Source organism: Heterodontus francisci, chromosome 33, assembly GCF_036365525.1.
Source record: "Heterodontus francisci isolate sHetFra1 chromosome 33, sHetFra1.hap1, whole genome shotgun sequence".
NCBI lineage: Eukaryota > Metazoa > Chordata > Chondrichthyes > Heterodontiformes > Heterodontidae > Heterodontus > Heterodontus francisci.
This window is the reverse complement of record NC_090403.1, coordinates 44,209,236-44,453,437: the sequence shown is the minus strand read 5'-3', so window position 1 is coordinate 44,453,437 and position 244,202 is coordinate 44,209,236. Positions and strand designations below refer to the sequence as shown.

General features: G+C 42.8%; 1 protein-coding gene across 5 annotated transcripts; it reads right to left on the bottom strand.

The window, feature by feature from the left end:
• Positions 1–39,881: 39,881 nt before the first annotated feature.
• plcl5 (phospholipase C like 5) lies at positions 39,882–234,789 on the bottom strand. Of its 5 annotated transcripts, XM_068013430.1 has the most exons (8): positions 234,300–234,386; positions 164,971–165,116; positions 163,375–163,453; positions 96,032–98,518; positions 95,133–95,336; positions 84,771–84,846; positions 63,979–64,088; positions 39,882–47,510 (listed from the first exon to the last, which is right to left on the bottom strand). In XM_068013430.1, the coding sequence occupies exons 4-8, from the start codon at positions 98,465–98,467 to the stop codon at positions 47,325–47,327; spliced, it is 3,012 nt and encodes a 1,003-aa protein (XP_067869531.1). In that variant the 5' UTR covers positions 98,468–98,518; positions 163,375–163,453; positions 164,971–165,116; positions 234,300–234,386; the 3' UTR covers positions 39,882–47,324. The 5 variants fall into 5 exon arrangements, with proteins under 5 accessions (XP_067869531.1, XP_067869532.1, XP_067869533.1 ...); XM_068013431.1 differs by lacking the exon at positions 163,375–163,453; XM_068013432.1 differs by lacking the exon at positions 164,971–165,116 and having other exon boundaries at positions 234,300–234,351.
• Between the last annotated feature and the right edge of the window lie 9,413 nt (positions 234,790–244,202).

Here is a 244,202-nt window from a genome sequence, read left to right as displayed (position 1 = left end):
ATATGCAAATTATGCCCCCAAAGCTTTCTAAGCAATTAGAGGAATGCTGATAATATCCTATTAAAGTGCCCACATGAAGGAGTAAGTGACAATATCCTGGGGGTACATTCTTATGGTCTTTATCCACTGTTGTTGAGTAACTGGTGTGGGGGTGGGGGAGATAAACAGAAAATGGGAATTATACAAACGGGGGCCAAGCATCTTTTATGGAGATTAGAGTTCAGATTCAGAAATACTGACGTTTTACCAGATTAGATGCTAAAGGTAAAACAGAGATGGACACCTGTAGAGAGTTTCTCTTAGAGATTTGATGTAGCAAAACTGTTTGGCAATGTGAACATTAAATGAGCTGACATACATTACAATTATTATTTGAATTATTACTACACATGGTTTCCCTATGTGTGTTAGTTCAAGAACTTGCCAGCTAATGTCATCAAGAAGTTGACCAAACACCCAAAAGTGCCCTACCGATCTGAAAAGGATCAAACATGCCAACCAAACGTCCCTTTCAAGGGAAATGAGGGAAGGACATCTATTTAAGAATGAGTCATCACTAGGATATTTTTGGGCACTCGCTACAATTAAAGTTCAAAGCAACATGACAGTGCCCTTAGATTGGACAATCCACCTTTTATCTCAGCCGTGATAGTACTTACAAGGAAATCCATTTGGCAGGAAAAATCAAGCAAGTAACTAAATAGATGGTGTGTTACCAAAAATGCTCATTGAACAAGTAATCAATCCGACATATTCTACCATAATTTGAAAATACTCAGAAATCACAAGATCATTGTTATAATAAAAGCCACTGGGCCAATTTTAGTTTATCCAATCAGAAACATCCCCTGGTCCCTGTTTTGTGGCATCCAGTTGTTGCTTAAATAATTCCAGGGGGTTCACTCTACCTGGAAGTTCATTCTATACATTGATCAGTCTTTATATAAAGAATTTCCTAACATTAGCCCTTTACTACTTTGGACCTGTGTTCCTCGTCATCCTCTCAATTTATTTTGAAGTAATTTTTTGGATGATCTTTTTTCACACTGTTTATTATATATTTCGATAAGCTTATCTCTCATGGCCTCTTTTTAAGGCTGAGAAACCCAAATTTCTCCAATGTTTCCTTACACCTCAGGTCTCTGGTGTCTCTGGCATAAGGGATCGACCTCCTTTTGCTTCTCTGGGAATCATGCCCAGTTACTGGAGAAAGTTAGCTCATTCAAAACCCACCCACTTGCAAAGAGTTAAAATCGGGCTCAATGTCTGCTTAGCACCTTAATCAAAATTGGACACAATACTTCAGGTGATACTTAATATTGTGCAGGCATGACTTTGTCTGACCTATTTTATACTGCTTTGGTAGTTGCTCCATCATTCCATATGCTTTGTTGATTGCTGTTCTGCAATCATTGCACGTTAGGCAATTTATTAAGACCCCTAGACCTCTTTCAATATCAACAATAACTATTTCATTGAATATGAATACATTCATATTCTTCCAATATGTAGTACCCTATGCTTTTGCCCATACTAAGTTCCATTTGCCATTGTTCCACCCACTTCCATATTTTATTCAACTCATTTTGTATTTTCTGAACTTCCTAAGATTCAATTGATTAACTACTCGATCAATTTTAGAAAAAGACAAACATCAGTCTGATCATTGTGTTCTTATCAAACATAGCAAAAAGATTTCTTTGACACTCTTTCTAGTGAAATCCAACAGGTTTATGATTTTGCAACAAATAATCAGCGTAAATTTTTCGCTTTGTGTTTATACAGGAGAGGAGACGATATGTACTTAAGAGGTATGTGATGCAAAACACAAGAGAACACAGGGTCTGAAATAAAAATGCGAAAGATGAGATAGCTGCGGCCAATGTAGAGGTTAAAGCAAGCAAGTCCAATAGGCAGGCCGGGCAGGGGCAGGACAGGGAGCGTGGAAGATCTGGTAGGCTAAACTGCATTTACTTTAATGCAAGAAGCCTTACAGGTAAGGCAGATGAACTCAGAACATGGATTGGTACATGGGATTGTGATAGTATAGCTATTACGGAAATGTGGTTGAGGGATGGGCAGGACTGGCAGCTCAATGTTCTGGGGTACCGATGCTTCCGGCATGACAGAGGTGGAGGTAAGAGAGGAGGGGGAGTTGCACTATTGATTAGGGAGGACATCCCAGGGGGAATGTCCAGCGAGGCCATATGGGTAGAACTTAGAAATAAGAAAGGGGTGGTCACTTTGATGAGATTATACTGTAGGCCCCCCAATAGTCAGAGGGAATTGGAGGAGCATATATGTAGGGAAATCACAGATAGGTGTAGGAATTATAGGGTTGTAATAGTAGGTGATTTTAACTTCCCTCATATTGACTGGGACTGCGTTAGTGCTAAGGGATCAGATGGGGAAGAATTTGTTAAGTGTGTCCAGGATAGTTTTCTGAAGCAGTATGTGGATGGCCCTATTAGAGAAGGGGCTACACTCGACCTTCTCTTAGGAAATGAGGCTGGGCAGGTGGTTGATGTGTCAGTGGGGGAGCACTTTGGGACCAGTGACCATAACTCTATTAGCTTCAAGATAGTTATGGAAAAGGATAGGACTGGTCCTCAGATTGAAGTCCTAAATTGGGGGAAGGCTAATTTCGATGGCATCAGACAGGAACTCTCAAAAGTTGAATGGGAGAGGCTGTTTACAGGTAAAGGGTCATCTGGCAAGTGGGAGGCTTTTAAAAGTGAGATAGGAAGAGTTCAGGGCTGGCATGTTCCTGTTAAATGGAAGGGCAAGGCTGGCAAGTTTAGGGAACCTTGGTTGATGAGGGATATTAAGGGTTTGGTCAGGATAAAGAAGGAGGCATATGTCGGGTATAGGCAGCTGGGATCAAGTGAGTCCCTCGAGGAGTATAGGGGATGTAGGAGTACACTTAACAAGGAAATTAGGAGGGCGAAAAGGCCATGAGATTTCCCTGGCAGATAAGATAAAGGAGAATCCTAAAAGATTCTATAAGTATATTAAGAGTAAAAGGGTAGCTAGGGAGAGAGTAGGTCCCCTTCAGGATCAGTGTGGCAATCTAAGTGTGGAGCCACGGGACATGGTCGAGGTCATGGAAGCGAGTTCAAGGGAGCAAACAGTGATATCCTGGAGCATATCAACATTACAAAGGAGGAGGTGTTGGAGGTTTTGAAGCGCATTAAGGTGGATAAATCCCCAGGGCCTGACCAGGTGTATCCTAGGATGCTTTGGGAAGCAAGGGAGGAGATTGCTGGGGCCCTGGCAGAGATTTTTGTATCATCGTTAGCCATGGGTGAGGTACCGGAAGACTGGAGGATAGCTAATGTTGTGCCTTTATTTAAGAAGGGCAGCAGGGATAAGCCAGGGAACTACAGGCCAGTGAGCCTTACATCAATGGTGGGAAAGTTATTGGATGGGATTCTGAGAGACAGTATTTATATGCATTTGGAAAGGCATGGTCTGATTAGGGATAGTCAGCATGGCTTTGTGCGTGGGAAATCATGTCTCATGAATTTGATTGAGTTTTTTGAGGAGGTGACCAGGAGGATTGACGAGGGCAGGGTGGTGGACGTTGTCTATATAGACTTTAGCAAGGCCTTTGATAAGGTCCCACATGGTAGGCTGGTCCAGAAGGTTCAAATACGTGATCCAGGGTGAGCTAGCAAATTGGATACAAAATTGGCTTGGTGATAGGAGGCAGAGGGTGGTAGTGGAGGGATGTTTTTCAGATTGGAGGCCGGTGACCAATGGTGTGCAGCAGGGATTGGTGCTGGGCCCTCTGTTTGTGATATATATTAATGACTTGGATGTGAATGTAGGGGGCATGATTAGTAAATTTGCAGATGACACCAAAATTGGTGGTATAGTGGACAGTGAAGGTGGTTGTCTAAGGTTCAACAGGATATAGATAAACTGGGAAAGTGGGCAAGGAATTAGCAAATGGAATTAAATGCAGACAAGTGCGAAGTGATGCATTTTGGGAAGTTAAACCAGGGCAGGACATATACAGTGAATGGCAGGGCCCTGGGGAGTGTTGTTGAGCAGAGACACCTTGGGTTGTAAGTACAACGTTCCCTGAAAGTGGCAACACAGGCAGACAGGGTGGTGAAGAAGGCGTATGGCACGTTTGCCTTCATCGGTTGAGGCATTGAGTACCAGAGTTGAGACGTCATGTTACAGTTGTACATAACGTTGGTTAGGCCGCATTTGGAGTACTGCGTGCAGTTCTGGTCGCCGCACTACAGGAAAGATGTGATTAAGCTCGAGAGGGTGCAGAAAAGATTCACAAGGATGTTGCCTGGTTTGGAGGGCTTGAGTTATAAATAGAGATTGGATAGGCTGGGTCTGTTTTCCCTGGAGTGAAGGAGGCTAAGAGGGGACATGATAGAGGTATATAAAATTATGAGAGGCATAGATAGGATAGATAGCCGAAGTCTGTTTCCCATGGTAGGGGTGACTAAAACTAGAGGGCATAGATTTAAGGTGAGAGGGAGGAGGTTTAAAGGAGATCAAAGGGGTAGATTTTTCACAGAAAGAATAGTGGGTATCTGGAATGAGCTGCCTGAGGAGGTGGTGGAGGCAGGAACAGTAGCAACATTTAAGAGGCATCTGGACAGGTACTTGAATGAGCAAGGCATAGAGGGATAGGGAATTAATGCAGGCAGGTGGGATTAGTATAGATAGGCATTATGGTTGGCTTAAGCGGTGGGCCGAAGGGCCTGTTTCTATGCTGTACGACTCTATGACTAAAACTATATGGCTGTTAGCGAAAGGTGATGCTCATGGAATTGAAGGCAAATTATTGACCTGGTTAAGAAGTTGGCTGAGCAGAAGGAGACAGAAAGTAGGAATAATGGGCAAGTACTCGAATTAGGCAGGATTTGACTCCTGGTGTCCCGCAAGGATCCGTTTTGGGGATCAACTATTCAGTGTATTCATTAACAACTTAGATGACGGGATAGAAGGCCACATATCCAAATTTGCCAATGACACAAATATAGGCGGTATTGTTAGCAATGTAGATAGAAGTGTAAAATTGCAAAGAGATGTCGATAGATTAAGTGAACGAGCAAAACTAAAACAAATGGATCTCACTGTCGGCAAATGTGAGATCATCCACCTTGGACCTAAGAATGGATAGATGAGGGTACTTTCTAAATAAGGAAAAGCTAAAAACGGTGAAGGTCCAAAGAGACTTGGGGTTCCAGGTACACAGGTCATTAAAATATCATGAACAGGTACAGAAAATAATCAAAACGACTAATGGAATGCTGGCCTTAATATAGGAGGAATGGAATGGAAGGTAGAAATCAGGTTTCAGCTATACAAAGCCATGGTTAGACTACACCGTGAGCTGCATGTTATGTGCCCCGTGCCAATTTTGGCGGCGGGTGAAAAAACGGCAGCCTGCCCGATCATGTGGAGGGGACGGGCTGTCCGTCCCCAGCAATGGCAGCAGCTGCCTGTACACAGGCACTGACGCCATTTTTAAAAGGCTGTCAGTCCTACCGGGATATTTAAATATTTAAAAGATGAAGTGAATAAAAATAAATAAATACATTTCTTTTACCCTCTCCCACCCCCACCATAACAATTAATTATTTGTCCCTTTTCCCCCCCCAAAACACTTACCTTTACAATCCTGTCCCCAGACAGGAATCCGCAGGTGCGGGAGTGCTGGCCACTAGGCCGAAGATCGCAGCGGGACATCAGTCGGTGACATGAGTTTATTTAATTCATTCATTTTAATTTATTTAAATATTCAAATTGGGGTCCTGTCACTGAGCGTTGGGAGGGGGGTGGGGGCGGGTGCTGCCACAAGTCCTTACTACTGCCTGTAATATCGGGCTGGGCCCTCCCAGCATCGGGGTGCATGGCAGCCCTCTCCTGGAGGCATCTTCAGGCACCCCCGCCACGGAACCTAACCCCTGGGGGAGAACAAAATTACCAACAATTGCTGTCAAAAAAATGGGGGCAGTGGTTATGATTTGAAAGTGTTTAATTTGAATGTTGTGTCCAGAAGGCTGCAAAGTACCTAACTGAAAAAGGAGGTGTTATTCCTCAAGCTTCCATTGAGCTTCATTGGAACAGTGTGGGAGCAGGGTGGAGAATTAAAATGACAGGCAACCGGAAGCTCGGGGTTATGCTTGCATACTGAATGGAGGTGCCCCACAAAGCAATCACCAATCTGCATTTGGTCTCCCCATTGTACAGGAGACAACATTGCGAGCAGTGAATACAGTACATTCAATTGTGAGAATACAAGTAAATTACTGTTTCACCTGGAAGGAGTGTTTGGGACCCCAGACGGTGGGAAGGGGAGAGATAAAAGGGAAGGTGTTGCATCTTCTGCATTTGCGTGGGAAGGTGCCATGAGCAGGGGAAGGGGTGTTGGAGGTGATTGAAGAGTGGACCAGGTTGTCATAGAGGCAATGATCTCTCCAGAATGCTGAAAGATGGAAGGGGAAGATATGTTTGGTGGCGGCATCATGCTGGAGGTGACGGAAGTGGTGGAGACAATCCATTGAATGTTGAAAACACCCATCATCGCAGTTAACTAAGCTGAAGCTGTACTTAACTTTCTTGCCTTTTAAGACCATTACTTAGATACTCCCTGTGGCTAAGTGACCTAAATTAATAAGTCCTGAAGTCAATTAAAGGCTAATTGTTGAGCAAAGTGTCTGTAAATTCCAGCTGTTTGTAAATTCCCATTTCTTGCCCTAGCAGAGCAGCCAGGTTATCAAAGTCAGAGAAACCAGCAGCAAATGACTGGCCTTTTTCTCTTTTATATATAATATTGAAGTATGGTACACATGTAGAAACAAGAGGTGCATTTGGATATAAATATATAGACAGTAGGAAAAGTCAGACTCCATATAACTGGAGCTTTAATTATTACATTCTATTGCACTTTCAAATACCGGTACAAAAAGCAGCTTAATTATCTACAGATCCTTCAACAAGAGTTCATCAAAAGAATACTGTTTGGTCTCCAGGGCACAACTGGAACATTGTAATGGTCCAGAGCACAATGTTTTCAGCTGTTTGGAACTTGGTTCTATTAATTGTCATTTGATTTTTAGATTTAGTATGTGGGGCAACATTGCAGAAAATTTCAATTGTAAATAATTTATGCTTAATAAGTTGAATGATTAACAACAAAAATCTTTGCTTGGAACATTTAATTCAAGCAAACCTAAAGAACAGAGATTATTCTAAGTCAACTTCAGTTTAAGAAAGTTTATTCCAATCTTTTGAAAGTACATCATAATTTGTGATGATAATGCAGCTAATGTACATTTTGACAGGCAGAAAATCACGTATTGTGGCTGAAGTGGGACAAAGAAGGATGTTATAAATTCAATATTGTATTTGCTAGTTGACATGAAACAGTGATCAACAGTAGTGTCTCTAATTAGAGAAACACAGCAAAGAGAATATCCCAAGGTTGAGCCCTTAAATGCATACTTTTCATAATCTTTATTTGAATTTGATGTAGATATGGCAATCAGATCAGAGTCTGAAAATTATAAAATTTGTACAGTAAAAGTATTTGGATAAAAGGGGAAAAATGCAATACAGAGACTTTGGAACTTGCAATTGTTTATTGTATCGGCCCTTTCATTCGTCAAAGTATTAAGCAGGAGCTTTCTGATCAGTTCTGACTTGTGTTTAATTTTTGAATGGTCCAGTATCTGTGTTGTTTATGATACCACTGTTGATGATTAGAAATAACTAATTACATGCCACCAAAAAGATTGTGTTCTGTCTTTGCCTTGCATGTCATTAAATGGGTAGATAATTTAAGTTTTTACAGTCACTATTCATAAAATTAATACATTTCTTGAAGTGACTAAATATGTTTTAATTGGTATTTTCATCTGACTGACATCCCCACAGCATCAGACAAAACTGTTCTCTTCCCCTGTTAATTCCTGCTCTTTCCACTCAGTGACAAGTCTGCATGGCATTTACTATCTGCCTGCTACTCTCTTCCCATTCCTCAGCTAAACGCAACTTCCCCAATGGCCACTTGCTTTCTGACCACTGCTTTCATAACCCCATGCATTGCAAGCAATTTGACAATAGACCTAGCAGTATTTAATAGATATGTCCATTAATGTACATTGGTTATAAAAGCTGCCAAATGTACTATGCAGTAAAAGAATTTCATTAAGTAAGAGAGAATAGGAAACAATCTGGGTATGATTATTGGCAATATTTAAAGTATCAACACGCTGTGCAATAAAAGTTCTAAAGTCAAACCACTGAATTGTTTAAGGAAGTGGTACATGCTCACTATAAAGCAGATATGCCAAAAGTAGGTGACTGAATCCACAGCAGTTTCATTGGGTGAATGAACTCCATGGTAGTGAATGAAGCCGCCCCTTAAGGTCTGATTTATGACAACCAACACCCAACTACGACTGAAATGAGTTCTCAACACACAGAAGGTGGATTGCAGCCATTTTCAAAACCAAGTCTACTTTCAACATGCAGGATAAGGAGAAGTTGGATTCGTCAGCTAAGATGTGCTTCAGTAACTCCTTCAGAAAGTGGATCATTCATGGAATAGACTGCCACCTAGTGTAGAAAATGACCCAACTGAAACGTTCAGGTGGGCTTTAATCAAACTTTTGATTCGGAACAGAAAAATACAAGTATGGAAAATAGATAAAAAGAATGCTCACCTCAGAACCTGTACAACAGACTAATTAATATGGCAGTTCCAATCGTCCATACACTGCATTTTTGGCGAGTGTACACTGATTCATACTGTCCTTATCTCTTTCTTTGGGTTTCAAATTTCTATCTCATGGGTAGTTTGATTGCCACCTTTATGTTTGAGAGTTTAGCACTGCAATATTTGTTAGAAGGAATGCTACTATATTGCATGTGCATTCTATACGGAGTTACTGTTTGTTTATCTTCCAATGTTCTCCAATTCACCCCTAGAAACTCAGCGATAAATCATTAGTACAGTTCTATAGGTGCCAGCAGTCATTTGGTCCTAACGCAAGTGTCCATTTTTTGTGCATGAACTTAGGCAGTGACCAACAGCAGTTTATTCAACTATCAGAAGCATCACAGCTGAAATTCTGTCCTCACATTATCCACATATTCCAACAGGAGTCACTGGATAGCAGTCAGAAGTAAGGATATAATCTATTGCAACTGCCCCGCCCCTGGAGAAGTAGTGAGGGAGTAAGTCTAGGGAGGGAGTTCCAGAGATAGGGCCAAGATGGCTGAAAACCTTGCCATTAACAAAGCAGCAGAGGGAATGCACAAGAGGAATGAGTGTTTAACTACTTTAATGTAAACAATTAGATTTCAACATTTACAACACAGAGGTTCTTTATTATTTGGGGGTGGATTTCCATCCTTTTTCAGATTATGATGCCTGAGCAGTTTATTGGTGTAACATATAAAATGCTCACTTCATGCTTCTGTAAAAGTAAATTGCTTTTGCAGGGATGCTTAATCACCTAACAGATCAGTACAGTTTCATCTATACCAATAGATGCATAAATGGAAGCCCTATGAGCATCAATTCTTCACTGTTTTTCAGTGTGTCATGATATTGATAATGATATATATGAAATGCCAATGCTAATTGTGCTCCAAAAAAAGAAAATGTTTCTTTTCAGACCAGCTTGTTCAGTCAAGAATGAAATTCAAATAGGAATGAATAGATCCAGTGGCACATGCTCTGGTGTATAAACGTGCCACAGAATTGTGGAAGGGGAGTTCAGAACTGTGATTCTTCTCTGAATTTCTTTACTCAGCTAGGCCATTGGAGGGAGCATTATCTCCACTAGGACAGGGCAAGGGGTGTGAACGTGTGCTACTCATGGACTTTCTGTTGGACCTAAAGAGGATAGCAAAATTTGTGATATACTCTCACCCAGAAGGTCTCAATTTAATCTGTGTGAACTTGCACTCGATAGTTGAATGTAGCTGGACCTTGTTAGACTGTGGTGCAATAAGTCAGGTTTTTTTTCTGTGCACACCTAGTTATGAGATAATACAGACACAGATTGTCCAGAGTCTGGACCTCCACATTCCCAGTTGAAGGAAAGCAGTGTGGAGCTGGCTGATGGAGGAAGTGGATTCAGCCATTCTCTAAGGGAAAAAAAAAACTTGCATTTATATTGCACTTTTCACCGCGTCTCACAGCGCCTCACAGCTACTGAAACGTAGCCACTGTTGTAACATAGGAAACACAGCAGCTAATTTGCACACAGAAAACAGCCACAAACAGCAATGTGATAATGACCCGATAATCTGTTTTGTGTGATGTTGATTGAGGGATAAATATTGACCAGGACACTGAGGATAATTCCCCTGCTCTTCTTCAAAATAGTGCTATGGGATCTTTTATATGCACCCAAGCAGGCAGATGGGGCCTCAGTTTAACATCTCAGCCCAAAAATTGGCACCTTTCTACAGTGTAGTACTCCCTCAGTACTGCACTGGAGCGTCAGCCTGGACTTTTATGCTCAAGCCCTGGAGTGGGACCTAAACCCGGAACCTTGAGACTCAGAGGAGAGAGCACTACCTACTAAGTCATGGCTGACACACAAATTAGAAAGACTGCATTATATTATAAACAGAAAACTAGGACAAAAGATGTTACACAGAGAACATTTCTTTAGCTGCTGGTAAACTTAAAAATTTGACTTTATTTTTGGACACGATAATTGTAGATTAACCTTAATTTTTTCAACTAGGAACATTCAGCTACAAGGAAGATTTCAGACTGTTTCACACTACAACAATCTTTGAAACGGACACTGTTAAAAATCAATATCCATCAAAAGCTAATAACTAGCTACAGGATAACTGACAAAAACAATCTGGCACACAGGATGTACATGGAAGATTTAAGTCACTGAAGCATTATTGCTGTTAAAACAGAGTTTCAAAAGTTGTGCTAAACATTCACTTGGGTCTAAATTTTTATTGCCCGGTTGTGTTTCTGTAAAGGTTTGCAAGTCTATCTTTAGATCCCAACTGAAATTCTTTTCCAGGAGGGAAGTAACATTCTGACATATCCTGGCTGCTTCTGTTGAAAGGATCGTCTGAGTTTCTTCTCGCTTGCCCATAGTAAGAATGCCAGTAGCCTGGTTCTCTAAGCCATGAAGAAGGTGATACAGGCGGCTCTGGAAGGGCTGAGCATTTGTTTTCCTCTTGCCCAGAGTGAGAATGCCAGCTGCGTGATTTCCAGTTCCCTGCAGGAGATTGATAAGCCGGCAGGAGCAGGTCTGCTGGTGGCAACACTTGGGGACAGTGGGAGAGGCAAAGACTAAGGAGCAGAGCAGGACCAGAGAAAGAAAAGCACACAGCTTCTGCAAGAAAGAGAGAAAGTAAGACATCTAGCTGGAAAAAGCCATTTTAAGAGAGCTCTAAACCAGTGTTGTCCAGTACGTTAGCTGCCCATCACAAGTGGCTAATTAGGAGTCAGATGAATTGCATTTGTTACACAGTTTCTCTCACCACAGTTGTTACCTGACATGGTGCCTCCAAGATTTTTGTTTTTATTTCAGCATCTGCAGCATTTTGCTTTTGTTGTTTGACTAATTGCACGTCTGATTAGTTAAAAGAATCATTTGAAAAATAAAGACACTCATTGGCATGTGATCTCAATACGTGTGTGTGTGTGTGTGTGTGTGTGTGTGTGTGTGTGTGTGTGTGTGTGTGTGTGTGTGTGTGTACTTTAAGCTTTTTGTGCCTTTGTTGGTAAAATGACAGCAAAATGTAGGGTATCCAAGTGTTTTTTGATTGTTGGGAGTGCTTTACTTCCTCTATTATCGAATAGCGTTCGATATTTGTTTAGTAAATAAAATACACGTGAAATATTTTACCTGCATTGTGTGGAATGCAGTTTCTACCAAAGATTTGTGCATCTGGCTAAAACAGTGTCGCCAGCACTAGACAGCAGTTTCTATTGGACAACACTGCTTTAAACCAATTTCTTGTCTTTTGTGTCCTTATATTTATGACTGCAGATGTATTGCGAATTTTTTGTTCAAGATTTAAATTGCTCTTTTCAGAAGGGTTAAGTTCAAGGGTTCATCTTAGACCCTAAACCTATCATAATGTTCACAGTTATAGCTCTACCCATATTATAAAGAAAGCATTTTTGGTTGTCATTTGACATTTTCCATGTGATAAGCACATTCAAGTTGAGCGTACCTAATAATAATGTGAAAATCCTTGACTCACTACAACTACGTTATTAATAACAGTGGAGATGAAACTAAACCAATGGATCTCAACAGGAACGTGACATCAACATACGTCTCCTGGGGAAAAGGATGAACAAAAATAAGCAAACTGGAATGCAGCCAGGACTGGGAGGATAAAGAATAACTGCATTAAGGTGTAATAATATTTAAACAAGAAAACCAAATAAAATTCATTCGTGCAGACACAGGAAAATGAGAATTGGACAAATAGTCTCAAAACTGCTTTTACACAGTGGGTGAAGCATAGAAAGTGAATGATGACAGCACATTACAAAGAGAGGTGGAACATTGCCGCAAAGAAACATGCAAGCCAAAAGGAAAAGGCAGAATGGTAGGCTGTCTGAATAACTTATGCACAGGACAAATGATTCATTATCACACAGATGTGATCAGAAACTAACATTTTCAGTACCTCCAGATCTTTATATAGAAAACTGCAATACTTGGGCAAGCAACCATGCTATACACATCCAGAATAGCAATTCATGGGATGCTGTGTTACACCAAATCATTTGCTCTACACAGAACTAATAAGATCATAAACAAATTATACTCAGCCGCATATCTCATAACTGGTTAGAAGACATTCTGGGCACATGCATAATCTCATGAGAAGAATGTAAAGTGCAATTGCTATTGAAAGCAAATGAACAGAATCAGTCGAAGCTACTTTATGATGGTTCACCCTGTGGAAATATCATAGAATCTTACACGGGAAGGAGGCCATTCAGCCCATCTTTGAACGAGCAATCCAATTTGTCTCACTTCCCTGTTCTTTTCCCCTAGCTCGACAAACAGTTTCTTTTCAAAAAACATATCACCAATTCCTTTTTGAAAGTTACTACTGGATCTGCTTCCACCGCCTTCCAGATAGTACATCACATTCATGCAGAATTTATTTATTTAGAGATACAGCACTGAAACAGGCCCTTCGGCCCACCGAGTCTGTGCCGACCATCAACCACCCATTTATACTAATCCTACATTAATCCCATATTCCTAACGCATCCCCACCTTCCCTCAATTCCCCTACCACCTACCTATACTAGGGGCAATTTATAATGGCCAATTTACCTATCAACCTGCAAGTCTTTGGCTGTGGGAGGAAACCGGAGCACCCGGCGAAAACCCACGCCGTCACAGGGAGAACTTGCAAACTCCACACAGGCAGTACCCGGAATTGAACCCGGGTCACTGCAGCTGTGAGGCTGCGGTGCTAACCACTGCCCCGCTATGTAAATGTAGAGCAACAATTAAAACACTAAGATTTTGCTTGAGCTACCCTGAACATCCACAGAGATTCTTGCTGACATCTAGACTCAGCTGGGCTAACTGCACTAAGTGCTGAGTGGGAACCAGGTGACTTCAACAAAGAGAGAGCGAGCGAGAGAGAGAGAATGAAAAAATTGGAGGAAGATTCATGCAACAGCGATCTCCTAGCAAGTACTTCAGAGTGGCCACATAAGAGGCCTGATGACAGCTCATCTGCCTGTCTCATCCTCCTCAGGATGATAATTTAGGACATGGAGAGCTTAAGAAAAAAGATGGGGGGTAAAATACAATTTAAACACCTGCAAGGAAAAAAAGTTAAATTCCTGACAAATAAGCTGAATATAGAGGCGATTCTGACAGAAAAACAAACCAAAGGAGATTCCATTAAAAAACCTAAAGGAATCAATTGTCTGAAAACCTAATAAGGAAGGAAACAAATGACACTGGCTCTGGGCCTAAGCTTTCAACTAACCACAGGAAAGACAGATGTATTTTGGCGAACAAAGGCAAATGCATTTAAATGAAAGATGAGTATTGCTGAAAACAGACATTTTGTCGAAGCTTTTCATCAGGACAATTCACAAGAATACCAATGTAAGGGAAAGCTTTGTTGCATTCCCTTTCATTGGTATTCTTGTGAATTGTCCTGATGAGTGCAAGATGAAAAGCTTCGACAAAATGTCTGTTTTCAGCAATACTCAAGTTCTGTACGACCAAACAACTAAATGAAAGATAGTTTCAACTCAGAAAATGGATAGGAAAAGTCAAAAATCAAAAAAGGAGTTGCTTTCAATGTTTCCTTGGACTCCCTCATTACACTTGGCCCCTCTCCTTTTTACAATAAAAACAGAAAATGCTGGAAATATTTAGCAGGCCTGGCAGCATCTGGAGAGAGAAACAGAGTTAACATTTCAGGTCAATTACCTTTTTTTAAAAAAAACCTTCTGCTCATATTTTACATTTGCCCCTTTCCCGCTTTCTGACACCTACATCCGCTCCTCCCTCCACAAAAATATTAGCCCCTTTCATTCTATTTTTATTTTACTTTCTACTTTATATCCCAACTCCCCATCCTTCTCATGCGCACACACGCACACACAAATATTACTTTCATTGCAACGGTTTCCATTTCCACGAATTCTTTACAGCACTGGGCAAACATACAGCATATTCTTGGCACAGGTGTTTCAGTCTTTCCTATAAACTGAAGAGGAGCAGGTTTCTAATCCCTTATTTATATTATCTTCGATTCTTAATATACATCAGCATCTTTAGTCCATGGACAATGGCACTATTGAAGCATGCAACACTGCATCAGTGATTCACACCATTTTTCTATAAGACTCTCATTAGCTGTTAAGCCATTCATTTTTTTTAAAAAAGGAAAATGATAAGAAAACCAGTAAACTTTGGTATTATCTGGAACAACAATGTGACTCGAGGATTTGGGCTGTTAACAAGATGCCAAGCTTCGAGAATGGACCCAGTTTGTTTCCGCTTTTATTCATCAAATTAGTCTTATTTGACTTTACCTGAATAGACTGTATCTGTAACCTGGCACTAATTAGCTTCTGATCACCAAAGGAATGTGCTCGCCTTCCTGAAGACAAGGCTCATACAGCTTATTGCATTTTTTGTTAGAAACACTATTTATCCAGCAGTCCTACAATGGCTTTTAATGTCATCTCATTATCTCATATTTTAGTTAAGGTCTACATAAAAAATTAGTGCTAATTTAGGTCGAGTCACTTGTTCCCAAATTTCAGTTATATTTGCTTCATCTTAGAAATAGTGTCTGTAAATTTTTTGTGTTTCCATATTCAGGCTTAATCTTCAAGGATTTTTTCCCAAAATATTAACTTTTCAAAAAAAAAAAATCTCGGTAGTTAGGCAGGAGTGCAGGGTGGAGGAAGGGAGTGAAAAATCAAACTGTGCTGCCCATAATGTTCAGACATGTTCAAGCATCTTTCCCCATACACTACATTAGTCCTTTTCAGTTTCCAGCATTTGTTTTAAAGATTGTACTTTTGACCAGCGTTGTTTTAGTGTTATAGGTAATTGTACTTCTGTCCCTTTATTGCTGCCATTGAAGTTGAAAGTTTTCCCCTTTATGAACGTAAACAGAGCCTTTTTTAATGTTTTGTCTGAATAACTGTGGAACAGAATGGATCATGTCTGGAAGCACAAATACAGAGTTCTCGCCTGGCATCAGGTCTGTGATTCACGGCCAAGTAGTTTGACAGGGGCCTTGTTGATTGTGAACCAAACTCTGTACCCACCTGTCTCAGGCTGATAGCACAGTATAACAGCAGCACATTGTTTATGCGGAGACAGCAAGGAAGAGACTGAGAGGTATAAATTTTCAGATTAGTAAAGGAAATATGCCTTGGCACACTTATTATCACCAGTCAGGAGAAATCAGAATTAAAAAGCATATAATCTTACAACACAGAAAGAGACCATCAATCCCATCCCACAATGCCTGTGCTGGTTCTTTGCAAAAGCTAGTGAATTCGTCCTGCTCCGACACTCTTTCCCCAGAGCCCTACAAATTTTTCCTTTTCAAGTACCTATACAATTCCTTTTGGAAAGTTACTATTGAATCAGCTTCCACCACTCTTTCAAGCAATGCATTCCAGGTCATAATTATTCAATCCATAAGTAAAAAAAAAAAATCTCACCTACCCTTCGGTCCTTTTGCCAATTGCCTTAAATATGTGTCCCCCGGTTACCGGCACTTCTGCCACTGGAAACAGTTTCTTCTTATTTAATTAATACCCTTCACAATTTTGACCACCTACATTAAATCCCCCCTTAACCTCCTCTGCTCCAAGCAGAACCCAGCTTTTCTCTTGTCTCTCCACATAACTGAAGTCTCTCATCCTTGATACCAAAGATTGAGATATATAAATAAAGAGATGCAACTCTGGTTTTACAGGGTTCTTGCAAGAAGGAAATTTGTTTGGATTAATTTGCAAGGATTTTAAAAATTAACTTAACATTTACTCATCACAACATGTTCTGTGAGGAGCAGTAATTTTTATTTTGTTATTCATTCATGGGATGTGGGCATCGCTGGCTAGGCCAGCAGTTATTGCCCACCTCTAATTGCCTTTGAGAAGGTGGTGGTGAGCTGCCTTCTTGAACCACTGCAGTCCATGTGGGGTAGGTACACCCACAGTGCTGTTAGGAAGGGAGTTCCAGGATTTTGACCCAGCAACAGTGAAGGAAAGGCGATATAGTTCCAAGTCAGGATGGTGTGTGACTTGCAGGGGAACTTGCAGGTGGTGGTGTTCCCATGCATTTGCTGCCCTTGTCCTTCTAGTTGGTAGAGGTCACGGGTTTGGAAGGTGCTGTCTAAGGAGCCTTGGTGCGTTGCTGCAGTGCATCTTGTAGATGGTACACACTGCTGCCAATGTGCATCGGTGGTGGAGGGAGTGAATGTTTGTAGATGGGGTGCCAATCAAGTGGGCTGCTTTGTCCTGGATGGCGTCGAGCTTCTTAAGTGTTGTTGGTGCTGCACCCATCCAGGCAAGTGGAGAGTATTCCATCACACTCCTGACTTGTGCCTTGTAGATAGTGGACAGGTTTTAGGGAGTCCGGAAGTGAGTTACTTGCCGCAGGCTTCCTAACCTCTGAGCTGCTGTTGTAGCCATGGTATTTATATGGCTACTCCAGTACAGTTTTTGGTCAATGGTAGCCCCTAGGATGTTGATAGTGGGGGATTCAGTGATAGTAATGCCATTGAATGTGAAGGGGAGATGGATAGATTCTCTCTTGTTGGAGATGATCATTGCCTGGCACTTGTGTGGCACGAACGTTACTTGCCACTTATCAGCCCAAGCCTGGATATTATCCGGGTCTTGCTGCATTTCTGCATGGACTGCTTCAGTATCTGAGGAGTTGCAAATGGTGCTAAACATTATGCAATCATCAGTGAACATCCCCACTTCTGACCTTATGATTGAAGGAAGGTCATTGATGAAGCAGCTGAAGATGGTTGGGCCTAGGACACTACCCTGAAGAACTCCTGCAGTGATGTCCTGGAGCTCAGATGATTGACCTCCAACAACCACAACCATCTTCCTTTGCACTTGGTATGACTCAAACCAGTGCAGAGTTTTCTCTGATTCCCACTGACCTCAGTTTTGCTAGGGCTGCTTGATGCCGTACTCGGTCAAATGCTGCCTTGATGTCAAGGGCAGTCACTCTCACCTCACCTAATCTGCAAATACCAACAGCTGCTTCACGTTCAAATTTGCAATTGTTCCATTATCTCCCTCACCCTGGCACCTGAGAGGCAACAAACCATTTACAACTTCTGGTTATGGCTGCAGAAAACATCAATCATTCTAAAGGTGTCCCTTATAACTATCACTTGCCTTTTCTCAGTGCTTTCGCTTCTCTCACTCAGGTAGCCAAATGCTCCATAGTGTGGCTTGGGATTTCCCTCTGTTACTATCTTCCTCTGCATCCCAGCTATGCAGCACAATGTACTCATCAGCCAATTTCAAATCCCCAAGAGTTTCCTGTCCTACCTCTTTCAGTGTTCTCCTTTTCCCAGTGGGTGATCACCCACTTCCCTTTCTCTGCTTCTCCTGCTGTGAGATGACCACCTCCTGCAACGGTCACTCGAAATCCTTCCTCCTCCCATATAATTGCAGAATGTCTCCAACTGTTGCCAAACTTGATGAGTTTCAGCTTGAGCATGTGACCCTGACATTGCTCCTTATGCTTACTCTAGAGACTCTCCGTTTTCAAAAATTCCCACATCATGCAAGCTCTAGTTTGCACTTTATTGCCATAATAAAAAGGAATTGAAAACTCAAATAACTAAAGATAGTTTCAGGCCAGCTCCACTTTAAGAACAAAGAACAAAGAACAGTACAGCATAGGAACAGGCCATTCGGCCCTCCAAGCCTGCACCGATCTTGATGCCTGCCTAAACTAACACCTTCTGCACTTCCGGGGCCCATATCCCTCTATTCCCTTCCTATTCATGTATTTGTCAAGATGTCTCTTAAACGTAGCTATCGTATCTGCTTCCACCCCCTCCCCCGGCAACAAGCTCCAGACACTCACCACCCTCTGTGTAAAACACTTGCCTCGCACATCCCCTCTAAACTTTGCCCCTCGCACCCTAAACCTATGTCCCCTAGTAACTGATTCTTCCACCCTGGGAAAAAGCTTCTGACTATCCACTCTGTCCATGCCGCTCATAACTTTGTAAACCTCTATCATGTCGCCCCTCCACCTCCGTCGTTCCAGTGAAAACAATCCGAGTTTTTCCAACCTCTCCTCATAGCTAATGCCCTCCAGACCAGGCAACATCCTGGTAAACCTCCTCTGTACCCTCTCCAAAGAATTTAGCATGGGAACAAAGAAATATTATCAAACAGTTAAAAACAAAAGTGAAACTTTAAATACAGACCTAATCCAAACAGGCAATCTGGCAAATAAAATCAAGTTAATTTCACCAGTTGAGCATGCAGGTAATAATGGCCAGTGTAAGCTATTTACTGTACCTCATACACTATCCTTAGATTGTTATGTGGCACCCTCTGCTGGAAATGAGCATATACATACACACACACCCTGACTGTCGGCAGCGAGAAGGATTTCTCAAAAATCAGATGTTTCCAGATTACAATTTCCATTAGTTTAAAAAAGATGTCATCACTACAGCTGAATCTACCAATACAGCTCCAACTGGGAGGATTGAGCATTTTTACATTTAGCATTTCCTGAAAATAAATTCTGCTAGAGCTTTGTTTAAAAAAGTAATTACTGATCCATAGACAAAGCAACGCTTTCAAACATTACAATGATGCTAATAGTACACAATGATCCAAGGACCTGAAGTGCCAACATACATGGTATGGCATGACATAGCTTCCAGTAACAATTATTGTAAGGGGAATGCAGCATTGGTGCTGTCCTTTTCCCTAGCCTGTGGTGTGTTGTAGTACAGAGCTGTGAAACATAAAAAAGCAAACCTTTCACTTGTGATAGTGAAGACGCATCACTGTTCCTCTGTTCCCAGCATCTCCTTTAGCTACACCCTTAGCTTCCTGCCCTGTAGAACAAACTTAGCTTTGGTGTACCAGCTAGTGCAAAACTATAATAATGTACTTGTATGATTCTTGCTAAGTCTACAGTCTTACAAAAAAATGGAGAGTAAACTAGCTACAAACTAAAATATGCATAATAAAAATTTACAAGTGACATTTGACAGCAAGGTCATTGGACAAATATACAGCACAAGTATATTAGTAGCAAAAGGTTTATCTATTTTCAAAAAGAACTCAATCTAGGAAATACTTCCTCTGGTAAACATTTTAAGGCCTTACTCTGTGATACAAGTAATAGGTGCAGTCTCTCAATGTGAGGCAAAATGCTTATGAAGTTCTAAAGCCTGGACAAACATCATAAATTCAAGTAAATCCAAAAGATTTTGTTTTATAAATTTAACTCCTTTTGAGGGCAAAGCTATCAATTCTGATCATAACAGTACGGTTTTGATACTTAATAATAGAACAGATAACATTTCTACAAAATTTAAATATCATGAAGGCTCCATGGAATGCAAATAAGGTGGTAAACACAGATAGTCTGGAACATTAACTAGTTTAAGACCTCAGCATTTGGATCACTGTTTTTGGGAGTTGGTTATCAGAAGGTTTGGCAATCAAAGATTATGGGCTGAATTTTGTGCTGGAGGCAGGGCTCCCGGCGTCAGGCTGAAAGGGTGGGGGGAAACCCGCCTGTGTCTTTTCATGTCCCCCGGAGCGATCTTCCGGTCTTTTTAAGTCAAAGTTTAAGGATGAAGAATTCCCATCCCTTCTCCGCAGTGAGGAACTTCAACCTGAGAAGGAAGGGGAGGCGGCTGAAACCAACGACCCAGCACCTACCCAGCGCCCGGAAACCCCTCCTCCACAGACAGAATCAATGGAGGAGGAGGCAGCAGATGGACAAACAGGTCAGTGGCAAGTGGTCCAGAGGAAAACCACAAAGAAAAAACATCCCAAAGCCACCACCCAAACCAGTGGCAAGAGGAGGCTCTCTTCTGAATCAGACTGCAACAACTCCTCTTCACTGGACGGGGAAATGCTGGAACGACAGCCCCTTCAAAAGAGGCGGCAGAACTCCGAGATGGATGATAAAGCATCCCAGCCCCCGGGCACTGGAAGCTGTGATGGGCCCGGCGTGCCCCAACCCCAATTCCCCACACGTAACGACGTGGCCAACGCATCTCAGCTCCGGGACACCGGGAGCAAAGACACGTCTGGCGCACCTGAGCTCCGGGAGACCGGGAGCTGTGATGTTTTCGAGGAGGAACAGATGGAAGCAGCTGAGGACAACCCAATCCTCTCTGCCTACAAGACCCCCCCGATGTCACCCGAGCGGCACAAACCCTGCATGAAAAATCAGGAGGGGTTTCTGAGCCCAACCAACGTGAAACTGCTTGCGCATACGATGGGTATGCAGGAACATCCCGAAGGGGAAGGACTGGGACTAGCGAGGACAAATGGTATGGGAAGCAACAACTAATTTTTAGTAAAAAATGGGTGTAAGAATTGCTTCCATTAATGTGCGTAGCATTAAATCTACTACGCGATGTGTTTCAACCTTGGATTACCTTGCCAAGGTCAAAGCTGACCTACTGTTTCTGCAGGAGTGTGGAATACCACACCTCAGCACCTACAGGCAGTGGTCGCGATGGTGGTCCCACGGGCCATCGATCTGGTCGGGGGGTAATGACTGCCGTTCCTCCGGCCTGGGTATTCTGCTGCGGGGAGGTAACTTCACCATCTCCGAAGTTAAGGAGGTGGTGGGCGGCCGCCTCCTCGTAGCAGACGTGATGTACAACAACGCTCCGCTCCGGTTGATCAACGTGTACGCCCCGGTACAACGCAGCGAGCGGCTGACCGTCTTCCAGCAGCTCCCACTGCTGCTGGCGACGTCCAGGCCGGTCATCCTAGGTGGTGACTTCAACTGCATCATCGATGCGGCTGGACGATCCGGCAGTGACGACAGCAAACTGTACGCTACGTCCAGATTCCTAGTAGAAACAGTTAAGGATGCCAAACTGCACGACATCTTCAGCAAACCTGCAGACGGAGCGCAGCGCAGATACACATGGTCAAGATCGGACGGGTCTGCCCGTTCCAGGATTGACTTCCTGTTTGTGTCCCGTGCTGTCACGGTCGGATCCACCGACGTCAAGCCGGTGTTCTTCTCCGACCACTGCCTCTTACTGGCCGACTGTAACTTACAGGACGACCAGCGGGTTGGCAGAGGGACGTGGAAGCTCAATGCGACACTGCTGACCCCAGAGAACGTTGAGGAACTCAAAAGGGATTACAAAGGTTGGAGGACCGTGAAACCCCTCTTTGAGTCTCCAGTTCACTGGTGGGAAGCGATAAAGGAGAACATCAAGAGGTTCTTCATCCACAAAGGTGTTCAGAAGGCAAGAGAGAGACAGAGGGAACTGTCCCGACTCCAGAAAATTATGCAAAATCTACTCCGGTTGCAGTCAATGGGGGTCGAGGTCAAGGAGGACCTCCAAGAGGTGAAGAGCCAGCAGGCCTCGCTCTTTGCCAAGGAGGCCTCCAAGATCATCTTCCGGTCCAGAGTCCGCTCCATCGAGCAGGATGAGACGTGCTCGCGTTACTTCTTCCAAAAGGTACACAGAGAGAGCTCTGTTATCAGCAGCCTGAAGGAAGAAGATGGCTCGGTAACGTCTTCGCAGTCCGACATACTAAGGGTCAGCAAATCCTTTTATGCTGGGCTGTATGACGCGAAGCCCACAGACAGCAGAGCCTCCCAGTCCTTCCTGTCATCTATCACAGAGGTCCTAGATGACAGCAGGAGGGAGAGACTGGACAAGCCGCTAATTCTGGACGAGCTGACAAAGGCCGTCGAGTCTTTCGAGACGAGTAAAACCCCCGGTAGCGACGGCTTACCGGTCGAGTTGTACTCGGCCCTGTGGGACTGGGTCGGCCCGGACCTGCTGGAAGTATACAAGAGTATGCTCCTGGCCGGCAGCATGTCAGAGACCATGAGAAAAGGCATCATCACCCTCATTTACAAGCAGAAGGGGGAGAGGGCAGAAATCAGAAATTGGCGGCCCATCTCACTGCTTAATGTTGATTACAAGATTCTGTCCAAAGTCATAGCCAGTCGAGTCAAGTCTGCTCTGGAGTTGGTGATTCACCCCGATCAGACCTGTACTGTACCCGGCAGGAAGATCTCTGATAGTCTCGCGCTACTCAGGGATACGATCGCCTACGTACGGGACAGGAGGGTGGACACCTGCCTCATCAGCCTGGACCAGGAGAAGGCTTTTGACAGGATATCGCACATCTACATGATGGACGTGCTTTCCAAAATGGGGTTTGGGGAGGGAATCTGCAATTGGATCCAACTGCTCTACACAAACATCAGTAGCGCAGTCTCAATCAACGGGTGGGAATCTGAAAGTTTCCCGCTCAAATCTGGAGTCAGACAGGGCTGTCCTCTGTCCCCGGTCTTGTTTGTTTGCTGTATTGAACCCTTTGCTGAGTCTATTAGGAACGATGCGAGCATAAGAGGGGTGACAATCCCAGGCAGCGGAGGCACTCAGGTCAAAACCTCCCTGTACATGGATGACGTCGTCGTCTTCTGCTCGGATCCGCTGTCCGTGCGCAGACTGATGAGCATCTGCGACCAGTTCGAACTGGCCTCGGGAGCCAAAGTTAACCACGGCAAGAGCGAGGCCATGTTCTTTGGGAACTGGGCTGACCGATCCTTTGTCCCCTTCACCGTCAGGTCACATACCTGAAGGTGCTGGGGATATGGTTCGGAAGTGCCGGGGCGTGCACCAAAACATGGGAGGAGCGAGTAGCCAAGGTACGACAAAAGTTGGGCATGTGGGGGCAGCGATCTCTCTCCATTGTGGGTAAGAACCTGGTCATCAGGTGCGAGGCGCTCACGTTGTTGCTCTACGTGGCGCAGGTCTGGCCCATACCCCACTCCTGCGCCGTGGCAGTCACCCGAGCCATTTTCCGCTTCGTCTGGGGATCTAAAATGGACCGGGTCCGGAGGGACACGATGTTCAAATCTCTGGACATGGGCAGGAAAAATGTACCCAACGTGGCCCTCATCCTGATGACCACCTTCGTGTGCGGCTGCATCAAGCTATGTGTAGATTCCCAGTACGCAAACTCCAAGTGTCACTACGTGCTGAGGTTCTATCTGTCCCCGGTGTTGCGAAGGATGGGCCTGGTCACATTGCCGCGGAACGCACCGTGCAGTTGGGCGGCGCCGTACCACCTATCCTTCGTGGAGCAGTTTCTGCGGAAAAACACCTTTGACCACCGGTCCATCAGGCAGTGGTCTGCACGGAATGTCCTCAAGGCCCTACGGGAAAAGGAAACGGTGGATCCTGTCGGATGGTTCCCCGAGCAGACCGTCAAAGTCATTTGGCGGAATGCCTCATCACCAGAACTTTCAAACAAGCACCAAGACGTAGCTTGGCTGGTGGTGAGAAGGGCCCTCCCCGTCAGATCCTTCATGCACACCTGAAGTCTCGCCCCCTCCGCACAGTGCCCCCGCGTTGGCTGTGGTGGGGAAGAGACGGTCGCCCACCTCCTCCTGGAATGTGCCTTTGCAAAGCAGGTGTGGAAAGAGATGCAGTGGTTTTTGTCAAGGTTCATCCCAAGCAGCTCTGTAACACAGGAGTCTGTGCTCTACGGGCTGTTCCCAGGGACGCACACCGAGACAAACATCAACTGCTGCTGGAGGACTATCAATTCGGTGAAAGTCGCCCTTTGGTCTGCCCGAAACTTGCTGGTCTTCCAGCGCAAAGAGTTGTCCACCACCGAATGTTGCAGACTGGCACATTCCAAGGTCCAGGACTACGTGCTGAGGGACGCACTAAAGCTTGGGGCAGCCGCAGCAAAGGCTCAATGGGGAAAGACCACAGTGTAAGGTTCCCCCACCAAGCTGGACTGAGGGGCTGGATCCATGGGAAACCCCTCGAACTGTATCGTTAATATTCTCAATTGCTGTAAATGTAAAACTGTAATTGACATGACAATTGTGAAACGGAAGGGTTGGGAAGAAACTCATGACAGTATTGAAGGAAACTGATCTCCCTTGCAATGTTTGTATTTTTTGGTGCTGTTTGGAAACTGTTTGGCAATGTAATTTTTACAGATTTTTATGAATAAAGTATATTTTGGAAATAAAAAAAAAGAATTCCCATCCCTTTAAAAGGACTTTAAAAGGGACGGAGATCCCGCCTCCAAGAGCTGCAGCCAGCTCAGCAGTATCGGCAGTGCCACTGGGAGCGGTGGCCACTGCTGGTACTGCAGAGGCCTCAAACCCAGGCCCAACAGCGGAACCCCGGACGACAGGTGGGTGAGGTGGGGTTTCCGGGGCCAGTCCAGAAGGCCCCGGCGAGGGATGGAGGGGGGGTGGTCATGCACTCCGGGGGAGAGTGTGGAGGGGGTTGGGTCTTGGGGGTAAAAGTTGTTCTCGGTGGGGGTCCTCCATGGACCACAGATTGCCCATGAAGGAGGGACCCGCCCCCAAGGAGGGTCCCTCATTTTACAAGGTGTCTTCCCCATGCAACAGAGGCACCCCTCCCCTCCGCTCCGCTGCTGGTAAGATCCCAGCAGTGTTGGGAAGAGGCCCTTAATAAGCCACTTAAGGGCTTCACGACCTCTGGGCGGGAAAGCCGTTGTTGGTCTAATGCACCCCCGTGAAGATCATTGGGCAATGGGGAGGTGAGGGGCCCTCCGGCCTGCCATGCTCCCACCACCCGTCTTAATACTCTGTGCTCCTCCACACCCCCCGCCTCAGGGGGCCTCACAAAATCCCGGCCTAGACATAGATCATAGGGTTATGTGACGTAGGTTGGTCATTTTAACAAAAGCCATCCAAGATGTAAGTTAACCCTAACAAATACATAACAAATCTCTTATAAACAAAATTCCAGCCATACACATTTCTTAACTGCTCTAGGGTAAAAATTTTACACAGTTGAGAATGATATGTTCCCATCAAAGAGAAGTAATTAGAGAATAGCAGTTCATCCCTTTGCAGTGCAGACCATAGAGCGAAAAACCCAGAACAAAATACATAACCTAATTAACCCTTCACTGACTCTAGCTGCATTTTTATTACATTTTGAAAATTAACCATGTAAATTTTATTTCATCCTTTTTTTTGTCATTTTCTATGTTCTCCATAAATAAACATTTTGTTCATTGGGGAACTGCACTGTTCAGAATATTCACAATCTTGAATGTCATAAAGGGAGCTATGAATTCATTTGACATCTCCCCAACGACCCTTCTTGTTCTATTTTATGCTTTAAAACTGTTGAGAGGCAGCCTGATAAAAAATGTTTTGTATTGAAATGACCTGATAAAATTGTATTCTTTTACATAGTAAAAGATAGCGTGCAGGCCACTAGTCTGTATTTTAAAAGTAGTCATTATTTAAATTGCATGAGGGTTTACAACAAGTGCTATACTAAAATAATTTGTTTATTTATAAAAACTAACAAACCTCTGAAGAAATGGCTCACAGCAAGTCAAAGTGATCTATTGTTACTGGAGGATACAGACATTATACCATCTAACTACACCGTATTATTCTGCTGCTAAAGGGTACTTAGTGTAACTAAAGTGAACCTTCAAGAGTATAAAAGGTGAAATTGTGCATTAATCAAATTGGGAAAAGCATATTTCAGAAAAGACAAATCAATTAGAGATCTGGCATCTCCGAGTTACGTAGAAGGCGTTTTCTCTGCTCCAGTCTGTTAGCAGCCACTTCAGTCAGTCAATCAACCTCTGAGACCATATAGAAGTCAGACTGGCTTTTCTTATACTTTCAAGGATGACAGAAATCTGTACTTATGTTAAACACAGCTGTTTATTAGATACAGGATTTGTCTAAGATCAATCCGCAGTACATTCAATTTGCATCTACACACACTTCCTATCTCCAAAACCTTACTTCCTCTTCCCCTCTATTATAAATGTGGATGCAGGAATTTAAAGCAGCAATTTCCTATTTAAACTAGTCACATTGTAATTACATCCTGCCACTACCACTGACACTCTAACACCTCAATCCTCCATCTACCAGCCTCTACTGCAGAATATACTCCAACAAACTCTACTTTTGTTTCCCAAACTGCAGTAAACCTCACCGCATAATTACAAATATAAAAATCAAAATAGACGACTTTCAAATGAGAAATCGAGCAATTGCATGCTATCCCTTAGCTCAATCATCTCCCACCTATCAGCCTACTTCATCTTAATTTCCCATCTGCAACACCATGGGAGACCAATACATCTATTGTGAGAAAGATAATCAATAAATATTTACAGTAAGTCTCCATAAAGATCAAAGAGTCCATCTCCTGCCTCTGCATGAGTATGGATCAGACTTATTTATGTCTCAATGCTTAGCATTACTTCAGAAGACCTCATGGAAAAATAGAGTTAGAAGGGGGCTCTCAGCCTTGAAGACTTATTGAATAGAGAAATATTCAAACTTTTGTTATGCTTAACTGAATAAAATAATAGGGGTACTACTGCTGAGTTTATACATCAATTCCAGAGATGGGCAATCAAAACCAGCTACACACATCCAACAGTACAATTGCTGAGCAGCACTGCACACACACCTGGACTCATTTTGCACACTGGTGTACTCTGAAATACAAGTGCATTTTGTATTTGCACACACCAGGCATGATTGTCTATTTCCTATTATGAGAGCTAATGAGATCATTACCCATGTGAACAGCCTTTCTAAGAAGTTCTGTATATTTTATACAATCCAGCCTCACCAAGTTGATTTATTTTCATCTGACTCTGGATTTTCTCTCCTTTCCCATCCTTCCAGAGTCTAACGACTCTCCTTTTGACCTGCATTCAATGAAGATTATTCAAAGAAGTAGGTGCAACAGGTGACCCTTAGTGGAGTAACAACTAATTGGTCCCTCAAAAGGCAAGAAAATAGCATTGCCATTTAGTTCCCATACAGGCCTGGTGGACCAAATACTAATTAAGATTCAAGTCTTCATTTGCTGATACGAACCTGTGGGATCACTTTCCTGAACTCAGACCCAAAGATAAATAATGCCCTATGCTTTTCCCAGCTGTATTTTTTCTTATTTCAGGACCACAAGGAAATAAATGTAATAATAGAATATGGACATGCACAGTGAGTGTTGGAACATGTAAGGTGAATAAACCAAGCTACTTTATATTAGGTCTTTAGGCTAGGGAAGAGTTAATAGAGCCCAGGCAACAAACTAAATACCAACACTAGACACATGCAGCCAAACAAAACTGACTGTGCAAGGTACAAGATTGTGGCCCCTCCTAGGAATGCTAAAAACACGCATAAGGAGGAGTCTTGTCTCTTGAGAAGCAAAACAAGTGGGTGACTCCCTCTTTATGTTATCTTGGTTCAGAGACATGGTTTAGTACCTAGGTGCAGCTTCCTGGATAAGGGGGCCAGAGAGCAGAGAAAAACAAATATCGTAAGAGGTCATAAGATTGATGCCTAAGCAATGTTGTGCCTGTGTATGTTTTACATGCATGATTGACTTATAGCCAAAATCCCATCATCCAATGATCGGTTACAGGGTTTAGAGGTCTTCTCCCCACAGAAGAGGTGTAAAAATAGGTAATTGTTTTTGTGTGTGCATGAGTGAGTGTGATTGCGTAGTCATCTGGCTACAATGAATATCTATGCATACTGTGTTGATTCTGCACTCTGAAAAAATAAAGACCTTTGTTGGAAAAGAACAGTATTGCATGTGTGACTATTTCAACATGCTTGCCCAGGTATCTGGAAGGGGTAATAGAGACAACAGTGGGAAGATGCAGAGTCAGTGCCCTGTTCCACTCACTTGCCTCTATGAGCCACACTGTGCAGAGATATATCTCCCTGAAAATAAAAGTGAAATGTATCAGGTGTCCTGCTCCAGCTGTCGAGCAGAATTGGGCAATGGTCTTGGAATTGACCATCTACCCGCCATCTTAGTGGCGGAAGGTGTGTCTCAGCATGGGACCAATCATCGATGAGCTAACAGTAGCTGAAACAGCTTTGTCACAATAAACAGGTTTGTCACAATAAACAGGTTTTGCTGAGCTGATCCAGAAAAGATAATGGCCTGGATTGTGTAATCAGCAGTGCAGGAAAGGCACTCTCCGCAGACCACAAAAAGAGCTGTCCACAATGATTTAGCAGTCTCTGGTGCAACGACTTCCTCTATTCTGATATGACTTTGAATTTGGTGCCATCTGTGGTGTCTAGCAACAGTGGAGGCAGCAGGGAAGTCGATCAGCCAATCAGATTACAGAAATCTCACAGACAGCAAAGCAAGAAGAGGTTTTTCCAATTCACAGTTTAATCATTTTACAGAATGCAAAATAAAGATTGAGATTAAGGTGGAAGCTAAAATACCATAAATAAACTTCAAAGAAAAATAACTTTTCTTATGTTTAAAATTATGGAATTGTCACATGTTGTTCTGAGGGAATGAGTCTACAAACTTGCAAAAATTAGTTTTCAGGGCCAGAGATGTTGTTCAACAGTAATCATGACATAGTTTGCCACGAAGGAGTCAGCTATACCTCATTTAACAAGGCTTAACTTTTTCACTGGCTTTTTCAGCGAGAATAGTGCATAAAACACTGAAGTTCACATTCATTTGCTGATTCCATGTTGATTGCATCTACAAAGAAGCAACAGTGTACCCTGTGAGGAGTGCAGTATCACTGACAACTTCCGGATTTCTGTATTTAACCTAGTGTCTGCAGCTATCAGAAGTTGCTGTCAGTTTTCTGTTGTAAAGACATTGAGTGCTGACTGTTTAATTGATATTACAAGGGAAAATTCCAGGCCATTGAAGTTGTCTGCTAATAATTATCTAAAAAAATGCAAATAAGTAGAAAGGTTTACTCCCTCCCCAGTCTTGAAAAGTGACTTGCAAGACAACAGCCCATAGTAACTAAATCCAGCATGGAGTACATTTTGATTTATTTTGCAATTGTGTTCAAAGACTTAATATTCTAATTCCTTAATTCTAAGCAACACCCACATCCCATGAATGGCTCAGGGAATTGAAATATGATCAGTGTTGCATCATTGAGCACAGTATATGTTTGTGCAATCATGATTTACTGATTCCTTTTCTGGTAGAGTCTCATGATTTCTTTCCCTATTCATCATCGGAATATAAATAGTGCAGCTTGAAATTCTACACACAAACATTAGCAGTAGGATAGCAGAGGTGGGGCAAATTAGCAGCTGAATCCCAGTGGATCTGAGCTTTCTACACTTCCAAAACAATATTTTTCTAAGAAGTGAAATCTACCTCACTTGGCTTGGCAGATGTTGTTTTTGGATTGCAGAAGCAGTTTAATTCATTTTCTAAATCAAATTATCATGCAGCTATTCACATTCCATGGTAATGTTTGTAATTTTTCAGATATCCTAATATGGAGAATCCATCCAATTTTCATAATGCTCAAGTTAGGGAGGTTGCTTTCTCTGCTGTTCCAATAAGATCCTTAATTGCCCTTGCAGACTGAGTGCAAATTAGTATTTTTCTTTTGTTAGTCGAATGAGTCTATGTCTGGGATCTCTGGAATAGCTGGTTGTATATGTAATAGTCTGCAGGATGAGTCGCAATATCTCAACAGTTTATGAAGCCTCACATCACTTTGACACTTGGCTGAATTATCCAAATTGCAAGGTTGCTGAAACAAAATCTTCTTTCCTAATGAGCAAACTTTTCAACTACTTCTCTGTTTTCTAGCTCTTTGCGACTGCTGATCGACTGTCTAATGCTTAGACTAAAGGAAGAGTTCAGTTATTTCCAAATGACTGTTTCCATGACTATTTGATAGTATGGGAACTTAAGCAAACATGGTACAGCTTCATCAACTTGCATGTCAGCAGCAATCTTTTGTTTACAGGCAAAATAATTTCAATGCAACATGTTTCATGATGTAAGGCGTTTGATGTTTTTTTTTTATAAACAGTAAAGATGTTGGCTAGGATTTGACAACGAACAACAATTTCAACTTCCTCAACAACATTGACATAAACATTTATTTTATTATTGATGATCCTACTTGTCATATTGATACCTGGGTAACTGTCCCTCAGAAAATTGCAGATGTCAGTAGTTGTCATCTCACTCCCTCTCCGAAATCACTTAGTTGCTTCAGCTACCTGGACTAGATCTAGATGATCATCTTGGTCTGCCTTTCAGATTTCGATCACAATGTAAACATTCAAGTTATTTGTGCCATCTACCACTCCGTCCATGTATTGTTTATATCTCTTTGGCCTCCTTATCTCAAGAGACAATGGGTAAGCGCCTGGAGGTGGTCAGGGGTGTGTGGAGCAGCACCTGGAGTGGCTATAAAGGCCAATTCTAGAGTGACAGACTCTTCCACAGGTGCTGCAGAGAAATTTGTTTGTCGAGGCTGTTACACAGTTGGCTCTCCCCTTGCGCTTTTGTCATTTTTCCTGCCAACTGCTAAGTCTCTTCGACTCGCCACACTTTAACCCCGCCTTTATGACTGCCCGCCAGCTCTGGCGAACGCTGGCAACTGACTCCCACGACTTGTGATCAATGTCACAGGACTTCATGTCGCGTTTGCAGACGTCTTTGAAGCGGAGACATGGACGGCCGGTGGGTCTGATACCAGTGGCGAGCTTGCTGTACAATGTGTCTTTTGGGGATCCTGCCATCTTCCATGCGGCTCACATGGCCAAGCCATCTCAAGCGCCGCTGACTCAGTAGTGTGTACAAGCTGGGAATGTTGGCCGCCTCGAGGACATCTGTGTTGGAGATACGGTCCTGCCACCTGATAGCCATTGCTGTAAAAGGGCTATTATCTCTGTAATCTCCTCCGGCCACACAATCCCCAAGATCTCTGAGCTTCTCTAATTCTGACCTCTTGAGCATCCCTGATTTTAATTGCTCCACCATTAGTGACTGTGCCTTTAGCTCTGTAACTCCTTCCCTAAACCTCTACCTCTCTTTCCTCCTTTAAGAGACTCCTTAAAACCTATTTCTTTGACCAAGCTTTTGGTCACCTGCCCTAATATCTCCTTATGTGGCTCAGTGTCAAATTTTGCTTTATAACGGGCCGATGAAGCACCATGGTGCATTTTATGATGTTAAATGTGCTATATAAATACAAGTTGTTGTTATTTGCTGTAACACTATCCTGAGTCAAACAACACTTGGCTTGTGTTCCTTGAATAAAATGTCCACAAAATACTTTTACAGTTGCTCCAGTGGGTTGGTAGCTAATATTGAAGTATTGGAAGTTTATGGAGAATTCAAAATCACTATAGAGAAGTACACAGCCCACTCAGACCATCTCATTTTCCAAGCTCGGACAGAGACGTAGCTTGAAGAAGTCACAAAGTAGGGAATTAAAAAAGAAACTTTAGTCTTTCCCAGTCCTCAGATTATCCATAGGGCAGTAATGAAGTGATTTCATCTATTACTATTTGGGATTTTTCTTAGTATTTCATCTGCTTTGGAACTCTGACTGTTTATAGAATCTCAAGTTTGAATAGATGTCTACGTAAACTAATCTTGTTTCTGCAACCTCAGACTGAGAGAGATGACATACAGAACAAGAACAGAACATGCGAGAGAATAATGGCAAAAAATAATCTTCCCTTGACGTATGATTCTGTTCTACTAATATTTTGGATTCATCAGGGTAGATGAGTAAGAGAGTTAGCTTTTTGAGTCACATATTGATCATGTCAAATAAGAGCTTTTATTTCAGAATCTAGTCAATTGTTAGCTTGAAGCTAGTAGAAGCTACTGGGTAGCTGCAGCAAGTCTTAACATTGACATTTCATTCACTGACATTGTGTGCATCACATATCCCTCATTAAAACTGAACTATTCCTTGTTCTGGTCAGCCCAAGGAAGTCCAATGTATAGGAAAAAAATGGAATATCTACCAAATGGAAATGGCAAACAAAGTTATGTTAAGAATGGCACAGTAGCGCAGTGGTTAGCACCGCAGCCTCACAGTTCCAGTGACCCGGGTTCAGTTCTGGGTACTGCCTGTGTGGAGTTTGCAAGTTCGCCCTGTGACTGTGTGGGTTTCTGCCGGGTGCTCCGGTTTCCTCCCACAGCCAAAGACTTGCAGGTTGATAAGTAAATTGGCCATTGTAAATTGCCCCTAGTGTAGGTAAGAGAATGGTGGGGATGTGGTAGGGAATATGAGATTAATGTAGGATTAGTGTAAATGGGTGGTTGTTGGTTGGCACAGACTCGGTGGGCCGAAGTGCCCGTTTCAGTGCTTGCATCTCTCTCTCTCCCTAAAAAAAAAGAACAGGGTGGGGAGACGGCCCTTTATACTGTAGCACTGTTAAATGGTTCAAGAGCAATAGAATAAGGCTGCGTTTGCTGACAAACCAACCACTAGGTGGCGCAGTAAATGCAGCCTCATGCACTGAAACTACTGAAAGTAGTTGGCAGGAAAAAAGACAGAGGCGCAAGGGGAGGGCCAACTGTGCAACAGCCCCGACAAACAAATTTCTCTGCAGCACCTGTGGAAGAGCCTGTCACTCCAGAATTGGCCTTTATAGCCACTCCAGGCGCTGCTTCACAAACCACTGACCACCTCCAGGCGCGTATCCATTGTCTCTCGAGATAAGGAGGCCCAAAAGAAGAAAGAAATGCACTGAAACGTCAATGTCAGTGATGTTTTTGGCAGCTGTCAGTAGTAAAGGTGGCGCTGCCCAATTTATCACAAAAACAAATGAAACCTGAATGCCCACAGTGGCTGCAATCGCCACCTCCATCCCACCCCCAACAGTACCCTGCACCCTCCTGCCATCGCGCTTCTCTTCGCCGCTGCCTCTTGCGCCCGTCTGCTTGCCACTTCTCCCCTCTCCCAACCCCCCACCTGTGGGCCACTCACTCCCGGCCTCGCTGCTTCCTCCCCTCTGCTCTGCCTCTGCTCCCCACTCCGTTCCACTTGCAGTCTCTCTTCCCTCCCCTGCTTATCTTGTCACTCTCTGTCTTTCTCTTTCCCCCACTTCCTCTGTGCGGGGAGGAATGGCAGTGATTGCATGAGGGAGCAGGAAGCAGAAGTGAGAGGTAGTAGGGAAGCAGAGGCAGAGCAGAGGGGAGGGGAGGAAGTGATGAGGCCAGGAGCAAGTGACCCACAGGCAGGTGGGGGGTGGGGGGGGGGCGCAGTGTGGTGAAGCATGGAGCAAGCAACCTTTTGATAGAATAAAGGTTTGATCATCAGTCATTTTGCTGAAAGGGGAGATGCTCAGGAGAGGATTAAGGTGTCCTTGCATGTGGAGGAAAAATAACTAAGTAGCTTGATCATATGTTCTGATGAAAGGTCACAGACCTGAAATATTAACTCTGTTTCTCTCTCCACAGATGCTGCCAGAGCTGCTGAGTATTTCCAGCACTTTCTGATTTTATTAGAAAAGAGCACAGCTTAAATATAGTAGTCAATGCTCTTGTAAATTAGAAGCATGGCAGTTATAGCTACAACAGTTTGTGGGGCACTTCCAGTCCTGATCCTATAGATTCTGATTTAAATTGGCATAAACAATTACTTTTTACAATTTAGATCCATCGAGTTAACCTTCAGCACCGACAAACCCCTGGCACATTGAGAAGGCCAGATAATGCAAACTGTGGTGGTGAAATTATTCTTCGGTGAAAGCAGCATTAGCAAACCGGCAGCGTGTTTTACACTATGCCCAATTCTCTTTCCATTCACTTCAATTTCACAGCTCCAGGTTCAAATTCCAGCCAGTTCAGGGAGAAAGATTAATAGTCAGAAAGCTCAAGTGATGTATAAACATTATAATGGCCCAAGCTTGTGGAAGACCCTCAAAAGCATTTGCAACCATTTAAAAAGGGCTTTTAAGAATGACTAATTTTTGTGCTTAAAATTTCCGATTGGAGTTTTCTGCAGGAACTCATATCTTCCATTACTGGTGACTTTCTTCACATGTACTGATTAGAAAGTGACAATATAACCATTAGAGAGCAGGGCCATGACAGTATCAGCTCCCTGCAAGAGCTTTAGAATGTTATCCTAAGAAATAACACACAATTTATGGTACTCCAGCACATTTTAAACATGACATGAAATAATCCACAATTGATGATATAGAAGCTTCTAAGAACTGTGGAAATTATTATATTCAGTTCAAATAGAACTGGAACTTAATTAAACACTGGAACGGCTTAAACCTAACAAGATTTAGATAAGTAATGAACATTGTGCAGAGTTTATTTCTGAAGTACACTGCTTTCACAGAAAAACAAAAGTGATACAATCCATTCAAAATATACACTGCGAAATAAAGAAATCGTTCATCAGAGAGGGTGTTTCACCATAGCTTCAGAATGCATTTCTGTACACTAATTATTCTTTAGTCTACGTTTGCCGACTTTACAGTCATAACACTTTAAAGAAATCCATTGTGTGTCAAGCACTTGGGAGATATTTCTAAGCATTATAAGGCACTATGTAGATACAAGGGCCGGAATTTTACATCAGGCGACCGGCCAAAAAGTAGGTTGTGAGCCTGCCTCCGCCGGGCCTGGAAGCTATGCTGTGATTTTATGTGGCCCAGCCCCTTAATTGGCTTTGGGCTGGACTTCCACCCTTCTGAGGCAGGAAGTCTCATCTATAAGAGCTGCCGGACAATCAGCGGGCCAGCAGCTCTTCAGTCCCAGCAGCTCCACCGGTGGGAGTGCACCCAGCAAGAGAAGCAGTAATGAAGGAGGACCCAGAATTGAGGTAAGTGTTGGGGTCTTGCCAGGGGCAATCAGCTGGGCCCCGGCGAGGCAGGGGGGGTTTGAGGAGCTCCAACGGGGGTGGCTTGTGCCATGAGGGAGGTCCTCCATGGGCACAGGGTGCCCGAGCATGAGAGCCCCCACCCCCGGAACAGCCTGCAAAGAGGCCACCATGTTTTAATGGGTGGCCCCCCGAGGTGCTAAGCTGCCCACCCGCCATTGGTAATATACCAGCGGCGGCAGGAGGAGGTCCTTATTTGGCAAGTAATTGGCCTGGGGAGGACAGGCCATTTGTCACCTACCCTGCGGCTCCTAAAATTGCAGCAGGGGCAGGAAGGTGACGGGAAAGGCACCCCCACACGATTTTACACCCCCGCAGCCTGTTCTTGTGGAGGGCGTAAAATTCCAGCCAAGGGTCTCCTTTGGGCTGGAGTTTAAGAGCCCGCCGCCCAAATGGTGGCCCGCGCATGCCAGAAGCCACTGCGATCTCAAGCACAACAGCTCATTTAAATAGCTGGGGCAGCCCGCAACCCACCCCCCCCACCCCCCACAATCTCATGGAGGGGGCGGGCTGTCCGTCCCTGGCAATGGCGTCATCAGCTGCCTGTGCGCAGGCGCCAGTGCTATTTTTAAAGAATGGCCAGGCCTGCCGGCATATTTAAATTTTTAAAGAGATATCCCCCCACAATTAAATGAATAAATTTCTTATGCCCCTTTCCCACCCCCCAATAACAATTGCATTAACTAATTTCCCTTTCCCCCCACAAAAACACTTACCTTTTAAATATGACCTTCCCCCCACCCCCAACAAGACTGCACAAAGTTTGAACTTCAGCCCTTCCCACCATCCCCTAAACTATAACGTCTAATGGCCCCCATTTGCCCCCCACCCCCGCACTGAAAATCTTACCTCCTCCCCCCTCCCCACCAGTGTTACGCTGCCTTTCCCCAGACGGGGAATAGAAGGCATGGGAGTGCCGGCCACTGCACTGAAGATCGCGGCAGGCCCTCAAGATCGCAGGTGAGTATGTTGTAATTATTCATTCACTTGATTAACAGAGGAGGGGCCGCCAGAGAGCCTCACCGCCACCAGGAGGATCAGGCTGGGCCCTACCGGCGTCGAGGTCTGTGGCGGGCCTCTTCCAGAGCCATCTTCAGGCACCCCCACACCACGGATCACGACATCAAGGGCTTGTTAAAATCCAGCCCTTTACATTTCTTATTACACCATTGTGCAATAGTTCCAAGCTTACAGTAAAATACAGGTTTTGTGGAAAAATCTAACCACTCTCGAGTCCACAGGATTAAAGCAAATAAAGACTTTATTTCAAGCATATGCAAAGGAGAAGCTTGTGGTAACCCAAAGAGCTTCTCAGTGATACAGACTTTACAGCACACATTTATAGGATACAATAGTCATTACTTATTGATCACACTACCCCCGACACATACAAGGTTTACAGCCCCCAACCTTGACGCTGCCAGCTCCCATGGTTTATTGTTGCTTGTCTAGTCTCTAATTTCCTCATCTCTTTTAGCGAAGCAAGGACAGCATGTTTACACAGGCTGTTTGAGGCAATTAAGTACCGAGTTGTACAATCCCTGAATAATGGTCAAGTATCCCATCTGGCCAAAAGTCCCTCACAACTACAGTGTTTCTTCTCAGATTATTAATGCATTCTAATGCTAGATCTACTAATGTTGACCCTTTGTCCCCACTTCAGTCCCTCCTTTTGGACCCCTGGTCAGGTACACCACCTGACCCAGGCGGGACATTCCCGAGATCCTCTACCCACCAATTGCTCCAGGGATCGTACTGGAGTTCAGTGGGCTTCTGATCTCCTAGTCTACAGTTCTCTTACGGCTTCACAAAAGTCTTATTGACCTCGGCTGGGTCCGCAGCAATCATCCCATTAGATAGCAAAATCCTCAAATGTTCCCGAGTTTTATATTCCCTGGGAGAGGGGCTTCAACTGCGGTGGATACTGGGGTGTCCCCTTTACGGACCAACATCACCATCTGCACTGCTTGGGATACCACCAGCCTCTGGTAGCAACAAATACAGAGACTGCCTAATAGAACCGCAACAGACACAATGGCTGCAGTAACTCTTCCCACCAGTTACACTGCATTCTTGCCACCTTGGCTCTATTGTGACAGAGTCCTCCAATACCCTAGCCACTCCTTTAGCTAGATTCACCTGCATTGTACCCCTCGTGATTGCTTGATGGCTTTGCTCCATCAACCTCCTTGTGGCGGCTCAGGCCTTTTGCAACGCTTCCCAGGCTATTCTTCAAGACCTCGTCCATGTTCAACGAACCACCCCACCAGGCGCTGAATACATACCCCGCAAGGGCCCTGCGCTAGGTGGAAATCTCCCACCGTAAAGGAATCAGTGATCTGTAGGCAGACGGTGTGGTTATTATCACACTCCAATCCTCTGTATAAGAACCTTGTCCTGTCCATCAAAAAGCACCACGGCGTAGGTTTGGACTGCTTTAATGGCTTTTTCAAGAGGGCTGACTGATACCACTATGGCAGAGTCATTACTGATGGTTCTCAGAATATTACAAGAGAAGATGATGTAATGCTGCAACTCAGTACAACATTCTCATGTTGTCATCAAAATGGTAGCATTTAAACCTGAAGCTATATACCCCCGGGATCCCACCTGATACACCAACTCTTCCCTCACCACCCTCAGGGATATGAAATTATATCCCCCTGAATAAGCTCCATTGGCATGTTCTTGAGGCACAACCATCAGGAACTTGATTGTGTTCTCCACTCCCCCGCTATAGATCATGTACCAATTTCTGTCTTTCCTCATGCAAATTAATAAGATCTAATCTTTTCACAGCCTGATGTATGTGTTGGGGGCCATACGGAATCTTATGTCTTCAATATCTGAAGCAATGTTATCTACCAAGTTGAGCCAACATGTCACAGGCACTTCCCTTTGAGTTCTCAAACAAACGGAGGCCGATTAGTTCATCCCGCCGAGATATTCACAATGCCCTCAAGGCGCTCCCTCCTTTAGGGAGTTGCATGTACTGTCCTGGATGCAGGCAAGCTGTTAGAATCATCGAAAGTTTAAGGCACAGAAAGAGGCCACTTGGCCCATCATGTCTGTGCATCATGTTGATATTTATGGTGGGTGCCTCCCATGCTACCACAGTTACCAGGAGGGTGATCAGCATTACTGCTACTCACCAGCTGCCATTGCTCAAGTGGTTTACCTGAAACAAAATAATTAAGAGATCTGTTGCTGACCCTCCTGTTGGCAGAAACAGAATGTGAGTCATGCAATTTGACCCGAGACCACTGGGAGTGGTGTCACCCCGTGTGGCATTCCTGGACAGTAAAGTATCAATCCCATCACTTTAAGATTTTTCCTTTTACAATCTATCTGGATATACCTGTACCAAACCTCTGAGCTGACACACAGTGATGTTGTTTTCGTATTTAGTCCAATATTTACTGTTGTCCAAACAGAAACCAGCGAGACTGTGTGTGTGGTTTTATTGTTTTCCTACGATCTCCTCAAATTTCAGGTTAGAATACTATTAATTTAATTTAATCCATCATCTTCAATTAATTGTAGATGTCTGATAAATTCCTGAAGCTGTCAGCAATCTTGTTGCAATAAATTTAGAAAGTTGTATGGTCAGCCTTTACTGCTGGCGGAAAGGGTTAACTTTCTGCTAGTCTGAAAGAAAGTGGGGCGAACGTTCTTAGATGGGCTAGTGATGATGTAACCATCCCTTTTCCTATGAAGACAGAACAAACCACGAGCTATGGAATAGTCTAATCACGTACTTTTAAAAACAAAACGAGAAATTTGTATTTCAGAAGGTCTTCCTCCGGTAATCTTTCAAAATTCCAAACTTTTTAAGATCCCTTTGTCAAATTCTCTTCCTTTTAACAATTTGAACTGAAAACACGGACTGTTTCAGACCCAGACTATTTTCCAATTAGCAGTATTCAACATTAAAAATTACCCTGTTTTCACGTGTGAATTCATATCCGGATTTAAATTCCCACATGTTTATCAAAATACAGTCGGGTTGTGATTGTTGACCAGAAATATCAACTCAAATCTTATAACTTAAACATTTAGTTTGTTTAATTACACCTTCCTTTTGATCCAATTCATATTCCTCATTGTGAAATTCCTTTTTTAAAAAATGTGTGCTGACACCCCTATTGCGCAATCGCCCTTTAAGGAAGAAAACACAATAAAACTTACACACATACATTATCCACACAATTTCTGCAACAGTCATTCAACTTTGCAACTTCAGATGAAAGAAAGAAAAGGAAATAAAGTGTGTCAATGGTCTTGGTTCTTTATTTAAATCTGGCAAACTTCAAACAGCAGCCTCTCACAAGCATTGGGGGTTGTGGGGGTGGGCGCACGCTGGTGGTGGAGGAAAGGGCAGTCTTTTGAGTTTTTCACCCACAGGAACAATTGAATTGACAGTGCTGAGTATCATTACCCCCCCCCCCCCCCCCCTTTAAAGGAACCCTTCTCTGGTTTCCTTTGCCAAAACAAAGCATGTGCTTTAACAGTTTCTCATCTACTTTATACAGCTATCAAAACTTTAGATTATCATGCTGGACCAGGCAACTGAGGGTTCATAAACCTTTAGTTCAGTGACACAGACAGAGTGAACATAGACTCTCAAGGAAATCACAGGACACTAATATAATACAAAACAGAGATTTGTGCACACAAGTTTTCTTCCTGACTGCTGTTCAGGACAGTTCCCCAAAATGGTAAAACAGACCCAAATTATTTACTGCAAACCTTCGAAGATCCTTTATCTTTCCTCATGACTGCTGCGCACCACATACATGCTCTCATGGCCTTATGTGCCCATGACAAAGAGCTACAATTCCCTTTTCTGTTTTATCCTTCATTTGTTTGTTCTTTATCTTAGATGTATTTTAGTTTCTTGAAAGTAACTTGCTAAATTACAGTGGACCTTTTGCATCTCAAAATTATCCCAGATTCAAATAAGAGTGTTGCTGGAGTGATAGGTTTTTGTTAATGTTCTATTGATTTCTTCCCAAAAGAAACCTATTTCTCTATATTCATTAGAAACCTACTTTCTTTTCTTCAGCTCTTCTAAATTTCATTTTCCCCTTAAACTTCAAAACATCTCCATCAGGGAGGACAGCATTTTAGATTAAACTCCAATTGTTTCCAAACTTTTAACATTTTTGTAAGAGGTTCCTAACACAAGGATTTTTTTCATACAACAAAGATGACTCCAAATTCCAATTCACAACCATAAACATTTAAAATTCAAAACTGGCAATGTTATATATGAGCGAGCCTTATATCCATAATTAAATACTCCCTCATACCATGAGCATTGTGGTCACTAATGAAATTTCAATTTTTCCAACTTAACAGATCAGTTAACCTTAATAATTTAAACTTAATTCAGACTTATTAACTTATAATACTACACAGAACAGAATAGCACATGCTTTTTTTTAAAAAAAAGAAAAGATAAATTACATAATTTTTCTTGTTCTTTCTTCAGGCGCTATTTCAAATGATTGTAATAAAACCAAAAGCTAAAGAAAAAGTTAGTTAACATTCTTACAACAAAAGACTTAACACCAGCCTCTTAAACAAACTTTAAACCAACAGAATTGTTCCCATATTTCCTTTATTTATCCTTTCCCTCCCTTAAACCATTCTCCAATTTCTGATGTTTGCAACTTAAATACAGTCAATAAGACATGTCTTTAATTTAAACTGCAAAAAAGCAATAACAGATTTTAAACTTTGGTCCAATTAAAGCAAAGTGTTTCAAAACTTCAAATTGGATTTCTGCCTGGTGTCTTCAAGCCTTCAATGCTGAAGCTTATTTCTTACAAAATTGTGCACTGCCTTTTCACAGTTTCAAAACCAACTTTTAAAATAAAAATAAAACAGCAGCATTTTTAATTTAAAATGTAATTCAGTTTTTATATCCCATTTCTGGGTGCACAATCTTAAATTGAAACTATCACATTCACACTTTCTTAATTCCAAGCAACTTAAAAATATTGATTGCTGTAATGGGTTATGAATTCAAAGTACCAAAAATCTGCATTAAATTCCCCGTCCCAAGCCCAAGCCCAAGGAACACACATAGGTTCAACTAGTTCACACCCAAAACATGACTCAAGGTTCCTACCGAAATATACATGTGCAAGAATAGAACAAGTAACACAGACTCATAGGGCTGGATTTTACCAGCCCCTCAGAATCATGGATTGTGGCGGGGCGGCCCGTAAAATACTTCCAGGAGCAACCTGCCATGACCCACGATGCCGAGAAGGCCCCAATATTAGTGGTGACGGCGGGGCCTTCATTAAAATATGGAAATGAGATTACTTAAAATATAACTTCACTTACATACTGCCAGCGGCTGTAAAATCAGCGTTGGATGGCGGAGTTCTAATGGCGAGAAACTGGTGGGGAGGGGGGAAGGACTAAAATTATCAGGGCGGGAGGGGAGAAGTAGGGAAAACGTTTTTTTAATGGCTGTGTGGGATGGTGGAAAGGGATTGAAGAGCAAAAGTGAAGATTGAAGGAAAAAAGTGACTAGGTTGTGGGTGGGTGGGGGGAAAGTTGAGTGTGGGAATAAAATTAATGTCTGTCAGATCGGCATATAAAACAATCATGGGTTGAGGGGGGGGGGTGTGGGGGGTGCTGGGAAAGGGTCTCCTGCTTTTGATTTTTATTTAAAAAATTTAAAAAGGTAATTTCCCTTTAACGATTCAAATCTCTCACGAAGGGCTTGAAGCCTTTAAAAAATGGCGTCGGCGCCTGCGCAGTGGCGGACACCGTTTCCAGGGACGCAGCGGCTACCCCGTCTACATCATCTGGGGCGGCCACTCCACCCCCTCCATTTAAATGAGCCCCCACATGTAATATCGCAGGGGCTCTGTGGCGGTACTTCCATGTTGGAAGGCCGCCAACTTGACAGCCCATACTTTCAACATTAAAGCCAGACCACAAAGGGTTAATGACTGTTCAGCTCTACAGAACACAAGGTACACAGACAAGGACATAAAGTCATGGAAGCTCCGACATTCATACAGACTTGAACAAAGACACAGTAACTTTGCTTTTACTCACTTTAAACTTCACTAAAGCATCTTGTTTAAGTTGTCCCTCTTATCTCAACCGCTCACTTTCCCACTCCATCTCTTGCCCTTCTAACACTTGTAACCTGTCTCTTTTCCGGAGTTAGCCCAGCTAATTCAGACTTTCGGACCGATACGTGGTAAGATAACACTTGAATATAATTATTCCCTTTTGTCCGTTTTCCTTCTCCTTTGGGCCCCACAAGAGCACCAAAAAAAAAAAAAAGTTGCTTACATTTTTGGCCCTGCTGCACCTTTACAACTGGTGTTCCTGGTCAGAATGGCACCAAGCATTGAACACAACTATCCAGAGTTAAAATATACGTCATTGGATGCCGATCGTTGAATTTCAATGAAGCTCTTGCTGGCAGGCCAGAATATGTCTGTTAAAATGGCATAAGTCACATGGCCTGTGAAGAAATGGTGAGTAGGTCACTGCAAGGAATTTATGCTCCTTGCACACCCCGTTCTTGTCGGGCATGGGGGAGGGGTTTAAAATCGGCCCTGGAATCATTATTGCACATTAGTCAGCAAAATAAATCCCGTTAATTGATGCCTTTAAATTAACTGTCTGAAGGCCCCAAATTCATCTTAGATGTTCGTTTGCACGTGAACCTGCATGAATGCTAATCCCAATTATTAACAACAAAATGTGATCTACAGGATGAAGTTCCTGTGACTAGTTTTTAGTCCTGATTCCTATTTGAAGAAGCCAGGTTCTTGAGACACTTCAAACTATCCACTGTGTGTAGATCTCTGACCAGCAGAGATCTGTCGATGCAGCGTGCCCCTTGTCGACGCATTCCCCGTCATGAAATTCTGCAGCAGTTCCATCGATCTTCCATTGTAACTCTGGCCATTCCTCCCATGGAAGCACAAGACCACTGTCTTTGTCTAATCTCGGTTTTACTGTCAGGACATGATCCAAGCTACATGTGATATATGTACAGCTTAACCTTAACAGCACGTTACAGATCTAAGTTTTTAAAAAAGATATATTTGTACATATATAATTATATACAGGAAGCAAAACAGTCTATGATGCATATTCATATTAGAAAACTAATTCCAGTTTGAAATAATAGGCTTCCCTAATAGCATAAGAGTTTGTTCAGCAAGGGAATTGGATAGATAGTTCAAAAGCAACAGCTTGCAGAGCTATGGGGAAAGAGTGGGACTAATTGGTTAGAACTTTCAAAGACCCAGCACAGGCATATTGGGCCAAGTGGCCTCCTTCGGTGCTGTAAGATTTGATGATGGTAAGTAGATGAGCCATAGGAACTGGAATGCTCAGCTTCAACCCTTATCTGAGGTCATCTCAGCTGGGGATGGTAGGGATGCTACAGTTAGTCTCAAGAAGGATTGGGGGTGGGGGGGAGGGGGGGAGAAAGGAAAGAAAATTAGTCAGGCTTCCTGCTCCTGATGATAATCGAGAAACCCCTAATGAAAATGTGCATGCGGACATTGGATAGACAGGATCAGGCTTGCTGGTTATGTTCTGACATAGGAATAACCTGCCCATATTCATTGTCAAGGCTCATATTTGAAGAATGGCCACTTGGGTAAGGTGCCAAAGGATTTGGCCATCCCATAATACTGAATACCAGCAAGAAACCAACATCTTGATGAGAGCAGGAAAGATGGATGCCAGAGGGACACAACTAAGGATATTTCCCAACCATTTAGCATTCCATTCATTGCAGTCAAGGACACACTCTTTATCTGGCTCTTTTGTCAATCCAATACACAATTGCTAGTTTTCCACTCCTGCTAAAGACCAATTTCATCCTCAATAACCCGACAAAAATGTCCTAAACAAAGCAAGAAGTGACTAAAAAAAAAAGCTACAGGAGGTCTATGATATAGGGATGACCTCTAAATTGAATTCAGAACCAAACCATTGTCAGGTGACTCAGACACATTCAGGTAAATCTTAATTTCTCAGATTTTGTTTCAGACGCCTTCAAGCTCAGGTTTTGTGCAAATTAAGGAAACAATCCCATAATTACTGGTTCCCTTCAGAGTTTCAACTTCTGGTCAACCAAAATGGAATCATTAAAACTCTGCTCCTCAGGGCCAAAGACTAAATTTATTAGTATGTATTGTAGAGCTCAAGAGTAGCCTGTACTAACCTTCTTTGGGAGTGATGTTCTGTTTTAGTCATATTTATCCAACCAGCTATTGGGTGGCACATATTCTAATTAGCCTCTATAGGAAGGATCAAAAAAGTGTCCATTGGACTAACTGCTGATATGATACAAAAAAAAACTTAGTAAGACTCCCCCACCATGTTACAAACACACGAGCGTTTCCTTCTATCTCCCACTGAAGTTATTGCTGATCAGGAAACTTCCGAGGAAAGTCTCACCGCATATTTTTAACAAAACATATTCTAGGTACATAGGGAAAGACAGACAACTGTGTCAATTTTTTATAGACTTCAAATCTAATACTGAACTCTTGAAGGTGGAAGCTGAAATTTGAAATGGAAACTTAGTTTGACATTTCTAGATCATTGATGTTTGCGAGCATCAATACAGAGAAGTGGTGGGGTGTGGGGGGGGGGGGGGGGTTCCACCATAAAACTTCAAACAGGATTCACGAATGACAGGACCCTTCTTAAAGAATCACTAGATGGTGAACTTTATACAGGCTGTGGTTTAACACAAGATTCACTGTTCAGAAGCATCCATTATTCAGAGTTCAATCTAAAACCTTCTTCAGATTGAATAACCAATAAGTACAAATGAAAAGCAGAATCCAAGACTATGGGGTTGGTAGTAGAACATTGCTATGTAGAAATTTAAAGTAAGTTATAATGTAGCATCCAGAAGATATACACACAAATGAAAGCAGCAGCATTCAAAATTCAAAGTATTCCAGTATACCAAAATGTATAAATAGGTGCAGTTAATCTGATTGCTTTTCTTGGATTAGAATCATAAAAATTTACAGCACAAAAGGAGGCCATTGGACCTGTTGTGTCTGTGTTGGCTCTTTAAAAGAGCAGTCTTGTTTTGTCCCACACATCCACTTTTTGTCCACCTTGTAATTTCCTCATCCTCAAGTACTGTCCAGCTCCCTTTCAAAATTATTTATGGAATCAGCTTCCAGCACCTTTAGATGTAAAGCGTTCCAGATCCTGGCAACTATCGGAGTGAAAAAAAAATTCTCATCTCCCCTCTAGATTGTTTGCCAATGATTTTAAATCCATGACCTCCGGATTGATTTATTGGTCAATAAAATCTCTTCAATCCTTTCCTAGACAAAAGACAGCTCACAGATTGGAATAACAAATTTATTCACTCAAAATTGGTCAAGTTGCCTCTCATAGCCTGCAGCCTCCACTTTGCAACCTATGATTTCCATTTCATCAAAAGAAAAACATTTTTTTTCCAACGAACCACAGCTCAGTTGGCTGCAGCAGTGATTGCATGGCAATCAGTCATTTTCAACCGATTCCTCTCTGTTAACATTGAATTGTGCCAAATATCACACCTCATATAGCTGGAAGAACAGTTAGTTTATTTATAATGCTTTATCTTTAACAGCAGCATAATGACATCACTGAGAAACTAAACAAAAAAAAACTAAAGTAAAATTCTTTGCCTGTCCTTTTATACATGGGGAGGGTGGGGAAATACTACGGCTGTATCAAGTCCAGAGACATGTACCAGTATTGTAGTTCATTAGTTTTAAAGGTCATGACTATTAATGCGACTAAAGAGGTTCCTGCTTTAGGTGGTAAATGACCTTCATTCATCCCTGATCAGCAGCTGAAGATAAAGAAGCAAATGAGTTCTCTGAAAACATTTATGTAGAAATTCAGAATGAGAAACATAAATATTATTTCGCATGGCTTTATTACACAGACACATCATCAGGTGGGTGGTAATGAGATTCTGTTGCAACTGTCAAGTCACAATAACTGGAATTGAGACAGTGATTTGGATCTGACAAGTCCCTTTGAAGTGAAGCTGAAATGGGTGTACAGTGACTGTTTTACAGTGAAGACACGCATTGTTCCACTTCACTGAAATAATGATTATTTTGCATTCTTGTGAATGAAAAAGTAGCTTGAATTCCAATCTCAGGTTGAAGGTGACATAAATATTGGAGGAGTTTGGTGGAAATATTTGACCTACAATAAAGCTTTCAGACACATTCCGTCATCACCATTTGGGCTAGATTTCCACCCTTTCATAGTCAATAGGCAGAAAACGGAGCACCCCTTTTGTGATTTCGAAATCATAGCTGCTCCCCTGCTTAATGAAATATGCCTGAAAATATCCAGAACATTACAGGGCCCTTGACCTCCAGCAGACTTGCTGCTCCATCTGTCTCTGGGCCTCCACTCAATGACTGTATTCCAGCTTCCATACAGTAAACAAAAGGATTTTGCTAAAATACAACTATTTAACAACTATTGATTCTATAGGTTTTTTCCTCTCCCTCTGTTCCGACAGAGAAATAGTTAGCTTCCACAGTGGCATAATTAAGATTAGGAGCTTACTGTATAGGGAACTCCAGGATGAGATCCACATCCCGTCACAGCAATCCTGAGAACAACTCTCGAGCATGACATTGACTTGGATTGAAGTTCCGAGAAGTAGTGACTCAGTAAAAGCAGTACCATTGCAAAGTTTATGACCTTGCTTCTAAAATGAAATGCTATTAGCCGTCTGTCAAATCCAATTCATGTCCAACAAAATCACCTGTCAGTGACTGAGGAAGCTGAAGCGAGAATGTGAATGAGTGTGTGTATTATTTACAACTTCTTGTCATTTCAGTGTCTGCTGGGGTCAGCAAGACCCATTGTCACTTGTGTTTTCACTTTCGGGAATGCTCTCCAGAGTCCCCCGTGTTCTGAATAGGTCTGGAGATGTTGAGCCGTTCTTATTGATGCCACAAGACTGTGCCGCGTAGTGGATCTGTCTCAGGTTATCCAATGCCTCGTTCTTTGCGTGCTTCAGGAGATCTGCTTGACCCTGAAAAAGACAAACACACAGAGGTTACAGGTTGATAGGTTAAATTGGCCATTGTAAATTGCCCCTAGTGGTGGTAGAAGAATGGTGGGGATGTGGTAGGGAATATGGGATTAATGCAGGATTAGTATAAATGGGTGGTTGTTGGTCGGCACAGACTCGGTGGGCCGAAGGGCTTGTTTCATCGCTGCATCTCTCTAGGTTACTCACACAGGAGTACCTATTCTGTTAATATCACTCCTATTTGCCTCGGCAGAGTCAATGCACCAGGCAGAATTATACTGATCAGTGGAGTTCGATAAGGAAAGTCCTGGCTGTAAGTTCAACAGGCTCGCTGCTGCGTTCAATAAAGGTGGTGGACTAGGAGTCACATGATAAGATCCATCAAAGATGAGGAAAGGCCAATTACCCAAATCAAACCTCCTTTTGCTAGTACCCTAACTCTCCCAGTCTAGAGCCCAGCTTACCCCACAGGTAAATATTTATCACCCTTTTGAGTTCAGTAATGCAAGTCCACTATAATCTTTTCTATAGCTGGCAATTTGAAGGAATTCTGGAATATGGCCTTTAAGGAGACCATTTAATCAGAACTTGTGATTTATCTTGTTTCTTCAACTCCTTTTCCACGTTGTCTCAGGCTCGGGACCTTTGTCTCTTCATTTGCATTTCTCAACGAAAACAAAAAGTAGATGAATACAAATTTTTGCAAAGCTGCACAAGCAATTCTCGTGCAGCATGTAAAGTGACTGCAGCTTGCCAGCTCACTGACACAATATACCGTAATAAAAATATGGTATAACTGCACTGACCTGCAAACCATGAATATGTCACAACAATCAGGCAGTCCCAATCCACAATGCATTGCCCTAATGTATTTTCAGAGTTTTAATAAAAAACCTTTACCTCTACAAAATTTCTGAATGTTACAGAATTCACAGCACAGAAACAGAACAGGTCAATGTCTATGTTTGTGCTCCACGTGAGCCTCCCTTCACCCTTCATTCATCCAACTCTATCAGTATATCTTACGATTCCTTTCTTCCTCATGTACTTATCTAGGTTTCCCTCAAGGGTTTCTATGCTACTGGCCTCAACCAGTCCATGTGGTTAAAAAGTTCCATATTTTAACCAATTTCTAGGTAAACAGGTTTCTTGTTAATTTTTTAATGGATTTGTTAGTGACCATCTCGTATGTGCTGCCCCTAGTTTTGGCCTCCCCCACAAGTGGAAGCACTATCTCTATGTGCACCTTATCAAACTCCCTCATAATTTTAGAAGACCTCTATCAGGTCATGCCTCAGTCTTTTCTATTGTTGGATGAGTTGCGAGTTGTATGCAGAGTAAATGAAATGCTCCCAAAACATCAGAGAAAACAACTGCTTCAGTTGCATTATTGATATTTCCAAGTTTTGTTAAGATTCACCCGAATTCTGGAATCGCCCTTTGGGAGGTAATTATTGGATTTATACCACAGTAGGCTCTCTCACTGTCAAGGCTTACACACAAACTATAGCAAGGTAGCTCCATAATGAGTTAATATCTCAGTAGAGGAAGAGACAAATTTGGAGAGGAAGAAATACACCGTCAGCAAGTGAAGTACTACAGTAACTGTCTGGGCATTACATTGAAGATAGCAGTAAGAGAATCAGATAAGAAGTACATCTTGTTAAAACTGACTGAAGGGCAGTAGGACAGAAGCAAGAGGCAGGCAAAGCTAGTGACCACTACATTACTTCATTGGCAGATTGAACTGTGCTGCATTTATTGCAGCAGTAACTCTACATTTAATAACTCGGGACTATTATTTTTATTCCAATCAGTCTATGTTTGCAATGTTTTGGAAACCAGTATCACCGGTTTTATTTTAAGCATTGTGGCTTCCTCATTTTACTGTAAACAGGGAGTTATAACACAGGAAACAGGCAAGTAACCCTGCATCTCCTATCCTTGCTAATTCTGGTGTGCAGGATGTCGGAATCAGAAATGTGTGTGTCAGCCATCCTGGCTACAAGCCTCCTCTTCTCCAACTGTGTTCTTCAGTTCTCAAGAGGGTTGGTTACACGGATTTTGAATTTTACCTTGTCCAATACGAAGGCAGTGTTTATTTTGTAACTATTCTTTTATAAGGCACCCCCATCTTCATTTCAAAGTTACAAACTCTGGAATGTTTAGAGATACAGCACTGAAACAGGCCCTTCGGCCCACCGAGTCTGTGCCGACCATCAACCACCCATTTATACTAATCCTACACTAATCCCATATTCCTACCACATCCCCACCGGTCCCTATATTTCCCTACCTATACTAGGGGTAATTTATAATGGTCAATTTACCTACCAACCTGCAAGTCTTTTGGAATGCTAATGTATTTTTCAGTGACCTTTTTTCGGTTGGATTAAGACATTTACAACATGCAGGAAATCTCAAACTTGAAAGGACACTGGTCTTATGCCTGGTGTGTACAGTGAGAGCAGGGTATTAATGTCACACCCGCCCTAGGCATGAACTCACACTTCATCAGTTCCTGAACGTATGAAAGAGAAAAAACAAGTGTGTATGATACTGAACGATGCAGACCAGGGAAGCTCCTGGAATTGATAAGCAGCAGCAGTAGATCTCGGCAGGACAGCAGTAAGAAGCATTACCACTGGTTTCAATTGTAATTCGCAACCCCTCAGATACTGAAGCAGTCCATGTTCATAGGTAGCAAGATCTGGACAACATTCAGGCTTGGGCTGATAAGTGGCAAGTAACAATCACGCCATACAAGTGCCAGGCAATGACCATCTCCATCAAGAGAGAATCTAACCATCTCCCCTTGATATTCAACGACATTACCATGGCTGAATCCACAACTATTAAAGGCCTGCTCAGGTCACAAGCAAAAAACCCAACCCAAACCTGACAGAACCACATTGGACCCGGACCCGAGCCCAACCTGGCCAGAATCCCTCCATTGTTTTCCCGCGCCCTACCCGACCCGAGCCTGACCCGACAACCGGAATGTTCCCTTTACCTACCTTGTGACTCCGAATCTGCAGGAAGCTGCAGCGTGAGCATGATGACATCATAGAGACGCAGACTCAGAGTTTCCCTCTGACGTCCCGGACTCCCAACTCGGGTAGGTTTTTTTTACTTTTAACACTTCTTGCTGTGTGTCTCCAACCCGGACCTGGCCCGAGCCCGAAAGCTGGACCCGGAAGAACGACCTGACCCCAATCAGACACATGTCGTCAGGTCCCATCGGGTTCGGGTCAGGTAGCAGGCCTTTACCTACTATCAACATCCTGGGGGTTACTATTGACCAGAAACTGAACTGCAGCAGCCATCTAAATACTGTGGCTACAACAGCAGGTCAGAGACTGAGAATCCTGCAGCAAGTAACTCACCTCCCGACTCCCCAAAGCCTGTCCACCATCTAGAAGGCACAAGTCAGGAGTGTGATGGAATACTCTCCACTTGCCTGGATGAGTGCAGCTCCAACACTCAGGAAGCTCGACACCATCTGGGACAAAGCAGCCCACTTGATCAGCACCCCATCCACCATCTTCAACATTCACTCCCTCCACCACTGGTGCACAGTGACAGCAGTGTGTACCATCTACAAGATGCACTGCAGCAACTCACCACACCTCCTTCGACAGCAGCTTCCAAACCCACGACTTCTACCACCTAGAAGAACAATGGCAGCAAATGCATGGGGACACCACCATCTGCAGTTTCCCCTCCAAGCCACATACTATCCTGAATTTGAAATATATCGCCGTTCCTTCATTGTTGCTGGATCTTCCTCCCTAACAGCACTGTGGATGTACCTGCACCAGATGGATTGCAGCAATTCAAGAAGGCAGCTCACCAACACCTTCTCAACAGCAATTACAGATGGGCAACAAATGCTGGCCTTGCCAGCAACGCCCACATCCCATGAAACAAATTTTTAAAAATCACCTCTGGGCAACGAGGCAAAAGGATTTCATCCAAGGTTCCCATTTGTCATTACTATCCAATGACTCATAATGGCACCTGTTGTTGGATGATCATCAGGTGAGGGCAAGATCAGGCATGGTTGTGATGGCTCTGTGGTAAAACAGCCTGCCAACTCTCACCACTAAGGCTGTCAAGTGAAGAATGGGTATAGGAAAGCTGGCAGTACCTGTGAATCAGTATTGACACTGCCCCTGCCATCCTCCAATGCTCAGTGAGAGCCTTCACCTTGATGTCAGCCCATATGGAACCACCTCATTATCACAGCCTTCACTAAGTTTAGTTCTGCAATTGCACATATGCAAATGAAAGTGTCCCCAGCAGGTCACAGCTGCACATCCAGCACTCCCTGTAAAGGATCTAACATTGTGATTTGACTTCCGCTCGCTAATATCCACCTGTCTGTCTACAAAGATCCAATTTCCATTTGCACTTACTTATCAAGGTGACATGCAACAGCTGGAGTTCTGTCGTAATTTTGTAACTTTATCTATTTGATATCTTTTCCACAGCTTTATACAGGCAGGAACTGTAGCATCCACTCCCCATCAGGAAACCTCCATCTACATCAAGATGATATATCGAATTATATCTGATTTTCTTGTTCTACCCTCTATAGTCTCCCTCTGTTCCCAGTTAACCCAGGTCACATCCCCCCACACCCAATAACCTGCCCAAGTTCAGCAACTCCTCATGACAGGAGGCGACAGAGGGAAATTTGGAGGCGGGGGATATGTTGGGTAGAGAACAGTAAATACACACTCACAACCTACAGCACTGTTATACAGTGCATTTGTGTGCACCTATTTGCAATTTGAACCATATGAGCTAACCAGACTGAATTGAATCCACTCCATTGCACCTGGGCAGTTGTGGAGGAAACAATTCCAGCATAAAATAATTCTACCATTCTATTAAAATAAATGGGGGTCAGCATTTATCTTATCTTCATCCTAGGGTGTTAAAAGAAGTGGCTAGTGAGATAGTTGATGCATTAGTTTTAATTTTCCAAAATTCCCTAGATTCGGGGAAGGCTACTTTAGATTGGAAAATAGTGAATGTAATTCCTTTATTCAAAAAGGGAGGGAGTCAGAAAGCAGGAAACTACAGACCAGTTAGCTTAGCAAGAAAAATTCAAGGTTATCAGGCAGAGTCAATAGGGTTTTGCGAAAAGGAAATCACATTTTACCAATTTATTGGAGTTCTTTGAGAGAGTTGCATGTGCTGTGGATAAAGGGGAACCGGTAGATGTATTGTACTTAGATTTTCAGAAATAATTTGATAAGGTGCCACATCAAAGGTTATTGCAGAAAATAAAAGCTCATGCTGTAGGGGGTAACATATTGGCATGGATAGAAAATTGGCTACCTAACAGGAAACAAAGAGTAGGCATAAATGGGTTATTTTCTGGCTGGCAAGATGTAAAAGGTGGTGTGCTACAGGAATCAGTGCTGGGGCTTCAACTTTTTACAATTTATATAAATGACTTAGATGAAGGGACTGAAGGTAGGGTTGCTAAATTTGCTGATGACACAAAGATAGGGAGGAAAGTAACTTGTGAAGAGGACATAAGGGGGCTACAAAAGGATATAGATAGGTTAAGGGAGTGGGAAAAGACCTGGCAAATGGAGTATAATGTGGGAAAGTGGGAAATTGTCCCTTTGGCATGAATAAAAGAACTATATTATCTAAATGGTGAGAGATTGCAGAGCTCTGAGATGCAGAGGAATCTGGGTGTCCTAGGGCATGAACCGCAAAAGGTTAGTTTGCAGGTAGAGCGCATAATTAGGAAAGCTAATAGAATGTTATCGTTTATCATGAGGGGAATTGAATACAAAAGTAGGGAGGTTATGCTTCAGCTATACAGGGCATTGGTGAGACCACATCTGGAGTAATGGTCTCCTTATTTAAGGAAGGATATAAATGCGTTGGAGGCAGTACAGAGAAGGTTTACTAGACTGATACCTGGAATGAGCGGGCTGTCTTACAAGGAAAGATTGGACAGGCTTGTATCAGCTGGAATTTAGAAGAGTAAGAGGCGACTTGATTGAAACATACAAGATCCTGAGGGGTCTTGACAGGGTGGCTGTGGAAAGGATGTTTCCCCATGTGGGAGAATCTAGAACTGAGGGTCACTGTTTAAAAATAAGAGTTCACCCATTTAAGACAGAGATCAGGAGAAATTTTTTCTCTGAGGGTCGTGAGTCTTTGGCATTCTCTTCCTCAAAAGGCAGTGGAAACAGAGTCTTTGAATATGGGAATACCTATAAAATTCTAACAGGACTTGACAGGGTAGATGCAGGAAGGATGGTGGAAGAGTCCAGAACCAGGGGTCATAGTCTAAGGATACGGGGTAAACCTTTCAGGACTGAGATGAGGAGAAATTTCTTCACCCAGAAAGTGGTGAGCCTGTGGAATTCGTTACCACAGAAAGCAGTTGAGGCCAAAACGTCGTAAGTTTTCAAGAAGGAGTTAGATATAGCTCGAGGTGAAAGGGATCAAAGGATATGGGGGGAAAGCGGGAACAGGTTACGGAGTTGGATTATGAGCCATGATCATAATGAATGATGGAGCAGGCCGAAGGGCTGAATGGCCTATTCATGCTCCTATTTTATATGTTTCTATTTTTAAGGCAGAGGTAGATAGATTCTTGATAAGCAAGGGGGTGGAAGGTTATCAGGGGTAGGTGAAAATGTGGAATGATCGGTGCAGCCATGAACTTATTGAAAGATGGAGCAGGGTCAAAGGGCATTGTGGCCTACTCCTGCTCCTAATTCACATGTTCGTACATATCTGCCAGTATAAAAGCTTTGACAGAAAGAACTCCCCACAAAACAAATACATATGAAGCAGCCCCTTGCCCTGCAGCCTAGTTGTCCAGGCATTTTGCTCTGATCCCTATATCTTCATTGAACAGTTGACAATGACCATCTGTATTAGTGATAGTTCAGGGACTATCAAACTATATTACAGACTGGAAGCAGGGTGCAGAAGAGAAATGGTCTGTAATACTTGAAATTCACCACAGAGGGGCCCCACACACATGATAAACAACCAGACCTGTGTATCCATCTTCAATTTGAAAATAGTGTGCATTTCAAAGTTTTAGATTTTTATTTTTTTGCAGCATTCCATGTTCCATCTGGGTATTGGGCTGAGGGGAAGCAATAATAAGAGTACACAGTACCCCTGTTGTACACACCATAGCTAGAATGAGTTTTTTTCTTTTTTTTTTAAAAAAGAAGTTCCTCACACTCATATTTCTTACTCAACAGGAAAGGCTGCTGCAGTGCAGAGTACAGCCCACCATTCACACGGGTCTGTGCAAGGAATTCATTCCATGATGTTCCTCAGTGCACTCCAGAATTATAGAAAAATAGTGGGGAGAAAAAACCCTTCTAGTTCCTGGTGATGCACCTTGGGGACATTTTACAATGTGAGTGGTACGATATGAAAGTTATTGTTTTGAATAAATTCCTAAATTAACAGTAGACAGGGCCTGCAGGAACTTGACTGATATTGGATTCATGCTATCCCCAGGTGTAAAATATTGTTGGTTCGGCTAAATATTTATTCGTCAATACTGCTGCCTGTTATTTATCATTTTTTCTTAGTTGAAATGCCATGAATGACTCGAAGAAGAATCAACTCTCATCCCTCAGGCACCGAGCTCTGTGTTGACTCCACTCTCTTCTGTTGTGAAGGAATTGCTGCTCTGCAGTGAATCATAACATTATTCTTAGTTGTTCCTCCAAATTCATGGGGAGCTTTTTTTTTAAAAGCAGACAGTTCTCCCATGATTGTGTTTAAGCATTGCCATCCCCTTCCCCATGATCAGAAGCTGTACTAATTTAGGCATGGATCGAGAGACAACTTTGAGAGATCCATCCAAAAAACAAAATATGTATAAGTTCGCCAATTTCATGATCCCGACAGGGAGGGGATCGCAGATTTGAATTTGGGCTAGCATACCACAGTCCAGAGCCAAAAAGGCTATTTGGTCCAAGTTAGCTCCATCCAATGCATGTATAATTACTCCATCACAGATGTCACTCTCCCCTGTGCTGCCACACTGCATATCCCCACCACTAAGTAATGATCCACTACTTTAAGTAACACTAGAAATTAGTCTGTGCCTGTTTTTGGCCCAGACTTGGGGCTGCATGACCTTGAATGCTGCCCAGGAAATTACAGGCTCTCTCTGCCAGATTATCCTTCCATCAATGAATAGAAACTCAGACACTGGAAGTTGGTGATTTCTCAGATACATAGGAATTGGAGTAGGCCATTCAGTCCCTCAAGCCTGTTCCACCTTTCAATTAGATCATGGCTGACTCTGTATCTCAACGCCATTTCCTGAACAGCACTCTCTTGAGCATAATTCCTCACCATCAACATCTGATCGGACAATCAGCTCCTGTACATTCTCATCTCTGGCTCCAGTTCTTTCCCTTAATCTTTGTGGAAGCAGAGATTTGCACCCAACAAAAGCAGATCAGCAGCATGAGCTACAGCTTATCAAACATGATTCTAAATGAGGAAAATACTGGGGGCGGGGATTACATTTACTTTACTGTGCGGCAGCACAGCTTTTCTGCTGAATGCAGTGGGTTTAAGTGAAGTTGTGAGCGCTTCTCTCCCGCAGGTTGGATAGTTTCCCATTTGTGTGTTTATTTTTTCTCTGGCCTCTTGGAAATAAGCTAAGTAAACTGGAAACCCCTGCCCAGAAACATTCTCTCACGCAATTCTCCCATACTGCAACCCCTCGCCCTGCCCAAAACTCTCACCCACTCCATTATACATCCTCTGAGAGAATTACATAAAGAATGATAAACAGGCGCTGTCAGTTACATAAATGAACAGATAGTTCGGGGTGCAAATACAACGATAAAGCAAGATACACGCATAGATATACAGACATTCATCGGTTAGATAGAGATATATAGATAATACAGTACAGATAAACAGAGACCACTAACACTGCAGTTAGAGGAAATCATAAGCATATTTTCCCCAAATACAAACAGAATAATCTATGAAGAGAAAAAGTATCAATACTCTTCCTCGAACGATCAATGCTGAGGTAGCTTTTTCCCATCTGAATTATACTTGCAATGTGGGGTTGGCGGAGGTGGGGGAAAAGCATTTGCACTTTCAGTACCTGGTTTAAATAGGATGCACATTAGGTGGTTTCTATAACGGGTGTCAATCTGCTCTGCCATCACGACCCAGATGGTGAAAACGAAACTTTATCCTATGGTTTCAAAACTAAATGCTGACAACAACTTGTTCTTTGTTATTAGTTGTAAATGACACTGGCAAGGCTACATTCATTGCCCAACCTGAGTTGCCCTATGAAGGTGATGGTGGACCAGTTCCCAAATGGATGGTGTTCCCATGAATGACATCGGGTAGGAAATTTATGAGGACCATCACAATCACTGAAGCACCTGCTTGACGACCTGATTTGGACACAGCAACATCTCCAACACGAGTAAAAATCACAACACTGCAGAAATTGGAGACAGGAACAGAATCTATTGAAAACACTCAGCAGGTCAATCAGCATGCCTGGAGAGAATGGGACCAGTTTAACATACATAAGTGTCCGCACCCGAAGCGTAAACTTAGATCAGTTCTCTCCACAGATTCTGATTAACCTGCTGAGAGTTTCCAGCATTTGCTTTTTCCATTCAAGACAGTTCACCAACTGAAGGTTATGAACAGAAGGACTCCTTCCGTCTGAGTGAGTTCAGGGATGAGAAGAGGCCTGTGGGCAGTTACCTATGCCCTACTACCCCATGACATTGCACATTGAGCCTCCAAAAGTCCTTGCCACCAAGCAGCTCTGTTTTCTTTTTAAATACCCTTCAAAGCCGTTTTAAATAAAAGCATCAAGAAAAGTTGATTCAAATGTGTGCAAGGTGGAGTCTTGCAGAGCAGACCCACAACACTACAAACTGGGTTGTGATTGGGTAAATAAGTTCCTCGGTGCTCACTATTTAAGTAATAAATTGCAATTTCAAAAATCAATAATGCAGCTGAAAGGATGTTAATCATAATTCTTTGCAACAATTGATTTTAAACTTAGGCCCTTTGACATTGAAACTCTTTCTTTAATTGTCCAGGTCGCCACAGTTTAGTCCCATTGCACTCCATTAGATCAACTAATGGAGGGCGGCACAGTGGCGCAGTGGTTAGCACCGCAGCCTCACAGCTCCAGGGACCCGGGTTCGATTCTGGGTACTGCCTGTGTGGAGTTTGCAAGTTCTCCCTGTGTCTGCGTGGGTTTTCTCCGGGTGCTCCGGTTTCCTCCCACAAGCCAAAAGACTTGCAGGTTGGTAGGTAAATTGGCCATTATAAATTGTCACTAGTATAGGTAGGTGGTAGGGAAATACAGGGACAGGTGGGGATGTTTGATAGGAATATGGGATTAGTGTAGGATTAGTATAAATGGGTGGTTGATGGTCGGCACAGACTCGGTGGGCCGAAGGGCCTGTTTCAGTGCTGTATCTCTAATCTAATCTAAATCTAATCTAACTTGTTCACTCTGTAAACCACTGAAGAGAACCAATGGGCTGGATTTTACGTTGGGTGGACGGGAGCTGGCGGCGAACCCACTTCTGCCTGGCCTGGGGATCCATCCCACATTTTACCGGTCCCCAAGCTTTAACTGTTCCGAGGTGGGACTTCCACCTGCTTGAGGGAGGAAGTCCCGCGTCATTAAGCTGCCAGCCAATCAGTGGGCTGGCAGCTCTTAGTCCCCGCAGCGCCACTGGGAGCAGTGGCCACCGCTGGGTCTGCAGCCCAGCCGACAGTAGATTAAGACATGGAGCAGGGATTTCAGGTGTTTTGGTTACCTCGCTGGGAGTAATCGGTCGGGCCCCGACGAGGCAAGGGTGGTCGTTTGTAGGGGGGAGAAGCGGGGAGTGTTGTGTCCTGGTGCGGTTGGGGAAAACGGGGTTGGGCCTCAATTTTCAGGGCCCACCCTCGGGGTGCTGAGAGGCTGCCAGCTTTTACCTGGCGGCCTTTCCCGGCTCCAGGACTCCCGCTTGCCACATGTAAAATCTGCGTGGAGGCGGGCAAAGGCCCTGAAGTGGCCGTTAATTGGCAACTTCAGGGCCTTGATTGGCCTGGGGCGGGAGGCCTGTTTTTCACACCCACCACCACCCCCCCCCCCCCCCTCCACCCACCCCAGCCATATGTAAAGTGGGGGGCAGGCGGGAGCAGGTCAGCAATGCCTCCAGAGTCTCCCACTCTATTTTATGCCACCCCCCACCCCCACCACCCCGCCACCAATCGGCTCGTTGGGGTGGCGTAAAATTCCGGCCATTGTTTCAATGGCAAATAAACTTCTTGTAGCAAATCTATGGTATTGGCACATTTTCCAATTTGACCACATTCCAACATCCTATCAGCAGATTTTTATTCCCGAACAGTAACACGTACTGCATGCAGCACTTTTATTAGACAAAAAGCTTCATTCTGTAACAAATGATCCATCCAGGTATACTTTCAACAGAGGCTGATATTGTCACAGAGACAAAGAAGACACCTCAAAGTTGTCATATTGTCCTTTGTAGAGAAACCAGGTAATCTGCAGCTGATTGCTAGCTCAGTTATAACTGGGGTTGTTCAATTGCATTGTAAATTTGAGTTTACAGCAGGCAACTGGATGTGAAATAACACAGGGATGAGATACACAGTGGGTTAGCTACAGGCCTTTCAGATCTGGGGTCTAGTTCTAATGCAGTCCAGACCTCTACGATAAAGTCTTCTCTCTGTCAAATGTAATGGTCCTATGTGAAATTAATTTGATCATTCACAAGCCAGCTGGAAGTAATGCAAGGCTGCTCAGCAAAACCTACTCAGACACCTGTGAAGAAACTGATAAAATGTGACCAAGGTTTAATAGGAGTTCTTCAAAGGTTAGGACGAGTGACAAGAACTTTATGCTGCATGCCTGACCCAGGATTGACTGATGCTACATCTAAACTACGTCTGAAGTATTCTGCACTGACATTCCTCATCCCCACAAGTAAAAAAGCACTTTCCAAAATTACAAGTTTTAAAAGTTCTGCTCTGCACAATGGCTCTTATTTTTTAAAAATCTACATCAATTTGTGAAGTGTGTGAATGGGTTAGTTAGTCATGAACTTGTCCTCAGGGATTCCATGCTGGCAGGGCCCTAATCACAGCTGTGCTTTTGTTGCGAGGAGCCCCCTCAAATGGAGAACAAAAATCGATATAACAGCAACTCTGAACTCTTCTCACACAGCCTTCAACAATTGCTTCAAAAACACCACTAGAGGCCTCAATGATAGCCCCATGTTCAGAACATTAAAAAACACAAACATTTACTGTATTAAAACAATGTGAGTTGAGAAGTTCAAGTATTTAACTGATGTTAACTTAGTCCACCATCTGAAACTCTTTATGCAAGAAATCACAAGAAAAAGTAAATGCTTGCAGAGGGAGTCCATTCTGTCCATCATATCTATGCCACCTCTGTGAAGATAATCATGTAACTTCTTCTACTTCAAATATCTATCCAATTTTCACTGAAGAGATACTATGGTCTCCACCTCATCCATTGCCTGTGGCAAAGCAATTCATACTCCGCCAATTTTCTATGACATCAGGAAATAATTTGGGAATGTTCCTCCTACTCAAGAGTTTGAGCCATTATTGACTGCATGGAAAAACAGGACTAAAGTGACAAAGAAAGGGAAATGGCCTTTATATCGAGAGGAATAGAATACAAGATGGCAGAAGTCATGCTTTAGCTATACAAAGCCCTGGTCAGACCACACTTGGAGTACTGAGAGCAGCCCTGGGTTTGACACCTTAGGAAGGATATATTGGCCTTGGAGCGAGTACAGCATAGATTTACCAGAATGATACCGGGACTCCAAACGTTAAAATTACAAGGCAAGATTAGACAAGCTAGCATTATATTCCCTGGAATGTAGAAGGTTAATGGGTGATTTGATCGAACTTTTCAAGATATTTAGGAGAACAAATAAGGTAGATGGAGAGAAACTATTTTTGCTGGTTGGGGAGTCTATGTCTGGGGACATAGCCAAAAAATTCGAGCCAGACCTTTGAGTGAAAGTAGGAAACAATTTTTTCACGCAAAGTGTGGTAGAAGTTAGGAACTTCTTTTCCGCAAATAGAATTGATGCGAGATTAATTGTAAATTTTAAATCTGGGATTGATAGGTGTTTGTTATCCAAAAGTAGGACGGGATCGGAGGCAAAAGCAGGTATACGGAGTTTGGTCTAATGATTCATCAGATCAGCCATGATCTCATGGATGCCGGAACAGGCACTGGGGAAATTCATTAATTGATTTTTTTTTTTAAATATCAAAATTTTTTATATATATTTGCTGTACCTTTTTGGTAAGGTATTTCAACAGCATGCCAGCTTTTATTTTCTTTGCTTAATGGCTCCATTAACAATTAAAGTTAAAAATAAACTGGTGCTTGACTCCCACTTAGATGTAAAATAGAAGCGACAAGATTGGGACTGAAGTTATAACAAGTCAGACTAAAATAACTGGCAGTTAATACAAACTGTGCAATAAAGCATCAATCTCTGAGGAATTAGATCACTTCGGTACTGTTGAAACACAAAGAAAATATAAGCTGGCATACTGTTGAAATATCTGAACAAAAAGATTCAATACAGTAAATATGTATAAAAATTTTCATCTCGTTGAAAAAAAAGATCAATTGAAGAGCTTCTGAAAGAGTACAAATAGACCTGGATCATTGTTCACTGTAAGCGGAACACAGATCAGAGGTGTAATTAATGGACAATTAAACAACTAACCGGAGAAGGAGGCTCCACAAACATCCCCAATGATGGCAGAGCTCAGCTCAATGCAAAGGACAAGGCTGAAGCATTTGCAACCGTCCTCAGCCAGAAGTGCCGAGTGGATGATTCATCTCGGCCTCCTCCTGAGGTGCCCAGCATCATGGATGCCAGTCTTCAGCCAATCCGATTCACTCTGCGTGATATCAAGAAACGATGAAGGCGCTGAATACAAAAAAGGCCATGGGCCCCGACTGAGGTATTGTGCTCCAGAATTAGCCACGCCCCCTGGCCAAGCTGTTCCAGTACAGCTACAACTCTGGCACATGCCTGACAATGTGGAAAATTGCCCAGGTATGTCCTGTCCACAAAAAGCAGTAAATCAAATATTTGGCCAATTACCGCCCCATCAGTCTACTCTCAATCATTAGCAAAGTGATGGAAGGTGTCATTGCCAATGCTATCAAGCAGCATTTATACAGCCCTAATCTGCTCACAGTTGCTCAGTTTGGGTTCCGTCAGGGGAATTTGATCCAGATCTCATTACGGCCTTCGTCCAAAAATGGGCAAAAGAGCAGCATTCCTGAGGTGAGGAGAGAGAGAGACTGCCTTTGGCATCAAGGCAGCATTTGACCAAGTGTGCCATCAAGGAGCCCTAGCAAAATTGAAATCAATGGGAATCAGGGGAAAAGCTCTCCATTGGTTGGAGTTTCTCTGCAGCACCTGTGGAAGAGCCTGTCACTCCAGAATTGGCCTTTATAGCCACTCCAGGCGCTGCTTCACAAACCACTGACCACCTCCAGGCGCGTATCCATTGTCTCTCGAGATAAGGAGGCCCAAAAGAAAGAAAGAAAGGTTGGAGTCATGCCTAGCACAAAGAAAGATAGTTGCGGTTGTTGGAGGCCAATCAACTCAGCCTGAGGTCATCGCTGCAGGAGTTCCTCAGGTTAGTGTCCTAGGCCCAACCATCTTCTGCTGCTTCATCAATGAACTTCCCTCTTTCATAAGGTCAGATGTGGGAGTGTTCGCTGATGATTGCACAATGTTCAGCATCATTTGAGACTCCCAAGTTGCTGAAGCATTTTGTGTCTACATGCAGCAAGACCTGGACAATGTTCAGGTTTGGGCTGATAAGTGGCATGGAACATTCACAATACACAAGTGGCAGGCAATGACCATCTCCATCAAGAGAGAAACTAACCATCTCCCCTTGATGTTCAAATGCTGAATCTTTCACGAACAGCATCTTGGGAGTTACCATTGACGAGAAACTTAACTGGAACAGCCATATCAATACTGTGGCTACAAGAGCAGGTCAGAGGCTGGGAATTCTGCAGCAAGTAACTCACCTCCTGACTCCCTAAAGCCTGTCCACCACCTACAAAACACAAGTCAGGAGTGTGATGGAATTCTCTCCACTTGCCTGGATGAGTGCAGCTGCTAAAACACTCAAGAAGCTCGATGCCATCCAGGCCAAAGCAGCCCCCCGATCGACACCCCATCCAACAATGGCACACAGTGGCAGCAACTCGCCAATCCTCCTTCGATGGAGCCTTCCGAACCCACAACCTCTACCACCTAGAAAGAGGAGGGCAGCAGAGGCATGGGAACACCACTGCCTGCAAGTACCCCTCCAAGTCACACACCATCCTGACTTGGAACTAGATCACATTTCCTTCACTATGACTTGCTCAAAATCCTGGAATTCCCTTCCGAACACTGTTGGTGTACCTACACATGGTCGGCAGTAGTTCAAGGCGGCGGCTCACCACCACCTTCTTAAAGGCAGTTAGGGATGAGCAACAAATGCTGGCCTTGCCAACAATATCCACATCCCATGAAAGAAAGCACAGAGCTTCAGTTATTGCCACGCAAGACTTCCCATGCATATAGGCTTAAGCAGTGCCGCAAAGAAATCTGCCCTCCTTACCTGGTCTGACCTATACGCAATTCCAGACCCACAGCTAGTCTTAACTACTCTCTGAAATGGCCTAACAAGCCACTCTGTTGTATTCAAGAAGGCAACTCATCACAACCTTCAAGGGCAATTAGGGATGGCCAATAAATGCTGGCCTTACCAGTGACGCCCACGCTCCAGGACTGAATAAAAAAAAATGTAAGGTGGTGTTTAGGGTGACGCATAGATATTTTTCAGAAGTCGCTCTGTTCTACGGTGGTACCCAAAGATTGCATAGAATCTTCTGAAACAATCATGGAGGTCAAACATTATTATTTAAGAAAATAAAGCTGCATCCTTCAGAAAAGGGTGAGCTATACTGGGTATAAATGATTGATTTTTAATTGGTTGGAGCATAAATTGCTAGTACAATGTATACTATGCTAATTGTATATTAATTGGGCTTAATTATATGCAGGTGGTGTGCATTAACTGGGAATTCACTTGAGCCCCTGTAAATAGACGCAGTCTAAAACTGTGATGGTTGGCTTCAGGAGGTGCATGCTTGTAATGTGCAATTCTGTAAAAAAAAAATATATAAAAGTGTGTAAAGATAGACTCCAGTTCCATCCTTCAACAACTGGCTCTCTGGACTAGAACAAAATATACCTCTATTGGAAGTAAAGCAAATCAGATACAATGGCTGTTGGTTTCCATACCATTGAAAGATTATGGGAGCTCCATGGCGTCCCAGACAATGGAAGTTACTTACTTTTAATACAGTAATATTCCATGCAAAGCTTTCAAATGCTTTTTGGAGTTTCCGTCCTTTCAGGCCTTCTTTTGAACCGATTCCATGCAAGTCTTCATGGAAATCCAGCCCTGTGCATTTGGATGAATAAAACACATCAGTCATAAAATGTGAGCTTCAATTTAGATTAAGACATTAAACTAAGAAAGCAACATTACTTTTCTGATACCATAATGCGAATGCCACTTAAAATATTTCCCTATCACTTTTCTCGCCTCCTCTTAAACCGCTGAGTCATGTTGGAGTAGAAGAACCAATGGGTAATGGAAGCCCTATGGTACTTCAACCAAACATCCCTTCTTCACATGTGACCTAAAACAATGAGTGTTGACAGGATTTTCAATAGCAGGAATCATCATTGCCAGGTCAAATGCAAACCACATTTAACATCTACACACAAGTCAACAAGCCATTCAATAGGGATCAGAAGGAAGATTTCTTATCAACTTTCCCACTCCTTAGTTGAGGAGCACAGTGCTGCACTAGCTGAATTGGAGACTCTCCTGGCTCCAATGCCACACTGCACTGTGCCTTTGCCCACCCATTTTGGGTGCCTGTTTGGTTTCTTCTTACATGACAATGTTGTGCAGATCTGGAGCCTAAATGACATGGGAAAAAAGGACAGAGTAGACATTTAATGGAAAGGAAATTGCATTCACAACATGGAAGTGCATTCCATTCCAATGACAGAACAGATTTTAAGGAGACACAGGATTCAATGTGCTATAATTTGCTCTCAAAGTAACTGAGGCTATTATTGTTTGTGGGAGCTTGCTGCGTGCAAATTGGCTGCCCTCTTTTCTACAGTACAACAATGACTACACTTCAAAAGTACTTCATTGACTGCAAAGTGCTTTGGGACATCCTGAGGTCATTAAAGATGCTGTATCTTTTTTAAATTTATGCTCAAATGGTACAGCAACTTCAGGCGAGGGGCTGGTGCGTCATTAAACTCAAATTCCAAAAGCTGCTGTTGGAGTTGGACTGCTCCACTGTAAGCTTTGTATATATGGCATCTCGATGCTTTCCTCACCACTGAAATGCATTGAATGGGGGGATGTTGCCATATTTGCACAATAGGTACAAACTAAACTCACCCCAGAAAGTTAAGTCTCGCCCAGTTCTGTCCTAGCACTTTTTTTAAAAAAACATTATAAATGTTAATTAATGTAAATCTCACTGGCAGTGAAAACTGTCTATTGCAACTGTGGAATCTCATTCCTTCAGGTTTCAATTGTTGTTGGAGATTGTAAAAATGTCAAGATTAATGCTTTTTAACTTTTTCTCTCTCCCTGCATCCAATCTTTCTTTCCCTCCCTATTTCTCTTTGTCTACCTGATCTGACATTGAATTCACACAATCTATTTTGCACATCTCACTCACTCCTCACATTGTTAAATGTAAAATCCTTCAATCTGATTGTTAAGAAGGTGCTTAGCTGTTTGCCCTGTTCACTCAGGCCTGGTTTCCCTCACCATAAATTTATCAGCTCGCACTTTCAGCAACTTGCCACACAAAAATTGAAAAACCTAAACATGCAATGTAAACTCTAATTAATGGCAGACATCATTAGATGTCCTGCTACAGCGAATTACTTCCACTAGTGAAAAAATATCTTGCGCAACATTATCTTTAAAGCATATGTCTTAAAGAAAGTCATCTCAAGCAGAGAGCAATGAATTGGTAACGAGCCACAATCTATTGTGGGTATACTACAAACTTAGTTCCTTTGCTGGGGAAATTCTAGTTTCATCCGCCTTGCTTTCGAAATAGAACAGATGCTTCTCACTTTTTAAAAAAAAAAGGCTATTCAGAGGCTATTGTGCAACAACAGTTTATTTAGGGCCTTTGACTGAAACATAAAGCTGTGTAGATTAAGAAGGAAAAAACATTACCGAAAAGGCAGAAAACTTCACCTAAATCCCATGAAAAAACAATTGTGTAAGAAGCAGTCTCTGCGTTCCCCACTATCACCTTCCCCCATGGCACCCACCTCCTCATCCCATCCCACCTCACCCCAATCAAGGTGTGGATTCAAGCTCTGGGGCTGCCTATTGCTCCAAAGCACTTCACACAGAATAGTTTGGTCAGTCAACAAAGTGGGGGGACCTACAGAAGGAAGGAATTGAACAGACCCAGATCTCCCATCAACTGAGCGTGCAGCAGCTCTGACACCAGCTATGGGTGAATCAAACAATCTTGTATTCTCCCTGATGGAAGAGGGCTTGCGATGGGAAGCAGGAACACCATAATGAAAAATACAGGATACATTGGAGGAAAGCATATTAGCCCCTATTTTGCTGTGAGCCATGAAGAGACGGCTCTTTCTGTTCACCTCACGTACGGTTACCTAAAGACTTTTAGTGGGCTTGTTAATGCAGACGTCCTCTTCTCCAGCATCAGTTTGAATTCAGAGCCCTCCAAAGGGCATCTGTGGTACGTGCGAGCAGGGAAACTGTTCAACCAATGAGATTGAAGAATCCTCACTGACACACACACACACACAGCAAAGGAGGAAGTTAAAAAAGGAAATATAAATTACACTTAAATCACTGTACAGGATGTGAAATAAAGATTGGGACATACACATAGGATTAAGGGAAATACATAAAAAAGCAAAACAGGAAAACTATTTAAAAAAAAACTCAAATATGCAACATTCATTTTCTTCTGAGGGAATGAAACTCCACATTTGTCAAATCAATTTTTTTAGGACCAGAAGGGTTGTTCAGCAGTAATTAATCAATCACAATGCTGTTAAATACACAGCTACTCCTTACTGAACAAGTCCTAACTTTTTAAAGTGAGAGTAGTAGCTAACAGCTCAAGTTCATGCCATGACTGATTTCTGTGCAGACTCCATCGACAAAGCCTGTGTAGGACCAGGGTATCACTGACAGAAACTTCTGGATTTCCACGTTTAACTGCAAGTTGCTGTTAGCTTTACTCAGTAATAAATGGCAAGTGCTGGCAGGCTTGCCATTATTAATGCAGCAAAATGTGGGCCATCATATTATAAAACAACACTACAAATCTCAGATCTGCTGCAGCAAAGCATCTGAAAGGAGTTTAATGCACTGGGTGACTGGACCAAGAGCTTTATTGAATCCAGGATTTATACAGCAGCAGGGATTCTTCCATCAAATTGTGTTTCATCTCCTCCAATAAATTGAGAATGTCCTGCATATGAAGTTGAAGATTTTTTTTTTCCTGAAGCGAAGACGTTTTTGTTGTGACAATTTAGCCTAAGAATTGTTCTTCAACTTCATGTAGAGAGTACAACATGCCCCAAGATCTCTGAATTAAATGATAATTACTCAGAAACATGACATGCATGAGCAGTTAGGGGTGAAGTATTCTGGCTGCTGCAATTTACAGGCATAATTTCAATAAAATATCTTTTTGCAAATTGTTGAAAAGTGAAATCTGCAAGGAACCAAGATTTTCACCTAACAAAACATTCTGCTGGGTAACTGATCTCTTCTCAAAAGGAAGAAATTTAATTACAAAATGTTGGAAGAATAGATCCCAGTAAAAATCAAGTAAAAAAAAAAAAGTCATCTATGCTGCATTTCAAGAAATTTGCCACTAATTATTTTTACTTAAGGTTGGCTGGCAAAACATCTTAATGAAAGGATAGATATGCATCCCAGTTAAAGGGAGGTGACTTAGGACATGGGTTATGAAACTTGGATCCCCAAACCCTGGGTAACCCATGATAGGATTCCGGAAGGTCTCAGAGATCAGCACATTGCTGGATCATTTAACCAACTGGAATACTGCTGAATATTTTCTAAGAGTGCTGTTTTCCTTTGCGGGGAGATCCCCAGGTAGAACACTATTGCTGAAGCAAATGCGGAGTGCCTAACTAACAACACGCATTTATATAGCACCTTTAAGATAGCACAACATCCCAAGATGCTGGACAGGAACATAACTAGATAAAATTTGATGCTGAGCTACATAAAATAGTATTAGACCAGGTGACCCAAAGTTTGCTCAAAGAGGTTGGTTTTAAGGAGCACCTTAAAAGGAGGAGAGGCAGATTGGTGAAGAGGGAATTCCAGGGCTTAGGGCCCAGATATCTGAAAGCTTCACCACCAATGGGAGGGTGAAGAAACAAAGAAGCTACTTCCTTTCTCTCCCATAAATAAAAGGACACTGGAATTTATGCTGGCAACAGTGGTCTCAACTACTGGAAAAAGCGACACCGAGGACCCGGTGTCACCTCTTCCGTGGGAGGCCCACCAAATCCAGGCCTCAATTGGCAGTGGGACGGGAAAGCATAATTGTTGTAAATCTTTCTGCACCCTCTCTAGTACCTCTACCTCTTTTTCATAAGATGGCAGCAGGAACTGTACAGAGTACTCCAAGTGTAGTCTAACCAAAGTTCAATACAAGTTTAGCATGACTTCTCTACTTTTCAATTCGATCCCCTTAGAAATAAACCCTAATGCTTGGCTTGCTTTTTCATGGCCTTATTGGCCTGTATTACAACTTTCAGTGCTTTGTGGACTTGTACTTGCAGATTCCTTTGCTCCTCGACCCCATTTAGATTTTTTATTTTCCAAGTAATGGCCTCCTTATTTTTCTTACCAAAATGCAATAAATAGCTTGAAGCATGGTGTAGGAGGGCTTCAGATCCTTGGGGCATTGGGATCAGTCTAGGGCAGAAGGCACCTTTCAAAAGGGACAGGTTGCACCTCAATAGGACTGGGATCAATGTCCTCGCGGGGAGGTTCACTAGTGTGATTGGGATGTGTGGTTTTGGGGGGGGTGGGGTTGAAATGAAATTGATAAGGGGATGAACACCAGCATATAGAAGTAGGAAAGAGTAACATCCATAATGTGAGGGTGTTCAACAGTACTAGAGAAGGAAATAGTTCCATATTAGATAGGAGCAGACAGAGAAGGGCTACAAGGAATGCAAAGATAGGATTACAATGCATGTATGTAAGCACACAAAATGCAGTGAATACGGCTGGTGAGCTACAAGCACAAATAGCAGTATGGGAATATGATGTAGTGGCAATAACAGAAAATGGTGAGGTCTGGGTGCTTAATATACAAGGATATAAATAGTTCAGAAAAGATACAGAAGGGAAAAAAAGGGAGGTGGGTTGGCAGTACTGATTCGGGAAAACATTCTAGTGTTGGAAAAAGGGGATGTTCTTTTGGGTGCAAGGACAAAATCCATTTGGTTCAAGTTAAGAAGCAAACAGCGTATGATCACGCTACTAGGGTATTCCATAGGCCTCCAAATGTTGCGAGAGAGATAGAGGAGCAAATCTGCAGGGAAATCACAAAGCTGTGCAAGAACCATAGAGTGTGGTGATATTAGGGGGACTTTAATTACCCAAATATTGATTGGGACAATTTTACAGGAAAGGGAAACAGGCAGAAGAGTTTCTGAACTGTATACAAGAGAACTTCCTTGATCAGTATGTTCTCGGCCTAACTAGAAAAGGAGGCAATGCTGGACCTGGTGCTGGGAAAAGGACCTGGGCCAACTGTCTGTGGGGGAGCACTTGGGTAAGAGCAATCATCGTATCATCAGGTTTAGACTCGCAATGCAGAAAAGCAAGGAACAATATTAGGTCAAATGGCTAGATTGGAAGAGAGCTAATTTCAATGCGATAAGAATGACTCCGTTTTATCCTGTCTAGATCCCAAGACTGACAGGCAAAACTGTAACGGAAGTATAAGTTATCTTTAAGGAAGAGATGCTTCAGGTAAAATGGCTAGATTTATTCCAACAAGGATGAAAGTTAGGGGAACCAAAAACATAGCTCCTTGGATAGCAAATGAGATAGAGATTATGATGAAACAAAAAAAGAGGATGTATGCTGCATGCCAGGTGAATTCTTCAAGTGAGAACCAGGCCAAATACTATAAGTTGAGAGGGGAGGTGAAGAGGAAAATAAGATTAGCAAAGACAGAATATGAGAATAGAAAGGCAGTCAACATAAAAGGGAACCCAAAAATCTTCGATCCGTATGTAACTATTAAGCAGGTAGTAAGAGGTGCAGTGGGGCCTATTAGGAACAGAGAGGGTGATATATGCTTAGAGGCACAGGGGAAGGTTAGAATACTTAATGAGTACTTTGTATCGGTGTTTACTAAGGAAGAGGAATCTCTCAATGTTGGTAGATGACGAGAGAGTAGAGGCAATGGATAGGGCAAAAATTGAAAGGGAAGTAGGTATTGGAATGGTTGGCTATGCTTAGGGTAAATAAGTCACCTGGTCTGGATGGCTTGCATCCCAGGTTGCTAAAGGAAGTGAGGGTGGAGATAGTAGAAGGGCTTGCCATAATCTTCCAAACTTCCAATACAAGGGAGGTGCCAGAGGATTGCAGTGTGGCAAATGTGACCCCCCCCCCCCCTTACTAAAGAAATAGTCTAACGACAGTCCTAGCAACTACAGACCAGTTAGTTTAGCTGTGGTAAGGTTTTAGAAACAATAATCACGGGGGGGAAAAATCAACAGACACTTGGAGAAGTTTAAGCTAATGAAAGATAGCCAGCATGGATTTGAAAAAGGCAGATCATGCTTAATTAATGTAATTGAATTTTTTGATGAAGTAACAGAAAAGGTTGAAGAAGGGAATGCAGTGGATGTTGTCTGTATGGATTCCAATAAAGCATTTGATAAAGTATCACATAAAAGGCTGGTTAACAAAATTAAGGCTTAACATCTTTCATTGGGAAAATGCTAGAGTCTATTATTCAGGGCGGCACAGTGGCGCAGTGGTTAGCACCGCAGCCTCACAGCTCCAGGGACCCGGGTTCGATTCCGGGTACTGCCTGTGTGGAGTTTGCAAGTTCTCCCTGTGTCTGCGTGGGTTTTCTCCGGGTGCTCCGGTTTCCTCCCACAAGCCAAAAGACTTGCAGGTTGATAGGTAAATTGGCCATTATAAATTGTCACTAGTATAGGTAGGTGGTAGGGCAATATAGGGACAGGTGGGGATGTTTGGTAGGAATATGGGATTAGTGTAGGATTAGTATAAATGGGTGGTTGATGTTCGGCACAGACTCGGTGGGCCGAAGGGCCTGTTTCAGTGCTGTATCTCTAATCTAATCTAATCTAAGAAATAGGACATTTAGAAAAACATAATGCAATTAAACAGAGTCAAGATGGTTTTATGAAAGGCAAATCATGTTTGACAAATTTGTTAGAGTTCTTTGAGGATATTACAAGCAGAGTGGATAAAGGGGAACTGGTGGATGTAGTGTATTTGGATTTTCAGAAGGCATTCGATAAGGTGCCACATAAAAGGTTACTGCACAAAGTAAGAGCTCAGGGTATTGGGGGTAATGTGTTGGCATGGATTGAGGATTGGCTAACACACAGAATGCAGAGAGTCGGGATTAATGGGCCTTTTTCAGGTTGGAAAGCTGCAACTAGTGGGGTGCCACAAGAATCGGTCCTAGGGCCTCTACTGTTTACTATCTAATTAATGACTTGGAGGAAGGGACAGAGTGTAGAGTATACAAATTTGCTGATGATACAAAAATAGGTGGGAAGGCATGCTGTGATGAGGACACACAGAATCTGCAAAGGGATATAGATAGGTTAAGTGAATGGGCAAAAACTTGGCAGATGGAGTTCAATGTGGGAAAGTGTGAGGTCATCCACTTTGGTAGGAAGAATAAAAAGACAGATTATTTAGATGGAGAAAGACTACATAATACTGCAGTACAGAGGGATCTGGGTGTTCTTGTACATGAAACACAAAAAGTTAGCATGCAGGTGCAGCAAGTAATTAGAAAGGCAAATGGAATTTTGGCCTTTATTGCTAGAGGGTTAGAGTTTAAAAATAGGGAAGTCTTGTTACAACTGTACAGGGTGTAGGTGAGGCTACACTTGGAGTACTGTGTACAGTTTTGGTCCCTGTATTTAGGAAGGTTATACTAGCATTGGAGGCAGTTCAGAAAAGGTTCACTAGGCCGATTCCTGGGATGAAGGGGTTGTCTTATCAAGAACGGCTAAACAGGTTAGGTCTTTACTCATTGGAGTTTAGAAGAATGAGAGGTGATCTGATTGAAACATACAAGATTCTCAGGGGGCTTGACAGGATAGATGTTGAGAAGATGTTTCCACTGGTGGGGGAATCTCGAACTAGGGGACATAGTTACAGAATAAGGGGTCACACATTTAAAATTTTGATGCGAAGGAATTTCTTCTCTCAGAGGGTGGTGAATCTCTGGAATTCTCTACTTCAGGAGTTGTAGAGGCTAGGTCGCTAAATGTATTTAAGAAGGAGGTAGACAGATTTTTTAAATCTCGGAGTCGAGGGTTATGCGGAGCAGGCCCGAAAGAGGAGTTGAGGCCTAGAACAGATCAGCCATGATCTTATTGAATGGCAGGGCAGGCGTGAGGGGCTGAATGGCCTACTCCTGCTCCTATTTATTATGTTCCTATGAGCCTCATGGAATAGAAGTGTTAGTGTCCAATTGGACAAATATTACTCATTTTATTTTGTTAGAGATCCAACAATTTTTTTTAATGACTCGTTAACAACCATGTTCTCAAATCTACAGGAACTCCTGTAATTGTACAGGAAAAAGTGACTTGAGCTCAAGTAATAGGAAAAGGTATGCATCTACAAGAGAGGAACAGGATGAGACAGTAATACAAGGAGACAGAGGTGGAAAGATTCAAAAGATAGAAACAAAGGCAGAATGAGAGAGGCAGAGAAAGAGCAAAATGGATTGAGGGAGCTACTGATGCAGACAAAGAGACAAAGAGGGCGGCACAGTGGCGCAGTGGTTAGCACCGCAGCCTCACAGCTCCAGGGACCCGGGTTCGATTCTGGGTACTGCCTGTGCGGAGTTTGCAAGTTCTCCCTGTGTCTGCGTGGGTTTCCTCCGGGTGCTCCGGTTTCCTCCCACATGCCAAAGACTTGCAGGTTGATAGGTTAATTGGCCATTATAAATTGCCCCTAGTATAGGTAGGTGGTAGGGAAATATATAGGGACAGGTGGGGATGTGGTAAGAATATGGGATTAGTGTAGGATTAGTATAAATGGGTGGTTGATGGTCGGCACAGACTCGGTGGGCCGAAGGGCCTGTTTCAGTGCTGTATCTCAAAAAAAAAAAAGAACCAGATGGACAAGGAAGATAGATACTTTCAAAGACTGACAGAAGTCTGGAATTTCCTCAGAGCTACTCCCTCTCTGTCACCGTAATGTCGCAGGGAGTGTGAAGCTATAACAGTGAAGCAATAGCAGCTGAGGAAAATTCTCTCTCTTGGACACAAGCAATGCCCCATCAGTAGGTTGCAAAGGGCATTACAGGAAATAAGCACCCCCCACCCCCACCCCCGCAAGGACACCATCAGGTTAATCCCAAACTCTCAGTTTACAATGCATGGACTCCATTGGGAAATGGGCTCCTCTGGACTCATGAAGTGCACCTATCTATACAAAGCATAATTGCTCTTCATAGGTGAAGCTGCTTCTAAAGGTCCCTGGTTTCCTTTTTCACGCCAGTCCTTTTTTTTTTTTATTAACAAGCCTTCTCTCTCCATGGTCAATATTTATTCCTTAACTATCATTAAAATGGATTATCTGGTCATTATCTCACTGCTGTTTGTGGGAGCTTGCTGTGCTTAAATTGGTTGCTGTTTATCCTACAATAGCATTTCATTAACTGTAATGTGCTTTGGGATGTCCTGAGGTTGTGCAAGGTGCTTTATAAATGCAAATCTTTCTTTCTTTCCTTAACGTGCAAGTCTATCCAAGACTTTAACTGGGGAAACTTTGAGCATCTCTTTCAGTCCTGGGCAGGATATGAGAAAACACTTGCCTGACAGGAATTTCATGTCTAGTCCGTTCACTTCATTAACAACTTCTCTTTAATATCTATACTCGTGAGCAGTGCTACTCTGAACTCTACACTGATTCCCTCGAAGCTCCCATTGTACAGCCCTACATGCGTTTCCACCTCTCTATATTCCCACTGTATTGAAATCAAAACTCGCCATACAACTTTCTGTTCAAAATTCATCTTTTCTCAGCACCTCAGCACTATGGAACCCTCATCTTCCTTCCATAACCTGCAGGTTTTGAAAAGTCTAGTTACTCCTCCCATTTTGCCTCATCTCTTTTCACTCTTGGTGGTGTCTTGCTCTATGGGCCTTAGCTGTTCACCGTTGTCTTGCAAATTTGAAAATGACAGTATTATTTGGCATAATGCCCCAATAGGCTCACCATATCCAGTCCCTTTTCAGCACATATGTGAGAAAAGGAGGAAAAATGCAGGCCGAAATAGAAAGGAAGACTACAGGAAAAAGTTTCATTACAATCTGGGAATGCTACTTCTAGGGAAGGTTACAAATCAATTCATTATTAAATGCGCAAGTTACTCAACATTAGAGATGCAGTGAAAGACGGATACAGAGATGGACAGAACAAGGGCACCTTGGTAATGGGCCCATTCAGGCCTGATTTATTAAATATTCACTATACTACCATATGATTTTTCAACTTATCTGGGGAGAGGTAGGAAAGCAGATTGAAGTTATCCTTAAAAGCACTTTGTGATTGAAGATCAATTTGAAACATAAATTATGTTATGAGCTACTTAAATATTAATGTGCTGAGGGAAAAAACTAAGGGCTGTACATTTGTCCAATATTCAGTCAAAGTGAGCCAAGAGGCTTCAGCTTTGAATCATTTTGATATGCTGCAATAGAGCTACATTACGTTGTTCATTAAATATTAATATTTGGTTTCTAGATTGATGCAAATGGCCTAGTTTTGTTGTAGTACATATTTATAAGCTATAGACTTTGTTCAGTTTAATGAAATTTTCACACGTTTCCTCTATTCTCCACCTGAAACACTACTCACCACGGTATCTTGTCCAAACTTCACATGCAAGTGTTGTTGGGTTCTGCCAGCAAGTAATTGGAAGGCAGCAGGTGTCTCAGCCAACCCAATTCTCACGCAGAGCTTTCCCAGGTTGTTAGATAACAATCAAAAGCAGGAATCTTGGCCAATCCTCCACTTCCTTAATCAAGGGTAATGAGACAGCGTGTGACACCCCTATGGCCAACCTGGCTTGCTCAGCGCAGTGTAGCGATTGAACCTGGGAATTTCAGGGTCTGTCCAACACAACTAGCCACCAGATGCTGGGCCAGTGAAGAAACTATTTAGTTCCGTTTTTAAAATATTAAGGGAAATAATGAATGGTTATCTTCATCTGTTAAAGGACCATTAGTGGTTACTTTTTGGAGAATGTCCAATTTATGCCTTATGGAATACAAAGAGCCGTTTCCAATTGAAGTGGTTTTATAACAACCTTTTCTCCCAGTGCTGTAGAATCTGCCATACTTGCACATGACAAGACGGAAACCACAGTATAACAAACAGTTATCCATATCTAATTGTTTGAAAGTTGCTATTTATGACTATTTTCTGCTCACCTCCCCAAGGAGCTATTTGCAGTACTTTGAGAGAACAGAGGAGTGGGACGAATTGGATAGTTCTTTCAATGAACCAGCACAGCACAATGTGCTCCACCATTCCACGACTGATTCTATGAACAACTGGAGAAACTGCATCATTGGTCTATATAAACTGACCAGTGGTCAACTCAAGTATGGTTAGAAAAGGTGGAGGCCTGCACTGCTTGAGCCACGTTTATACTGCTCCTGTGGCGCTGTTGCCTCCAGAGGCGCCAGCAAATTCCTTCTTTACGTGAGTTTAAGCAACTCCAGAAGCAGCTGCACCTCATTTATCTTACACTTTGTATCAGCTTTGTTCAGCTAGCAGCATTTTCACCTCACTCAGGTGGTCATGGGTTCAAGCCCCAATCCAGGACTCGAGCACATAATCTAGGCTGACTCTTCAATGCAGTACTGAGGGATTCCTGCATTGTTTGCTGCCGCCTTTTGGATTATACACTAAATTGAGGCCCTGTCTGCCCTCTCAGGGGGATGTAAGAGATCCCATGACACTATTTGAAGAAGAGCAGGAAGTTGTCATTTTTTTTTTTAGATTTAGAGATACAGCCATTTGCTGCTTGTGGCCCACCGAGTCTGTGCCAACCATTAACCACCCATTTATACTAATCCTACACTAATCCCATATTCCTACCACATCCTCACCTGTCCCTATATTCCCCTACCTATACTAGGGGCAATTTCTAATGGCCAATTTACCCATCAACCTGCAAGTCTGTTGGCTGTGGGAGGAAACCGGAGGAAACCCACACAGACACAGGGAGAACTTGCAAACTCCACACAGGCAGTACCCAGAATTGAACCCGGGTCGGTCGCTGGAGCTGTGAGGCTGCGGTGCTAACCACTGCGCCACTGTGCCGCCCTACGCTGTCCAGCATTCCTTCAACTAAAAACCAAACAGATTATCTGGTCAGCCATTTGCTGCTTGTGGAATCTTGTTTTGCATGTAATAAATTAACATGGAAAGTAAATCATTAGCTGGGAACTTATTTGGGATATCCTAAGGACATGGTGAATTGCTTTGAGGATATGAGTTTTTAACAGTACTATTGCCAGCAGCAGCCTCAACACCCTCACAGGAATTAAGTTTATCAAAGGAATCCAAATGATCACTTAGTTTTCAGAGCTAGTCTGAATTAAGCTAAGTGGTATGGTGAGTTAGGGATGTATGATGATGTGACACCATGATTTTACCTCTTACAGACCTGAGTTTAAATCAATTTCAGAACAATAAAACGAAGATTTCTTCTCTGCAAAAGGCATGAGTTTGCAGCAGATGATGAAAGTCAGTGCCAATTTATGTCCTTGTTATGCCTGCCAACACTCAATCATGGTTCACAAGTACCACTGGCACCCAAGAAGCTGTATTCCAGTGACAGTCAATGACTGCAGGGGAGGGGAGATCAAATTTGAAATGGAGAAAAGGAAAGTCTGCTTGTAAGAGGTCAGGGGTGACTGCAGAGACATCTAGCATTACCAAAATTGTTCACATAATATGATCTTTCAAAACCTCATACAGATTTGCCATCACCACGGTAACTAAAATTTTAACTCAGATGAAAGTGATTTCTTTTCCATTCAGGAGACTATTTTGTATCATGTTATTGGTCTCCACCCACCAAATTACAATCAAAATGAAATCCATATATTTCCTTTCAAATATATTTCTACTCTTGTGGAAAATCCAGTTCATGTTCATTTAAAGAACAATCCTTAAATGGTTCCAGGGAGCGCCATGTGCAATAAAACTGTGGAGAACTTCACACTGCCATTTTCCCACTCTCCCAAATAGAGTCTGCTCTGTGACAATTAGCAACTTAAGTGACAGTGTATTAATACACTGTGCTACACCTTTGTAGGATGTAGCCTGAAGATATGATAGCCCAAAGAAGTCTTTGCTCACTGCCTGCCATCTGACAGCTTGGCTAAGTATTAAGGGAAAGAAAGTCACCTGGACCACTATTCACATATGTCTCCAAGCAGCTGGGTACAGGTTGGTGCTCAATAAAAGACCACCAACCCAACTAGGGAATATTCGACAAAGGGCCATTGCACAGGATGCCACCAAGGTTGATAAGAGTCAACATGACAGTAAGGCAAATCAGACGTAACAAAAAAGTTGGAGAGAGGGCACCTTCACAATTACCCTTTACTGCAGCCGGCAGCTCCTCCAAGCTGGAAGGCCTCTGATTGGCCCACCAGCTTCGAAAGCCCACCTGCTGCCCTTAAATGGCCAGGGAACCAATTAAGGCATCACCCCGGTCAAAATCCCAATGAGTGACTGTTTCCCCGAGAGGGGGTTCGATGCCCAGAAACAATCCCGGCTCCTGTTTCCCACACCCAAAGTGAAAATTCAGCCTATCCACTCTGCGTGAAACAGGCAGAGTACAGGACCACAAATTGGCTAAAAAAAAAAAAATCACATTTCCTTGGTGGCTGGGACAGCACATAGCATTTTGCCAGACAAAAATGTAACTTCTGATTACTGTAAAAAACAAGCAGGATATTTTTCTGGGAAATCTGGCAGTTACAAGACGCTTTCACTTTGTTTGCCAACGTGGGAAATCTGTTAATGTTTTGTTTGTCTGCTTACTTCAAGAGAATTGGCTTTAGATCAGCATTGTTTCAACCCTGGGAAAAAAAACACAGCAGCTTCCACACATGCAACTCCTGAGATATTAAGGCAGTCTGTGCCCACATGCAGCAAGATCTGGACAACGTTCAGGCTTGGACTGCTTGGGCAAGTGACATTCATGTCACACAAGTGCCAGGCAATGACTATCTCCAATAAGAGAGAATCGATCCATCTCCCCTTAATATTCAACAGCATTACCATTGTTGAATCCTCCACTATCAACATCCTGGGGGCTACCATTGACCAGAAACTTAACTGGACCTGCCATATAAATACTGTAGCCACAAGAGCAGGTCAGAGACTAGGAATTGTACGGCGAGTAACTCGCCTCCCGTCACCCCAAATGCTGTCCACCGTCTGCAAGGCACAAGTCAGCAGTGTGATGGAATACGCTCACTTGCCTAGGTGAACACAGTTCCAACAACACTCAAGGAGCTCGACACCATCTAAGTCAAAGTAGCCCTCTTGCTCAGCACCCCATCCACCAGCTTAAAACATTCATTTCCCCCACCACCAGCACACAGCAGCAACAGTGTGTACCATCTACAAGATGCACTGCAGTAACTATCCAAGAATCCTTCGACAGTACCTTCCAAACCCGCGACTTCTACCACCTAGAGGGACAAGGGTAGCAAAGGCATGGGAAGACCAGCACCTGCAAATTCTCCTCCAAGCCCACACCATGCTGACTTGGAATTATATTGCCATTCCTTCACTGTCGCTGGGTCAAAATCCTGGAACTCCCTTCCTAACAGCACTGTGGGCGTACCCGCATTACATGGGCTGAAGTGGGTCAAGACGGTGGCTCACCACCACCTTCTCAAGGGCAATTAGGGATGGGCAATAAATTCTGGCTTTGCCAGTGACACTTACATGACAAAAAACAATTAAAAAGCTCTCAATCTATGTATGATAGGTCATGTCAAAAGACTGAAGATGGTACAGAGAGACAGAAGGTTCAGCTGATTTATTCAAGGAATCATGAAGAGGCAGCGTTCTCAAAAGGGCACATAAATCTTTTTTGGACTGATGTAGTTCACACATAAGAATTTTGCTGTTTAATATCGTGTCTATGTGCTTTGCATCTAAGTATCATTTACTTGTAAATAAATCCACAACAGTAGCTTGTTAAAATAGTCTAAAGGTCTAATAATTTTCAGGCATCTGGAAGAGAGGAAAGTGGCAGACATCCAAAATATTTTCTAGGGATCAATTTATCATGATTGGAGTTAATTGTTATGCGTGGTCTGTGCTGACCCAAATACAACAAAGATTAAAGATGCAGGTTTCAATTTATAAGAGACTCAATCTTTTTATTGCAATTTTTGTTATGTCGAACAACCCAGACTGTAAGGATGGGATCAAAGGTATAAGATGGTAGCTGTTGGTTTCACCTTGAGAGAGACATGAAGAAACTGTCTTTGAATAGCAAAGAAAGAAGAGACTGGAAATTTCTGAGGCTTGTCCAACACTGGAGACCCAAATCCCAGGCATGCAGTCATTTGCATACCTGGAACCAACCACCAACACCTGCCCTTGCCTGAACCCATCCACTCTTCTCAGCCACCGTGCAGCCCTCCCAATATCCAAACTTCTCACTGCGGCTACTCCAACGAGAGAAAGTACTGGATTCCACTTCAACTTGATTCCTTCTGGGATTAAGTTAACTTATTCTCGGAAAGGTTTTGGGGCCATCAAGAGGACTCAAAGAGGATTCAAACCAGATTTAAAGACAGAAATTTCTTGGGGAGGATTGTGAAGTTTAGGAGGTACCCCCACCACCCACCTTGACAGAGCTGGATTCCAGCCATGTATTTCATTGGAAATAAAAATTAGGAGATGTAAAATGTGCTCCTGATTCACCATCACCAATATTACACTATTGCATACAGTAAAAATTTACCCTATCTATACAGGTCATTCCAAACACTGCCAGATTAATTAAAGCAATTGTGAGATGGAAAACCCACAGGCCAAATGGAAAAATATTAATTTCATCATATGGAACTCTGCCTGGGACCTTTTTATACTGGACATTACAAATAACTTCTAAAAAGCAGAACAGAACAGCTTAAGATGGCCACGCCCAACTTGCACGAGAAGCCAAAGACTGGCTGAGATTCAGAGGTTATTACCCCGTCTAGCTAGAACAATAGGGGTGCGCAGTGATTCAATTATCTAGAATGGGTTTTTTCAAATGTGGGTGGTCAAGCCATCGACACCCATTAACTTTGAAAGAGCCAACACCCCCCCCCCGCCCCAAGTAGTTTTGCACAGCTTGAGAGAAGAACTTGGAATTTCAAACAACCTTCCAGAAACTTCTGTTTTCAAACAAAGAGGTGGTCACATGGCATCCCTGCCTGTGTAACTGTGTGTTTGTGAATTGTGCCTCAGAAGGAAGACAGACAGTAACTGAACTCCAAGAAGCACCTCTCTCTCTCTCCAGCAAAGTCCTAGGAAGGCATCGGCTACAGCTAAACCTCAAATCGACAGATCCTGACAGTCATCAACAAGGAGGAAGGATAAAGTCTCTCTTCGACCTTCCGGAACCAGAGAAGTAAGGACACTGAAACTCAGTATTTTAATTCCATTTATTACGGACTTTACTTCAACCTCCCAACTCATTTTTTCCCCCCTGTATCTATTTGTGTGTGTGTGCGTGCTTCTTGTATGGATGTATCATGTATTTTAGTAATTTTAACCAGTTTAGAGTGATAAGGTGAATAAACATATAGCTTTCTTGTTTAAACTCAAGAAAACCTGTCTGATTGGTTCATTTGTAATTATATTCGAGCATGTGCTCACTGAGGTGGTAAGCTAAATCACGGTGTTAAAAGAATAAACCCTGTTACGGTCAAACCAGAGAAGGGGTGAAAGGGGAGCCTGAGACCCCTTCCTCACTTGATTGTAACAATTGTAAATATCTTTGCTCCCAACCATGTATGGATTGTAGATGTTATTTGATTCCAGATTTTTCTGATATACAAGTGATTCTTTTCTTTAAAAAAAAAGACAATGGCTTATGCCTGGAGCTTTCATTAGGACAACGAGCCCAATAAATTAAAAATGACATTTTGCTCATGTGGGGATACCCAAATTAAGTAAAGAATAAAATCACATTGCATCTTTTGTCCCTACAACAGACAATATTGAGGTTCCGCTACATCAGTTCATGTTCCTGGCATAGACCTTAACAGTATTAGCCTGACAATGCTAATATTCTGGTTGTAAGATGATTTATTGGGTTTTACATGTACATAACTACATAGCAAATTAATTTAGAAAATGTAGTCTAGATCCATACATATTCTACACAACGCATAAATGCATTTAATAGATATTTAAACAGGAGGCAGAATGGAATAGAAGGTCGTGCTGACTGAGTTAAATAAAAAGTTAGAGGAGGTTCCCACCAGCATAGACTGGTTGGGCTGAATGGCCTGTTTATGTACAGTAATTCTATATAACAACTATTTACTAGGCTTTTCCAGTATGCTATTTTGTCAAAATATATTTCAGATAAAAGATTGAAAAGAGTTTTATTTCACACAGCGATGAAATGTCTAATTGATTTGAAATGAAGTGAAGGGAGATACTGTACACTTTCCAATGCCTCTCTGTTCTTCCCCATTCCCATAGCCTAAATCCTCTATATGTTTGATAGAAACAGCTGTGTGGAGCATTTCCCAGCAGTAACATCATTAAATTCTGTTCCAGTGATATCATGAATGCAGGTTGCTGCCATGGCCTATTGTTGCTAATTATGTCACTGCAGTGGAATTTTTCTACACAGATGGTCTATTCCCAGACTGCTTCTACGCCTATTGCCTCATTTATAGCAGCAAGATGCAACTGGGTTTGTCCTGGAATCCATCCTATCTTGTCACTGTAAAAAAAAAAACCCAAGCTCTCTGGTCTGATCAGCACTGGCCTGAGGGGTTGGTCTCACTCTGGCAAAGGTTCAGTCACGTGCGGACATTTCTGACAGCCAGAAGTACCACACATGTCCCGGCCAGCCGGAAATCAGTACGACTTCAGTGCTCTGCTTTGGCCTCTCGCAAACTCCACTTCTCCCTGAAACTATTAAGAAACTTTCTGATTAGCGCCACCCACCCTTCCTGATACCGGGATCCCTCGTTCAGGCAGTAAGTGCCATTCGGTGGAGGTGGGAACACCATTACTGCCCCTGCCCTCCTATCCGCCGCCCCCCAACCAGCAACCCACTCGACTTATGCTCTCCCCACCTCCACACCCACCAGGGGGGTTTTCACAATCCAAAGTACTGCCAACCAGCGCTATCCAAATTAGATGAAGGCTACAGTTGGATCCGCTGATTTTCTTCAGACTGAAACATAATTGCAGGCTAAGTCCAATGCTAGAGGCTGCCTGGAAAACGCCGAGGTTTGTGTTTCATTCATATTCACTTTGAAATAAAGACATTCAGCCATTGGTACACTGGATAAAAATCAAGTGCAATAGCCCTTAGTTTGACTGCATTCACCATCCATGCTCACATGGAAATGTACCCCAATACAAATCAGCATTTTGAGGAGAAGAGTGAAAAAATTGTGGGTAAAACTATATATATATATTTTTTGAAAAATAAATTCAAGGACTGAAGCTTTTCCAAGCTAATAGACATCAACAGTTGCTTTTAAAATTTGTGTAAGATCTTTGCATGCAGTGAAATTATAACTTAACGCACTGTAACTGTAAGAACCATTGCAAACCAAGTGGTTACAAATGATCAGGATTTAACATCCTTCCTTCAGTTGATTTTTGTTTTCAATGTATGAATGTCGATAAAAGTTTCTTATGCAGTGATTTAATTCAAGGCAGATTTCCCAGTGTGAGGGAGATGCACAGCTGAAAAGACAAGTTTCAAACACCTGGTCTATTGACTGTCTACAGATGCTATTTCAGTTCCCGCACACTGTAGGGTTCAGTGAATCCTGCAAAGTAGCTCCTAATGATGTTAGTGGCATTCAGCGATTAAACAAAAAGTGTTTAACTGCTAAAGAAAAGGGATGTTAATCATAACTCCTTACTGCTTCAGTTATTTAAAAGGGAACCCATGACTGGAGAATTGCTTTGTAAATTGAGCAGCATCACAAATAATTCATTGCAGAAAACTGTAGGTTTTGTTTTTACAAAGTACTCATTACCTTCCTTCAATCATAAGATCAGAAGTGGGGATGTTCGCTGATGATTGCACAATGTTCAGCACCATTCGTGACTCCTCAGATGCTGAAGCAGTCCAAGCAGAAATGCAGGAAGACCTGGACAATATCCAGGCTTGGGCTGATAAGTGGCAAGTAATATTCGTGCCACACAAGTGCCAGGCAATGACCATCTCCAACAAGAGAGAATCTAGCCATCTTCCCTTGATATTCAACAGCATTACTATCGCTGAATCCCCCACTATCAACATCCTAGGGGCCACTATTGACCAGAAACTGAACTGGAATAGCCATATAAATACCGTGGCTACAAAAGCAGGTCAGAGGCTGGGAATCCTGAGGCGAGTAACTCACCTCCTGACTCCCCAAAGCCTGTCCACCATCTACAAGGCACAAGACAAGAGTGTGATGAAATACTCTCCACTTGCCTGGATGGGTGCAGCTCCAACAACACTCAAGAAGCTCGACACCATCCAGGACAAAGCACCCACTTGATTGGCACCCCATCTACAAACATTCACTCCCTCCACCACCGACGCACAGTAGCAGCAGCGTGTACCATCTACAAGATGCACTGCAGCAATGCACCAAGGCTCCTTAGACAGCACCTTCCAAACCCGCAACCTCTACCAACTAGAAGGACAAGGGCAGCAAATACATGGGAACACCACCACCTGCAAGTTCCCCTCCAAGTCAGACACCATCTGACTTGGAACTATATCGCCGTTCCTTCACTCTGTTGCTTGGTCAAAATCCTGGAACTCCCTTCCTAACAGCACTGTGGGTCTACCCACCCCAAATAGACTACAGCGGTTCAAGAAGGCAGCTCACAACCACCTTCTCAAGGGCAATTAGGGATGGGCAATAAATGCTGGCATAGCCAGTGACGCCCACATCCCACGAATGAATTTTTAAAAAAACCTATTGGACTTTTTTTGCTGGAGATTCCTCCATTCAATGTACACTTCCCTTTCAAATGCTGCAGCAGAATATTTGGGGGTACCAATTTAAACAGCTCAACTTCAGGTTTGGGCAAGAAAATTTCCCATCTGAGGGGTGCAGCTGGTCCCCATAGTTCTGTGCGTCAGCAGGAAGAATTGCATTGCTATAACATGACAGAGGTCCAGTTAGAACTGGTCAAACACACACACACACACACAAATTCAACCACGAATTCTATTTGTCTTTGAAGTTAGTTTTCTTCCTCACGGGAACTCTCCAAGCAGCTGTTCGGAGCTGTGCAACAGAAATGCACATTAGCTCCCTTCAGATTCTTACGCTTGGGCAGTGTCTCACCTCTTTCATAAGCCCCCTTCTAAGACCAAGTATTTACTGAATGGGGAACAGTTGGCACAAACCCACTCATTTTAACTCAGTGTGCACCACCCCACTCCACCATTCTCCAGCTTCACCACATGAATTGAGTATTCGGCATGTAGTTTATGCATGCAGTGGAGATAGTGGCACTCACCAGTCTTCTGAGCCTGTATTATTTTCACGTAGACAGCATCAGCAGATTCTATCAGCATCTTGCTCGTCTGAATCATCTGAAAAACAACAAAGTGAAAAAGAGCATCTGAGGGTCAAGTCCCTTAAATATTCCCTCCTGCTTCTGACAGTTTTAAATCTCTTTTTCTCTCCATGTTGAAGCCACCCTCCGATAATTTGTTTATTGACTGTTCTACATGTGTGAGTCTCGATAGACATTTAAACAGCCGATTCTGTTCTTAACCCATAACCACAGATGTACTTCCAGCAATAGTCACTGAATAGCAAGCAGTTGTCAAGGAACTGTCAGCTGTAGTTAGCCTGGCAGATTTTCTTTCCTCCCTATTCCAGGAGGGCTGCTAGCTAACTTAGAGACCTGGGATCATCTTGTTCTAAATGATTTAAACATTCACCATTGTAACCAGCTGAGCCATTGAAAGAAGGCTGATTTTATAAATGTCAGGAAAAATTGTGTATTGCGATCAGCAGGTTGTCATTTTTTAGCTAATAGAGTTAACAGCATTGATATTTTACACAATGTTGAGAGCCAATTTAATGTCCCTACGGAATGTATCTTTTGCATTAGCACTCATTATCGTAGTATGCATATTGCACTGAAAAATTCAAAATCATAAATTCATTTAATGATTTTGAGATTAACCTTTGCAGTACCAACAATTCCAAAGAATTCAAGATTATTTTACATTCTGACTCACTCATTTGGATAGTAAAAAATCTCATAATACTGTAGTACTAATGCTGAGATGCCCATAGCAGTTTTATTTCTGTATTACTGTAACATTAATAAAAATAAACACTATAAAATACCATCTTAGAAATTGCCATGGTGGGTTTTGAAATCAAACTGGCTTGTTTGCTTGTGGAGGACTCTAATTTACAAGTTTGGTAGCATAACCACAACACCATCGCACCTATAATCCAATGGAAGCCATACAGGTAAGATCTGATAATTAATTGGCTAAAACGAACATAAAAACACTTTTAGAAGCATTTATTTACAGAGATACACATTACAAACATGTAGCTCCTAACCCAACAAACCATGTTTCAATTTGTTCCCATTTATAGGAGCACAAGTGAATCCCCAGTTAATGCCCACCACCTGCGTACAATGATACACAATTAATATACAATTAACGATGTACGTCCAGCGGGAGGTTTTATGCTCCATCAAAAGTTCCTATACCGTATTAAAGGAAGTGTCATTAGTTATATTTATTAGAGGCTACAAGGCACACTGCAGTAGGCTGGGAACTGCCAATTAAAGCAGCAAAAAGTAATTTGATTACTTTATGTACCAACTCAAACAGTCAAGAAGATCTGACAGTAGCACACTAAATGACTAATAAATATTAAAATTTTCAATCCATCATACATCAAAATGTCAAATCAAATTGCTAAAATTGTTGTTGAATGCTGGTTTCTTCTAGGCCGGAACCTGGAATATTCAAGCATCTATCAATCGGAGAGCGTCCCTTGTCAACACCAATTAGCATCAGGATGTTATGCGCAGCAATTAGGCTATGTGGTCTTAAAGGGTAAGTGCATGTTAAACCCAGCTGTATCATTAAATGGCAGTAGAAATGCATTGTGCATTAATGATCTGATACTTGTAAAACAACTTATCGGCTCAGATTTTGCTGTCAGAATAATGGTGAATCTAGTGGCGTTCAGCGTTATTTATGTGCAAATGATACAGTAACCCAACGTGAGGGGCAGATGCATAGTTAAACTCAAAAATCTAAAAGTTGCTGTCCAAGTTGCACTTCTCCGCCATTAGCTTTGCCAAAATCACATCTCGCTGCTTGTTCCAGCTTTGAAATGCATTGAATAGCATGAAGTTGATGTACGGGGCGGCACAGTGGCGCAGTGGTTAGCACCGCAGCCTCACAGCTCCAGCGACCCGGGTTCAGTTCTGGGTACTGCCTGTGTGGAGTTTGCAAGTTCTCCCTGTGACCGCGTGGGTTTCCGCCGGGTGCTCCGGTTTCCTCCCACCACCAAAGACTTGCAGGTTGATAGGTAAATTGGCCATTGTAAATTGTCCATAGTGTAGGTAGGAGAATGGTAGGGAATATGGGATTAATGTAGGAGGGGATATGGGATTAGTATAAATGGGTGGTTGATGGTCGGCACAGACTCAGTGGGCCGAAGGACCTGTTTCAGTGCTGTATGACTATGAATCTATGACTACTTGCATGGTAGATACAAACTAAACTTGCCACAGAAAGTTAAGTTGCCAGTTCACATCTATGTATCCTTTTAACAACATAAGTATTAATTATTGCTAATCAAACTCTCTAGCATTGAAAATGAACTATTACAAATATGGAGTCTCATTCCTTCAGGTTTTAATTGAAGAGTTTAAAAATTTAAAATTTTTATTTTGCTTTTCCTTTGGCTCGTTTTTCTCTTAATCCAATCTTTCTTTCCCTTTCTTTATTTCTCTTTCTATTACTGATCGGATATTAAATTCACCCAATTTAACTTACACTTACTTCTTGGTCCTTGTCCGGTTAATTTCACAATCCTTCCATCTGATTGGTTAAGGAGATACACAGTTTCCTGTACTATTTCCCTCACTGTGGTGCCGACTGGCCTACTCCTGCTCCTAATTCATGTGTTACGATATTGTCAGCTCACACTTTCAGCAACTTGCCACTCAAAACATTTAAAAACCTAAATGTGTAAGGTCAATTCTAAATAATAGCAAATGCCTTGGATGCCCTAGAGTAAATTATAACCCACTTTCCTATCACTAGAAGCACTGCCACATGTAATCCGCTAGTGATCTGAGAAACAATTAAATAATGCCTGTAAAATGCAAAATATGTTTAAATAGGATTTTGCCTGTTTACAACAACTAAGCGTAAAACCTTTTTCAGAAAATAATGCATTGCAACACATCATTCCCAACAATGACTTCACCAGCACCATCAGACTTGAGGAAAATAAATTTTGTAATTAATATTAATTAACAAATATGAACGAGAAATTAGCACAGTTCATTAACAACCCAGCCCTAATGGTCTGACAATTATGCAAGTGTCATAAAGACAGAATGTAAATTTGCTTACTGAGTTCTAAGGCATTATTTTAAGTTAGCTGCACAAGTTGGATCAAAGTAGCTGCAATGATTAATAAGTCAGCCTTAATAGAATAATGATTATATACTTTAATAAATGAAAGCCCATAAATCTTATCTTCACTGAACTTCAGAAAAATGGGAAAAAAGGTTGGTCCCAGATAGGAGCAACTAATAAAATATGGCACCAATCCACATAAGGAGATATTAGAACAGATGACCAAAAGCTTGGTTGGAGAAGCTGGCTTTAAGCAGCATCTTAAAAGGAGGAAGAGGAAGGTAGAGAGGCGGAGAGGTCTACACTGATTTAGTTGTTGTTCCTTAAGCCGGCAGTTGGAATGAGCAGCAGCCACTGCTGGAAAGTGATAACTGGTACCAGTGCCACCACAAACCACACAGCTGTGACATTTGTATGTGGTACAGACCTCAGCCGTGCAATGCAAACAAAAAATATACAACTGCACTCACTAGTACCAAGATTACACTGGGATATACAAAGCAGGAACTTCAGATTACTTGAAATCCAAATTCTTTTTGTAAATTTAGGAAAACTGCTCTACTTTTACTTAGAAGCTCAATAAATTTGGCCAAAAGACATGGGTGCCTGGATTTTTGTCAATATTGTTGCTGGGGCTGTGGAAGACAGTATGCCCACCCAGTAGTATGAGTCAACATTGGCCCCAAAGTTTCTAGGGCTGATATCCTTTATTTAATGAGGACAGGTTCCCAGTGGGATTCCTATCTCAATTTGGAAGCTTCCTATTTGGAATGGGGAGGGAATAGGAACAGGATTTAAAGAATACATTAGCTTAAATTGCCCTACCTTTCTGGGAGGAGTTTCCAAGGGGACAGCAGCTACCAAAAATGTTGAATAGGTCACAGAGCCCCAAAATTTTCAGATGGAAAGTTCTTCCCAGCGAGATTCAGGGGAGGAAGAAGCCCTATTAGGTTCAGAGAGGAGGCTTCCATCCAATGACACAGTGTCGAGGTAAAGGAACTGACCACCTCCACAACACCCTACACAGCTGCTCAGCTCTGCAACATGTTTAATGACCTTACCAGGTCAATCAAGTATGATGAGTGAGATCCATCTTCCAGGAATGCAATGCACAAAGGTCGTTTGCCATTTACATTCTTACTTATCTTCCCATCACGGTGTTGAAATGCTTGAAGATTCTTCCATAAATGTACTGGAAAAGTCATTGCCTCCTTTACATCCCCAGCCTTCACACTCCAAGCATACGGTCACTCACTGCCTTACTTGAAAGGACTCCAGCGATAGCTTCATAAGGTACGTAGTTGCTTATTTCATGCACCCGATATCATCCCACTACAGTATGGCTTTCAACACCTGGGTTAAACTGCATCTCATGGAAACCAAAGGACATTTACAGTCTTAGCTTCTGCCACAAGCAATCGGACTGCTCCCAGACGCACCTTGGGTACCACAATGGAAAGTGCGATATCTTCTGGCAAAAAGCAGCTAGGGCCTCACTGTTTTTGGAACAATACAAGACATGCAGCCTTCAACAGGTACTCCTCAGGCCTCAACTGCCCAGAAACGAGAGCCCCCTCAGTTCCAAAAGGCTCCTGGAGGAACATAACAATATGGCTCGTACTCCCTCAAGTTTAGAAAATTGAGGGTTGATCTAATCAAGCTATTTAAAATGATTAAAGGATTTAATAGGGTAGATATGGAGAAACCTATTTCTCTGGTGTGGGCATTCACAACAAAAGGGCATAATCTTAAAGTTAGAGCTAGGCCATTTAGAAATGAAATCAGGAAGCACTTTTTCCATACCAAAGGTCAACGAAAATCTAACTCCCCAAAAAGCTGTGGATGCTGGGTCAATTGAAATTTTCAAGAGTAAGATGGATAGACTTTTGTTAGGTAAGTATATCAAGGGATATGGAGCAAAAGGTGGGTAAATGGAGTTAAAGTACAGATTATTATTGTATAGAATGGAAAGCTGTTTCCAGTGGCGTTCCACAGGGCTCAGTGCTGGGTCCCTTGCAGTTTGTGGTATATATTAATGATTTGGAATTAAATGTGGGCAGCATGTTTGGGAAATTTGCTGATGACACAAAAATTGGCCGTGTAGTTGATAGTGAAGAGGATAGTCGTAGACTCCAGAATGATATCAATGGTTTGGTTGAGTGGGCGGAAAAGTAGCAAATAGAATTCAATCCAGAGAAGTGGGAGGTAATGCATTTGAGGAGGGCAAATAAAGCGAGGGAATACACAATAAACGGGAGGATATTGAGAGAGGTAGAAGAGGTGAGACCCCTTGGAGTGCATGTCCACAGGTTCCTAAAAGTGGCAGGACAGGTAGATAGAGTGGTGAAGAAGGCATATGGAATGCTTTCCTTTATTGGCCAAGGTATAGAATACAAAAGCAGGGATGTAATGCTGGAACTGTATAAAACACTGGTTAGACCACAGATGGAGTAGTGCGTACAGTTCTGGTCACCACATTACAGGAAGGACATAATTGGTCTGGAGAGAGTACAGAGGAGATTTACAAGCATGTTGCCAGGACTCGAAAGTTGCAGATATATGAGGAAAGATTGGATAAGCTAGGGTTTTTTTTCCTTTTAACAGAGGAGGTTGAGAGGTGATTTAATTGAGGTGTACAAGATTATGAGGGGCCTAGGTAGAGTAGACAGGAAGGATCGGTTTCCCCTAGCAGAGAGGTCAATTACCAGAGGGCACAGATTTAAGGTGATTAGTAGAATGATTAGAGGGGACATGAGGAAAAACATTTTCACCCAGAGGGTGGTGGGTGTCTGGAATTCACTGCCAGGCATGGTGGTGGAGGCAGAAACCCTCAATACTTTTAAAAAGGTACCTAGACATGCACCGGAGGTGCTGTAACCTGCAAGGCTATGAATCAGGTGTTGGAAAATGGGATTAGATAGCCGCTGGTTTGTTTGGCTGGCACAGACACGACCGGCTGAATGGCCTACTCAAGTTCCTATGTGCAATCTCCTTGCTTAAGTTACATCTGTAAAATGAGGACCCAGCAGAATTCATAAGGTGCAATTGCTTTGAGCTGCCCGTGTACCAATGTCTCATGGTACTTTTAGCATTTCTAAAAGCAGCACAATATACCAATTGTTAAATGATGAAAGTGGCTCAAGCAACTCCTGCTTGTGTCAATTTGACTTGTCCAGCACAATTCTTAAATTGAGACAGTTTAAAACAATAAGTGAAATAAAATACTGGATTACTGGTGAAAATCATAAAAATATCTTGAGAGCATATTATTTCTTCATGTTCTGGAGGCAATTCACGAACACTTTGTTTGTCAATACAGTGTAAATGGTGCAGGAAGGAAAAGGTTGCAGGACTACTAATTCTTGAACAAAATATATTAATGAGGCATATTCTGCACAGTGCAGTCGACCCTGTGCAAGTTTGCAGCACCTTTAGGAACATAAGAACCATTATAGTGGTTTTTGTCAGATCACTAGATTTGTTTCCTGATATCATGGTGCGCATGGTCTCTGCACAGTAGTTTCTCACTTTGCTCCCATGAGCCTCCTCACCAGCAAGATGAGGGCCAACTATTGTGTACCCCGCTCCCAAGTACAGGGCACAGAGGGCCTTATAATGAGACAGCCTACTCTCATTAACTAAATACCTCAGTGACCACTCACCCTGGTCACAATAGTGCAACATCTCAGCTGCCTAGATTTGTCGAGTACTAGATAGCGATTAATATTGCTAATCAGCTAATATCACCAAGGCTCAGCCCTATTCGGCATTAAAATGTAGGCCTAAGAGAAGCATAAACAGATATGCTGAATATATGCAAACAATTTGCAGAATGTGTCCGTTTGATTGACTTAGATTTTTCCAGCTGCACGCGTCACAGTTCCTCTCTGGAGTTGCCATCCCTAACAAAAACAAACTAAATATACTGAGCATACTATTGGCAACTGATTGCTTATTTTGTGAAGAGGATGAAAATAACTTGAAGGAAGTGATTCATGACAGGTCATTTCGGATGTGACCCCAATAGGTCAACAGCAGATCCGACATTTGTTTTGGTTTCGGGCCAGAATTCAGCTCTATCTGTACCAGAATACTGCAAATACAATCCAATGATGATCTCAATCTTTTAAAGGTGGACTGAGAAATCACATGGTAAAACAAGGCCAGATATGAACCTTTAAGTTACTTTAATTAGAAGTGTAAAACATTAGTTATATGGATCTGATAATAGGTTGTCTGTAAATGAAATGGTGACATGAAAGCCTTCTTATGGGGGCAGAGGAGCAGCAGCTAGTGTCGTATCAAACAGGTTTCTTTGACTGGTAACCTACTTTTAAAACTTTTAGTCTTCCAAGTACATCTAAAATTTGGCATGGACTCCACTCCAAACTGAATCTGCCAGTGATAATTCCCACACACATATCATACGAAAACTCACGGCAATAAATGGGACATTGGTATCAGCACAAAGTGGGATTCGAATAGATAGGTGCTTGATGGCCGGCACAGACATGATGGGCCGAAGGGCCCGTTTCTGTGCTGTATAACTATGACTATCACTTAATTTCAAACTTACATTCATGTAATATGAAAATATTGAATATGCTTCCCCATATCAATTCGTCCTCTTGCTGGACTTAAGCAAGACTAACTACACCCCTGCTTTCTCCTTCAGAGTTTGGCCAAAGCTTTGCTTTGTAGATTTCTGATTGAAAACCCAACAGGCTCTATATTCAAAAGCATAAGCTGCCAGTCCACCCCTGCCAAGTGCATAGGACCCAAGACTTGCTGACACAATAGATGTGAGTGTTACCCATAATAAAGCTAGACAAATGAATTACGTACCATTTACAATTTTTGGAGTAAAGTAACATTTAAATTACCGATCAATCTCAATGTTTTGTTTTTCAAAAGAATTCATCATTTAACTGCAACTCTTTTCTCCAGAGAGACTACTGAGACAGAACTACAATATGAAATGTCAAAATATTGTCCAATAATCAAGGAACACAATGAAAGATTCAAGGAGTGTGAAGAGGACTCTTGAAAGCTTGGGCAAACATGCATAAAGTTAATGACATGTCACAATAAAGTGCTTTGGCTGCACACTTTAAAAAAAAAATAAACGTCAAACAACTCTCTGTGTACAAATAAGATATATATCTTGATACCTAGTCTGGTTGTGAAGAAATTGTTTTGCAAATACTGGGACCTTATGCAGCAACTTTGGAATACGACCAGTCTGAGACCAGTAGCTGTACAACGTGATCTACAGCCAATAGCATCTTAGTCAGCTAATCACCCACTAAACCAGCTGAACCATTGGTGGAGTCCCAGGGAAATTATTTTATTGAAGTAATGGAGCAGGAAACTAGATGCCATTTAGATCTGAATGAAGTCTCTACAAATCAGCATTGAATTGTTCCAGCAACTGTATTGTGAAAATTGAAGTGGAATACAGTTTTAGCAACAAACATCTGGAGTATCATATAAATGCTGCAAGAAGAAAGGGTCTCATTTCCCTGTGTTATCAATATCCTTTTTATTTCACTTGTAACTTTACTCAATGTAATGACTTTTGGTTTACTAATCTTTAATCCTGTAACACCGTATCACCTTTAAATAATCCAAATTACTATCTAATACACTACACAACAAAGATGAAATGTTTCATTCATGTACATAAAAGTAGATAGCTTAAACTAAAATACTTCAAGAAAAATGGTGAGAGATTCTTAATATTCCTCTTACCTTTCACGTGAAACACACTTTTAACTTTGTTAAAAATGTTTTTTTAATTGCTCGCTCACAATTGTCCTTAAATATTTGGTGAAGCCATTTTACAATCTGATTTCAACATTTACTTTGGTACATTGAGTTTATTAGCTTCGCTGTGCATACATTGCATGCCTAAGGGTCAAGGTCATAGCCACAGGGAGTTAATTGGCCCGGGGAGGGCAGACAGAGTCCTCCCTACATTCAGGAGCAGACCTATGGGTTGGGTTCCTGGTTCTTTTCTTCTGCATCATCCTTCTGCTCAGTCCTAACTAACTTCCTACAACACTCCAGGAGGTCCCAAACAACACAGGAACAATTAGAAATGTTGAGGATTCTTTGCATTTCCTATTAATTAAACCAGTGTGTTGTCTCCGAAAAGATTAAATTCCAACGCGACGGGAGTAAGAATTGTCTGGTAGTTCCTCTAACATAGCACCAGTGAATCTGTTGGGTAAATATCCAACGTCTGTTAAGTCTAACTCAATTAATATTTTCACATTGTGCTTTGGGTTGGAAATCAATGCTTTCCATACTGCTCTCTCCTTGTCAATGTGTTGGGACAGTTAAGTGTGCAAGTGTCATATTGAATGTAAAACCCAATTTATCTTGCTCAGTGAGAGGAACCTTTAAATTACATTTGTCACGCAACAAAGTGCTACCCCACCCACCGCCAAGTTCACTTTGCTTATTCCTGAAAAATGTCCCATAAAGTTGAGTTTAAGCACACAAGGAATCAGCAGTGCTACATTTCATTATCTGGAGTCCTGTAGATGTTTCTATGCATCACCTGCTGCCCTTTACTGGAGTTACTCAGCGCACTCATGTGCTGTGTATAGAACCCCAGTGACTGCTCTGGGAGCTCGCTCAATCAGTCTGGCTTTATGTAGCAATACCTTTTAATTATATCTTGTAATCTGAAAACAAAATAGTGTGTCTTGGTATGTGGCTGTTAATAGTTTAGTTTAGCAACCTTTAGCTATTTTAATACGAACTGCACCAAAATCCAACTAGCCCTGCATATCTTGGGGCTTTTACTGAATACATTTTTTTTATTTTAATACTTGCCAGTATAAGGGTAGTCAATGCTTGGGAATCAAAAACCTTTCAACTCTATAGTCAGGCATTGTGCCGTCCCAAATCAGGTATAGGTCAGTGAAACACAGGGGAGAGCTCCTCTTGCTTAGCTGCAAGACTGGGCCCCAATTTTAACTCAGTTCAAAAAGGTGGGTTTTGAACAAGTTAAAATCTCAGCCAATGTGTCTTCATCTTGACATAAGAACAGGCCCCACTGCACCAGTGTGAATGGTTCGGTTTCCCCCATTGTACCTCTGAGCATGACTGCGAGATCAGCGGAAAAGTGTGCAGATATGTGCTGTAGAATTGTGCCCTTTAGAAACTTGGTGAACATCGTTCATACTCATTTCAGGTTGAAACAAACCAAGGTACGACTGAATGAATGAACTCACTGTATCGTAGGCTGCAAGAACCTTCCTGAGGAGATCTGGAACTGGACCTTGCGCCTCCATGGAAGGATACTGTTCACTGAGGTTCAGCGTCACCAACACGGTGTTGTCACTGTTCAGTAACCATGACGACAACGTCAGAATGCATTGCTTCATGTTTGCCGCAGGGGTCAGACCACATAACTCTTTAAATGAGACCATGGCGTTCTGTGTAAAATAGAAATCCATTATTAAAATGTATTGCAGCACCAGCTTGAAACATTTTGAATGCTTACACAAAATTGGTTGCACTATTCAATGCCACGGTCTTGATAATGCATTAATAATTGAAAACGGTACTGTAGAAAAACAAAAAACTCATTTTGGAAATGGCATGAAATCTGATTCCAGGGGTTAATCCCAACAAATATCCAAAAACTGGATTTCTTCAGTAAATTCTACTTATGTACTAACCTGCAGAAATTCCAACCCACGTAAGCTGGCATTATTATTATTGGGAATGCTAACACATTTTCAGCGAAGAGAAATAGTGTAAAATTGCAGGACAGAGATTGGAGGTTTCTACAAATCACAATGCTCTGAGTAGTCATTGTCACCTTGTCCTGCAAGAACACATCAAACAAGGAGGGAAATCGTTGACATAGTTCAATGCAGAACTTTTATCTTCTCATTCAATTTTGTTTCTGCTCAAGCTAAAGAATGCCATTGCTGATCCATTAGCCAGGAGTCTGGCAATTCTTACACTGTTGGATAGAGCAACTAAAATGGGCTGAATGGCCTTCCTCACTCATAAGTATCTTGTAATCTTGCGAGAGGAGGGGTTAGGGAAGAAATTAGGAAAGAAAATAAGAGGCAAAACTGCTGGTGCAAAAAAAAATAACTGGTTGTAATATAAACAGTACCTGTACGTTTTCTCGTAAATCCGTTGCATCACGTAAAGGTTGGGTGGCTGCCCTAAAAACTTCATCTATAACTTTGATCCCTATAGTTTTTGTTGAAGTGTACTCTCTAGCCTTTTTTCCTTTGCGAACAGAAAGCCCCCTTTTCTGGGATTTCCCTCCACCTCGACGATTGGTGATGGCCACATGTATGAATAATGTGCTATGTGGCAGAAATTCTCCCGTCAAAGACTGAAGTGGCACATGCCTGTACCCTGCCTGCAGGCATTCAAAGGGAATAGTGTACTGTGCAATGAATTCATCTCCAATGTAGTCATCATCTAAAACTACAAAACGTAACAATGCAAGCTCAGGTAAATTAATCTGAAACTCAAAGCTTTCATCAAAGATAGGGTTGCCTTCATTTTGAGTCACTGTCTTAGTCCTTTGTTCTGTACAGTCAGCTGGTATCCCATGAATCTCTACATAGACATATGGTTCCACGACATCACCCTTCGCTGCAGAACCCTTGGGTTTTGGCAGATTTTGACCACTGATGATTTTAATATGAAGCAGCTGGGCTGAGACCCCAGGTAATGAATCCTTTGTGTTAGCACTGAAGTAGGACACCTCTTCCCTCATGATAGCAGGACGAAGAACATACCCACAATTTCCATTCTGTCGAAACCAGCCAATATTGAGATCCATCATTAGCCCAGGAGTCTGATAATTCATAGCTACTATTTGACAGCCACATTTCCAAAAGTCCTGTGGGTTCATATTACTGGCATCTATTCTCATAGGGCTTGGATACACCCTGGACAAGAACTTCTTATTATAAATTACAAAGTCTTCTGGATATTCATTGGCAAATCTGCTTGCCACTACCTCATTAAATGAGCAGATCTCCCAATATTTCTGTTTTCTTTTGGAAACGTCAAAGTCTTTAAATTGCACCGATTTGCAGAAGCTCACCAGATCGGAGAGTTCTTTGGAAAGCCCGAGTTTTTTCTCAGTGACTGCATTCAATTGATCAGCATCGTCTTCAGCCATCCTTTGACACATTTCAATTCCTTCATCTTCATCACTAACATCTCCTTCAGAATCATAACAATTCCCAGGTAACTTTTTACCTTTTAGAAGAATCTTCCCTTTGAGTTGCTCTGGGGATGGGAGATAATTCTCCTCTGGGTCTGGAGGATCCATGTGCAGTCTATCTCCCAAAATCTTCTTGATGTGCTGAGCCATCACTTTCTGCTGTTTAACTGAACAATGAGTAACCAAGCAAAGAATCAGTGGATGTTCAGAAGCTACAAAAGCATACTTATTTATCACATCAATAACACTCCGAAAGGCTATCTGTGTTGTCATCAAATGGCCAACATAAATCAAAGGCTCATTATCTGGACCATCCCAAACCACCAGTTCAATACTGCGACAGCCCATTTTCAGAGCTCGGATATACCCATTAATATCTGAACAACCCCAGAAATGGTCTTCCAATAGACAAGCATTATGGGATGCATTAATGTAGTAATGGGACAAAGGCTGAGTCATATCCTGACACACATTTTCATGTTGCAGATCAAAAAGATGACACTCAAGTGAAAGTAGATAATTGGTGAAGCCATCTATGGAAAGGAAACCCTTCTCTTGACCTTCCCGTGATGGTTCATATTTGCGAATGATTTCCAAACATGTATCCTCCGTGACACCCTCCATCCCCTGTTCTGCATCCAGGAATAGCATAAGGTCCTTGGAGTCAAGGTATTCTTTATTGCTGGAGAACTGTACAAGCAGAAAAAATATTTCTGGTCGTGTGCAGAGCTCACAGTAAGCCTCGGTGAAGATCTCCAATGTAACCTCTGTCCCCAGTTTGTCCTTTGCTTTCTGTAATTCTTTAAATTTAAGTTCAGCTTTTGTGGTCTTCATTCCCGGACTCAGGCCTTTGATTAGTTGGACAGCCCTAGCCAGAGGAATGGTGCCTTCTTTTCCTACATCTGCAGCATCAAACACAGATTCCAGCCATGAGGACCGTAAGCTGTTTTGGTTTAATTCCATCATGTGAAGTGTATGCTTTCCATATGAAACCAGGTACCTCAGTCCCATAACCCAAGTGTTCACAATATCAGTAGAACTAGCCACCAAGTCCAATGATTCATAGTTTTCCCCATATATTATTGAAAAAGCACATTCATCTGAAAATTGGTCTGAAATTCCATTATTGCGAAGCACAGGAGTCTTCTTTCCCAACCTCACTTCTTTGATGGATTTTATTTCAATTTTTGCTTTCTCAGAGTCTTTTTTAGATGGTTCCCATCTCAGGGACCTCATGTCAGAGTCAAGGATAAAGTAACGGTTGTACACTCTGGAGTTTGAGCGAACCTTTTTCATCTCACATCCCTCCAGCATGAAGGAAATGCAGGCTGCTGTGCTGTTAATTTTCCGGTCATTGGGCATAGTGCTGAAAGACACCGTTTTCTTCCTGTCCCGCCTTTGACGTGACCCATCCTGAAGCAAACAAAAGATTAAAAGGAAAATAAATCAGTAAGACTCGATAAAGCAATTGGTTAACAGTAGCTCCTATAAAGAGGTCAGTAAGAAGGCTGCGCTGATGAAGTCAAAAATGATTTCATAAATAACCTTACTTGCATCTACTTCACTTGACCACCACCATTGATTATCCTCACCTTTCCCTCCCTCTTGAAGCCAGTATATCAGGGCAGATGATATTATATACTGTAGCTGAATTCCAAGACCTATTTTGTCATTGGAATAAATTTATGACTGGCTCATTCTGAAAAGTAATGGCTTTCTCGCTACCCTTTTTCAAATGCCATCTGTCATCAACTTGACAGTCACATCTAACCCAAAGCAGACTTCCTGCAGAAAATTGAAAGTCATTTGTAATAATTATTGTATAAAAAACAGATTCTAATAGGTGTCAGTGAAACCCGTGTGGTCTGCCCTAATCCATTACTCACTCAAACTACATCTGCAAAATTGCAGGTGTGGCAGTCGGCCAAGAAAACACAAATTCATGATTTTATGTGAAATGCCATGACCTTAAATACCATTTGCAGTTTTCAAACATACAGCAACTGTCCAACCACTTAATGGTCTTAAAATTACTTTCACATGAATATAAGAATAGGCACTCTCAAAGTGTCACTAGGATAAGAGGATGAGGAGAAATTTGGACAATATCCCACTCTATATCCATAAAGATCTCTTGCCAAACCTACCGATTTCCACCCAAATTAACCCTTCTGTGGATCTCTGACTACTTGTGTGAGCCAATGATCTCAGGTGTTTGTTTGGCTGATAGCGAGAAGATAAGTTCTTGTAAATTATCAGTATCTTTTGATCTAGTATGTATGAAATGCCTACGCAAGTTAAATGAACAGACGAGTAGTCTGTTGATAAACCCATCACCAACTTTGTGATAAGCTTTAAGATAAAAATCTTCAGATAAAATTGGAGAGCAGCAGCAACTATATTGTTACAATAATTTAATAATTTTAATGTTGTTCCACAAGTCTGTAAACATTCTGATCTAATTTATTACTTGCAACGCAATATTATGAAAACATTTCATTTAGAAAGAACACATTTGCATTTTTGTACCACATTCCACATCAGGAAATTCAAAGCACTTCAAGGCCAATGAAGCTTTTGTCAGTATATTCACTGTTGTAATGTAAGGAAAAGTGGCAGCCAATTTGCACAAACAAAACCAACCGAATAATCTATTTATCTTGGGTTACTCTAGAATATTCAACATGTTTGCCCACCTCAAAATAGTTGACGAAGGCTTCAAATTGTAAAAAAAAGTAGCCACTGACAGAAAGAAACATTTCTCAATATCAGTCAACGAACAGAAAGTAATGGAAAATTATGGCCTGGTAGCATAGATAAGGAGCTCCAGTTAGGAAAGATAGGAACATAGGAAATTAGAGCAGGAGTAAGCCATTCGGCCCCTCGAGCCTGTTCCGTCATTCAACTAGATCATGGCTGATCATCTTTCCCAACATCATTTTCCCACACTATCCCCATATCGCTCGATATCTTCAACATCTAGAAATCTATCAATCTCGGTCTTGACTGAGCCTCCACAGCCTCTGCGGGTACAGAATGCCAGAGATTCACCACCCTCTGAGTAAAGAAATTCTTCCTCATCGCAGTCCTAAATGGCTTACCTCTTATTGTGTGTCCCCTGGTTCTAGAGCACCCCCTGCCCCCCCACTACAGCCAGAAGAAACATCCTTCCTGCATCAACCCTGTCGAGCCCTGTAAGAATTGTGTGTGCTTCAATGAGATCACCTCATTCTTCTAAACTCTAGAGAATATAGGTCCACTCTCCTCAATCTCTCCTCATAGGACAATCCCGCCATCCCAGGAATAGGAACATAGGAGCAGGAGTAGGCCATTCAGCCCCTCGAGCCTGCTCCAGCATTCAATTAGATCATGGCTGATTATGTACCTCAATGCCATTTTCCCGTACTATCCCCATATCCCTTGATGTCATTAGTCTCCAGAAATCTATTGATTGCCGTCTTGAACATGCTCAATGACTGAGCCCTATGGTGTAGAGAATTCCAAAGATTCATCACCCTCAGAGTGAATAAATCCCTCCTCATCTCTGGTCTTAAATGGCCTGACCATATTCTGAGACTATGTCCCCTGCTTCTAGATGCTCTAGCCAGGGGAAACATCTTATTTACATCCAACCTGTCATGCCCAATCAGAATTTTGTAAGTTTCAATGAGATCACCTGTCATTCTTCTAAATTCTAGAGAATACAGATGCAGTTTCCTCAGTCTCTCCTCGTAGGCCAATCCCACCATCCCAAGGATTAGTCTGGTGAACCTTCATTGCACTCCCTCTATGGCAAGTATATCCTTCCTTAGATGAGGAGACCAAAATTGTGCACAATACTCCAGGTGCAGTGTCACCAAGGCGCTACACAATTGCAGCAAGAAATTTTTATATCCTTCTTGCATCAACCTTGTTGAGCCCTGGAAGAGTTGTGTATGCTTCAATGAGATCACCTCTGATTCTTATAAACTCTAGAGAATATAGGTCCAGTCTCCTCAATCTCTCCTCATAGGACTATCCTGCCATCCTAGGAATAGCAACCTAGGAGCAGCAGTAGGCCATTCAGCCCCACAAGCCTGCTCCATCATTCAATTACTCAAATGCCTTTGGGATGAGGCCAACATACCATTTTCCTCCCAAATTGCTTGTTGCATCTGCATGCTAGCTTTTAGCTTAGTTTAGAGATACAGCACTGAAACAGGCCCTTCGGCCCACCGAGTCTGTGCCGACCATCACCACCCATTTATACTAATCCTACACTAATCCCATGTCCCGACCACATCCCCACCTGTCCCTATATTTCCCTACCACCTACCTAGACTAGGGGCAATTTATAATGGCCAATTTACCTATCAACCTGCAAGTCTTTTGGCATGTGGGAGGAAACCGGAGCACCCGGAGGAAACCCACGCAGACACAGGGAGAACTTGCAAACTACACACAGGCAGTACCCAGAATTGAACCCGGGTCGCTGGAGCTGTGAGGCTGTGGTGCTAACCACTGTGCCGCCCCACACTTATGTGACTTATGAACAAGGACACCCAAGTCCCTTTGGAGATCAACACTTCCAAACCTCTCACCATTTAAGAAATACTATGTCCTGCTGTTCTTATTTCTACCCAAGTGGATAACTTCACACTTATTCACATTATATTCCATCTGCCATGTTCTTGCCCACTCACTCAGCCTGTCCAAGTTCCCTTGAGGCCTCCTTGCATCCTCCTCACAAATTATATACCCACCTAGTTTGGTGGCATCAGCAAATTTGGAAATATTACATTTGGTCCCCACATCTAAATCATTTATATAGATTGTGAACAGCTGTAGCCCCAACATTGATCCTTGCAGTACCCCACTAATAATGCCTGCCATCCTGAGAATGACCCATTTATTCCTACTCTGTTTTCTGTCTGTTAACCAATTCTCAAACCATGCCAGTAAATTACCCCCAATCCCACGTGCTCTAATTTTTTTTTTAGCTAAACTCGTGTGAGACCTTATCAAAAGCCTTCTGAAAATCCAAATACACCACATCCACTGGTTCTCCTTTATCTGTGCTACAAGTAACATCCTAAAAAAACTCCATTTGACAAACATGATTTACCTTTCATAAATCCATGTTGACTCTGTCCAATCATTTTTTTTTTTTAAGTGTCTAGTTATCACATCCTTGATAATAGTATTTTCCCTATTGACGGCAAACTAACAAGTCTGTAGTTCCCCGTTTTCTCTCTCCCTCCCTTCTTAAATTGTGGGGTTACATTTGCTGCATTCCAGTCTGCAGGAACTTTTCCAGAATCTATAGAATTTTGAAAGATAGCCACCAATGCATCCACTATCTCTATAGCCACCTCCTTCAACACTCTGGGATGTAGCTCAACTGGTCCACAGGATTTATCAACCTTCAATGCAGTTAACTTCGAGTACTACCTCTTTATTAATACTGATTTCTTTCAGTTCCTCATTTTCACAAGTCCCTTGGTTTCCTAGTATTTCTGGGAGACCTTCTGTATCTTCCTCCGTGAAGACAGACACAAAGTAATTGTTTAGTTTCTCTGCCATTTCCCTATACTCTATTATAAATTCTCCTGTCTCCGCCTGTAATGGACCCACATTTGTCCTCGCTAATCTTTTCCTTCTCACATACCAAAATAAGCTTTTACAGTCCGCCTTTATGTTTTTCGCTCGCTTGTATTTATATTCTCTTTTCCCTTTATCAGTATCTTGGTCATCCTCTGCTGATTCTAAATTGCTCCCAATCCTCGAGCTTACCAATTTTTCTGGCAACATTATAAGCCACTACCTTTGATCTCATACAATCTTTAATTTCTTTTGTTAGCCAAAGTTGATTCATCTTTCTTGATAGGTTTTGGTGTCTTAGAGGAATGTACATGTGTTGCAGAACATGTAATCTTTTCTTTCTTTTCTTTTGGGCCTCCTTATCTCGAGAGACAATGGATACGCGCCTGGAGGTGGTCAGTGGTTTGTGAAGCAGCGCCTGGAGTGGCTATAAAGGCCAATTCTGGAGTGACAGGCTCTTCCACAGGTGCTGCAGAGAAATTTGTTTGTTGGGGCTGTTGCACAGTTGGCTCTCCCCTTGCGCCTCTGTCTTTTTTCCTGCCAACTACTAAGTCTCTTCGACTCGCCACAATTTAGCCCTGTCTTTATGGCTGCCCGCCAGCTCTGGCGAATGCTGGCAACTGACTCCCACGACTTGTGATCAATGTCACACGATTTCATGTCGCGTTTGCAGACGTCTTTATAACGGAGACATGGACGGCCGGTGGGTCTGATACCAGTGGCGAGCTCGCTGTACAATGTGTCTTTGGGGATCCTGCCATCTTCCATGCGGCTCACATGGCCAAGCCATCTCAAGCGCCGCTGACTCAGTAGTGTGTATAAGCTGGGGATGTTGGCCGCTTCAAGGACTTCTGTGTTGGAGATATAGTCCTGCCACCTGATGCCAAGTATTCTCCGAAGGCAGCGAAGATGGAATGAATTGAGACGTCGCTCTTGGCTGGCATACGTTGTCCAGGCCTCGCTGCCGTAGAGCAAGGTACTGAGGACACAGGCCTGATACACTCGGACTTTTGTGTTCCGTGTCAGTGCGCCATTTTCCCACACTCTCTTGGCCAGTCTGAACATAGCAGTGGAAGCCTTACCCATGCGCTTGTTGATTTCTGCATCTAGAGACAGGTTACTGGTGATAGTTGAGCCTAGGTAGGTGAACTCTTGAACCACTTCCAGAGCGTGGTCGCCAATATTGATGGATGGAGCATTTCTGACATCCTGCCCCATGATGTTCGTTTTCTTGAGGCTGATGGTTAGGCCAAATTCATTGCAGGCAGACGCAAACCTGTCGATGAGACTCTGCAGGCATTCTTCAGTGTGAGATGTTAAAGCAGCATCGTCAGCAAAGAGGAGTTCTCTGATGAGGACTTTCTGTACTTTGGACTTCGCTCTTAGACGGGCAAGGTTGAACAACCTGCCCCCTGATCTTGTGTGGAGGAAAATTCCTTCTTCAGAGGATTTGAACATGTAATACTTCTTTAAATACTAGCCATTGCCTTTCTACTGTCAAATCTTTTAGCGTATTTTCCCAATCCACCATAGCCAACTTGCCCCTCACACCTTCATAGGGTCTTCAGTCTGAGCAAAAGAAACTATTTCAGAATGAACTAGATCACTTTCAAACTTAAATGTAAAATTCTATCATATTTCTTTCTTTCTTTGGCCTCCTTGTCTCGAGAGACAATGGGTAAGCGCCTGGAGGTGGCCAGTGGTTTGTGAAGCAGCGTCTGGAGTGGCTATAAAGGCCAATTCTAGAGTGACAGACTACGGTCACTATTTCCCAAAGGCTCCTTTACAACAAAGTTATTAATTAGCCCTTTCTCATTACATAATACTAAACCTAAAATAGCCAGACCCCTAGTTGATTCTTCAACATACTGCTCCAGAAACCCATCTTGTACACAGTCCAGGAATGCATCCTCCACAGCATTAGTGCTGATTAGGTTTACCCAGTCTATATGTAAATTGAAGTTGTCCATTATTACTGTATTACCTATGTTACATGCACCTCTAATTTCCTGATTTATACTGTGCCCAGCACTACCACTACTGTTTGGTGGCCTATAAACAACTCCCAATGCTAGCTGCCCCTTGCTGTTTCTTAGATCCACCCAAACTGATTCTACATCTTGATCCTTTGATCTAAGCTCCTCTCTCACTAATGTACTGATCTCGTCCCTTATTAAGAGCACTACCCCACCTCCTGTTCCTTTTTGCCTTCCTAAATGACGAATATCCTTGAATATTCAGTTCCCAGTCTTGGTCACCCTGTAACCACATCTCTGTAATGGCAATTAAATCATACCCATCCTTTACCTCTATTTGTGCCTTCAAATCATTAAATCCGTCTAGTGAACCTTTGTTGTACTGTCTCTATGGCAATGTGAACCAAAGACTGCACTGGCCATGGCATCATATATTAGGCCACCTAAATACTGAATCATAGAGTGATCATGTGAGGGTGCACAGCCTTGGTCCTCCACATTTTAAGATGCCAATCTCTCTTGTGCCAAGTAGAAGCAAGGTTCGGTCGGACAGAGAATGAAAATAACCAATTCACAACGGCATTGTGGCAAATCATATATGAATTCATTCAGCTGTGTAAATATGAATAAATAGATGGGTGATATTGCAACTTATACATATCTCTTTAGGAGCCCAGCTGTGATTTTACAATTGAAGACTTATCCATATGCTCATTGTCTCTACAGTCAGTACCTATTTTAGTTTATGATTGTGAACAGACTGGTTCAAACTGGTGCCAGATGTTTTCCTGTGAACCTGCTATATTCAGCAGCAGAACACTGATCAACTGGAGATGACTTCCTGGTTATGAGGCTGACAAGCAAGCTCTTCAAAGTACTTATGCAGTTCCTCCCCACAGTGCTTCTGTTTGTGTGCAGATGGAGCCAGCGATAACCTTAGTTTAGGTTGTTTGAGTGAAAGGGACAATTCACATCCTAGAACACTTAAAAGATGATGGGATTAAATTTATTTAATTTTAGAAGCAACATTTCTTGGCTCATAGAGCCATTTTAAAATGATCAAATTCTACCTACATCGGATGAACAGTCAATAAAGTAACAAGACTGGAATTAAAGGCTGCAGAAGGTCAGCATAGCAGAAACTGCAGATCAAAGTGACTAACCAATGATACCAAATAGAAGCGTTCGCTTTATCATGATGTAATGGAGGTGATTTGTGTAAGTCTGCTAAGCAGCTTACCCTGTGTAGCATAACGCAGAGATCAGAGATTGTATTCCCTGGTCTATCAAACTATTAATATCACCACAATCAATGGGAGATCATTGAAAGTATTTGTCGCTATCAGTCCTATGCTGTTCTGGGAAGAGGGGTATTATTGTTCAAGTTTTGCCCCAATGTAGCAAGGCAGCTTCTACATGAAGCAAATGGGTTAGTGTGTCACAGAATGAACAATTACCCTCTTGGTACCAGGGATACCTAAAACAACCCCTTGAATAGGTGCTAGGATAAAAAAACACTGCCATACCATATAGTTCAATTTAATCCATGTTAAAATTACTAGGCGGTATATTAGATGCGTGAAAAGTGATTCACACAGGAGCAAAAATAATAGAGCTGCACAATATTAAAATTACACCCTATTCATTTCTTGACCTGAAAATAATTAAGTTTCCTAGAATCTCAGAGTCCATTTTCAGAATATTTTACTGTGTGTCCATGCCTCTGTGTCCAAAGAGTTCTGTTTCACCAGCACAACATGGAGACACCGTTGAACTGAGAAACAAAATGTCCTACAACTGCTGCTCGGGCATATCCCTCAATTGCCTTGAAGTATTTTAATAGATTGATGTTCAACATGTCCTGCCATTGTGGAACAACCAGTGAAGGAAACAGAATGCTGAACTATATAGTCAAAGCAATGGAGCACAACTCACAGGAAGACATGTTCACACAGTAGTGTTCCAATCAAGCCGCATTTTTTTTTTTAAGAAATTCATTCATGGGATGTGGGAATCACTGGCTAGGACAGCATTTGTTGCCCATCCCTAATTGCCCTTGAGAAGATGGTGGTGAGCTGTCTTCTTGAACCGCTGCAGTCCATGTGGGGTAGGTACACTCACAGTGCTGTTAGGGAGAGTATTCCAGGATTTTGACCCATCTTAAATACTGTGTCCAGTTCTGGTCACCAACATGCAAATAAGGCATGTAGGCACTGGAAGCAGTTCAGAGAAGACCCTCAAGGGAGAGGACTAAAGTTATTTTGACAGACTGGATAAATGTGTCCTTTGCCACCTGGAAAAGAGGGGGTGGAATGGCGATCTTATACAGCTAGATCGAAAAAAGGTAAAAAGTAGGTTCAGAATGTTACTTCAAACTGAACTATCAGAGGAGAACAAAGGGGACATGGGTTCAACACAAACAGAAACAGAAACAGGAAGCACTGGAAATATTCAGCAGGTCAGGCAGCATCTGTGGAGAGAAAGATTAACATTTCAGGTCTGTGACCTTTCATCTGATGAGTTTCCAGCACTTTCTATTTTTGATTCAGATTTCCAGCATCCGCATTATTTTGCTTTTGTGTTGTGGACATGGATTCAAACTAGTAAAGGGAAAACTAGGGACTAATGCAAGGTAGTTTCTCGTCATAGAGAATGACCAACACATGGCATCAGTCTTGTACATGCAACACTGTCTGAGTTGCCCTCTGAGTTGCATGACATTAAATGAAGAGCCCACTTGCCCTCTCAGTTGGCGTAAAAGATCCAATGGCACTATGCAAAGAAAAGCAGTCGAATTCTCCCAATGCAGTGGCCAATATTTATTCCTCAACCAACATCACAAATACAGGTAATTTGTACATTAGTTTGTGGGACCTTGCTGTGTGCAAATTGGCTGCCACGCTTCCCTACATTAAAACATTGATGCCTTGAGGTTGTAAAAGGCACTATAGCAATCCAAGTCTTTCTTTCTACTCCTCCCCATGAAGTACATTTCCAGCCACTAATCCAAGTTGAATGAGGGAGAATCAGAGAAGTAGCAGCTCTGGCACTTCCTGGCATCCAGTTCAACAGCGGTATTGGCAAAGGGCTGAGGGGATGTTATCTGCTCACCTGCACTCCCAATCAGTGAAGACTAGGGGAAACAGAAAAAATAAGATAGTCTTACTGAATAGTCTTTTTAAGGAGACCTGCCACCTGGTAAAGTGTTTTGCAAGATACACGCTCTAGATTACTGCAGAGCTGTTTTGATCTCCCACCAATGATATATTACAAAAACATGTACACAAAGTACTTGAACATGTAGTGATCAAAAGTTTGCCTTGCTCCCACATCATTAAATGCGTCTCACACCAGAAACCCCGCTGATTTTAAAAAGCAAAATTTAACCCAGTGCCTCAGCATGGGAGGTTTCTTCCATGCCAGAACGAGCTTAGTCAACTCTCAGGATCTTTGTGTCGTCAAAGAAAAGGTCAGAAGCTGCATTTCCAAACCAGGACATTTGATTTTACAAGAGCCCTTGTCATTTCTTACAAATTCTTACAAATAACCCACGATATCTATATATAAAAGGTACTGCTAATTTTGCAAACTTGACTGAAAGGTTTTTGAGGCACATCCAGAAAGATAGTGGGTGCGAAAAAAAAAGCTCATCCCCAGCTCAAGAAGAATTTTGCAAGATAAAATCCAGAGGAGGTAAACTGGTGTATCCGGTGCTGCCCAAAATCCTACCCGCTCAGATAACACTGCCGGAATGCTGCCAGGGCCTTGAACTTCCAGCACTCAGGTGCTGCTATTTTCAAAATCCATTCCACCTCACCATGCCAAACACATAGCAACACACATATATGGCCTTTATATCTGTACGTATGTTTATGATTTGATAGGTAAATTGGCCATTATAAATTTCCCCTAGCATAGGTAGGTGGTAGGGGAATTGAGGGAAGGTAGGGATGGGGTAGGAATATGGGATTAATGTAGGATTAGTATAAATGGGTGGTTGATGGTCGGCACAGACTCGGTGGGCCGAAGGTCCTGTTGCAGTGCTGTATCAATAAAATAAAATTCCAGGTAGAAATAGACACTTAAACTTCCTGTAATTTTGTGCTGTTTAAGAAAATACTAGACAAACCAACACAATCCTCCAGGAATGTTCTCTGGGAATGGAAAGTACAGAGCAATTATTGGCAATCACTCTCAGTACTGAGAACAGCTGCAACCACTTGAGGAAAAAAAATCATCTCTTTACCAAAGGTGAGGGAGCTTCATACAGTCAGTGCCTCATCCTGAAGATGTCATTGGGACAAGGGGACAAACTGAGCTGGCTCCCTTATTCACAGGGTAAAGCAAAAGAGGCCAATTGCCTAGCTCCCTCTTGTCAGTGCAACAAATGGACTACTACTGGAGGCCTGGGAGTACATCATCTGCTAGTCTAGGCTGCATGCGAATGTTAAAAGAGGTGAAGAAAAGTAAATAAAAGTTGATCAAATCTGTGACTGCCTGCAGAAGACAGTGGGGCATAAGTTCTGCCCGAGTGCAATACAGCCTGTTTCACACTACCACCCAAAATGCAGCGTCAAAGGTCATCACACTTCCAATACATTCTGCTCCTGTTGCAATCTATCTCAATAGCCTTTTTTAAAAAAATTAACATCTACTTGGCTTGCTAGGGCCCCCAAGTACATTTCTTGATATGGTTCCCTGCATGCAGGAATTTCTGGGACTAGGTTGCCTGGTCTGACTACCATTCTAAGCCTCAGGTGTTCAGAATTCTTCAATGGATAGTAATTATTATTTTTTTTAAATGATTAAAATTTGTTGGAGTGGAAGCAGGAGTGCTCTTCCAACTTTGTAGAATTCCAATCAGCCCTCCTCTCTCCCCTATTGCTGCTTCTCCCTCTCTGGAACCTACCTCAGAGCGATTATCTTCTAAGATCACAACCGCTCCTTGAATTTGTCTAAAGTTCTATCATCCACATACTGTGCTTCACTGTCCCATTCCCCTATTATCCAGTCCTTGCCAACCTCCCTTGGTTCCACATTTGCCACTGCTTTGAATTTAAACTCCTTGGCTTCATCTACAAATCCTCAACAGCTTGCTGCTCAATACAACTTGAGGCCCGTGCACCAGCCCCACATTTCCAACTCTGGCTTCCTTTGCATCCACCTCCTCCCCACTTTTGAAGACCTTCAACTGTCTTGGCCCCACAATCATGCATTCTGTCCCTACATTCCTCAACCTTGCTGTACCTCACCCCCTCCTCAAAACCACCCTTTTTTGACCTTGCCTTTTGATGCTTGGAAACTTGGAAGTATTGTGAACTGTGAAGAGGATAATGATAGACAGGCTGGGAGAATGGGCAGACAGACAGGTGGCAGATGAAATTTAATGCAGAGAATGTGAACTGGTACATTTTTGTGGGAACAATGAGGAAAGGCACCAAAAAAAAAAAGAGGACACAACACTAAAGGGGGTGCAGGAGCAGCGGGACTGGTGGAGAGGGTGGTGTGGGGTGTGGGGTGTGGGGGGTGGGGGGTTACACAACTCATTGAAGGTGGCAAGGCAGGTTCAGCAAGTGGTTAATAAAGCATACGGGGTCCCGGGCTTTATAAATAGATTCATAGAGTACAAAAGCAGGGAAGTTATGGTAAACCCACTGGTTCAGCTTCAACTGCAACTGCAGTATTGTGTCCAATTCTGGGCACTGCACTTTAGGAAGGATGCGAAGGCACTGGAGAGGTTGAAGAAAAACATTATGAGAATAGTTCCGGGGATGAGAGACTTCAGTTATGTGGATAGATTGGCAGAGCTGGTCAGTTCTCCTTAGGGAAGAGAAGGTGGAGAGGAAATTTGATAAAGGTGTTCAAAATCATGAGTGGCCTGGACAGAGTAGATAGAGAGAAACGGTTCCCATTGGCGGCAGGGTCGAGAACCAGAGGACACCGATTTAAGGTGATTGGCAAAAGAACCAGAGGTGACATGAGGAAAAACATTTTTATGCAGTAAGTGGTTAGGATCTGGAATGCACTGCCCGAGGTTGTGGTGAAGGCAGATTCAATCATAGCTTTCAAAAGGGAATTGGATAATTCTCTGAAGAGAAAACATTTGCAAGGCTATGGAGCAAAGGCAGAGAGTGGGGCTAGCTGAGTAGCTCGTACAGACAGCCGACATGGAAACAAGCCGAATGGCCTCCTTCTGTGCTGTAACCATTCTATAATTCTAAAATTCTACATGCCCAACTGTTGTCTCATTACTGCTCAGGGTCTCTCACCTCTGCAAAACGCCTTCAGCCATTTTACTATGTTAAAGTGCCGTATAAATGCATATTCTTGTTCGCGATCTCATGGGTAGTCACTATGCAAAAATTCATGTTGGTTCATCCAAACTACAAAAGGTCATAAATGAAGAATAAATCTTGATGAAATCACTGGCCTCCTATCTTATGCCTATAGTTTCCATATATTGCAGTAAATTATCATGGTAACTATTTATAATTTCCACTGTTGCAATGCTTTATGTTAAAGTCCTCATTTTAGTAATCTATTTAGTTTACCAAAGGTTAGAATGTGTCTTAACCAAATAAAGATCCTTTGAAAAGATAATATTGTCTTGGCCAACAAGGTAAGAATTTTTCCATTGCTATTATAGGTTTTTTTAATTGCACAAGTGTAATTATCAATCTTTCAGGGCTGAAAGATGACTCACCCCAAATTGAGCATGTGCAATGGGGAGGGGGTTATTAAGTGTCTTTAACGAATGCATGTCCCCATGAGCTAAAACTGACAAAGGGGACAATTTGAACCCGACCCTCACAGAAGATGGGCAGTTAAAATCGACCAAGTTACCTAGCTACCCATGAGCCATCCAGATGCTGGCAATTGATTACTACGCAACCTTCTAAAACAGGCAGGAGCGAAGTTAACCCAGGCACGAATCCTGCAGCGGCGAGTTCCAGCTCACCTTGCCAACCGCCCATCAAAACCTGCCCCAAGTTATAATTGAGCCCAAATTTAAGGCACAGCTACCAAGATCAGGGAACTTGTAGTACTGAAATTTATAAATAATATAGGACAACTAAAAAAAAATACAACAGAAGAAGCTGTGTTAATGTTTAAAAGAGTGATATACAACAAAATAAGGTACATTTTTAAGCCACAATGAGTGTCACTCCAAATGACTGTGTGTTGGCAGATCTGTTAATGCAGATCTCCCGCTTCACGGCCAGAGACAGCTGAGGTCAAGTGATGGAAGCGTTTACTTCAAAAACCAATTGAAGTAAATGACTCACACCGCAACCCCCTCCCACCACCCCTGACCGTCCTTTTCACTAACCCCAGTTTACACTGGGCAAGTTGCTATGATTCCGCTGCAGCTCCACAAGAAATGCAAAAACACAATGCAAGTATAAACTGGGCATGAACAGTTTTGTAGGCAATCCGTGAGACCCTGGCAGCTGGAAAAGAAAGTCTTCTGTTTTTCTCCCCCCATGTGCTGAATAAATGTATTCATGCTTCTCTAATTTATGCCTTGGAGTTAATTTTCCGAGTAAGAACTCCCTCATTGTAATTGATTAAACTATTCTGAGGAGGACAATTGAATTACTGTGAGCAACTCACAGGGCTCTTGGTCTTTGTAAGACAGCAACAGAAGAGAGAGAGATGAGATAATGCTGGAAATTGGGGCTGTTTATTATCAAGTCACTTGGAAAAATCCATCTCTTTTGTTATTGTTATCGCATGCCTTCCACACTAAAAATGATCTTATCTTTGGCGATACCTCACATTAACCAGTGATGCACTTGTCACTGAATGTCTCCTTTTTTACTGGTTAGAGAAAGGATTAGAAGCTCCAAGAACGCAAAAGGACGGGCAAAAAGGAAAACACTGGATGCTGGAGATCTGAATTACAAACCGTAAACGCTGGCAACTCAGTTCTAATGAAAGGTCATCGACCTGAAAACGTTATCTCTGTTTCTCTCTCCACAGATGCTACCAGACCTGCTGAGTGTCTCCAGCAGTCTCTGTTATTTCATAGGACAGGCAGTTCAATAATGCTACAATGAAGTCATTTATGGTGCACTATGCCATTATAGAACAGCATTTTATAATCTATTTTATAATGCTGTGTATTAGGAGTGCTTTAGGCAATCCTGATTTGTACCTCAGCTACAATGAGATTTCTCTTTTGCCAACAAAAGCAAGCAGCCTAAAATAGCAGAATATGCAACTTTGGATGGGAATGTTTGAAAGAAGACAGTTCCTTCAGAAAAACACTGATCATTTTAATTCAAAAATAAATCAATGTATTTGAATAGGTTTGTTGCTTTTCATAATATGGGATTTTTAAAAAAATGCAGAAATGGATAAACAAAGAAAAACATGAGCAGAACGTCAGTGGTACTTTTTTTTTTAAAAAGCAAAAATTATCCCTGTTGGGCATTGAATAGGGACTCAAAAATGTGCTCAACAATTGTGGAAGAGTTGAACTTCATCTAACCAACGAAAGTAATTTTTTTTCCTAAAGGGGTAGTTGTCCCTTTAAATCTAATTTTAGCAAGCTTGTACGAGAAGTGCTGTGGAATCTCCACCTTCCACAGGCCTTGACTTCAGAATTAGAACTGAATTCATCATGATTCAAAACTATTCAAAACATATTCTAGGCAATATAGAGAAAGTCACTGCAAAGCATGCCAACTCAACCAGAAAAGACTGACAATAAACAGAAGTTAACTATAAAACACGAGCGACAAAACTGTAAGTGTGTTACAAACGTACCTCTCATTCTGAGTAGTCCACATTGCTCATAGGAATGTCACTTACTCACACCACCACCCCCACCCCCCCCCCCCCCCCCCCCAACCTCCAAATACACATTTACGCTGAATATTTCATATTCCAAGCATCAAACTGAGATGGGAAGAGAAGGTTCAAGTGTGATCATATGTTCAAGATCCTAGGGGTAGGGACAAGATAAAGTATGTTTAACACAGTCACAAGATTGTACAGCAAGACAGCAAAGCCTCAAGCTTAGAACAGGAGGGTATAGAGACTGTACGGCTTTGCACAGAGGTGATGAATGTGCAGAATAGACTGCCCAGAGAAGCACTGCAAATGCTAAAATCAGTTGGATAATTATCTGAAAAAGGTTTGCTCGAGCAATGAAAGGTTACTTCCCAGACACAGACAGCCCAATTGTCCATATTGGCCGTCTTTAGTCCTGTATATTTCTATGTTCCAGTAGTGTAATGTGTGAAAATAGTTGTACTTGCTGCTTCGATTTATTGTGAAAGAAATCGCTAAGTAATGATGCAGTGCAACTGAGAATAATTTAGTTGCATCACTTAGAGAAGTTACAGGTAGTATAAAAGTTCAGTTTGAATGTTTTTCTGGCTGATGTGGTGCTCTGTCAGTAGGGAAATGGAAGGGAACATTGCAGCACAATGGTACTAAATCACAGCTAACCAGATAGACCTGCTTGCTGTGACTGGATTTCTCCTTGCCTAGCACTGAAGCTAATACACACAAAGACAAGCTGCCCTGCAGTCATTTAGAGAGAAACCTCAGATCAGCACTGTCATTATTCAATATTAGGCTACTTAAATCCATATGAAGCTGATTTTGGGAGACTTAGCTTATCCTTTTCAGTCACCATTAACAGTGTTAACTTCTCTGATAAGGATTTAGTATGCTAAATATTACCTTTATCAGCCAGTATCAATTTTAATTATCTGAATGAATCACAATAAAAATAATCATTCTTCACACAATCACACAAAAAGCCCTCGGTTTGTCACAGCACAATGCACACTACACAGAAACCAAACCAGAACGTCAGTACAGATTATAGACTCCAAACCAGAGACCTGGTTACAATTTTCCATTTATTGATACAACATTCAGACAGGTGAAGCTTGAAAGCTGGTTAATCTTTTGTTTGTTAGGGCATGACAATTCAGTACATTGTTGCTCAGATTTAACCACAGGATAACAGTACCACACAGGCAATTATTCTTCTTTATTTATGTTTACCTTTTATGTTTAATTTATTTTGGAAGGACAGGGATAGCAGCCACCATTAACAGGAAGGAGGTGGGTTTTATCTGCATCTGAATCTTGCTGTGCTGACAGGGTAAGATGAAGCAGGGTGGCACATGGCTGGTGTCGAGCAACACCAGAATGGCCCTCTGTAGTGCAAAACTTGGTGTTCTATGGACTGTTCCCAGGGATGCACACCGAGACAAACATCAATTGCTGCTGCAGGACCATCAACTCGGTGAAAGATGCTCTTTGTTCTGCCTGAAACTAGTTGGTCTTCCAGTGCAAAAAGCTGTCCATAACAGAGCGTGGCAGACTGGCACGTTCCAAGGCATGCACGAAAGCTTGGGGCAACCGCTGCAAAGGCTAAATGGGGAAAGGCCACAGTCTAAGCTCCGCGCATCATAATACACTGAATGGCTGGAACCTGTGTAAAACCCTTCGGACTGTATGCATCAGAGAATTGTTAAACGTGAAATGTATATTGTACATAAAACCTGTAATTGTAAGTGTACTGAGGCACCTCAGAGTGCCATGTATTGTATTGAAAGAAACTGAAGTGTACTGCAGTCAAATTTGAACTGTTATGTAATGTACTTGTACAAATTTGAAGAATAAATTATATTTTGACAAAAACAACATAGACCTGAATGGCCTGATTCTTTTCTGTAAAAATTGAAAAAGTTTATAATTTCACATCCGCCTTATAATTTCGTCATCACAGCTCGGTCTTTGTTGCTACTGGGTATCACACATTAAGGGAAAGTGATAAGAAGAATGTAAACAATGCTTTAAATTCGTTTCAATGGTTGTCCTGAATGACTGAAATAGTTTAAAATTGAGCAAAGCAGATTGCTTGGTTTACTTTATAACTGCCAGTATACTGTGCTTTAAGAATTATCTAAATGTGCTGGAATATGTTAAAACATGTCAACATTGATATGGAAACAGTTGCGTTGGCTGAATGATAGTAAAGGTTTCGATGGTGTATCCCCAAAAGTCTTTGTGGCAGCCTGACATATTGCTCTTCCTCTGTGAAGCCCTCACATCAGATCACAAGTTCACATAGTCACTCTGCCCTCACTTTCTTAGTCAAATATCAAGATGCTATTGATTAGCACGGTGATTGAACCACCCCAATAAATGTGGAATGCTTTTGGACTAGGACCACAGTGCCCTCACAGCAGGGACGCCAGCAATAACCACAGAAGAAAAACTGCGACTGGGTCTGCTTCAGAATGGGTGTGTATAAACTGCTTTTGAAAAGAGATGGTATCCCTGAGGCAGAGAGCACCAGCTATATACTTGTATAAAGTATTACTTCTGCACTGTCTGGTTTCAGCTTTGGATCTGATTGGATCAGTTTATCTCAGACTTAAGTGAAAGGGCCTTCCTCAGTTTTCTCGGTGTAAACCATATTAATGAGCTATAAGCCTCTGTAGTATATGGGTTTGAAAGGATTAATGTTTGGGACAGCATGAGTAATACCTCCCATTATGATAATGTAAGAGATTACGAGAGAGAGACTTAAAGGAGAAGCAGCAGGGCATCAGTGGAGTCAGACATATTTTATAAAGCTGTACAGTTACCTGATATGTACTGAACTAGTATTGTTAAAACTTACTGAAGACTCAGTAATCTCTCTTAGCTAGACTAACCAAACAAATAACATAGTTTTTGCTATACAACAGCCAGAAAATTCTGAAAAAATATTTGGAAGAAGGCTGACCTGAAAAAAGTGATACCAAAAATGTACTACGAGTGCGCAACCAGAGAAGAGGCTATGTAAAGCTCCAGAGATGATCCATGGGCCAGTGAGGCAGAAAGAAATCGGGGAGTCGGCTTGCAGAGAGAGACAGACATTCAGGCTGCACCACAGAGACATGGTGGTCAGTGAAAAAAATCCCAGTCCAGCAATTGCAGGTTTCGCGTGGAAAACCAAGCAAAGGTCGAGGATCTGGTGAGCAACTCTTTTAAAAAAAAAAAGGGTACAAAATTGTTTCTAATGGCGCACCACTGGGAAAAAACAACAATCCTCAACAAAGGCAGATTAGAGGTCGGCGCCATTCCACGAGGTGGGAAAACTTCCAGTACGGGAAGGAAAATTTAAAATAGAAAGAAAACGACCTAAAAAAAGTTTAGAAAAGCCATGGATCTTAAATTTACGCTACCAGAAAGGTTTGGAGACATGGAAGGATAAAATCCAACTCAAAACTGGCCACTTTGGAGAAAATTATTTTTGAGGTACAGAATTGCTTCAAAACTAGACAGCAAGCCTGAAGCAAAACAATTCAACACATTCTTTATTCCGTAGGAGCAATAGCAGACTTTGTTATTGCAAGACACGACATTAATGAAACATCAAATAAATTTGATGAAGTCTTAAAAGCCTTTGATAATTATTTCAACCTGGGCAGCAACAAGATTCTAGAAAGGGCCAAATTCAACAGAAGGGTCCAGAAACCAGGTGAACTGATAAATCTTTTATTAATGACCTTGACAAGATAGTTGAAGGATGCGAATATGGAGACCTGAAAGCAAAAATAAGAGACCACACTGCAGTAGGTATTGCTGATGAATCCCTATCAGATTTATTGTAGTCTAAGGAAGACCTCACCCGATACAAAGCAATATGGCTGGTGAGACAAGCAGAGGTCTGTAAGCAGAATGAAGCAATCCTGAGAGGTGAAGAAAAACCTTAGTTCAGGAAACCTCCAGCGACCATACAGTCCCTTAAGCACAGGATTGTAAAAGCACCAGAAAAGGTACATTTGGGAGGGAAAATGCATGAAAGCCATGAAACCCTGCCAGCTCTGTGGTACCAGCAAGACCCCAGATGCAAACAGTATCCTACAAATAAAGCAGAATGCTGTCACTGCAAGTTTTGGGAAGATGTGCCAAAGTAAAAACTCTGCTTTCACAAGTTCTAACGGAAAAGTCTTCATGCACAGAGCTATTAATGAAGTTGAACAATCTCCATCAGAAGAGAAATCAAAAAACTTCCTTGGTGAGATCAATGACCATAATCATGCATTCTGGACTGCAGTCAATGGACATATCACCAACTTTAAACTAGACACTGCAGCAAGTCTAACAGTTTTAGCAGACACATTGCCTGCAACCAACAGAAACTCAGTTAGAGTCCAGGAGGGATTGAACTTAAAGTCAAGGGAAAACTACAGGCAACACTCCAGTACAAGGAAAAGCAGATATTGGAAACGCTATGTTCTACAGAAATTAAGAATTTTCTCTTTTAAGTAGAAGAGCTTGTATAAACCTTCATCTTATCAGGAAAGTGGAAGAAGTTAGGCAGCAAGAATCCAAAAAGACTTTCCAAAATTATTTACTGGTCTAGGACGACTTCTTTCTTTTGGGCCTCCTTATCTCGAGAGACAATGGATACGCGCCTGGAGGTGGTCAGTGGTTTGTGAAGCAGCGCCTGGAGTGGCTATAAAGGCCAATTCTGGAGTGACAGGCTCTTCCACAGGTGCTGCAGAGAAATTTGTTTGTTGGGGCTGTTGCACAGTTGGCTCTCCCCTTGCGCCTCTGTCTTTTTTTAAGGACGACTTAAGGCCCAATATAGTATTACTTCGTGAAAAAGATGCTAAACGTGTATGTCTTTTCACAACTAGGAAGATACCACACCCACTAATGAAGCAAGTCCAATGTGGATTAGCACCATCAGAACTGCGATTGGGAAGGATGTTCAAAACACAACTTTCCATACTACCCAAAAAAATTACTTCTAGGGCTAGGATTATCAGAGAGCTCAAGACAGAGAAAAGTCTCATTTAAAACAACAAGCTTATAACTATGACAGGCGATATCATACCAGGAAACTACCCAAGCTGACGGAAGGCGAAAAGGTATGGGTACGAACCAAGCCAGAGACGGAGTGATCATCCAGAGAAGCAATAATCAGAGATCTTATTTAGTACATACTTCAGAAGGTACAACAAGTAGAAACAGGAAGCATCTTATTTCTATTCGTCAAAGATGTCAATCAGTGATACATTTGGATGAACCAGATTTTAAGCCTGAAATTCAGAAAGCACTGGATACTACAAACCTCAATGAAGGCCATCCACGTCAAGAAACAAGAGTTTAGAGAAAGACTACTAATCTTCCAAATCTGACAACACCACGATCAGGGAGAGTTGTGAAGCCTCCTGACACATTGAATCTGTGATATCAGAGAGTTGCAGTAGAATGTAAAAGTAAAAATTAATGCATAAAACAATATGGACAAAAACTTGGGGGGGGGGGGGGGGAGGGGGAGAGAGACATGTAGTATCAGTGTTTGAAAGGGTTAATATTGGGACAGTGTGAGCAACACCTCCCACTATGATGATGTAAGAAATCACAAGAGAGACTTGGAGAAGCAGCATGCCATCAGTGGAGTTAGACCTACTTAAAGCTCGCTCACAATCATGAAAGCCACACAGTCCGAGCAGCAGTCTGTCATTTGCTAAGCACCCGGACTGGTTCCTCTCGTGTAGCTGCACATTTGAACTTGGTTAAAATTCAGGAAGTGAATTCTGTTCCCACGGAGCTATTGTCAGAACAGATCACTGCAAATATAATCGGCCCTTTATTCTGAGCTTCAATTGGCGAAAGGTTGTGACTCTGCCCTAATTATTTTGTCTGCAGCTTAAAAAACAGCCACTGTTTATTTTATTTTATAAACCAAAGCTATAAATGTGCGAAGCTTCAATCCACCTTAGTATGTATTGGAATCTTGTTCATTTCTAACAAATACTGAAGGTTACATTTTATGGGCAATGCAATATTCATTGAAAGTTTTAGCAGAGCTCCCAAAGGCTCAGTTGCTTAAAAGAGAGAACATCTGAATGATTCAGATCAGGGAGGCACTCGTTTCATCCACAATTGGTGTGGAGTTAGCTGATCTCAACCAGACATGTGGCACAGGATTCACAACTGGCCTCAGTGCTCTGGAATAGAGAGCAAAAATAACTCAGGTGGGACAGCCATCCTGATCACCAAGCTTATGAAAATAGATTAATTGGGGGAAGGCAAAGAAAATGTACAGAGAAAAGTTAAACCCAGTGTTATACAGCATTTAAGTGAAACAGGGAGTACAGATCAGTTTAGGTTCGCTCGATACATTTGTGAAAACTTCAACACCTTTCTAAACCCAGTTCACCCATCAAGACTATGTTTTCGTAGTTTATTTCTCTCATCACAGTGCTCATTTAGCTTGTTGACTTGAGCGTTAGCATTCCAAAGAAGTTTTTCTGTTATACTAAATGAAACATCTGTATTGATAAAGCAACTTATTACACAGAATCATAGAATCTTACAGCACAGGAGGCGGCTATTCGGCCCATTATGCCTGTGCTGGCTCTTCAAAAGAGCTAAACATCTCTCAGGAACAGCACAGAACACTTAAACATCCACTCCATCCATCACCCACGTGTCACGCTGCAGCATGTCCTAGCTACAGGATGCATTGCAGCATGTTGCCAAGGCTTCTTTGGTAGCACCTCCCAAACCTCCAGCACCTAGAAGAACAAGGACAGTAGGCACATGGGAATACCATCACCTTCAAGTTCCCTTCCAAAATTCCCTAGATTCAGGGAAGGTTCCATTATACTGGAAAATAGCAAATGTACCTCCTTTATTCAAGAAGGGAGGAAGACAGAATGCAGGAAACTACAGGCCTGTTAGCTTAACATCTATCTTAGGGAAAATGTTAGAAGCTATTAAAGATGTTATAGCAGGGCACTTAGAAAAATTCAAAGTAATCAGGCACAGTCAATAGGGTTTTGTGAAAGGGAAATCATGTTTAACCAATTTATTGGAATTCTTTGAGGGAGTTACATGTGCTGTGGATAAAGGGCATCCGGTGGATGTATTGTACTTAGATTTCCAGAAGGCCTTTGATAAGATGCTGCATCAAAGGTTATTGCAGAAAATAAAAACACATGGTGTAGGGGGTAACATATTGGCATGGATAGAAGATTGGCCAGCTAACAGGAAACAGAGAGCAGGCATAAATGGGTCATTTTCTGGCTGGCAAGCTGTAACGAGTAGTGTGGCACAGGGATCAGTGCTGGGGCCTCAACTTTTTATAATTTGTATAAATGACTCAGATGAAGGGACCGAAGGTATGGTTGCTAAACTTGCTGATGACACAAAGATAGGTAGGAAAGTAACTTGTGAAGAGGACATAAGGGAGCTACACAGGGATATAGTTAAGTTAAGTGAGTGGGCAAAGAACTGGCAAATGGAGTATAATGTGGGACAGTGTGAAATTGTTCACTTTGGCAGGAAGAATAAAAAAGCATATTATCTAAATGGTGAGAGATTGCAGAGCTCTGAGACACAGAGGGATCGCTAGTGCATGAATCACAAAAGGTTAGTATGCAGGTACAGCACGTAATTAGGAAAGCTAATAGAATGTTATCGTTTATCGCAAGGGGAATTGAATACAAAAGTAGAGAGGTTATGCTTCAACTATACAGGGTATTGGTGAGATCACATCTGGAGTACTGTGTACAGTACTGGTCTCCTTACTTACAGATGGATGTAAATGCATTGGAGGCAGTACAGAGAAGGTTTACTAGACTAATACCTGGAATGGGTGGGCTGTCTTATGAGGAAAGATTGGATAAGGCTAGGCTTGTAGCCGCTGAAATTTAGAAGAGTAAGAGGTGACTCGATTGAAACATACAAGATCCTTGGGAGTCTTGACAGGGTGGATGTGGAAAGGATGTTTTTCCTTGTGGGAGAATCTAGAACTAGGGGTGACTGTTTAAAAATAAGGGGACGTCCATTTAAGACAGATGAGGAGAAATTGTTTTCTCTGAGGGTCATGAGTCTTTGGAATTCTCTTCCTCAAAAGACGGTGGAAGCAGAGTCTTTGAATTTTTTGAGGGCAGAGGTAGATAGATTCTTGATAAGCAAGGGGGTGGAAGGTTATCGGGGGAAGGTTGAAATGTGGAGTAATCAGTTCAGCCATGACCTTATTGAATGGCGGAGCACTCTCGAAGGGCAGAGTGGCCTACTCCTGCTCCGAATTCGTACGTTTGTACGTTCATATGTCGCTGGGTCAAAATCCTGGAACTCTGTGCCTAATAGCATTGTGTGAGTACCTTCCCCACATGGACCGTAGTGGTTCAAGCAGCACCAAACTCTCAAAGGCAACTAGGGATTGGAAATAAGTGTGGACCTTGCAGTAATACTCACATCCCGAGAATGAATTTTTGAAAAACTTCACACACAATGAAACTTTTGAAAGTACAGCCACTGAAACTGTGTCGATCAGAATTTTGAACACATCGAGATTTGGGGCAGCACAGTGGTTAGCACTGCAGCCTCACAGCTCCAGAGACCCAGAAACCCGGGTTCGATTCTGGGTACTGCCTGTGCGGAGTTTGCAAGTTCTCCCTGTGACCGCGTGGGTTTTCGCCGGGTGCTCCGGTTTCCTCCCACCGCCAAAGACTTGCAGGTGATATGTAAATTGGCTGTTGTAAATTGCCCCTAGTGTAGGTAGGTGGTAGGGAATATGGGATTACTGTAGGGTTAGTATAAATGGGTGGTTGTTGGTCGGCACAGACTCGGTGGGCCGAAGGGCCTGTTTCAGTGCTGTATCGCTAAATAAATAAATAAATCTCAGAAACAGCAGTAAGATGAATGACCAGTTCATTTGTTCTTGGGAATTGTTGAGGGATGTTGGCTGTGATTGTGAAGTACTCTTTAAGTAGTGTGATAGGATCTCTAATATCCACCTGAACATTAAGGTGGGCACCGGAGTTTCACATTTCATCGCAAAGATGGCACCTCCAACAATGCAACACTCCAAGAATATGACCATGCAATCTTCTGATAGTACCAACATGTCTTATAAATGATGTAATTGAAGAGGGAGTTTCTGTATAAAGCCTATACTATCTGCTTTATTATTTAATTCTGAATTAGAGATGTGGGACTTCATTTATGTGGAGAGACGAGAGAAGCTGGAATTGTTCTCCTTAGAACAGAAAAGGTAAAGGGAAATTTAATGGAGTTGTTGAAAATTGTAAGCAGTTTTGATAGAGTAAATAGGGAGAAACTGCTTCTACTGGCAGGAGGATTGGAAACCAGAGTACATAGATTTAAGCTAATTGAAAAATCTAGGCAGATGAGGAGGAGAATTTTTTTTTTTTAAATGCAACAAGTTAATACAGAACGCACTGCCTCAAAAGGATCATGGAAGCAGATTCAATCTTAACTCTGAAAAAGGGGATTGGATATACACTTGAATGGAGAAATTTTCAGGGCTATGGGGAGAGAGCAGGGGTTTGGGACTAACTGAACCAGCACAGACACGATGGGCCAAATAGCCTCCTGCTGTGCTCTATGATTCTATCATTCCAAAGCAGGACAAGAATTCTGAATCCACAGCAGTATCAGTTACCCAATGTAATGACAACCCGAGAGGACTAATTAAGTCTGATGATGTAACACACATTTCCACATGGCACTGTTATTAGTTATAAGCGGGTGCAGTTATGCAAATGAAGGCCACAAAAGATGGTTTGAGGCTTGAGACGTCACACGATCAAGGGTGGTGAGTGAGCAGCAGAACCAGGCATTAGATGTAATAATTGCATACCAACAAGGATGGTGACCATAATCTACGTCTTTTAGAAGTTGAATCTACCTTGTAAGAATAAACAGCAACCACTCTGAATTATCTTCGCTCAGAATGCTCCTATCCTACAAGAATCACTCCACTGTTGGTTTAATAAATTTTTTAAAATTTGCCCGACTAAACTTTTAAATCTTTAGCGCTTCTGCCATAATGGTTATGAGTTATGGCACACAAGCACTCCCCGTCCCGTGATCTACAACCTAGTTATTTTTACGACATTAATGATCAGTACAGAGTGTGCTACAGAGACAGATAAGAGACAACTGAGCAAAGATCACAATAATTAAATGGGGGGAAAAATGTGAGTCATTTATACCACTGAGTTTGGTTCCTCATTAAAAGGCTTTTCTGAATGCTCAGGAGAGAACATAACACAGTCTGTCCTGCCTGATTTGATTAAATCTTTAAACCCACCAAGGGGCCAGTCATCATTGTCTTGTGACATGCAGCACACTAGTGGGTACAAAAGTGATCATGATCAGAATATAGTGAAGAGGATTCTGCAGACCATTTTTTTTTTTACAACCTAATGCAATGAAATAAACATTCCCATTAAAGGCCATCAGGTCTCCCATGTATTATAAACAAGACAAACAGTCTTAAAAGTTGCTCATACATTTACCCACTGTCCACAGAGTCCTCGTTTTTTTACTACCCACTGCTGTATTGTAGAAAATAAATCTTCCGTTAATAAAAGGCAGTTTTATCATTTCATTTAAATCCTATCATGGACTCCTGAACACTTAGATGTTATGACGAGATCATATTCCTTCGTTTTCACCAGTCCCCAAAGGGTCTTTTTTTTGGGGATAAATTATGTCATCTGAACAGTGAAATGCAGCAAAATGCAAGTTTATAGTAAATATAAATGTGCAATATGGTGGAATAGTATCTTGGGACACAATAAATGCTCCAGAATGTTACAGTAGAGGGACTTGGCAATGACTCTCACACTTGCAGCTCCAGTTGTTCTGTAAGATGGAGATATTAGCCAGAGGCCACTCCACCCTGCCAGGGAGGGAATCTCAAACAGAGAGTTCCAAGGCCATTGGTGGGTTCTCCTTTAGGGATAGATCACGTAGCTTAGTCCCAGGCTCCCATCTCATTCTCTTAGTTGGCAAAATGCTGGGAGATCTTTAGGAGTGTAAGATAAGAAAACACATTCTTTGTAGCTCTAAATTAGTTCACTGATAAATATTGCTTAACAATGAGTTCATAAGATCCCCAATATAGATGTTGCAAGGATACCTTCACAAAAGCCTTCGTCATTGATTGAAAGTCTTCTCCAGATAACCCACAATGTCATTATTTTTCCTTCAGTGTCAGATAATATAAAACTGGAAAAGCTAAGAATACTTAGCAACATATTCAGAGTAAAACCTAAAGGATCAAAACAATAAAGGGACTCCAATGTTTGCTGTGATTTCATTTCAATGGAATGATACCCATTGGCCTAAAGGCAAAGTAAATGGCAGAGTTTTCCCTCTCTAAATTAATGTTACATTTATTCAGATGAGTCTGTCAATGTCATATTGTGGCGGTGTTAATAGATTGCAGCTGATATCACTGTACAGTCTGTTTCTAGTTTTGGAATCCACAGGCACGCCTCTCCAGTGATACTCAAACACTCCAAATGATGATACCAAGGAAGCCCAGTAAAGACATCTAGACATTCCTCCCTTTCAAGGTTCAGACTCTTTTCTCTCTCACAGGTCAAGTAGAAGACAAGGCAGCAGCCGTGCCTGTGGGAAAGCCTGACACCTCAGAGGAGGAGGAGACAACTGAGGAGGCAGCGTCACAGCATTCCACTGCAGATACTCTCACGTCAGTGGGCATTTGATTGTGTAGAGAAATGGTGCCTTCCTTCGGTGAGCACAGCACTGACCCGGCTGTGAAGCTGACGGAGCCAATGTGAGGTGCGACCACTCCCAGTCGGAGGACTGTGGAAGGGCATGCTGAGGCTCAGCTTCAGGCTGCCAACATGTCTCAGGAGTCATCAACAAGGCAGATGACGCTGGAGCTGCAGTGTGACATCTGTCAGAGCTCCCAGAGGCTTTGCGCACCCATGTGGGGATGATGGAGGAGTCCATCCAGTCATGTCTCTGGTGTATGCGTGCATGACCTCCTCCATTGAGAGAGAGTGAGGATCCTCATGGAGTGCCACATCCAGCATACCTGCCAGTGGATGCAGGAGATGAGCACTGACCTGCACACCATCACCTCTTCTATGAGCTCTGTGGATCAATGGCTGGTTGAGAAGGACACAAGATGCCAGGTACGCATGCTCCTCAGGTGAGCAGGGAGGGACAAGTGGCTGCCTGAGTCCCTGGGAGCTCCTCTCAAGACACTCCTAGTGTGGACGACGGCTCCTCAGCCCTCTGACCATGACACCCATGCTTCATGAGGCTGTGAAGACAGAAGTGGCTCCTCCACATCATCAGCTGCTTGCGCAGGGGGAGCACAGTATAGGAGCAGCCACACGTGTAAATCCACCTAGCTGCACTTGGGTGCTGCATAGTTTATTGCCTTTTATCACATTGTTGCCTAAATGTGTGAAATGAAATATAATCTGTTGCACCACAATGATTCATGTACTCTGCTCTGCACTATTGGGCCCTTACCAGCTGGAGTGCCCTTGAGAAGAATGTGATGGAAAGGTCCTGACCACATGAGGTCATTGCATTTGACATGCCTTGGCCTGATGTCATGAACATACAAATGAGGGGGGGGGGGGGGAGTAGGCCACTCGGCCCCTCGAACCTGCTCCGCCATTCAGTAAGTTCATGGCTGAACTGATTACCTACCCCCGATAACCTTCCACCCCCTTGCTGATCAAGAATCTATCTGCCTTTGCCTTAAAAATATTCAAAGATTCTGCTCCCACCGCCTTTTGAGGATGAGAATTCCAAAGACTCACGATCCTCAGAGAAAACATTTCTCCTCATCTCTGTCTCAAATGGACGACCCCTTATTTTTTAAACAGTGACCCCTAGTTCTAGATTCTCCCACAAGGGGAAACATCCTTTCCACTTCCACCCTGTCAAGACCCCTCAGGATCATATATGTTTCAATCAAGGATGGGCACAATGAGATCTTAAGGATATTCAAAGAAAGGTTAACAAGGCTGTAGGAGGGAGAAGTTTTAAGTTTTTACATGGGCATCTGAGAAAGACTCAGGAGAAACGGGTCTGTATTAGTCACTTGTGAGCCTCCCTGGTGCGTATGTCATTGTGCCTAGTCTGCTGTCCCTCAGGTGGACTGCTATTGTCTGCCTGTCTCAACCCCGCTCCAAATCTTCCTCAGAGGAGGAGGCATCACTCTCCAGGAGGTCCACACTTTCCAAAAGTTCTCCCCTCTGTTGTGCAGAGCACAGTACACCTCAATGATACACGAGACCCTTGATGGGTCATTTTGAAGGGCTCCATCAGATCTATCCTGGCATCTGAAACACATTTTCAGAGGCCCTATGGTCTGCTCAATCATCGCCCTTGTCATGTGCCAGCTGTTGTATCTCTCCTCAGCATCTGTGTTGAAGTGCCGCACACGTGTAAAGAGCCACGTCTTCAGGGCATAGCCCTGGTCACCCAGTATCAATCCTTGAAGGCACGCGGGCGGCCTGAAAAGCTCAGGCACCTGGGAATGCCTTAGAATGAAGGAGCTGCGACAGTTTCCTGGGAACCCTGCCCAGACCTGAAGGAACCATTTTGCAATGGTCGCAAACCAGTTGTACAATGAGTGAGTGGAAGCTGTTCCTGTGGATGAAGGCTGCTGCCTAGTCTGAGGGAGTCTCAACGGCAACAAGCGCACAGTTGATTTATACCCTGGACCTGAGGAATTCAGCCATGGCCTTGAATCCTCCAACCCTCTTCGCCTGACCGGCTGGATCAGAATGAAACTTCACCTACTGGCCGGCCCTCTTGAATGCGGCATTCATGACCATCTTGATGCAGCGATGAGTCGCAGACTGGGAAATCTCACATCTCCAGAGGAGCCTTGGAATGATCCTGAGGGGTAAAAATTCAATGCCACTGTGACCTTCACTGCCACAGGCAATGGGTGCCCCCTACTCCTTCCCCTTGGCCTCAGATCTGACTCCATCATAGCACACAGCTTGGTAACCACCTCCGCATCCAGACGGTCTTCGGCAACAATGCCGCTCTGACATTTGCAGGAAACAGAGCCTCTATTGGTAAACCCACTCTGGTGGGTAGCGTCCTCTGTGCATACAAGGATGACTGCAGTGCCCTCCTCGTCTGTGCACCCTTCCGCCCTTGTGATCCTCCTGCCCCTCAGGGTGTTGCAGCCTTGCTCCCAGTGGCTGCAGCTCTCTCACTCCCTCATGCTCCTACTCACTGGTGGTCTCAAAACCAGAGTGAATGATACCAACAGTCACTTGCAGTACTCACTTCAAAAGGTCACCCACTCCCCTTACTCTGCATACATAAGTTCCACCTCGAACAGAACACTCAATCTGCATGCCTCCAATGTGTTCGCCAAGTCTGCCCAGCTCATCAGTCCCATGATTTAGTCACTCTCACCCTTCCTGCACGGAGATGCTACTGTCTGCAATGACTGCCAACTTCAGCCAACACTGATCTTCCACTGAGCTCCTGCCACCTTATAGACGATGAGGCTCTGAAGAGTCATTCTTCATATGTGCCCCGGTAAACCTTCTCATACTCCAGAAAATACCTACTAATTAGCTCAATTGCCTGCCCACCACCAAGCGAGGTCTCCAACCGGCAGCCCGGCTGCCTCCAGCAAAAATTCATCAGCAGCATAAAGACATGGGCTTCCATATCAATGCATTCCCTGGTATTTTGCCATCCCACCTGCCTCCCAGCCCGTCACCTAGGGTGCAAGAAAATTCCGCCCAGGGTGTTCAAGGTTTACGTCTTTGTGGGCTAGATTGGTGAGTCGTCATTTTAAAATCCATGTTCATTTTCATATTTCCCAAGTAGAAATTTTAAGACCAGGCTAAGAACAGCTCTTTCCAAATCTTCTGGCTCACAAAATACAAGAAGAAAATAAAAGTATAAATAGGACCGAGTTATCTGCACTTCAAAGATTAGTTTATCAGTGCTCAGGACCTAATATGACCCACAGCCCACTGTTTGCAAATGCACACAAAATGATAAAAGTACCTTTCTGTTTTATTTTTAAAAAGGGAGTCTGTCTACGAGATCCACTCTGTATTCATGTAAATGTCTTTGAGCTGATTGCACTGGGTCACTGAGAGGTCCTTACCTACACAGAAAATGAACCCCAACATTCCCTAACCAGGGCAATGGAGTTAGTTGGGAAAGTAAGTAAAACAAATTAAAGGCTGTTGGCATGTGGTTTTCTCTGTTTTTACAGCACACATCACTCCCAAGTGGCATAAATGATCATTTGAGGGTAAGGACATTAATAGACACAATTTTATCAACTGCAGATTGTTGTTATCACCTAAAAGAGCTTAGAAATGCATACTGTTTTTCCAGTAAACCACTTAAGCACAAGGGTAGATTATTAATTAGCAAGGAGGATCAGTTGCCCGCTATACAAACCACCCAACTTTCTTTGCCACTGCTTTCGACTGAAGTGAAATTTGAACGGTTTCCATAATGAATGGCAGATCCTTCACACTAGTTTTACTTCCAAGCAGCAAGTTGAAAATCTATCCTAAGGCTTCTACATGGAATGTAAAATACATTTCCCAATTTTGGACAGCTGATGATCTGCAATGATTTTTCTTATGAATGGCATCACCCACTGCAAATAGTTGTTCTGCATTTTCATACGAGTTCATTATCACATATGAAGGAGCGCTTACATTTTGAATATGATGTCTCATTCTGGTTCCTGAGACTCAAGGAAGTCATCTGAGCCCTGGAGACAGTTCAGAAAAGAGCTAGATCCTTAGCAGAGGACAACTGACTTATGAGGAAGGACTGGAAAAATCTGGGTTTTTCAGCCTTGAAAGGAGGTGACATGATAGACACAAGAGCCGTATCATGCAAACACCAATTCCTTCACACCATCCTCACTTGGACATGTACAGCGATTCCTTCTTTGTAGCTGGGTCAAAATCCTGGAATTCCCACCGAGGCCACGAAGGATTGCAGCCATTCTAGAAGGCCCAACCCTATCTTCTCAATGCAGCTATAGCTAGGCAATAAATGTAGCCTTGCTAGCACTGCCCACATTGAGAATTTTTAAAAAGTACAAAAGGCCATGCTGTCTGCAGCTGCGTAGTATACAACAGGTATTACAGAATGGAGTATTCCTCAGTTTAATGGAAGATTTGAGGCTTTCATAGATTAAACACAAACAAGTACTAGGGGTTACACTAGCTGATGAAATTATGCAGATAGTTTGAGTTTTCAACCACAGTTTTGATGTTTAACTGCTAACCTGGCCCCTTTTAAAGAAAAACACTGCTCAGATGTTCCACATAGAGAAGAGATCTAAATTGGCCTGGAGGTCAAGAGACTAAAGGTTCCCTAGATTGGCAACTGCTCGACTCCACTCCACATTATTTCAAGGTTATAAGAACAGTAATAATATTGTTTCTTGCAGTTTTCATCTGCTTTCGTTTCATGATTTTGCAATTGGGATTTGATGTTTTTCACAAAGTGTGACATTCTCAAAACTTTTATATATAAATGGGTAGAATAATCTGTTCAAGCCAAAGGGAAGATCCATCTAAACGGTCTTATAGAAATTTTGATTGGTGCAGCAAGCGACACACTAACAATACATCACTCGACACTGCTTCTCGAAGAGTGGCATAGTTTCAAAGGTGATCTCTTGATTATGCTGCTAGACAGTCAATGGAGTGAAACAAATACATTGAAAACCAGTGCAATGCACACTGAACAACTCACTCTGTTCGCAAACGTGAAAACTCAAAACCATTTTACGTTAGCAATCATTTCATCTAAAAGACTTGCGTTTTATAAAACACCACTCATGACCACCAGACGCCTCGAGCACTTTACAGCGAACTAAGCACTTTTGAAGTATCATCACTGTTGTAAGAAACCAGGCAGCCAATTTTCACACAGCAAGCTCCCACAAACAGTAATGTGATAATGACCAGATAATCTGTTATTTGGGCTTGTGATTGAGGGATAAATATTGGCCAGGACACCAAGGACAACTTCCCTGCTCTTCTTCGGAATAGTGTCCAGGGCTCTTTTATATCTACTTGAGAGGGTGATAGGAGCCTCAGTTTAACGTCTCATTCAAAAAATGGCAGTGCACCATTACCTCAGGACTGAACTAGAGAGTGTCAGCCTTGATTTTTGTGCTCAAGTCCTGGAGTGAAACTTGAACCAGAAACTTTCTGACCCAGAAGCGAGAGTTCTACCAACTGAGCTACAGGTGACACTTCTACCCATATCATTCCTGTAATGAGAAGCTTTTTATGTTGTCTGATGCAACATAAATGAGATACATGAAGTTCAGATGATTGAAGATCCCATAGGTTTATTAACAGCTAACAAGTATATACGGTGCAGAGCTAACTATTTACATGACATGCCTCTTGGTGTTACCGTAGCAGAGTTAGACTGGCAGGTAGTCACATGACTGTATTCTGGTGCTCACCTCATTAGCATACTAAGATCTTAAAGGGACATCACTCTTGTAGGCAATCACACAACAATTCCTGATAAAAGTGAACAATTTTATCCTGTTCATATTTGACCAGATTTGTAGACCATAGTATGCCTTCACTAAAGTAGTGTTCTACATGGTTATTATTCTCAGCCTGCCAAACTATAGCAAATTAAAAACTGAAACACTGAACAATTAACAAGCATGGAAATAGCCTTCCATTAATTAGCAAGACTGAGAGCAGCACCGTTAATATTCTGTTTCGACCACCAGCAATCTAGCATAAAAATATGTAAACAAACGTTTCTTTTAAAACCAATTTCGAGCAGAGAGTTGCATTGCTAAGCCCTGCTGTTGTATTCAATGTGAATAGACTGCAGCTGCATATTCCTGTCCATGGGCTGACAGACCTAGACAGAACACCCTCTGATATAGCCTCATTTAACCCTTTACTTTCTTTTAAACAAAAACATACTGGTTAACTGCATGAAAAAAATTATACAACGGCATTGGGACACCAAGCTGTCCTCTTCTTCTTCTTTGGCCTCCTTGTCTCGAGAGACAATGGGTAAATGCCTGGAGGTGGTCAGTGGTTTGTGAAGCAGCACCTGGAGTGTCTATAAAGGCCAATTCTCGATTGACAGACTCTTACACAGGTGCTGCAGAAAAAATTGGTTGTTGGGGCTGTTACATATTTGGCTCTCCCCTTGCGCCTGTTAAGTCTCTTCGACTCGCCACACTTTAGCCCCGCCTTTATGGCTGCCCGCCAGCTCTGGCGATCACGGACAACTGACTCCCACAACTTGTGATCAATGTCACAGGACTTCATGTCGGGTTGGCAGACATCTTTAAAGCGGAGACATGGATGGCCGGTGGGTCTGATACCAGTGACGAGCTCACTGAACAATGTGTCCTTGGGGATCCTGCCATCTTCCAGGCGGCTCACATGGCCAAGCCATCTCAATCTCCGCTGGCTCAGTAGGGTGTATATGCTGGGGATGTTGACCGCCTCGAGGACCTCGGTGTTGAAGATACGGTCCTGCCACCTGATGTCAAGAATTCTCCGGAGGCAGCGAAGATGGAATGAATTGAGATATCGCTACACCAAGCTGGAGTGCAATGGATTAATGAGACATGGGTCCCTCATATGTAGCATCCACTATCATATGCTGCTAATCTCAGCCATGATGCTTTTGGGCGGTGCCAAGAGGAAGTCAAGTGCTTGTTCTGGAAAGATTTTGAGAAAAGGGACACAAAATCAGAGAGTGCATTCATTCAGAATGTTCTGCGTACCTCTGAAAGACCAGTTTCAAACTGGAATAGGGTGAGCAGCACGCTGTCTTCTCATCTGTGAATGGCACCTGGTAACGGAACCGAGGGAAAAAAGTGTCTTGCACACAAAAAAAACCAAAACAAAAGTTCTATGAGTAGTTGTGTAGTGAACTGGTATTTCACTTGAACTGATTGTCAGTTGAAAATGAGTCCCTTCTTCCACACTCTTTTCCCTTCTCCCCATGCAGCAAGCTATTCAGAGCTGCAGTTTTATGGGCTAAATCCAACATCTGATTTCTCAGCCAAGAGGCCATCCTTCTTACAAGAGCCTCGCAGGCTATTAAATTGGAGTGTGTCACAATTGTGCCCAATACTCTTCTCACTCTGTCACACATGGACACGTTCCGGCAGGGATCACCAGACAGCATTTGGGAGCAGAAACACGGACTTGATTTTTTCCCCCCCTTTCCAGCCCATGGTTGCCAAGACTAATTAAGCACCCCAATTTAGATATGTTAATTTTTCAGTAATCCGTAACAAACCATATCTGACTCATTGGCACACTACAATTAATCTAACTAAATTTATGATGGGAGTGAAACATTTGAGAATGAAATGTAAAGCTTGAAATCATTTTGTATACCCCATAGTCTGACTACTTTAACTCATTTCTTGTTCAGCTTCTAGCAAGTAAACCATTTTTTCTTTAAAAACACAACACTCTTCTGGCCTCAATGTTTTTGGCTCGAGCTAGTTTTTTTTCAAGTTAATAACAGTTGTGCCATACAAACAGCAGTAATTACTTCTTTGGCTCAAAACGTTTGGATTAAGTTCTTTCTAGCTCACAATGCCCTGGAGTTCATACTGTTGGCAATTCGGCTGCTTTCAGGACATGTTCAGTCTCCACCCAAGACTCTAGCAGAAGCTCTAATCACACCCAGCTCCCTTCACTTCCTTTTGTCAGCCCTCATGTCTTTGACAGGCCATTTCAGGTTTCAATATTTTGTCCATTGGAAGACCTTCAACAAAGACGACCGGGTGAACTTTAGACATTGACCAACCTCTCGGTGTTGCTTCCTGAGGCACAGTATGGGTAATGGAGCAATCATGTGGGATTAGAGGACAAGGGGGGGGGGGGGGGAAATGAACTGAGCAAGACACAAGACCAGAGTTGAAGCAAGAATTAAATGTTGATGTCAGCTTCTTGTGGCCTGGCAACTTGAAATGGCAAAGCCCAGGAGATGGATGAAGGTTGTTAAAGGGCCGTTGCCAAGATTGGAGAACTTCTTTGTAGAGTTTGGAAATGGAAACATTTCTGGGCTTCAGCTTGGGAGCAGAGAATGGTAGAGTTATTTTTATAAAACACATTTGCACTCTGATATATTACAAGTCCTTGTATGTAGTTACAAATTCAATAGCGATGTTCAAAAGGGAATCGAGTATATACTTGAAAAGGAAACATTTGAAAGGTTATGGGTAAAGAGCAGGGGTGTAGGACTAACTGGATTGCTCTTTCAAACAGCTTGCGCAGGCACGATGAGCTAAATGGGCATCTGTGCTGCATGATTCTATGATCTCAATCTTAGCCTAATAGTCATTCCCTTCTTGAAGTTGTGCCCTCTTCTCCCCATTTATTTATTTTTATTTATTTATTTATTTATTTAGATACAGCACTGAAACAGGCCCTTTGGCCCACCGAGTCTGTGCCGACCACAACCACCCATTTATACTAATCCTACATTAACCCCATATTCCCTACCACATTCCCACCATTCTCCGACCACCTACCTACACTAGGGGCAATTTCTAATGGCCAACTTACCAATCAACCTGCAATCTTTGGCTGTGGGAGGAAACCGGAGCACCCGGCGAAAACCCACGCGGTCACAGGGAGAACTTGCAAACTCCGCACAGGTAGTACCCAGAATCGAACCAGGTCGCTGATTTGAACCCAGAACCTTGAGACTCAGCAGAGAGAGTGATACCAACTGAGCCACAGCTAACAGCGTCTCTATTGATGTCAACTATTAATGCCGAATTCTGATAAAAGGACAGTTGAGACAACCCAAGTGGTGTGAAGACACAAAGTACACATAGTATTCTGGCCAGAGGACTTAGTAACAACTCAGAAACCTTTACGATAGCAAAGAAGAACAGCAAAACAAAATACTGCGGATGTTGGAAATCTGAAATGAAAACAGAAAATGCTGGGAACGCTCAGCAGGTCTGGCAGCATATGTGGCGAGAAAGAGAGAGAGAGTTAATGTTTCAGGTTGATGACCTTTCATCAAAACTCAGTTAACTCTGTTTCTCTCTCTACAGATGCTGCCAAACCTGCTGAGTGTTTCCAGCATTTTCTGGTTTTATATCAGCAGGAATAAAAAGTAATTGTACAGTGAAGAAATGCTCCCACTGCTGGGTTCCACTCCCCTTCAGAAGGAGACTCTTGGCTCGAACATACGTTGAACTCCCAGCACTAACTCATTTCTATTTTTTCAGCTATAATTTGAAAGCTGCCATTGTTTTTTTTTTTATTTGTCTGACAGGAGCTGTTATCTACTTTCAAGAGATCATGAGGAGCCTCCTCAGCACCATGATGGCTAAACAGACACGTCAGTGCTGCAGGTTTTAAACTCTTTCCAATCCAGCAGAATGTGACCATTAACACAGGGAAAATCTTCCTTCTGTTCCATCACTAGCAAAAACCCCAGGGGGGGGAAAAAGCCCTCCGATGCAGATGTTGATGTTTCAAATGGTAACGACAGCCCTATGAACTAGCTAGCCAGCAACCTCTTACACCCTGCTTTCAGTAAGTGGCTAACATTCAACCTGAAACTGTATGGGTGGAATGATAAAAATATTAGTGGTGCTTGAAACTAAATACGAGAGCTGCATACCCTGTGCTAAGTATAGGCTGTTTGATATGTGGGAGTTTCTCTTTGTTCAAAGTGCCATTCGAATAGATGTTACTGCCTCTATCAAGGGGCTGATGATAGTGCTTAAAGTCTCAAGAGCAGTTCATGTTAAAATGAGCTGAGTGACAAGTTTATTAATGGCGGATCATGGACTTGTGGTTTAGAGCTGTCGAAAAAATGCCATTAGATTTTATGCACAAATATGAGATATTTTAAAAGGGAGCCAATCGGAAGTCAGTGCATCAGCAAAGCAGTAAGGCCTCTTTGGTGGCATTGACGAATCACATTTCATGGGGATGGGTCTTAATCACACAATTACTTTAGCTTAACAATTGACAATGTTGCACCAACAGCTGACTTGCATACAAATTCCGACAGCAGCAGTTGTTAGCACCACAAACCAGGGCAGTTTTGCATTTATATAGGACCGCATCACATGTCTCAGAAATATCTCAAAGCAACTCATTATAAAATAAGTGCAGGGACTGTAATGTGGCTAAGTGTGGCCACCATTTTGAACACAGCAAGATCCCACAGTAGCCATGAACTGAACGCTAGTTTAGGATCTTATGCAAGTAGCATCATAGGAACTTCAACATCTACACGGAGCCCCAATGTTTCACCTCCGATAAAAAAAAGATGGTCTTTCCTCAGAACTGCACGAGTCTGCCATGCAGATCTTGAATCCACAATTGTCTAACTCAAAGGTGAGAGTGCTACCAACTAGCCTAAACCAATACTACAGAGATGTATAAGGTACTGGATTGCTTTACAATGGACTAACAGGCCATTTTTAGCATGCCATTTTTGGAGAAGTGTTGCATTATACTAACCTCATGTGGATCTCAGGAAAAATATACAAAGCGATTTACATCCAGAAATAAGGGCGGCTTCCAGAGGAAAGGGTTTTGTCCTGGTCTGACCCATTCCTGGATATAATAGAGCACGGTCAGACAAAGGATTAAACCACTAGTATATGATAGCTAGAAACAAAAGACTCGAGTTGTGGACTTATATTGATATTAAATCAATGAACTGAAAAACATCCCACGAAAGAAAGAAAACATCTGCTAAACTTGCACTGTTGTCCAAGCACACTTTGAGATTGTTTGTCCTCCTCCACATAGAGAGTTGATATGTGGCAGCTGCTGAGCCCAGTGAATCAGATAAAGAAGGACTGAAGTTGTTTGAAAGCCAACATCTGAATATTTGAACAAGGCAATCAACAAGACGGAGGGGTTTTTACAGCTTCAAAACTCTCCAAGGCTATCAAACTATTTAACTCTCACAAGTATGCAAATACTGGGAATAACTAACTCCAGTGTACACTCCAATTAGCTTTACCACAGTTTGCACGAGAATTGCCTTGTGCAAAACATGGCAACATGACTGTTAATATCAATCTCACATACCAAGAAAGATTACATTCAGTTTATGCTATTTGTATTATCCCGGGTTTCATTTCCAGGCCCAGAGTATTGCTGAGCCATATATATTTATCAAAATTTGGGCATTCCAAATTTCCAAGAACCACTGAAGGACTAGGATTGCCAAGTCTCCAGGAACTGGAGATTCATCCCCAGGACATTGCTGCGAGTAATATTCGGGAGTAAAATCAAAGGGGCGTTAAAAAAAAATGGTTATAAAAAAATATTGGAAAAGGGAAAAAAATGCTGTTTGACAAATATCATCCAATTATGTAATGAAGTGTTCACGTTCCAACTGGCATGGGAAAACTGTGAGCCGTGAAGATGGATATGTTGGGCAACCAATGGTAGGAGCGTAGGGGCCAGTCATGTGACAAAACCTCAAGAATACATTCGACTAGAATTCGCAATCCTATGGAGGATGGAGCTTTCCCGCACCGGCCCCCCATCATTACAGGCTATGCGCACAACTAGCTATTCTACATACATTTCGTTTTCTAAACTTGGTTTTACTTTTTGTTTTGTAAAACATCTGTGCTGCACAGTATGTATTGCACCATTAGATGGACATTTATTTTCATAGGTATTAACCATGGCTCACAGGTAACACTCCCTCCTCAGAAGCAGCTTGTGGGTTCAATTTCCATTCAAGAGGCCGGAGCAAAAAATTCCGGTTGATGCCCCAGGTTGAGACATTAAACAGAGTCTGTCCTTTCAGGTGGATGTCAAGGATACATCCCATCACCATTTCAAAGAACGGCAGACGTTCTTGTCAATATTTATCCCTCAATCAACACCTCAAGAGAGATTATCTGGTCATGATCACATTGCTGTTAATGGGAGCTTGCTGTGCACAAACTGACTAGTGTGTTTCCTACATTACAGCAGTGACTACACTTCAAAAGCACTTCATCAGCTGTAAAATGCTTTGGAACATCCTGAAGTCATAAAAAGCACTACATAAAATTAAGTCTTGCTTATTTTTCTTTAGCTACCATGAATAGAACTGAAAAATGGTTTTAAGCTATAAAACTCTTCTGTTTTGATTGTACATCATTTCACACCTGATATCAAATCTATTGCACACAGACAGAGAAACTTCAGCCACCTGAAAGTTAAAATGATGGGTGGACTATATATTGAGCAATGTGTCCTGATATATACTGACTGGCAAACTTTACTGGCAAATTGACTATTCATCATTACTTCACAGCTGTTGAATCGTTCTTCGGGAACACTGGCACATCAATGGTTGCAGATCAGACCAACTGTCGGCAAAAAAGACTCTAAACCTGAATGAATTGACAGGAAACACAAGTACTTTCGAGATTATAAGGTCATCTCAAGGAGTCAGCCCAGCCAGATCTTTGTGCATCTCTTGCAGCACAGGTAGAGGCCTGGCAGCAGCTCCATTCTGCAGTGATCTTGTTGCCTTGCCTAGGCAGGCTCGCTGCTGGAACCTGCCAGTCTGCTTGTTCACTTGTGCAGCTGAACCAACAGGTTCAAATCTCTGCCAGTCTGGGAAGCTGCCAGGCCCTGTCCCTTCATGGCCGAGTCCTGCTCCCTGCTCTCTGAATACCTATAAATAAAGAGAAGAAAATATGGCAAATAACAAGCAACATTAGAAAAAGCAATGATTCTAGATAGTGAACAGTGCTGGCAACTTCAGATATCCAGAAATCCCCCAGCAATCACAATCACTTAATTGGATATTTTACAGGAAACATGAATCAATCAAGCAAACATTTAAAAAAAAACTTATTGATAGATTCTTGCTCTTTCCAGCTCCATTACCTATTGACTGATGCTGGTTAATCACTGTCTCCTTTGCACATTCAAAAGTTTAATACAGCCACCACCTCAGCAACACATTGATATTCCCCTCCACACACCTCAGTGTAAAACAATAAGCTATAATGAGGTCCCAGCTCATTATCATAAATAAATTAGATGCCAGGAAACTGTTTCCACACAGATGATAACTTGAAGTCACAGCCAACTGCAGGGAGCCTCCTACACCTGTCACAGCAGACAGTGAACTCCCACTTGAACCAATGGCAAACAAACACTTTCAAATTCTTTTTCTATTTAAAATCTCAATTGCTATCGCACAATTAAATCGTTTTCATCTTCGTGAATGTTTGCTGGTTGCATTGTCAGGAATTTTAGATTTCCAAGAGAAATTCCACTATTACAAACATGTTTGTTAATTTGGCGTCCAGTGAGTCCCCCATTATTTCCACAATTGTGCTTTTAGAGAGGTGCAACATGGTTCAGTACATCAGTGAACTGTCTGTGTAGCTTATAAACATGGTTTGTATTAGTCACATCAGGTGTTTTCCTCTAAAGCTGTTCAGTAAAAAGATAAAATTAATCTTAACTTGTTATCGACATATTTTTCTCCAAACTATCTCCCTCCTTTTATCCAGCTGTCTTGACACTAAACTCTGGAATTCCCTCCCTAAACCTTCCCACCTCTCTCTTTCCTCCTTTAAGACACTCCTTAAAACTTACCTCTTTGATCACCTTCCTAATAACTCCTTCGGTGATTCAGTGTTACGTTTTATCTGTTAATGCACCTGTGAAGTACCTTGGAAGTGGGTGGGGGGTGGGGTGGGGAGGAGGGTTTACATTAAAGGCACCACATAAAATGCACGTTGGCATTGTTGTATAGAATATTAGAATTTTTACAGTCCAGGAAGTCATCATTCAGCAATCATGCCTCGGTCATCTCTCCATAAGAGTTATTCCATTCTCCTGCCCTTTCTCCATAACCTTTTAAATTTTTCTTCAAATATTTATCCAACTCCCTTTTAGAAACAGTTATGGATTCCGTTCCCACCAGTACTTCCAGTGAAGCATTCCATATCCTAACAACCCTCATGGCAAAAGAAACTCTCTTAACCTCTTCTTTTATTCTTTTCCTGATCTAAAAACGTCTGCCCTCTAGTTACCAACGCACTGACCCAAAGGAGTGGACTCTTGCTGCAGTACCACAGACACTGCCAGTCCTCCAGCACTTCTCCCAGTTGGTCACATGTGGGCCACAACAGCAACTATTCAAAAGTGCACAGTACCACAGCCAAGACAGATCCTGTCCTCACCAAATGCCCACTCACAGACAACATTGGAATCTTTCCAACCTTCCCTAGCCCAAGGGTGCTGAGGCCCACTGCCGTGCAGCTGAGTTCACGAACTGAATCCAGGGCACACTGATCAAGCTCTGAGCCTGGGACATATTGGTGCTACACTAGGTGGTACCTTTACCTACTTGGCCATTGGGAAAGTGCAAACTTTCTCATTACCAATATTTTAAGCTCCTGCTGAAGAACTCAAATTTAGCTTCAACAACCAACTCTTTTTCAGTCCACGGTGTTGCTCTGACTCTTAAACCCCAATTTTAACTCCCAATCAGTAGTCGAGCGGGCTGGGGTAGAGATGGAAAGCAAATGATCCGGCCTTCCACAATGCAAGTTCTGGGAAATTTCAATTTATTTTATTTTCGAGATACAGCACTGAAACAGGCCCTTCGGCCCACTGAGTCTGTGCCGACCAAGAACCACCCATTTATACTAACCCTACAGTAATCCCATATTCCCTACCACCTACCTACACTAGGGGCAATTTACAATGGCCAATTTACCTATCACCTGCAAGTCTTTGGCGGTGGGAGGAAACCCACACGGTCACATGGAGAACTTGCAAACTCTGCACAGACTGTACCCAGAATTGAACCCGGGTCTCTGGAGCTGAGAGGCTGCGGTGCTAACCACTGCGCCACTGTGCCGCCCTTAATTGCCAGCCCTTATCTGTATAGGCCCCATCAGTCTCAAACCCAAACCCAGCGGACCTGTGGCTAACTCTTAACACCTTCTGAAATGCTCCGGCAAGCCACTAAGTTTGACAAAAGGAAGTCCATCACCACCTCTGGGCAATAAGGCTGACAAAAAGGATGCCCTTGGCAGTGTTACCCACATCCTGAGATTTTTTTTTTTTAAACTCAGGATTCCTCAATATCTTTGATAGCAACAGCTGGGTTTGTAATGTGTTTAACACTGCCCCAGGCCAGGCTTGAAAACACGTTTTGAAAAGCATTACAGGTTTACCTTTGTGGAAAGAAATTTAGAAGTGAGAATTTAAAAATAGCAAGTCACAATCTAAAATAGGCTGAATACTGGAATTGACCACCAAATGTCAAATCTGAGGCTGCTTTTAAATCACTGCAGTCATCTGTAAAACTACATATGGATGGGTCTCTGGTTGGTTTGCTCAGTTATTGAATTCAGCAATGACACATTTCAGTCTCCTGGCTCCAATAGTGACATTTTCAGAGGTTACATTTTACAGACTGGTTAGCTCACTAGCAAGTCAACTGATTAATTTATGTTTCAGATAATTAGAGGAAAGCTCCTCTGATGGTTTTAATCCACAAGTATATATTCCTTCTATATAAAAAAGGGAAGTTCCAGGTTTAATCCCTAAACCCTTAGCAAATGACAATTGCCTTCATTGTCACCCGGGATAGTGGAGTAACATAAAAGAACCAGAGTTCTTGCTCTGGATCATATTTATTGACCCTTTCTGGAAAGTGCACCTTCTGTAGATGTGAAAACCTCATCAGCCTCAGCTATGATCCTCCAGGTAATTGAAAAGCCGGGGCTAACCCTGTCCAAGTGCACACATCAAGCAGGCTACTTGAGCCAAGGCCACCATTGTCTTTTGAAGCACACCTTAGTTTAAGTTATTACAGAGGCTAAATAAGAATCTAAAGATGAGAGGATACAAAATATCCTTCGTTATTGCCAAAATCTTCCTTTTACTCACCACCTCTCAACAAGGTGTCAGCTTCTTCTGAGAACAGTTCCACAGCCACAAGTGCAGTCCCTCGCCCAAGTGGATATTTTTCACTTCCCAGCCCAGGTGATAAGGGTTGGCAGGTTATTCCATTGTGGGGTAGAGTTGCCAACCCTGGTTGGACATATTCCCCAACCCAACACTCTTGTCATTGGTCACCCAACATGTCCATCCTCATGGTGCAAGTAAATAGACACTTCATTATCCAAATGGATGATTCTTGACTGTCAAACAGCCTTTTGCCGCACTCAATATTTTCATAACCAGTAAACACAAGTGCTCAAACAAATTCTTCTAAGAACACTTTAAAAAAAAAAGCCTTTATGATCTTTCTCCAGAGTTGCTCACAGCAGTGTCCTAGAGATTAGTCTTTAATTCCTGGAGACTCCAGGGAAAACCTGGAGGGTTGGCAACCCTATTGTGGGGAGTATGACAACAGACCCCGATCTTGTCTTCACTCAATGTCCGCACACATACACTTTCCAGTCAGAGTCATTGGTTAGTGATCAGTAATAGGAAGTGGCTGATTATCCCTTCTAGCTCAGAGAAGAGGAGACCAATTAAAGCCATCTCAGCACAACCCGAGACATTTTGGTCTGTATGGCTCAGTTGCATGTTATCTTTATTAACTGAAACATCAATTAAATAACTTGCTTTCTTGCTGAGCTCGTAACTGGTGCTGCCAGTTCAGTGCTCATCCTGAGATTCCTGTTTTTCAATGCGGTCAACAAGATGTGTCCCAACCACTGGCAACCTCAGATTTTAAATGTGTGCCTACATATGTAGCAACATTTTACAACAGCACTCATCAGGTATATGTGTCGAAGCTTGCCTTCTCTGAATAAAACTAAACATGGTATCAGATGTAAAGTAATATAATGAAATGTTCCAGTTTTTAAAAAGCATTAGTTACAGAAATCTACAAAAAGGTGCCTTTGTATAAAAACGAGACGTTCATTAAACAAAGCAATACTGAGGGTTTCTCAATGGCACTAGTGAAAATTCAACTCCTTTTGCATCAGTTTACATTGCTTTATGTTACAGCACTGACTTGGGCTATAATACAAGAGAAAGCAACCAGACACAGCTCATGGGTTGAGATTCTGATGGGACACACTGAGGCAACTGAATGTCACAGCCTTGCTATTTTCTTCAGACTGCAGACTTCCCCCGTAGGCCAGCAATGTGGTTCTCGTGTTGCAGATCTTACCCCGAATGCAGAGGAGGTCTACAAGTACAAAGTCGAGAGTGCATTTTTTTAAAACATTGTGCAGGCAAAGTCACTTCAATGATGCCGTCAACATTGTGGATCTACATCCACGCTCCCAACCCCTCGCCTTCCCTCCCACACCCATCTGATGCAAACGTTTAATGAGAATGACCTTTTTCTTTTACGCCCAATAAACTGCTGCACAGTAAATCCATGGGGGCAATAAAAGCCTTTTACTGACCTTAAAAGACACTAGCCTAGAAATGACTGTTTGTGATATTGGTTATCAAATGCATTTCTTGGACATTCCTCTGCTATTTTAACAGCGGCCCCCATGTTTCAAATGAGACATTAAACCGAGGCCCTATCTGCCCTCTTAGGTGGACATAAAAGATCCCATGGCACCTTTTCAAAGAGTGGGGCATTTTTCCCTCCTGTCTGGGCCAATATTATTCTTAACTGACAGATTGGGCTGCATTTTAAAGGCTCTCTGATGTCAGGAATGGTGGGTGGGTGGTGGGGAGGTGGAGAGGGAGGAATGAAGATATCACGGATGATGCCCGCCATTGACCCCGACAAGCCCCGTCCCAATATTGGCGGCGGCGGCGAGGCCTCATGGCGGCCGGCCCGCTGCTCAGCAACGGGACCCGTATTATAACATGCAAATGGGCACTTACCTTTAATTAATATGCTATTGGGGGAGCGTGAGGGGATGGAAAAAAAATTTCACTTCACTTTATTAATTTAAAATGTAATGCTCCTTTAAAGTTTTAAATGTTCATTTATGGTTCTAAGCTCTTTCAAAATGGCACCAGCGCCTGCACACTGGCGCCAGACGTCATTGCCCGGGACAGCTCGTCCGCCCCCTTCACGACATTGGGGGTGGGCGGCCGCCCAGGCAATGCTAAATCAGCCGCCGCGTTTGGAATTGCGATGGCTCCGCGACGTGGACTCCTCGCGTGCGGGTTGCAAATATTTACGCCCACCGCCTATTTCAGCATCGGGCTTTTAAAATGCAGCCCATTATCTTTGTCATTATCTCATTGCTGTTTTGGGGGTCTTGTTGTGCACAAATTGGCTGCCACAATTCCTACATGACAACAGTGACTACACTTCAAATGTACCTCATTGGCGTCGAGCGCTTTGGGTGTCTGGAGGTCGTGAAAGGTGATATATGAATGCAAGTCTTTCTTCTTTTTCTTCATCCAACTTACAAGTGTTAAATGGGATAATACCTCTGCTAAAATGGTAGCCACAGGAATGCCATACGAATTGCTAATATTGGCACCAGTAATCTGAAACAGTACATTTTAGAGGTCGGAAGAATAGAGAAAGGAAATGCAACTTAAATAGTAAGATTTTAAATGGTGTAAGAGAGCAGATACAAAAGGTTCCTAAAAGTGCAAACAAGTAGATAAGACCATAAAAATGGAAACAGAATCCTTGTTTTTCTCAAATCTAGAAACATAGAATACAAAACCAAAAGAGGAAATGTTGAATTTGTGCAATGCATGCGTTGGGCTGCAGCTAGAGTACTGTGCAGAATTTTGGGCAATTTGTTACAGGAAGGCCACAAACTAAATGGAAAAGCTACAGTATAGATTCACTAGAATGCTACTGAGGACGAGGGGTTACAGTATGGAATGTGACTTGAGATGTTGGGACTCTTTTCACTAGACCCGGGAAGGTGAACGAAGTGACCCAAGAGTTCTGTAAGATTATGATGGGTTATGATAAGCTAAATAGTCACAGATTGTTTCCATTAGTTGGCAAGATAGCAATAAGAGGGCACAAATTTATGGTAATTACAAAAAAATATGAAGTAAGGTTAAGAAAAAAAATGGAATTGTTGAAGCAGAGTCCATAAATACTTCTAAAAGAGAATTGAAAAAAAGAGGAATATTAAAAGGTTGTGGGATTAGACTTGATGGCTCATGAGGAAAAATGCCAGCAGAGTTCTTGGACCAAATGGGCTGTTACTGCAGTGTAACCATTGATGACTCTGATCACTTGGTCTTCAGTAACTGCATTCATTTTCCAATCGTCTGTCATTTTTAGGCTAAATACATTTACAGTTTAAAACAGATTCAATTATATCAATAATTTACATGAATTCACGAAAAGACACATCTAAGCAAAAGCCGCTGACACAGGGACAGAGGATACGTTTTTAAAATGAGGTAATCATTCCAATTTTAAGAAAACATACTTCATCTTCTATCTCTGAATTTACTGTAACTCAAAAGGAGAATCAGTAGTAGAATTGCTCTAAGGATTCCGTTCTTAATCCTGTGACTCAGAGATGCTGGCAGAATAGGTGAGTGTCACAGGGCTTCTGCCATATGTTCATGTATTAGGGCTCAACCCAACAGGCTCAATTCCTGAGCAGAGTGCTTTGCAGCACAGCTGCCATATTGAATGTTTCACCACATTTCATCCGCATCCTCTCTCCTAATCCCCCCCAACCCATCCCTCCCTCAAGCTGCTACACCATACGTTCATGGAAACTAGTCACCCTCCAGTAAGTACTTCATGCAACAGGACATTCTGCACGTATAAGCTTAGATGGTAAAAGTCAGCAGGCTACTTTACCACTGGGAACGAGGGATAGCACAGCCAGATTCAATCCTCTTCTTACTCAATATCTACACAACTATGCTCGCTAAGTTAAGAGAAGCAACCCACGTAGAATTTCCCCTCTCTAATCTAGGGTTTCCGACCCTGCAGCATTAATTCCTGGAGACTCTAGGAATAAAGATTAATCTCCAGGACACTGCTGCAAGGAATCCAGGAGAAAAATCTTGGGGACATTAAGAAAAATGGTGTACTTTTTCTTTCATTTTCTCTGAACACTTCTGTTGATCAATCACAAAAATAATGACAATGGGAAAAAAACGGCTGTTTGACTGACAGTCGAGAGTCTATCAGATAATGAAGATGCTGCTGACTTTCCAATTGGCATGGAAAGGCGGAGTGTCGTGAGGATGGGCATGTCAAGTAACCAATGGCGTGAGTGTGGGGGCGGGCCAGTTGGAGGCAAGAGGCCACGCGATGAAATCCCCAAGAATACATCCAACCAGAGTTGGAAATCCTATCAAGAACACGAATGACCCCAACCAGCACCTAGTCTGAGATAAGACTAATCAGCACAGAACATAAATCACACTCAGAACCTTGCTAGTCTGTATGGCTTAGTTCATCACCAGTGTGCTTAGAAACTGGGAATCTCTTTTTATTGAAAGCATTAGTGAAGCCTGTTCTGGCAATGACATGCTAATACATCTTTTGAGACAAATTTGCTATGTTGACACTGCCCTGCGTGAATGCAACTATGTGATGTAAGTGGAACAATTTCCAACCATGTTCCCCTTCGCATTTTTTTATAACTTCTGTGTTTCCTGTGAACTTTAAAAAGACTGAAGAGTTATAAATAATGATGAAGGGCCACTAATCAACAGGGTGTAATGTTTCACATTTCCTTATAGCATTCCGTCCAAAACTCAAAGAAACTATCAAAATTAGGACTTGTATGTATAACAGGACGCAGGAAAAATAGCACAGTTACAGCCATTTAAGGCCTTAAGCAAAAATAAAAAGAACTTGCATTACATAGCCCCTTTCACAACCTCAAAGCACTTTACAGTCAATGAAGTACTTTCGAAGTGTAGTCACTGTTGCAATGTAGGAAATGCAGCAGCCAATTTGTGCACTAAAAGGTCCTGCAAATAGCAATGAGATAACGACCAGATAATCTGTTTTAGTGATGCTGACTGGGGATATATAGTGACAAATATTCATCAAAAAGGGTGGCGAGACAATCACACCCATCATGGAGCGTAATGGAATCTATCTTGAGTATTATCTGTACAATACTACCTTAGCATCCGGCAACCAACATGGATTCAAAAGGGAAAATTTCCATCTGACCAGCCACCGACATTTTGAGGAAATTACATCCTTGGTGGTCTAGGGAAAGCCCCACAACATTGTGTACCTAGAATTCCAAAAAAACATTTGACTAAGTTCCACATGAAAGGCTATTATAGAAACCTAGAATGATACTGCACAAAAGGGAGCAATCCTACCCATTGTGTCTATGCCAATTCTTTGCTAGAGCTACTCAATTAGTCCCACTCACCAGCTCTCTCCCCATAGTCCTGTAAATGTTTCCTCTTCAAGTATTTATTCAGCTCCCTTTTGGATGTTTTAATGAATCTGCTTCCACCATCCTTTCAATACATTTCAAATCACAACATGCTGCCTAAACAAATGTTTCCCCGTGTCACCTCTGGCTTTTGTTTTTTGTCAATTACCTTAAATCGGTGTCCTCTGGTTACCTATACTTCTGCCACTGGATACAGTTTCTCCTTATTTACTCTATCAGCACCATTCGTGATTTTGAAACTCCTCTCAATCTTCTCTGCTCTGAGGAGAACAACCCCAGCTTCTTCAGTCTGTCCACACAACTGAAGTCCTCCACCCCGGTACCATTTTAACAAATCTCTTTTGCACCCTCTCGAAGGCCTCGACACCCTATCTAATGTGTGGTGCTCAGAGCCAAGTAGAATATACCCGCTGAGGCCTAACAAGTCATTTATTAAGGTTTGTCATATCAGTTAACTCAGAACTACGGCGATTCAGGGTAAACCCAGAGTATGAATATGAATCTGATTGAAGAGTAGAAAAGAGCAAGTACTCACTTAAGAAGTAATGTTGGGAGGGGAAAGAAAATTGTGGCATCCCAATGCTCGGCGTTGGGAACACCACAATTTCCAAATTACTTTAATGGTTTAGATCAAGACTGTCAACGCAAAGTAATCAAATTTGCTTATAAGCAGGGCTGTGGAATCAGCAGAGGCTGCCCAGAGTTGGTTAAAATATGCTTACAGGCAAGACAGCAATAGGTGAAATCTAATGCAGGCAATTGCAAAGAAGGGAAAATAGGTAATACAGCCCAGGATTAAGCTGAAAGAGACCTAGGAGTCTTTGTAGACTCAATAATAAACATGTCCAACCAATGCAATGTAGCAAACAAACCCAATAGTGTTCAACTATAGAAAAAAATACAATGGAATACAAATTGCTAAGCTGTGCACTGGTCAGACAGCACCATGAGTATTACATCCTGCTCTGATCACTGCGACACAATGGAAATATTTAAGTTTGGAGAAGAACCACAAGCCTGGTCTTGAGCAACAAAACTATGAGTTATGAGGAAAGATGGGGAAAAAACTAGAGATTTTGTGGCTGGAAAGGCGGAGCTTGCAGAGGTATATAGGATAGTTTGGGGAATGGAACAAATATATCCAGAAAATTACTAGAATAGGACAAGTGGATACAGGTTCAAACTAGTAAAAAGTAAGTTTGGGGCTGATATTAGGAAACTATTCTTCCCACACAGTGATCAACGTATGGAATAGTCCTCCAGATGGATTGGTGGAGGAAAAATCCTTGAACTATTCAAGAAACATTTGGATGTTACAATGGCAGGACTTTGGAATCTTTCTGGATGCAGGAATTCAGAGAGGCCGATTAGTGTTCCTAATCCATAACTATCTTGTGAACAGCAGAACCATGTATTACTGGCGGAGCAGTGGCAAATGGAATGTAATCCTGAGAAGTGTGAGCTGATGCATTTTGGGAGGACTAACAAGCAAGGGAATATACAATGGATCCTAGGAAGTACAGAAGGTCAAAGGGACCTTGGTGTACTTGTCCATAGATCACTGAAGGCAGCAGCACAGGTAGATATGATGGTTAGGAAGGCATATGGAATACTTGCCTTTATTAGCCGAGGCATAGAATATAAGAGCAGGGAGGTGATGATGGATATAAAACGCTAGTTAAGCCACAGCTGGAGTACTGTGTACAGTTCTGGCCACTGCACTATAGGAAGGATGTGACTGCACTGGAGAGGGTGCAGAGGAGAATCACCAGGATGTTGCCTGGGCTGGAGTGTTTCAGCTATGAACAGAGACTGAAAAGGCTAGGGTTGTTTTCCTTAGAGCAGAGAAGGCTAAGGGGGAGACATGATTGAGGTATACAAAATTATGAGGGGCATTGATAGATTAGATAGGAAGAAACTTTTTCCCTTAGCGGAGGGGTCAATAACCAGTGGGCACAGATTTAAGGTAAGGGGCAGGAGGTTTAGAGGGGATTTGAAGAAAACTTATTTCATCCAGAGGGTGGTTGGAATCTGGAATACACTGCCTGAAGAGGTGGTAGAGGCAGAAACCCTCAACATTTAAGAAGTATTTAGATGAGCAGTTGAAATGCCATAGCATATAAAAGCTACGAGTGCTGGAAAATGGGATTAGAATAGGTAGGTGCTTGATGGCCGGCACAGACACGATGGGCCGAAGGGCCTGTTTCTGTGCTGTATGACTCTATGACTCCCTCTCTTTTTCTCTATGACTCAGGATTTATTGTGGCTATAAAGACATCCAGAGACATTTACCTTCACTGCTCCCCAGTTTATTTCGGCATGTCCAGTCTTTATCAGTTCCCTTTAAGCATCTATATTGGATTGTTGTTTAACACCTCCATTTAGAATTCTTGCACATTTTTTTTTCAAAAACTCCAAGTTGATTTCTCTGGAGTAAAACATCATCCAATACAGCCAGTAGGTACCACTTAGAACTTCACCTGGCATCTTTTAAAAAGTTTCACAAAAAAGTTACACAAGGATGTGTATGCACATATCTATTACAAATGGTACCCAAGACACGTGCTTAATAATTTACTACAGGTGCATGGAAGATGTTCAAGAGACTGTGCATATCCAAGTGCCATTGCCCTGTGGTGAGGTGATGTCCCCACATCAATGTTTATTTTTTATTTTTAGAGATACAGCACTGAAACAGGCCCTTCAGCCCACCGAGTCTGTGCCGACCATCAACCACCCATTTATACTAATCCTACATTAATCTCATATTCCTACCACATCCCCACCTTCCCTCAATTCCCCTGCCACCTACCTATACTAGGGACAATTTACAATGGCCAATTTGGCCATCAACCTGCAAGTCTTTGGCTGTGGGAGGAAACCGGAGCACCCGGCGAAAACCCACGTGGTCACAGGGAGAACTTGCAAACTCCGCACAGGCAGTACCCAGAATTGAAGCCAGGTCGCTGGAGCTGTGAGGCTGTGGTACTAACCACTGCGCCACTGTGTCGCCCTAATGTCCTTAGAATTTGTGGAGGGCCAGTGTTTTTATAGCTTCAGATCCCATCAAAATAGGGCAGTATCATCAATGGAAAATGAAGAGGCGTTAAGTATGACTCGTTTCCTGTAATAGGATTAATCTAGATTAACCACACTCTTTTTGGTCACCTAAAATCTCCTTATGCAGCAGTGTCTCAAATTTTGTTTGAGAACACTCAAGTGAAGCACCTTGGGATGGTTTATTTTGTTAAAGGCACTATAAAAATGCAAGTTGTTGTCGTACCTCCATCTACAGCCTGCATTTACATGCCTTTCAGTCTCTGGATCAGTGTTGAAGTGTTTAATGACCTCAATCTAATTAATTTCTCTGACAATTTCTACTGGCCCCAGCATCTGCGAAATTCACAGAATCAGAGAATTGTTACAGCGCAGAAGGAGGCCATTCAGCCCTTCGTGTCCGCACCAGCTCTCTGAAAGAGCAACTCCCTCAGATCCATTCCCCCGCCTTCTCACCATAACCTTGCACTTTCTTCCTTTCCACGTAACTGTGCAGTTCCCTTTTGAATGCTTCAATTGAACCTGCCTCCCACCACATTCTCAGGCAGCGCCTTCCTGATCTTAACCACTTGCAGCATAAAAAGTTTTTCATGTCACTTTTGCTTCTCTTACCAAATACTTTATATCTGTGCCTTCTCATTCTCGATCCTTTCGCGAGTGGGAACAATTTCTCTCTATCTACTCTGTCCAGACCCCTCATGATTTTGAATACCTCTATCAAATCACCTCTTCTCCAAGGAAAACAGTCCTAACTTCTCTAATCTATCTTCATAACTGAAGTTCCTCCTCCCTGGAACCATTCTCGTGAAAGTTTTCTGTACTCTCTCCAATGCCCTCACATCTATCCTCAAGTGTGGCGCCCAGAATTGGACGCAATACTCCAGCTGAGGCCGAACTAGTGTTCAACATATCTTCCTTGCTCTAAAGCCCAGGATACTGTATGCTTTATTAATCACTCTCTCAACCTGTCCTGCCACCTTCAATGACTTAGCACATATACACCTAGATCCCTCTGCTCCTGCACCCCCTTTAGAATTGTACCCTTTATTCTAGATTATCTCTCCATGTTCTTCCTACCAAAATGAATCACTTCACATTTCTCTGCATTGAACTTCATCTGCCATCTGTCTGCCCATTCCACCAACCTGTATGTCTTTTGAAGTTCTACACTATCCTCCTCACAGTTCACAATGCTTCCAAGTTTCGTATCATATGCAAGCTTTGAAATTGTGCCCTGTACACCAAGGTCTAGGTCATGAATATATATCAGGAAAAGCAAGGGTCCCATCCCTGATCCCTGGGGAACTCCACTACAAACCTTCCTCCGGCCCAAAAAACATCCATTAACCACAACTGTTTCCTGTCACTCAGCCAATTTTGTATCCATGTTGCCACTGTCCCTTTTATTCCATGAGCTAGAAGTTTGCTCACAAGTCTGTTGTGTGGCACTGTATCAAATGCCTTTTGAAAGTCCATGTACACCACTTCAACAGCATTGCCCTCCTCAACTCTGTTACCTCCTCAAAAAACTCCAGCAAGTTAATCAAACATGATTTTCCCTTAAGAAATCCATGCTGGCTTTCCTTAATCAACTTGCATTTGTCCCTGTGACTATGATTTTGGCCCAAATAATTTTTTGCAGAAGTTTCCCCACCACTAAAGTTAAACTGACTAGTTGCTGGGCTTATCTTTACACCCTTTTTTGAACAAGGGTGTAACATTTGCAATTCTCCAGTCCTCTGGCACCACCCCAGAGTCTAAGGAAGACTGAAAAATTATGGCCAGTGCCTCTGCGATTTCCACCCTCACTTCCCTCAGTATCCTTGGATGCATCTCATCCGGTCCTGGTGCTTTATCCACTTTAAGTACAGACAGACAATCTAATACTTCCTCTTTATCAATTTTAAACCCCTTTATTGTATGACTTACCTCCTCTTTCAACATTACCAAGGAAGATGCAACTCAGGCAAAGACAGATGCAAAGATTTAATACCTCAGCTATGCCTTCTGCCTCCATGTGTAAATCAATGTAACAGTCGTACTTAACACAGACCTCGCTCAACTCGTGGTAACTCGCTTATCACACGCACGCACACACATACAATATCTCTTTCACCCTTTTCTTTTCAGCCCCACTTTAATCGCTGAAAATCCAGTATATTCTACAGATCTAAATCCTTGGCAGAATTAGCGATGTAATAAATACCTTAATGGAAATAAAACAGATTAGCGAGTCCCACAGCACCATTCATAGTGGATCTCACTTGCCCTGCAGAAAATGGAACTACTCTGTGTTGGCACTCACATTTATACAGTTTATACTAACACAATTTATGTTTCCCAATTATTGTTCTAGATGTGGAGCAACTCCACATCTGGATAAAGTATCACAACAGTGTCAGTGGGCTGCCCTCTCTCAAGAGGATTTCTCAAGTTACTTACGATGTTTTCTTCCCTTCAAGTTATGGTTTTTCCATACAGAATTTCCCATTTGTGAGGATGAACAGGCAGCCAACCTGACCCAAGGGCAAACTGTACTCCCAAATTGGCCATCAGGAGGCACATACCCAAGTTGATTCCCTTCACAATTTTCACCTCTCCCCAAGGGAAGCTACTCCTTTCCATTTGCCACTTCCTATTGAGAGCAGCAGCTCCATGTAGGAAATTGCAAACTTGCAAACAAGCTGTGATCAGCAATGCAGGAAGCTGGTATGCATTGTGACATAGAACTGCCCTCAGCATCATATTTGCAAACAGCCATCTTTTTTGTTTTTTTGAGATAGCTTGCTTGGGTCTTGTGATGTTTTTTTGTCCCTTTGATTCCACTAAAGATAGGACTGATTCAGAGAGACTCAAACAGCAGCTGAATGAATCGCCTGATAAAGCCCCATCCCATTAGCCTCAGGATTATTATTTTCAATGTTCCATTTATAAAATGGACCCTTTACAGATTTGGTTGTTGGAAAGTGACACAAATTCACAAGAGATAATTGGTGCACGAGCGAGATCTTCACCCAGTCAGGAATCACTGTAAAACATCATCGGACGTATGGATAAGATCAGGCAATGTATTTGAGGATATTAACATTCTTCCACCCATCCCCATAGTTGTGCCCAAGCACTACATGATACAATGGTACTGCCATTCATCATGCCATATCCATGTCTTTCTTAACAGATTGCATAATTCTTCACTGAATTTGGTTTGAGCTCATTCTAAAAATTCAGAAGTCAAAGGGGAGAGGGATGAGGCAGATTGAGAGGCTAAATGCCACGGAATTATTTACAGCCTCTCCCTCACTTGATCCATAACGAAATTTGAATAACTGATTGGCAGAACTCCAAGTAAGTGCAAAACTTCCACAAGTCGTATATGTATTAGTACAGACAGAAGTGGAATCCATATAAAGTATATCAGCATTATATAGAGATTAATATTAATGAGGTATTAAATCTAAACAGATGGTTTAATAACGATTAGCATATTTTTCCACAGATGAAAATGGAAACATTTAATCAACTGCATTTTGTACCTGAATTATAGAACAATTGATTTAAATGAAAAGTACGATTAACATATCTTAACAGCAATGTGACTCACTGTGGCACACAGCCCCTCAGATTGACTGTTTTATTTATTCATATTCACCCTGAACTCCCAATGTCCATATGAAGACATTTCTTCCCACAGCTAAAGGCCTGGGAATGCCTGCACTATAGACTTCCAACATTTGCACTCCTTGAGTAATCACTAAAAGTGTACTGCTGTGTACAGAATGAATGGAACGAGGGAAAGAGCTTGGGAATTTATTTTCCTCCCTGTTCCTTGATTGCTGTACTGAGCAGCCCAATGAAGAATTGGTGCCATTCATCCAGCCAGGGAATTCAAATGGAAATCAGCACTGGACAATTAAAGGAATTCAAAACAGTTTATTTTAAAAAAAAACCCACAGCACTGGACCAAATCTTAAGGTTAGAAGTGGGGATGTTCGCTGATGATTGCACAATGTTCAGCACCATTCGCGACTCCCCAAATACTGAAGCAGTCCATGCAGAAATGCAGCAAGACCTGGACAATATCCAGGCTTGGGCTGATAGGTGGCAAGTAACATTTGTGCTACACAAGTGCCAGACAATGACCATCTCCAACAAGAGAGAATCTAGCCATCTTCCCTTGACATTCAATGGCATTACCATCGCTGAATCCTCCACTTTCAACATCCTAGGGGCTACCATTGACCAGAAACTGAACTAGAGTAGCCATATAAATACCTTGGTTACGAGAGCAGGTCAGAGGCTAGGAATTTTGTGGTGAGTAACTCACCTCCTGACTGCCCAAAGCCTGTCCACCATCTACAAGGCACAAGTCAGGAGTGTGATGGAATACTCTCCACCTGCCTGGATGGGTGCAGCTCCAACACTTGAAGCTCGACACCATCCAGGAGAAAGCAACCTGCTTGATTGGCACACCATCCACAAACATTCACTCCCTCCACCACCGACGCACAGTGGCAGCAGTGTGTACCATCTACAAGATGCACTACAGCAATGCACCAAGTCTCCTTAGACAGAACCTTCCAAACACGCGACCTTTACCACCTAGAAGGACAAGAGCAGCAGATGCATAGGATCACCACCTGCAAGTTCCCGTCCAAACCACACACAATCCTGACTTGGAACTATATCACTGTTCCTTCACTGTTGCTGGGACAAAATCCTGGAACTCCCTTCCTAACCGCACTGTGGGTGTACCTACCTCACATGGACGGCAGCGGTTCAAGAAGGCAGCTTACCACCACCTTCTCAAGGGCAATTAGGGATGGGCAATAACTGCTGGCATAGCCAGTGACGCCCACATCCCATGAATGAATAATAAAAAAAATGTTGGTCCCAATTCAGATTCATCTGGACGTGCAAAGTTTGTAAATGTTGGTCTTAAATGAACCTTTTGTTTTCTACGCAGCCTTCACTTTTTTTTTTAACATTTCAAGTATGATGCAATGCTATGGTTTACAAAAGTTTGAAGAACATTATAAAAATTAATCCATATTAAGGCTCAACTGTTGACACCATTTTGGTTGCCAGCATCCCAAGTTGTCTCCTCAATGTGCTTGTGCAATTGCCATTCGCTACCTAACTTACAGTTGCATGCATCACCTCACATGACCTTGTTCCGAAAATATGCAAAGTCACCACCTTAGATATTACTTTAGGGGCTAAAAGTTCTAGGGAAATGCTTCAGTTGCAGACTGCAAAAGAAATGTTGGTCAAAATTTTTTGCGCGTGCGGTATAGAGTATAAATCAAAAATATGTCCTTAAATTATGTACATACTTTTATATCACTTATGACACCTTTACATTTTTCAGGCACTAATCAGCCACCTCAGCCTCCTCTATGGAGGGAAGGAAGCGCCTGCACATTATGAGCCAGAAGTAAGGCGCCCGCCATATTGGTGAAGGCCACAAAATCAGCATGTAGTGCCCAAGCCTGAAATAGGTGCTGGACCCTTTGCATATGCAAATAAAAAAGATTAATGCCTGCCTGATGCCCCCACTGCAAGATTGGTTTTCCCAGAGGGCCCAAGCAATGCCAACAGAAGCCCAATCTCTGACCTTGCTTCGCCAGTGAGTTGCCACCTATTCTCCATGGCTAGCCCACTCGATGGAAATGAGGCCCAAAGCCCATGACCGGAGGTGCCTCGGCACTCACAGGTAGCTCTCCCTGCACACCTGCTCACCTCAATTCCAAACCCCCACCGCCAAATCCCCAGCGATGGGCATGAATCTATTTTTAGGCCTTGGGTCCAATTTCCCAAAGCATTATGCATTGACCTGCTGCCTTCGTTCTTACTCTCTGTCTCTCTCCAAAATTTATTCCACTGTTCCATCCAGCCCATCCTAACTTGCGATTGCCAATTTCATTTTCAATCCCTTTAGGTATGAGATAGCATTCAACTGGCATATGATTCCCATATTGAGATTAATCTGCTCCAAAAATAAGCAGACACCGCAGCCACTGTACTACCCTGCAAGGCTCAATACCCCAAATACTCTGCAGCTTCCTGCTGTTGATATTTTGAATCAATCGAAGGAAGTGGTTTTGACATCTAACAACTGGCAGCCAGAAAACAGCAAAAGGAAACAAGCTACGGTTTCATAAATAATAAAACAGCAATTTTTACTCAGATCACAATTCTGGCTTTGGCAAAACCCTTGAATGACAGAAGGGTCAGCAGCTTTTATGAAATATTCACATGGATCAGCGACACAAATAACAAACCTGAAAAGCTCCAATCATCGCTCAGCTACAAACCTTGCTTCCCCATTCAGTAAAACTAGTGCAGATACCACTTTTAATGGTGACACAGGTCTGAGCGTTGTAATGCAGTATAAAAGTAGTGATGGCAAGGTTACTCTTGAGTTCTCTAGTGATTGATTGTAGTAGAAATCTGGAATTATGTACACCACCCCCCCCCCCCCCCCACCCCCAAATGGCAGCCATGAAACCATTGTCGATTGTTGTAAAAACCCATCTCGTTCACTAATGTACTTTAGGGAAGGAAATCTTCCATCCTTACCTGGTCTGGCCTACATGTAACTCCAAACCCACAGCAATGTGGTTGACTCTTACATGCCCTCTGAAATGGCCGAGCAAACCACTCAGTTCAAGAGCAATTAGGGATGGGCAATAAATGCTGGCCTAGCCGGAGATGCCAACATCCCACAGACGAATAAAAAAAAATTTAAGAGATGAGGAATAATTGCTTCTCTCAGAGGGTCGTGAATCTCTGGAATTCCCTATCCCAGAGAGCTGTGGAGGCAGAGTCATTGAATAAATTCAAGACTGAGATAGACAGATTCTTGAAATGTAGGGGAGTCAAGGATTATGGGGAATAGGCAAGAAAGTGGAGTTGAGGCCAAGAACAGATCCGCCGTGATCTTATTGAATGGGGGAGCAGGCTAGAGTGAATGTATGGCCTACTCCTGCTCCTCTTTCTTATGTTATGTTCAGCTTGGAGTGGGATGTGGACAGGATGAGGCAGAGTGCAGCTGGAAAGTGGGATGCAGTTGGAGCAAAACATGAAAAAGCTACAGATTAGATGAAGAAAAATAAAATTCCTTTACATAAAAGGGAATGGGGAAATGAAGAAAATCCTGATAGTTCAAGTTAACAAAAAGTGATATTTGCCTAGAGTACAACACCTTCAAACAACAAGTGTTAAGAATTTTATGCAATTTGTTATGAAGAACTTCAAAGCAGTATTGCCTGGACAGGCGTACTCCAAAATGTAACTCAAAATGCTTCCAATCCCAGAGATAAGATACTCATGAAGGTCACTGTACTCACACTTGCACGTTTCTATTAACTGGAGAGAAAAAAAACAGCATTCCTTAAAAATGTGTACTTAAAAACTGTTCAGACAAAACACTTCTGATCCTCCTTGAAAAACAAACAAACAATCACAAAGTGCTTTAGAATTGTTGCCCAGCTTGTACAATGGAAATGAAAGGCATTAAATGTTTACACATTGATATTAGTACAGGAAGAATTGATTACCCAGCAGTGTACTTTGAAACAATTCAGGAAATGTCATGACTTAATGCCAGGATAAAAATAATGCATTTCTGGAAGCAAGCTACAAGTCTGTACCCAAATCGCAAGATGATGCGAAAAACCACAAGAGTTAAACTCGTCCAATTTATCAATATCATTTGGAGCCAGGCTTTGAATGGGAGGAGGGAGAAAAGAGAGACAATGGGGGTTGGGAAGTAACATCAGAGCCTGGACATCTTGGCCATTTTACTCCAGGCATCGCTGGAAAGGCCAGCATTTATTGCCCAACACCAACTGCCCTTGAAAAGGTGGTGGTGAGCCACCTTCTTGAACCGCTGCAGTTCGTGTGCTGTAGACACACCCCTCAGTGCTGTTAGGGAGGGAGTTTTGACCCAGTGACAGCAAAAGAGCAGTGATTTCCAAGTCAGGATGGTATATGGTTTGGAGGGAAACTTGAAATTGTGTATTGTAGCATAGATTGAGTGTTGTCTAAAGTTGTCTCAGATTCTTTGTAGGGCGAAAGAATAAATTATGTATAGATATAACTATTTACACTCTCCACAAGCCCGTCAAGCCAACACACCTAGTGTTCCTTCTAGCTTCTTCTCAGTCCAATACCCACATGACTATTACATCATCACTATGCTGGGAGGGGTTTACACTCTGTCTCAAACATTAATCCTTTCATGCCCTTATACTGCAGAAGTGATGGTGTTTTTCTGCGCCTGTAAAGGCGGGGCTAAAGCGTGGCGAGTCGAAGAGACTTAACAGTTGGCAGGAAAAAAAGACAGAAGCGCAAGGAGAGAGCCAACTGTGTAACAGCCCCGACAATCAATTTTATCTGTAGCACCTGTAGAAGAGTTGGTCACTCTAGAATTGGCCTTTATAGCCACTCCAGGCACTGCTTCACAAACCACTGACCACCTCCAGGTGCTTACCCATCGTCTCTCGAGACAAGGAGGCCAAAGAGAAGAGAGCTGCCCCTGTCCTTGGTGGTAGAGGTTGCGGGTTTGGGAGGTCCTGTCAAAACTTACAAGCTGAAAGGACACATTTGTCAGGCTAATGGAAAAGAGCGAGAGAGAGTCCTAATTGAAGAGCTCTTTCAAAGAGATGGCACGTGCATGATGGGCCAAATAGCCCATCGCTATACTTTAGGACCCAATGAAATGTCTCATCATAACATGAATTACTTTTCAAAGCACAGTAACCATTTTACAGGCAAATATGACAGACATCTTGCACCAGTAATGTCCCAGATACAGAGTGAATTGAAGCACCAACTTTTAAAAAATACTGTTGCCTGAGGGAGAAATGTTGTCCAGGGCTAGAGCAGAATTCCCTGCCCTGCTTCAACCAGTGTCATACAAATTGTCATGTCCACATTAACCAACAGAACAGGTGGACACTGCATCAGAATGACAGTATTTCCAACAATACTGCACTTCCTTTGCGTTGCAAGAGGGTATCCGATCATTAAAGCCAAGTATGGAGCTTGAACCCACAATCTTTTGACCCAGAAGTGAGAGTTCTACCAACTGTGCCATGTTGATAGCATGCTTATCTCCCACTGAAGGTTATATTAATTGGGGAGAATTTGTAAGAATAGGAATTGTACATGGTGCTTTGGATGGAGCAGAACCAATGAGTCTAATGCTTTCTTCTTCTTGCATGTACCTCCTTTTGTCCCAAGGCTTAAATCCACCTCTGAATATCAATGATTTCATATTTTACTAGTCGGTGTCCTATGCCATTTCTGAGACACTAGTGAAGTGGGGGAAAAAGGGGAGGGAATGGAGGGAAACAGGCAGCACTGGGTTAGACTGCAATAGGATGACCAGTACCAGCCACACCTGCAGAAAGGGGTCAGCAAATGGCCACTGCTACAATGAGAATGACACAAGCACCCAAGACTATGCCAGGAAGCAACCATGGCAAGGAGTCAAAAAGGGCATCAATAGCAACTGTGTCAGGAAAACAACAGCCAGTTGTTGATGAATGGGCAATCACATGCCCCAGGCCCCTGGGAGACGTTAGGCCTCAGGTGGCAAAACTATAAACAGACACATTTCCACTAGTTGGTCAGTTTTGTGGTCATTTTAAGATATTTCTTGCAAATGTATTTAAGCTTTTGATTGCTTGTACCAATAATCATCTTTTCATCTGTGTATAGATAGCTGGCTGCACAAACATTATAGCCAAAAGGGTTTTCAAATATATTTTCATTGATATCGTTGGTTCCTTGTTTCCTCCATTGTACCTTTTTTTTTTATATGTCTGCTGACTACTGATTCTTGGTTGGTGGTTTCCAAACATGCTTATTCCTTGTTCCCTACCTGATTGGCTCAAATATCACATTCATAAAACTGTGTCTATCAGACGCAAGTGTAACCATATACTTTGCATGTGCGACACCTTCAGATGTAACATTCCAAAATGTGATAAATGCGTGCTAATGATGGATTGAGTGTTTCACAAGTAAATTCACTGTTTATGATCATGGCTGTTAAATGTTACGTTGTGTGCATGGTGCTGAGTGTTAAAGAAAGAGTTCAGCAACGAAAATTATTCCTTTTGCAATTACTGCAATCACCAGGTTATACTCTTATGTAAAGATACTTGCTTGGATACTAAACATAAACTTACTTCACAATTACCCTGTGCAAGAATAGCCGAGTAACTCAATCATTTGACATGAACCCAAGCAAATGCACCTCAACACCAGAAATCTGTTCCGTCTTCTGCCCTTATGAACCTTTCACTTGTCCACTAAACTGAGAGAAACCATCCCTGCCCACTAATGAGTGAGACAGAACATCGCATTATTTGACTCACTCATATGCTGTTTTACTGAGTTTCAAAAATCATTTTGCATATACAGTATAACATTGTTTTTTATTGTGATACCCCTACAACAAAATTTACCCCTCTTCCTCCCTACATCCTCCTCCTACTCAATAGGGTTTTTCTCCCTATTTTTATCAGGGTCTTTCCCTCCCCATAATAAATTATTTCTCCCTCTCAATATACCCCACAACAGGGTATTCATCCCTCTTCCTACTTCCATTCAAAATGGATCGCTGTCTCTCTCACTCCTCTCCTCTGCCCCATATTTCAACTGTGGTCTGGAACTTCTTGCTCGTTTGCACCCTGACACACACGCAATGTGGGAGCAACAAAATACATGGCCTAAAAGGTTTCTGAATTGAGCAGAAATGAGTTACATGTGCAAGTGAAATACGCCTAAAACGCCATAACCTTTTACAATTCTCTCTCGATCCCTTTTCCAAATGCATCTTTGCCCATAATAATGGACTGGCCCCTATTCATAAAGCCTTGTGTGGGATTCCAGTAATTGTGCTAGTTCAGAGGCACTCTTCAAACCATGACCAGATTTCCAGGCAAGTACAAAAAAAAAAAATTCTGCTTTTTTATTGAAACTTGGAGTTCTTGAAAGAAATATTATCCCCACTGAGACCTGCTCTGTATTTTCTGTTTTTTAATGCAATTTTATAGCATAAAATGTCACATTAAAAATTGAAAAGCTTTCCCGACTGCAGGCCTGATATGCATGAATGATGGTTAAGTGAGTTGAAACTTCAATTTTCATACATAAAAGAGAAATACATGGTGTTAGTACAATGCTTTTTGGGGCCCTGGTTGTTTGTTTTATGTTTGGGCATAATCAAATGAGATTTGCAAGAAATTTGAGAATTTGTTTTATTTATTCATTCATGGGATTTGGGCATTGCTGGCTCGGCTAGCATTTATTGACATCCCTAATTGCTCGAGAAGGTGGTGGTGAGCTGCCTTCATGAACCGCTGCAGTCCATGTGGGGTAGGTACACCCACAATGCTGTTAGGAAGGGCATTCCAGGATTTTGATCCAGTGACAATGAAGGAACAGTGATATAATTCCAAGTCAGGATGGTGTCTGGCTTAGAGGAGAACTTGCAGGTGGTGATGTTCCCATGCATCTGCTGCCCTTGTCCTTCTAGTTGGGAGAGGTCGTGGGTTTGGAAGGTGCTGTCTCAGGAGCCTTGGTACATTGCTGCAGTGCATCTTGTAGATGGTACACACTGCTGCTACTGTGCGTCGGTGGTGGAAGGAGTACCAATCAAGTGGGCTGCTTTTCCCTGGATGGTGTCGAGCTTCTTGAGCGTTGTTGGAGCTGCACCCATCCAGGCAAATGGACAGTATTACATCACACTCCTGACTTGCATCTTGTAGATGGTGGACAGGCTTTGGGCAGTCAGGAGGTGAGTTACTCACCACAGGATTCCTAGCCTCTGACCTGCTCTCATAGCCAAGGTATTTATATGGCTACTCCAGTTCAGTTTCTGGTCAATGGTGAACTTCAGGATGTTGATAGTGGGGGATTCAGCGATCGGAATGCCATTGAATGTCAAGGGGAGATGGTTAGATTCTCTCTTGTTGGAGATGGTCATTGCCTGGCATTTGTGTGGCGCAAATGTTACTTGCCACCTATCAGCCCAAGCCTGGATATTGTCCAGGCCTTGCTGCATTTCTACACTGACTGCTTCAGTATCTGAGGAGCCACGAATGGTGCTGATCATTGTGCAATCATCTGCGAACATCCCCACTTCTAACCTTATGATTGAAGGAAGGTCATTGATGAAGCAGCTGAAGATGGTTGGGCCTAGGACACTACCCTGAGGAATTCCTGTCGTGATGTCAATTCCTGCAGTGATGTCCTGGAGCTGAGACGATTGACCTCCAACAACGATAACCATCTTCCTTTGCGCTAGGTACGACTCCAACCAGCAGAGTGTTTTCCCCAATTCCCATTGACTGCAGTTTTGCTAGGACTCCCTCCTGCCATACTCTGTCAAATGCTGCCTTGATATCAAGGGCAGTGACTCTCACCTCACCTCATTAATTCAACAATGGCAGAATGGGCACAGGACTAGGCTCATTTTCAGCTCTAACTTCTGGATCGCGCCCATGGAAGAATATCAAGGCCTACATGTCTCCATCTCTGCTGCTTACTTCAACTGAATGTCAGAGATACAGCACTGAAACACGCCCTTTGGCCCACCGAGTCTGTGCTGACCAACAACCACCCATTTATACTAATCCTCCATTAATCCCATATTCCCTACCACATCCCCACCATTCTCCTACCACCTACTTACACTAGGGGCAATTTACCCATCAACCTGTGGGAGGAAACCGAGCACCCGGCGGAAACCCATGCGGTCACAGGGAGAACTTGCAAACTCCGCACAGGCAGTACCCAGAATTGAACCCGGGCCGCTGGAGCTGTGAGGCTGCAGTGCTAACCATTGTGCCGCCCCAGGTCGAAGAGGGTCTCTCTCCCTCTTCCTTCCCTTCTGTCTCTGAATGGGTTATTGCCCCATAACCCAAGAAATTCTCACCTCCCTCTCCCACCTCCATGTAGCACTGCCTTCCAAATCTTGTTATTTACAGACTAAGGGAGTCCGATTCATGCACCTTGGCCACACACTGACACTAAGTCAACCTGAGACAATATAGAGTGTACTACACCTCAACCACATGGTGCAAATTAAGAACAGGATATGCTACATATGGCCGAGCACAAACTTTGTTAATTTGGAATTTGGCAATCCAGTGGGAGGCATTCAAAAGCGAGATTCTACAGGCACAGTGTAGGCATGTCCACACAAAGATAAAAGGGTGATATGGCCAAATCTAGAGCCCCCGGTATGCTACAGGTTTACAGGGTATGTTGAAGCAGAAAAAGAAAGCTTATGAGGATCACAAAAAACTTAATACTTTAGAAAGCCTAGAGGAGTATAGAAAGTGCAGGGGTAAAGTAAAAAAGGAAATTAGAAAAGCAAAGAGAGGACATGAAAAATATGGCAGGTAAAATCAAAGAAAGCCTGAAGATGTTTTATCAATACATTAAGAGCAAAAGGATAACTAAGGAAAGAGTAGGGCCTATCAGAGATGTACAATGGAACTTACACGTGGTTGCAGGTGATGTGGGCAGGGTTCTATATGAGTTTTTTGCCTCTGTCTTCACAAAGGAGGGATGATGCAGACACTGTAGTAAAAGAGGAGGAGTGTGAAATATTAGATACGATAAGCATAATGAGAGAGCAAGTACTAAAGGATCTGACATCCTTGAAAGTGGATAAAACCTCCAGGGCCAGATGGATTGTATACCAGGTTGTTAAAGGAAGCCAGGGAGGACATAGCGGATGCGCTGAGGATCATCTTCAAATCCTCACTAGATACGGGTGAGGTGCCAGACCATTGGAGGTCTGCAAACATTCTACCATTGTTTAAAAAGGGTGCGAGGGATAGGCCAAATAATTATAGGCTGGTCAGTCTGACCTCAGTGGTGGGTAAATTATTAGAATCAATTCTGAGGGACAGGATAAAACTGCCACTTAGAAAGGCATTGACTGATCAGGGATAGTCAACGTGGATTTGTTAAGGGAAGGTCATGCCTTACTAACGTAAATGAACTCTTTCAGGAAGTAACAAGGAGGATTGATGAGGGTAGTGCAGTGGATGTGGTCTACATGGATTTAAGAAAGGCATTTGAGAAGGTCCCGCATGGCAGACTGGTCAGTAAAATGGAAGCCCATGGGATACAGGGGAATGTGCCAGGTTGGATCCAAAATTGGCTCAGTGACAGGAAGCAAAGGGTAGTAGTCGACGGATGTTTGTGAATGGAAAGCTGTTTCCACTGGCGTTTCACAGGGCTCAGTATTGGGTCCCTTGCTGTTTGTGGTATATATTAATGATTTGGACTTCAATGTGGGAGGCATGATTGGGAAATTTGCTGATGACACAAAAATTGGCCACGTAATTGATAGTGACGAGGATGGCTGTAGACTCCAGAATGATATCAATGGTTTGGTTGAATGAGCGGAAAAGTGGCAAATGGAATTCAATCCGGAGAAGTGTGAGGTAATGCACTTGAGGAGGGCAAATAAAGCGAGGGAATACACAATAAATGTGAGGATATTGAGAGGGGTAGAAGAAGTCAGACACCTTGGAGTGCATGCACACAGTCCCTAAAGGTGGCAGGACAGGTAGATAAAGTTGTGAAAAAGGCATATGGAATACTTTCCTTTATTGGCTGAGGTATAGAATACAAAAGCAGGGATATAATGCTGGAACTGTATAAAACACTGGTTCAGCCACAGTTGGAGTATTGTGTACAGTTCTGGTCACCACATTACAGGAACAACATAGTTGCTCTGTAGAGAGTGCACAGCAGATTTACAAGAATGTTGCCAGGGCTTGAAAGTTGCAGCTATGAAGAAAGATTGGATAGGCTAGGGTTATTTTCCTTATAACAGAGGAGGTTGAAGGGTGACTTAATTGAGGTGTACAAAATTATGAGGGGCCGAGATAGAGTGGATAGTAAGGACCCGTTTCCCTTGGCAGAGAGGTCAATTACGAGGGGGCACAGATTTAAGATGATTGGTAGAAGGATTAGAGGGGACACAAGGAAAAACATTTTCACCCAGAGGGTGGTGGGTGTCTGGAATTCACTGCCAGGAATGGTGTTGGAGGCAAAAAGCCTCAATTCTTTTAAAAAGGTACCTGGACATGCACTTGAAGTGCTGTAATCTGCAAGGCTATGGACCAGGTGCTGGAAGGTGAAATTAGATTGGGCGGCTAGTTTTTTCGGCTGGCACAAACACGATGGGCTGAATGACCTCCTCCTGTTCTGTAATTTTTCTATGGTTCTAAAGATAGATCAGATGGGATTGGATTAAAATAAAATAATGTCTCACAGCATCATACAGTCCTAGATACTTTGCTAAAGTCTCTTTTATTGGACACCAGGCTTTCAATCAGGAACACCTTTGCAGATCAGCTAATTCATTTGCAGGCTAAATCAGCTCATTAAAAGCTTTCAGAACTTTAAAAAGACAATAAGTGTAAGGGGAAAAAATAAAGAGCATTTTTCTCCCCCCCCCCAGTGGGCAACACCCACAGGTTTTGTCAAAGCTCAATCAATTTCAACTCACTCATACACGCTGCATACATTGCTTGTTTCATCTTTTATCTAACAATTTGAAGCTTGGGAAAGTATAAGCCACCATAAGGCCAATGGGAAATCAAGATCAAAGCTGAAATGCAGCAACCAAAACTGCCAGAAATGAACAACATAGGTGGAGAGCCAGGGCCCCTCATTCCAGGTGGAATAGTCATAGTTTGGGCTTTTGCAACAACATTTTTGTCTAGTGCTCAAGTCAGATGCGCAGTTTCAGCTAACTGACGGAGGGGTTAATTTTTATGTGCAGCATGGACGATGGCGGGAGAATCATAACACCTGCCCGATTATATGAGTGGGATGCTCATTCCGCTTTGGATGGTCAGGCCTCATTTAAATTTGAGTGGCAAGGTGTCCACATCAATCGTACTGCTTGTAAGCCCCTTGATGTTTGGATGTGCGGGAACCTCAATGGGTGTACCACTTCTTAAAGCAGGGGTGCTCAGTTCGGAGGGGTCGTGCAGCATTGGTGTGCGGAAATAGTGTTTCTGGAGCAGCAGACACAATGCTGACTACGATGGCATCCTGAATTTTTGGATGATACAGTGGAGGTACTTATTGGGCAAGGCAGGGGCAGGAAGGAGGTACTGTTTCTTCAAATGGCAGATGTGTGCCACGAAAGTTAAATCAACAGACAGAGAAATAACCGAAAATTTCGATGCCAGCACCATCATTTCCAGGAGTTGGCTGTGCTGCCAAGATTACCAATGTCAGAACCTTCACATCTCTTTTGCTCTGCAACACTTGTCTTTTTCCCCAGCAATACTAAGCTCTTCCTTCTGCTCCACAAGATTCTCTTCCAATCACAACGGGACACTTCACTACATCACCTTCTGCTGAGACTTGACACCTGCTACTGCCCTCAACATTGGCACAAACAACCTTCTGTTTTTATTTTGTTTTGGATTTGCTCCCAAATTTCTATCACGTTCTTTAATATTTCATATTGTGGCCACTTTCCTTCATGCAACAATTTCCGCTTCTTGCGCACATGGGTGATTCTTCCTTTCAGCATGCATTAAGCTGCCTCGCACATTCCCACAACCCTTTTACAGGCTGCATATTAAACATTCCTCCTCCTCGTGCAGAACAAGCTTGCACAAGAGAAGAGAGGCTGCAAGAACTGAGGGTGGCGCAGCCAAGATGCAAACTCTCACTCGTCACCTGGTTGAAGGTCCTCATCTAGTAGATCCCCATTGCAGAGAAAACTGGTGCAGCATGCAGCAAACCACAGTCTGGCACATTCTCTCTCGACTATACTGGAGGAAGCTACCAGACCAGGTCAGGCAGAAGTTCTTCTCGAACTTCAATGGTCTGTTCAATGAGGGCTCTAGTCAGCCTGTGAACTTGGTTGCACTGCAGTTCAGCTTGTGAACATGGATTTCCGAGGGGAGTTGTTATGAACCTGAAGTGGAGATAACCCTCGTCTCCAAGCACCCAGATTCTCACTTGCCCTGCAGGCTCGCAAGATGGATGACTGGCATAATGTGAAAGTCAGTGTGACCACAAAGAGAACACGCACACCTCACTTCATCCATTCAATTAGCAAGATTGAGAATTGGCATGGTCAGGTTTGAGTACTCACTAGGCAGACAGGACACGATATTAGGAACACATTCCAAGCAGCGTGGTGATTAGAATTATACACTATAAAATGCATGAGTGCATTGCCATGATCTCCCTGACCACAATGGTGACACAGAAATGATGGCTCATTGAATGGTTGTTAAAAAGGATGCGCCCTCCAAATGAACACAGATGATAAAGGTCGCTATGAAACAAACAAGTGACTTATGGGGTAGGATTTTGGATCTTTGGTTGGAACCCCAATGTTGGGGTGAAATGGAGGTCCTGACCCTGCACTGTGTCAGGAGCAGCAACAAATTTTGCTTGGATTGGGCAATTAGTGGCCGGAGGGCTACTTGCCATCCAGTTAAGGGTGGGTGGGCTCTCTAAGCTGGAGGGCCAATGGGAGACCCTCCATGATGGAAGGAGTTGCAGCCTGCCATTGCAGATAACAGACAGACGGAGAGCGAGCGAGCCAGCCAGCCAGAGAGCGAGCCAGCCAGCCAGACTGACAGAGAGAGCGAGAGCCAGACAGACAGAGAGAGCGAGAGCGAGAGCCAGACAGACAGAGAGAGCGAGAGCGCGAGCCAGACAGACAGAGAGAGCGAGAGCGCGAGCCAGACAGACAGAGAGAGCGAGAGCGCGAGCCAGACAGACAGACAGAGAGCGAGCGAGTGCGAACCAGACAGACAGAGAGAGAGCGAGCGAGCGCCAGACAGACAGACAGACAGACAGAGAGCGAGCGAGCGCCAGACAGACAGACAGAGAGAGAGCGAGCGAGCGCCAGACAGACAGACAGACAGAGAGCGAGCGAGCGAGCGAGCGCCAGACAGACAGACAGAGAGAGAGAGAGAGCGCGAGAGCCAGACAGAGAGAGAGAGAGAGAGAGAGAGAGCGCGAGAGCCAGACAGAGAGAGAGAGAGAGAGAGAGAGAGAGAGAGAGAGAGAGAGAGAGAGAGAGAGAGAGAGAGAGAGAGAGAGAGAGAGAGCGCGAGAGCCAGACAGAGAGAGAGAGAGAGAGCGAGCTAGACAGACAGACAGACAGACAGACAGACAGACAGACAGACAGCGAGCGCGAGAGAGAGAGCGCGAGAGAGTGAGCCAGAGAGAGAGTGAGCCAGAGAGAGAGTGAGCGAGAGAGAGTGAGCGAGAGAGAGTGAGCGAGAGAGAGTGAGCGAGAGAGAGTGAGCGAGAGAGAGTGAGCGAGAGAGAGTGAGCGAGAGAGAGTGAGCGAGAGAGAGTGAGCGAGAGAGAGTGAGCGAGAGAGAGTGAGCGAGAGAGAGTGAGCGAGAGAGAGTGAGCGAGAGAGAGTGAGCGAGAGAGAGTGAGCGAGAGAGAGTGAGCGAGAGAGAGTGAGCGAGAGAGAGTGAGCGAGAGAGAGTGAGCGAGAGAGAGTGAGCGAGAGAGAGTGAGCGAGAGAGAGTGAGCGAGAGAGAGTGAGCGAGAGAGAGTGAGCGAGAGAGAGTGAGCGAGAGAGAGTGAGCGAGAGAGAGTGAGCGAGAGAGAGTGAGCGAGAGAGAGTGAGCGAGAGAGAGTGAGCGAGAGAGAGTGAGCGAGAGAGAGTGAGCGAGAGAGAGTGAGCGAGAGAGAGTGAGCGAGAGAGAGTGAGCGAGAGAGAGAGCGAGAGAGCGAGAGCGAGAGCGAGAGAGCGAGAGAGAGAGAGAGAGCCAGACAGAGAGAGAGAGAGAGAGAGCCAGACAGAGAGAGAGAGAGAGAGCCAGACAGAGAGAGAGAGAGAGAGAGCCAGACAGAGAGCAAGCCAGACAGACAGACAGACAGAGAGAGCGAGCGAGCCAGACAGAGCAAGCCAGACAGAGACTCCATCTTGAGGCACACCGTCAGCAACTTTTAAAACTTGTGGAGGGGGAGACCACTCTACGGGGTGTCCTCTGGCCGCAGGTATGGTCAGGTAGGCAGGGGAGGGCCGCAAAGTCAGCCTGGAGTGCTGGTCCCCTGGTCGGTCACAGGGAGGCTACCTCCAGGCAGCTGCCACCCTCCCGACGCCACTGTGGGGGAGTGGGAGGGGGCTGCAGGCCAACTGGGAAATTCCAATCGCAGCAAGCTGGCATGCAGTGCAGAATTACATGCCCGCTCACCTCCGTTTCTGCCCCATATCAGGGCGAAAATCCAGCCCATTGTCTCAGAGTTTTCCGTCACAAATTTGTATATAACTTGGAAGTTATAATAGAATCATGGCTTACAGTCAAGAGAACAAGGGTGCCAACCTTGTGTGCAACAGGATGTCAGTTAAGGAACATTGGACAATATAGAGGGAGTCCAGTTATGTAATTTAAACATGCAATTCCTGGTTTAGTACAGGAACTTGAAGGAAAAGCTGAAAAGGAAAAAAATTGTACCGAGGCAGTTTCAGAAAAAAAGTATACCAAATGGAAGAAAAGAAAAATGAAAGATTAACAGCAGACAATTTTATGAGGACTCGTGAATTGCAAAATTGCAGAGTCTGGGTTATATAGCTGTTCATGTGTGCAAAGCTTATAGAGTTCTGAGTTTTTAAGCTTTCAATGTTATTTTTCCAAACAAAGTCTCTGTTAGCAACGTTAAAATATAGCAACACTAAAGAAAATAAATTAACTGTTTATATCCAAGATAACCGCTGCTTTTTTTTGTCATGTGATTTCTATGTAGCTTCTTGCTTTGTGTAATGTGGTCTTCACTATAGCTGAGCTAGTGCTGTGAGCCAACAGCCCTGTGAAAGAGGCTCATAGATTTATATTATCAAATCTCAAAACCAGTCAGATTTAACTGCGAATCCCACAATCTGCATGGCCTGCCCAGGAAGTAAGTGTTAACTGTTGGTCGCAGTCTTGGCACTGAGTCAGAAGCTTGTGGTCTCAAGTCTCACTCCAGAGACCTGAGCACAAAAATCCAGGCCGACACTCCAGTGCAGTACTGAGGGAGTGCTGCACGATAAGAGGTGCCAATATTAAATCATGGCCCTGTCTGTCCCCTCAGGTGGATGTAAAAGATGCCATGGCACTATATGGAAGAATACCAGGGAAGACGTCCCCAGTGTCTTGGCCAAACAATCAACATCACAAAAACAGAGATTAGCTGGTCATTATCACATTGCTGTTTGAGAGGGTTTGCTGTGTGTATACTGACTGTCCCGTTTCCTGCATTACAACAGTGACCGCACTTCAAAAGTAGTTCATTGATTGTAAGAAGCTTTGGGATGGCCTGAGGTCATGAAAGGCGCAACATAAATGCAATTCTTTCTTTTTAACCCAGTCAGACGCCCGTTTTACAACCCGTATAAATTTTAAGCTCCAAAGCTAATGGAGCATAAACTCAGGTGTGATGTAAACCTGCCCCATCTCACCAGGTGGATTACATTAACATTGGGACTCAAGAGCTGCAAGAATCAAGACTCACTATCTGGATTGTTACTGAATCGCAAGACAAGGTATATCAATCAAAAGAAACGTACCTTTTATATGCTGAAATATTTCCCACAAAACTCGAACTTAAAAATGTGCCAGTTTTAATTATTGTCACCTCCTGGCCTGACTTCCCATAAGTATTAACACAGGAAGATGTTCAATTATTCAGTTGCTCTTCCTCTTCTGGGAGTGGCTGCATGTAACAATTTGTACAGACTAGACTTGAAGATGTACCGACAGAAAGGGGAGTGAGGGATAAGCACAAATTAACTGGACATACATTACTGCAGTATTGTTTATCCACTCTCAAAATGGTGATCTGTCATCTGAATTACTATGCAAATCTGTTAGCAACAGAGATGAATTCCTGCCTCTCAGTCCTTCTACTTTCTTGTATCTTATGCTTTATAAAATGCTTGCTTCGAGCCCGCTTCTAGTCGCTGGTTTTAAAGAATTCCCCAGATGCAGACATCATGATATTTTATGGGTTGACAAACATTAATGTGCAATTTACTCTATTGATAGAGGTCACTGGAGGGGGGAATCCATACAAGATGTCAGCACCTTGGCTACCTCTAACCAGCAACTCAAAGCACAGCACACAGAAACGAGAGAGGATCGAGAAAGACAAGTGAACACATATCTTTATTTAGAATCATGTGACAATTGAATAACCAAATAATTATATATCTAATGTTATATCTCTCTAATTTACACACCCTTTGTATATACAGTACCAGCCAAAAAGTCCACTCTTGCCCAATTTGGTTACTGTTTGTTTAAGATCCTCTCAGTAACCTGCGGCTCTGCAATTTATCCTGTAAACTAATTAATCAGGCAGAGTCTATAAACAGTTTGGGGTTTGCTTTATTGCCCAATAAAACAACATTAACCGTCAGCAGATCCAGTCCACAGGAAATAATAAAGCACAAATAAATGCATACAGCTTCAAAGATGAACAAGAGGGGTAGGTTCAAATTCAGAAATTTTGTGCCAACGCCATTAAATGTGAAACATAAATTGGGAGTAAAACATTCAACAAACAGATTAAGTGAACAAGTCAGCATGAAAATAAAGCTTCTGCTGCTGTGATCATAAGCCACGGATCTCTCACAGCCTGGGATAAATCACTGGGAATGATTGTTTTCCAAGTAATTTTTAAAAAAATTTATTTTATTTATTTAGAGATACAGCACTGAAATAGGCCCTTCGGCCCACCGAGTCTGTGCCGACCAACAACCACCCATTTATACTAACCCTACAATAATCCCATATTCACTACCACCTACCTATACTAGGGGCAATTTATAATGGCCAATTTACCTATCAACCTGCAAGTCTTTGGCTGTGGGAGGAAACCGGAGCACCCGGCGAAAACCCACACGGTCACAGGGAGAACTTGCAAACTCCGCACAGGCAGTACCCAGAATTGAACCCGGGTCCCTGGAGCTGTGAGGCTGCGGGGCTAACCACTGCGCCGCCCAAATTACTTGGAAAAGAGAGACAGAGAGAGGGAGATCTCAAAAGGCAATCATAAAAGGGCTAAGTTATGAGGATAGATTGTATAAAATTGGTTTGCATTCCCTTTAATTTAGAATACTGAGTGGAGATCTAATCAAGGTGTTTAAATGGATTGAATAGGGTGGAAGCAGAGAAACTACTTCGGTGGGGAAAGACAGAAAAGGGAAGCATCTTCTTAAAATTAGAGCTGGGCCAGAGTGAAATCAGGAAGCACTTTTTCACCACACAGTAGTGGAAATCTGGCTGTCTCACTCCCAAAGGCTGTAGAGGATGGATCAATTGAAATTTTAATACTGAGAGCAGTAAGTTTTTGTTAGATAAATGTATAAGGAATAAAAGGCAAGCAAATGGAGCTGAGGTACAGATCAACCATGATCTAATTGAATGGCAGAACAGGCTCGAGGGACTAAACGGTTTACTCCTGTTCCTACGTTCTTTACTTAGATTCCCCAACAAAAAAAGCCACAAATGAATTTCTAATGTCTTGCAAACGTTGTTGAAATGGGAATCCTGCAGCAGCCCAATTGCATCGGTTATGGAAGTCCAAATTTTAGTTCGGATTTGAAATCCGTACATTCCATGCTGAAATATGACCATCTGATCCCAGGACATCACGAGAAATCAGGCTGACATGGAGTGGTTTCCTTTCCTTTGGTACAGCATTGGTTAAAATGTTTGTGGACTACTAGAGTGAATTCATTAATCCTTTTATGAAATAAATTAATAATGGTCAACACCAACACAGACTGGTTGTGCCGAATTGCAGTTCCTGTATTGTAATTTCTATATAAAACATAACTCACAAGAGGAATTTTACATGAATACATTAATCTGTGCACTACCAGCAGAAATTAACCCCTAATGGATCAATTAATTGATCAAAAATAATGATTTAGACTACTGCCGTTCTACAGTAACTCAAATATCAGTTACGATAGACCTATAAATAACCAAACTGGAAACTATGAGCAATCACAAAGATGCATCCTTTCCAACAGAACGATATGTACCAGCTGGAGCAGAGAGGGGAGTGCTGTTATATCTAATGCTTCAGTAATAAATCCACACTGTGCATAAACAAAAAAAAAAGTGAAGTGGGATTATTGTTTATATGTTATTGCTTCCCTCAGAGGAAGATGAGCTCCAAGTAAATGGATCACTGAAGTCAGTCACCTATTGGAAACTGCACTTTTCTTTGCATGTCATTTCTCCAATATTACAGCAGAATCTTCAAGATCATCAGTGCCAAGTGCAAACAATATTCTCCACCCCTAGGAGGGATAACACTATGTTAATACACTATATTAATGCCACTCCTTGTTTGATAGTGCACTGTGACCAGTTTTCACCCCCTACCCAAACTATTCAACCACCTTCATGGATAAACCCAAGAGAGGTCGAGCTCTTGTTGACAGAGAATCACAATCACTATGGACACAGGCTGCTCCTCACTTTGCCTTATCACTAAAAAAAAAAATTACAAATGGACACAAGATGTACAATATATTTCTTGCTTATGCATACCTGTGAATAGATCCCCTAGGCCATTGCTCAAAAGTGATATATGTTGTGTTGTTTTCTAAGGATTAGGAGTGTTGCATCATATAATACACAATATAATGGGCCAGATCTTGCTGGAGAGGGCATCTTGCAGCTCACCACCACCTTCTCAAGGGCAATTAATGTTGGCCTAGCCAGAAATGCCCACATCCCACGGATGAATTTTTAAAAAATTGCTGTTAGGTTTCCTGCGCTCTCCAACTCAAAAATACTTTTGCACTGTAAATTGGTGGAAATGCAAGCTACTAATGGCATGCTGAGGACAATGGGGCATCTAGGACCTTAGTGAAAGGCAAAACTAACAGAATCCCCTTCACCAATGTGATTTAAGGATTCAGAAAGCAGAAGAAAATTGAGGGAGAAGGGCGAATCAGAGTCAAATCAAGTGTGGAAAGAGAATGAAAAGAGGGAAAGATTGGATTAAGAGAGGGGGAGAGCAAAAAAAAAAAGAGATATGAAAACGTAGAAAAAAAACATCTAAAATTTGACATTTATAAAATCTCTAACAATTGACTACTTGCAGGAATGAGATTAAACAGTTTAAATTATTCTATTTCCAGGTCAGAGGGGTGGATTGGTATTATATTAACAATTAGCCATCATTTAAAAAGTACTTCCCCTGTTACGCTCCAACGTGTTGAGTTGTAACATCCAATCAATGGGCAAATCCAATAGGTTTTTAAAACCAGATAGTGTGTAATGGTGTTTGTGAGAAGCAAAACACTGGTGTAAATCAACCAGTAAATTCTGGAGATTCAGAACACATGGCTTTTTTTTTTAATCCTCTGCACTTACTTGATCGATTTGCACGATAATAAGAACATGCATCATTAACATTATTTTTCCAGCAAACTTCGTCCAATTAATCTGCTGCTACAATGGAAGATGTTATCTTTTAAGGGCACACTAATGGGGCGGCACAGTGGCGCAGTGGTTAGCACCGCAGCCTCACAGCTCCAGGGACCCGGGTTCGATTCCGGGTACTGCCTGTGTGGAGTTTGCAAGTTCTCCCTGTGTCTGCGTGGGTTTTCTCCAGGGGCTCCGGTTTCCTCCCACAAGCCAAAAGACTTGCAGGTTGGTAGGTAAATTGGCCATTATAAATTGTCACTAGTATAGGTAGGTGGTAGGGAAATATAGGGACAGGTGGGGATGTTTGGTGGGAATATGGGATTAGTGTAGGATTAGTATAAATGGGTGGTTGATGTTCGGCACCGACTCGGTGGGCCGAAGGGCCTGTTTCAGTGCTGTATCTCTAATCTAATCTAATCATAATCTAATCTAAACAGAGCAACAAGGCCAGAGTTTAATCATTTGGTAGCTAACTGTGCTGGGGTAGATCATCATGGTTCAAGTCAGGAACCAGGGTGAATAGGTCTGACTTTCTTCTCCCTCTTTTAAACTGTGATTGTGAACATTATTTTTGAGTCGTAGGCTACAAACATTTTGACTCCCGTGTTGGTAAGTTATATTCTGTTGGAAGGAGAGCTTCTCTGTCAATCACAAATAACTGGCTTTTTTTTCAAAAAAAAAAAAAATTACTGAAAGAAATTTGCCACTCAGATATAAGAAAGTTGCCTTGAATAAGTTTATAATTAAAGGCCAGTGAACCGTGCATGGCAGAATAATTTGTTCTATTATTAGCACATCATCTGCAGCGCTAATCACAGTAAGTCAGAGGATGCACTACAGTAAAATATTTTAGCATGTAAAGCACAATTTATCAATCTTACTCTGAAGTGCATGTCCCTTTTCAGCTACAAAGTCTAATTGTTGTTCAGCAACTTCATATAGTGATCAATTAAACTGTGCGAGTTCACACAAATGTTAACTAAGAGGCTGCAGACATCCTGATTTTGTCTTCTCAAAGTTTCTTGCTTTCAATATACTTTTAAATGTGATTTTTTTTTTTTTAAAACAGGCTTATAAATAAGCAAACGTGCTCTAAAAAGATATGAGAACAGCAGAATTACTCTGACATTTTTCCCGGAAAGAAAACAGCCAGGTACACATGACAGATGTGTGAAGCTTATTATCCAATTTGAGTGGCATTTTAGGCAACAGAAATTTGGGATGCCTGCTTTTTTTTTTGCAAAGCCTTTCATCATCCTGCTTAGGAAGCCTAAAGTCTCCATAAAACATTTTAATACTCACTGTTTAAAGGAATACTACAGCACACTTTCCTGTCCTCCCCCTTACTGGCAATTCACCCACCAACCACCCCACCTTCTGTTTTCCTCGCCTTAATTTTTCCTGACATTTTTTTTCTTCTTTCATGGGATGTGGGCATCACTGGCACGGCCAGCATTTGTTCCCCATTCCTAACTGCCCTTGAGAAGGTGAGTGGTTTACACGACCATTTCAGAGAGCAGTTAAGAGTCATCCACGTTGCTGTGGGTCATGTCGGCACATGTAGGCCAGACCAGGTAAGGACAGCAGATCTCCTTCCCTAAAGGATATTAGGGAACCTGATGGATTATTACAACAATCGATGGTTGTAATGGCACCATTATTACATGATGAGACCAGCTTTCAATTCCAAATTTTTATTAATTAATTGAACCAGCTGCCCTGGTGGGAGTTGAACCAGTGACCCAAGGGCATTAGCATGGGCCTCTGGATTACTAGTCTAGTGACATTACAACTACGCCACTCTCTCCCCTGAAGGTTGTTGAGGTCATTGTGGACAGCAAACGAGCACTGTTTATATCAGACATTGACTCAAAAAAGGTAATTTATTGGAAGTGGCTAATAACTGATGAAGTCAATGATCTGTGGGTTGGGGCACATTCAGGAAACCATGCTAAATGACAAACATGGTCACTGCTCGCTTGACAAACCTCTCTAAAGAACGCAATTTCTTCAGGGACCAATAAATAAATGGGCTACCCAAGCGAAACATCTTCAGATAAATAAACAGGCTCTGAAATCGCAATATCATTTTCTCAACAGTTTTCCATTCGTTCTAAAATTAACCGGGCATTATCAACACTTAACGTAATTAGCGGATTAAATGTCAAAAATTGATGGAGGAGATAATGTGCTTTTACTCAGCAAGTGGTAATGAGTGAGGCAGAATTATGGAAATTCTAATCTGTCAAGGAAATCAGAGATGCCACAAATATTAGTTTAAAAAGAGACCCTTAATACTGGGAATGTGAGATTAATATTGACAATGTACAGTAAATCTGTCACTATCTGTAAGAATAGTGTGACACTTCACCAGAAGGGTAACGTACAAGTATTTATCCATATTTCTCTATATTTCAACAGAATAGTGTACATTGGTCCCTTTCCTTCCTGAATGTAACACTGCATCACTAACTCATTGATCATATTGAACATTTCATCACCTCAAATTGCTCACCACCGACAGAGCTGTAAATATCAATATATCACCTGAGTGTTATATTGCACCAAGGGTCCTTGCCAGATGCAACCTTGGTTCATACTGCTGACATTTTTCCAAGATTCAAGTGGACATGGTTTGATCCCAAACATTACATTTTTTTTTGAAGTAACAGTGACAACACCGATGTCATGGAGCAGTTACACTGTACTTGCAAAGCGGTTTTTGCTTGACATAGATACATGCTGAGTGGCCTGGCACAACTTTGCGGGAATCAGGTACATTTGACGTTTTTCCTGGTTGAGGTAACCTTGCACTGAAATATAAAATATAAAATGTGGGAAATGTTCAGCAGGTCGGGCAGCATCTGGGGAGAGAATTAATGTATCCGGTCTTTGGAACAGGAAAAAGAGAGATAAAACAGTTTTTAAGCAAGTACAGAGACAGGGAAAGTTTGGGGGGGGGGGGGGGGGGTTGCAAAAGAATAAAAGGGAAGGTCGGTGAGAGTGGAATGCAGGAGAGATTAAATGACAAAAGGGATGATGGTGCAAGGCAAAAGGAGATGGTAATGGGACAAGTGAAGAAACAAAAGACAAGTCTGGAGGAGCTGTAAATGACAACAGCAGAATCATGACCAGCATCTGATGAAAAAAAGTGGGAGCAGTGATTATGATTTGAAATTGTTGAACTCAACATCGAGTCCAGAAGGTTGTAAAGTGCCAAATTGAAAGACTCGGGGGTAGAAATTCACCTGGACAGTGACACAAAATGGGGGTTATCGTATTGGCCTCCCATTATATGCAGTGCCTGATGTTCAATTCCATTGCAGTCAATGGAATTAAATATCAACGCTGCTAATCACAGGCACCAATCTAACAATGTCCTATGAGCACCAGAGACGGATTTTTACCTCGCGTGATGTTCCTCAAGCTTCCGCTGAGCTTTGTTGGAACAGCGTAGGAGGTTGAGGACAGACAGATTGGAGTGGGAATGGGACGGAGAACTAAAATGGCCAACGATTGGAAGCTCACGGTTACAGGTGCAGACTGAATAGAGGGAGGCCTTCACAAGGTTTCTCTCTTCACAGATGCTGTCTGACCTTCTGAGTATTTTCAGCATTTCCAGCATCCACATTGGTTTGACTTTGCAACCATCTTCTGCTTCGATTTCATAACAGTTGCAGTTATTCCACAAACTGGCAAGAACCACATTTAACATTGATGTTAAAGGCAGTTCAGGAAAATGATTGACTTTAAAAAAAAACTCTAACGATACCATGACCCAATAGTCAGCTCTGCTCTAAACTTTCAACATTTCACTATCAATTGGAAGCTTGTGGACTGACTTCTCCACTTGTCTTTTTGTATGAGTACAGCTCTTCCCTGGTTTGAGTGCGTGTAAGCCAGTAGGGTAACTCAGCACAGTCCATTTGCACAACACTAAAAATCACTAGTATTAGCGAATAGTGCCTCGGAGTCAGAATGTCGTGGGTTCAAGTCCCACTCCGCACACTTGAGCACATAATCCAGACAGACAGACACTCCACTGCAGTACTGAGAGTGTGCCGCACTATCAGAGTTTCCATCTTTCAGATAACACCTTAAGCCAAGATGGCGTCTGCCCTCTTAGGTGGACATAAAAAGGTCCCAGGCACTATTTCAAAGTAAAACAGGGCCAATATATATCCCTCAAACAAGATCACATAAAAACAGATTATCCCATTGCAGTTTGTGGGACCTTGCTGTGTGCAAATTGGCTGCCATGTTTCTTGCATTAAAAAAAAAGAGTAACTACACTTCAAAACTACTTCATTAATTGTAAAGCACTCTGGGACGTCCTGAGGTCACAAAAGGCACTATAGAAATGCAATAGATATATATATATATATATATTTTTAAATCACACCATTAGTGCAACAAGTGCAGTGACACTGGTAATGTCCCTGTGCCCCAGGTTGAGGCTTTTAACACAAATCACCAAGGCATATGCTGACCAGAAATGAGATCCTTCCACATAAGAGGGGGGGGGGGGAGGAACAAAACCAGGCCAGTTTTGCACAAATCAGAGTGTGGCATTGACAGAAGCCTGGGAGCAACATACATGCACACCTTGTTCAATGTCGCATGGGCAGGGGGAGGGGTATTCTCAAAGAGGCAAAAAAAAGTGCAGCTTTATTCTTGTCTTGTTAACGTGATAAAGCTAGAAGCAGTCACGGAGTTAGTTATTCTTGTCAGTAACTGCTGAATGTCTGCAAAATAGGTATGAACAGGATGAGAGCCTCATCAATAGGAATGGGCTTAAGGGATAAACAAACCACCTTTTGGATCAGATATTGAAAGGAATAAACCTCAGCATAGAATTAAACTGCTAACAACACTGTGTTCCAAGACAGAAATCGATGATACAACAACAGACTGGATCAATAACTTAGTCCCATATCTATAATCAAAATACAGCAGTTACATTACAGCATTTTTAAAGAACGAATGAACCAATACACTGACATCAAAACAAGAGAAGTTAACTGACTGCTGAAATGATAGACATTAGCATTTAAGGGTTTGACCAGAGAGTGACCAATCATTTGAAAAGACAAGTGGATTCTCTATTGCAAAGAGTACTAAGTTTGAAGGCAGCCAATGAGCCCTTGTTCTTCATAATTCTCTTACATAACATAATCTTCTACTATGCCTCTCCTGGCTTTCAAAAGCCCTCCGAAACCTTATCACATGGCATTCAGTTTCTCTCCTGCCGATTCAGATTCATTTCCACCTCCCTGTGCACCTCCACCTCTTCGAAAGCACTCAGAGCTGTGCATCTGCATGAGGAGTACTGTATAATGCTAGATGCTGAGACTAATGAGATTTTTTTCAACAAACCAAAACATCATTTGCTTATTATTTGCTCCTCGACCCCATCGTCTATTCCTTTTGTCTACTTTTACAGGAACTCAAAATATATTTGGTTCCAAACTGAGCAACATTCAAGAATTGATCCTTGTACAATGGCACACACTGGATTCTAAGCCTTTCTGCCCTGCACTCATATTCTGTGTCCAAGTGCCTCGACACATTTTGAATTGCGTGGCATATTTCCACGGACAGCTCTCAAAGCTGTACTGTATTTTATTTCAAGGTACACTGATGCTAAGCGAAGGTGCCGGTGGGGATGCAAGAACACTCAGCATCTCCAGGCTAAAGAAAAAACAGTTGCCAAACACACAATGAGCAGGCACATGGCTGATATTCAATAAAGAAAGAAAGAATCAGGGCTTTGGAACAGGAGAGGGAAACAGTCATTCCCACTTTGCCAATCCTTTCTCCCACCTGTACTCCGTGGTTTCCATTTTGAGCAGTGCTGCCAGTAGTTTGAGTACATAACAACCCACAACAGTGTAGCTACCTGAAGTTGCTGCATCTGGACGATATATCAAATACCAAGCACAGCTGGATTCAGGCCTCAGACATCTTGCATACAAGGAAACATTAAATTCTGCCAAAATTGCTGGAGACTGTAAACCTGGACTATCTCAATTAAAATTGGTTGGCTGTCAAATATGTTATGGTCCTATTGAAGCTAAAGCATGCCTTTCATCTAAATTTAATCCTGAAGCAATTCTCAAAATAATCCTATTTCACACTAATCAAATTCCTGCCCCCTTTTGAATGGCCAGATAAAAGCAAGATGAAACGTGCTGTCGGTAAACCAAGTGAGCATGTCTGCGGCCATGGATAGCAATTGAATATTCCACTTGGGCACATGGATGTTTTTTTTATGTAAATGAATCTAATCCACTTCCCATCACCACAGCTCAGTAACTGAAAGGAAAGGTTTATTTTGCCCTGTTGTTTTGCACGAGCAATCAGTACATTTCTCCCTCCAACTTGCTGATAATGATGACAACCAACTGCTTCAGGGATTCTGGCTGTTGCTATGGAAGTCACCAAATGACAAAATCGAGAAACTCATTCTTTAGCATGCACTCGAGCCCCATTCACACAGCGGCTGCTTTATGTCAGTGCATCTCAATAGCACCAGCCTACTAAAACCCCAGTAAAATATTCTGGTCATCACAGCATCACTTGTATCGTATTTTACTGAGCTGAGGCTTTTAGTGAGATAAAGCTGATTGACATTTAAATGAATTTGTAAAATAAATCACATATGTAAAGTATTTTACTGAAATCCTCAGCTGAAACTATTTTACCCTGGGCTCAGAAAGACAACAGCTGTGTGATTAGTGCTATTAATAAATGTGTTGTGATCAATCTTCTCCACCGCTCAACATTTAAAGATTAGGGGCTGAATTTTCAGTTGCAGCAGGGATGCGAGGGCGCATTGAAAATTCCATTCCCAGAGGGTGTCACTGGATCCCGACGCCTCCAGAACTTGGGCAGGGGTGGCGGGAGAAACTAGGAACCCATCCGCCTCCACTTACCAGCCCATTAAGTTCCTTGAGGCAATTGTCAAGGGGCCGGGAGACAATTTTCAAATCAAAAATCACCAAATCCAAACAGCCTGGTGCACTTTAGTGCACAGCTGCCAAATTTTTTCTTTAGAACTGAGAAAAGAATTTGCTGCCTGATTGGTTGCTGTACTGTTTGCCTGGCCATTTGGCCGATTCTCTGAGCATCGAGGCTTCTGGCCCTCCGGCTTCCTGCCTCCTCTCTTGTGCAAGGCAGCAGCAGGCCCTGTCATGGCTGCCGTCTATCTTTGAGGCTCCTGCTCAAACAGACATCTCCCGGCTCCTTGCAGAGCCCAGCACTACTAACTGCCAAACATGCCAAAGACTTGCGAGTTGATAGGTAAATTGGCCATTGTAAAAATTGCCCCTTAGTGTAGGTAGGTGGTAGGAGAATTGAGGGAAGGTGGGGATGGGAGGGAGAAAAATTGGAATTAATGTAGGATTAGTATAAATGGGTGGTTGATGGTCGGCGCAGACTTGTTGGGCCGAAGGGCCTGTTTCGGTGCTGTATCTCTCTATGACTCTAACTGGGTGCTGAGCTCACCTCTGGCCCAATTGGGGCATTTGAAGATTGCGTCGTATGAACAACACAGACACCGTGTGGGGTCAGGACACAGAGATTATCAGGTTCCCAACCCCGATTTGAAAATCAAACCTGAGATCTTCCCCCACTGCTTCTGGAAGATTCTTGTACATAAAATTATGACAATGTGAGAAGTAACAGCTTTTCACAGATCACATTCCTTAGGCAAAGTTAAAATCTAAATAGCAATATAACATAAAAGAAGCCAGGAAGGAGGACAAGAATTTACAATTGCTCATTTGCACCATGTGACCCACTAGCCTCTTAATTCCATTCAAGAAACTGATGCGAGGTGCTTTCCCATTGCATGTGAAAAAACTGCAGCTATAATTAATTATTAAATAAAGCAGGGCCAGGACTGGAAGAAGCTGGCAACACAGAGTCTTGGCACTGGCAGCAGTTCAAACAGTTTCATCTGAAATAGAGTTTGCAGCTCTGTGATCCCTTGACATAGCATCAATCAAGGCAGTGAAAGGCTTGACAAAGCCTGCGTCAGGATGCTTTGCTCCTAATTGTGAAAAGAAACCTCAGCCTTTGATATATCAATGCTGACTTAACAGCCCACTTCCATTACAAGGTCCACAGATTTCAGTTGACACAGCGTCAGGGATAAGCATTAATGCAAAGTGGAGATCTAAATGAATGCTCCCTTGGCCCATTCTGGAACGTTTTTTTTCTTTTGGAAAGGTAATAGAGCAGGTTCAGATCCAACTCCAACTCAAGTTCCAATTCCAATTGAAGGACATTTCAGCTCAATCTGCCTTCTTATTCCACGTGGACACTCACTTCTGGCCCCTTGCCTTTTGATCTTTTTATCCACTGCTTCCAGAGTGATATCAGGGTCTCACATGCTCCCCTGTCCTTACTGGCTCTAATCAGTCAATCTCTCTGAATTTGTCTGTGTCAACGCTGTTCAGTAGAAACATTCTCACCTCGGAGTCCTGAGGTTTGAGAGTTCAAGCCCATTGCAAGATTGAGCATATAATTTAGACAGACACTTCAGTGCGGTACTGAGGGAGTGCTGCATTGTTGCAGGTGCTGCCTTTTGAATGGGATATTAAACTGAGGCCCCACCTGCCTGTTTAGCTGCGTGACTCTTTCTAACGAGGGAAAGAGAATTCTCCTCGTGTCCTGGCCAACATTCCTCTCTAAACCAACACCATTAAAACAGAGGTCATGTATCTCAACGCTGTTTGTGGGACTTTGCAAATTGGCTGCCGCATTGGTGTAAGAAACGTAATGGCACTTCAAAAGTAATCAATCAACTACAATACACTTTGAGACATCCTGATGATACAAACACTACATAAATGAAAGTATAACACTTTCCTGATTCTATTAAGCAGTTTTCAGATCATTCAACCCATGATCGCCCTCTCGGAGTGGAGGACTTATTCCTCCAACCCCTTTTGCTTTTTATTCCTCCACAAGGGAGCTTGTTTATCTTTCAGTGTTCAGTTCGGACAAATTCTGAAACATTAACCTGTCTTTGCTCTTTTATGATGCTGTTGCAGCGACCAGGTGAGAAAGGTGTCTCGGGGTCTCTTTTAGCCTTCACCTGGTCTTATTGTAACAGGGTTTAATTTTCAAACACTGTGTTTTGAGCTCTCCCTTGGTGAATCCTTGTTCTCCGCTTTCCAATTATAAGGCAATGAAATGAGCACACCGGGTTTTCTTAGGTTTAAAGAAGTGAAATTTATTAAAACTTAAACTCTAATTCGGTCAACGCCTATAGATACATGCCGCGCCCCACGCTAGCCTGCATATGCGATATGCACATGTAAATAGAAAAGAGAAAAATAAAGTGGAGAGGTTTGAGGCAATATCAGAAGAGTTTCTTGTTACTGTGCTTCGAGCTCACTGCAGTCCTTTTGTAGGCAATTCTTACTTTTTGTTAGGGCCCAGTATTCTTCTTAAACCTTGTTCACTGGAGGAGACTTTTCTCTCTTGGGGTTCACGTGTCTTCAGTTCCATGAGACAGAGACGGAAGCAGACAGGAGAGAGGTCTTTTCAGTCCAGGAGCGAACAGCTTTGAGTTTTTAAAATTCTGCGGCAAGTTCAAATTCAAAAAACTCCAAATGCCAGTTAGTCCTGTGACTAAACTGGTCTGGCCAGGTCTTCTGTGAATCGGGGGAAGCAGGGACTGGGTCCTTTGTTCCAACACTGTCTGCTAGTATGCAAAAAAGGTCTTTCTGGCGAGGGGCCTGGCAATTCCTTGCGATAGGCCCTCTTCGCTGCCCAGCAACATTTTTAAATTTTTAATGTTCATGTGGCAAAATAATGTGTGCCTCATTCTTGGCATGTCGGGGCCTGCATGGCATTGTATTTTTCCAGGAACATCTGTTTTATTCTAACTCTGAATGGGGTATTTGTTTACTGACTGCAGTCAGGACCCTAAGTGTTAGGAGCTTAGGGAATCCCAGCCCAGTTCAAACCAAGGACAAGTTCACAAACACCCTATAATTTGGCTAAAACTCAAATTTCATTCAAGACAAAACTCAGTTAGGGGTAGAATGGTATCACTGGTGTAGGAGAGGACTTCTGAATTGGAAGTATAGATATATTGCTGCAGTGTCTTAGTGTGGAAGGGTCCTAGCAGGTTCTTCCCTAACATAACTAGGGCATTTGTTTTAGTCAACTAAATTAAGCTTTATAATCACAAATGCTAACACACTCCTGAACTGACACAGAGAAATCTCATGTGTCATTTAGCAACAGTATGTATATAAAGTAATCCACTGCAGCATTTACACGTCATTACTGTTATGATCCTATAGTTTGACAGAGTCAAAGAGTGCATTCCCGTTGCCCCGGGATACAGCCACTCAGGACCAAAGACACGAAATACATTGTTGCCGATTGACGTTTGAAACTGGTTGAAAAACTGGCTTTTGAGACACACAGACAGCTGGACCAGCATATACTGAAGGAAATGAGAGCGCTTTCTCAGTTTACTTAAACCCTATTTATTATACTCTCAGAATTCTGATGTTAAGCCAGATTAATTTCTTAAAAGAAAATAACCAAATCCCTTTAACTACTGAACTGTAATTATTGAAATTCGTCGCTGGAAAAGAGGAGCATTAATTCAACAGATGAATTAGACTACGGACAGTTCTACTGTTGAAGAACCTTTCTTTCCCCCCATTGGACGGCTGTGAAGACTTCAAGCAACCTTGGACTATTCCACATTTGAAGATTTCACTTCAGCATTTGTGTAAATATGCAAGGACTCTAATTTGTTCTATTTTAAATGTTGGTCGTGTTTAAGAATGTAGTTTTTTTAAATTAACCAGTTAATTTATTGATCCAAAGACACATGGTTTGGTTAGCCTCATTTGGAGGTTAATAGATGGTACAATTTGGCTGGGTCTTTCTTTAATTTGGAAACGTTAAAATGCTATGTTAGGCGATCTGTGGAGGAACGGGACTGAATCAACGGTGCGTTTCTCCTACCACAAACAGAATCGTATATTTTGATTGGGGTTTTGACTTGAGTGGTCAGTTGTAACATTAGGAACAAGGGTGCCCGACATCCCATAAGAAGAGAATGGCACATTTATTATTTTCGAAGGGGGGGATAAGAAAAAGAAAAAGACTCACATTACATTGCGCCTTTCATTAGCACTGGATGTTCCAAAGTGCTTTACAGCCAATTAAGTACTTTTGAACTGTGGTCGCTGTTGTAATGTAGGAAAAGCAGCAGCAGGTAATTTACACAGCAAACTCTCACAAACAGCAATGTGATAATGACCAGATCATCAGTTTGTGTGATGTTGATTGAGGGACAAATATTCGCCAGGACACCAGGGATAACTTCCCTGCTCTTCCAATAATGCCATGGGACCTTTTATATCTACCCAAGGGCAGAAGGGGCCTCAGTTTAACGTTGCATCTGAAAGTTGGCACCTCTGACAGTGCAGCACTCCCTCAGTAATGCACTGGAGCATCAGCTTTGATTTTTCTGGTCAGGCCCTGGAGTGGGACTTGAACCTGAAACCTTGTGACTCGGGTGAGGGGGCTACCAACCGAGCAACAGCTGACACTCCTAAAGCACTACTTCTCCCTAAGCAGGAAAGGCTTTGTGTGTTTCAGCTCACCCAACACAAAAAGTAACTCACCCTCGAAGAACTCATGAGTGGAATATTCCAATACTGATATTTAAAGTGTTATTTGAACTTTCAGTAACCCTTAGCCAGTGTATTCTACTACTGCAATCCAAATCAACCAACTTACAGCTTCCTCCTTATTGACGGTAATTGGCAAAAGAACCAGAGACCAGATGAGAATTTTTTTTAATGCAGTGCACTGTTACCATCTGGAATGCACAGCTTAAAAGGGTGGTGGAGCCGATTCAACTGTAGATTTTAAACAGAAATTAAATATATGAAGGAAAAAAAATTGCAGAAATATGGGTCTAATTGGATAGCTCTTTCAAAGAGCCACACAGTCAAGATGGGCTAAATAGTCTCCTCATGTGGTATGTCTTTGTGATTCTCTGATCAAAAGCGGAAGACCACATCCTAGATTCCCTGAGAATTATATTCAGCCCGTCTGAAAGATATCAAACAATGGCACTGCAAACAGGCAGGGAGGGAGGGAAACAAAACAAGATATTGTGTTTACATGGTGCTTATAAGGAATGAAATGTCAAAGGCACAAATAGGCTGAATGAAATGGATGTCAGGCCAGAAAGGGGGAAATTTTGGGCCGGGGGGGGGGGGGGGGGGGGGGGAAGGGCGGTGAAGACTGAAAGTTTGAACAAAAAGCACGGCCTTTCAGAAGTTTTTAAAAAAGTAGGAGAGAGACACGTAAGAGGCGGGAGGTGGTGGGGTGGTGGCGATCCAGAGAGTTCCCAACTGTAAGGCCTAGGGGACTGAAGGCTTTGCCACCAATAGTAGAGCATAGGGAAAGAAGCTTCAGAGGAAGTTCAGTGTCAATGCTGACTAGAATAGAGTTTCATTTATATAGCGCCTTTGACAACCTCATGATGTCCCGAAGCACTTTACAGCCAATGAAGTACTTTAAGTGCAGTAACTGTTCAAATGTAGGAAACACAGCAACCAATTTGCTGACAGCAAACTCTCACCAGCAGCAACGTGATAATGATCAGATAATCTCTTTTAATATGTTGAGTGAGGGATATTGGCCAGGATATCAGGGGAGAATTCCCCTGCTCTTCCTCAAAGTAGAGGCCAAGGATCTTTTACGTTCACCTGAGATGGCCTCGGTTTAACGTCTTACCTGAAAGATGGCACCTCTGACAGTGCAGCTCTCCCTCAATACTTCACAGGATTGTCAGCCTAGATTTGTGTGTTCACGTCTCTGGAGTGAGACTTTATTTGACCAACCTTCTGACTATTTCCTGGTGAGAGCTTGACAATGTCACAGTATGTATTTCATGTTCCCTGCCCCAGACACAGCTCTCAAAGTCACAAACGACATCCTGTATGACTGACAAGGGCAAGCTATCCCTCCTCATCCTTCTCGACCGTACTGCAGCCTTTGACACAGTTGACCACACCATCCTCCTCAAATGCATCTCTACTGTTGTCTAGCTGGGCAAGACTGCAACCAGCTGGTTCCATTCTTATCTACCCAGTTGCATCCAAAGAATCACATGCTTACTTTTCTGCTTCTACACTGTTACCTCTAGTATGCCCCAAGGATCCATCCTTGGCCTCCTCCTATTTATCATCTACATGCTGCCCCTTGGTATCATCTGAAGACATAGTGCCAGTTTCCACATGTACACTGACAGTATCCAGCTCTACTTCACCACCACCTCTTTCAACACCACCACGGTCTCAAAATTGTCAGACTGCTTGTCCAACATCCAGTTCTGGATGAGCAGAAATTTTCTAACATTGGAAAGACTGAAACCATTGTCTTCGGTCCCTGTAGCAAACTGTTTTGTCTCCCTAGCAACTCTGAGGCTGAGCCAGACGACGCGCAAACTTGGTGTCATATTTGATTCCAAAACGGGTTTCCGACCACATATCTGCACTAGCGCAAAGACCTCCTAGATCCATATCCATAACAATTGCCAGACTCCGTCCTTGCCTCAGCTCATCTGCTGCTGAAACCTTCATCCATCCTTTGTACCTCTAGACTAGATTATCCCAATACCCTTCCGACCGGCTCACCAAATTCTACCCTCTGTAAACTTGATCATTCAAAATGCTGCTGCCGGTGACCTAACTTGAACCAAGTTCCACTCACTCATCACCCCTGTGCTCGCTGACCCACAGTGGTTCCTGGTTTAGCAATGCCTCAATTTTAAAATTCTCATCCTTGTTTTCATATCCCTCCATAGACTTGCCCCTCCCTATCTCTGTAATTCCCTCCAGCCCGACAATCCTCAGAGATATCTGTGCTCCTCCTTGAGCACTCTGATCTAAATCACTCCATCATTCACAGCCACACCGTCAGCTGCCAAGGCCCTAAGCTCTAAAATTCCTTCCCGAAACATCTCGGTCTTTCTATCGGTCTCGACAAGGCACTCCTTATAACCCACCTCCTGTCCTGATATCTCCTTATATGGCTCGGTGTCAAATTTTATTTGATAACGCTCCTCTGAAGCACCTTGGGACATTTTACTGCGTTCTTCTTCTTTGGCCTCCTTGTCTCGAGAGACAAAGGGTAAGCGCTTGGAGGTGGTCAGTGGTTTGTGAAGCAGCGCCTGGAGTGGCTATAAAGGCCAATTCTAGAGTGACAGGCTCTTCCACAAGTGCTGCAGATAAAATTGGTTGTTGAGGCTGTTACACAGTTGGCTCTCCCCTTGCGCCTCTCTTTTTTCCTGCCAACTACTAAGTCTCTTCGACTCGCCACACTTTAGCCCCGCCTTTATGGCTGCCCGCCAGCTCTGGCGATCGCTGGCAACTGACTCCCATGACTTGTGATCAATGTCACAGGACTTCATGTCGCGTTTGCAGACATCTTTAAAGCGGAGACATGGACGGCCGGTGGGTCTGATACCAGTGACGAGCTCACTATACAATGTGTCCTTGGGGATCCTGCTATCTTCCAGGCGGCTCACATGGCTGAGCCATCTCAAGCACCGTTGGCTCAGTAGTGTGTATATGCTGGGTTAGTTGACCACCGAGGACTTCTGTGTTGGAGATATGGTCCTGCCACCTGATGCCAAGGATTCTCCGGAGGCAGCAAAGATGGAATGAATTGAGACGGTGCTCTTGGCTGACATACGTTGTCCAGGTCTCGCTGCAGTAGAGCAAGGTACTGAGGACACAGGCTTGATGCACTTGGACTTTTGTGTTCTGTGTCAGTGCACCATTTTCCCACACTCTCTTGGCCAGTCTGGACATAGCAGTGAAGCCTTTCCCATGCGCTTGTTTAATTCTGCATCGAGAGACAGGTTACTGGTGATAGTTGAGCCTAGGTAGGTGAACTCTTGAACCACTTCCAGAGCGTGGTCGCCGATATTGATGGATGGAACATTTCTGACGTCCTGTCCCATAATGTTCGTTTTCTTGAGGCTGATGGTTAGGCCAAATTCATTGTAGGCAGCCGCAATCCTGGCGATGAGTCTCTGCAGACACTCTTCTATGTGGGATGTCAATGCAGCATCGTCAGCAAAGCGAAGTTCCCTGATGAGGACCTTCTGTACTTTGGTCTTTGCTCTTAGACAGGCAAGGTTGAACAACCTGCCATCTGATCTTGTGTGGAGGAAAATTCCTTCTTCTGAAGACTTGAATGCATGTGAGAGCAGCAGGGAGATGATGATCCCAAACAGTGTAGGTGCGAGAATACAGCCCTGTTTCACGCCACTCAGGATAGGAAAGGGGTCTGATGAGGCGCCGCTAAGCTGAATTGTGCCTTTCATATCGTCATGGAATGAGGCGATGATACTTAGTAGCTTTGGTGGACATCCAATCTTTTCTAGTAGTCTGAAGAGACCACGTCTGCTGACGAGGTCAAAGGCTTTGGTGAGATCTATGAAAGCAATGTAGAGGGGCATCTGTTTTTCACAGCATTTCTTCGGTAGTTGGCAAAGGGAGAACAGCATGTTCTCTTTGCTCGAAAGCCACACTGTGCCTCAGGGTAGACACGCTCAGCCAGCTTCTGGAGCCTGTTTAAAATGACTCGAGCGAAGACTTGCCCCACTATGCTGAGCAAGGAGATTCCACGTTAGTTGTTGCAGTCACCGCGGTCACCCTTGTTTTTATAGAGGGTGATGATATTGGCATCGCGCATGTCCTGTGGTACTGCTCCCTCATCCCAGCACAGGCAAAGCAGTTCGTAGAGTGCTGAAAGTATAGCAGGCTTGGCATTCTTGATCATTTCAGGGGTAATGCCGTCCTTCCCAGGGGCTTTTCCACTGGCTAGAGAATCAATGGCATCACTGAGTTCCGATTTTGTTGGCTGTTCGTCCAGCTCATTCATGATTGGCAGAGACGGGGCTGCATTGAGGGCGGTCTCAGTGACAACATTTTCCCTGGAGTACAGTTCTAGGTAGTGCTCCACCCAGCGGTCCATTTGCTTGTGTTGGTCAGTGATCGTGTCCCCTGATTTAGACTTGAGGGGGGCAATCTTGATAGTTGGCCCAAAAGCTCTCATAATGCCATCGTACATTCCTCTGATGTTTCCAGTGTCTGAGGCCAGCTGAATACGACTGCATAGGTGTTGCCAGTAGTCATTTGCGCAGCGCCTGGCTGTTCTTTGGGCAGCGCTTCTGGCTGCTTTAAGTGCTACGGATGTTACCTTGCTGGAGGCTTTTTTGTAGTTCAACAGTGCAATGCGCTTAGCAGCGATGACAAGTTCCAGCTCTTCAAAGTGAGATTGAAACCAGTCTGCATTTTGCTTCTCACGTTTGCCATAGGTTGTCATTGCTGAGTCATAGATGGTGTCTCTGATGTGGGCCCACTTCGTCTCTGAATCCCCTGTAGGAGTGTTTTGAAGGGCTTTTTCAAGTGAATTTAGAAACTTATGTAACAGCTGTGGGTAAGAAATTCTGCTGGTGCTGATGCGCGGGCAGCCCTTCTGCTTGGAGTGATGCAGCTTCTTTGGTTTGAGTCTAACCTTGCTGCACACCAGGGAGTGGTCGGTGTCGCACTGTGGAAACTGTGTGTGATTTGAACACTGTTTAAAGAGGCTCACCTTGTGACGATAAGGTCCAGCTGATGCCAACGACGTGATCTTGGGTGCCTCCATGAAACCTGGTGAAAGGGTTTAGTATGAAAGAACGAGTTGGTGATGCAGAGGTTGAGATAGGTACACAACTCCAGCAGTCTCAATCCATTCTCATTCATCCTTCTAATGCCATCGCGCCCAAGGCAGGAGGGCCATGGTTCATGGTCGGCCCCAACCCTGGCGTTGAAGTCCCCCAGCAGGAACAAATGTTCGGTATTGGGAATGCTACTGATGATATTATGGAGTTCCTCATAGAACTGGTCTTTAACTTGAGGTGGGGAGCAGAGTGTTGGAACATAGATGCTGAATAGGTGTCCTGGACCAGAGGCGGTGAGCAGTCGGATGGACAGTATGCATTCAGAGCCATTTGAAGGTGGCTCTATCATGCTGAGCAAAGAATTTCTGATGGCGAAGCCCACTCCATGCTGTCTTGGTTCTTCAAGATCCCTACCCTGCCAGAAGAAGGTGTAGACTTGCTCTCTTCGAGATCTGCTCGCGGGGAGGCGTGTCTCCTGAAGTGCTGCAATGTCCACATTGAGTCTATTGAGCTGGTTGTTAACGATGGCAGTCTTCCGGGAATTGTTGATTTGTGTAATGTCTTCCGACAGGCCAGGACACATAATTCTGACGTTCCAGCTTGCAAAACGAAGGGCTGATACCTCCTTTCCTTTTTTTGTCGTGCTATTTGGTGCGGTATTACAGTCCACTTGTCGGGCAATGACTGAGCTCCAAGCACCCATTGAAGCAGGTGGACTGTGGTGGGACAGAACCTTACTGACCAGGGGCTGCCCGGTTTGATGCGGAGGGTAGCTGTCCAGTGAGATGCGATGACCTCTCCCACTGACAAAGGCAACCCGTGGCGCCCAATCTCTACGCCAATTGAGCTGGAATTATAGCCCGTAACTGCTGCCTTCTGTGTTGTTTTGGTCACTGTGAGGCGACTATGGAGTGACCTCTCCATGCCGCATGCCTGGGCGGATGTCTGGAGGTTGTGAGTTGCCCAAGTGTCAAAACCCCCCTCGATCGTCCTTCCGCCGTCACTGCTGGGAGCCGGGAAGAAAGTCCATAAGTGAGCTGGATGGCGACCATGAACGCAGCGTCAGCCTTGAGGACGCGGATATCGAGGAGGCCGTGCAGGCTGTGGGCTGGCCTGCTCGCCAGGGTCACCACCCCCGCTGAACGCCTCCCCCCCTTTTGCCCCCCTACACCACCTTCCCAGCTCACCACCCCTGCACTCCCTTTCCTCTCCATGAAATCACACAGCTTACTTGTTAGGGCCCCTGCTCAGGGATAGGAGCCAACAACCCCACTGCCTTGTGGGCCTCTCGGGAGAGGCCAAGGCTAAGGGAGTCAACCCTAACAGAAAATCCGGAGCGGAACCCCTAAGACGGTCATGTGTTACCTTTGGCACGTTTCTGGCAGTTCCTGCAGCCTTACTGCGTTAAAGGTCCAATATAACTACAAGTTGTTGTATCGGGAATCTCTGCCCCACTCTAGTGCTACCCCATCACAGTGAACACATTGGCCACCAGTAAAAGTTATTCAGGTTGTTCACAGCCCATCCAATATTGCACTCTGCTCGTCAGGATGACAGCAAACACTATGTAGGTAATAGTGCGCCATGTGCAAAGTAGATTCTTACCAACACACAATGTATCGGTACAACGCTTCAGGAAAAAAGTACCACAGACATTTAAATAAGAGATTGCTACTTGAGAAGCCTCATTAATGATTTCAATATTAAAAGATACGATAGGAACACCGCTACCTGCGGGCCCCCTCCAAGTCACACACCATGCTGACTTGGATCTATAATCGCCATGTCAAAATCCTGGAACTCCCTTCTTAACAGCACTTTGAGTGTACCTACACCACATGAACAGCAGCAGTTCAAGAAGGCAGCTCACCACCACCTTCAACAGCAATTAGGGATGGGCAACAAATGCTGACCTTCCGAGCGATGCTCTCATTCAGTGAATGAATTTTTTAAAAAAGTGGAGAGATCACCACAGGTTTAAACACGTTTCTGGGCCTATACAGAGAACAGGACATTTGGACCATTACATTGCCAAACTCTAAGCAGGAAGCAGATTGTGCAACATGGATTAGAAATATGTTAGGAAGAAGTGTGCAAAACATCAAAGGTATTACTGTATATTGGATAATTTATTTTGTCATATTCCTTTGTCGACTGCCCCAACCCACCACTGAGAATAGTTACGCTGCTCTGAAGCATTTGAAGCCAAGAGACAAACTGACTATAGACACCACCTTTTAACCCCCATCATTGTCACTCAAACACCAGCACCTCAAGGTATGCAAAGTGGCAGGGACTGACTGGTGCTTTTGACTTTCCCTTTTCATGGCCAAATGGCCTCCTGCTGTGTAGTAAATGACTGATTCATATCACCACATTGGCATGGTGGAGTTTCCAAACTCAACATCTGGCATTTTACCACCTCAAACAATAACCGACTGCTCCACAAAGTCTCCTCTCAAGCTTCCAATACAAGGGGCTTAAGGCGTGCAGCTGAGCACACACCGTCCTGACCCCCAAAAAAATACATTTGGAAATACAAACCCCAAGTAATATCTTTGACATTAATTGTGGAACTGGGGGTGCCCTCCGTAGCAGCAGTGGGGTGGAGGAAAATAAAAACGGAAGCTAAGAGGAGCCCAACGGCAAAGTTACCCTGGCTGGAGGGATGGGGGAGGGTGCGATGATGGCTTGGGAAGGATGGCATAGGAAGGAGGAGTGGGATGGGATGGGCATGAAAGTTATGGGATGCGTATGGTATGAGACAGGGGATGGCAAGGGGATTTAAAGAAGTACCATTGCAATAAAGATACTAATTTCACTGCAAATGTTTTGTTGGGCTATGATAATCTTAATAGATAAATATGTGTAAATGAGAATTTCTCCAATTCGGATTGAGGACATTACATTGACCTGCACATACTTCGTGCAAACGACAGACTCCTAGGAACAGGAGTAGGACATTGGTATCATCAAGCACGCTCTGCTACTCTGTTAGCCATGCTAACAACCTGTTAGGACCAGGAACAGGGGTTTTCTCCAGATTAACACCCTTATTTTCCAACTAAATGCCATTTTTTAAATCTCTCAATGGATTCCGCATTGATCTTCTAGCAAACTTTATAACATTGCATTTACTGCATCAGACTGGAGAACCAAGCCCAGTATTATCTCCCTCTCTCATCACTTTTATGGTCAAATCTCCCTGCAAATCCTTTTACATTATTTAGTTTATAATTTAGGGGGAAAATCCCCTCCAGCCTTCTCCCATTCCACCACCATACTCCAGTGGGAACACCAGTTAAAGAAAATCTTGCATTAATATCGTGCCTTTCACAACCTTGGGTACTTCTGAAGTATAATATGATGTACAAGGGAACTTATGTGTGGATGCAGAAGATGCAGGCTGGGTTCTATGAGTTTTTTGCCTCTGTCTTCACAAAGGAGAGGATTGATGTAGACATTGTAGTTAAAGAGGGGGAGTGTGAAACATTAGATACGATAAGCATAATGAGAGAAGTAGTACTAGAGGGTCTGACATCCTTGAAAGTGGATAAATCTCCAGGGCCAGATGGATTTCATCCCAGGTTGTCAAAGGAAACCAGGGAGGAAATAGCTGATGCGCTGAATCTTCAAATCCTCACTAGATACTGGAGAAGTACCAGACGGTTGGAGGTCTGCAAACATTGTACAATTGTTTAAAAAGGGTGCGAGGGATAGGCCAAATAATTATAGGCTGGTCAGTCTGACCTCGGTGGTGGTAAATTGTTAGAATCTATTCTGAGGGACAGGATAAACAGGATAAATCAGGGATAGTCAGCATAGATTTGTTCAGGGAAGGTCATGTCTTACTAACTGAATTCAGTTTTTTGAGGAAGTAACAAGGAGGATTGAGGAGGGCAGTGCAGTGGATGTGGTCTACATGGATTTTGATAAGGCATTTGACAAGGTCCCACATGGCAGACTGGTCAGTAAAATGAAAGCCCATGGGATATAAGAGAATGTGGCAGGTTGGATGCAAAATTGGCTCAGCAACAGTGGTTAGCACCGCAGCCTCACAGCTCCAGCAACCCGGGTGCAATTCTGGGTACTGCCTGTGTGGAGTTTGCAAGTTCTCCCTGTGGCTGCGTGGGTTTCCTCCGGGTGCTCCGGTTTCCTCCCACATGCCAAAGACTTGCAGGTTGATAGGTTAATTGGCCATTATAAATTGCCCCTAGTATAGGTAGGTGGTAGGGAAGTACAGGGACAGGTAGGGATGTGGTAAGAATATGGAATTAGTGTAGGGTTAGTGTAAGTGGATGGTTGATGGTCGGCATAGACGCGGTGGGCCGAAGGGCCTGTTTCAGTGCTGTATCTCTTATAATTTTTTTTTTATTTAAACAGGAAGCAAAGGGTAATAGTCGATGGATGTTTTTGTGAATGGAAAGCTATTTCCAGTGGCGTTCCACAGGGTTCAATGTTGGGTCCCTTGCTACTTGTGGTTTATATTCATGATTTGGACTTCAATGTGGGAGGTGTGATTGGGAAATTTGTTGATGACACAAAAATTGGCCATGTAATTGATAGTGACGAGGATAGCCATAGACTCCAGAAAGATATCAATGGTTTGGTTGAGTGGGCAGAAAAGCAGGCTTGAAAGTTGCAGCTATGAGGAAAGATTGGATAGGCTAGAGTTGTTTTCCATAGAACAGAGGAGGTGGAGAGGTGACTTAATAGAAGTGTACAAAATTATGTGGAGCCTAGATAAAGTAGACAGGAAGGACCTGTTTCCCCTAGCAGAGAGGTCAATTACCAGGGGGCACAGATTTAGGGTGATTGGTAGAAGGATTAGAGGGGATATGAAAATTTTTTTCACCCACAGGGTGGTGGGTGTCTGGAATTCACCGGAAAGTTGGTGGAGACAGAAACCCTCAATTCTTTTAAAACATACCTGGACATGCACCTGTAGTGCTGTAACCTGCGAGGCTATGGACCAGGTGCTGGAAGATGGGATTAGATTGAGCAGCTAGTTTTTTTTTGCTTTCGGCCATGATGGGCTGAATGGCTGTTGTAATGTAGGAAACATAGCAGCCAAACTTCTTACTGCAAGGTCCACAAAGAGCAAGGTATGAAGATCAGATAAATTTTTCTTTAAAGTGATGTTGATGGAAGGATAAACACCAGGGAGAACTTCCCATGAGAAAATGTCATGGGATCTTATTTACACCTGAGAGGGCAGACAATGACTCAGCTTAATGTCTCATCCACAGCACTCCTGCAGTACTATAATGGAGTGTCAGCCTTGATTTTGTACTCAAGTGCCCTGGAGGGGTTTGAACCCATCACCTCCCAGCTCAGAAGTGAGTGAACTACGAAGTGAGCCATGGCTAGCACGCAACAGATTTCTGCCAAAGTTATGGCAAAAGATACGAGCCACAATCTTAAAATTTTCAGCTTTGTTTTGAAATCCCACCACTGCCTTACTCCTCCCCAACTTTGTAACTTCCCCTGCCTTCTTGGGCACTCCGATTTTAATCGGTCCACCCTTGGTAGCCATGTCTTCAGCTGCCTAGGCCCCAAGATCTGGAATTCCCTCCCTAAACCTTTCCACCTCTCTACCACCCTCTCCTCTCTTAAGACATGCCTTAAAACCTACTTATTTGACTAAGCTTTTGGTCATCTGTCCTAATTTCTCCTTATGTGACTTGGTGTTAATCGTGTTTGACAACATTTCTCTGAAGAACTTTGGGAAGTTTTACTATATTAAAGCCATGTTATAAATGCAAGTTATTATGATTGTTGAGAGGCCCTGAGGGAATTCCAGCATGTGTTCCCTTGATGTTGCCTCACCCACTAAAGAGAAAAGCAGTCAATTCCTTTGATTATTTTGAACACTCGAAACTAAAAATGAAAAGCACCGGAGACAATAAAACATGCAAGATAGTTTAAAACAAAACAGGAGTTTGCTTTGACCCCTCACTTGTGCAGATTTGAGTTATCTAAATTTACAAAAAGGAATGCTCACCTCCTTAAATGCAACTCTCAGTCTCTGGGATGCTTGGTTACATAGACAGGACAGTCTTATTTATTTTTATTTAGACATACAGCACTGAAACAGGTCCTTCGGCCCACCGAGTCTGTGCCGACCATCAACCACGCATTTATACTTATCCTATTACCCTCTCACATCCCCAGCTTCCCTCAATTCCCCTATCTATACTAGGGACAATTTATAATGGCCAATTTACCTATCAACCTGCAAGTCTTTGGCTGTGGGAGGAAACCGGAGCACCCGGAGAAAACCCACGCCGTCACAGGGAGAACTTGCAAACTCCGGACAGGCAGTACCCAGAATTGAACCCGGGCCGCTGGAGCTGTGAGGCTGCGGTGCTAACCACTGCGCCACTTATTTACTTATGAAAATATATTAAGAGTAGCCTCACCAGAACCAGCATGTGTAGCAATGCTTATGTTCCTTGCTTTCATACATGCAAAAAAACTACAGTTGTTATAGTTTTTGCTCAGCTCTATGCTAAGCAAGCAAGAAACGATTACTATATCGAACCTTTTGCTGAGTCCATTAGGAAGGATTTAGGCATAAGAGATGTGACAATCCCAGGCAGCGGAGGCACTCAGGTCAAAGCCTCCCTGTACGTGGACGACGTCACCGTCTTCTGCTCGGATCTGCCGTCTATTCGCAGACTGATGAGCATCTGCGATCAATTCAAACTGGCCTCGGGAGCCAAAGTAAATCACAGTAAGCGTGAGACCATGTTCTTAGGGAACTGGGCTGACCGATCCTTTGTGCCCTTCACTCTACCTGAAGGTGCTTGGGATATGGTTCGGAGGGGCTGGGGCATGCGCCAAAACCTGGAAAGATTGTATAGCCATGGTAAAACATAAACTGAGCATGTGGAAGCAGCGTTCTCTCTCCATTGCGGGCAAGAACCTGGTCATCAGGTGGGAGGTACTCACGTTGTTACTGTACGTGGCGCAGGTATGGCCCATACCCCAGTCCTGTGCTGTAGGCGGGGGAATCCAGGACCAGAGGTCACAGTCTAAGGGTAAGGGGTAAGCCATTTAGGACTGAGACAAGGAGGGAGTTCTTCACCCAGAGAGTGGTGAACCTGTGGAATTCTCTACCACAGAAAGCAGTGGAGGTCAAATCATTAAATATATTCAAGAAAGAGTTAGATATAGAACTTAGGGCTAAAGGGATCAAGGAATATGGGGAGAAAGCGGGAACAGGGTTTGGATGATCAGCTATGATTGTATTGAATGGCGGTGCAGGCTCGAAGGGGCCGAATGGCCAACGCCTGCTCCTATTTTTCTATGTTTCTACAGAACCCAAACTGTGCTTTATCTGGAGATCGTAAATGGACCGCGTCCGGAGGGACACGATGTTTAAGCCTCTAGATAAAGGGGGGAAAAAAAACGTTCCAAATGTCACCCTCATCCTGATGGCCACTTTTGTGTGTGGCTGCATCAAGCAGTGCGTAGAATCCCAGTACGCATATACCGAGTGTCACTACATGCTGAGGTTCTCTCTGTCCCCGGTGTTGCCGGGATAGGTCTGACCACATTGCCGCAGAACACTCCATTCAATTGGACTGTGCCGTACCAGCTATCCTTTGTAGAAAAGTTTGTGCAGAAAAACACCTTTGACCACATATCCAACAGTCAGTGGTCTGCATGGAATGCCCTCAAGGCCCTACGGAATGAGGAGATGGTGGATCCTGTCGGATGGTTCCCCAAGCAGACTGCCAAAGACATTTGGAAGAATGCCTCATCGTCAGAACTTTCAAACAAGCACCAAGCCGTAGCTTGGCTGGTGGTGAGAAGGGCCCTCCCAGTCAGATCCTTCCTGTACGCCCGGAGTCTCACCGCCTTTGCACGCTGCCCTCAAAGTGGCTGTGGTGGGAAAGAGACCATTGCCCACCTCCTTCTGGAATGTACCTTTGCAAAGCAGGTGTGGAAATAGATGCAGTGGTTTTTGTCGAGCTTCACCCAGAGCAGCTCCGTAACACAGGAGTCTGTGCTCTACAGGCTGTTCCCAGGGATGCACACCAAGATAAACATCAATTGTTGCTGGAGGACCATCAACTCGATGAAAGATGTTCTTTGGTCTGCCCAATAATTGTTGGTCTTCCAGAACAAAGAGCTGTCCACGATCGAGTGTTGCAGACTGGCACATTCCAATGTCCAGGACTAGGTGCTGAGGGATGCACTAAAGCTTGGGGCAGCTGTCTCAAAGGCTCAACGGGGAAAGGCCACTGTGTAAGGTCCTCCCACCATATTGAACCAAGGGGCTGGAACCTGTGTAAAAACCCCTCTGGCTGTATGCACCAAAATATGATTTTGCTGTGTAATGCAAATGTACATTGCATGTAAAATGGAATGGCAAGATCGGTGAGGCAACTCGTTCAGCATTGAAGGAATCTGATCTCTATTGCACTTTCTGAAATATAAAATTTGAACTGTTTTGTAATGTATTTGCTACAGATTTGTTTGAATGAAGTACATTTTTGGAAAAAAAGCAAAAGAAACAAGAGATAGTGAAGGTGCAGGGCACTGGGGTCGGGGGCGAATATTGGACTTGGCTCTTAGGCCTGATGCAATAATCCTGCTATAAAAGGGCAGAATTTACCCAGTCCCAGGGTGGCAGACTTGGGGTCAGGGGGCTGAAAGAAAAGCGTGGACCTGCGTTGTAACAGCTCCCCATTGCAGGAGTGGTTTCCCAACTGTTGGCAGGGACGAAGACTGGCTGCCCACCGAACAGTGGCCGAAAGCCAATTACCATATTTAAGGCCCCAATTAGGGGTGATATAGATGGCTCGCCGTGTGGGGAGGCTGCCAGCTCCATGGAGGTGGCCTGCTGGCAATTGGAGATAGAGGCTGCATGCCCCAAAGAGGGGGTTGCAGGCAGGAAAGGCAGCCCCACAGCTCCCACAACCCATCCAGAGGGGTTTCTCCTCTGATCCAGGGCGCCTGCCTGCACCATTTTTAAACTACAAGTAGGCAATGACTGGAAGTGGCTTTGAGAAACTCTACCTGAGAAACTGTCTCAGGGTTTTCGACATTGAACTGTGACTGAGATACAACAAAACAAATTCTGCAGCAATGCAATCACCCTCCTGAAACGTTCCAAGTTTTGTCTTCAGTAAACCAGGAGAAAAAGAAAATAGACCTGCACCGTTTTAAAATCCACCCCCCCACCCAGGGAAGAACACAAGGTTTACAGTGAACTCTTTGAAAACCATCAGAAACAATGCATGGTATCTTCTAATTTCTATCTTTGTGTGTGCATGCGTGTGAAAGAGAGAGGGTGAAGTTGCGAATATCAGGTTTTGTTTAATAAACATTTATCTTTCTTTAAAGCTACGAGAAAATCGGTCATTTGTCTGTTTGTTGACCATTAAAGCACTTAACAGTCAAAACACATTTCTAATAAAAACATTGTCTTCAGTCATTTGAGGGGTTGAAAATGGAAACCACCCTCATCAATTCCCACCTGTCTGTAGCATGGTAATGTCCTTGAATGTCAAGGGGAGTTGGGTAGACTCTTTCGTTCGAGATCGCCATTGCTTGGACTTGTGTGGTGAGAACATTACAAAGTTGAGGTGGATCATCAGCCATGATCATACTGAATGGCAGGGCAGGCTCGAAGGGCTGAATGGCCTGCTCTTGTTCCTGCTCCTATTTCTTATGTTATGTTCTTAAACCTGAATGCTGTCCAGGTCTTGCTGCATGCAGGCACGGACTGCTTGGTTATCTGAGGAGTTGCGAATGGCACTCAACACTGTGCAATCATCAGGGAACATCCTCGTTTCTGACCTCAAGTTGGAAGGAAGGTCATTGATGAAGCAGCTGTGGATAGTTGGGCCTAGAACACTACCTCAAGGAATTCCTGCAGCATTGTTCTGGGGCTGAGATGATTGGTCTACAACAATGACAATCATCTTCCTCTGTGCTAGGTATGACTCCAGCCAGTGGAGAGCCCCATACCCCCTATTCCCATTTACTTCAATTTTCCCACGGCTCCCTGATACCACACGCGATCAAAGGCTGCCTTGATGTCAAGGGCAGTCACTCACCTCACATTTGGAATTCAGCTCTTTTGTCCATGTTTGGACCAAAATTGTAATGAGATCTGGAGCTGAGTGGTCATGGCAGAATCCAAACAGAACATTGGTGAGCAAGTCATTGGTGAGTACTTGATAACACTGTTAATCACCCCTTACGTCATTTTATTGATGATTGGGAGGAGGCTGATGGGGCAGTAATTGGTCAGATTTGTGCACTGCTTCCAAATTATTATTTATCTGCAGGAATTAACGTCATTGTGCCAATAAGAGGGCCCTCGGACTGCTTAAGACCAAAGGTCAGTGCCATCACCTCAGGGACCCTGCGGTTTTTAATTCTTCCCCATCTCAGATCTTCTCCACCCTGTTGCTCTCTTTTTCTCTGCTGTAGAACGGGAGAGGAGGGAGATGGAAGGGTTTAGGGAGAGGATTCCAGAGTGTGGGGCCTACACAGGATGGTTTATCCCCATTTTTCTCTAACTGTTTGCACCCAAGCTGTTTAAGATTGGCTTCAAGATTCTCTGCCATTCACCCCATCACTCCACGGTGTAAAAATAAAAGTTGTGGCCAGTAGAGCTCTGTAAAACACTTTACACTGCCGAGGCAGGTCAAGACGTAGTTTAATGCGCGCTGGATAAATAAATATCAAGTGTAAAATACTTTTTATACTTTAGAACCAAACCTTTTAGAAAACAAAACAAAAGCAATGAAATCGAAGCAACGGCTGATGGAAAAATAAACCAGTGTTCAGGCTACTCATACTACTCGGCATTCAAGTTTGTATCTTGTTAAATAAGAGCCAATGTTGTTCTGTATTTTATCTCCTAACAAACCCTGTTGGTCAGTTAAGTTCTCGATGAACATTGCAATTATGGTCCTGATAGAAGTCAGAGCTGTGAAGAGAACCCAGGCATTCACTCTGCCCCACAATGGTGCTTTGCCTTTAGTCATTTAGGCCCCACTCTCCGAAATCCTTTCCCCAAACCCTCCCACCTCCCTCTCCTCTCTCATTCTACAACCCTCCTTAAAACCATTTCTTTTGATTAAGCTTTTTAATCAGCTCTCCTAGTATATATTCTTCAACTAAGTGCCCATTTTTTCTCCGTACTCCTCTGAAGAGCATTGGGACATCTCTATGTTGAAGATTTTATATAGATTTCCTTCTTCATTTAAATCATGTAGTGAAAAATCGGGTGGGTTCTTTGAAGGCTGGATGAGCCAGTTCTCCAGGTTACCATCCGGGCTTTGAAGACAAAATGCTATCCTGTCATATTTATTGTTGTGGTTGAACATCAAGTCCATCGTTTTCTCAACCATCACAAGGCATAACACACCGATCCTTTCAAAGTATATTTAGCTTTTTTAAGCTGCAACAGTAATTACACTTTCAAAATGCTTTATTCTAAAGTAATCACTATTTCAAGGGGAGGCAGTGGTGTAGTGATAATGTCACTGAGCTAGTAATCCAGAGCCTAGGCCAATGCCCTGGGGACACGGGTTCAAATCCCACCATATTAGCTGGTGAAATTTAAATTCAATTAATTAAGTTCAATTAATTTTTTTTTTAAATCTAGAATTGAAAGCTAGTCTCAGTAATAGTGCCAAGAAACTATTGATTGTCGTAAAAACTCACCTTGTTCACTAATGTCCTAAAGGGAAGGAAATCTGCCGTCCTTGCCTGGTCTGGCCTACATGTGACTCCAGACCCACAGCAATGTGGCTGACTCCTAAATGCCCTCTGAAATGGCCGAGCAAGACAGTCAGTTGTCAAGGGCAATTCTGGATGGGCAACAAATGTTGGCTTTGCCAGCAACGCCCACACCCCATGAAAGAAGTTTTAAAAACTATTTTAAAATAAGCCAAATAAATGACATACTAGCTCGTAAACCAACTGGCAAGTCAATATTGTGTTGTGGACAAAAATCATACCTTTCAAAACTCTATATTCTCATAGGAGTGTTAAGCCACAAACAATTAAAAATGAACATTTAACCCATTTTCTGACAATGGAGGAAAGTACAGCTATAATTTAGAGAGTGCTACATATGATTACATAATTAAAGTATACTTCATCTTTTCCCCTCAGCCAGAGTGATGTGTACCCTAATTACTGCTTTTATTTCCTTCCAGGGTCAAATCTTTTCAGCTGATCTGACGGTGGGAGTTCAAGACAAGAGGCTGAATATTTTTACGACCCAATCTCACATTGAAGCACTCCTGTCACAGAAGTGGTTTCATCCATGCCAACAGCCAAATACTGGCAACAGTTACTCAGCTCTTGGGTAGCACTGAAAATGCTTAATAACCTGCTCCTATCGTCATCCAATAAATTTCCACAGAAACAGATACAGTCTTCTGATGTAGCAACCACGCCCAGTGCATTCCCATTGGAGAAAATGGGAGAGAAAGATCTAAACAGAATATTCAAACACAAGATTCACATCCAAACATAAAATTTGCCCCATTTTTTTTTAAACATTGGTCAGAGCACTACAGGAAATAGATAAGTTAATGTTTCAGGTATGGACCCTTTGTGAAGAGAACAGAGGAGTTCACATTTCAGATGCAAATCCTTCACGAGAACAGACAGAGCCTGTCTGACTTGCTGAGTGTTTCCAGCATTTTTTGATTCTGTTTCAGTATCCACTTACTGGTCTTTAATTGTTTTGGAGATAGTCGGATTTCAAGTTGACTCTGGTCAAGTTTCACTAATTACAGTAACTTTGGACTTGTGATTGCTAGCTTTAATGTACATCAAAATACAAATTCACCCATTAAGTTCTCAATGTGTACATTAATCATCCCCCATCTGTAAAAGATGTGCGTTAACACAGGCACACAAATAGCCGCATGGTAATGTTGTAGTTCCAACACCATAGCAGATATATTGGAATGTGGCCCATGATTTTAATCAGCAATGGAGTTCAGTTACATTGGAGTGCATTGCACTCATTTATAGAAAAAGGGATTTGCAGTGTTGAGAAGATTGGGTTGATGCAAGGACTTGCTTGTAAAGCTGATTTTAATACTCAAAAGTTTAAAAATGGAACATTACTAAACATATCAGAGCCCACAGGTGACTCAAAACAGTCTCTCTATTGCATCAATGAATGTACTAAGTGCTCAGAGATGACACATTTTAAGACTCTACCAGCAAACTAAACAACCATCAGAGGATTGATTGCCCCGTAGGACACTCGTGCAACTGCTTGCAGCCAGTTTGAGAGCAACATTGGTAGAAGCACGTCATTGACTGCCTTCTGTGCGCTCTCAGTCAAGTAATATTGCGTGACAAAGAGCATCAAAACCGTCCTCCTTTTTATAGAGCCCACACAATGTCTTCCTTACCCCATCAGCTAGCGAAATATCCCAGTTTCCTCTCTGCAAGTCAATTCAAGAAGGACAGAAAGTGCTGGAAATACTCAGCAGTCTGGCAGCTGGAATGCTAAATCATAGTAGTAAGCAACAAAGCATTTGTCTATTTGCCATTCCATTTGCCTTTTATTCCATGATATCTCTCCTGCCCTCTGTCCTAGCACATGCCTTCCCCTTTTGTCCTTCTTCCCCCTTCCCCGCTTTCACTTGCTCAAAGACTGTCGCAATTATAACCTTTGCCAATTCTGATGAAAGGTCACAGACCTGAAGCATGAACTGTGTTTCTCTCCCCACATACGCTGCCAGACCTGCTGAGTATTTCCAGCACTTTCTGTTCTCACTTCAGAGTTCCAGCATCTGCACTATTTTGTTCTTAATTCGCGAAAGATCTAATTTGTGCACTGGGGTCTCTCCCTCATCTCCAACCCCATCTGAATCACAAAGCCACAACCTGAAGAACAAAAGTGCAGGTCAACAGCACAAGTAAGCAAGTGACCAGGAAAGTACAAGAAGAATTTTTTAAAAAGAACAAAAGCTTTTGACTTAACAAAAACCTCAAAGTCTAAACAAGGTGACAAAGGAAATGCAGTCACTTTCCAAAGCAAAAATTCTTAGAAATATGTATCAAATATGAGACCCTTGTCATTTATACTCCAATTCCATTTTAAATGAAGTTTGAAAAGCAGAAAACTGCTCAACCTTTTTATATGCTGCCATCAGATGCAGCACAGAACACTTGTAACTAATATCTAAAGCAATATATAAAAAATACACAAGCGTTGGGCAATTTGTTTTCCCAATTTATGTGATGTTTGCAAGTTGTTGAAGTGGATTGAGTTCAATAGCTTCACAGCACCAGTTAGTGAGATGTGTACACAGAGAAACATCTAAAAGGATAAACTCCAACAAAATACCCCAAGGTCCTTGACCGGGACAGGTTGGTCTTAGTCAGTGCACTTTTACAGTAACATGCATTTTTATATAGCACCTATAACCTAGTAAAGACATTCCAAGATGATTCACAGAAGTGTTACCAAACAAAATTTGAAACTGAGCCACATAAGGGGGTATAAGGAGAGGTGGCCAAAAGTATGGTCAAAATGGGAGGTTTTAAAGAGCATTTTAAAAGGAGGAGAGGGGGGGTGGAGGGACAGGAGGTTTGGGGGGGAATTTCAGCACTTAAGGCCTAGGCAGATGATAGCATATACTAGAGTTAGATGGACTCAGTTGCATACAACAAACACATCAACTGGAATGGCACAGTATCGTTCAATTGTGTGTGTTTTTAAAATATTTTCCAAATTCACAGACTGAAACCCAAGTATCAATGTTCTAAATTATCCACATCCCCAACTGAGATATTTTGGACAAAAGATTTATAACTAGGCTCAACGTGACCCCCCTCCCTTTCAATTTTTTTCCCCGAGTGGGCAAGAGCTTTTAAACTAAGCTACACGACAAAGCTAGAAGGGAATACGATTGCTTCAAGATTTTCCGTGAATTAATACAGCCTCTTGTCTAAAGTTTAGTTCCTACATATACTGCAAAGTTTTAAAAGAAATAAAGAAGCTGAGAAATTTATCCACTTGATAATCTCATTAATGTAAGGATACTAAGACTACATCCAGCCCAGACTTAAACACATTTGAGGATTGATTGATGTTGGTTATTTTATAAGAAATGCACAACATATCAAGTGTTGCCACAGCTACTTCATTTATCTAACAAACTTTATGTTGTACCGCAATGGAATACTGGGCTGAATATTAACAACCCTCAAAAGGATGGGCAGGGAGGCCTCGGTTGTTTTGGGTGGGGGGGGTGCCCATATAATGGCAAGGGAAGGCAGGGGATGGACTGCCTGTCGCCTTCCCAACACCATTCAAAATTTGGTCAAGGGCAAGGAACGAGGACAGCCTTCCCACCCAAAGGCTAACTGAGATCCTTGTGGCCAATTAAGTGCCTCTTCCCGCTGTCAGTTATTTTTTTTTTACCGATGGACTGGTGGGAGCCCTGCTGCGTGGGGAGGTTGCCCAGTAAAATCAGGCGGCCTCCCTGTGAGCTGGTGGGGATGAGGGATACTCCTGCTTGGGTAATCAGTGGCACACGGAGGCCCCCCCTGCGGTAAAGGCCACACCTGTGCCAACACCCCCATCAACTAGCCCACCCCACTTACCTCCAAGGCTCCTGGTCTGGGGCCAGGTGCAATTCCAGCAGTAGTCACTGCGCCTGGAGGCACTGCTTGAACTGAAGAATTGCCAGCCTCTGATTGGCCGGCAGCTCTTGGCAGCGGGATCACTGTCCTGAAAAGGGACCGGGTGCCCAGTGTCCGGCCGTTAATTGCCTGAATGCCATAAAATATAGCCAGGGGTTCCCAGAACAACTGAGGTAGGGGTTCCCTTCACCTTTTTGGCCAGTGTCAGGACCCCCACTGGCTGCATAAAATTCAGCCCACCGTTCCTATTTTGTCATTACTGTTTAAAAGAGAGTGCATGCTTTCATGGTTTTGAAAGTACAAAATGGAAAGTACAAAGTACAAGCAGGAAAAGACCAGTTAGTCCATCAAGCCAGCCCCACACTATGACTAAACACTTTTTCCCACCACCTCCCTACAGCCATGCAATCTCCTGGAACAGGTGGTGTTGAGTATGGCTCACTGTAGGAGCATGGCTTATTCTAAGTCCCAAGAGTGATATGCATAATATCTTTTCATTATATATTACTCATACACATTGTGAAGACAACAGTATGGGCTGTTGCACAAGGGCTTTAGTTTAGATATTACACTGGTTCAGATCTCATTCTTACAGTGCCATCTCTTACCTAAATATACATGTAATTTTAGCTGCAATTCACACAGTTGGAAGAGTTTAGTTTAGTTTAGAGATACAGCACTGAAACAGGCCCTTCGGCCCGAGTCTGTGCCGACCATCAACCTACCATTTATACTAATCCTACACTAATCCCTCTTGATTATTTCAGGGGTAATGCTGTCAGCCAACCAAATCGGAACTCAGTGATGCCATTGATTCCCTAGCCAGCGGAAAAGCCCCTGGGAAGGACAGCATTACCCCAGAAATAATCAAGAGTGCCAAGCCTGCTATACTCTCAGCACTACATGAACTGCTATGCCTGTGCTGGGACGAGGGAGCAGTACCCCAGGACATGCGCGATGCCAATATCACCACCCTCTATAAAAACAAAGGTGACCGCGGTGACTGCAACAACCACCGTGGAATCTCCCTGCTCAGCATAGTGGGGAAAGTCTTTGCTCGAGTCGCTCTGAACAGGCTCCAGAAGCTGGCCGAGCGCGTCTACCCTGAGGCACAGTGTGGCTTTCGTGCAGAGAGATCGACCATTGACATGCTGTTCTCCCTTCGTCAGATACAGGAGAAATGCCGTGAACAACAGATGCCCCTCTACATTGCTTTCATTGATCTCACCAAAGCCTTTGACCTCGTCAGCAGACGTGGTCTCTTCAGACTACTAGAAAAGATTGGATGCCCACCAAAGCTACTAAGTATCATCACCTCATTCCATGACAATATGAAAGGCACAATTCAACATGGTGGCTCCTCCTCAGAGCCCTTTCCTATCCTGAGTGGCGTGAAACAGGGCTGTGTTCTCGCACCCACACTTTTTGGGATTTTCTTCTCCCTACTGCTTTCACATGCGTTCAAGTCCTCTGAAGAAGGAATTTTCCTCCAGACAAGATCAGGGGGCAGGTTGTTCAACCTTGCCCGTCTAAGAGCAAAGTCCAAAGTACGGAAAGTCCTCATCAGAGAACTCCTCTTTGCTGACGATGCTGCTTTAACATCTCACACTGAAGAGTGCCTGCAGAGTCTCATCGACAGGTTTGCGGCTGCCTGCAATGAATTTGGCCTAACCATCAGCCTCAAGAAAACAAACATCATGGGGCAGGACGTCAGAAATGCTCCATCCATCAATATTGGCGACCACGCTCTGGAAGTGGTTCAAGAGTTCACCTACCTAGGTTCAACTGTCACCAATAACCTGTCTCTAGATGCAGAAATCAACAAGCGCATGGGAAAGGCTTCCACTGCTATGTCCAGACTGGCCAAGAGAGTGTGGGAAAATGGCGCACTGACACGGAACACAAAAGTCCGAGTGTATCAGGCCTGTGTCCTCAGTACCTTGCTCTATGGCAGCGAGGCCTGGACAATGTATGTCAGCCAAGAGCGACGTCTCAATTCATTCCATCTTCGCTGCCTCCGGTGAATACTTGGCATCAGGTGGCAGGACCGTATCTCCAACACAGAAGTCCTCGAGGCGGCCAACACCCCCAGCTTGTACACACTACTGAGTCAGCGGCGCTTGAGATGGCTTGGCCATGTGAGCCGCATGGAAGATGGCAGGATCCCCAAAGACACATTGTACAGCGAGCTCGCCACTGGTATCAGACCTACCGACCGTCCATGTCTCCGCTATAAAGACATCTGCAAACGCGACATGAAATCCTGTGACAATGGTCACAAGTCGTGGGAGTCAGTTGCCAGCGTTCACCAGAGCTGGCGGGCAGCCATAAAGACGGGGCTAAAATGTGGCGAGTCGAAGAGACTTAGTAGTTGGCAGGAAAAAAGACAGAGGCGCAAGGGGAGAGCCAACTGTGCAACAGCCCCGACAAACAAATTTCTCTGCAGCACCTGTGGAAGAGCCTGTCACTCTAGAATTGGCCTTTATAGCCACTCCAGGCGCTGCTTCACAAACCACTGACCACCTCCAGGCGGGTATCCATTGTCTCTCGAGATAAGGAGGCCCAAAAGAACACTAATCCCATATTCCTACCACATCCCCACCTGTCCCTCAATTCCCCTACCACCTACCTATACTAGGGGCAATTTATAATGGTCAATTTACCTATCAACCTGCAAGTCTTTTGGCTTGTGGGAGGAAACCGGAGCACCTGGAGAAAACCCACGCAGACACGGAGAACTTGCAGACTCCACACAGGCAGGACCCAGAATTGAACCCGGGTCGCTGGAGCTGTGAGGCTGCAGTGCTAACCACTGCACCACTGTGCCGCCCCCCCCCCATAAAGAGATTTGCGTTCTCTCTCATTTTATTTCAGCATTTGTTGAAAATGTCACTATTATGGTTAAGTGATGGGGTTTTTAAATTGGACAAACTTTTGGGGAAAGAAAAATCATGTGGATTGACTGGGAACTTGCAAAACTTCGTTTGCACCCATTGTGGTTGTGTCTCAGGCTCACATTGTTTGATTAAATTAGATTTGGACATCATGAGACTGGGGTCACCCGAAACATTTTCACAGATGTGAAAATTGCATTTGTCAAAGTGATGTGTGCAGAATGGCTGATGTTTAATAAACACTGGAACACTGGATGAATGAAAATAACCCCATCACAGGGTTCAGTCAGTAAACCATCCAAGCCTCACTCACATGGTCTGTAATCATTTGATCTACTCAGATTATTTTCTTGTAAATGCTTCCACTGACCCAATATTCGCTAAATAATTCATTGAATCATCAGTTTCAAACTTCTGCAGATTGCGTGGGTATTTTCTCATTGTTAAATGCTTGTTCAAAAATATTTGTTGTTTGCAATGCAGAGTCTTCAGTATTGCAATAATTTATTGATCATGACTTCAAAAAACTCAAAACACCTAGCACACTGTCTCAAGTTGCATTCTTTATTCTAAAGGAGCTCCAACGTTCTCCAGTCCTTGCCCAGGCATGTGATGGCTACTCGAAACTGTACTTCAATACATAGATTTTCAAGCCAAGATTGTCATGGTTAACTAGATTATCCCACAAGGTCTGCAATTTTATTACAACCCGTCTCCCTATCACCACAGAAAAAAATGCAATATCTGGTTCAATCTGACATTTTCCAGCAATGTTTACCTTGGTGCTGGCGAGTTATCTAATTGACCAGAGCGGACATTTTACACTTCAGCTATAATTACAACTTGGGCTTGTCCAAAAGGAATACGGATGTATTGAGGAGGAGGAAGTGGTGTTAGGGAGTTGTGTGCACAGAAAAAAAAAAGTACTTGGCAAAGAATATGGACAAATATTGAAAGCACAGCTGAGGGTGGTGTTACTTTTCAGTTGGTGTCTGAAACAAAAATGAACAAACCAAAATACATGGTGCAGGATGCGGACTTACTGCAATAATTCTCGCTTGAAGGCCAAGGGCCAACCATTGTTCTAGCAGACTGGCATTGTTGAGATACACAACACTTTTGATGCGAGGCACATGTGTCTACACATCCTGTCAACCTTTAAACTCCAATAATTTCCTGTCAAGTGCGTAACTGTAGCATTATACAACTCTTATCAGGAATCAAGCCAGTCTCCCAGAGACAGGGATCAAGGACAACCATTGTGCAATTTTCACTGTTAAAGATGGATTGCTACTCTCTGCTCAATACAAAACACAGAGCCAAGAAGTCGAATGGAGCGGAGATCAGCACGCACTTCCATTTTCAGGTTAGTATCCCTGAAAATGAAACATTTTCAGTTGCATTTGGATGAATTTGCAATTATCTCCCTATCTCTGCCCTTCCAAAAGCATTAACTTATGTTGGTATACAGATTCCCAAAGGCAACTGAGTGGCCATATGTAAACCAGACAATGACAGCAAGTTGATGGGGGGGGAGGCGCACAGGAAAGAGGGAGGCATCACAGCCAATCCTGATCCTGTCTTCATTCAACATTCATTCCTGTGCAGTTTCCAACAAGAGTAACTACGCAGTAATTAACAGCACCGTCTGAGATGGTTCACCGTCCTCCATCACAATGCAGGGATGCAGACGGTAATTGTTGCACCCCCAGCACCTCTGCTGATATCAGGTCCTTCCAATGTTCAGCTTCCATTTATACAACGAACAACAAAAAATAAAGTTAGGTTGGGCATGGAATCTAATCCCAAACATCTTTTTCATTAAAGTGGATTAAAAGTCTTCTCCAAATGTTTGCATAAGGAAAAACTGTGCACCAGTGTTTAGGGAGGCAGTGTTAATAACTTCTGGCACTTTATTCCTTCCCTCCTTAATGAAGTCTTGCAATACTCGCCGTGCTTCAGATCCTCAGCTTCCAATGTACCATAATAGGCAAACTAGCTTGCATACAAGAGGTCATTGGGAACTAAACAGACCTTTCCATTCTGTATTTATATCGGTACAGGTAGCTAAATACATCATTCACGATGCAAACCTTGTGATTAATTTGTTACAATATTAAAAGCAAAATACTGCAGATGCTGGAAATCTGAAATAAAAACAAGAAATGCTGGAAATACTCAGCAGGTCCGGCAGTATCTGCGGAAAAAGAAGCAGAGTTAACGTTTCAGGTCAGTGACCCTTTATCAGAACAGACATCATAGTTCCTCTGACTGTGAGAAAGGCCATGGGGGATGGGTATTTTTAAAAATATTTGTCTGTTCTGATGAAGGGTCACTGACCTGAAACGTTAACTCTGCTTCTCTCTCCACAGATGCTGCCAGACCTGCTGATTATGTTACAATATTATACTTGTATGATCTAAATCACATGGATGAGCAATAGGACCAAAGGGGAGGGAGGAAATACACAAACACCACCAGGGACCAAAGTGTTTGGATTTTATGACACCCATTGTGAAACCTAATGGATAGATTTCCCACATGTAGCAGTTCCCAACTCTGAAAATTGCACTGGCCAAGACCAACAATGCCACAAGGCAGAAGTGCAGGGGGAAGTCAGTATATTCAGGATATAAGAAAAATAGATACAAGTTCAGAGTTGCTTAGATCACACATGCTAATTTCCACGTCCTACTTGAAAATAAAAATTAGATATATAATAATGGAGAAGACCAATCATTTGCAATGTAGACAGAAACCACCCGAGCAACTGAAAATACCATCTAATTGACTTCAATCAATCACATCTATAATTCATAAAACCAGCCTGCCATCCAATTGACTAGATAATCCAACTAAAAACATTCTTCTACTTGACCAAGAAAGACACAGCAAATACAGCTGTGGGCCTAAAGGGACACACTAAGTTACATATGGATGTGCATTAGCAGCAGAGTATTACTTTATACATAACATTGTGTAATGCTACTATTCTTCTAAAGGAACAAAGGTGTCCGCTAACTTACTTTCAACAGCACTACAGGAGATCTGCTGGTGATCCACACCAAAAAAAAAAACTTGGAATTGGGAGGATTTGAGGGGGAAAAACATGAAATATGAAGTTTAATATGCTGATACATGCATTAATTGTCCACGAGAGTGGTCCTAAAGGAAGAGTGCTAAATTGGGGGCAGGCCAACTATACCAAAATTCAGCAGGAGCTGGGAAATGTAGATTGGGAGCAGCTGTTTGAAGGTAAATCCACATGTGATATGTGGGAGGCTTTTAAAGAGAGGTTGATTAGCGTGCAGGAGAGACATGTTCCTGTGAAAATGAAGGATAGAAATGGCAAGATTAGGGAACCATGGATGACAGGTGAAATTGTGAGACTAGCTAAGAGGAAAAAGGAAGCATACATAAGGTCTAGGCGGCTGAAGAAAGACGAAGCTTTGAAAGAATATCGGGATTGTAGGCGCAATCTGAAACGAGGAATTAAGAGCGCTAAAAGGGGTCATGAAATATCTTTAGCAAACAGGGTTAAGGAAAATCCCAAAGCCTTTTATTCATATATAAGGAGCAAGAGGGTAACTAGAGAAAGGATTGGCCCACTCAAGGACAAAGGAGGAAAGTTATGCGTGGAGTCAGAGAAATGGGTGAGATTTTAAACGAGTACTTTGCATTGGTATTCACGGAGGAGAGGGACATGACGGATGTTGAGGTTAGGGACAGATGTTTGATTACTCTAGGTCAAGTCGGCATAAGGAGGGAGGAAGTGTTGGGTATTCTAAAAGGCATTAAGGTGGACAAGTCCCCAGGTCCGGATGGGATCTATCCCAGGTTACTGAGGGAAATGAGAGAGGAAATAGCTGGGGCCTTAACAGATATCTTTGCAGCATCCTTAAACAAGGGTGAGGTCCCGGAGGACTGGAGAATTGCTAATGTTGTCCCCTTGTTTAAGAAGGGTAGCAGGGATAATCCAGGTAATTATAAACCGGTGAGCCTGACGTCAGTGGTAGGGAAGCTGCTGGAGAAGATACTGAGGGATAGGATCTATTCCCATTTGGAAGAAAATGGGCTTATCAGTGATAGGTAACATGGTTTTGTGCAGGGAAAGTCATGTCTTACCAACTTAATAGAATTCTTTGAAGAAGTGACAAAGTTGATTGATGAGGGAAGGGCTGTAGATGTCATATACATGGTTTTCAGTAAGGCGTTTGATAAGGTTCCCCATGGTAGACTGATGGAGAAAGTGAAGGTGCATGGGGTCCAAGGTGTACTAGCTAGATAGATAAAGAACTGGCTGAGCAACAGGAGACAGAGTAGCAGTGGAAGGGAGTTTCTCAAAATGGAGACGTGTAACCAGTGGTGTTCCACAGGGATCCGTGCTGGGACCACTGTTGTTTGTGATATACATAATGATTTGGAGGAAAGTATCGGTGGTCTGATTAGCAAGTTTGCAGACGACACTAAGATTGGTGGAGTAGCAGATAGTGAAGGGGACTGTCAGAGAATACAGCAGAATATAGATAGATTGGAGAGTTGGGCAGATGGAGTTCAATCAGGGCAAATGAGAGGTGATGCATTTTGGAAGATCCAATTCAAGAATGAACTATACAGTAAATGGAAAAGTCCTGGGGAAAATTGATGTACAGAGAGATTTGGATGTTCAGGTCCATTGTTCCCTGAAGGTGGCAACGCAGGTCAATAGAGTGGTCAAGAAGGCATACGGCATGCTTTCCTTCATCGGACGGGGTATTGAGTACAAGAGTTGGCAGGTCATGTTACAGTTGTATAGGACTTTGGTTCGGCCACATTTGGAATACTGCGTGCAGTTCTGGTCGCCACATTACCAAATGGATGTGGATGCTTTGGAGAGGGTGCAGAGGAGGTTCACCAGGATGTTGCCTGGTATGGAGGGCGCTAGCTGTGAAGAGAGGTTGAGTAGATTAGGATTATTTTCATTAGAAAGACGGAGGTTGAGGGGGGACCTGATTGAGGTGTACAAAATCATGAGAGGTATAGACAGGTTGGATAGCAAGAAGCTTTCTCCCCCAGAGTGGGGGATTCAATTACTAGGGGTCACGAGTTCAAAGTGAGAGGGGAAAAGTTTAGGGGTGATATGCGTGGAAAGTACTTTACGCAGAGGGTGGTGGGTGCCTGGAACGCGTTGCCAGCGGAGGTGGTAGACGCGGGCACGATAGTGTCTTTTAAGATGTATCGAGACAGATACATGAATGGGCAGGAAGTAAAGAGATACAGACCCTTAGAAAATAGGCGACAGGTTTAGATAGAGGATCTGGATCGGCGTAGGCTTGGAGGGCCGAAGGGCCTGTTCCTGTGCTGTAATTTTCTTTGTTCTTTCTTTATGCAATCTGGAAAATGCATTTTTACAGCTGCAAAATCATCTTAAAGAAATAGAAAGCCAGTCACTTAATATTCGGTGCATATTTTACGGAAGCAAAAACTTACAAGCATTTTCTATATAACTCCCTCCCAATTATTGAACTCTGCCTCACCTCAATATGTGCTTATTTACAGTAATTGACTGTGGTCTTAATCTGTGGGTTTAATGAGACAGAACAACTTAAACAGAATTAGCTGCAGATTAATGCAACATATTTCACATGATATAATGTTCCTATTATTGAAAAACAGAATGACATACAACCTAATCTGAGCAACACTATGAAAGACCCACTAAAAATATTGTCTATAAATATTACAATAAAAAGGAGATAAATAGAGAACAATCTGGAGCGTTACTCGTCTACGACGGGGATCGAGCCGGCAAATGGGATTGACTGCATAGCTCCATGGAGAGGTGGCATTGATTCGGCGGGCCAAATGGCCTCCTTCTGTGCCATAAATTACATCAATAAGATAAACGTAGCTCTTCAGAAAATGAGATCACACCAGTTGTGGAGCCATGTTCAATGTCAAGAATGAAAACCAACTTACTGTTGTTAAAACTAAACAAAACTCAGTAGAACCATTAACTGTGAAATGAGAAATTAAATTAATTGAATAAAAGCAGAAAATATTGGAAACATTCAGTGGGTCAAGCAGGATCTGTGGAGAGCAAAACAGTCAACGTTTCAGGTCAATGATCTATCAGAACTACATACTGAAATCAGAACAGATTCTGCTTTCCCTGCCCCCTATTTACATCACCTTTTGACCCATCTTTTGTTTCTTGTCCCATTACCATCTCCTTTTGCCTTGTACCGTCATTCCTTGCATCATTTAATCTCTCCTGAATTCCACACTAACACAGGCCTTCCCTTTTGTTCTTTTCCCCCTTCCCCTCCCTCGATCTGTACTTGTATAAAACCTTGTACACCACCAACTTTTTCCAGTTCTATCAAAAAGGTCATCGACCTGAAACATTAACTCTGTTTCTCTCTCCACAGATGTTGCCTGACATGCTGAGTGGTTCCAGCATTTTCTTCTTTTATTTCAGATTTCCAGCATCTGCAGTATTTTGCTTTTGTTCAAGAGAAATCCTTTGGTTACTTATAGCAAACAGAGGCGTTTTTATGGCCTGGTCTTGAGATATACGAATTATCTGAAATACTTCCAGAGTCAAGATGATTGGGATTCAATCACTGAACATTTGTGCATTATCAGTCTACCTCTCAGTGGTCACCATGGATAATCTCTAATCACCCTAGAAGTAAACATAATATCGCAAGATACCCAGCTTTAAATCACTGGCCAGTAGCATCAGGTTTTGGATCATTTACACGAGCTTCCTTTAATATAATGGTGTTTTGGTGTTATTCCATCGAATAATCCCTCCTGTTTTCTGAATCTTTTTCTCCATACTTCATCAGTTCCCATGGTAATGTGCCTTCTTTCTTAATTTGCATTTTGTGACTGCTTTTAAGATCATAAATCAATTTGGAGATAAGCACACCATTTCCTATTAATGATTCTTCACTATTGTACATTGAATAATTCACAGTTCCATAGCAGGATGTATTGTTAAACCTGGCAATTTCTTCTCCATTACTTTTTTTTTTACATTAAAAACTATGGGACACATTTTGCTCACAGCCTGGTGGCAGAGCCATTTTCTACACTTTCCTTTCAGCTGTGGAACCTGACAGTGAATCTCATTCAGAGTGATCGAGGTCCACTCACTCACCATATTCCTGATTAGAAAATATGATTGGAACAATATCAGGTCAATTCACTAGTGGCCACGGATCCAAGCAAAAACATTTTTACTTCACTACTTTTCTCACCTTTCACTATTTTATTGATACTATTCTTGTCAGTGTTCTTTTATCTTCTTTCCTTGCTTCTAAAGTCCAAATATTCCATCCCACCTACTCATCCTCCTTCTTGCATTCCCACTGTCTTAAAATAAAGACCCATTGTACAATAACTCCTACTCTAACTCATTCTTTTCCAGGACCTCAAAGCTGCGGCATTAAAACAGAAAATGTTGAAAATCTAAAATACAGAAAGTCAGAAATACACAGGTCAGTCGACATCTTAAAGAGACCTTCATCAAACCAGCATTTTGCTGTCTTCTATTCAAAAAATCTTGACCTTCCTCTCCTGATACAAACAGACTCTTAAAATGAAATGCCAGCAGTGCTGGAAATGAAACTGTCACACAGACAGAATGAGATTAGAACTGCAGTGTACCCCTCCCATATAATTCCCTCAAAAGTCATCAGACTTATAGTCAAAAATAAGGTGCTTGGCTCAGCAATGTATGTACATAGATACTGAATTTCTCCTTAGCACAGAGAGGGCTAAGAGGAGATTTGACTGGAGTGTCTGAAATTTAGCAGGGTTTCAATAGAGTAATGAGAGAAATTGTTTCCAATTGCTGATGGGTCGATAACCAGAGGGCACAGATTTCAAGTGTTTGGCAAAAGATCCAGAGGCGACATGAGGAAAAACCTTTATACGCAAAAAGAGTGGTGAGGATTTAGAATGCACTGCCCAATAGGGTGGTGGAAACTGATTCAATACTAGCCTTCAGAAAAGGTCATTGGATAAATACATGGAAGAGAAAAAAATTGTAGGGATGAGAAAAGATCCAGGGAGTGGAACTACCTGGATTGCTCTTCAAAAGAACCGGCACAGACTCAATGGGCCGAATGGCCTCCTTCTGTGCTGTACTATTCTATGATTCTATGCAAAAACAAAAAGGAAACACGAGATATTTCAATGTAAGTATATTAATTTTTACTGGTAGTGGACTGCCCATCCTAAAAGAGAAATGCTACATTTGGTCAACAGAAGCCAGTATAAATATTGCAGAGGAGCAATAGCTTGGTTCAGCTCAACCATCCCTGATAGACCAAAGAGACAGAAATGTGGTCGTCATCATCAACAACTTACATTTCTCCAGTGCTTGCTAAATGCAACAAGATGTCTCTCTGCTGTTAACCAGGCGATGAAGCATGTCTGGGGGCACTGAGTTCAGTGGGGGCAAGGATAAAAGGATCAGGAAGTGGAAAAAGTCTGGTTGAACAAAAAAAAAGTCATGAGGTTTTTGAAGGCAGAGTGGAGAAGGCAAATAGACATTAAAGAGGGAGCAAGTCTTTGAAGAGGGGGGCAAGTTCACTGCAGGAGCAGCTGCCAATGGTGCAACTTATGGAACGAGAATTAGAGGCAAATTAAACTAGAGGGTTTGCACAGGGTTGAAAGGCAGGGACAAGGTCCAGGAGGGATTTAAAGAGAATTATGAGAATCTTAAAGTCAATTGTCTGGGACACAGGAAGCCAGCAGAATTTGGCGATGTCAGAGGTCACGGAGATGCAGGGTCTAGAACAAGTGAAGACATTGGCTCTGGCATTCTGGATGACTCGTAGTTTATAAATGGCAGAAGCAGGGAACCTGGGAAGGAGAGCCAGCTGCAAAGTGATGAAGCATGGATTGGGATGCCAGTGAAGGAGATGGAAAGGTAGCAGAGGCGAAAGGAAGCAGCTCTGGTGGCAGATGGAAAGCCAAGGTCAGGGTTGAGCAATACCTCCAAGTTAAGACTAAGGTGACAGCCAGAGAGGGAGATGGAGTCAACTCCGCATGCAAGGTGTTTGCTGGAAGCAAAAACTGGCTTTAGTTTTGCTAACTTTAAGCTGGAAGAAGTTTTGACTCAACCAGATCTTAATGTAGGACAAGCAGTTGGAGGAGAAGGCAACGGCTGTGGGATTGAAGAAAGATGACTATCAGGTAAAGCTGGGCACAAGCAGTATACCATGAAAGCTGAAACCATGCTTCCAGATAACATTGCCAAGGAGTAGAATATAAAGAAAACCACCTGAAGTCCACTAAAAGAAAAAGCAACATTGGGTGAATTTAGTAGCCATAAACAATTCTATCCTCATCTTCACAGAATGAGAAAAGGAAGTAAAATCAGTTTTCATTTCTTGCATAAATCACTATTGAAAGAACAGAAATGAAAGCAATCTCATGTCAAAACTAATGAAATCCTTTATTTAGCTCAACTGGTCACAATTCTTACATCGGAGAACGGAGTGGCAAAGCCAGATTTTCATTTCCACAATTAACACTCAAGATCAGCACTTTACACATCAGATATATGAACGGTGGTCAAAACAGGGTGAAGACTGTAGTATAAGGGTTTGAAAGGGTAATTTTTGGGACAGTGTGAGTAACACCTCCCACTATGATGCAAGAGATCACAGGAAAGAGACACACTTGAAGGAGAAGCAGCACGGCATCAGTGGAGTTAGAAATACTTATGTAAAACTGTATATAGTGGCTTAATATATTATAAACTAGTTATTGTCAAAACTTACTGAACACTCAGTAATCTCTCCTGGCTAGACTAACCAAACACACAACAAAGACAAAATATTGTAAAAAAAAAAAACAGTATAACTGTTTAGCTTCTAGAGGCCAAGTCAATTCCCTCAACTGGCTGATGTTGTCTCTCAAGTGTACTAACGTAAACAGTAAAAGCTCTTGTCCAATCCAAACAATTTTATCACTTGTATATTGGTGAGCTCAGTCTCTGCATTGTCAGGACAGTCACAGATGATAGCAGTTGGCAGCCAGCTGTGCTAATGTTGGAAACTTAGCATTCCAATATTTAGATACACCTGGGCTATCAGATTATTGAGAATCCAGTCTCAGTCCTGTCCATCGCCTTTCAACCAAAATCCACCCTCCCCGCAACCTCCCAAATTTCCCAGGTGTGAACAGTCAGCAAGCTCCTTAGAGAGGTGCCTCCAACCGATGAGCTCCATTAGAGCACACACTTGACACATGCAACTTGCCAGACCCATGAAGATGGTGCCTGTGCCTCAACGCAGCAACAGCAGGTAAGCATCTGCCGAATGCTAAAATTGACCCCAAATGAATGCAAATCAGGCAGCTGTTACAATGGATGGTCATTGGGGAAAATTGCCCCAACTAGGTTTTACTGATTGTATTAAACAAATCAAGAAAATGCTTTGTGAAGGTTTACATGCTGGTGCTCAATATGCAAGTGCATTGTGAGAGCTGAACGAATAAACTGTAATGGTTGTAAAGTCCAATTTGCTCCACCAGTTTTCCCACACTCTTTTAAGTCTAACTCACATGAGGATTTAGGCACCCAAACCCATATTGATGTTGAATATCAGTCCCAGGACATCACTGCTGGAGTTCCTCAGGGTAGTGTCTTAGGCCCAACCATCTTCAGCTGTTGCATCAATAACCTTCCCATCATCATAAAGTCAGAAGTGGGGATGTTTGCGCATTATCAGCACAATTCGTGACTCCTCAGATACTGAAGCAGCCCATGCACATATGCAGCAAGACCTGGACAACATCCGGGTTTGGGCTGATAAGTGGCAAGTAACATTCATGCCACACAAATGCCAGGCAATGACAATCTCAAACAAGCGAGAATCTAACCATCGCCCCTTGATGTTCAATGGCATTACCATTGCTGAATCCCCCACCATCAACATCCTGGGGATCACCATTGACCAGAAACGGAACTGGATCAGCCACATAAATGCTGTGGCTACAAGAGCAGGTCAGAGGCTAGGAATCCTGCAGCGAGTAATTCACCTCCTGACTCCCCAGTGCCTGTCCACCATATACAAGGCACAAGTCAGGAGTGTGATGGAATACTCTCCACTTGCCTGTATGGGTGCAGCTCCAACACCACTCAAGAAGCTTGACACCATCCAGGACAAAGCAGCACGCTTGATTGGCACCCCATCCACCACTTTCAACATTCACTCCTCTCCTAATAGCACGTTTGGTGTACCTATACCCAAAGAACTACAGCAGTTCAAGAAGGCAGCTCACCACCTTCTCAAGGGCAATTAGTGATGGGCAATAAATGCTGGCCTAGACAGAAACGCCCATATCATCCTCGAACAAATAATAAAAAAAGTTCACATGAAACCTTATCAACTGAACTCTCTTCTACTTGAACCTACTTCGCCCTGCTTTGAAACTCGCTGCCAGTATCTTCAAATAGGGACAGCCTCTTTACTTGAAAATTGGACACCGCATCCACTAAACCAAAATTCAAGGGATACCAGATCCCTTATCCTCAGTTTTAACAGCATAGTGCAGTTTTCAAACGGAATACTCCAAAGTTAAGCCGACTTTTGAAAACAAAAGTGCCATTTAATTATACTAACAAAAATTATTCCTCATCAAATTGTGTACAACACAAATGCAGACAGAGAGTCATATTAAAGTTTTTAACCTGTTATTAAGGCAGCACCCAGTAATAAAACTACATGACATCACTGCACTTGTTGTTGCCGGGAATCCCCAAAGCAACCGTATATATTTTTTTGAGGCGCTGAATTGTGAACCTTAACCGAGCATCTAGATTTATAGCATGGGTGCTTTCCAATGTGTCTTTCAGACACACACACACACAGACATATACAAAACAGGTCTTGTGTTTATAGACGGATAAAACTCCCACTGGTTAAATGGGAAGAGGGAGACAGAGGTTGATATTGGAATATGTGCAATAAACCTACAACAGATAACACTAATAAAATAATAAAAGCAAGCCCAAAAGTAATTACAGTCTTGTAATCTCAGAGGGTTTCAGGTGACCTCAATCTGTAACAGTAAAGCTCTAGGAGTTTATCATCTGCAGTCCAAGATAAGAATCACAAGTCTTGAAGATGATCAGTTTTTAAAAATCAAAATACATATAAACGTTCATGTGCTGTTCGATTCCATTTTGAGCATCTATTTCTTTTGCTCATGGTGGGTGTTACAGCATCAACTGGTCCATGGATTTACTGCCAGAATATCCACATTTGGGGTTAATATGTTTATCATAATCACTGCTATCTCATCAGGTTAGAATCAAGAAATCAGCAGAAAATATTGTCAATTAATGTATAAAACAATCATACTTCAAAAAATAAATAAAAAGCAATTCTGCAAAATCAGAGCCAGGATGTCTACAGTCTCTTAATTGGCATTCATATGTATTTACCCAGTGTTTATTTAATAGCAGGGACACTTTATAACCTTAAATGGACATAAATCTAAACTTTACAAGGCACAATGTCCCTGACCCAACAAATATTTGTTTTCCTACTTGTCATGAGCTGTTGCCATGGAAATCTTGCTAGTGCTTTAAAGAAAAAGTCTTGCATCTAACATGCAATTACACCTGAATGCGTGATTTTGGTTTCTCGAGCCTGCCCCATGTTTTTGGTGGGAATGGGGCATTGGTGAAACCACATTGTTTTTAAATCTTACCACCGGTTTCCTGCCTGGGTGCCCCTGCTGCCATTTTCAAGTGGGCCTTGATATAATCAGCCAACGCTCCCACCAGAAACAGCCAAGTCAGGGTCCAATAACATTTTTGGGATTCTGATGCCATTTTGGTTGCAGGACAATATAGCACCCTCTGTTTATCCCAGCTACTGCTCATAGCAGCAAACGGACAGAAATAGTGCCCCTCAGATGGGTCATGGTGAGCTGCGCTGGAAAGGTTAGCCATTTTGAAAAGTTAATGCCAATGTCTGCATTCTCATTCACCAAGGACCCATAAAGAACATATGGTCATATAACTACAACCATCGTCCCCTTTCAAACATCCAGGCCCAATAGGTTTATATTGAGTATTGCCGTTAGAGAAAAACGGAACTTCAAATATTATTTTAAAAAAAATTTTAAATTGCAGTTGCTGGAAATATAAAGCAAACAGAAATGATGGAAACACTGAACTTGTGAGTCGGCAACTGTGGAGAGTAGACAAGTTAAGATTTTGGGTTCCACTTTTCATCAGAATTATTCAGAAGGGTTGTACCTGAAACATTAATTTGTCTGTTTACCCCACAGACATTGACTGATCTGCTGAGTGTTTCTAGCATTTTCTGGTTTTGAATCATATTTTAATCGTCTTATTTTAATGGAAGCACTTTAGCAAAACACCAGTTATTAACTTGGAATTGACTGGGAAGAGCATTAAAAGAAACTTAATCCTCAATCCAGACCAGCACCTAATCCTCCAATCCAGGTCTTTGCAAAAACATTAAACCAGGATTTAAATCTTAGTCACAACTGGCACATGTCCGCTTCTGATTTCAATGAAAAAGTTTATCTTAAATTCATATCAGGAAAATAATGAACAATACTCAGATTCGAATAGCCCACAGACAACCAGTGCTCTAATTAGTTTTCGACAAATATTGGGAGACCCATGTTGTTTTATTAAGATGTGCGCAATGCATACATGTGTGTACATGCACAATGTGTGCCTGTCGCAGAGTATGTGCGTCAGAAAACACAAATGAAAGTTTTTGTACAAATTTTGAAATAATTTTAATGTAAAGGAAGCACATTTTACTGAAAGAAGATGGCCACGTCGTACCTTGTTTAAAGTTGTCTCATTGAAGATAAACTCCAGAGATCTGGGTCTGCTGTAATGAGTGATTTTGAAGAGTTACATTTCCTCAAGACTCGATATATATTTAAGTCTTGCATATTGCACGCTTGCTCCAAATGTTACATTTACTTCCGGTAACATTTTCCTGCCACACTTTGTTGATAACTCCCCTATTGCTATAAAAGACTGTATCCCCTGACTCACAGTCAGCAAAGCCAGGGGAGATCTGCTAGTCATTACAAATATTTTATCACAATATCCAGGAATCAGCTCTGAAGAGTTTACAAAGGAGGACTAACATGGCAATCAGCCAATCTGCAGAGATGTGTATGGGTTGGATGAGCCCATCCTCCTCACTGACACTCGACCAGAAGAAAAAAGTGGGGCTAGGTGAAGAATTACAATTATTCTGAATACTTTTACTCCCACAATGCTTTTAAACATCAGTCTGTTACTTTTTTTTTTAAAAAGGGAAAAAAGCCTCTCCTATCTTAAAGATAGAGAAGTGCTGACTGAGACCTACTATTCTGGGTTTACTTTGGCAAGTTACATCTCACAAGGAACTGCAATTCTTTGAGCAATCAATTTCAGATGCTAATGTGGGATTTCATTTCTTGACAGTATTCTCTTGTTAAAATGTACTTTGCGGTCTATTTATTCACAGTCTCTCTTTCATCCTTGCCTTCTGTACAAGAACTCACTTTGAAGATCTGCTGATGAATTTCTTTCCCTTCTCTGAGACTCAGTAGAATTGGCAATAGTTTGGCTCATTTGGACCTTTAGAGTAAGCTTCTCATTCAATACTTCAGCTCCAGCAATCCAATGCAAGATTATACTACGGAGTACGTTACCTGCTACGTTCCTTGCTGAGATAATTGCTTTGACCTGACTGGCATGTTGGATGAACTTGATATACTTCAGTTAACACATTGCTCAGTACAAGTGCCTTCTATAGGGTTATATTATCATTTTCCCATTTATCAGTCATAGGACTGTGGCAGCATTCAGTGACGTACCAGCCACAGCTACCAACAGCAGTAGTGCTCAAGAACAGAGTACAACCGTAGTTTTAAATGGCCACCCACTTCACTCCCAAAGCGAGTGAGGCCTGTAAGTCTGCAAAGCACAAACACAAACACTGATTGATCCAATGTGGATCATTTTTGCAGATAAATGACTTTGCCTTGATCTAAGTATCTCTTTCTGCTCCTCTCCACACATCACCCACAGGCTGTAATTACTGTGTGGCAGACCTGGAGATTTAATGTTGATTAATGAGTGACAACCAAGAGGACATTATGAATCACTGTAGTTTCTCTATTTTACATTATATACACACCAATATGTACAAATAATTTGAGTTAACAAAAAGGGGACATTTTAAAAATTATTTTTTCACCCTATTTTCTTCCTACCTTACTCCTCTCCTAAAGGCATTGACTTTTGTATTCATTCATAGGATGTGAGCATCACTGGCAAGGCCAGCATTTATTGCCCATCCCCAATTGTCCTGGAGAAGGTAGTGGTTAAAAATGTTGGCTTTTTGAGGTAACTTTGAGTCACCCTTTACTAAATCACTCAATAATCCAACCTTAGTAAGTTTTTTGGCCATAAAGGACATCAAAGTGGAGTTCAATTCTGATCTCACCCAACATTCACACAAAGGCACTTTCAAGCAGTGACTGTAGGGTAGAATAGAAACCAAATTTGATCCCTCTATAGCCCTGGAAGAGTAGCAAGCTTCCTGCTGCTTGTCCAGCTAGGACCACCATACCCACTGGGGCAACAGCCTGCAAGATTCTTAGTTGACAGGTCTATCCTTTCCAGGTTGGCTGATTAATCATCAGCAGTTCCCTGGAGTAACACAAACTTGCCTCGAATATCAAATTACACAGCATGTCACAGTGGATTGGCTAGGTTCCAAACTTCCATTGTCAAGCATAACACTTTAGTAATTTCTTTTAAATGGGTTGTAAAATAATGACTCAATTGAACGGTTACAATGAGGAGACTGAGTGAACAGATGACAAAAGTACAATTTTTTTTGAAAAGATTGATTGCCAAGGGAAAAAATTACATTTGTCCCAAAACAACATTACAATGACAATTTTCTCAATTTATTTGATTCCATTAACAGGTTAATTATGCAATAGTATGTTGCATTTTTATAATATGGCTATTATATTATGAAGACGTGTAAATTCTTCAAATCTAACGCCTGCATATATTTGTCAACGTTTTCTGTTAGAAATTCTGATGCCCACGTTTACAATGGAAATTGCCTGTGCAAACCAGTCACGATGTTCCACGAGTGGAACAGAGGAACACAGGAACAGGAGTAAACCATTCACCCCCTTGAGCCTGCTCCGCTATTCAACTAGATCATGGCAGATCTTCTACCTCAACACCATTTTCCCGCACTATCCCCATATCCATTGATATCTTTAATATCTAGAAATCTATCAATCTCTGCCTTGAATATACTCATTGACAACACTTCCCAATCTCTCACCATTCAAGAAATACTCTGCATTTCTATGTTTCCTACCAAAGTGGATAACTTCACATTTTTCCACATTATATTACATCTGCCATGTTCTTGCCCACTCACTTAGCCTGTCCAAATCCCCTTGAAGCCTCTTTGCATGCAGGCATTGTAGTGCCACCACTAGTGGGAGGGTACAATCCCAGCATGTCAAGCTTATATGGGCAACTTCCATGAGAAATGTGCACATAGGAATTTACAATGGAAATTTAAAGAAAAGGACAAAACATATGACTTCAAAATTGGGACTAATTATGCCCTGATCTAATTATCTCCTGCCCTTAACCCAAGGCTACACTTAGTGCACACAAAGTCAAAACCGTCACAGGAGATCGGCTAGTTACAGATAATTACATACAATCCCTCGTATTCAGAAGTGCTAACAGTTGCCCAGAAGGAAACTTTTCCTCACTAATGTGCCCCTAACTCCAGTAGTTGCAGGCGTCATGTTCAATAAGTCTAATCTGATTCAGAGAAACAGTACCTATTCTGAGCCCAAGAAATGGAACAGTGATGTGAGGTTCATCAGTGTGTATCCACTAAAATCCAAAAATGCCATTTTTACAGCAGGTAACTATTAATTTTCACCACCTTCTCTTACACATTTCCAAGCAATGGATAGCAAAATTTGAATTTGATGTTGCATCACGCATTGCTGTTATGTGTTCAATAGCAATGATGAGCGTTATCTTGAAGGATTAAATTAATCTTGCACTTCAGATGACATCACAAACCACAAAAACAAAGCTTGCGCTTCACAAAATGAATTTTTTGGCTGATAGCAAGTGTCAAATGTATGTCACGTTTCCTGAATGCTTGGTGTCATTCAGATGAAGGAGATTCATGAACGTACCTTCTCAGCACGTATAATTGACCAAGATTATTGCTACCTTTTTTTTTTACACCCATGATATATGCAGCATGCTCAAGCAGTATTTTCTTTAAAAATACATTGCTAATATATCGTGCAGTGAAGTAATCAAATTTTAAAATTTCTTCATTGATTTCATAAAAATATTAACTGTTCATTGGATAAAAAATGGTCTGAACCAGTAAGGTATAGCCAAGCAGAACTGAAATGTCCCAGTTAAACGTATATCTTTCTTTAAAGATTTTGGTATTTCTAGGGGAGATAGGGGGTGTTTATCTTAAATAGATCACTCACTGATTTTGTACTTCTACATATATATTACGTAATAATGCACCTGATGGAAAACCAAGCTATTTCGCCTTAATCCGAAGGAACACTCAGTGAGACAACTCATTTCAACAGTGTTTGTTGAAAGGACTTTTCAATCACATTGTTGGTCTGATTCTTTAACATTGCACCAATAAGCTTGTTTGCTAAACATTTCCCCTATGTTACCACCTAGAAAAAAGATACTATATGTAAATGCACAAAGTGCAGTGAACAAGGTTGGTGAGCTACAAGCACAAATAGCAGTATAGGAATATGATGTAGTGGCAATAACAGAAATGTGGTTTAAAAATGGTGAGGACTGGGCACTTAATATACAAGGATATATGGATTTTATGAGGCTCATGGAATAAGAGGGTCAGTGCCCAATTGGATAAAAAGATTGGCTTAAGGACAGAAAAAAGCGAGTCGCGTTAATGGTTGTTTTGCAGACTGGAGGATGGTAGACAGTGGTGCCCCCGCCCAAGGGTCAGTGCTAGGACCAATGCTATATATAAACAACTTGGATCTTGGAATACAGAGTAGAATTTCAAAATTTGCCTAAGATACCAAACTTGAAGGAGTCACAAACAGTGAGGATGATAGAAGCCACCTACAACAGGACATAGATAGGCTAGCAGAACGAGTAGACAAGTAGCAGTGGAATTTAATGTGGACAAGTGTGGGGTACTGCATTTTGGCAGAAGGTATAAGGTGAGGCAATACAGACTTAATAGTTCTAAAGAGTGTGCAGGAACAGAGGGACCTAGGTGTGCATGTACATTGCTCTTTGAAGGTGACAGCACATATTGAGAGAATAGTTAGCAAACCATCTGGGATCTTGGGCTTCATATGGAGAGGCATCAAGTACAAAAGCAGGGAAGTTATGCTGAACCTTTATAAAGCTCTGGTTAGGCCACAACTGGAGTATTGCATCCAGTTCTGGTCACCGCACTTAAGGAAAGATGTGAGGGTCCAAGCGGGTGCAGAGGAGATTTACCAGAATGGTTCTAGGGATGAGAGATTTTAGTTACAAAAGGTTAGATTGGAAAAGTAGGGGTTGTTCTCCCTGGAGCATAGGAGATTGAGGAGAGATTTCATAGAGGTTAAGGTAGACAAGGAAAAACTGTTCCCATTAACTGATGGTACAAGAACTAGCGGACACAGATTGAAGGTCTTGGGCAAGAGTGCAGGAGGAATGTGAGGAAGAACTTTTTTTTATACAGTTAGTGGTACTGACCTGGAACTCACTGCCCACGAGGGTGGTGGAAGCGGAGATAATCAATGATTTCAAAAGAAAATAGAATGGACACTTGAAGGAAACAAACTTGCAGGGCTATGGGGAATTGAGCAGGGGAGTGGGACTGACTGGATTGCATTGTGGAGAGCCAGCATGGACTCAAGGCTGAATGGCCTCCTTCTACACTGTAAATATCTATATAACTGTATATAGTTATAAGTTATCACATTTCTCAGAAGCATGTCAAAACAATAAATGTAAACTGTGTTAATAGTGGTTATGGAGGCAAAAGAAGTGTTTTAAATGTTCAGAGGATTCTGTATTACTCCCAGTTCACCGCAATAGAAAGTTATTCACAAAATATGCAATGGGCATCAAAGCATATCACACAGTACACTTCAATTGATAAATCTGCACGCCACTAGATAAAGGGGTTGGTCTTGTCACAATTCATTCAGAAGTCAGAAAGCATTTTGCTTAAAGTAACAGTTAACATAAGGCAGCAGCCATAGGCTGTTAATACAGGTCTCACTAACATATAGCTTACTATTACAGATCGGTTTAATATAGAGTCCAGGAGTGTGAACCAGCACTCATTTTCACTCGTACTTTTCTTCTTAACTATATCAGTAACAAATATACATGATAAATGGAGTGAATTAACTTACAAGACAATGCATGCTCTTGAATTATGTTGGTACCCATGGCAACTCGAATCCAATGGGAGTGTCGAGGGTCAGCAGATGACAACCACATGTTTATCAATGCTGTATACGTAGTAAGAGGCAGCTATGCCCGTATAAAGCACATTTCGGAGAAGTGTGAACATTCTAATGTCGATTGTTGCCGATTTTAAGTTGCTAAGCTCCACTTTGCCTTCAAGGAGCATCATTCAACACAACAGTTCTTAGTTGGTCCACTAGGGGGAGCGTTGTGTAGTAGCGAAGCATCTCCCCTACCCTACAAAGCTAAAGGAGAAAAGGTAGCAGTGGGTGGAAGCAATTGGGTAATGATCCAAAGTGAGGAAATCATGAGCAGAAACGCTGGTCATCCACTCATGGAAGATGCACTGAAACTTCTGCTCTTCATAACTGCAGAAAGCACAGATAAAGAAATTGAGCCTGGTACACAGAGCGCAGAGGCAAAGACAGGAACTTTCTGCTGGGTCATTCCTGCCTGCTTACTGGCAACCTTTTAGCAGTATCTGTGGTCTTTGCATTGGAATAGTCGACTGACACACACTCACCCAGTGCTTGAACTTCTTTGCCCCAGGCAAAAGGAGCAGAGAACAGGATTTATGTGTAGAAATGTTGGCCAAAGCAAGTTTTTCACCAGTTGACGATCATTCTTTGTTCCAATTTACAAAGACAAAAGTAAAAATGTTGGTGTAAATCTGAGACAGTAATGTGGGACCCACAAGGGGGGGGGGGGGGGGGAGGGGGAAGAACATGGGCAATAAGACAATGTTACTTGACCCATAGGAGGGCATATGCCCAGCACTCACTACTCAGAAGTTTGTGGGTTCAAGACATACATCGAATCTTAAGTTTATGACCCAGGCTGCACTCCAGTGTGGTACTGATAGAGCGCATTATCAAAGATGCTGTCCGTGAAATGGATGTTAATCCTCTCCCTGTTCCATTTGTTCAGCAGGGTAAAAGAAAACACTTGTGGCACTAGTTACTTGCACAGAAGGAAATTCTTCCCCTGTCCTGGACAACAAACACTACCAAAGACAGTTTAACTACTCACTGATGTGAGTTTGTGGAATCTTATTGTGCACCACAGAACTTGCAAGTAATTAACTGCATCGTGAAGGACTGCAAGATGTTTCTTTGTAGGAAGATTGTGTTCTTCAAAAATACAAATGCAGCCAACACATTCTCATGAAGAACAAATGAGCCCCAAGTACCACAGGTACTGGCTGGATTCTAATTGGATTAACAGAACATGTAACAGGCCCCTCACCCCAGCCATGCCTGGACATTGAAGAACCATGCAAAAAACAGCCACTGTATTCAGTCTTACTTCTCCCACCATTTAATATTCTGAGTAAGTTTTAATTACGCTGCTCAAAGCAGATAAAACCTGGAATTTGCAGATAGAGTATTCCTGTTAAAAACTGCCAAAGTACAAATTTGGACATATTTGACATTCAGTAATAGAGGTGTACTGGTAAAGATATTTAAAGAACCGTACAGCACAGGAACAGGCCATTCGGCCCTCCAAGCCTGCGCCGATCTTGATGCCTGCCTATACTAACATCTTCTGCACTTCCGGGGCCCATATCCCTCCATTCCCTTCCTATTCATTTATTTGTCAAGATGTCTCTTAAACGTCGCTATCGTACCTGCTTCCACCACCTCCCCTGGCAGCAAGTTCCAGGCACTCACCACCCTCTGTGTAAAGAACTTGCCTCGCACATCCCCTCTAAACTTTGCCCCTCTCACCTTAAACCTATGTCCCCTAGTAACTGACTCTTCCACCCTGGGAAAAAGCTTCTGACTATCCACTCTGTCCATGCCACTCATAACTTTGTAAACCTCTATCATGTCGCCCCTCCACCTCCGTCGTTCCAATGAAAACAATCACAGTTTTTCCAACCTCTCCTCATAGCTAATTCCCTCCAGACCAGGCAACATCCTTGTAAACTTCCAATTCCTTCAATGAACATTGAATTCTCCAAATCCAAACCTTCATGGAGTCAAACCAGGAGATCCAAATGGTAACAGAATTTTTTTTCATTCATTCATGGGATGTGGGTGTTGCTGGCTAGGCCAGCATTTATTGCTCATCCCTAACTGCCCTTGAGAAGATGGTGGTGAGCTGCCTACTTGAACCGCTGCAGTCCATGTGGTGTAGGTACACCCACAGTGCTGTTAGGAAGGGAGTTCCAGGATTTTGACCCAGCGACGGTGAAAGAATGGTGATCTAGTTCCAAGTCAGAATGGTGTGTGGCTTGGCGGGGAACTTGCAGGTGGTGGTGTTCCCATGCATTTGCTGCCCTTGTCCTTCTAGGTGGTAAAGGTCACAGTTTTGGAAGGTTCTAAGGAGCCTTGGTGCGTTGCTGCAGTGAATCTTGTAGATGGTACACATTGCTGCCACTGTGCGTTAGTGGTGGAGGGAGTGAATGTTTGTAGATGGGGTGCCAATCAAGTGAGCTGCTTTGTCCTGGATGGTGTCAAGCTACTCGAGTGTTGTTGGAGCTGCATCCATCCAGGCAAGTGGAAAGTATTCCATCACACTCCTGGCTTGTGCCTTGTAGATGGTGAACAGGCTTTGGGGAGTCAGGAGGAGAGTTACTCGCCGCAGGATTCCTAGCCTCTGCGCTGCTCTTGCAGCCTCAGTATTTATATGGCTATTCCAGTTCAGTTTCTGGTCAATGGTAACCCCCAGGATGTTGATAGTGGGGGATTCAGCAATCGTAATGCCATTGAATGTCAAGGAGAGATGGTTAGATTCTCTCTTGTTTGAGATGGTCATTGCCTGGCACTTGTGTGGCATGAATGTTACTTGCCACTTATCAGCCCAAGCCTGGATATTGTCCAGGTCTTGCTGCATTTCTACCCGGACTGCTTCAGTATCTGAGGCGCCACAAATGGTGCTGATCATTGTGCAATCATTCATTCAGCAAACATCCCACTTCTGACCTTACGACTAAAGGAAAGTCATTGATGAAGCAGCTGAAGATGGTTGGACCTACGACACTATCCTGAGGAACTCCTGCGGTGAAGTCCTGGAGCTGGGATGATTGACCAACAACCACAACCATCTTCCTTTGCCATCACTTTTGTAGAAGTGAGATTTCAAAAGAGGTGTTAAGCACAGTTATTCCAAAAAGGAAACAACAGCTCCTATTAACTGTAACCATGTTAGAAACAGAAAGTGCTGGAAATGCCCAGCAAGCTTATCAGCCACTAATGGAGAAAAATCGGTTAATGTTTCAGTTGTAACCTACTTCTACTGCAGGGACCCAACCAAAGTGTTAACCCGCCTTTCTTTTGCAAATGCCAGCTGACACTGCGTATTTCCAGCATTTTTTTTACTTTTCAGTTTTGTCATAAGTTGTTTTCTCTAATGCTAACCAAAAAACTGCCATTATAGTTGCATTTCCCTTTTTGCTGTATTGACTAACAGAAACAGGAAAATATACCAGCTTGGTCACATGGATTTTCAAACATTCTTCTTTAAAATGATGCAGCTTTTAACAAAAAAGCCTGTTTGCAAACATTAAAATGCTTGCTTGCACTCTGCATTGTATAGACCACAATCACTAAGCTTTACAGACAACAGCACGCAAGTAAAATTAATGCTCAAAGTAAGCAATGTTCCAGTTGTGGGGTACACAATATTTAATCAGATAATTTGCCGTTATTTCAATCACTTGCTACACTAACTGCATGTGAAAATATAACTGGTTAAAATAAGATACTGAACATCCTTACGATGTTAATTGCTTTGCAGTAAAATTCTCAGCAAAGCATGTGAAAAAGAGAATATTTTCATTAATACCCATCCCAGTCATAGAGCACGAAAGCCAAATGGGAAAACTCAAAGGCTTTGACTACAGTGCTTATGGAAAAACTGAACACACATGAAAGGACATAAAGATGTACATTCTACAATAAAGCAAAACTGGGGAATTCCATTCAGCTGACACAAATTCAAGGTTCAGATGTAAAGAAAAAAGGCAGTTTGTGACATTGTTAAACCCTTTGATTGGCCTTCTCTGAAAAGCACAGTGGAGTTTGAGAAACTTGTGAGAATTCAAGTCCCAAACTGACATTCTAGCTCAGCACTCTGCTGATTGAATTTGGCAATGTATTAGAAGATATCTATAATGGAGCAAGTTGGCTAAGCTGATAATGATGTGATGATTCAAATTAAATGATCACAGACAGAAGAAAATCTTCCGGGGGTCTCTGCCTGCATCACTGGGTGGGGAAAGATGAGAAAGGATGAATCTCATTTTTGACACTTTTTTTTTTGGAGAGGCAGTTACACATTTTGACATAACCTGCATCTTCATGACACTTTGGCAGAGGTGCGTCGAGCACCGTCTTAAGATGTATTTACCTTTTGCATGGCCACCTAACTTTCTCCTTCAATTGAAATCTAAGTTAACCAGCGTTCAGGAAAGCAATGCAATACTTTGATGAAATGCGCAGTCAGTGCAATGTCTTTTTGCAGTACAGGATACATGAAGAACCGCTAAACCCCCCCTGAGTACAAGCAGTCTAGGAGCGATTTCTTGATTAAATAAACCCCATCAAATCAGAGTCCCTGTCAACTGCACCAATGCCAATCCAATTCCTACTGATTTTGGTTATCACCTTTGGTTAACAATATATTTTTTATTTGGTGGAAAGTTAGAGCGAGCTACTCCCGGGAACAAACTGTTTTTTCCCCCCCAACGCAATTTAAAAAAACACTGCCCTGCTCATCAGCCAAACAGAAAAATAACGACACTCCCCAAGGACGGTGCAAATGACAGCGATAAACAAGTCTCCCCGCACTCTTCAAACAGCCACCATAGTTGCTGCGATGTTCAATCTTTGTCACCGCTTTGCTGTCAGACATACTTTCAAGGACGGTATCACAAGGTCTCTCTGTATTTCCCCACCCCAGACTTTGTGGATTTAACAGATTTTCCCCTCCCTTTAACTGGTCCTCTACTAGCTGTTGATCTTCAGCGTTTGGATAGCATTACTTGTAAAAAGGGAAACAATCTGCAAATAGTAATAGACAAGATATTTATGGAAAGACATTTTTAAACTGAGCAAACTACTGGGAGAGGGAAAAAATACAATGACTCTCTCGCCTCACTTAAACAGATGAAATTAAACAAAGTCAGTACGTTACAGGATTTCAATGTGATTTTTACCTTGATGATGCTACTGCGGGGAGTTGTGGATTGCTTTCCCTCTGCAGTTTCACTGCTGACGGACGGGTCACTCTGCTCCGGGCATTTGCCGTTGGAAATAGGTTGGGTTTCGGATGAAAAGACAGTTGAGTTTGGGATGGAGTCGCTTGGAGCCGGTAGCCCGGGTTCAGCACCGTCTCTCTGTCCATCCGCCATCATCAAAGGAGCAACCCTCTCACTCAATGCGGCCACACATGCTGCAGAGAGACCTCGGCGACCCGCCACTGACCAGTGTAACTGACCTGAAACTAACCAGCACGCCAGAGGCACGGCTCCGCAATCAGCCCAGCCGATTTCATTTACTTCCTGTGAAATTAACGGATATAATCCGTCACCACACCAGCCTGGCTCTGTGCGACTTCCTCGTTTCCAACACGTGCTGTGTTGTAAAGAACGCCTCTTTCCCAGGTCACCCCTCAAAGAAAATCATGGGATTTAACGTCGGGACCAAAGATATATTCTGCTGATGGTCTGCAGTCACCAAGGGCAGACGTGACAGCTGTGCTTACAGGGAGGGGGAAAAAGCCAGCTCTTTCGACTGTTTAAACATAGGAAGTCACTCACGTGCATGTGCAAGTTCACGGTGCACCAAATAGACATTAAATCGTGTAGGGGCAACCAATTGAAAGAGTCCACTCCCAAACACTGCAAATGTCCCGAAGCTTAATGATGTGCAGCCGCTGAGATGCACCATCATCCCAGAGCCCTGTGTCAGTTAAGACACGTTTCAGTGACTTCTTTACTTCGGGGTTTAAGACCCGATTTGGAACAGTTGCATTTCAAAAGCAAACCTGGTCAGTGTTAGTTAACAAAAAAACACTGCCTGAGTATCGTTTTAAAGACTCCTGCAAGTTCATTGCGCAGTTTCAAATACAATGTGTGGGCAATTACAGCATTTATTACTTTGCATTCTAAACTCAAGACCACTTTTAACAGAAGCCCTGCAATGCTCAGCTAATAAAAGCAAACAGCTTATTTTCAATAAACGCCGTCAGTTTTCAATCAGCTCGCCTGTGTCTTACGCGTGGTGTCCGGTCGCCACCTTTCGTTAAGACTAAAAGCAAACAGGGTCTGACAAGAGTTCATTGGATACCCATATTTTCTTTTGGGCCTCCTTATCTCGAGAGACAATGGATACGCGCCTGGAGGTGGTCAGTGGTTTGTGAAGCAGCGCCTGGAGTGGCTATAAAGGCCAATTCTGGAGTGACAGGCTCTTCCACAGGTGCTGCAGAGAAATTTGTTTGTTGGGGCTGTTGCACAGTTGGCTCTCCCCTTGCGCCTCTGTCTTTTTTCCTGCCAACTACTAAGTCTCTTCGACTCGCCACAATTTAGCCCTGTCTTTATGGCTGCCCGCCAGCTCTGGCGAATGCTGGCAACTGACTCCCACGACTTGTGATCAATGTCACACGATTTCATGTCGCGTTTGCAGACGTCTTTATAACGGAGACATGGACGGCCGGTGGGTCTGATACCAGTGGCGAGCTCGCTGTACAATGTGTCTTTGGGGATCCTGCCATCTTCCATGCGGCTCACATGGCCAAGCCATCTCAAGCGCCGCTGACTCAGTAGTGTGTATAAGCTGGGGATGTTGGCCGCTGGATACCCATAATATCGGAACAAATAATGTTTCTCCTAGTAACACATAAACCTGGGGAAAATGGACTTTATATATTTTGGAAATAAGGTATTTCGGCTCTGGTATACACTCTAGAAATTTCCAGACGACCCATTCCAAAAGTGGACTCCACCCCCCAAACTCAAAGTGTCGAGAACTTTTCTGTTCTGACCCTTCTACGTGATTAGTTCAATCAACCCGTTCACATTTTCATCATTCAGACTATACTTAACGCAGGTCACACCTGTCCGTGTCACTGCTTAAATACCCCACATGGGCGGCACAGTGGCGAGCACCGCAGCCACACAGCTCCAGCGACCCGGGTTCAATTCTGACTTGCAGGTTGGTAGGTAAATTGGCCATTATAAATTGCCCCTAGTCGAGGTAGGTGGTAGGGAAATATAGGAACAGGTGGGGATGTGGTAGGAATATGGGATTAGTGTAGGATTAGTATAAATGGGTGGTTGATGGTTGGCACAGACTCGGTGGGCCGAAGGGCCTGTTTCAGTGCTGTATCCTCTAAACTAAATATAGAGGGAAGTGCCCCGTCAATAAGAAAGGGTTGCCAGAAAGGGGGAAATCTCAGGCCTTTGTATGCATCAGTGTTGCATACACCCCTTAGGTTTCAGCGACACCTGTGCAAAAGATGCCTGTGAGAGCAACCTAAGAACGTGTCAGTGTATAGAGTTCTGATGAAAGGTCACCGGCCTGAAATATTAGTGTTTCTCTCTGTACAGATGCTGTCTGACTTGCTGAGTCTTTCTAGCTTTCTCTGTTTACATCTAAGAACATTGCCTGCCTGATTTCCCATTCCCCACTCGGACAAGGTGCTTGGCATCCACACACTCCTTAAATGGATAAGTTGACCGTCCTGGTTAAGCATCTTCTCAAAGTAGTTTTCTCTTTATAAACCCAAGATGAACAACCATGCTGAAGGGCATAAGCTCAGTGAAGCTGCAAAGGGATCCTTTGTGAAATTGGTCTGGGCAATATCAAGCTTGTACTTTTGGGAATTCCCTCCCTCAATTTCTCCACCTCTCTATCTCCCTATCTTCCTTGAGGACCTTAAAACCAACTGCTTTGGCCAAGCTTTTGGTCACTCCTCTTTCTTGCCCTGGCATTGCTTTTCTCCAATTACTACATTAAAAAGGTGCTATATAAATGGAGGTTATTCTTTGTCAATGTCCCACAGCAGAAAACAGACCTTAACTTGGGACCAAATTACAAATCTCACTCAGAGAGGTCACAGCTTGATGCAACATGTTGGTACAGTAGGCATTGCACTTCCGAGGATCAGCTGAGGCATCTTCTTGGGGCAAAGTTTTACTCTGCAACTAACCATATGCTACCTGGCCTGGGAAGTGTCTAGTTCCATTAAATGGGTACTTAAATTGAGGGTTCCATTCCCTAGTATCAACATTCCCCACCTCGAGCAGAAAAATTAAACCAAAAAATAAATATAGCATTATTATACCCAAATAACAGCATTGTACACCCCTCTTATAAAGTTACAATGCAGACATATCTATACAAGTATCAATGAATAGTGTTGTTTCCCCAATACCTTAATGGGTAACTACATCATGCAATATGATAATAATTAAATGGACTAGGAAGGTCCAAGGTTTGTGCCAAATTGTCTGATGTTAACAAGAACACTATTTTTGGTCTCAATACCCCTGGGCTAAGGAATGTGGAAAAAACCTCTAATCACTGTGAGATGGCCCTTGCTGGATGTGGATAGTGGTTGAGGATAGGATCCAGCTATCAATAGAAACAAACAACAGCAGGACCTGTCACCTTCAGGAGGGAAGCAGGAGAAACGATTAGTTCATCACTAATGAAGTGTGACTTAATTCATACAACTGTTACTAATGGAATCTACATCAGATTTTTTTCACCAAGAGATGTTTCTTGCTTACTAAAAGCAAAATATAATCAGAGAGTTAAAAAGAAAGCTTTGTTGCATGATACTGTGCCCATTCTATATCCCAGTCTTTGTACGTGTCCATTTGGTACTTTATTCCACATTAGCTGAATCCAACAAATTTGCACAGACTGTAGAGCATTTGCAGATAGTGGGGCTACATCAAGGCAAAGACTGTATTGTAATGTCATCTGTACATGAACAATGAAGGCAACTCCTCTCAATATAATTTACAAAAACCAAGAGCCCAAGTTTGCACTATAGTCTCTAAAAGGCAGTGGAAGACTCTAATTCACAGACGCATTTCCTCAGATTAGAACATAGAACATAGAACAGCACAGCACAGTACAGGCCCTTCGGCCCACGATGTTGTGCCGAACCTTTAACCTACTCTAAGATCAAACTAACTACCTACCCTTCATTCTGCTATCATCCATGTACCTATCCAAGAGTCGCTTAAATGTCCCTAATGTATCTGCTTCTACTACCACCGCTGGCAGCGCATTCCATGCACCCACCACTCTCTGTGTAAAGAACCTACCTCTGACATCTCCCCGAAACCTTCCTCCAATCACCTTAAAATTATGCCCCATGGTGATAGCCCTTTCCGCCCTGGGAAAAAGTCTCTGGCTATCCACTCTATCTATAATCATATAATCTATGCCTCTCATCATCTTCTACCCCTCTATCAAGTCACCTCTCATCCTTCTTCACTCCAATGAGAAAAGCCCTAGCTCCTTCAATCTTTCTTCGTAAGACATGCCCTCCAGTCCAGACAGCATCCTGGTAAATCTCCTCTGCACCCTCTCTAAAGCTTCCACATCCTTCCTATAATGAGGCGACCAGAACTGAACACAATATTCCAAGTGTGGTCGAACCAGGGCCTTATAGAGCTGCAGCATAACCTTGCGGCTCTTAAACTCAATCCCCCTGTTAATGAAAGCCAACACATCATACGCCTTCTTAACAACCGTATCAACTTAGGTGGCAACTTTGAGCGATCTATGGACATGGACCCCAAGATCCCTCTGTTCCTCCACACTACCAAGAATCCTGTCTTTAAGCCTGTATTCTGCATTCAAATTCGACCTTCCAAAATGAATCGCTTCACACTTTTCCAGGTTGAACTCCATCTGCCACTTCTCAGCCCAGCTCTGCATCCTGACAATGTCCCGTTGCAACCTACAATAGCCTTCCACACTATCCACAACTCCAGCAATCTTCGTGTCATCAGCAAACTTGCTAACCCAGCCTTCCACTTCCTCATCCAAGTCATTTATAAAAATCACAAAGAGCAGAGGTCCCAGAACAGATTTCTGCGGAACACCACTGGTCACCGAGCTCCATGCTGAATACTTTCCATCTACTACCACCCTCTGTCTTCTATGGGCCAGCCAATTTTGTATCCAGACAGCCAACTTTCCCTGAATCCCATGCCTCCTTACTTTCTGAATGAGCCTACCATGGGGAACCTTATCAAACGCCTTGCTAAAATCCATATACACCACATCCACTGCTCTTCCTTCATCAATGTGTTTTGTCACATCTTCAAAGAATTCAATAAAGCTTGTGAGGCATGACCTGCCCCTCACAAAGCCATGCTGACTGTCTCTAATCAAACCATGCTTTTCCAAATAATCATAAATCCTGTCTCTCAGAATCCTCTCCAATAATTTGCCCACTACCAACTTAAGACTGACTGGTCTATAACTCCCAGGGTTATCCCTATTCCCTTTCTTGAACAAGGGAATAACATTTACCACCCTCCAATCATCCGGTACTACTCCAGTGGACAGTGAGGACGCAAAGATCATCGCCAAAGGCGCGGCAATCTCTTCCCTCGCTTCCCATAATATCCTTGGGTATATCCCGTCTGGCCCCGGGGACTTATCTGTCCTCATATCATTCAAAATTTCCAGCACATCCTCCCTCTTAACCTCAACCTGTTCGAGCATATCAGCCTGTTCCACGCTGTCCTCACAAACGACCAGGTCCCTCTCACTAGTGAATACTGAAGCAAAGTATTCATTTAGGACCTCCCCTACCTCCTCCGACTCCAGGCACAAGTTCCCTCCACTATCCCTGATTGGCCCTACCCTCACTCTGGCCATCCTCTTGTTCCTCACATAAGTGTAGAATGCCTTGGGATTTTCCTTAATCCTACCCGCCAAGACTTTTTCATGTCCCCTTCTAGCTCTCCTAAGTCCATTCTTCAGTTCCTTCCTGGCTACCTTGTCACCCTCTAGAGCCCTGTCTGATCCTTGCTTCCTCAACCTTAAGTAAGCTTCCTTCTTCCTCTTGACTAGCTGTTCCACATCTCTTGTCATCCAAGGTTCCTTCACCCTACCATCCCTTCCTTGCCTCATCGGGACAAACCTATCCAGCAGACGCAGCAAGTGCTCCCTAAACAACCTCCACATTTCTGTCGTGCATTTCCCTGAGAACATCTGTTCCCAATTTATGCTCCCCAGTTCCTGCCTAATCGCATTGTAATTCCCCCTCCCCCAATTAAATATTTTCCCTTCCCATCTGCTCCTGTCCCTCTCCATGACTATACTAAAGGTCAGGGAGTTGTGATCACTATCACCAAAATGCTCTCCCACCGAGAGATCTGCCACCTGGCCTGGTTCGTTGCCAAGCACCAAGTCCAACATAGCCTCCCCTCTAGTCGGCCTATCTACATATTGAGTCAGGAAACCTTCCTGGACACACCTGACAAAAACTGCTCCATCCAAACTATTTGCACTAAGGAGGTTCCAATCAATATTAGGGAAGTTGAAGTCACCCATGACAACAACCCTGTTACTTCTGCACCTTTCCAAAATCTGCCTCCCAATCTGTTCCTCCGTGTCTCTGTTGCTATTGGGGGGTCTATAGAAAAATCCCAACAAAGTGACTGCTCCTTTCCTGTTTCTGACTTCCACCCATACTGACTCGGTAGACAAACCCTCCTCGACGACGATTATTCCTACAGTATTAACCTAATATCTAGCCATCTTTTTCTATTCATATTAGGTCTCAAATGTAATTCTTTTTTTAAAAAAAATGAGATGCTGCTTTAACAATTAAGCCCTGCCCCTGAAATAGCCATAAGGATTTGCCCTCTCTGATTGAGGGGAAGTACCTGGTTCTAACTGGAAGTTTGCTGGAAAGAAAAGGGAAATCATGCAATGAGCCCCTTCAATCTTTCAAGCCACTGCATGTGGTGAGCATTTGAGTACTTGCTCTTGTTAACTATTTTTCTTGTTGCCTAAATATCAGACCAGGAGCTGTTTATTTCCCATGGTACTCCAATTATTATCAGCAGCTGAACCCAACCATTTACCATAACAGTATGAGTGACACCTTTAAACCTGTCCACAACAAAATACATTTTCCACTTTCAATATGCACAGAGCTTCTTCTGTATATGATTTTCTGGAAATTTTTGAGAATGATCTAAAGGATTAAATAAATGCACTGAACCAAAAAGCCTCTCCTATCCCTGAAATAAACTGAACAGTTGTAAGCTGGGTCTCTTTCTGATGCTGTCAAAGTCCTCAAAGGGATCATAGTCACTGTAATCAGTGGTTATGAGTCACGAACACCTAACTGATGCTGCAGCAAATCAGTCCCTAGTGGATAATTAAATCACATCTCTGACTCCTGAGATGTATAGTCTTTCTCAGCCATTAAACAAAATGTAAATTATATAGCAATGTATCCTTGATTCCATGTGTCTCATTCAGAACTAACCAGTCCTCAATCAAATTCTTTTATAAAGAAAAGTTGTATTGTAATGCATCTGTTAATCCCAGATATTTTGTATCTTTATGACTAGAAACTACTTGACAGTACTTTAAACCGGCATTTAATTTCTAGCGGAAAGCGTAAATAGGTTTAGATGAAGTACTTGCTTATTGAAGTGCTTACCCTCTGTACTTCAGAAGTTATATCATTTGTCTGCTAAATGTTTTACTGCTTCTCTTTTCTTGCATGTGTTTAAAATACTTAACAACCATAACATGTAAAACATCTTTTAAGTAATACTATGAAATACACTGTGGATTAAGGCAATTTGATAAGCAATTCCTATCTGCAGCACCAACATACTGTGACATAGAATAATTACAAGCAGCTTTCAGAACAAAGGAACAGGAGGAGGCCATTTAACTCATTGAGCTTGTTCTGCCATTCAATAAGATCATGACTGATCCTCAACCTAACTCCATATACCCGCCTTCGCCCCATTTCCCTTAATATTTTTAGATAACAAAAATCTATCAATCTCGGATTTAAACTTAACAATTGATCCAGCATCAATTACCATTTGCTGAAGAGAGTTCCAAACTTCTACCACCCTATGTGTGTAAAAGTGTTTCCTAATTTCACTCCTGAAAGGTATGGCCCTATTTTTTTTTACACTATTCCCCCTAGACCTGGACTCCCCATTTCACAGAAATAGGGTAGATGGAAAGAAACTATCTGTTCCATTTTAATAGCTTGAAAACTTTATGCCTGAGCTAGGATGTGGGATTCTAGGGACAGGATGGGGAATGTGTCAAACAGAAGCCAGACAGAAGAATCAAGGAGAGGAATCAGAAGTCTGGTCTAAAGCATCTTTGACCAGCCTTTGGGTGTTGGATAAAGCAGAGATACAGAGAAAGACAGAGTGGGGGAACATACCTTAAGGAAATGGAATTTTACCATCGACAACAAATAAAAGTAAAGAAACTTTCAGATGTTTTTGGTGAAAGTTACAATTGTATAAATCTCCATGTAAAATGTATTTTTTGGCTATATTTATTTCCTGAACAAAGCAAAAATATGTAATATACCAGGTACATCCTACAGAGACCCTGCCATGGGTTCTCCACATCAGAAAGTACAATTCAGAGTTTTCATATTAGAGGCAATAGATTGTTTTTTTGCAGTGAGATTTTAAATATTTAGCATCATGTGGTTTTTATTTCCCTCTTCATTTGATGGCAATTCCTTTTGCTGCAAAAGATCAGCCCAATCATCTTCAGCTGCTTCGTCAATGACCTTCCTTCAATCATAAGGTCAGAAGTGGGGATGTTCACTGATGATTGCACAATGTTCAGCACCATTTGCGACTCCTCACTTACTGAAGCAGTCCGGGTAAAAATGCAGCAAGACCTGGACAATATCCAGGCTGGGCTGATAAGTGGCAAGTAACATTTGTGGCACACAACTGCCAGGCAATGACCATCTCCAATAAGAGAGAATCTAACCATCTCCCCTTGACATTCAATGGCATTACCATCGCTGAATCCCCCACTATCAACAGCCTAGGGGTTACCATTGACCAGAAACTGAACTGGAGTAGCCATATAAATACCGTGGCTACAAGAGCAGGTCAGAGGTTAGGAATCCTGCGGCGAGTAACTCACCTCCTGGCTCCCCAAAGCCTGTCCACCATCTACAAGGCACAAGTCAGGAGTGTGATGGAATACTCTCCACTTGCCTGGATGGGTGCAGCTCCAACAATACTCAAGAAGCTCGACACCATCCAGGACAAAGCAGCCCGCTTGATTGGCACACCATCCACTAACATTCACTCCCTCCAGCACCGACGCACAGTGCCAACAGTGTATACTATCTACAAGATGCACTGCAGCAACTCACCAAGGCTCCTTAGACAGCACCTTCCAAACCCGCGACCTCTACCAACTAGAAGGACAAGGGCAGCAAATGCATGGGAACACCACCACCTGCAAGTTCCCCTCCAAGTCACACAACATCCTTGACTTGGAACCATATCGCTGTTCCTTCACTGTCGCTTGGTCAAAATCCTGGAACTCCCTTCCTAACAGCACTGTGGGTGTACCTCCTTCAGAAGGACTGCAGCAGTTCAAGAAGGCAGCTCACCACCACCTTCTCAAGGGCAATTAAGAATGGGCAATAAATGCTGGCCTAGCCAGTGACGCCCACATCCCATGAATGAATAATAAAAAAAGAGGTTGCTACAACTGTTTGAAAGTCAAAGGGTGCCAGCACTAGAACCTCTTCCCTAATGGCCAGTCTTCAAGAATGGATTTAGAGTGAGAGAAAACAAAGAGTAAAAAAAAAATAATTAAAAATTTAAAAACTCCAACAATTAAAATTGATGCCATACTTGTAATAGTTCATTTTCAGTGCCAGAGAGGTTGACTGGCATTAATTATCACACCATTAAAAGGGTGCGTAGACTTGAAATAACTTGACTTAGTTTTTTATGATGATGCTAGTTTGTATCTACTGTGCATGTACAAGAGCTTCACACCGCTCAACTCATTTGAATGGGGAGCTAGATAGCGAGATGCCATTTCCACAGTTAATG

Coding starts and splice junctions, on each gene's coding strand:
- plcl5 (XM_068013429.1), bottom strand. CDS start 234,497: ATGATGGCGGATGGACAGAGAGACGGTGCTGAACCCGGGCTACCGGCT. Junction 95,337..96,031: donor ATTTACGAGAAAACGTACAG/GTACTGTTTATA, acceptor TATTTTACACAG/AACGCCATGGTCTCATTTAA. Junction 47,511..63,978: donor GGAATATTACTGTATTAAAA/GTAAGTAACTTC, acceptor TGTCTTTTTCAG/GGTCAAGCAGATCTCCTGAA.